General features: G+C 39.1%; 3 protein-coding genes and 1 long non-coding RNA gene across 16 annotated transcripts; 2 read left to right on the forward strand and 2 right to left on the reverse strand.

The window, feature by feature from the left end:
• Positions 1–31,336: 31,336 nt before the first annotated feature.
• LOC145427120 (uncharacterized) lies at positions 31,337–36,096 on the reverse strand. Its single transcript, XR_013907849.1, has 2 exons — positions 35,516–36,096; positions 31,337–33,875 (listed from the first exon to the last, which is right to left on the reverse strand). It is a non-coding gene; the product is annotated as an uncharacterized LOC145427120 (long non-coding RNA).
• Positions 36,097–38,883: 2,787 nt separating this feature from the next.
• celf6 (CUGBP Elav-like family member 6) lies at positions 38,884–186,000 on the forward strand. 12 transcript variants are annotated; one of them, XR_003272806.2, is made up of 14 exons: positions 38,884–39,312; positions 50,532–50,614; positions 137,016–137,064; positions 151,141–151,269; positions 155,080–155,159; positions 164,009–164,182; positions 165,080–165,227; positions 167,660–167,809; positions 168,959–169,021; positions 169,589–169,669; positions 173,471–173,614; positions 179,062–179,211; positions 183,287–183,366; positions 185,670–185,810. XR_003272806.2 is itself a non-coding variant. In XM_026173342.2 (13 exons), the coding sequence occupies exons 1-12, from the start codon at positions 39,063–39,065 to the stop codon at positions 179,187–179,189; spliced, it is 1,479 nt and encodes a 492-aa protein (XP_026029127.1). In that variant the 5' UTR covers positions 38,884–39,062; the 3' UTR covers positions 179,190–179,211; positions 185,670–186,000. The 12 variants fall into 12 exon arrangements, 3 of the variants coding, with proteins under 3 accessions (XP_026029127.1, XP_080156083.1, XP_080156084.1); XR_013907887.1 differs by having other exon boundaries at positions 169,592–169,669; XR_013907875.1 differs by having other exon boundaries at positions 165,083–165,227.
• A 62,304-nt stretch (positions 186,001–248,304) lies between these two features.
• Positions 248,305–255,614, forward strand: dpep2 (dipeptidase 2). 2 transcript variants are annotated; one of them, XM_026173424.2, is made up of 11 exons: positions 248,305–248,433; positions 248,891–249,038; positions 249,133–249,259; positions 249,370–249,499; positions 250,843–250,993; positions 251,461–251,530; positions 252,179–252,355; positions 253,361–253,445; positions 253,522–253,597; positions 254,606–254,741; positions 254,851–255,614. In XM_026173424.2, the coding sequence occupies exons 2-11, from the start codon at positions 248,893–248,895 to the stop codon at positions 255,052–255,054; spliced, it is 1,302 nt and encodes a 433-aa protein (XP_026029209.1). In that variant the 5' UTR covers positions 248,305–248,433; positions 248,891–248,892; the 3' UTR covers positions 255,055–255,614. The 2 variants fall into 2 exon arrangements, with proteins under 2 accessions (XP_026029209.1, XP_026029199.1); XM_026173414.2 differs by having other exon boundaries at positions 248,313–248,433; positions 248,855–249,038.
• Positions 255,615–255,872: 258 nt separating this feature from the next.
• Positions 255,873–274,307, reverse strand: slc12a4 (solute carrier family 12 member 4). The gene is made up of 24 exons (XM_026173401.2): positions 274,057–274,307; positions 266,278–266,375; positions 266,057–266,188; positions 265,537–265,683; positions 265,107–265,161; positions 264,760–264,890; positions 264,358–264,599; positions 263,870–264,084; positions 263,442–263,606; positions 262,986–263,084; positions 262,806–262,863; positions 262,499–262,673; positions 262,054–262,172; positions 261,743–261,841; positions 261,476–261,595; positions 261,183–261,287; positions 260,120–260,288; positions 259,239–259,434; positions 258,797–258,966; positions 258,400–258,531; positions 257,954–258,061; positions 257,642–257,829; positions 257,337–257,470; positions 255,873–257,231 (listed from the first exon to the last, which is right to left on the reverse strand). The coding sequence occupies exons 1-24, from the start codon at positions 274,190–274,192 to the stop codon at positions 257,140–257,142; spliced, it is 3,285 nt and encodes a 1,094-aa protein (XP_026029186.1). The 5' UTR covers positions 274,193–274,307; the 3' UTR covers positions 255,873–257,139.
• Between the last annotated feature and the right edge of the window lie 13,694 nt (positions 274,308–288,001).

Here is a 288,001-nt window from a genome sequence, read left to right on the forward strand (position 1 = left end):
AATGTTGTATAGCTAAACAAGTTTATCAGTTAGTCATGTACTGTATGTATGTATGTGTGGCTTTGTATTTTCTTGACATTATAATAGACATTGCACTTACTCAGCGTTCGCCTAAACTGGACAATTTGACTGTCCTTGGGCCTGCAGTAGACGGGAAGTGGTGAAAAAGATATGATAAAATAAATGTTAATGGAATCAGCAAGACTAAAATATCCAACATCTTAACTGTGTTTGTACTAAGATGGATTTTGTCTTCTGAAACTGACCACTGAATGGACTTGTGGGGCACAAAAACAAAACAGATTGTACATAAGGACACTGGAGAGCTTGTTGAAATGTATTGCCCAGAAAAAGATGGACACATACAGCTGATCCACTGTGGGACTTGGGACTCTTCTAACAGCTGATGCCTGTTTTTGCCAAGACACTGAGTGTCTCTGAGAGTCGTTTCTCTCGCTGACTGTAACTGGTGAGTAATGTTTTTGACGATGATGTTATGACAGTGATGGTGATTATGATCGAGATGAAAGGGGGCGATGCAGACAAAAAAATAAAAAATAAAGCCTGGTTTTGCACAGTCTTATTCTCGGCGTCGTTTTGTTTATTATATGTGTTGAAATGTCTATTGTTGCTGAGCTTTTGTGCGGCATTTTAAGCAGAAGGGGGCACTATTACTCCACCACCGCTTAGACTGTGTTGGTGATCAACATGTTTTCCTGTGTATTCGCGCTCACGTGTATATAAAGGTAAGGCAGTATGCTAAATATAAAAAAACTGACATGTCAAAGAGAAATGAGGTTTCGTATTTGAGAAAACCGAGTCATTAATGTGTCAGTCTTTGATGATTATCGTGTAAAAAGCAAGAATGCTGCAAAAAAGAGAAGCTTGAAGCCATCGAATCAACATATACTAAACTGTACCTAAAGAAACACAAAAGAGATGTTTGTATGACATTTACTTTTGCCGTTTTTATGCAGTTACAGGAAGACCAAACTCGACAACTGCAAATAAATAAAAATATAGGTGATGAATTAGCATACAGTTGCAAACTACATCACACATCGCTATGCTGATATAAAAACAACAGAAGTGAATAGGCACTTGAGTGGCATATATTTTGCAGAATCTCGCGCCATAGGCCTACCGGTGCGATCCCGTTCCTTAAATTTCGTGTTATGTTTCTTTTTCGTTAGAAACAAAGTCTTTGACCTTAAACACCACCATTGAAACTAACTTTGCTTCTTAAAAACAATGGATTTAGTTTTTTTTAAATAGTAGTGCAATATACCAGTATACAGACATGCCGGTGCAAAAGTACTTACAACATCTAAATGTTTACAATTCAGGGCATCATAAATTCATTCAAGTTGCTATTGATTTCTTTTAAATTTAATCTCTCCTCCTCGAAATATTGCAGGGTATGCCTCCCTCTCAGAGAGGATCACTAATATTTGTTGATCAGCCAAATGCTCACTCTGTTCTCCCTCTCTCTGTCTCGCTTGCTCTGTCTGACCACAGAAAGCTCTTTACTTTCAAACCAGTTGAAAACAGCACATTGCTACTTTGCTGCAAAAGTCCAGTCTGATGGCTGTTTTGGCTCTGGATGTGCTGTATGTGTACGACAAGTGCTGGGTGTGTAGAAAGTGGGTATAATCATAGGGAAGCTGAAGCACTCATGGACCCTTGAAAGGCACTTTATGTGTGTATTTGTGGCTAAGGTAATTGGGCCCCTCCCCTTGGTAAGCTGACCCATTTGACAGGGCCTGTGGTTGGGCCCTTGTACTGATATTTGTATATATGTGTGTGACTTGCAGATGATGTGTATGGTTCATGTGTTACTATGATCTCTGAAACCCGGCCCTCATGTTGGACATGGTCCTCTGGTTTGGCTTTCTCCCCCATTACCAAAGCCAGCTGGCTGATGGCACACAACTCCAAATCCCTTCGATCCAACCGAGGGGATTTGGTGTGTAGTTTAAGCTTTGACCACTGAGGGGAGCTCTGGTGCTATTCTGCTCTCCCTTTGTTTCAGCAGGTTTCTTTGCATACTTAATTTACACACGGGTAAATACACATAGGGCATTAGCACACGCGCACACATACACACACACACACGTACACATAGGTAAACACACACTACGCAGTCGTTGTTTGGTCAGATAAAGGAGTAGTGACGGGAGGGCAGCGGGTCACTGAGGGTGTCTGGCCCTCAGTGGAAACGACTGCTCCCAGCCTCCCTTTCTCTTGCCTCAGTAATAAGTGTGACCGTTTGATTCCTGCACAAAAGGAGCAATTAAAGGGAGTTGTTTAATCACCCACACTTTTATTGAGCTCGGGGTCTCTTAGCTTGCAGCTCAGGCTCCCGTCGTCGGCAGCAGCGGGCGACAGGAGTGACAGAGAAGGTCGGTGGTTTAACGGGGCGCGAAGGGGTCTCGTTTGAGTTAAGACTTCGCAGGCTACTTTGCACGCTGTGGAGGCCCCTGGGACAGAGACAAAGAGGTAGACTAGACCAGAAGACAGGATGGCCAGCCAGGCAGAGAGATAGATAGACTTAAGATCGAGGGAGAGAGAGACTAGAGGGCAGAGTTTGGGGGACACATCAGAATCAGAATCGCTTTATTGGCCAAGTAGGATAAATGTGCAGGAATTTCTCTTGGTCGTGTTCTTGCAGAGACATGGCAACATTTTTTTGCAGTGACACAAAGCAAAAGAGGTATTTGAGCACATGACAGTGTGGTTGCACTTGTTGAGCAGGTGTGGAGAGTTCCCAGAACTGCAAGAGAGTCAGTATTTAATGATTTTGAAGAGAATTGCATCAGCCACAGTATGAACAAAGCCTGGATATGATTCTTGTACATTACAAGCAGCACAGCATGCACGGACTTGTGTGGATGCTGTGAATGCAGGGATTGCATACAAACACTTTTTTTTTTAAACACAAAGAGAAAGAAGAAAAACAACAGAATTCGATTTTCCTACTTTACAGTCAGCCCAGAGCCCCAGTAAACCCAAACTCCCATTCAAAAGAGTACCAAGCACTGTCAGTGTCAGTGCTTTTTATCGAATTTTCAGCCTGGGTGTTACTCTATATTTGTGTGCATTGTGGAGTGCCTTCTCTACTTCTTGCCTGGGAATGAATGATGGGGTACAAGTCTGGTCTCACATAGATACAGGGATGGTGGTGTGAGGTGAAGAAGAAGAACAGAGTGACAATGGATGAAAAGCTGATGGCATGGTGACTGTCCCTGTCTTTTTCGCTTTTTTTGGGGGGGGGGGGATTTATATCACAAAATGTAAAACACTAGCACCACTGTGTGGTCACCAATGGGAGAAGGGTGTGCGAGCATGTTGGGTGGGTGGGAGGGTGGCATTAGAAAGAGATAGAGTGTAGATGAGGATGAGTGGGAGAGGGAGAGGGGAGGAAAGGAGCACACCATTGCTGCTCATAAAGCCAACAGCTGTGTGGGTAATGTTTTGTGACACCAAGCCTCTCCGAGCCCTTCTGTTTCCCAGAGAGCTAGGAGACGCCATATTCCGTCGTCACAAATGGCTCTGTCATTCACCCCCTAAGTCTTAATTATCGCTCCCGGTTTTTTGGCCACGTTTTGTTCAGGCGTATGGATCCATCTGCACGCTGTATAATTCCACTCCGCAATTTACAAGTGGCATTTATTACAATGGCCTCTGCAGCATCTCCTCTTTAACACTGGCAGCCCTTTCCAGAAAGATGGGGGGAAACAAAAGAGCAGTGCAATCTGGCAGCAACAGTGCCCACCCTCAGTTCCCTCAAATCTCTCTCGTCTTTTTTTTTTCCATCTGTACCCTTGCTCTCTGCACGACTATCTCTCTCCACCCCCGTACTACTAATTTTTCCGCCTCTATTTGTGTGTGTGTGTGTGTGTGTGTTTTTTCCCTTTGTTATTAATTTAATTTTTATGGGATTCACAGTACTTGCGCAAACCGCCCCCTATCTGCCTCGAAGCAGAGGAAAAGGAAATAGCTGATGTTGATTTTTTTCCCCCTGCCCCCCAACACCCCTTCATAATTCATTTTGGATTAATTCCCCTGTCTTCAGAGACAATCCTAATTCTTTATTATTTCCACTTCACAGGCTTGATGACATCCCCATATCCACATATCATATCCAGGGGAAACTTTACACCCAGCAGACCTTCTTGTTTTCTCTCCTCTTTTCCTGTCTACTTTCTCACTTCCACCATGCTTTAATTTTCTCGCTCTCTACCTTTTGTTCATACGCATCTCGCTCTTCATTTTGATTCTTTCTATCTGCTTCTCCGTGTCCTTCCCTGTATGGTGTTTCTCACTAGAGTGAAGTTACTTGTTAGTTTCTACTCAGCGGCTGGCTCTATAGAGAGAGAGGCAACCAACAGAAGTCACCTGCTTGTCTCGCTCTTTCACACACACACACACACACACACACACACACACACACACACACACACACACACACACACACACACACACACACACACACACACACACACACACACACACACACACGCATACACACACACGCATACACCTTCATGCTGCACATGCTCCTCTTTGATTCGCTCACAACGCTCACTTGTCGATTTTTCTTTTTGAAATGGTCAATGGCAAGAGGGCACTCAGGTTTTTGTTCTTTCTTTCTTTCTTTCTTTCTCTGGCTTGATTTCTTTTTGCATGTCATGTATAATTTCTTCAATCTGCCTTCTACAAATTTTCTTTGACCATTTCCACCACTGCCATGGGTGTTTTCCCTTTATGCCACATCTACTAAGAACACCCTCTCATTCACTCTCTCTCTCTCTCTCTCTCTCTCTCTCTCTCTCACACACACACACACACACACAATGCCCCATCTCCAATTCACTATTAAGTGGGCCCTGAATTTCCCCTGAGCTCTGGTATGGTGGCGGCTGCCTCTGGAGTCCGGCTGTGCTAGATGTGTTGTCTGCTCCGTTACCATTCAATTACCCTCCTGTAATCTGACAGGCTCCTCATGGCCTGCACTGGGACAATCACTAGTGTGTGCGTGTATGACTGTGCATGTCTTTTATATAAGTGCACTTCTCTCTCTTTCTTTCTCTCTCCCTCTATTGTATTTGGTGTGTGTGTGTGTGTGTGTGTGTGTGTGTGTGTGTGTGTGTGTGTGTGTGTGTGTGTGTGTGTGTGTGTGTGTGTGTGTGTCTGCTATTATGTCTGTCTCTTTGAGGGCATTCCTGCATTTTGGATGCATGCAGAAGCAAGGATGGTTTTTGTGTTGTATGCACTGCTTTTCTGTTTCTTTCCCTATTACTTCTCCCATTCAATGCCTCCCTTAAATCTCAGGCCTAAAGTCTCTTGACATCCTGCTGCACCCAGAAAAACACACACTGATAGATCAGAAGAGACTCAGTCTTGCCACAAATGACCAAACCCAACATTTTGTTCTCTTATCCTCTCCATTATTGTCTTTGTCCTCCAATCTCTGTCTCGTCTCTTATCACTTTCTTCCCTCTGTTTTTCTTCTTCATTTTATCATGTTCCCGTAATCAATGTCCTCATGCTTTTTCCTTTTCATCTTCATCTGCTCTTACCCCCTCCCACCCCACCACGTCTGTGTGAGGCAGGCTGGCTCTCGGTGTTGACCTGAGAAGGACTGACATTCAGAGGCCGGTCCCCTGCCTGCAGCACTGACATTTCTGCCAGACTTTGATGGCGCCTTTGAACAGAGATGTGTGGAGGGAAGAGTTGCCTGTCTCTCCGCCTTCCAGCAGCTCTAGCTCTGGCTCTCCACTACTCAGAGTGAGATGTACTGTAGCAGATTGCTCTACCATTGCACATGCCGGGACAGAAGCACAAACATATACAGGAACAGAACTGTGCATACATACATACACACACCTGTACTCTAACATTCATATATATCTGTACTGATGATGTTATTCGCATATGAAATGTACAACCACACATGCTCACACACAATCACATAGCTCCTGCTGGGATGCCTTCAAAGACCTTCATCGCGCCCCTGGGATAAAATTGGCACGGGTAGAGAGACAGAAGAGCAGGTTGTTGGATGGGACCTGGTTATCGCTCCCACCTCTCCTCTTTCTGCTGAGCACCCTGCCCCCTTCAAAGACACCCATGTCACTCTAGTAACGCTGTAGCATCTCCGCTTGTTCTCCTCTTCTTCTGCATCTGTTGTGCTTTCCAGTCTTCTAGCCGCTCCGCCTTGCATCACGTTCCCTTTATTACCAGTTTTTCCACAAGCTTACCAAAAACACAGGAGAAATAAATAAATGACTGAATGAATAAATAAATAAATAGGAGAATACAGACAGAAATCAGTTGATGGGTGTTCCTCTTCTGACAATCAGTGCAGCATGATGTAAAAAATGTAATTCTGTAGTGATACAGTGAATGCCAATGTTTTGCCATGTTTGTTGCTTTGGCAGATACTCCCATCTCTCCACTGTCACTACAGGGAGTGGGATTTTTCTTTTTAATGTGTTGGAGTCAGGGACCAAAGCATGGGGTGCACTTTGAATCTAATTAAAATGACTTGGCTATTTTGTCATGCATTGGGTCTTTCAAAGAGAGGTGGGTGAGAATTGAAAACCCTCAATTTTGTTTCACTTGGTTCCACTTCTCTGTGGAGTTGGACTGAACCAAGTCTTGATGAGAGTGTGGATTTGACAGCTGTGGATGCATGCTGATGCATATTAGAGGATGTGTTTATGTGTGCGTGCACACTGTAAAAATGCCCATTTTAATAAGTCACTTAATTTGTATTCAGTCCTATAGTCATAAATAATTTAACTTGCAGTGCAGGAGCATTAAATGACCAGACCACAAAGTGTGCAGATTGCAGTGCTCTTGTCAGGCAGTTTATCAGCTAAGTTTGACTTAAAGTCATTTTGGTCTTATTGACGTTCCTGGAAAGAAGTACGATTTTTTTAGATCCTGTGATAAGAGATATGCTGCCAAAATGTCCATCTCGTATTATTTCATTCTATTATCTTTGCTTAAAGCAGTCATCTTACACACTAAAACAGCATGTGACACTAATTCACTTGTGTCTAATGCAACAGACTCACTTTCAAGTGCTTTCTTGTATTAACTGATGTTTTCTTTGAAATAGGCAGAGTAATTGCTTTCTTTGAAGACTGTCTCTTGTTTTGAGGAACACATTAAAGACAGATTGTTCTAAGGCTGTGGCTATTCTAGTATCTGTTAGGGCACTGGAATACTAGGACCCCTCCAGTATTAATCACCATTATGTTAAATGATGTGACACCACCAGCAGCAGTCTTATAAAACAATGTAAACGTCCTCCTCAGGTTAAATATCATCTCCTAAACTGAAATCATAGCACTAACGTACGCAAACGTGTAGACGCATGCTTATTTATTCCTGATATTACTTATTGTCAGCAGATTAAACGTGCAACCCTTCTGTATCTGGACAGCTGACAATGAGCCAGCTAATCGACAACAACAGCTGGTTATAAGCTAATATGCCAGCTAATGTCAGGCTTGAGTGTCCTAAAAGTCCCATTTTGCTCTGATAAATGGTTTGATTACATTCTCACTTCGTTTGACAGTTTATTTGCTAAGTGTCCACTTCAAAAAAACTTTCACTAACACTAGCTAACAGCAGCTAACAGAACTAACTCCTATTTGATGACAATACTGAGGTCACTGACTCATCGACTTGTATCACACTGCTTTCACACAGTCTTACAACTTCCTCCAGACTAAATAGTGGTGGACGCTTCTCACACAACATTGGAATGTGAAGTAAAAGTGAACTGACAGCCTACCCAGACTCTGGTCCAGAGTGACTTTGCTCTCTGGGTACTCTCACTACAGATGAATGGTGGCCAGAGTTTTTGAGGAAACTCTGGGGTAGAATACTCCAAAATATTTACATACACATATCTGTTTTTATCCCAGAATTTATTGCTAAGTGTTGATATTATTCTAATATGTAAAAATATATTGTATATAAAAATGTTTCTTTACACAAGCTTGCAGGAAGGATAAAGAAACAATTTAGTTGTCTGCAGTCTCCAATCCTTTGACATCCAGGGTTAAACACAATAAATACTTCACAAAAACACAAACTACTCACTCATCAGAACTTAATCTTCCAGGACTTGAGTTCAGCAATGTTACTGAAAACACTGTTCAAGTAGAAAGTCATGCCCTTTGTCTTTTGAGGACCACTTTTTTGCTTTGGCTCACTAAATGTAATTTACAACGCTGATGACTAATCTGCAAACACTTGCCGAAAAATAAATTGTTACATCTCTGATGCTAACAGGTTCATGTGCATTTCCCACAAATGACAGAGAACAAGGTCAGGAAGTACAAGTAATATTTTTCCCAGCATGCCCTCTGCCCTCTATGCATCTTTATTTTTGAGAAACTCTGCCTCTCTTAGATGCTCTTTTTTTATACCCAGTCATATTACTGACCAGTTGCAGATTAACCTAATTAGTTACGAAACGGTTTCTTTTTAGTACCACTTACTTTTCCGGCCTTCTGTTGCCCCTGTCCTAACTTTTTTGAGACCCGTTGCTGCCATCAAATTCAAAATGAGCTAATATTTGTTGTGAAACAGTGAAATATCTCAGTCTAAATATTTGATACGTTTTCTTTTCTATGTTTTTTTTCCTATTGTGAATAACATCTGTTTATGAGATTTGCAAATCACTGTATTCTGTTTCCATTTGCATTTTACAGAATGTACCAACTTTTTGGGGAATTGGGGTTATACTAGTTACTCACCATCATCTAATTTTTTCCCCTCTTCCCCAATTCCTCTTTATTTTTGTTGACTGGCTCTGTTGTTGTCTGTTGGTTTATTGAAATGAAATCATGCATCCCACTTTCCAGAGGAGTGAGTGAAGTCACGTCAGGCCCTCTTAGTAAGGTCGGGTCTCTCCTTCTGCAAACTTTGCACATTGCCACTGCTGTAGTTTAAAGTTTGCCAGCCCTTATAGACCTGTCACTTTCCTGTGGTCTGTCCCTCTGTTCCCTGTTGTGATTCATTGCAAATAATTTTCAATAAATTGCATGTATGTGTCGGGTAGAAGTGCAATTGTTATACAAATGAATCCATTTAAATCCAATTTAGAATTTAACTGTAGATTCAGAGTATTTTTTTATTCAGATTTCCTTCTTTAGACACATCTAAACACACTTTTAATTTCCTAGTTTGGACTGATACAAAGCTTCCTCTTTCACAGTTGCCAACGATGTGCAAAAAAGTACAATTTGACCACTGAATTTGCAGAGAAATTGTGTCTTGATGCATGTCTGGCTATGTGTATTTGTATGAGAGAGGAAGACAGGAAGTGACAGGCACCTCTCAAAAAGCCCTCCTGCCCAGTAGCATGGCATGATTCCATCTAAGTCTTTCTTGCCAGCTCCCCACCCTTCCAACCCTCCCTCTCTTCTCTGCAAGCTGGGGGCCCCAGGGTGCCTCCAGCCTTCCTGTGCTGGACTATTGATTGGGAATAGGGCTGCAGCTCACCTGCTAATTGAAAGCCGATTGGGGCCCTGGGGCAGAGCTGTAAAACAGGCCCCACGTGGCATTAAAAACTGAAGGCTGACAGGCCACTGTAAATCCAGAGCTGCTAATAGTCATGGCGTATATCCATCTGTGTTAGAGCTGTATGGGTGAGTGTGTGTGTGTGTGTGTGTGTGTGTGTGTGTGTGCCTGTCTTTGTGCTCCTCTAAACTAAGTAGACACATATACATAATGTTAATGGATCTGTGGTATGTGTGTGAACATCTTAACTAGTGCCTATTTGTAAGTGCATGTGCAAGTATATACTACTGTACACATGTTTGTGTTAGCACATACATTAAAATGTGTGTGCATGTTTGAGTGGTAACATTGGCATATTATGCACAGGCATAATATGGTAACAGCCTGGTTTCCCATAGCACCAGGAGGACAGTCTTGCCTGTAATGGACACATCCTTCCTCTTTCTTCAATTCTCCTGACAACAGAAGCAAACAGAAGCATCTCTCCCTCTCTTCCTCTTCCTCGGTCTCTCTTCCTCTCCCATCGTCTAGGTTTCTCTTCTGTCTTTGTCTCTGCACAAGTCACACCTGTGATCCTTCACTGAGACATCAGCTCTTGAGCTGAGCGTCATTTTTTCTAAGCATTTCTGTCTTTCTCATTTTTTTCCATAACTGCCTGTCTTTATTTGTGTGTTTATACCTGTTCGCGCGCGTGTGTGTGTGTGTGTGCGTGTGTGTGTGTGTGTGTGTGTGTGTGTGTGTGTGGCAAGTTCACAGTTGGTGTTCCAGTACATCCCAAATTTGTGTGATGGAGCTGAGACCATTTCCCTGTTTAGGTCAGTCTGACAGCTCTGACACCAAACAGTATAGCTTCACAGATCTTACTTTATATAGCAGGAATCAGGAAACCTGCTTCCCCAAACTATTGTTGCTGAATAGAAAGTGGTTTTCCATCATTTTTGATGTTTCTGCACACCTTTAGGCCGACAGCATATCTATCTGTCTATCTACAAGATCTTTGCCCTTCATGCATATTTTTTCTTCTATTAAATCTCACTTTACTTTTTGGTCAGCCTCTTCTCTGTCTCGCTGCCTATCTCTATCTGAGCTGTGTGATTGAGTAGGGAGAGCGCTGGCCGTCCTGCAGCATGGCGTGTGGAAACAGAGGTTAATTGGATTGTAATTAGAGCAGAGGTGATTAATTGATAGCATCTGTAAATTTGGATGTTTCCATTGTAAATGTGACAAATGAAAATGTGGTAGGCCAGAGGAGAAAAAGCAGAGAGCGTAAGAGAATGAGACAGACAAAAAGAGAGAGAGATAGACACAAAAGCATAAGAAAAAGATGAAGAGTTACATGAGGAAAAAGCAGAATAGAGTTAGGAATAAGAAAGAGAGGTTTATTTTTAGTTATTGCTACAGCTGTTTCCCACTGTGTTATAGGCAGATAAATATGATTGAATGCTTGTTTAATCAAGCAGCATCTGGGTGGCAGCTGACATACTGTGCTTACTTTTAGTGGCTTACAATCTAGAATTGACTCAAATTGTTTTGTTCCACAAGTGTGCACAATAAAACTGCACACTAACCTGTATTTTTGTTGTACGTTTTGTGGCCTGTGACAATTTCAATTAGTTTCTATATGCAGGATCATCCTGTTGTCTATGACAGTGAAAAGTATCAGAAAGCGCAGCTCCTCCACACAATGTAAATAATAATTTTGCCAGTGAAATTTCTACACAGATTATGAAATGTACGTTTAGTTATCATGCATAATTGTCTCTTTTCCACTGCTGTGGTGCGAGTCCGTGCCTAATCTAGCACCAGGTCCATTAATTTTCCCTGAAAACAGATCACAGCCTGTGCCAAAAAGCTGGCATTAGCACAAATTTGCAGTTTGGAACAGGTGACATTACTGTTTGTTTGAAAGCCCACTGCAAGAAATCCATGGATGATCTGAAGATGCAGCACACAGATTCTGTCAGTCATGGTTTTCAACTCATGAAAATGCACTCTTATAATTCAGTTCAATTCAGTTTATTTCAATTAAGTTACATTTTGACTAATATAGCACTAAATCACAACAACATTTGCTGCAAGGCAGTATATATTGTAAGGTAAAGACCCTACAATAATACAAAAAATAAACCCCAACAACCCCTTTTGATCAAGCATTTGGCAACAGGGGGAAAGAAAAACTCCTTTTTAACAGGAAGAAAAACTCTGGCAGAACTTAGCTCAGGGCCAGTCAGCCATCTGCCACAACTGGTTGGGGGTGATGGGACAGAGACAAGACAAAGCTCGATGTGTAAGAGTGTCAGAGATAAATAATAACTAATGATTAATTGCAGAGTGGTGTTTGAGGACAAAGAGACAACAGCAGCAATCACTACAGGATAAACTCAGCTGTAATTTAGAATGTTAATTATGCCCCTGTGACCGAGGATCTGCTATTATGGATGTTGACTCAGGGAAATGGCTGTGACATAAAAATAGGGTCTTTATTTTATGTTAAAGCAAGGCAAGATTGAGAGCATGTCAGTTGAAAAGAGGTAAATGTCAGACAAGTAATTCTTCTCTTTATATCATGCTCGTTATGATGTGTGATATGTGACTTTCTGAATCGCATTTCATTAATGATCTGAACAGTTGGGTGCAAATTTAACCATTAATACAATTTCAGAATTAAATAATTCATTAGTAGAAGATGTTTCAGCTAAATATTGTTAAAATACAGTGAAGCTTTAGTCCATTAGTCTCAAATTTAGAAATAATGTCTGCACTTAACATTTTTCTTGGTTTGTGTATCCATAATATAAACTATTGTGCATTCTTTTCAAGTATTCCACTAAAAAAAGGCACATTGATCATGTTAGCCATCTGGATTGAGCTGTTACCCCAGAAATACATTAGCTGGTGAGATATTGATATCAATTCCCATCAATATCTCACTTGCTCCGCTTTGAGAGTCACCACCATCTCTAAGCAGCACATCAAAGACATTACATACATGCAAATTAAGTACATGTTGTGAGGTCAAATGTTTGTGCATGTTTCACCTCTTTGTTGTAAGCAGTGTTTGGGTCATTACTGAAAAAAAGTAACGTACTAGACATATTACACGGACCACTTTTCTTAAAAGTAATGCAGCACTTCATAGACACAGGTAGTTTGCGTCGTTTCTTTTGCTCTCTCTGGAATATTGACGACTCACTTACAGTTTTGCTGTTGTAGTAGAAAAAAAGAACACCTTTTATAATGGCATGTGACCAAAATGGCAAGGCTGTGATGATCCCCTTGGCAAAGTAAATCCATTGGGTATCTTTGTTAGCTTTCAGACATCAATTCTGTCAATTCTGACAGCTAAAAAACCAAACGGAACAGGGAAAAATAAAATAAAAGGTCATGGAGTTTGGAAAGAAAAGTAACTGGACTTGAAGAAATCCAATTAAAGATTTGGACTTGTCAATCCAAATCATCAGCAACTTCTAAATTTAAATGGGTGGCTTTTCTAATAATTTTAGAAAAAGAGGCTGGTGAAAGTAGAAAGGATAATTAGATAACAAAAACAATTGGCATTGCATACTGACTTATTAACCCTTTAAAACCAGTCAGAGTGGGCACGCTCTGTTTTGCACAACTACTTTTAAATCCCGGTAGCACTGCAACCATGTAAGCTAGCGCAATCATTTTTTTTGCAAATGAAACCGGAGAAGTTGTACTGACATCTTATGCCATCAGCTTGTCCTAGGTCACAGTTTCCTTCCACATTTAGCTTTGCAAAAACTGCATAAAAAGCACTTGCAGCAACAAAAACATAATATTCCAGAAACACGCTTTGCTGATCCGATCAGCTGTTCATAACACTTCCTATGTTGGAATAGACGTCAGCGCGAACTATCGCATGCCCGCCATGACCTGCCCGAAACCAAAAGTGACGTCATTTTTGCGGAAATGTAGTTTTTTACCATCAGGGCCTCATGAGCCTATACTGGTGTTTTTAAAAGTTATGTTTGACTTTCTGTGTCGTTTCTGGGATGCTTAGGACTCATATTGCACTGCTGGAAATCGTTTATTTTGATGCACTTGCTGCTTTTTTGCAAATTTGCACTATAATATTTATTTTCGTTTTACCTGCAGTGTATAAAAATTGGTGTATTTCAAAAATAAAACTATGAAGACACTCAAAATAAATTTCCTGTGATGGGAAACTATTTTGTGCAACTTTTTTGTATTTACAGTTTTGAGGGATAAGCCTCTTAAATTTCTCTAACTAGAAATGTATGTTAAAAAAACAAAAATGATTTTCAATTTTTTTGTAGTTTATTGCACTTTTTTGCAATTTATGTAATTTCTATGCACTTAATGCAGACATATTATTACAATCTAGGCTGTAATGGTTGTATTTATGTATAGCAACTTGAAATTCTCCCAAAAATGGCACTACGCCATAAGCTCTGGTGGACTTGGTTCTATGGTAGGTCTTAAAGGGTTAATAAATGTTATTTGCTGACAGGAATTTTAACAGTATTGGCATTGTCAGTGGGAGACTGCACAGTCCATACAATGTCACCATACAAATACAGTATTTTTTACAAATACTGATACACATACATATGTAGTTACAGCAATCTTATGAATATTTGTCAATATGATTGGTTTTTATTGAGACTATTTGTGGGACTGTCATTGTGTTTTGTTCCCTCAGTCATGTATGAACATTCTTGCTCATATAATGTTATGACTCATACTATTCCTCACATAAAGATGTAATCTGAAATGTAGCTTGAGGAGAGGATATGAAAGATGCCCCATGTAAGGTGAATGTGTATTGAGTTCGTGAGAAGTAATGGCTAAGCTCATGCTGAGAAGGTTTTGCGGCCTCAACCCTCCAACAAACCTTTTTTATGGGAGATATATATAGTAAGATAAAGTACTGTTTACTCTCCCAGGAGGAAATTCAGTTTACATGCACAGCAATGGACACCATGTGATACATACACAAGTAACAACATCCACAGTAGAGCCAAAACCTGCGCAAGTCATCAAATTAAAGCATCATCCAGGCACAGAGAAATTAACAAGGCTGTTTTTTCCATCATCTGAGCACAGAAAAATTAATAGGCCTGTACTTTTTACAATCGCAGGTTCTCCAGTGTAATTTCTTGGGCAGGTGTCACAACTATGAAAACCTTTTCAGAGAATATGTGGACAGCTCACAATTGCTCATGTGGTTCGTTGCTCAACGGAACAAATTGTTCATTAACTGTGGGCTTAATGCTCTAACAAATGTCCCAGGAACATTGCTGCGGTGGACCACACTACGATGGAATTAAGCTAATCAAATAAGCCTCCAGTCATGTCCTATCAGACAGCTCCAGACTGTAGCAAATGAGCCCACGTCGCAAAATTTACATTTCGTCTTCCCCAGGGGACAGGTTGGGTCCCACCTCACCACTACTTTTCGCCCCAATCAGCATCTGGCTCCTGGAGGACGAAGATGGAAATGGGGAAAAAGAGAGATGTGATCGTTCCTGGCTGTACAGTGAAGCCGCTGAACCTCTCCTGCCACTTCCTGGGCACGCTTCTGATGAATAAGGGAGAGAAAATAGAGAAGATGACAGCAGGGGAAATATTTGCTGTTGCAGTTGGAGTGCCACTCAGATCCCAAGAATGAGGGCCAGGCGTATTTGCGCAGCTGTCCATTTCCCAAGCGCCGAGTGCATGAGTGTGGGCCCGCTGGAGACTATTTGTTTGTCAAAGTCACTATGGCTGCGATCTGTAAGTTATTTGTGCCTTTGGTTTTGAGTTACTCTATAAGTGTGTTTGCATCCATGCATCTATGGGCCTACTGTGTGTGTGTGCGTGTGTGTGTTTGATTTACTGTGTATCCAGCGAGAATTGAATCCATCTGTCTTTCTTGGATAAAGATGCCAGAAACAAGGAAGAAGGAGAGACTGTGCTCCAATAGAGAGTTGGGAAGCAAGGAGAGCCAAACAGATGCCCTCATAATTCCTAACTTGTCTCCTTGCTGCCTTCGTCCTTCCAGATGCTCACTAACTTGTCATCTCCCATTCTTTTGTGGAGTATAGGCCTATAGAGAAAATATATGCACCCCATGCAAATGTGTCATTTTCTTAACATATTATAAAACTGCTATTCCCTGCAGCAATAAGTAATTTAAATGAAAGCAATGCACAGATGCAACTGTAAACACAAAACATAACCAGCGCTAACACTAGAGGCAAACATGCAGCGCTAATGGTGTAATAATAAATAAATGTTGTTGTTTTTTATTGTGGTGAACCTCCTGTACTGTAATAAAAGCCAACTCCATCTACATGTTTTGTGTGTTCCCTGCTAAGATCTTTCTTTTTAAATGGATTTTCGTCATGTAAATATTGATTCCTGCAGTCTCCCAATTGTATGGCAGGGTTTCGGGAATAGTGCTACTTGAATTTTCATTCGGGTAAGGTGATAGTTTCAGGTATCTGAAACAGTGCTAAAAGCAAAGAGCATTTGTTTATCATTCATCTACCGATAGGATAAAAATTTGTTTTGTCATAATGTGGTCCATCACCTGCTAGATGAAGACTGGGATGCCATGGACATCCTAAAATTTTCGAATTGTGTTTCACAAATTGTGACTTTAACAATTAATTACAATGTTACTGCAAGTTAAGAAAATGAATAATTGGATACATGAGTATTTCCTATTTGCGAACTAGCTGGTATTGACCATGTTCAATAACAAAAGGAGCCAAAGAATAAATTATAGTGCTTTATGGCCTTTGCTTGGCTTCAAGCAAGCTAATCTTGTTACAAAGCTTGATGGAAAAAAATGCATATCAAATTAGCAATGACAAATGACCCATTATCAAGTTTAAATATGTTAACAGTGCAGTGATATGTCTGAGCTCCCTAAGACAGTGCTTGGTATTCAGTGAACGTATATATTGCTTTATACAAACCTTGTGCGTCTTGACCTAAATCGCTCCATGGTCAGTGACCTGTACTGCCCCAAGAGGTTCACCTTCCCTCTCTCTAAGACTTGCATTTTTCAGTGTATGAGAGAAAAAATCTAATTTACAGCAAAATATTGTTTTCAGTTCAATACATTCTGAGTTTGTGTTTATGCAAACCTTATCCTAATATCAATAATGTTAGCTCTACTCTTGGTGGTAAACACAAGAGAGTTTCTCAAATTTTGCTGACTCACGAAGATGCAATCAGTGCAACTACACTGTGTTTTACCCGAGACAGAAGTAGGTTGTTTTGAGGTAGAGTACCTGTCAGGGCTCAGATTAAAGGACCAAAAAGCCCAGCACAATAAATAAGCAGATAAAGGTAATACAAGTTTACTTGGATCGAATAAGTTGCTTGAAAGGGTGCAAAACCAAGGTAGACAGAGGGAGCTTCCACGATTACAGACAGGCACAAGAGTCAGGCAGAGTACAAGTATGTAAAAAGAATGCTGAAAAGCAGTGCCACAGTCCTCTAGCAGTACTGAAGGGTTGAGTTGGGAAGCAGCTGCAGGTGAATGGAGAAAAGTCAACTCACATGATTAACTAGTCAGATAACTGTCAGGTAGGAGTCGCAGGGTCTGACGTGAGAAGAGAGTGGATGGAACAAAGACAACCGCAGGCAAAAACTGATGTAAATACCTGTATACATTGGAACTGAATTCTATAAATAGATGCAAATCATGTAATACAGATTCACTCAACACGAAGATACAGTGAATCATCTGGATAGGCTATTTCATAAATAGCAGCAGAGATGACGTGGTCTCGATTTCAAACAAAGCACTGCAACCATTTCAGATGCTGATGTAAAACATTCCTATTGCAGCAGCGCTAATGATAATATTTAAACTTCTTGGGTGCTGTTTTGAAGTTTAACTGAAAAAAATACATTTTCCCTACATATTATTTAGCATAAACCATTATGATTTGCCTGTGAATCATCACATATTTGCAGCTTGCATTTGTTATCTTCTCTCAGAACAACAACTACCCCTTTAAGTTTGACCCGAGGCAGTAACTTACCATGAGGAAGCTTTAGTTCCCTGTCATTAATATACACTATGACACATGGAGTTGAATTTCCAAGAAGGCAGAGTGCAGAGTACTTGTGATATCACCGAGACCCCAAAATTGCTTCAAAATGTTTGCATTATCTGATAGACATGAAAAGAGACTTGAAATATTTCCCTGGGTTTGCTCAGACTGAAGAAGGGCTAATATCACTCCTCCAACTCCCTTCATTTCTGCTGCACACCTCCCTTGCCCATTCCCTAATTTGCTGAATCGCTTTGGGCCGATTTCTTTGCATACTCTCACAGAGATTGTGTCACATGTGAGCCTTTCCTCTAGTCCCGTTGATAATATTCCCAGAAATTTATTCAGCGAAGTTATGACTAGTGTGGGCTCAATTTGCTTTTTATTCAAAACATATTTCTTTCATCTAGATGTGTTCCAGATATTTTGGGAGGGCTTGGGCTCAGAGGATGCAAAAATGGTCGAGTCTTGATAATTCTATTAGTGAAAAAGAAATTTAAAAATCAAATGGAACTAAATTATTGTTGCATTATGAAACGTTTCAGTCTCTCATTTTTGTTTATACTCGAGCTGTTCTTTTGTTTTGTTTGACCATTTGTTGATGGTTGCCAGTTCATGGAAGGTCATCAAATTGGTCTTGACCTTAGAGGTGGGTACAATTTACCCGTGCACGGCTCAGCTGTCAAAAAAAAGGCTTACTTCAGTTACTTAGCTTCTGTGACAGTAGGGATGGGTCATTAAAACAATCTGCAGTCAACATAATCACAGTCATAATACCTTCACATCTATTGGACACTCCTAGAATCCTGGATGATTTACTTCTTTCTCCAAGTGAAAGCCACTACCAGGGGACTATTTATTTATAGTTTGCGGCTGACTATGTTAAATGCCAGATTTTTGGTCTATTTTGGTCCATCAAACTAGAAATCATCATCATCACTAACAGTGGTTTCACAATATTGTATCTTGCTGCATCAACACACAGCGAGACCAATGAGGAAATATAGCAAGACTATAGTGGATACATTCTTGAGCATGTTACAAAAGAGTGTTTAATTTATCATGCAGCTTGTGATATTGCTAAATTGGCATTGTTTTCTTCACCAACACTATAAGGCTATTACTCAAAATGATAAGTTCTGATAACAGAAATGATTATATATGAAAAATATTGGCTCTACCTTAGTTATTTCCCTGTTATAAAATAGGAGCATATATACACCCTTTTTGTCCTCAGAGGACACTTAGCTCTCTAAGTTTAAGTAATTTAGCTGTTCCTGAGTCAAGGTTATAATCAATAGATGTCCTGATTTAATTTAGAGTACAATTTCATGGATAATAATTGACATAATTTTAGGAACGCTCAATTTGTAAATATATTATGTCCTAGTTATGGCACTTACAAGCACAGAGTAACTATATGATTGTAAATGGCACCTTATACGTTCTCCTTTTAGTATATCAGTTGAGAAAAACAAGTTTTTAGCATGAAACAGAAACACTGTTGCAGACTTTAGTGAACACTGAAAATATGATATGCAATTTCCGCCCATATATCAAAGCCTTGTCACAAAGACATTTAGTTAAAGCAAGTTAAATGTAACATGAAACATGAAGTTGAAAATGAGAGGCTGGCTTGTATGTGTGTGTTTATGGCCCAGTTATTACTCATGTTTTGCAGACCTAAATATGAGGGTGTGTCCTCCATATGGGAACCTAAAGCCAGTCCCCATAATAATGTCACGTATAAGTGATGGTTAAGGTTAGAGTTAGACTCTAGGAAATAAATGTGTGCCTATATAATGTCATTGTAATGTCCTCTAAAGTCATTGATGCATGACTTTTTCAGCTTGTGTGTGTTTAAGTGGGTGGCAAAAGGTCAAGCTTCCTCTTGAATGATACGTGCAAGTGTTTGTTTATCCTTCAAACTTCTAGACTGACTTTTCATGTGTCAGCTGGAAAGCTTTTCCAAGAAAGCGGGAAAAAAAACATGTCAAAGCAGACAGTTACAGTGGACTGTAGCTTCACTAATTGCATACATGGACACACTTTGTGCTTGTATTGTTAACTGTGTTTGATGGTTTCTCAGTTCATTACTCCTGTGCACAGCATACATTCTAATGATATGCGCATAGCCATTATGCAGCAGTTGTAAATATTTATACCTGAAAAAGACAGATATACCTCATTAAGCTATGCTGAACTTAGAGGGCAAAGGACGAATGAGTTTTCATATCAATAATGTAATGATTGTGGGTTTCTGCATTGATATTCTGCTGTGTTAACACTGCTGACAAAAGGAAAGCTTACAGATGAATGGGATTATGTCTTTTTGTGTACTGGAATAAGCATTATTGGATAGTAATTCAATTCTGACACGGATTACAAATTTCTCATTCCTGCTCTATTAGTTGTTATAATTTCCTCCAAGCAGAGTCTCTAGTCCCTACTAAAAGTGAAAACTAGATGCTCGTAAAGACCCACACCAAAATAAAATACAACCAAATTCTTACATTCTCTGTTTAATACTGTACTTACACAGTCACCGTAAAACATGTCAAATGTACACCACAGTCTCTTACCACATACGCAGTGTGTGAGTGTGCATGCATGTGGTTGGGTTTGGTCCCCTCATCAATCACATCTGATACTTGCTCTCATTTGTACATTTGATATTTGTTTGCTTATTGCCTTTGCTGTTATTGTTGCTGTGGTTTGATACATTTGCTGACAGCTCTTATTTTCATTATAAGTCATCAATTAATAAAGAGAAATCTAATTATTGTGACAAGGTGTCTAACGCAGGCCATGGGGATGAAAAATGAATTGTGACAGGGTGTGCTTCAAGCTGTCACATGCAGTGGTGAATTCTCACCGGCCTTTCCTTAAAGCCCCACCCAGTGCATGGCTTTGTAGTTTGTATTCCAAAACATATGTTCATATAGCAGCTGCTCTGTGTCACCAAGTTCATCTTCAGTGGCGAAAAAGGAAAGTGTGTTATTTTATGTGTAAACATGGTAACAATTTATAGCTTTTTTATATTATTTAATATAAATATTTAGTATTAGTATTGTATTACATCGGTATCCGGTCGTTAAGTGATGACGTGACGAATCCTACTTCCAGGCCTAAAGTAGTCTGTGTTTAATATGGCTTTTGTGTTGTTAGCATGTTTAATGTTATGTATTTTCTTCTATTTGATCTCAAAAAGCTCCTAAAACAGTCAGTGATCACTGTTGACCTCCCTCGGCTTTTATTACCGCTAATCATTTATTTAAGCTCAGTTTTTAAAATCTTAGGATGTAACTACAGCCCAGCCCATGCAGCAGTATATGAATGACTAACCTCGTATTGTGGATGGATTATCTCAGTTGTTCTACTGGCTGAAGTTTGGTCCTTTTACAGCATCCTGCCATGCGATTACATTTGTTCCTGACCACCGAGAACACTCACGTTAACTTTTATCGAGTGGAAAAAAAGTTAGCTTGTTTATATTATGCTAACATAGCTGTGACGCTAGCGGTCACGTAATACATCATTATATACCAGCTAGCCAAACTTCAGTAATCCTACAAACGTCACTGCTGTTTAGTTTTCTGTCTTCATTTTTGTTGGAAGTGATAACAGAGCTGTACGTTTTAATTTGTTTCCAAAACCCTGCAGTCAGGACATGCTATATTGTATTTAGATAGAAGCTAGTGAGCTAACTTCCTGCTAACTTCTAACTCCGTTAAATGTCATAAATTCAGTTTTCATGGATGCCTGGATGTTAAACTCAATTGTTACACCTGGTAGAGCAGAACGCTGATCATTTTATTAAAGATGAAAGACTTTAGACAGTTTTTCAACTCTCAGCAATGCCATAGTGATCTTTTGATATGTGGACCTGCAGCGGAGTTTAGGCCCAGACACGGCTAGTGACGTCAGACTTTACGACCGGATAAGAAAAGTTTAAGTGGCAAAATGGAGGATAGAAAACAAACAGAGACTTTATGCATTTGCTGTTTCAAGACTTTCAAGACTTGTGTTGTTTCAAGGCCCTTATATTTCATATGATAAAAAAAGCCACCAAACTCTTATTGTCATGACTTTTCTTTGCACTCTTATTTCAAAAAGCATTTCTTTCAAGTCTTATTTTCATTGTTCATATAGTGCCAGTGGATATAATGTCAAGAGCTATGCCTTACATCAGATTTTTCTTTTGGTGTAAGTACATTTTTATTTCCAATGCATGTAAAAAAAAAAGTTCTTTACACTAATTACACTAAATAGGGTCCTAAAATACTGATGCTACATTTGTTGACAATGTTTATATAATATCACCTAACAACAACCAATCCTCCAATCATGGGTGGAGTTTGAGCACAAGCTAGTGTACCGCTATACTCTTAATTCAAGACTGGATAAATGTATGGAATGTAGCATCAGGATGGGCATTTGACATGAAATCATTGCAAAACAAATGTGAATGAGGTACTGGGTTAGTCAGGGTTGACAATGATCACCAATGGTGCTGTTGGTGGAAAATGGTGTGAGAGGAGGAAAGGGAGGAGAGTAGGGCTGGGCGATATGGCCTAAAATCCATATCGCGGTATAATTTGAAGCATATGTGGTAACAATATATATCGCAGTATATTCTTTTCTTCTGTATAACGTATTTTCCACACTATAAGACACACTTCAAATCCTTTAATTTTCTCAAAAATCGAGAGTGTGCCTTATGAATTCTGGTTGTGCTTACTGACCTCTAACCGATTTTATGTGGTACATGGCGCTCAAAAATCTGTCACAAAATGTTTTAGTACGAAGACGCACCGCTTGATTGATTGTCGGAGCATTACGACTACCATAGTCAGGAGCCTCACAGAGTAATCCGGGTCCAAACTCTGCTTGAGATCCCAAACTCAAACAAACCAACAAATAAATTTAACAGAGTTAGAAGTTAGCAGGAAGTTAGCTCACTAGTTTCCACCTAAACATGATGTAGCGTGTTCTGACTGAGAGATTTCTGAAACTAATTAAAATGTACAGCTCTGCTACCACTTCCAACATAAATGAAGACAGAAAACTAAACAGCAGTGGCGTTTGCAGGGTTACTGAAGTTGGACTACCTGGTATATAATGTTGTTGCTAGCGACACAGCTATGTTAGCATAACATTAGCACAGTGAAGCTGGAGGATGAACGCCAACTTTTTTTCCACTCGATAAAAGTTAATGTGAGGGATTCTGGTGGTCAGGGACAAATGCAATCACATAGCAGGATGCTATACACGGGCCAAACTTCAGTCAGGAGAACAACTGAGATTATTCGTCCACAATCCAAGGTTAGTTATTTATATACTGCAACAACATGGGAACAGAACAGCTGCGAGAGAATTCAACATTAATGAATCAATGTTACGGAAGTGGAGGACGCGCAGTTTTTGGCTTTCCCCATATTTCAAAAGTGCTTCATCTCTTTGCTATGACTGTCGCCCGGCATAATTTGCAGATGATAATGGTTGTAGCCACTGCGATGCTTTCAACCAAAACAGGCGCAGCTTGATGACATCATCAACATGCGGTATCGCGATAGAGCGGTATAGTCAAAATCTCTATCGTTGGCCAAATTTATATCGTTTCTATCGTATATCGTTTATATCGCCCACCCCTAGAGGAGAGCGGTGGTGAGACGAGCCACTTTAAATGTAAAGACTATGATTGGTAAAAGGAGAGAAAGGAGCTAACAATCACCACCTCCTACTTTGAGGAGGTGGTGATTGTTAAACATAAGAGAGACATTTGCTTTGAGTGTTGATGGAGAAGTATTATGAAGGTCAAAAGGAGTTGCACTGTGTTTTTATGGATCTAGCACAAGCATATGGGGTGCCAAGAGAAGAACTTCGGTACTGTATGACGAAGTCAGGAGTGGCAGAGAAATATCTGAGGCTGGCGGAGGAGATGTATGAGGATAGTGAGACAGTGGCAAGGTGTGACATGACAGATGACAAGGTGGGGATGGATTACATCAGGGATTGGCTCTGAGCCCTTTCTTGCTTGCAATAATGATGGACGGGTAGACAGATGAGGTTAGGCAGAAGTCTCTATGGCCTTCAATATTTGCTGATGACATCGTGATCTGTAGTGAGGGTAGATATTAAGCGGAAGAGAGCCTGACAAGGTGGAGGTATGCTCTGGAGAGAAGAAAAATGAAAATCAGTAGAACCAAGACAAAATACATGTGCAAAATACATACAAGGAGTAGTGATATTGAAGGTAGATGAATTTAAATACCCAGAGGAGTGGGTGGAGATGACTGTCAGGGGTGATTTGTGACAGAATGATAGCAGGAGTAAAAGAGGAGGTTTACAAGATAGCAGTGAGACCTATTTTGATGTATGGTTTGGAGACAGTGGCACTGACAAAAAGGCAGAAATTGGAACTGGAGGTGGCAGAATTAAAGATGTTAAGATTTTCACCAGGAAGGAATGGATTATAAATTAGCACATCATAGGGACAGCTCAGATTAAGCAGTTTGGAGACAAAGTTAGAGAGGCGAGGCTGAGATGATTTGGACATGTGCAGAGAAGGGATGGTGGATAAACTGGACAAAGGATGTTGAAGATCTAGCTGTCAAGTAGGAGGAAAAGAGGAAGAACTCAGAGGAGGTTTATGGATGTAGTCATGGAGGATATTCAGAATTCTGGTGTGACAGAAGAGGATACTAGGAATAGGGTGAAAAGGAGACAGATAATTTGCTGTGGTGACCTCTAAAGAAGTGAAAGAAGAAGATATTTTCTAACACTAGCCCTGGAATATACTCATTAGCTCTGTTTTGCCTTTGTCTGGGAGTCTGTTGTTTCTTAACAATGTTACTGTGCTGTAAGCTCTTTCCTGTTTATCTCCACTTTGGTGCAGGGATCATTGTGGTGTCTGTGGCTGTATCCCATAAGTGTCTTGGCTCCTCTTCACAGCACAGCTTGTGCACACATTTCGTTGCTCATAACACAAGTTTTAGACCCATCCACAAGTCTGTCTATACAGCGCACTAAACAACAAGATGCAGCTCCCGATTAAGGGAATTTATGTAAGGTATTTCTTTTTCAAATATCCTGCAAGATATTCTGAAAACCATCTTGACTGAAAGATGTGACAGAGGCTCCATTATGAATTTATTACTTTGTCTGCGCCCGGTCCTGCTTTTGACCTCTTTGAATGTTTTAGAGACAAATCGAATGAGTACTGAAAGATTATATTTATTATTGTTGTGGAAGAATTTTCTGAAATTGATAAATGAAACTGTATGTGTGTGTGTGTGTAAGAGCGTCTGTGTGTGTGCGTCTGTGCATGTGTGTGAGAGAATGTGTGTGTGGTGAAATAATATTGTGTAAAACATTATCATTATCCTATGAGAGAGCACAGCTCTGTGTTTAGACAGAGCGGTGAAGTGTGTCTAATATGATTACATGACATTCCTCACATTTCGTACTGGGCCCAGAGGCCTTTGTTTGCCCTGATGTTGACCTCCCTTTCCTCACATGCCCTGGCTGTGACTCTTCCATGGCTCAGTTGCCTTGTCCTATGTACTAATTCTCCAACGAAATTCACATTTTCCCCTCCCACTCATGCATCATGTTGCATCTATCTCTTTTTATCCCTATTGCTTAGCTCTGTCCTCTCTTGTTTCATCTTGCCTTATCCTGCCAATCTCATGTCCTTGTTATCCCCCCGCTCTCTCCTGCAAACTCCCTTTCTATTCTGCTTCCTCCTCCACCCTCCCTTTCCTGTCAATCCTCCCTCTCTTCTTCTTCTCTGGAGGTCAGCTATGATGCAGGGCCAGAGAGCTCGGCCGTGTTTAATTACATTAATAAAACACCCTATGTGGTACAATGACCTCGCACCCAACAGCACCCCCTCCCTTGCAATCCTCAGCTCTACCCGTTTCTTTCCCCCTGTTGTTCAGCAGGCTTGGGTCTGTTGAGACTCCCTGCAGGCCCAGTCCAGTTGGTGCCAGGTTGCATTTCATGGCTGATTGAGAGGCATGTGTTTCTCCCTCTATAGCATTGGTTCCACCCCCCAATCTCCAGCGGTCCCCGACATGCTCACTTCACTGGAGGTCATGTCAGAGACTTCTCCCTCCCTCCCTGACCTGCTGTAGGTAGAGCATGCAGAGGAGTGCGTGCTGGCAAAACGAGACCTCTCCTCAAACAGCTGTAATGAGGGACATGCCCTCTGGACAAGCTCCTTAGAGGTGTAAACCATGCAGGTCACTCTCATGCAAATTTCCTATGGAGCCTCCTCTTACTCACAGTTTATAAGTAGGAAAGTCCACATGCTTCCCTCTGCATATAAGAAATTCCCCTGAAATTACCGTTTGAAAAGGAAATTATTGGCATATGCCAGGTTTTAGTTCACATTGCATTGGTAGAGGTTATGTGATCCTTGGATCATAATGCCTCCCATGTGAGAAGACAGTCATCATAGGCCAATGAATTATGGCCAAAGCAGGGTGGCATGGTGGTTACATGCAGCAGTAACTTACTCTTATTGCCTGCAACCAATGATGACAGTTCCCATAGCCAACAGGTCGAGCGATGCAATATGCATAGGATTCATGCAAATGAAGAAATGCCTGAAACACATGTCAGAAATATCGCTGCCAGTGGCTAACAACCTTGTATCTTTAAAAAGCAGCCTTATTTTCATGCTAGCAATCATGCATCCTTATTGTAGCCTGAATAGATAGTGTGAGCCTTGGGGTCTTGGCACCTCCTATAAAGAACAATATAAACCGACAGCTCAGGTAGAAATCTGAAAATTACTAGTTGGTGGGTTGGTGGGCTTCTTGCAACAGCAGGTATCTAATCTCCTACAGCTACCTTCATGATTTTCATGAATAGTCAACAGCCTCACCATAAAAAAGTAGCATCATCTTTTCCAAAAACATTACAGCCTAATGTAGACACATAACTTACATTTCCTCCACAATAGGAATTCCTATCCTTGTGTGGAGCGTTGTGCTCTTTTGGCTATGCCATTTATGTGCCATATTTTTCCTCAGTGCATGTATGATGATACTGTAGTGCCATTGTGGCATGTTGTTGCCAATATATTATGGGCTAATGGCAAAACCACAGGGGCACTCTGGCACCCTAATGGCTTTGATGGTTGATGCTTTCAGTTAGATTGTGAGAGCAAAAAGTAGTTAAAAGCGTTATATGCTGTGGGCATTGCTAGTCTTTTCAGTGTCAGAGAGCTGTTTTTCTTTCTGCAGCCGTTTCTGTTCTCAAGAACAGCATTGATCCAAAAGAAGGGACACAAAATCTGTGAACAAACCATGTTGCTCATTTCTATCTGATAAAGAAAAACCCATCCAAATGATAATGACCTTTGTGTCAGCTTTTAAATCTCTTCCTAAAATATGTTTCAAAACGGCTTTTTATTTGTTTTTACCTGCCTTATTCTTACTATAAATATGTATTTTCCTGATTTCTAATACCTTTTTTCAATCTGCAACTGGCAGATTGTGACTTTGAATTATTATTTGTTCACAGACACGCATTTACTGTTTTTAATAGCTATAGCAATACTTTTTATTATTATTATTATAATTATTTCATATATTCTCTCTTGCATTGCTCTCCTCCCTTTGTTCTACTTCATACACTCTTCAATGTCTGCTTTGTTATTTGTTTGGAGGGTTTTCATTAGATTCCCCGACTAGCAATTAGTGTTCCTCTCCAAAGCGAAGGCAGAACAGTGGCACTCAGTGCCCCATCTCTTTATTGCATGGTTAAGTACCCTTCAGACTCACATGGTTATTAATAACATCATTGTTAAATCATACAAAAAAGCACTGCAGCTAACTAGGTTACCACACTGTTTACTTTGCCTGAAAACATCAGGTTAAACAAATTTACCTTTCGCTCTCGCTGTCCTCGCTCTCCTTGCTTCTCTTTCCCCAGTTCGAATGTGGGCACAAAGAGAAGCAGAGAGAGGAAAGTTAATTAGATAGAAGTCCAAGGAGGGGGGGGACCTGGTAATGGAAAGGGGCTGTATGGAAACAGATGGCCCAGAATTTATTAACTTGCAGGAGCGCTTCGAGGAAGCCACTGCGACCAGACATTAGGCCAGTCACTGTCTGGGTGGGGGCTAGCAGGCGGCTGGATACAGGTAGAGGCTGTCAGAGCCCAAAAATAGAAAGCAGATTTATCTCTGGATTGTTGCAAATGATCCATCAGAGGAGAACAATGGATTCAATCTTGTTCTCTGGCTGACGGAGTTACCTAATACCTTTGAAATCATTATGCAAAAACGTAACTAAATAGCAATAAAAAATAAAAAGGGTTACCTGAAACATTTTCTTTTTCTTAGTTATCTAATACAACTCCATCCCATAGCTTTCATTATTATGATGCTGTAATAGCATTTTTCATAGCATTACAAATCACACTGATACTTCTATCTTCTACATATTGCACAAACCACGAATGATCCACAACCACCGTCCTTACCTGCACCCATTTTGGTTTGGATATTTACTGAACATTATTGCAGTTTCATAGGCTCAGAAATGCAGGCAAAGAAAAGGGAAAACTCCTGTATGAATGGATGACATAAATTAAGGAAAAAATATATCTATTCAAAATGAATTGCAACTGCAAACTACTACAGAGTACAAATCAACTTGTTTACAGATTAATGAATATCAGCTGTTAACTGTATCCATTCAAGAAACATAATTGTAAATAAATGTTATTTGTAATGTAGTTTTAGCCTAAGGTTAACATTAACTGATTCGTTTATGGAGCACTCCATGGAGCAATTTGTCTCTAATATTCCGCTGAAGCAAATTGCTTCAAGATGAGAAGTAAAAAAAACAACAAAAAAACAATAAGTAATTCAGAAACACGGTATAGCAAATAGAGTTATATAATAAACCACTATAGTTCTGCAGGGCAGTCTTCATCTGGGTTGCAGCATATTAAAGAAAACATTTATGAAAATGTTTCATAAAGAGCAACATATATAAAAAGTTTACTAGCTGAAACATCTCGCAGTTGGACCATTATTTGTACTCTTTGCCAGCGCACTTATGAGTTGTTCAATGTACAACCTTGAGTGCTTGGAGACACAAAAAAACATCCTTTAGATGGCAAAACAAACATATCCTGTCCTCCCAGCACAATAAACAGCATTATATTGGATGGAAACATACTACTGGGAACGAAGCATTCTTAGAAAATAAGTAGAAAACAACAATATTATATTGAGCCCCTGAGGTCCTCAGACATCTTAAGAGAGGAGGGCTTCTGTTCTGCCACATACTCAAGCTGCTGTGTGAATCATATAGAGACTCACACATGTATGGACACACACTCAAATGAAAACTGTGCCTTCAATATATGTACCGCATTGAAAGGGATTCAGCACAAGCAAAGGAGCAAGGATAGTTACAGGTGCAGAAAATACTCAAAGAATATTGTGTTCCTTTATGTTATTACTATTAATCATTTTCTAATGTCTCTCTACCTTTTACAGAAAACTCACAGCGCAAAATTTTGTGAATTCTTTTTTAAACTGTAAACTAAAATATGCACATTCCTTATCAAACTGTCTCTTTGGCATATGTGCTTGCTTGTGTATACGCTGTGTTTCCCATTTCTGGGCTAAAATACCAGAAAGGAACCTCCGACGGTTTTAGGAGTTGTGAGGAGATGTAGGAGTTTTGATGTGTTGAGCCAAAGCTCTAAAGGCAGTGCTGCCGAAATCAAACAGCTTGCACAACACAGTGCTAAAAGCTAATGAAAAATCGATTTAGTAGGGAAAGTGTTACTTTATTTCAGTCTCTCCAAAGCAGCGTGATGGAAGGCAACATGTGCGACATAACAGCTTGTGAACTAGTTGTGTAGGCTCTCTGAAGCAACACTGTTTGTGAGTCAGCGGCAAGAGCTTCAAATGCCACACCGTTGATCCTGCCGGGCCTCAACCAAAATAAAAATAGACTGTGATGGCAACTCTGCTGTGACATAAAGACGCCCATTAAAAATGTGTGTTTCTCATGCTGCCAAGGGCGCTCCAGCTCACCTCAAGCTGTTGAAAAAGCCTACAGCAGAAAAAAAAAACAGCTAACCACTTTGATCAAACTCTGGATACTGCATATAACAGGAATTAGGGCTGTGCAATATGACCAAAATCTCATATCCCGATATAAGAATTCTATCGTCCGATAACGATATAAATCACAAAAATGTAACATTTTCTGTAAATTCTGTGAATCTCGGGCAGCTCATCTTGCGGGAAGTGTTTCCAGCTGCGCGTCATGTAGCTGGAGTCGAGTGTTTTAACCGATGTATGAAACTATACATTTTTAGACATAAGTTGTAACGGCCGCCGTTTTCTTTGTGAGTATTTATTACACAGCGTGCTGCGGGGAAAAGCCTGTTCTAACGTTTGAGTCTAAGGTTTATTTTTTAGCACCTGGCGGCTCTTTTTTAATTCTCATCCGTAAATAATCTGCTCTTTCACGTGATTCAGTTTATTTTGAAAAGTCTCAACAGGATCTTGAGCTTTATTGTGAAAGGTTTATGTGGAACATAAACAAGCGGACACGCGATGCTGTTACCGTCGTTGTTGCTAACCACAACGCATAAAAACAGGCGCTAGTCCCTCTGTAGTGTGGTTATATAAAATATAAGAGAAAGAGAGAACTTTAAGAAATGAATATAGCCACTACAGTGACCATCAAAACGATGAAAAAATATTGCACAAACGATAGCGTAAAATGAAACGATAGACGTTTTTATATCGTCATCCGATATATATCATTATATCGAACAGCCCTTACAGGAATACAATTATTTTTGCTAATATAAGCTAAAACAGCTAACACGTTTCCACATCTGCCACATGTGATGGAAAAGGAGTGCAGACTATTGGTGCAAGGTGCAGAAATGAACTTGAGAATGGATGACTGCCGTGTAAACTCCCCTGTGCTCTTTCTGTCGAGTCACACAATGTGAAGGTCCTTGTCTGACTCCAAGGAATGTAGGATTGACTTGAATTTGCATGTCTGCATGGGTAACTCTGTGGGAATTAAAGGGCATGATGCCATGCAGTGAGGGTTGGTTGCAAATGTATTAGAGGTACTGAGACTAGGGTAGAGCCAGAAAGGTGAATGGGGGTGGTAAGAGCAGAGGTGCAGATATACAAGATGAAACCAAAGAGATGCCGGTCAACCATAAAGAAAAAAGACTACAAACTAATTTAAAAAAGACTTTGTTATATAAGATGACAACAAAAAATACACATATAGACAAGTTGTGTTATTGCATAGTCTGTCCACAGATGTGGGTTATGTATTATGTTACTATGTAGTTTCAATTAAAATATGTGGTTGTTTTTTCACTTTTTTATGGAAAACATAAAAATTTAAATATGAATAACTGTTGTATTTCTACCTTATTACATGCTGGTTTATGTGTATAACTGTATGTGCGGCTTTACTTTTATGATGACTTTGTACTGACTTTGTTATGTGCACAACCACTGACTAAGCACAATAGTCCAACTTACCAGCTGCACACTGGTCTCATCATCACTGATAGCGAAACTGCCTAACAGATGTGGGTGACCTCAGAGGAGCAAGTACCTCACCCAACTATAAGGGAGAGTATACCTCTGTCATTTCTGTCCCGTATTTAGCGTAATCTTATTTATTTCTTGGCAAACAAATATTTTGAGAATTTTGCATTCTGTTCTCTAAAACAGACTTTCTTTCTTTCTTTCTTTCTTTCTTTCTTTCTTTCTTTCTTTCTTTCTTTCTTTCTTTCTTTCTTTTGGTTATACATAAAGTATGATGTGTCTCTGTGACTTATAGATGTCTCTGCAACGAACCTCCAATGGAACTTCATACTAAATTGCATATTCTTGGAGTCTACATTTATTAGTAATAATAATGCGAATTGTATATTTTTGCCATTGAAGTGTGAGGACAGGCCCTTTAATGGCATTTTACTAAACTAATCATTCAGTTGTGCTTTCTCACAATTATTATTATTTTTATTGTGTCATGATGATTATGAACAGATGACTACCAGTAATTTCCATCATGTTAATGGCGTCCATGCTCCAAGTGGCCCTTCCCGAGCTAGGTATTAAAGAAAAAGTTGATTCAAAATCCAAGGACACTGCAGCACATCAACACTCTTATTTTATATATACAAAAACATCTGTCAACGCATGCTACTGCAAATTGAAACAGCAATTTCGCTCTGATGTTTTCAGACACTGATGACATTGTGCTGATGTTATTGTTGGTAATGACAAGCACAGAGGGGTGTTTATTTTAAAGGCACTTATGACTACAGCTTTGAAAAGTCTTCTCTTTGCAAGCTGGTGAAATAACAATAACTTTTATAGTCTGTAGTCATTATGTTGTCTTTGCCTTGTCAATAAAAGAGAGACATTTTTAATCTTCAGGTGTCTATTTAGTCAAGTAAAGGTCATTCTTAGCATGATTACCGGGACCACTCAATATATTTGGAATTATTCTAGTCTATGAATTATTAACGAGCACATGTCCACATTCATGAAACACTAGACAAGGAAAGGAACATGTTCAGAGTACATGTTCATTTTTTACTTGCTGAGACTTAATAGAGAAGACCACTTTAATGTTTGTATATGTAGCTGGAGCTGGCGCCCTCTTTTCTTAAGTTTGCACAAAGACTACTAAGGGAGAAAAAAATAGCCTGGCTTTTTCTGAAGGTAAACTCTCTCGGCAAGCCTTATAAAACTTGCTAATTAACATGCACTTACTCGTTTGTTAATAGAAAACATGACAAATCGTAGTTGGGAAAAAATAGCCTGATGCATAACCCCCGTAAAACCGCAACATGTTGTGTTTACACTTTCTGATTTCTGTGCCGATTAAGTATTAAGCGAATGAGATATACTGTTTTAATTAGTGAGCAGATTTTGTTACCTTTGGTGAGAGCCAGGGTAGCTGTCTCGTGCTATTCCACAGGAGCGGTGTTGGTCTCACGACAGAGCTATCTACGACACTGTTCTCTTTTATAACGTTGGTTATAATTTAAAATAAGTTCTTTTTGATTTTCCAAGTTCTAACTATTATTGATTATTGTCTTGTTTAAAAGTCTTCTCTGCTGAGGGACCATGGGGGTAGCTTGAATACCAAAAACTGAAATCTTAGCCATATCCAGAGTCTTGCGTCAAACAGATTCCATCATTACCTAATATCATCTCCTCCACTCTAATTCTGCTAAAGTACAGTCTTTGTCTGGTAAGTGCAATGTAATGGTACTACAACTGTCTCCTGGATACTGAAACATGTATTCCTTTCTATAGTCGCAAGCAATTATTTTTCTTTCTTTCTTTTTTGGTGCACTGTGTTTAATTTTTTTTTAAAGATAAAACAACTGAGTCAACTTACCAAGTCAGGCCATGAAACAGTCCCAGCTCTGCATGGCTTTGAAAATGGCTTTGATACATTTTACATCAAAAAGACAGACTACAATGATATAATAAACATCTAACACATTATCACAATTTCCACTGAAGTTTTCTTTTAGAGATGAATGAAAAAAAAACATTTTTTGTTTAAATGTCATTATAAACACACTAACTCTGAACGTTATATGAACTTCTGTTACAGATAATGTGCTCAAACAGCCTTAGGTACTGTTCTTTAAAATCCATATCAGGAATATCTAGCTTGACAGATAAGTGACATCAGTTTTGGAACAACAGCCTGAGGGAAGGGGAGTGAGAGGAGAGGGTGAGTGTGCATGTAGGCACAGTCTCACAAACCACACTGGCAGCATATTAACACCACTGAGTTGCATAGCTCTCAATTTACTGGTCGATCTACGTCCCTACCCTCACCTATGGCCACGAGCTGTGGGTAGTGACCGAAAGAACGAGATCGCGGATACAAGCGGCAGAAATGAGCTTCCTCCGAAGGGTGGCTGGCCTCTCCCTTAGAGATAGGGTGAGAAGTTCGGCCATCCGGGAGGGGCTCAGAGTAGAGCAGCTGCTCCTCCACATCGAAAGGAGCCAGCTGAGGTGGTTCGGGCATCTGACAAGGATGCCTCCTGGGCGCCTCCTGGGTGAGGTGTTCCGGGCATGTCCCACTGGGAGGAGGCCCCGCGGCAGACCCAGGACATGCTGGAGAGATTATATCTCTCGGCTGGCCTGGGAACTCCTTGGTGTTCCCCCGGATAAGCTGGAGGAGGTTGCAGGGGAGCGGGCGGTCTGGGCTTCTCTGCTTAGGCTGCTGCCCCCGCGACCTGGCCCCGGATAAAGCGGAAGAAGAAGATGGATGGATGAATGGATGGATGGAGTTGCATAGTTGAATCACAGTTTTAGGACAGACTGGCAAATCAGACATAGTTAAAGATTGTAAGATGACCTCAATGGCCTCAAGTCTGTATCTGGCAAAACTTTTCATCTAGTCTGGGAGAACAGGTAAAGGTAAACTCACTTTCCACACATAACATACATAGTGATTCACTGTGAATGCCTAACAAAAAGCAAAATGCTGCATTTACATGCAATAGCAATGGAAGTGAAATCCATGTGACTGTACTCAGGGGAGGCCTGCACACAGCAATGTGGATTCATTAGCTGCCAGAAAGAAGATGACTCACAGTGGTCTCCCTGACCTCTTTCTTGTTTTTCTCTCATTTATTTCCTACCTTGCGTCACTAGTGAACTTAAACATGCAGCAAGATGCCTGCTTATCATTCCACGCTACATCAACAGCAGCACAAATGAAACACCGCCCATAAATGGAAAATAGACATGTAATTCACCTTTTCAAAATAAAAATGGGCAAAACTTAATTTAGCAAAAACATTGTTCAGGCTAGACCAACAATCACTTCGGCATTTTCCCTGCAGCACAGAAGCAAATGAACTGGCAAGAAATTGTGTTTTAAGAGAAAATTATGGCTTCTGAGTGAGTGGTTCTTTATCTTGCAGAGCCTGTGTGGGGAGAACAGTGAATCCCCCCCACCCACCCACCCACCCTCCACCACCCCGACTGCAGTTGAGGTTTGAGGCTGCTCTGGTATTACCATATACACTCACAGATTCGCACACACAAAAAAATACTGCCACACCTCATACTGGCTGTGCCATGAATATCAATGGTTGCTCTCCTTTTGGACTCACTCTACAAAACAGACAGTGAAAAATGTTCATGCATGACTACGTTCCACCTGGGCCACTCCATATATCCAGTTTAATGGGATAATGAACACGCAGTATAAAGGAATATTGCATGACACCAAGCTGTTATATACAATGCATGACTTATGTCACTGATTTGGCTCCTTCAAGGGACTATATTTTTGGTAGCTGTTTCAAGTGGTGTGCCAGTGACATTCCAACAAGTCACCTTGACAGTGGTGTGAATAATTTGGGTAATAAAAAGAAATGGCATTCACTCTGGTCTGGAAAATAGCAGTTGTACTGTGTGAAATACTCTGGGTAAATATTTTTTGCATTAGTCTGGAAATGATTTTGCTGACACGTTTGCAATGTTCACACCCCCCTTGATTCCAATTCTTGCTAGCCTGGTGAGGGGAAAAAAAATCCTCGCTCATTTTTAATGGAAAATGCAGTTTCCATCCAGGAATAATAAGAAAATAATTTGAGTGAAAAGTGTTTCTTGGAGTGCAAGATCCTTGAGGGATTACTTTGTGTCTGCGTCGTTCATCCTCACTTCACAAACACAGCTGGAACTATTCTGACTGCTCTTTTGTCTGAAAGAAGAGCAATCGAGAGAGGTGCCCTGTGCAACCATCCAGGTGCTGAGCTTGGCACAGACAAGAAGAAGAACCCTGTCAACCTTTCTAATATGCTTGCCTGTCGTCAAACAAAGAGGATGCTTACACACAGGCATAATTGAAGAGATCATACAGTACCTGCATTTCCTCCTGCCAGGCAGTTTCCAAGTCTCCACAGCTGTGCAGTCAAACTATCCCGCAGAGAAATGACAAAAACAAGGAAACAAAAATCACAAAGCCAATAAGAAGCACTGAAGCTAAATTAGCTCTGTCTTTCTGGGAAACAATGGTCCTGATGGTACTGACAAGGGAGACCCATTGTGTTTTGATCCCCATTCACAGCAGAAAAAAAGAGAGAAAAACTGTATGATTTTTTAGATTGTCTAAAAAGATGCAATTAAATAGAAAATAAATAGGTATCCATAACAAAGACAATGCAGTACCAGATGTTAGTGTTGCTCTCGGAATACCACTATCCCTAAAGACCACTCACTCTGACAGACATCAGGGCTGAACAAACACACACACACACAAAGCAAACAGCACATAATCCATCAAAGCTGACTTCTCTACCACCTAGTGACCAAAAAAGTTCACTGGCTACGTTGTGGCACTTCCCACTGGGATGACCCCCTGCAAATATATGCTCTTATCACGCTGTAATATGACTTATTTACAGGGGTGACCACCTTGTTTTCTATTTTTGATAGATAACACTGTTCCTCTAGTACCACAAACACTAAGCAACTCACTGAAAAGGCATTTAAATGTCAAATTTGCGTCAGTATCAGAGAGAAAGTAACTGGTCAGTTCGTTTTCTTGTCATGAGAGATTTTTCTTGATTTTCTCTACAATATTGTTTTTCATTTTTATTTATTTATTTATTTATTTATTTTTAGAAAGAGGGGAAATACATATTAATGAACATTTTAACAAATGTAAATATGCCAGATTATAGCCTTGGGCTAAAAATCTATGTAAAGATAGCGATAGATAGATAGATAGATAGATAGATAGATAGATAGATAGATAGATAGATAGATAGATAGATAGATAGATAGATAGATAGATAGATAGATAGATAGATAGATAGATAGATAGATAGATAGATGGATGGATAGATGGATGGATAGATGGATAGATGGATAGATAGATAGAGCAATGAAAATGTTAAATTTTGTGAAGATCCATTATTGTACTAATTAGCAGAAGCAGCAGTACAAAGAAATCTTTATTATTTAACGACATATTTTTTAGTACCCAATTAATTCTGACCTTACAGAGGTTAAGCATGTCTGGTGAATACACTTCAGTAAACATGCAGTTTTCAGGGATTTTATATTGGTCCCAAATGACTGTTTTTTTTTTCTTCCCAGATTAAAACAAGAGGAACAGAGGCCAGGGTCAGGTATAGAACTTCACCTCTTGAACTTATCAGATACAGTCAATGATTGATGCATGGCAGGATCTACATAAATGCCAGTTTGCATAATTAAGCATAATTATCTATATCAATATGGTCTTGACTGGCCTTGCATGAATTTCATATTCACATGTGCATCAATTATAGGTTTCACTGTACAAAATACATGGCAAGTTATGAAACACTGCTCATGCACATGCTTATTTGCATGAAGAGGAAGGCTCTTGTATGGATAGTGGTGCTGAATGCATCATTCTCTGCATCGTGAAAAGGCCTGAAAGGTTCGTAAAGGTTCATAGGACTTAGATAGAATGTATGGAGAATTTGTAGTGCAAACGTACTGTTAAAACTGTAGCTCCAATCTATTTCACGGTCTATGAATGGCAGCACTGGCTCAGCACCATGGACAGTGACAGACAGCGGCTTTAAATCCAGAGGTTTCAGCTAACATTATTTCAAACACTATTTTATTCTCTTCACCTTTTTTCTCGCTACCTCCTTGCCTTTATCTCAGTGAGAAAGAAAAATATGTTTTATTTTATTAAAACTCTTGTACCACGAAGGTTGTGGCAAACTTTTTAGTTATTCACTCAGACATTGCAGATGATTCTAACACCTGGAAAGCTACTAGTTTCTTTCAGAATCACCTTTTTATTAAATCAGCTATAGTTTCAAATCAAAGATAAATATGCCAAGAATCTGAAATTATCTAGTGAGCTTGCAGAGTATCTACTGCTATTTTGAAGAAAACAGTTTTAAAAAACAAACAAACAAGCCAAAATGTCAAAACGCATATGAAGACTTGGAGCATAACTTGCGATGCCAATTTAGTAATCTAAATTTTCAATATTTTATAGGTCCTTTTTTTTAATTAAGAGGGTGAAATCTTGAAAGAATTTGTCTTAGAAAAAAAATACTGAAGTGTCCACAAACACTATACTAAATGTAATTCTTCATCTGGGTAAAATCTCAAAGCCTCCAGGGTCATTCTAAGTTAAATGACCTTGCACTAAGTTTTTCAGATTTCTGCATGATTGTAGACTTATGACTGTATTGCGTATTAAAACGTGCAGTCATTGGTACTTCTATTTAAAGAACTCTACCAATACATATTGAACAGTAGACTAGTAGACCAAAGCATAGATATGAGCTTTTATGTATCCCACCCGTGTTGTTTTTCTGCTTCACCAGTAGAATTCACCGGGTGTCCCAGGCGTAGGCTACAATAGTCCTTGTTAGATGGTTACAATGAAAATCAACAGGGACCTGTCTCCTGAGAACTGCTGGTGTAAAGATCATTTCTACAAGGGTTCATAAGAGTGTTTTTCAATACTGGTGTTAAGACATACAACTCTCCTGCTTTTCTTTCTATACATCTCATAGACTTTTTTTACCCCAGTATACCAGATAAATCACATTATTTACCTCAGGGGATATATAACATGGGCAAATACGTTCACCACACCAAAGAAGGGTTATGAGGACAGCATTTTTAGTAACACCACGTAACTATCGTGAATCTTCTTTTATACAAAACACAAAAATGCAGGGTTGGTTCTCTTAACATTTAAGTCATTAAAAGCAATTTAGATTTTGATTAATTTCTATTATTAATAAATTACGAACTAGAGATGAACTCAAACTAGTTTAAAATCAGGTCAATATTTTTCCGCCAAAAGGAGCATCAAATTTTGCTCTCCGAGACAAACTTAAACCACCGCAGATAAGCTGGGGAAGAAGCACTAATGTTGAATTTGCATCATTTAAATGTCCCAACCTTTACACTCTACCCAAATGTTTGAGTTCTTACTCTGCCCTGTGGGGTCCTTAGTCAACCTGCTCTCCCATTCGCCTTGGTCGAACTCATTATGCAAATCAGATGGTGGGCGTGGTGTATTCATAAGAGTATGAGCTGACGTCACGGGACAGAGTGGCAGCTTGGGGGTGGCGGTGGTGATGGAGTGTGAGTGTGTGTGTGGGGAGGGGGGGGCGGAAAAAATAAAAACTCATAAAGAATAAGAAAAATAAATAAATAAATAAATAAATAACACTGATTCCAAACAAAGCGGCTTAGCCTGTAAAGGAAGGACAGGAGAGGGTAGGGAGGGAGAACCGGAGGAGGAGTGGGGAGACAGGAAGATATAACGGAGGGGGGGAGTGTGCAATGTGCAGTTGACTACACAGAGGCGAGAGAGAGAGAGCGAGAGAGAGAGAGAGAGAGAGAGAGAGAGAGAGAGCAGCCCGCCGGCCCATTGAGGAAAGATGGCTACAGTCACTGCAAACGGAGTGCAGCAAGAGAATGGATTCAGCACCACGAACAGCGCCGGCAGGATGAACGGGCTTACCATCGGCCAGAACACCATTCCAATGAAGGACCACGACGCCATCAAGCTTTTCATCGGGCAGATTCCCAGAAACCTGGAGGAAAAAGACCTGAAACCCCTGTTTGAGGAATTCGGAAAGATATACGAACTCACTGTTCTGAAAGACAGGTTTACGGGAATGCATAAAGGTTGGTTGTTTTGACTACTTTTATGGTGCTTTAGGGATTGAGAAAAGATTTACGCAAAGTAGTGACAAAGAACGTCCCGGCTCAGTTCTGGGGCAGAGGGCATGAAAAGTGTGCTAATTTGCAGATGTTTGGGACAGTGTGGGAGCCCCGTAGTGGCTTCGAACGCACACACGCACACGCAGAGGCACACACACAAATACGTCTGAGGCGTGAGAGGGGGAACACGTGGAAGTGAACGGCTTGGAAGTGCAGGGTTAATTGTTACCGCCACCAGACAATCCACGTGAATACTACAGCTGAAAATGCCTTTGTGTGTTTACATTTACTATCATGTGCTCAGCATCCCCGTTAAGGCCAGTTAAGGGGGCGGGACACGGGACAGGCAGCTGTGCAGGCGCATAAATTCCATTTTAAAAAATCCATCACATTTGCTGTATATTATCAGCGAGAAGTAAATACTTTCCGGGGAGCTGAAAATGTAAGCCATTATCAGACAATCAAAATCGGCGATTAACGTGGTGCTGACAAGCTGCTTTGACCTTTCAGCGGGCTGATATGTTTTCTACTTTTCGGACGTCATTAGCTGTGGAAAATACTACTTACATGGCAGCTGTATTGTAACGGGGCTCCGTGGGCGGGTTGCAGTCAGGAAGTACAAAGCAGGATGATAGTAGAGGCTCGGCTCCAGCACACATTGCATTCTCGCTTGCTCTTTTCACCCCCGAACCCTTATTGTCCAAAAGGAGCGGGATCTGTGTACACTTAGTAATTAGTCAGACACGTAACGGATAATCACGGATCGATCGGTTCTAATTACAGTGATAGTAATGAATGCCAGTGTGCAATTCGGCTTTGTATTTCTAGACAAGCTTAAATTATTTTTTTGTTCTTTTTTAAGTCCACAATTCAAAGTTTAAGTCTTGTTCAACTTATTCCTTCCTGTACTGTTGCTATAAAATTTTGTCATTAACTTGATGTGATTGCAACAATTTCAAAACATTTTATTAAAATTAAAATTTTGATCATTATCATATATTTAAAGTCTTTTATTATACATTATTTTCTCAGTTAGTAATCTATTTAAGAAGCTACAATAAAAATGTATAACTTTTTATCTTTATTGTGAGACTACTTGCACTACTGCTACTACTATTACTATTATTGTTATTATTATTCATATTACGTACTTATTAAGTTTATTTGGTAGGATTATTATTACTTATATAAATATAACCAGAAATCAGTTTAAGTTAAAGAGCACTGTATTGAGAAACAATTTATATACATACATATAGTTTTGGATTATGCTTTAATTATCTCTTTTGCTCTCTTTCTCATACACACACACGCACACACATGCATGTGTGCACACAGACAGACACTTGCACTGAGACAGCACACAGGCAAATAACACACATTCACATATTCACCACTGGTGCTGAATTCACATGCAATTCACTCTCAAAAAATAATTCACCAGGCGGGAAAATTATGTATGATATGTAATTCAGTGGCAGTAGTTCATGATCTTATTGATTAGACTGGTCAGGCGCTCTAGTGGGAGAAATGAGCGAAGGCTCACCATTACTTTCTTGTGTGTGCAGCCCTGAGGATCTCCATGCACCACCTGTTTCTCCAGCCATCAGCTGCTGGTGTTCAACCTGCTTCTTGTCTTTCTGGTTTTCCTCTTTGGAGCCTGATGATCGATTAAAACAATATTTCTGATATCCGTGTTGTTTACGCCTGTCCTTAACCATCCCTGAATGTCAACACTCTGGAGGATAGTTGCCTCGGGAAGGATAATCCTGTTCCAAAGCTGTATGCCTGTTCAAATCATCCTCCACCAAGGCCACTCTGATGTTCGCATTATGCCCACTTCATCCCGCGTGACATTCAAAGTCACTTTGGGAGCACAGGCGTGCACTTTTAATAAGATTTTACCAATGCATTATATGGATGAGTTTTTCTTATTGGCCACTCATCTAAACCATGCTCATGTGCCCTGCTGTGCCAATGTGTGACATCTCTAGACTGAAGCAAGAAAGTACAAGAGTGAGAAAATGGGATTAGTGACATTAACAAAACAAAGTAGATATAGTGTAAAATCAGCTGTGTCACTCAAGGAGAAAAGAGTAAACTACAAACAGACTGATCATTCTGACACTGGAAGCTTTTGTAGGGGAACCGAAGGTAAAATGAATTACTTAACTTTGAAAGAAGGGCTACAGGTTTTCCAAGACAAAGTGTCCTATAAACAACACAGTGAACAAGACATGTTTAACTTAAGTCTGTCATTAATTAAGTTCCATGTTTTAAATGAATTGAATTATAAATTAATTGTTATGTATCAAATAAAAAAATAGGTTAAAAAAAACAAACAAAACAACAACAACAACAAAAAAAGAATTTGAAATTAAAATTATAGAAAGAAAGAAAAACAGTTTTACTGCAATTATTCCATTTTTTACCTGCCAAAATAAAAGGTGACATGCGATTGATCCAAACACCATCACATTGTTATTATATATTTTATATGTACTGTTGTACAGTATGTCTAGTTGATCTTTTCTGTATTTAAAACATTTAAAACAAGTTAGGAGTCATGCAAGGAGTAATACATGCACAAAAAATAATCACCTTATTCTACAGCTCTGTGGATCCCTGTAAAAGATTTTAGGATTGACTCTTTTATTTTTGGGGCGGTTTCAAATTTACTGTTTTGCTTCACTGTTGCTGTTGTCCTCATGTTGATTTTGACTGAAGTGGGCAGTTTGTTTGTTTTTTTAAGGTTTTTTTTTTAAAAGTAGAATCATTTTGAAAATGCAACGCAAATAAGTTCCCATTTATCAGGCTCAGAGAAAAATAAGATCAAATGAAAGCTAACGCTCTTAGTCTGCTGGATAGATCTATGAACAAAACAAAACAAACAAACCAACAAAACTGTTATCAAGTGATACCAAGAGTCTCAAATCAACTTAAAGTCAAATAATATGTCTTATCCTGCAGGTTTGTTTTTCACTGCTGACAGTGTCGGATAAATAAGTAACTAAATAAATAAATGCAGGTTTAATAATGAAGGTCTCTAAACAGTGCAATGCAGTTTGGTGGTCTAGCAGTGCAAATTCTGTAATATAACGTATTTGTCCAAAACACTGACTGGCCAAAATACGTCTAGTATGTAAGTTTTACAAGTATGGACTCATCTGGGATGTCATTTGAGAAATAATTGGTAGATGTTAGACTCACATGAATCCCAGACTCACTGCTGTCCAGTAGAAATCCCTGAGGTAATCTTTATCTACTACAGTCCACAATAGATAGTTTTATTTATGCCTGTTGATTGTCTGCTTATATAAATGGTATTAATCAATATAGATAAGTGTTGTTGCTGTGTAACCATTGTCAACGCTGTAGCTTGAGTCATTTACTTGGCTCTATACAATATAATATTTTGCTGTAATCTTTAGTGCACAGTATATGCACTCAGTTACCACTTTAGAGAACATCGAGCTTAGGCTAATGTGACATAATACAATACTCATGCAACAGTTTTATCTGCATAGTTTCAATATTCAATTTTTTTGTGTTCATTTTGAAGACTGCAGTTGGGGCATTGCATTTAATTTAATAATTCAACAATTCCTTTATTTATTTAATGTGGAGACATGTTGATATTATTTTGACCCTGTTTCAATCTGTGCAGCTAAGCTAAATTAAAACAAAACAAACAAACACCTTTTTTTATTGAATTAAATACAGTTTAACAACAACAAACTTAAAGTGCAAGAAGTATTATAAAGCTGAAGCAACACCTACTTGTGCCTAATAAGGCAGCTGCGTGCATATTACACAGGGGTTTATAAAGCAGCTTACAGGCTTCGTTCACAACAATGCACAACATGCCAATGTATATTGGCAGTCTTTTATGTCAGAGGCCCGGAAGGCTCTCAATATTGTAACATCATCAGAAATTCAATCAACTTTCTTTTTTCCCCACAACATAAACATTTTTCACAGCACGGTATCAGAGAACCAGAGGATGTTATAAAAACTCTGCCTCCATGATACCTGAAAACATTATTATTATTTTTGCAATATGCAATACATTTAATTTGACTTTTAGTTTGAAATTCCTCTTCATGTCTAATTCGTGGGTGAGAAAGATTTGACTTGTTACAGATATATGATGCATATAACTGTTGGCGTCAATCAGTAAAACATGCCTAATGGATGATTTGCAGCACTGCCTTTTTTCACAGCTCGAGGCCTATGACAAAAAAATTGCACCATAATTATGGATTTAAGAACTGATCAAAATATGTCAGATTAGCTCATGACTAATTCATGTGGATTGCACTGCAACAATTTGAACAGATGTTATGTGCTTTCTTACTTTGAGCGTTTAGGGCATCTCCAGGGACTTAAATATCCTGGTAATTTTCTGTTTTGTGATTTCCTGTACAGTTGGGTAGAGGAGTGTAACCGAATGGTTAGTCTGTTCAGAGAACATTTTTTTTCATCTCTTAACAGATAATTATATCCAGCCTTATAGCTGCTAGAGACTGTTGCCTTTAATGCCGATTTGATAGTTTGTGTGTCGTCAGGGAGCTGTATACAGTGCGTGGGATGACTTGACACTATTTGCGGGCATGGTGATCGCCAGTGTGTAGTGCAGCCAGGTCGTGCTGTTTAACATCCATCATTTCGCTGAGCACTACATTATCATAATACTTAGTGTCAGTGCCAGAATGCATGCATTGTTCAGACATGCTGAATGTTAGTGGGGGGCAAATCTTTTGCTTGAGTAGCGTTATTTATCAATCCGTCTCTGATGCTGAGAGGAGAGACTCTGAGGTGCACCACACAGCCAGGAAGAAGAGATACAAAGAGTTGTTAAATATCCTCATCCATTTTCCTCTCCTCGGTAGGTCCATGCAGTGAAATTGGCTATAAATAGCCAGCCAAATTGACATAAAAAAGCTTTTTAGGCGTTGAAATAACTAAAAGTAAACTACAGTGGGGCAGTAATATCTAATTGCACAATACTCCTGGAGTTCAAGAAATCCTTTTCAGCTCAGAGACAGATTGGTGGCTTTGTGTCAATTAAGTCCTTCAGACTTCTAGTAATGGCCACTGAGCTACAGAGCCATACACGTATGGGATTTTATCTACAGTAGGAGTGTTGTAGAGCAAGTGTTGGACAGTGATAGACAGTTTGTGTAAGCTGAGTGACAGGTAAAGCTTAAGTCTACAGATGACCTCTTTGATCATTAGAAAAGGGGCTGTGTGTGAACCAGACAGCTAACGGCTCTGAAGAGCCAGCTCTGAATGTAGATGGATGGAACAACGGAAAGATGGAAAAATGCTCTCCAGGTAACAGTATGTTTAACACAGACGCAGGAAGTGGATGAATCCTCACATCATCTTTGTCTCAGTACTCACCAGAGGGTCAGGCTGTCACATTCGGCAGGATTCAGTTGTTTCACTATATTATTTTATTTTATTTCTTTGCACCGAGATCTTGTTGGGAATTAATTTGCATTCTTTTTCCAGTTTAATGATTATTGCTGGATGAGACATATGTGAGGAGCAAATTGCTGATGATTCATAAATTCACAGCTAATGAATTGAAAATTTATACAAATTTGTTCTGGAGTTATTTCAATTACAGGTGCCTGATGCCTTAAAAAAAAATCACAATTCACTCTTATGCCTCAATGCATGCAGTTGTTCACACATACTAATTTCCATTTTAAAACAAATTGTTAGAAAAAAGCATTACAGGGGGAAAAGTTCTTTAAGTAATTACCCAAAACGTGCCTTGCAAAAGAAAAGACTCATTTCATATTCTCTGCTTTCTCTTTGAACCACTTTTCAGGGTTTACTTTTCCATTTGCCTTAAATACAATTGGTTGAACTTTTGTCCCTAACTGAAAATGTAGTGTGGTAAATTGTGTTTGATTACCCAACTATTATTTTCACCCCACTTAACCTGCTCATCACAGAAAGTCACAAGTTCTTTTGCTGAACCATCGCCAGTGCTTACCCTTAATCTTTGAACATTGTACATGTTCTCATCTTCTTTTTCACATTAAATCCCAGTAAGTTACTGCAGTTTCCTAATTGCTGGTCATTATTTAGTTAAGTCAAACTTCTAATGTGTTAATTTAAATGTTAGTGGATGTACTTGATAAAACAGAAACATCTTAAACATGACAACAAAAAAAAAACCCAACATGATGCACAGAGCAATTGTGCTTTATCTGTTTTTTAATAACATGCAGTATACATTACTGCCAAATCCTTAAACCTTGCTCTGTTTTCTTACATAATTCAAAACAACATGTATTCATTTGGTGTAAATGTGATGTTTTTTTGTAATATTTTGTATATATGTAATAAATTTGCACCTTCTGCTGCATATTCAGTAAAAGTCGTTTGTTTTTCAAGTCATTTTACATCATTGAATATAATACCAACGGGCGGTGATATTTATATGTAATCCCATGCCAATTACCTACTTTAGATTTTTAAGATGACAGGCCTAACCTGCTACCAGCTGTTGGATCATTGTTACCTCCTCTCCGTCATTCATGTTCTCCAAGCAGAATGTTCATCTGTTCCACAACTGGATTTCCCACTCACTGAATCCTTTGGGCTACAGATGTTCCCTGAGCCAACATTGTTGGGTACACAGCAAAATCTCTAGTGTTAAATTAACACTGGAGAGTGTCTATATGGGTCCACACCTCTGAGTGTTAAATACAACACTGTTGAGTGTTAAATTAACACTTTTCACAGTGTTATATGTTTAAAAGTAACCTAGTCAGTTTTGAAGATTAACAATGGCTAACACTGAGCAGTGCTGATTTTCTAACACTGGAATATTTCTAACATTTTGAGTTATTTTCCAGTGTTAGAAAATCAGCACTGCTCAGTGTCAGCCATTGTTAATCTTCAAAACTGACTAGGTTACTTTTAAACATATAACACTGTGAAAAGTGTTAATTTAACACTCAACAGTGTTGTATTTAACACTCAGAGGTGTGGACCCATATAGACACTCTCCAGTGTTAATTTAACACTGGAGATTTTGCTGTGTATAAAGCTTTCCCAAAGTCTTGCAGATATTCAACAGCTGTCAGGAATCTGAGACAGATACATATTTTGAATGGATATTAAAGGCTACACTGCATAAGAAGCCCACTTTAATATGTTATTTAAACTAACAGTATCAAATGCATTTTTTTCTAAGGGTACCTGCATGACAAAGTAGCATTACTACTAGGGTGCAACCGTTCGATACAGTGGTTTCGGTTCGGTACGCATATGTATCGAACAATACAACATTTTTTATTTATTTTATCAACTTTTCTTCTGACAATGCTGTCTGTGTTGAGCGCTCAGTGGATCTGCGTTCGACTATTCCGCCTAGGCTGCACTGTGGAGTGCAGATCCACTGAGCGCAGCGCAAGCTAGCAAGACAGAAGCTAAGCTCGTTGCAACATGGCAAATGCCTCAACGCAACCCAAAATTGAACCTCCCCCACCCTCATTCAGATCTGGTGTTTGGAACTATCTTGGTTTTCATGTGAAGTATGACCCTGAAGGTAAGCGCATCATGGACAAAAGTAAAACAGTGTGTCGGATGTGCAACGCAATGCTCAATTTGTGGGAACTAGTGCATTAGCGCAGTTAGCTTGTGTTGACGCTGTCCAGCCCCAAGCACGGGGCCATCGGAGATTTGCCGCGTTATGGCGTTAATGTCATTTTAACGAGATTTACGCTGACAGCACTAGTGGGAACACAACGAATATGACTGCACATTCACGCTGACATCATCCTAGTGCAAAGACAAGTGGAAGCAGACAAAAACAAAAAGCACGCATGCGACAAACTTTACCTGAGTCATTTAGACATCTGTTAGCACATGATTCTCCTTATGGGGACCTGATATGTTTAATATGCTGCTGAGAGTATACCCCAGAAAAAGCGTATAGTATAGCTTTTATTTTGGAAAGAGCCATTTCTCTGTAATAAACTCTCTTTGAGTGATTTCTCAATCAGATAGATTTATTTTTTTTATTTTGTTGTTTCAGCAACATTAAATTTAAAAACTGTACTTTTGAGTTAAAATATATATTTATAATTTTAATAAATGATAAATTAAAAAGGCATGAACATTTTTTTGTATCAAAAAAATATTGAACCGTGACACCAAAGTATCGAACCGAACCATGAATTTTGTGTATTGTTGCACCCCTAATTACTACAGGTGTACTAGTAAAGTTCCACATTTTAAATTTTATTTCAGTAAAGCAACAACAATATAATATAAGTACACAATTACTTAAACAATAGCATTAATATGATTGTTATTTAGATTTAAATGCATTATTTTTCCATATATATTATGTAATATTTATTAAGTATTAATACTGCGGGAAAGCCTCAAATGATACTCAATAATATATGATCAATATTAATGCACTGATACATTAACGTGTAGACATTTAATATTAATGTAATCAGTGTTAGCATTCTGATATTGCACCTTAATTAATATATGAATTTATTATAATCATTATAAAAGATAATAAAGACATGAAGAGAACAATGCTGTGTTATAGAGATATTTTGCAAAATAAATGTTGTGACGTAAACCAAAAACATTTTCCAGAAACTGTAATGATTTCTATACTATCTTATAACAAAAACCAACCAAAGTACAAAACTGAAGAAGCCACTTGGATGAGTGACAAAAATGTTCCTCCCACTAAAAACGCTACTTCCAGATGAACAGAATCAGCTTTTTGGGAACTTTTTGGGAACCAAAGTATAACAAAGTCATTTCTATTAAATTGCATTTAATAACAGCACGTGTATACATTTACTTAGTTATTAACATATGCTGAAGTGTGGAGTTAAGCTATTTCACACAAAGCTAAACAATAAGTAAATTAAATGTCTGTTAAAATGTTGACATTAAAATACCTTAGTTATAGATTTTTACAGCTGCATCACTGATTCACTGATTTGTGGGGATATAACATCAAGATAAAAATTATGCCATTCTCCTGAAAAAATGTACACTAAAAACTACGTCAAAGATGGCATGGCACCGATAGAAGAATATCAGCACGAGCCTGCAAGTCCCATAAGCCTTTGCCAGGACGTTCCCCCCAGGAGTCCTCAACTCATGTTCCACAGTTTTGTAATGCCATAAAGGATGAAGAGTGTTTCCCCAGGCTCCCAAACTTTTCTGCTTTGCTGTGTGGCATGCTGTTTCATCAGTGTCGTTTAGGTGATTTTTCCTCTTGAGTAACCACCTAGTTGTGGAGGTGGGTGAAGGTTGTCGTGAAAGGGAGCTCTCTTGGCTGGGTGCCAGAGTGTGTTTCTGGCTTTTGGGGATGATGGGTGCTAGGCATGCCGGGTATCATCTGTATGTGTAGGTGTGTGTGTGAGTGTATGTGTGTGTCTTCTCCCATGGGGATCCTTGGCAGTAGGTGTGACATGTAGTAATGAGAAATTATGCTGCACAGTGCAAAACCTCTTCTGAACGGGGGTCACCCATTGTCAGCTCTGCCAAGCGCGTAACAGAGCAACAACTTACCCTTTAATGAAAGCTGTCACATTTTTTAGGAGACTTACTTACTAGTTACTATTTATTTATATTCTGTTTTCCTGAATTTTCTGACTCAAAAGTATCCACAAATATGTGTTACAGTTCCAGCTCATTGTCAGAGTTTTATAATCACTTGTCACCTTAAATGTACGGACTCTGTTGTGGGCTTCAGTAGCTATGAAAGTGGTCATTTACTATTAGAAAGCATTACATATGCTTTCTAATAGTAAATGGGTTTTTTTTACTTTGCACATTACACATGCACATTAACAATGTTGCCGTTTTGTTTTGCTTAGTCCTGTGTACTTTGTCATAATTAAAATGGGGCAATAATGGATGAATTAGATGAAAACACTAAAAAACACAAGCCACGTGGCAGACATTCTATTGACATAAACATTGATGACATAAGTTCACTAAATCTAATCCAAAGGGGTTGTCACATAAAAAAGTAAAGTTTTAATCTTCTCAGCATTTAATGAGTCCAAGGATATAGAACTGCTTAATTTAGAGTGCTACATTTTAACTGTCAGGATATATGAATTCTATTTTAATATAATAACACGGTAAGTCTTATATTAGGTGTCATATTTTTGCCATATATTCAATGAAACTACTCCTGCGAATTTTTAAATTATTTGTAACATTTACACACTGAAACTTAGGCGCTACGCTGGTGTCACCTGTTCACAACGCGACTACAGTTGAGTTATCCAATTAAAAGCTGATCTGTATTTAAGTTACATTTTGTAACAAATCTCAGTTCACTTTTGTATGCAAAGCATTTTTTCTGCTCACCTTGAATGACTTTATACAAGTCAAGTGTTCTCCTTTCAGAGGTGTACTGTACTATGAAACAATTGTCATTCCTATTTGTAAAGTCAACAGTGAAAACTTTGAAAAGTATTCACAAGAACAAAGAAGAGAATCAAGTAAAGGTGACTCTCCAGATTTTGTTTGCATACAGCTGAAGTGCTCGCTCAATTTTGTCCTCTCTTGGCTCTCTGCTGTACTTGTGTGTCTACCTCAACTCCACCCTTAGTGAAACAAACTCATCAAACTCCAGCTTTGGTTCATCCATATCACAGACAAAGAGAGAAAAGAGAGTGACAAAGTCGGTGATATAACCTGGTCACTATGTTATTTTCAGTTGAACCCTCACACTCTGGAAGCTGTTACTGGTTGGGTACTGAACCAGCACATTTGTAAAAGAGCAAAAGAATGAAACTGGGACTCTACAGACAAATGTGTTACCAATCTCTTCTAGGGTGTTTTAAGTGATGAATGAGATGGATTTCTTTTGTAGTTTATGCATTTAATCATATTTGAATATTATTTAATGTAATATATAGCAATATAATCAAATGTTTGACATGCACAAAAAGTTTAAATCACCACAATGACATATGATTTTAGCTTTTAGTTTGTGTTTTGATCTCTCAAGACAGTTAAGTACAATAAAAAACATAACTTGCAATTACATGTGCACTTTAAATCTGAAAACTCTCTGTTACTGTAATTCCCCCCTTCCTTTTATTAAACATTAACAGTGGTGTGTAATAAGCTTTTCTTTCTCCTGTCTCCTGATACTGCAGGATGTGCCTTTCTAACATACTGTGCCAGAGAGTCAGCACTGAAGGCCCAGAGCGCCCTCCATGAACAGAAGACTCTGCCAGGGGTAAGTGCCCCCAATCTGCCCTCTGTCATAGGCTATAGCCCTTGGGGCAGCCAGCCTGGCATGGGAACCTGCATTAACATAGGAATTATATCACACACACACACCACCAGAGTAAGGCACATGGGGACAGGGTATACATTAAGACACAGAGACACACGCAGATATGGAAAACAGATGAAGGGAGTCGCTCATACTTTCTCAGACTCCCTCTTAGGCTCTGTTTCTTGCTCATTCTAACACCCATTCTTTTTCGCTTAATTACACACGCAAACTTGCACAGACATACTAAAAGAGTGTGAGTGGCCTATCTCACCTTGCAGTGTCTTATTACACTAATCACCCCGCCAGAGATATTTGATAAGCGCTTCTTCATACCAGCCCGTGCCGTCCTTCTCTTGTCCTCTCACAATATGGCTGCCACAGACAATAATTGCCTTGAGGAATCCCACTCTCATTATCACATATAATCAAACAGTAAGTATAAACAATCATTTTTATCATGTATATCACCATCTGGTGTTTTTGTTTTAATTCTCCTCACATTTTTTTTTCACTGTTTGCCTTTGGCGGGCAGGTAACTTTTTCAATTAAAATAATGGGCTCTTCAAACGACACAGGTAAACGGTACCCAGTAGTGGGCTCTTAAGCCTACCCAGGAGGAGACCCTCAATCTGGGATGAGTGTGAGCTTGTGGTGTCTTTCTTTATTTGATGTGTGCAAGGGGACTTTGACTCACACATATCAAGGTGTGACTGAATTATGCTTGCGTGTTCCTAAGAAGAAGACTCCCCCCCCCCCCCCCTCATTTACTTTCAACACTAAAATGTCCTCCCAGGTTGGGGCTTTAATCAGAGCCCAAGGATTGTCGTCTCAATCTCTAGGGAGAAAAAGAGGTAAAGAGACACTATAGGAGATGACACAATAAGGAAAGGTGGAAGAAAGTAAGCAAAATGAATGGTTTATCAAGTTGGGGGGAAGCAGTAGTTGTAGCATTTGGGTCAGGCTTGCAATGGTTTAACTCTGTTGGGTTAACAATTTGTTTGCGCTTGACTGCATATCATAAATACCTTACTGAATGTTAGACACACCGGTATACTGTAGAGAAAGTATCCCTGGGAGACCGGGCTCCCTGGCTCCTTACCACCTCCCGCAGCTTCATAATGAGATGATTGTCATGATGGTCCTGGATAGGTGTTCTGTCTTTATTGCCCTCATGGAGGGACATTATTGTTTGTCTTCTATCTAGAAAGAGGTTAATGGCATGTTCTTTGGGGTTTGAGTAAACATTTCCCCTGTGCAGCTCACAGTGAGGGGTCAGTCCTGCAATCTCAGGCTGAGCACAGACTGCATACAGAGGACTAATAAAGACGTTCTGTCTTTTCCTCTCTCTCGCTCTCTTTCTCCCTGTCTTTGCCTCTCTCTCTCTGTGCATGTGTGTGTGTGTGCCCATGTGTGTATGAGACACATAAAGTGAGAGAGATATAGGGAAAGAGACAATGGTGGAAATAATAATGCAAGAGAAACAAAGACAGACAGAGGCTGGGAGAGGTGACACTTCTGGACAAGCCTCATTGTCACTGTCATGGCCTGATGGTTTGAGATGCCCAGTTGTATAATGCTGCCATTTTAGTGGCGTCTCACCACAGTGCTACAGCCATGATTGCTCATTTCAGCAGTGGCTATGTTACTGTCAGGTAACCAAATGTAAATTTGTTCACATGAGACATGTGGCTTAAAAAAGGTAGCTGTGACTCAGGGTCATCTGCTGATCGGAGGCTTGATAGACTACTCAGCATGTCATGTTAAAGTGTCTTTGAGTAAAATACTGAACCCTGAGTTACCCCGAATCCATTAGAATGTGACTGTGGATGTTATATTAATAGTGCTTGGGCGAATGGGTGAATGGCTGTTGTAGTTGTAAAGCACTTTGAGTGCTCTAATAGAGTAGAAAAGCACTATATAAGAACCAGTCAATTTACTCTCTATCTCACAGGGATGGATATGGGACAAATAGTGTAGATATTGAAGCTTATAATTTAGTTAAATGACACTTGCAAGAGGAACCACTGCATTGTTATTTTGAAATGTGACCTGACAGCCATGAACCTAATGAATTATGTTAATCTATTTTTATAGATGTGTATAGTTTGCAGTGTATAGTCTGCATTGCCAAGTCTTTGGTTGGCTTCCTTATTTAGATCTAAAAGTGAATATACTTCTCTGTAAAATTCTGCATGATTAGAAAAACACACAAATGACAAAATCAGCAAGCAAACTAAAAAACAATATTAAAAAATGAAGCCAGAACATTGTGAGCATAATTTGAATCTTTTAGGCATCTGCATCTGTGAACCTGTGAACAGTCCCAAGTGAACAGAGCGCACAGGTCACAAGAGCTTCCCAGTTCTTAATGAGTCCTTGAGTTCTCCTTTTATTGCTTTTATTGGCTACATTATGATTTGCTCAAGGATGATTAGCTGAAAGAAAAAGAAAACAGAAAGACAACATTGACTAGGTAATGTCGCAGGCATAATTCATGAAGAAGACTGAGTAAATATTATCAATAACTGTTTTATTATAGCCGATTGCTGCAGTGGACGCTATAGACTTGGCTGGCTTTCCCAACACGTGTTGTAAACTTAAAAGCCCATTTATTAATTTAAAGGGGTAATGGATATTTACAAAGATAACAAAATGCATACTTGTCCTAAATGCGCTGTTATCTTACCACACAACATATTTCTTTTATTTTACAAGAAAAGTCCAGATATTTTCATGCCACTACATTCTTTGCATTTTTCAGCATGAGAAGATTATAGGTAACAGTGTGAACAGGCAGGAGGAACAGATTATATTGCATAGTATCACCACTATCACATTAAGATTAACGATGACTTTTACATTTTTCAAAAAAAAAGTTTTGTAGTGTTCACTGTACATCAGTTGCCACTGGGGAATCGGGCTCTGTCATCTATGGCTAAAGGGATCTTTGTTTATATTGTTTGATTAATTGCATGTAAAGAGCATAATGAGCTCTTGATGTCCTGTGCAACAGATCCTGCTGTTACAGTTTGTATAGTAAATGTAATCAGAGATTGAGTCTCTTGCCCTTGGTGAGCTCATTGTGCTGTTGTATTTGCACTTACATGCAGCATATTCCTCAGTATAAGGCAGGATAGTACTGAATGTAGACCGGTTAGGCTATTCCTGTGAATGATTATGTTTACATAAGTCCAGTGTTATTATCCCATTAATTCTTTGTTATCAGTTGTTATTATGCCAATGAATTATACGAGATCACCTACACCACCATCAGTCTCAACAGGCTGTTATTACCTTATGGTGGTGATGCCAAATTGTAGTGCTTTGCAGTTTTTATTTCTTTGGTTTGTTTGGTCACCAAAATCGTCTGGTTAGTCTTTGGAAAAGATAGCAGTTTAAGTTTAATTTGTCACACAGAACCTTTCTCTTCACGTCTACTTGAGGCAGTAAGTTAGGACAACAGATTATTAGTGAGTCTTTTAGAGGCTTTGGGTAGGCAATGCCTGTGTAAATTTTACATGCAGTTATACAAAGAAGGCCAGTGGTCATCTTTGTAATTTGGACATCTTTCTCTTAGTCATATCTATTGAAGTTAATGCAACTGAGAACGGCCATTTAATAGGGTAACAACATTTGGGATATTTCCCTTCAGATCTGATTGACTCCTAGAAGATTTCTACACTGTTAAAATATAGTTCAAGACTTTCTTTTTTTTTTAAATCAATGCAATTTTTGTTGACAGGTGAATTGTTGATTACAGAAAAAAATGCTGATGACCAAATACTTTTCTCTGATTGCCCATAAAGCTTATAGCGGCCATGATTCTGTCTTTGTTATGCATCTGGCAATAAAGGCTGCAAGGAAGTATAAATAATACTTGCAGGAGCAGAGTGTTATTTACAACTTTTTGCCAAATAGCCTTCCAACATAGTCCTACTGGAACTATGAATTTTCAAGTGAGCCTTGTGCTCTCCTTTTAGGGCAGTGCTCCTTTCACCTATAAGGCCAATTAGCTCTTAGTGTTCACATGTAACAAGCCTGCTAATTGGGTGCGACTGAAGCCCAAATACCAATTAAAAACTTCTAGGCAAAAAAATATCTCTGTTTCTTGTTCATTTCACCATTCATTTTCCTATCACACTCACTACTGTTTTCCCTTTACTGTATGTTGTTATGGCCCGTCTAGGCGCGGCCAGACCACAACATAAAGGGTCATCCATCCCCGTCCAACCCCAAGCAGCACGTCACACAATGAATACTTTGTGACAGGGAATTATTTACAATGAGTGAATTTAAACAAAGGAAGGGAGCGAATTATAACTTCGGGGTGAACCCAAGGCCAAAACAACAAACAAAAAGTAGCCTATCTCAGGAGTAAATACAACTTACCTAGTCAAAAGAACTAAACCAAACGACAATTACTTTCCTCCCTACCTAACAAAAACAGGAGGAAACTAATCAAACAAAACGGCGGACCACCCCTACATGCTCCTACATTAAACCAACATAGTGAAACACACGGTCTGCTGGTTGGGTTGGGCCGAGGATGAATGACCTGGCAGTCCCTGACTGTGTCTTCTTATGCGCTGCCTCCCGGTCGTTAGTCAGTCAGTACGATCCATCCACCCTGGATGCACCAATCACGGAGGAGCACCTGCACACTCAAATTTACATATTATAATTACAACAACAGTCGTAACAATGTGAACTTGTAGAATATATATGTATTAACTATGGGACGGTGGGGTCGGACCCCTACATAGCACTTGTTATTTGCTTACAATTTTCAGCTGAAGAATCCTCATTTCTTGGTTTCTGAGTGAAAGTACCAGCAGCATCAGCCTCCTGTATTGACAAGGCAACCAAGCACAACAGTGGAGAAGATATGAAAACAGTTACAAACTCATTCAGAAGTGTTTCACTTCAAATATGAAAGGGTATGCTTTGAGGTATCAACTTCCGCCAAAGTGGATAGAAAGATCCTTGATTTTCTTGTATTTCTTTCTCCTTCTATGCATGAAAAGTTATGTGTCACACAAAAATGGGTCAGGAGCAGATTGTGCAATACCAGTATTATGTGTCACTAAGCACACCGCCATGGGGCCATGGATCAGCGCATCCGTGTTTTTGACACACTCTCTCCCCACGTCACACCACAGACGTGCCCACCATACACTAGCCGTATGTCTCTGTCTGAGTCTCAGTGCATGCTGAGAATGAGCAACTGGATTTTTTTTTCATCCTAACAAAATCACACATACCTTACATGGGCAGTGAGTTTGAACATAAGAAAAAAAAGAGATGCGTTTCCTGTAATTTTGTTATTACTACTTTTTTTTTTCTTTTTACTGGAAAGTTAGTAGGAAATTTAGCAAGAGACACAAGTTATGCACATATGTGGATACTCATATTGTCATTTATGAAAACAAAACAAAAAATTATTCAGTAGTAATGGATTTATGAGGAATATTCCAGTAGTGTGTTGCGTGTATATTTGGAGTGTTAAAGTGTCTTATCAGCAGACGCGCTGAGCCCCTTTCCAACAGGTCCACTCCTGGACTGAAATGTTACAGTTTAAACTAATTACTCAGGCCACACAGGGCTTTACCCATTCTTTTAATGGGACAAATTGTGTTCTGTTGCCGATCAATTTGTCCTCTGTGCCAGATTTGTCAACCTCCAGTGCCCCTGAGCAGTTACCATTATAAAGCACAAAATAAAAAAAAAAAGGCCTGGCCACTGGACGTGAGTCTTCTGCATGAGTCTTCTGCTAAGGCTCCCCTTACTCTCCTCATCATCAATTACGTCTATATCATTTTCTTTCTGCTGCCCACTTTAGAAAAGAAATTAAAAAGGGCCATTGTTTTTCTTATCCCCCTGGGATGAAAGCATTTACTACGCTGCTGCACCATACGCAGCCATCCTGCTGATTAGGGAGTGAATAGAATCACAATCGAGGGATGCACTTGGTATTGTCACCTATTATGTGGCCGGTGGCCCTGAATATTGTGCAAAATTAATTTGGTTTCATCTGATGGGATTTTCAACCTTGGAGAGTGCAAAATGTTAATCCTGGCAGGCAAGCGGGTGGACATTGTGGAATGCCTGGCTATTTTACAGGCAAATGTGGACAGGGCACAAACATAGTTGATTGTAAGAGCGCCCTTAACCAGCCCATAAAGATGGTAAGCCAGAGGCACTGGACAGATGAGCAGGAGAGATAGTGATTTTTAAAAGCTGCAGGGCAGGAGAGTTTGGTGTTCAGAGGATGGCGACAACCAGCTCCATTTGTCCTTTTGATCTTGAACACGCAGTATATTGCAGTACAGGTCAGGGCGCAGGTTGTTCAGCTTGGAAAAAAATGCAACTTCTTGTTCTTCTTGCAACAAGAGAGGAGTCTATGTATAAAGTAGCAGAAAGAAAGCAGTTCCCAAGTTTCCTCCAAAATAAAGCAAGATTTGTGAAATATAATTCTAGTCTTCTAAATCAGAGTGGAAACACGATTATCCATGAGATAAATGCATTATTAACAAATGCATATACTAAAACAGTAGATTAAAATTAAACAGGTTATAGAACTCATGTTATACTGTCTATAGACAGACTGAAAATTACAGGTCTAGTAATAGAAATCTATGATTGACATAAATATGATTCCCCTATATAGTTTCTAAAATACTGAATCATAGACCTCAGGTAATGGTTCTGGAGCGATGAGTCTTCCTTAATGGGAAGATTTTGTTTTAATACGTGCTGAAGGCTGAGCAGTTTTTTCACACCCTTCCTCCATTTCGACACATTCACTATCTTTCCCTCTCTGACAGGTGGAGTTGGACTCGGCCGTGCATGCTCTCCTGCACTAATTTATCCGCTTCTTTAGCTGTAATGAGGCAGAACTGGTAAATGTGGGGACAGCATTGTTAACATTGCTGCTTCACTGGGGAAGAGGAGAAGTCTGACAAATAGCGGAGAAGGATGGAAATGAGGCCTGGGTGCTGTCATACCTCAAAAAATGATGCTTTTAGTCTTTTACTTAGACTGGATCGCTGCCTCTTACTTAAGCTGCAAGCTAGAATATGACATCTTCTAAACCAATTAAACATCAAAGTTTGTGTTGCATCAAGATCGGACTGTTTGGCAATAACAGCTAGAAAGAAAGAAATCAAAAACAAACTAAAAATTAATATGTGAGCCTGATTCTTTATTTATGTATTTTACTGAAAAGTCAATAGAAATTCTGTGGATAAAGTTAATTAACTCGTGTTTTTAGTTTGAGAAGTTCATCGAGAGATTTCACTCTAGTTTCAGACAACGTGATGTTTCATCTTGCTGAAAATCTTTTTGGAGTTAGAGTTGGAGCAGACTGCCTTTTACTTTAAATCCTTTCCTTTCTCCTTTGCTTTCCCTGGTTATCCTGCCTTGTCCTTAATTTCTCCTTATGTGCCAAAAACAGGCAGGCAATCTACATGCATTTGTTCAAAGACAAAACATGGGGTAAAGAAAACATGATGTTGCTGAGTTCAGCAAATCACTCTGGCAGAGTAATCAAACACTGCAGTTAATCACACGTGGACAAGTATAAGCCTTGTACTGATTTTAAAAGGCTCTTTACACAGTGACACACGCACACATGCACACACAAACACACACTCAAACATAGGCGATCTGGAAGCAGCCCTTAGGACTTAGGGAACTGAACGACTGACATTTCCAGGAGGGAATTGTTGGAGGAGCAGATGAAAGACAGCCAAGGAACATGGAAAATAAACATATAAAATAAAGCAAAAGACGAAACAGATAAACTGATGAGTCATCACGAGAGAGAACAACCACTAGAAGAGAATCATTCTTGCATAATTAACACCCGACCATCACCAGGACAAACTCCTCCATCAGCGTGTCCAAAGGATTAACTACGCCACGCTCCTCTTATCTCCCCTATTTCGTTTAAGAAAGAAAATGACCTTGTGCTTGTTTACATGCTGATTAAAGACAGGAGAGAGAGAAGGAGACAGTTAGAAAGTCAAACTGTAATCAGTAGAGTTTGTTAAGTGGAGTATTTTTAGTGGTGCACTCTCAGCAGATACGGCGAGCTGCAGCCAGGCTGTGTCACGGCAGCAATGCAAAAACAACCACCCTGATGCAGCTAACGAGCAATGAGTGGGCTGGGACAAAAAAGATTGTGTGTGTGTGTGTGTGTGTGTGTGTGTGCGCGCGCGTGTATGCTTATTTGTGAAAGTGGTGTGTGATAAAAAAGTATGTTTGGTGTGTGGGTGGTTCCATTAGTTAGTCTGCCTGTTTTATTGCACTGGGAATAACTGCTATTTGTGGGCCCCTGTGATTCAGTCCATGTACTATACTTTCTCTGTATCTGTTTGATGTGCATGTGAGGGTTCTTATATTTCCTTTTCGGCAAGAACTCGTCTGAATTTTAGACCTTAGAAGTAAAGGCATTTATGTAGAGATATTTCGGCTTATTTAGGGGGGAAATTTAATGTTCTTCTTTTTTGGTTTGGAATGAAGGGAGTTATATTTGGAAGTATTTCATGTATTCTTGTCAGTGGAACTCTAAACTATCATAAACCACTGGTTCTATTGTGGATAGTTTCTCAACATGAAAGCCACGTTTCTCATAAGTCCTTTCACTTTGTGTTTTTTCCCCCTAAAATTATTATTGCTTTTGCATCACTGCAGGGGAGCGGTTTCTTTTATTTCATCACAAATAGCTCCAACTCTCTGTGTGATAACATTCTAGTGAAGCTATAAAAAGTCCAATCTGAATTCTGACACAATCTGGTGAGCTGGTGAGATTCAGTGTATAATACAGCTTGAAGGCTGTTAAATGTAACATCTGTACCTGAATGTGTATCATATAGTATCAAACTTGTAGACACACCCAGGATAGGACACACCCTTTTAGTTTGAAATTAAAATTTTCCTCCACAGCCAGAAAAAGATAATTTCTACAACTATGCTTAATAACCTGAAAACAGTAGAAATATCCAGATGGATGGTGCATCAAGATTCTGGGTTCAACCTGTGGGTCACAGTTTCTTTGGGGATGTTTGAATGTTGCTCCCCGTGCCTGGGGTGCTTCTGATGCAGAAACTCTGCTCACTTCATAGAGTCCGAAGTATATGTCAGGTGAATTGGTGATTTTTAAATTGGCTGTAGGTATGAGTGTTTGTCTCAGCTGAAGGGAAGACTCCAACCTTTTTGCAAAAATAGTTCTTACAAGACAAGAAACGCTTTCAGTCAGTTTTAAGGGAGTAATATAATTTTTCTCTTCTACCATTTAATGATACCTATGTTCTCTATCTTATATATAAAAAATACACACTACTTGAGCTTTGTGTAATGGAAGGTAGACTGGACAAGTAACGATTTTGTTCTTTTGCTACCTTGATTCAGTAACCACTTTGGTGGAAACGGTGATAATGACTAGGGATAAAATGCTTTTTTAAATTGTAAAGTACATGAATAACAATAAACAAGCAAAATAAAAAGAAATCCTCAGTAAAATGAATGCTAAATTTCAATGGTGGTAAATTATTTTAGAGAATGAACTAGATTTGCTTCAAATGAAAGAGTTAGCAAATCTGCTAACAATTAGAACAACAATTGGAAGTCAGCAAATGAAAATTACTCCTGATAGCATTCCCATACTGTGCAAGTTTCTGGTGTAATTGTAACTGGAAGTACCACTCATATAATATTTTCTCATCAGACTAGACTACATAGCCAGGCAAGATAATGAAAAAAAGGATATAGGTGCAAGGTAAAATGAGGGTTTGCAGGCTCCTGCTTTTTTCCATTCAGTCAGCCCCGCCACTGAAAAACTGGGAAAACTCTGTGAGGTGTCAGAAATAGCACCAACGCTAACACCTCACCTTTTTCTTATTAATACACGACTCCCATAGTCACCTCCCTATGACTCACACAGACACACACACTCTACAGGTGCACAAACAATGCATCACTTATCAAGAAACTACACAAAGCTGGTGAGCATACAGCTCATCAAAATACAAAGACACCTGTGCTGCAACACCCTCTCTCTCTCCTCTCTCTCTCTCTCTCTCTCTCTCTCACACACACACACTACATTTTCAGATCAATATTGCATTACTGCAGTATGTTCTCCTCTGAGAGGTTACTGTGATAGGTGAAGGGTGTGGGTAGAAACCGTCTCTTCTGTCTGTACAGTGGCCAGGCACATGGGGCAGATCTGAGGAGACTTCACAGCTCTGACAGCGAGTTTCACCTACCAGCTTCATCGCTGTCGCTCTCCTGTCTCATCCAAGGCTTCTGGATACAGCCTATGATCATTTATAGAGCATGTGTATGGTATATAGAGTGCGTGTCTGTGTGTTCAAGCATGCTTGCTTGTTACACAGTGAGCAATATTGATTTATGGTCAATTTGTAAATGTCCTACAAAGTTTTGTATTCTTCGTATGGAAACATCTGCCCTTTTGATTATTAGATGTCCACGAATTATAATTTTCTGGTAATACTTGAAGACATGCAACAGCTACTACATGTACACATTAAAGTCTCTTTATTTTAGTGTAAAGTAATGTTTAGGTTATGGTTTTGCTTATTTTACAACTAATAGACTTTAGAATATATTTGGTGAGATATTAGATTACTTATATCAATAAACACATGCTCACACTAAAAAAAAACCCCATTTAAGCTTATGTGTGTGCTCAGGTCATGTGTGTGAGCATATCTTTATGCATGCTATTCAGGTTAGTGTGTGTGTGGACCAGAAGGAGTGGAGTCCTTGATGCTGACTGAAGCTCCAGCTTTTCCATTTAAACTGTATCATTAAAACGGGTAGAGAGGCGAGGGAGACGACCTCTCCATACCTCATAAAGTGTGAGTGCTATGCCAGGCGAAGTGCCACGCACCGCTGCGTTTACGGTGAGCCAAGCACACTTTTTACACACTTTGCCCTCTCCCTCTCTTTCTCTTGAATCGCTTTCATGGCTATCTGTTTATATGGTATTACTCACTTTCTGCTTTCCTATTTTTTCTAGTTTGCCCCTGCTAAGTATTGACCGGTATTTCAACTGCCCCCCCCCAATTCCCGCTCCCCCTTTTTTTTCTGTCAAATTTCTCCAACAAGGAGTTGGAGCGTAACATTGAAAGGGTATAATCAATGGAAAAGCACCACTTAGGGAGCCCATTTGATGCATACTGTAGGGCAGAGTTGATTCAAGGGTGTAGATTGAGTCAAGCCTCATTTCATATCCTCCCCAATTAGTCATCCAGCTTGTGCCCTCTATAACCCTCTATTCTCAAGAAGCACCAGGCCAGACGGGCTCTCGTTTTGCACTATACTATGGATGAGTTAATTTTTTTCTTACCCTCTTAGTCCCAGAGCTTTTTCTACAAGAAGATATGGACCATATTCTTTTTTTCTCTCTTTCACTCACTTTCCTCTCTCTTGTACTATGATAAGCTAAGGCAGACAACCCTCTCCGCTCACCTCTACGTCTCCTTTCTCACCTCCTCCGTCACTCCATTGCACTTGCACCTCTCCAACTTTGCCAGCCGTCCACCTATTTTCACTCCGTCATAAATCTCTACACAAATCCTACTTAAACCTGCATCAGCAGCTGTCCTTAAAACTCCATTATCTACAATTACTTCAGCATTAGGGAGCCACAGCACACCTGCCCCTACATAAAAGTGCCCTCACCTAAAAATATTAAACCTGCCCAAAAGGGATTTGTGCGATTTTATTTTATTTTTTTCTCCTTTTGTTGTACCTGCAGTGCAGTTGCCCTCACAGTGAGGATTGTGAACCAAAATGCCAACAGTCTGGATTAATGCTTCTGATTAGTGAGCGGGTCTGTGAATGTGAGCTGTGTGCACAGTATTTAGATGGCTGAGTTTCCCAGTGGGATCACAGGAGAGGGGTCAGTGGCTCTGTATTATTATGCCAATAGGCTGGAGTGTGTTTGTGTGTGTATGTGTTAATTTGCATATTTATTTGACTGACTGTGTACATATGCAATGACTACACACCTATGACAAAAGTAGTATGTATTCTACTTATTTATTCAACCTGCTTCCTTTTTAAAAAAATGTTTCATGAACAAACAAAATGAATTTAAAAGTTTTCTCATTCTCATCTGGGCCATTGCTATAAAACAAACAAAACAAATATACTTAAAATATAAAATATTCTTCCAATTCATATATCTAAAAGAGACAATAATAATAATGTACACTGCAAATTGCAAAGGTTTCCCTTTAGTGCATTGCTCTCACTGAATTACTGTAGCACTTTTCATTTCTTTCCCAATAGGGAAGTTTCAATCAGTGCTATGAGAATGTTTAAGAACATATCTGATAATTTGCTTGTACAAATGAGTTTAATGGTCAAATTTGCTAATCCCGTTCTGACAAAGGAAGAGATCATTGCTGGTAATTGTGTAAGACAGCTGCCAGAAGCTACACTCAGAGATACTTACACAAAAGACGTTTTTCAAGTTTGCATGTCTACTTGCTTGCGTATGTAATGTGTAAGATACTCAAGGCCAGGGGATGCATGGTGTGAGTGTTGGTAATGGACGTGTAGGGAGACTGGCTGGTGGGGGCAAAGTGAGGAGGGGGGTTGAGCGGATTCAGTTGTAGGTAGCCTGATCTGCTCTGATTGACAGTGATGGTAGATAAGGTGCTTGCGGAGAAGGGAATGTGAGCAGAGCTGCAGGCAAAGATAAGGGCCAAGATTAGCACCCTGCCACGTCACACACAGTGAGACAGAGAGGCAGAGAGGCCGACTCCAGCGGAGGGTGAAAGATTGAGATGTTGACGTGGAAAGGTATTGGCTACAGTGAATACAATGGGCAACCAAGAGTAAAGGCTGAGTTTATTGTATGTATATGTGTCTGAAAGAGGATGTGTGTGTGTGTGTGTGTGTGTGCGCGCGCAATTGTTCACTAGACCATGTCCCAGGTAGCATGCATGCACCCTCCTGAGTTGAGGTAGTCTTGTTGGGGGCTTTAAAGAGGAGAGCAACTAATCAGCTCATAATCCAAACGGCAACCGTTTCCAGGGCAACACAGCTGTACATTCATGCGTGGCAAACATACAGTGTCTCCCTTATGTCTGGCTTTCTCTTCATGCTTCTTTTTACCTCTTTTTGACCTGTTCTTTTCTTCTTTCTCTGAACTGTCAATAAAGTCCTTTTTCACCTCTAATTCTTTACTCACCCTGTCTTTGTTCATGTCTCTCTCTTGCTATTTTCTTTTCTATCATTTTTTCCTCTGCTGTAAACACCTGTCCTGCACCTTTGACTTTCCCTGCAATTTTTAACCTGCACAATTTTTTTTCCTCCTTTGTCCCTAACCCCACATAATGCAAATTTTGTCAAATCTCTCTTCTCTATTTCCCCTGTCTAGCTATTCTTTCTTCAGCCTTTTTGTCTTTCACTCTCTTTTTTACATTTCTGTCTTTTACGTGTTTCCTTCTATCTCCTTAACTGTTTATTCGCCTCCTATTTTCCTTGCGTAAACACAAGACTCCATCTCTCCTTTCTTGTTCTGCTTTCTACTTTTTAATTTCCTTTTCTCCCCCGCCTTTCTCCTGTTTTTTTTATTTTCTCTCTCCCTCCCTTTTTCCTGTAAACTCTCTTTGTCTTCACCCCTCCTTCCTTCGCTCATGCCAGGGGGTCCAGCGTTGGTGTATTTGTGCAGTGATGTTGGAGGCCTTGATGATCACTCTCTAGGAGATGATTATGTGGTCAGCGCCCTGCAGCCTCCTCTCCTGCCCTGCACGGTTGGAGCTCTGCTCTGCTTCTGTATGTCTTAGTGAGTGTGTGCTTGTGTGTGTGCATGGAAGAACACACTATATGGATATAAGATAATTTTGTAGTTTGCTTTGGTTGTGAACATTGTTCTCAACGATCCCTTAATAGGGACTGCTAATAAATATGCATCCAAGGACTGTTGTATTACGGTGCACTGTAAGAATGCATTTTCTTCTGTCAAGAAAGTCTTTCAGGAATCGATACAATTTGATCATTATAATATGTTTAATTTAATAATTTGACCATTTCAATATTGATGAATGTTGCTTACATTGTACCGAGTAACCTTTTGCTAAATCTAGGTTGTCTTTGTGTTGCTGTATGTGGGCACTCTCCCTCTTTCTTTGTCTAAGCCTAAGCCACATGTCTTTCCCCCACCGTCTGTCTGGAAAGGAGCTGAGCAATGCTCTCGAACACCGATGTAAATGACACAAAACTGTAAACAAACAACACACAACCCACACGCTCTCAAGCTTTGTTTGCCCCTGTAATGCCATTACTTTCTCTGTCGCTCTCTCTCCTTCTGTTGACCTCTGTCTGTTTTTCTCCAGCTCTTCTTCAGCACCCCTCCAAACTATCGAGCCCCACCCTAAGCACAAACACAGATGCTTGGCGCCTCTGGCATTTTGACTAGCTGCTATATTTTTACCACACCAAGCTGTCTGATTACTCTGCTGTTAATGTGAAAAAGGTGTTGGTCGTGGTGTTCTAGCCAGCCAAATTACTCCATCGCCTCTATCACTCACTCTTGGAGCAATGGCCTGGCAGTGCTCATCGCTTTCACCTAGGAGCACAAACAGAGGTTGGGCTGCGCCTCCATGCCACAGAGACAATCGATTGCTTTCATAAAATAAAATGGTGGACATGAAAGGAGCTTGATAAATGGCAGGCTATTTGGCCCTAATTGCAACCCTTTAAAATGTCTTGGTGATGATTTGAACAGGCTTCGACTGAAGTTACTGAGATCAAAGTGAAGAGAAAAAGATTAAAACGCACTGGCTGGCTGCGTCTTAACCGCATGTCTCCGACTTGTGACCCCACATGGCCTCTAGCTCAGAGAAACGGCTGATATTCCTCACCTTACAGCCAAATAAATCAAAGTCTCCACAGAAAGCTGTCTTATCATGAGTTATGCCAGTTCCAGATCCTGTTGCAGTTAATCATCATCCTTCAGCCTCAGCCTCATTATGGCTTACTTGCTCTGAATAAACATAGAAAGATGGTAGTTGAAGTAAATGTGAGGGTTGGGATTAGGGTGTTCATAAGTAGCATGCACGGTAAAAACCTACAGCTGTCAGACATATGAGCTACAAACCCATGCAGAGAGAACAAATATTGATAAAGATAGATGACAGTCAAACAAAGGTAGAATCACTGTTAGAGTAACATGGACGGTGAGGGTGTGTGTGTATGTATGTGGGTGGGTGGGAAGGGTGGTGGGGGGTGATAGAGATAAATGGGGTTAGATCAGAAGGAGCCATTAGAACGACGGAGGGTAGCAAAAAAGGGGAGCGAGAAGAGGAGAGACGGCGCTGGTCTGCCTAGCATCCCCTGAGCCGAGTCTGAGACGATGTTTAATCAGGCCAGTGAACCTATGAGACTGAGGTCACCCCGGCACACTCATTAGACTTGATGGGAGCACTGTACCACGACAGATGAGTGCAATCTTTACTCTGTTCATCCATCTCTAAAAACACACACATATAATCACCTCACCCGCCCAGTCCCCTCCACCCCACCCCATCCCACTCGCCCAGCCCTACCTTGCCCCGAACCCTTCATTTCTTCACTTCGCATGTGCACTCAGGGACAACCACATTCTTACTTGTTATCTAACTTCTGGTTTTGGCAGACACACTGTATGTAAGCAATAGTTGGGTGAACACCAGTGATCTTCAGGAAAGATGAGCCTCATAACTTGTAAAGTGGTTGAAAGGAAATGACTGAAATGGATAACTGAGAGCTTGTGAGAATAAGTAAAAGAAAAACAAGGCTTCAAAATACACAATCAGATTAACAGTAGTCAGTTGTCCGAAAGCTGCATTTGCTACAGCAGTCTTTTAAATGTGTTTATAAAAACTAAACACATTTAGTTAACATTTGCTCCCATATGAGAAAGCCAATTAGGCCTCTTGGACCAAACAGGTTGGGGACAAGGGAGGTGATTAGGTGTTAGAGAAAGATATTTGCTGAAGCTGAGCACACAGTATTGAATGGCTTCCCCACCTACAGTAAGGAGCAGAGATTTATTGCCTAGCAAATGACAACCCACAGCATATGCCAAAGAGTTAATTACATGCCAACCTATCACAAGAGTTACATGACAAAATAGATTTGGCACTGGCAGCCAAAGATGGAATCAGTAGGAAGAAGAAGCATTGATAAAAAAATAAATAAAAAATAAAAAAATAGGGGTGTTGGCATCGGTGCTGCAACAACTGAGAATTTTCTAGTAATGATAACAAACATTTAGTTTGCATGGAGAAACTTCCACAAATAAGCATCAAGCATATCAGACAGATTAGCCTGCAGTGCTGTTATTGCATCCAGTATTACAAAGAAAGACAATAAGTATAGTGTCTGTGTTTTATTGCTTTTGTTCCCTTTCTCTGACTTCACCACCCCACCAGTTGGAAATATCCGCTGTTTATATTACAGCACTTCTTTTGCTGGATGTTGGTTATTGAAACTGGCAAGGACGAGAACTGTCAATATAATGAGACAATATTCACACCTCATGCACTGTAGACAATACAGTGAACACAGGGCTGCATAGACATCCCAGAGCAAACAGGAATTTCATTGCCATTGTGCAAAAGGAAGCTTACCTTTGTGAAAGAAAAGAGTGAATAGAGTATACTTTATATTTTCTTACGGGGAGAGGAGAGAGATAGCCTATAAATCCTGATCGTGACAGCCATGTAAATATTTATGTTCACAAGCCAGACTGAGACTAACAGCAGAGGACATTGTGACTTGGGAACTGGGAATGTAGCCCTACCGTGCTCAGCACGTTAACTCAATATTCATCTTCCTCCCTCGCTCTATTTATCCCAGTATCCACGCTGCAGACCACACATGTTTATTCATTATTGACCTCTGACTGCCTCAACTGTGGAAGCCGTGAGCCCTGAAGGCCGGTGTGATGGCACAGTGAAGCTTACAAAAATGAGAGGTAGTGAATATAGACGCAAGCAGCCATTTGTTTGTTTCTTTCTTTGTTTGCCTCATTTTTTACTTGTATTGTAGATCTGCCAGCTCTCTTCAGGATTTCAGAACTGGTATCCTTGAGGGCAAGAGCAGGGATGGTGGTGAATAGAATCTTTTACCATTTGTTGCAGTTTAATGTGGTGCTGATAAAGATTTGCCACTAATAACTTTGGACTTACTAAGAATGAAAAGAAGGTATTGTTCTCTACGTTTGTTTCCTTTTAAGATTAGTAACCCACTTTGGTCCAGACTAGGATATCTCAACTACTGTCAGATATATTGCCAACTTTTGCAAAGGTCATCATTGTTTAATGCATGTATATTTCAGGGTCACATGAGAGCTGGCGCCTATCCCAGCTGACACTGGGTGAGAGTCAAGGTACACCTTCAACAGCTCGTCAGTGTTTAGCATTATTGACATATCAAAATACTTTCTCACCCAACATGCTTGAGTATGATGGCGCACAGGCTAAACATTGTATCTGGTAATCACCAGTGACAATTGTCCCATTGTCACTGGGCTTATGTGAGAAGTATTAGCATTTGTCACAAAACACCCCTTTGCCTTATCTATTCAGTCCTCTTTGAGAAAATAAGTGAAAGTCTTAAAAGAATTTTTAAAAATATTGTCAAGTCACAAAGCAGCTGTGTAATAACTTTGTCTGGATAGAAGACAGTTATAGTTAGAAATATCAAATTAAAGAAAAGGGAAGCTAAGCTTATCATGTTCTAGCAGCAATGCCACTTTTAAGGCAAAAACTAGTTTCATCCCAGTGTTTGTACCTGTTGTTTCAACTTGCATTTGAGCACGAATTCTCTATTGCAACGGCTGCAATTTTGACAACAATCCAGTATGTGTAGTTAATCCTTGGACTATAGTATGTGGATGTTTGTGTTTGTATGCCTGTGTGAGCATGAATCTGTGTGTGTGTGTGTGTGTGTGTGTGTGTGTGTGTGTGTGTGTGTGTGTGTGTGTGTGTGTGTGTGTGTGTGTGTGTGTGTGTGTAAGATGAGGGGACTGCTCTGGCCGCTGGGAGACAGGGGATCTAACGAGGATGTATGGCTGTTTCAGCATCCATCTGCAGACATTTTTCTACCGTCATTCACTCCTGTCTATCAGCAACACACCACATCCACCTCTCCACACACATACACTCCAACAGCAATCCTCCTTATGCCATTATGTCCAGTATTATAGCATTCTCCCAGAGTTGACATATCAGAGGTGTGCTTGGAATCCAAAGCTGCATTTGCCTGAGATTCGTCGTAGCCCTTACAAAAGAAGTAAAAACTGTTGGTCTTTTAAGCAGCTTGTGTCCCAACTCTGCCTTGCCTGTGGGTTATTTAGATATGGATTTAGTTTGGTTTCAAGTATTCAAGCATAAAAAAAGGTTCAATTATCATCCAATTTCTTCATTGAGCTTGTTAATTAGCTGAGTTTAATTTTTATGTAAAAAAATGTGAAGTTTGAGCTGAGTGCTTAGGTATAGCTTTGAGTACTTATACCAGCATCAAGTGTTGGGTTATTATATCTCAGAAGCAGATCTTAAGACACCAGGTTGCACCATGCTGGAAAACTGACATGGAGTTTTAAACAGACCATATGCCTTCTTATTGTAAATAAGAGTGATATGAAATGAAATAACACACACACACACACACACACACTTTTGTGTTGCTTTTTTGTGATTCTGATGCGTGATTAATTCGTTGGAGCAATTCTTTACACAATTTCCAAAATGATTTGATTGGATTCAGATCCTCACGCCTTTTTATAATAGCCATGTTCACAAATAACCTATTTAAAATGGACAGGAACAATTCTTGGTAGTTGATCCTTTTATTTTATCCACAGATTTAAATAAGAAAATTAAAGCAGAGTACAAACTGTTTAAGTCATTCATGTCAGTGTTTGAGTAGGTTCCTGGTGTTTTGAGGCAGGTTTGACAGTAAAGACACCTGTTGATTTGCACTAATTTAGTCATTTCCTTTACAGCATGGACTGATTTAAAAAAAAAAGATTGGGAAAGGGATTGAATTTCATAAGTGTACTTACATGCAATTTATGTTTTGGAGCGTTATAGTTAAGTAAAGCTCATTTCCTGATTTTGTTTTTATTCAGGATAAGCTGTTTTTATGCACCTTCATATTCCCACCCTGAGAACCAATGCAAACACAAACTGACAAAACTATTACCATGTAAACAGAAATTACACAGATGGCAAATTGGATGAAGTGTTCGCTCGACCCAGCTTTAGAGATACCATTTCCATCCACTTACACTTTTAGAGGTTTTAAAAACACACAAACAAAGAGACAAACACTAACAAAAAATAAATTGTGGGTCATGTTTGTGGCAATACTTGTGTTTCATAACTTAAGCAAAACAAGCTTTCTGGACACTTTATTACAGGCATCATGCTAGTACGATATATTAGCATAGCATAGTTGCTGTACATTTGTTGATTGCACATTCATGAAGCTATTCTCCCATTCCACCACATCCCAATAGTGCTCTGTTGGAGTGAGTGAGTCAACTCATTGTCGTTTTCAAGAAACCAGTTCGAGATTATGTGAGATCTGTGACGTGTTATCCTGGGGGAACATGGTGTGCAGGCAGGTATACATGAAAAACGACATTTATAAAGCCCTATTCAAGTACTCCAAAACAGTTCACATGAGTCATTTTTCTACTGCCCCTGGATGCAACAATGAGTTAAAAAAAAAAAAAGAGTTGTTAAAAAAAACACGCATGTACTCTCTGTCTCTTTTGCAGTACCGGTAAGTGGTTTTTCACTTGGCTAGCTGAACTGAAACGGGAAATCCACCTATTATCCTTAATGTTAGTGTTTGTAGAGCACTTTTGAATGAGGACCGTGTGGAGAGCTTGTCTGAGTTAGGTGCACCGGTGGTTCACCAGACCAACAAGCTGAAGTCAGACACTCAGATTTTTTTCTCATCAGGCCAGTACTGCCGTCCCACAATATGCTGGTAAAATGCGATCATCACTATTTCATGCAATAAAATAGTCTCCTTTTTTTTTGTGGCACACATCAATCTGGCACACATCAATCTGTTTCCGGATGGTGCTTTGGTAAAAAATCCTATTTGTGGTGTGATGGACATGTAATAATCTGTTACACTGTAAACTGTTGAGGTGTTCTTGGGGGAAAAAAAGACTATTTTATTACATAAAATACCACTGATCACCTACCAGCCCTATTTTTTTTTTCACTGAGTTACCTATTCTTATTCTAGTTAGCTAACTAAGTAATATAAGTTTGTTTAGCAGCAACCAGTCAACAAACCCAACATGTTTTGTACTGGCACAGGATGCTGCCAGTACACTTATTTCTTAAATCCAGTTTCACAGACAGTGTTAACACTATAACAGTTTGTTAGAGTAGGGCTCCATGGTGTAAATTAACCTTTGTGGATGTTGTGTTTCATGTCCACTTTAACTAATACTCAGCCTGTAATAGTGGGCACATAGTGTACCCATTGAGTATCCCCCACACCATCACTACCAGCCTGAACCACTACCATCCGAATGTTACAGCAGATATTGAGACTCATCAGATCAGGCAACATTTTTCCAGTCATCAGTCCAATTTTGATGAGCTTGAGTGAACTGTAACCTCAGTTACAGTTCTTATCTGATATTAGTGGTGTGGTCTTCACCTAGTAACCGCTGTAGCTCATCCTGTGAGTGAGAGATGCTCTTCTGCATACCTAAATTGTAACAAGTGGTTATTTACTGTTGCCTTCCCTTCAGCTCAAAGCAGTTTGCCCATTCTCCTCTGACGTCAACGAGGCATTTTATTCCAGAGAACTGTTGCCTACAGGGTATTTTCTCTTTTTCAGACCATTCTTTGCAAAGCCCTGATATGGTTAAGTGGGAAAATCCAAGGAGCTCAGTTGTTTCTAAAATACTCAGACACCAACAACCATGCCATGTTCAAAGTAACGTAAACAATCTCTTTTTTCCCCCAATCTGCCGCTCAGTTTGAACTTCAGCATGTTGTCTTCACTGTGTCTACATACGTAAATGCATTGAGTTGCTGTCATATTATTGGCTGATTAGATATTCCCATTAACAAGTGGTTGAAAAGGTACACCTAAAATGTCGCTTTGTGTATGGTTAACTTTAAGTATAATAATAACAATAATAATAGTAAAATTTTGAAATCAATAAAGTACTTTTTTTTTAAAAATGGTGTACAAATAAATAAGGAGCATTTAGAAGGATACATGGAAACACAGTGTGACAAAGTTATCGGGTTATTTAACCAAACAAATGTTAGAATCGTTATAATTACAAGACAGTACAAGTTTTCAGATTACATATGGATATCCTGTAAACAACAACATAAGTGTTGTGCACTAAGATATGTGGCCTGTCACAATATACACAGCACTGCACATATACAATAAATACTTCTTTGAAGGTATCTTTAACAACCCAAATGCAACTTGGTAATAGAGAGGATTATATTAAAGGTCTGTAGTTGTTTACCTGCTCATTTGTTGTACCAGAAAATAACACCAAATTAAATTTCACAGTCTGCGCTTAAACCTCAGCTAATCCGAATATTGAGCTGAGAAGTGCATTTTAATTAAAGTCCTGGGATCACAGCACAGATCTGGTCTGATTCGGGTGAAAGGTAAAAACCACACCGAAAGACAACAACATTCATATCAGATGGTGTCTTTTAAATCAACCAACAGCAGCAAGACAGGCTGATTTGCATCTACTGTACAAACACAATTGGTGTCTTTTTTTTTCTGCTGTCTGTGGGAAGTACTGCTGCTCAGTAAGTTCTGCTTCTCTCATTACTCATAATAATGCAAGTTAGCATATTTTATCAGCCAAAACAAAGCAATCTGATTAAAAACAAATTACGACAGCACTGTTTGTTTGGAGGGCTAAGACATTAGGCCAACATATTCAGCTCAATTACTGTATGACTTGTCTAGCTTAATGAATGAAATTGTCAGAGACCAAAATTGTCTGTGTTTGAGATGAATAACACACATAGCATTCATTTGTCATTCTGAGTTTCTTTAACGTCCTCTTATCTTCTCGCCTATCTAAAACTCAGCAATACACAGCTGTGTTCCACAACAAAAATATGCAGAAGACACTGATGAGACATTGGAAACTGATATGTCTGTGATACGCCTGAGATACTAATAGTGAATTTGTACCAAGCTGCAAACTATTGCTCTGACTTGGGTGACGCCATTGTCAGCAGTAGTGTGACAGGTCATCATATCTCTTCTCTTCTCTTCAAACAAAAAACAAATAAACAAAAACAGAAAACAAACAAAACAGAAACAATAGCAGTGGGCTTTACTGAGGTCTTTTGCAGATGCCAAATTGAATCAAACAATATCAGCATGCAAGTGAAACACCCAGGACAATAATGTAATATTTGTCACACACAGTTTATGCATTCACACTGACATATCCCAGCACAGCACACAGTTTCACAAACATGCACACAGGCTCTCAAGTCCCTAAGCTTCTTGTGCCCCTGATGGGAGACAGTGCCTTGCCGGTAGTGGTGATAAAACATTTCCAGGCTGTTCAGCCCAGCCCTAACCTCCTGCCTGTGTCTCTTCTGGCTCCACAGACCCAAGCCCCTGCTGGTTAAATCTATCGATCCTCACAGCCACACAGCTACACCCAAGACAAAGCTTCTGTCTTCCCTGTTCTCTCTGAGTGAGTCAGAGTAAAAGCTGAATTCTCTGCCAGGTTTATTCCCTCTGGTGTGTCAGCAGTGTGGATCTGAAAGATGTCTGTTCTGTTGTCAACGTGAATATGTGTGTGTCTTGTCTAGACCATTGGCATAGGTCTAACACATTTTTTACTGAATGCGCATGTTTTCTCACTTTGACGAGCATACGAGATATGTTTATGATGGACGGTCAGGGCCATGTCTATGCCCTCCAAGTCTGATTGCAATTAAAAGGCATGGGGAAGGACTGTGTTAAAATGGCACTTAAGGAGCTGGGAGCTCAGCTGGCTAGACCCATTTCTGTTAGAGTGGCCGCTGACGACTCCCAATTCTCTCAACCAATTATCTGAGCACTCATCTATACACAGCGAGACCACTCCCCTCCCTTGACCAATCAGATATTTGACTGCCTTAGGTTAGTTACCATGGCATATTAGTCCAGCATCTCAAAACAAAATCAAAAGCAGTTTGGGGAAAGTGGATGAACATTATTGCAGCTTGAGCTACATCGAGAATTCGACATATACCTTTTGCCACACTGCAATTCCCATTTTTAGCATTGTTAGTTCTATTGCTGGGTGGGTAATCACATTATTTTTTTCTGTAACGTGGTAATGTGATGCATTACTGTACTAAACTCAGTAATCACATTACAGTTACAGTTGTCAGTGATCTGTGGTTCTGCAGTGATCTGTGTGATGGGTTGATGGAAAAACACTTGTGAAAAGTGCTTGTTTTTCCAGCACTTGCTACAGACAGCTTGTATGCATAGGGGGTCTACAACTTTTGAGACGTGTGATATGGACATTCCTTCTTTTTTTTCATTTCTTTTTTTCACAAATGGACAGCAAAGTGATGGTAAAGTGCAAACTGTGCTCAGGGCAGAAACAACTGCTAACAGGACATCAACTCTTTTTAAACATCTGCGAAGACAAGACGCTAACGCAAAGCTAGCAGTGAAATACTCTGCTGCAGGTAACAAATAAGAAAGCAAGCTTTTGGCACTGTAGCCTCAAATTCCTCAAACTTCCACATTTTATAATAGAATGATTGAATGGGGATTGGTGAGGCTGTTTTTTGTGTTTGTTAAATGTTAATTATGTGACAATGTGTTGAAGGCAATGTTAGCAAGTAAAGGAGTAATTGCCAATAATTACAACTTAAAATATAAAGTTAGAAATAACAGAAGGATGAATAAAATATGAACTTGAATAAAGACGAGCTTGAAATACTTTATCTAAAACCCATCAGAGAGCAATAGCTATTAAAAAAAGATAACAAGAATTATAATTACTATGTGAGCTAAAAAAGAAATGGCAACTACAGCAAAACCCATGTATTAGCACATGTAATTAGCACTGTATCACAGGCTACAATCTACAATGCAGTGCTACAACTGGAACTACAATTATAGACAGAAGTAAGACTTTAACAAGAATTATTACAACCAGATAGCAGAAACTGTAAATGAAAGAAGAACTAGAACACAACTCCCCCTCCTCCCCCATCGCTTCACCTGCAGGAAGCGACAAGATGGACACGGCAAATCTCCGTTAACGAGTTACTGCGCATCGCCCCGTGCGTGGGGCTGGACGGCGTCAATGTGTTAGCTAGCTAACCACGCTAACGAGCTAACCACGCTAACGCCATGCAGCCCAGAGGTGCTGCACGGACTAAAATCCTTTCATTTTCTCAAAAGTTGACAGCGCGCCTTATGTATGAATTCTGGTTGTGCTTGGCGCTCAGCAATCTGTCAAAAAATGTTTTAGTACGACTTTGGTAAGCTACGGAGCTGCACCGCTTGATGGATTGTCGGATCATTACGGCTGAGCCTCGCGGAGTGATACGTACTGTGCTTCAACGTAATATTACCCTAGTGTGTATAAGGACCATAAATGGCACCGGTTAAGAGATGTGGTTGCGAAGCGGATTTCAAACTCCAGGCTGTCAGTCACGCAGTACAAGTCGGGAACAGAGCAGCTGTGAAATCTGTCTTTGTTATTGTGCTCAGCGTCTTTTAGTTTACATTTTGACTGCACAATTGTGAGCTTTTTGTTATGCACAAAAACAACATTGTTTTCTTTTATTTATGGAGCATTATTATTTAATAAATGCTCATAATTTATTTTTGAGTAAATTTTATGTACATCTGCTCTATGTTAATAAAAGTGCCTGTGTGACATCTGGGACACAGCTTTGACTAAGAACTCTCTTTTTGTTCTTACTTTATGGCTTTAAAAATATATATCAAGATATATATCTTATATTGCCATCCAGCTAAAAAATATCGAGATATGAATTTTGGGTCATATCGCCCAGCCCTATTTTGTATAGTTTATTGCTATTTTCTTAGCTTTCTCCTGCATCCTTCTGTGTCAAGTTTGTATGTTAATATTTTCTGGTAGTCTTTTGTCTCTCGTTTGTCTTTCGTGATTAGCTTCTGCTGTGTTCTCCACTTGTTTCCTCTTCTGTTGTTCCTATTGTCTCAGTCTCCCCTTTTCCTTTGTTGTGTCATCCCTCTCACGATGTATCCTCTATTTGAGTTCCCTTGTGTTTGAAGTCCTTGTGTCTATAATTCTCAGAATTTCCTGATCTATAGATTTCTTGTTTTCTGTAAAATGCATGGTTCATCTGTGCCATGCAGTTCTGTGTTATGGTGGCTGAATAATTTTACCAACAATTAGGAAAATCCCAACCCCTTCTGGGCATGTCACTGGTGAGGACTAATAACATTTCTGGAGGAAACCTTGCACATGGTTAGCCAAAATAAAAGCAAAGATTTTACGTATTGTTTAAATATTTAGTTCATGAATTTTTTCCTTTGCTGCACGAATTGAGACTGATCAATCTATTATTGATTATTCAGGCCACATTGTTATACAGAGGTGGTGTTGAATATGTAAATTAATGAGAGTTGAAAGACTATTTATGAAGGAAAAAAAGGAAAAAAGAGGTTGAAGTTCCCAACTCACAGCCCACGGCTAGTGTCAGATCAATATGAGGCTTTCAAATCATCTCCTACTCATTTATGTGAGAACATATGCACTTATATGTGGAAGGCATGTGTGTAGTACTCACATGTGGAGTGCACTATCACGCTGATCCTGAAACATTGAGAAGTTATTTCCACATTATATCTAGGGCATCCATTTTATTGGAGGCTTGGAATTAAAACTTCATCCACTGGCAAAGAGGGCTCTGTGAGTGGCAATAATTGAGGGAATATTGCCTGTCTCGAAGAACGAGCCATGCTTCTACGTGAGGGCCCAGAAAGTCATTTCATTTTTCTGCCCATTACTTTTTCCTTCTTCGTCTTTTTTTTTTCTTCTTTTCACCGTTTTTGAATCAAAGCAATGTTGAGCGGGTGCTTTGAGTGTGGGGAAAAGGGAAAAATGGGGGGGAGTAAAAGCAGGGTGAGATGAGTAGGACTGATGTGACTGAGGGAATTACCTGCAAGAAGGAGGAGGGGGACACTGATGGGAATGAGTATCAGAAAAAAATGTGGTGAGGTGCATATATATATATATATATATATATATATATATATATATATATATATATATATATATATATATATGCACCTCACCACATTTCGTGTGCATGTGTGTCTGTGTGTCCTATGTGACAGTCTCATCACACCCAACTTACCCCACACTTCTCTTGCCACTCTTTTCCCTCCCACTTTTCCTCTTTCTTTTTTATTTCTCTCCTTCCCTCCATGCCCCGCTGTTTACGCTGACAGTAATTTGACAGGTGCGGGGTTGACAGCCTTGAAGGCGGCAGGGTAAGCGATTGTCAGGCCTGGTGTTGTTGGGCAGCTGCTGACTGGCTGAAGAGCTGGCAGTGAGATTGGGAAGCTGCTACTGGCCAGGGGATTGATAGGGAGACGAGTGAGAGCTGTCGCTATGGGAATGCGATGGAGTGGGATAGACGGCCTTTGAGAAGCCCAGAGGGAGTTTGGAGGGGGGCCGTGGTTGCATACCTCAACTCAGCCCGAGATGTCCAAGCATTGCCCAACTGGTGTTGTCTGCCCCTGGGTAAAAAAAAAAAAACTGCCTGGGGATGACTATGACACTGTGCCACCTCTTTGATTATTACTCTGCAATCTCATACAGACAGTTCTGAGACAGCTCTCACACTTCAGCTTTCACGCAAATACTCTTCCCAGCAGTCATCAAGTTGCACAGGTGTGGAGACAGTTAAAGATATTTTTTTCCTTTGACAGTGTAGTTTTGACCACATATTTGTGCCAGATAGGATTCTGTAGATACTATCTAGCAAGTCATTAGACAACAGATAATCTCACCATGAAAATACAGAATGAAAAAAGTGAATTGTCTCAGCAGTAGTACTGGCTTGCATCAGCTAAGGCCTGTTAGTCACCCTAGTGAAGATTTTCTGAGGAACAAATAATGCTGGTAAAGTAAAGAAAACATTTTTGTACAGGTGAAAGATAAATGAAGTAAGCTGTTTGATGGATTTGAAAGGCAAAACTTGGAGCATTGTGCCAGCTGGACTGAGAGCTAGGGAGTCCCCTGAAGGGTTCGCACATACTTATATAACCCATTGAGAGATAGCCAAGAGGGCGTGCGTGCACACACACACACACACACACACACACACACACACACACACACACACACACACACACACACACACAAAATCACAGACAGGGGACATAGTGGATAATCTGTAGGGTTCAAGCGTTACTCACCACATTCATGCAAGCTCACAATGCAGCAGATGCCAACCTGGCTTGACTTCACAAGTGGACAAACAATCTAAATAAACATACATATGCATTCACTGACACAGATGCATACACACAGACACACACAAGCAATCTTGGCAACCTCAGCAACCCAGAGGAAATCAGCATTACTTAGGATTAAAACAAAAGGGCCTAAAGCTTTGACGAGACATGCATGTTCTTCCATCCATCCTAATCTCTTTTCCTTTCTCTGGCACTCTAAAATCTTTATGGATTCTTTCTTTTTTAACTGGCAGTCCTGTTGTTGGATGAAGAAGGGGAATGCAAAACTTTCTTGTTGACGTCATTGTATTTGTAAAATTTGTCCCATGGGGTTTATTCCCATTGCAAATGTCAACGGGTCATGAAATTCACACAAAATCTCTCAAAACTATGTAAGCTCACAGGTCAAATAAGATCGAAAAAAAAAAAAAAAAAGAAACCTAGAGCTACGTGGTTTTTATCCACCATGAGCAATAACCTAGTACTGCTGTACCTGTGGACACATCAGAGGGGTTTATGGGATCTTTATTCCTGATTGCACCCTTGTGAGCTGACAACGGCATAAATCTCAGTGGTGCTTTAAGCAGCAGCATATGCAGCTATGAAATGCTCAGGGAGGTTGTTACAGTGAAAAAAGCGAGAGGAAAAATCTTCCTTACATCAGTTCAGCCTACGTGCTTCTCTAGAGAATTTCTTTCAGCTTCCACAATGTGAAAATATCTGTATGAGATGTTATTGAATCGCACTTGATCATTAAAATGTTATTGTTGTGAACCAACTGGATTTCAGAGTGACATAATTTTAAACTGCTAATGCAATCGTTTCAGTTGGTTCAGGATTTTTATTCTGTGAAAAGCTGACAGAATGATTATTATTATTGCAAAAAAGTCCAGCTGCCAGTGAAAAGGCTTTGTAGAGTTATTGTTTTTTTCACAAACAAAATTTCATAGTGAGCTGACATAGGGCATGACCACATGCATCTTTAAACAAGAGTGACAAAATTAGATTTTTTGGGTTGTTAGTTAATACTGGAATGTGTTTACATAGATGCATATATCTAAATGTCAAAAAAAAAATCTCTGTGATAAGCTGGTTTTCATATAAATATTATTTTTATTATTTACCAGTACAGATACATACATATCCAGTCATATGATGCCTTATATTATTAAGACTGTCAGAATCAAAGCACTCAATTGACTGAGAAATGCAGAATGCCCAAAATAAGAAACCTTGCATTGAAACAAGCTGTATACAGGCATGGTAGAGATATATTTTAGCGTATGGACTGATATTATTCAACACTGTCAAGCTGTCTTGTCCCAGTGTGCACCTGCTGCTCACATTGTAAACAGAGCTGAAACCTATTCCCGTCTCTGTCTCTTAATCAGCATTGAAATATCAAGTAAGGCTAACTAATTTTGGCAGAGGTTCCAGGGCTCCATGTTAACCTCCCCAGTGCTCAACTGAGCAGAATTCCTCTTGCTGTCTCTTACCTCATCTCATCCCTTTACTTGGCTAACCAAAAATGTTTTCTTAAATCGGCATTTCAGAAGTGATAGTCAGGAAATAAATTCATACATATGGATAAAATGCAGTTAAATATAAGGTTCAAAAATCAACAGAAGCATATCTAACATATTTTTGGGAAAACCTATACGAGTTTAAATTTAAGCTGGTCCTCCAAACCTCGTTTCTGTATCTTTAATGAGGAAAATGGAGACATGATCGCACTGAAAATGGTGGGGCCATTAATCAATTATTTAATTAAATGTTTTACTCTCCATTCCTGCTCATCTATCGGACAGTCTCTCCTCGCAGTGGTATTTCTTTAACGAGGACTTTTCTATAATGGACCCTTAACGAGGAGTGAGCCTCCCTGCCTGGCCCAGCATCTGTGCTCTGCCTTGCTGGGTAGATTACGGCGTGCTCCCGCCAAAGTACCCATCACCACTCCCTCGCAGCCTGTTACTCCATCCCTAATCCAGCCTGCCGAGACGCTGCACTTTGTCGACTCTCAGGCCATATGCTCACCCAAAGATCAACTGAGATGGGAGGGTGAAGAGGCACAGCTTGAGCCCACTGCTTTCTGACCTGGGGTGCAAGCTTTTCCAAAGCAAGTTAGCCCCTCTTCCCATCTTTGTGAATTTCTCTCAGTGAAGAGAGTGAAGGAAGGCAGCAGCAGTAATTCACGGCAGCAGATGGGGATGTCAATTCTTATTGTTCTCCTGTGCGAAGCCTTAACAGGACTGGTAAACCACTGTCGCTAATCATGGCCAGCACACAGTCCCAGGCTATTCTAGTTATTACAGGGGATATGGAGATGTCTAACATAATGGATAATGCATGCTGGGGCATCAAACTGGGTTTGGTGCTTCAGAAAACCCACTAGGAAGCAAGAGTGCTCTGCGCCACACATAACCTGGTCCTTGAGTAGTGTAGTGGGAAAGGCTAGCTTCCAAGGACCTTTCTTTGTCCTTTGCATTTTCTGGTAAGCTAGTAAGGGCTGTAGTTCTTGGAGGGGGAGCAGAACAGGGGCAACACTGAGAAAGAAAGAAAAAAAGGAATTATAGTGCTAGAACTGACAATAAGATGTGAAACAAAGGAGGGAAAAAAGAACTGTGTAGCCTGGAGGTAGCAAAGAAAAAGCAGTCAACAAAACTACAAGCAAATCTCATGAAAAAACCTACAAAATTATTCTTAGTAATTTTCTGAAAAATTTAAACACTGTGCTTTTGGGCAGATTTTCCCTTGAGGAGCAAACTGGATTTGTTGGTGACTTATTTTTTGCCATGCATGAGTAGACATTCAGGGCTTTAGTTAGTTTCTCTCTCAGTGAAAAATAAATTTGGGATCAGCTCCAAACAAACTGTACGGTCCAAGTTTACTGACATTAATGAAGGTTTCATCCTCACTGGTGTATTTTCAATAATGAAAAAATTTGCAAAATAACTAAATTATTAAATTAAAGTCTGTGCTGGGCATATCATTTAAATATAAATATGTAAGAAAATATACTAATTTCTTCATTTCATTTTAAAGGTCTATTTGTTTGTTTGTTGTTTTGCCTGCATTTTAAAGTATAGAGAAACACAGTGGAAATGAGGTGGTAGTGGTGGTTATATCATGGTTATGGAGCATGTGGCTTCATCATTAAGTCACCGGATACCCTACATTCTTTAAAGGATTCATTCTACGAATGTGGTATATAGTTGGGTAATAAATCAAATGTGTGGTGCCATTCAATTTGTTTTGAGAATCCTTGCCTTACTGTGGGGACTGAGTTTGAGTACCAAGTAGAGCCTATTACCTCATTGTGGTTCAGTATTTGTTTGTCTCTAAATAAACAGGACACTCTGACTGGGAGGTCAGAACTGGAAATGCAGCAGTGTCAGCTTTCATTATAGTTCCACTCTGCTTTACAGCGCAGCCACTCAGTTACCTGCCTGTATTCTTTCTTGAGGAGAAATTCTCACTTCTTTGTCTCCGTCATTATATCTCTCTCCTATCCAGCCAATCCTTTTAGTCTGTCCTTCTTCCTCCATTTTTATCTCACTGTGTTCATCAAGACATGTTGAGATGAAGAAATCCTCAGATGATCGCAGCACTTGCGTTGGAGGAGAGAATTCAAAAGTATGTGTGAAAGGGAAGGGGAGGGATATGCAGAGCGTTTTAAAGATTGAAAGGTCAGGATGGTAAATTGCCTCTCTGTACATGAGTCTCACTAGTCCTTTGACTATAATGTGTAGGATTAATACATTCTCCTGCCCTTTGTGCTCACATTGAGCAAGAGACTGTGTAATATGTTAGGGGCTGATTTTTTAGAACATTCTGTCAATGTTTTCCCCTCCCTCCTAAGTGTTCTTTGAAAGAGTAGGCTTTTGAAATATGAACTAAAGGAAGATACTGCTTTGAAAGTTTTGAAGAAAAAATGTTAAATGTGTTTATTAATGTCTGCGTTTGATTTATTAAGCAAAGAGAAGTGACATGATGATAAGCGATATATGGCTGCATTTATGCATATAATACTTCTTCATATATTCATGTATTCAAATTCATAGCTCCATTTATCTATCTGTATATACCCATGTGCAGGTGCTTCCATGTTTTTTCCCTTCCTCTCACTTTTTCTGTGAACGATATCTGTGGTGGGCTTCATTTTCATATAATTGAATCGAGGCCCTTCCCACTGCGAGGCAGGATTTGGTTAAGCTGAAAGTCCTCCTTGACTGCTGTTACCTCTGTGCAGATTCAGTTACAGCTGTTACCACAGCAGCAGCCTGCCAGGGCCTGTCTCCGTGGATACCTCCCCTAATTACCGTGTTTATTGGAAATTAAAGATATACCAACTAATGAAACGCGGCAAACATTACCGCCGATGCAATGTCATTAATTCTAGCCTGGCTCCCATCTCCCATGTGAGGCTGAGGCGGAAAGAGGTGCCGCATATTAGCATAAATATGAATTTTAGTCAGCTGGAAAGCACTTGAATGAAGAAAAATAATGAAAAATGTGTGTTTTTTTATTTCTCTTTATTTTTCAGTATCAGAATAAATATATAATGGTAGTGGACAGGGCACAGAAACAGCAGGAACATACATAATGTTTTGTGCGGCCCAAAAGAAGTATGGGCGTCGACAGCATGGCAGGAGGAGGACAAGGAGAAGGGGTTGAATATAGGGGCATCTACTGGGCACACAGCGGATTTCTACCTTGTTCTTTACAACTCGCATTTCAAAGGCAGGAGACGACACATATAGATTAGAGTGCCTATATTATAAACACCCTGAAGTCTCTGGAGATAGAAAAACAAGTCTATATTTATGGATGTCACCATCATAGCATGAGTAATTCTTAACAGGTTGTAGTTCTGGCATATTTTGTGCGTGGTAATATTTTTAGTTTAACTTGTGTGTTTTGTTATGGAATCTAAATGCAAGCCATTTTAAGGAAGCTAGGAGAACCTGTGCAATATCTTGGTCATTTGCTGTAACTTTGGACACAAAATATACAAACATTTACGCCCCAATCAGTCCCTCTTTGTCTGAGACCACAGACTGTATTCATACTGATGTTATTCTCTGAATATTTGTGGGAGTGTCACATTTACCAGTGGATGTGAAACTCCCGACTGCAATATTGGCAGCATAGCTAGATGTCAAAAACCACAAGTAGGTGACAAATAGCAGTAGATACAGTCTCTTTCTTGAGAATTTCTTCTACTGCTTAAAACTCATCTTTTTAAATTTGCTTTTGGTTGATTTCTGTTTTTATGTCTTAGCTTTTCTGTGAAGTACTTTGTGATTTTTATCTTGAAAGGTGCTATACAAATAAAAATTTACTTTACTTTACTTACTTGCTTCCTGTTCAATCATTTTTGTGGTCCTGTTTAATCCAAATAAGGATTTGCTGATATTGTTTTGGCTAACTAGCCTGCCTCTTCACTATTTTGGAGTTGTTAAAGATTTTCTGCATTAGCAGAATCCAGTTTTTGTGCTTTGGGTAAATAGTACAACCGTTAACAAGAGGTGTGAGCAAATACGCAGTGATCAAATGAAAAAAAGGACCTAGAGGGCTACGGTTGCATTCTTAACTGAATTATACCATCTCTGCCGTTTACTATTTTATTTCTTAGGCTGAACTTTTCGGGCAGTTAAGGAAAAGAACATAAGAATCAACAGCTTGGAGTCATAGTAATTTCTAGCTAACTAGTCTTCAAGAGTCAACCAAGTCTCGTGTCTATTTACCTTGTTTCCTTTTGTCCACTGTATAAGATTAATTTCCATTTACTGTCTCTAGTTGAATTGTTCTAACAGTTTTTCATTCATAGGTCAGAATGGGTCATTAAGTAGCTTCTTCTAATGCACTTCTTGTATGCAAGACCGAGCACACAATCACAATCTTTGGGGAATATTAGATATTAGGACAAGGTTGTATTGTAGGCAGCACATTATCACAATGTTCCACTTTCCGGGCTTAGCTGTTTTTATAAAAACAGCTCCCTGTTCAGAATCCAGCCGCTCTCTTTCCACCTTAGGGTGCCTAATTTTTCCTTTGCTTTCCCTCACATGTTTTCATTTGCTTGTTGTTAAAAGCAAAAATGTAACTCGAGGTTTGCATCAAAGATGAGAGAAGAGAACAAAGCAGGAGAGTGTTTTTACTTTTCTTATGATTTTTCATCTTGGCTTTTCCTGTGCCTCGTAAAATGGTGTTCCCCTAGAGCGTGGCCATTGGAGTGTCATTCTGAGTGGACACAGGAACTCTGGGGACTGCCACTCTCTTTCTACTTCTTGGGAAAACTCACAAGGAAATATTTTATCAGAGTGGCCCCATAGAGAATCCTTGCTCTTCCAATGTCTTTGTTTTTATTTTGAAAACACGCAGAAGGTGCTGTAAAAAGAAGTGATCAGAGGACATGAGAGGCAACGATGTGGGATCTTTTTGTTCTGTAAAGATGCCATCTCCTCTTGGAGTGTTCAGGTATATGCATCAGAGACAGTTTCATGTTGTGCTCTTTGTTGTCTATTTGACGCTTCACAGCTAATTACGCTCCCCATAGAAAGTTACTGCTTCTCTGCATCTTCAAACAGTAAACACAACTATTCTGTCTGTGCAAGACTGTAAGCCAGCATCTCTACGATGACTTGGGGTGCTGCCTTGCCAGTTTTGTCCTACACACATTTCCTTGTGTGCAAATGTCCTCTGCACACCTTGAAGCTGTGCTGTAATATGATTAACGCAGAAGTCGTCCCAGCAGTGGCCCATGCTCCAGAGCACTGTGCCTGCCCTTTGGACTGTCTACAGCTGCAGTGATGAAACCAAACACATTTATCAGCAGTGCTGATATTAAACTGCACCAGTTTCATCATCCTACTGCCTGGCACAACACCCTGAAAAAATAAAAATAATCACCGTTGAATCCAATTTGATAAAGCAGTAATTGGATTTACAAACATCTGAGAAGAGATGTGATCCCAGATTATTTATTTAATGAAGTCTTGTGATATTGGCCACATGTAAATTGTAAACCATGAGACTTTTTTTTTTTTTTAAATAAATCCCCTAGCATATTTGCCCGGCTGTAGCGAAAGGAACATATATTTTAGGGCCTTCTCTTGGCAAAAGCTTGCTGGTGTGAACTGTCACTGGCACGAGATGTCTGATAAAATTAACTGATTTATGGATATGAAAGAGGCCCTGCTTAATCAAGACTTGCCAAGGGGTAGAAGCCCAGGTGTGAATGAAAGCTCTCAATAAATAAGCAGGTCAGGCTGACTATCATGACAGCTCTCTGAGGTAAAGACGGGCAGAGGCATGTAGAAATGTCCTTTTCTCTCTATTTATCTTTGCCACTTCTTCACTGTTTAATCCCTTCATCCCATTTAAAAAGGAGTTGAGATTGCGCGGCGTCTTCATTCTTATAACTTAACTCCCAATGAAACTTGTCCCCAGTGACTGTTGGCTCCTCACAGGCTTTGATTAAAGCCATTCTGCCTTGGGACAGCAAACGTCTATAAGGTGACGGCTCATTCCAGGCAGACTTATAATGCCATGAGGACTGTGGACTGTATGGAGCCCTCAGTGACGTATGCATTAATCACCTGGATGGCAGAGAACATAGACACTGCCTGCAATTTGTCTTACGTAAGTGGCCTTAAGGGACTTATTCTCACAAGTCCTCAACGGCATGCTGTCTTGGAGCTTGAAGCTCGTCAAAGATCTGTTAAGAAAATTTAATGAGCTACAGTGTGCATAACCCCCCAGTGTGATTTTTCTCCACTTGATTTTAAAAGTGGATGCCTCTGGATGCTGTCACCAAAATTATCGACAGTGCAGAGTTCAAAACAACATCTGACCTCTGTACCAGAGCAGAACAAAATTCTCTTGTTTCTTTATTGTTCCCAAAAACTGTCTTCTAATCTTCTCGCAGGCCAAGAGGGATGGACAGACAGATATATCTGTCCACTCCCTTCTCTCCTTGCTGTGGTAACCTCTCTGCCATCCTCAGGGGGTATATTGGCAGTCTGACCTATTTTTATCAACACTTCCCTATCCCACCTCTAGGCCAGAAACAGCACCCCTTTGAGGGACAGGGAAGAAAGATCTGCAGTTTACCAGTCTGCTGTCCCCTCCATGTCTCTAGTAGAGGTCACTACAGCATGGGTTCTGTCATACACACACACAGACACAAGAATACTAATCATTTTATAGATTCATATAACACACATGGCTTCTCGACATGTATGAGAATTCAACACAAATTGTTTTAGATGCACTTCTGTTTGGTTGACAAGCAGAATTTTATTATTCTTTGTCCCTGCATCCTTTTGTTACATTTAGGATTTTTTTGGAAGTAGCTGTGGAGAGTTTACAGTCAAGGTGTAAGATAGATAGACAGATGGATAGAAAATCAATTTAAAATTGTGCTCTGTTGCTTTTATACAACATAAAATAAATGTTGGAAAATGTATCTATTATATATACATATACGCACATATATACGTAGACATTTAGACATAATACAAATTGAAATAATAATATTGAATAAAAAGCTGTAAAAAAATTAGCTAAAGAATCAAAGTTGTCCTTTCTTTACATGGTCTTGCAACAAGTTTATATAGTCTTGACAGGAAACTGAAATAAATCTTGAAGACACTCCAAATCTGAGCACCAGCAACGGCACACCGCTCAGAACCTGTGGTCCAGTGCCTCGGTGCAGAGACCGGTGCAGGCATGGAGACAGGCAGAGGGATGAGTCTCACTTTGTTAACAGTCCCTGGGTACAGAACAGCCCGTGTCGCCTGCTTTTGGAGGGTGATTTTTCAGCCTCCAGGTGTTTACCTGCAGGATACGCATCCCTCCTGAGAAACACATCAGTGTCACACACTGGCTGTGGGCAGGCACATCGCTCAGTGCTGAGTGAGCTAGACAGTGAGGGTGGGGCTGGGGGTGGCAAACAAACTGAGAATCGAGGGCAGCGCTGCTTTGTGTGCAGCACTGCTGGAGCTCAGACTCATTAGGTATGAAGCCATCTCAGAGCAGGCATCTGTATCCTGTGAGAGATCCCACCAGAGACTGCACTGAGAGAGCCATCAGATCTTCTACAGCAGGCCCCTTTGAACACAAACTACTAGCCCCCCTTCGTTCCCTCATTCCAGCTCCCATTTAAACACAGAAACAGGATGGAAATTTAATGAGAATTCTGTGCTGCTTAAGCCTGCTGCAGCTGCTGCATGAAGCACAGATAGGAATGTTACGTTCACTTATTTTACCCTCCATGTGCTGGCTGTGGGGTGAAAGTTGCAAATGGAAGGGGGAATAATAGATGAGTATCTGCTTGCATCTGATGAAAGGTCTAAGTGATACAAATGTGTCCCATTTCAGTGATCCATCCAGCCCTGTGTCATCGCTGTGATTTGTGGGAAAGGTCGTGCAAGAAATGACTTTGGCTGAGGAGGCGAATCCCCTGTTTATGTTTGTTGTGCTTGGTGCGGCGGCCCGCAGAGCGATGGGCTGGTGAGATGGGCGTCTGGTGCAGGTGGTGTTTTTGGAGGATAGGGCTGATATATCATTTGCCAAGGTCGTACTCAATTAGGCTATTTGTTGAGCATAGCTGCATGAGGTTGGTTTAATCAACCGAGGAATGGAGACAACAACGACAAAAGAGGAAATAAATTAGGCATGGCCAGGCCACACTCTCAGGCATGCAGCAGAATGCTGGAGAAATGCTCCATTTAGCTGGCCACCTCCTTTCCTCAAGAACCTACTGTCCTTATGATGACACAAACCGACGCATACATTTCAGTTCTTCTGTGACTTTCCAGTACAGGTGAAACAGCCTTTCTAAATTATTACAGGATGCAGACTAAAGGTCAATTATGCCAGATGGGTACAATTACTAAACTAATTAAAAAACTGGGGAAGAAAAGTGGGAACAACCATAGCTGCAGTGTGTGGCATACATCAAACAAAGTGGCACAACCATGACAAAGAAACAACATTTGTTTACCCTGATTAAGCCAAGACCTTGAGGGGTACTGAAGCACCTGTATAAGTGGGTACAGCCCTGGAGGAGAGGAGTCAGACTGTGTTAATAGTGGAGCAATCAGTGGCCATTCAGGTTAATGAGCTTTCAGCTAGTCAGCCCTGGCTAATGTGTGATTTGGAGGGTCAGCCCATAGCTCAGCAGCAAGCACCGGTCACATTCACCCTCACCACACGCTGCCAATGCAGGCTCGAGTTTTCCTACCACACCCTCGGGCCCCTCGGCTGCTTATGACAGTAAATATTTGATTCAATAAATGAAGGTTGATTAGCTCTCAGAAGCCTTGCAGTAGACTGCATTGTGCTCAGGTGGTGACTCAGGTTTCAGCTTCCTACTAAGGGACAGTCTCAGAATTAACATCTATGCTGTAAACTAAGTTAAGGGGTTAGCAGGTGGATCGCAGGGTGAAGCCAGATGATTAATTTGATCGTAAATAAACTCCAAGGAAAATATGACGGCCTTGTAAAAAAGATAAGGAGTAATGAATCAATCTTGCTGATGCATTTCCTCATACTTACCTGTACCTTTTTTTTTTCCTGCCTTTCTCTTTGCTTCTCTCTTCCTCACTTGCTTTCTCTGAGACCTCTTAAGCTGTGACATTTCCGTTTCCCTGGAGATAGAGCGTGCCAGGCGGTTGCCATAGCAACTCCCTGCTCTTTAAGGCCCGCACAGCATCAGCCCACCCCTCTACCCCATACCAAGGATGGGGGGTAAGGAAAGGGGGGCTCAAGAGAGAAAGCACACCTGCTGGCTTCCTGCTAATTGGCTATTTCTCTTTCTCGCTACTTCCCTGTTTCTGCTTTAACTTTTTACCCCCTCCATGAATTGCCTTTCTTTGTCTGCCTCTGAATTGCTCCCCATCCACCATGGATATGGTTTCTCACTCACAGACTATCGTTTTCTCTTTTTTTTTTTAACTCCTTCCTCCCTACTTTTTGGGTTTCTTCTTGTAGAGCTTAAAAACATCTCTGGCTTCCAGCATCTGACATTTATCTTCATCTAACCCTGTCAGTTCTCTTTTCCTCTACCTCTTTATTCAATTTTCTAGCACATCTCTTTTATATTGTCATACTGTAGCCATGCCACAATACTTCTGACCCTCAGATGTACTGCACTCATTATCAGTTGCTTGTCATATTAGTGATATAACAAATTAAGCCATTTCTGATATGTGGTCCTGGCTAGGAACATCGGGTAAAAGTAAAAGGTTAAATGTATCCCTTTGTCCTTTCACCTAAGTGTCTTCTTTATGACTAAAGACAGAGATAAATCTGCTTCTTATAAAAGGAGTAGTGCATCTCACCTTCATACAAGCTCAGTCATGGCACGGCTAAGTGTAAATTGCCAGGGGGATGTATGTTAGGGCTATGGGTAGTTGATTAGGCACATCTCCTACTGGTGACTGCTCCACTCATTTTCAAAAGACCTTGAGATTTCTCATCTTTCTCTGTGTTTTGCAGTTTGCAATGTAAAGTTTATATGTGTAATGTTGTGGATGTCCTGCACTGTTTGCTTCAATAAATTAATCTTCCGTTTGTAATATCTTGCCATTGTCTTCTTATGGGAGTTGATGGTGCTTTGTCAGTGCCATATGCATATATAGAAAAACACACATGCTTTTATAAAAAATAACACATTTGATGCTCATTTTTGTGCCTGAGTGTGTTTTTAATGTTGTGCTCATGGTGTTTTCCTCGGTGGTTCTTGTCATAGGGAGGTTTGACAGGTGGCCAGATGATCCTGTCACCCTCTCTGCTGGTGACATTTGAGCGATATGAAAATGACTTTGCGTGCATGATGCTGGGACTCAGCTATTCCTATTCAATTAAGTCCATGAACAAATCATCTGTGTGTTTTCCTGGTGATAAGTCATAGCTATTGACTTGCGAGCAAAGCAAGTGACGATTATGAAATTTGTTCGCTGCCACAGAGTGAATGCAGAGCAGTCTGTTTGTCTATTTGCTCGGAAGAAGACAGGCAAATAGATGGTTATATCAGTGAAATGGGACTGGGGATATAAAACAATAACAGCCAAATCTTAAGGCTAAACCCCTACCAATGCTCTTATAAATAGTTAGAAGATATTGGCTGTCATATACTTTGTAAAGGTATATATTTTCTGCTGTCAGTATTCTGTACATCACATAAAATGCCCGGTGCATGTATGGGATTCTTTAGGACTGAAGTGTTAACTCTCATAATGGTAAACCTTTTTAGGGTGAGAAACACATATATAAAAAAAAGACTAACTTTGGGCATAAAAGGCATCATGACCTTTCTTTTTTTTATTTGCTTCTGTTTGGGCTCAGTCTACCTTGCCCATTTAGCTCCAGCAACTGGAGCTCACGATTACACTATTGATCCATTGACTGGCCGGGCTTCATCTGTCCAAGCCATCCACCTTTGAGCACTTCAATTATCAGAGCCATCATAGCCACACTGCTGCGAGTGGCAGCTTGTCCAACACTGTAATCTGTCAGGGAATGAGATCCAGACCAGAGCATCATAGTGCCAAATGCTGCCCCATAAGTCACCTTGATCATGAAGCACAGTCGGGATTGACAGGGATGCGAAAGGGCCCAACCAGTCTTGGAGATCACTGAACCTAGCTGAGTTGCACAATCTACCTAGCCCATCTCAAACTGTAGAATGTGAGATTCTAGTTTTATACTTAGATGCTGTGTTGATAATCTTAAATGCTTTGGAGAAATGTACTTTAGAAATTGTAAAAAAGTAATTAGGTTGCACCGGTTTAGCTGAGTTGGATGAGCAGGCCACATGGCTGAGAGCAGTCGGCCCAGGTTTGAGTCTGACCTGCAGCCCTTTGCCGCATGTCTTTCCCTCTGCTTTCCTGTTAGTCTTCACTGTATCTGTCTAATAAAGACAGTAAAAGGCCAGAAAATATATTTTTAAAAATTTTTAATTGTTGTTTTGGTATGTAGAATAATCCAACTGTATGATCTCTACTAAAGTTATTTGGTTTTTGAGCTACTGGGTTTAATTTGGATTAACTGCCAATTTATTGACTATATGAATCGTGAAACATCTTGAAAAATGTATTTTCACTAAAGAGTACCTGAAAAGCTTATTTTGCATAATTTGTATCTGTGCCAAATTCATTAAGACGTTCACACAGAAAGAAGGTCCTGGGTTAAAATCCACCTGTGGCCCTAGTTTCCCTGTTCTCCTCATGCTTATGTGTATGTTTTTCCTTCCATAGTCCCAAAAAAATAGTCTCTTTGTGTTAGCCCTGCAACAGACCAGTGATCTGTCCAGAGTGTACCCCACCTTTTGCCTAATTGCAGCTGGGATAGTCTCCAGTACCCTGAACCGCATAAGTGGAAGAAGATGGATGGAAAGGCTTGGTTTTGTGTTGTTACTGTGATGGTTCTAAAGTGGTGAGACATTGGGCATAGTCCATATCTTCTTCTTCCTGTCAATACTTTTTTCTAGTCAAAAGAATCAAAACAATCCAAGCCAATGAATGACCGATATATGGTCTACATATGGAGAACATTATGGCTGGCATTTCAAGGTTAGTGTATAAGGAAAATTTCAAGAACAGTTTATGAGTGGTTTCCTTCTCAAGTAATCATGGTTATCATAGTTACACTGCATTTGCACCTGCATTATATGACAATGAATAAAACCTGGTTCTTCCCCAGCTTTATCTTAGTGGAATAGCATAGCTCTCCCAGTGATGTTATCTCTTTACACAGAACTTAGAGCCAAGACAGATTTGGCTCTTGAAATAAAGATTACAAAAAAACAAAACAAAAAAAACCCCAGCATGACTGTGATGTCATATCTGATCATTTTTTGGTGCGACTAAAAAGATCATGATTTTTGAAACAATATCCAAAATTTCCCAGTAAGGTTTCATGTTCATGTTATAATATAATTTATGGGAAGAAGGGGCAAAAAAGCAAAACATAATTTACCACACATCACAGGGCAGACAGAATAATGGATCACTTCCACATTTACGATAACAGCACCAAGGCAAAGAAAACAAAACCAAGTGCCAGATTGGCAAACATAACAAGCTCAATAAGCCCGCTGCTTTTTGCGTTCTTCATTCAGAACTTTTTTTTGTTACTTGGATGTTTACGTAAGTATGCACAAGAGCACAACATTTTGCTGTTCTGCAAGTGGTTTAATATCACAGCTCCATGCCAACCAAAATTTTTCTGTTTTAAAGAAATATACACAATATTAGGTGTGATTGCTATTTTTAAGGAGTAAGTAAATAAAGAGACTTTTTTCTTTTACTTTTATAAGAGACAGCAGCTGTTAAACCACAAGGACAGGTTTTCGTAAGTGGTCTGCCTGGCCTGAACTAGCTGGCCGGCAGGGGACAGGATATTGATCTGAGATCCAGTCTGAGCTGGGTGAAACAGCACGGCCATACCACTGCCCACGCCAACACACAGATGCTCTATAAAAAGATCAGATTCCTGGGGAAGTGAGGCTGTGTTGTGTAGATGTATGAGATAGAATCAGACAGGCTAAAAGAAAGGGAAAAAGATGTAATCTATGCATGGGTGTGATGATGTGGGAAGGAGACAGAACGTGTTTGCACACAAGTACATGTGGGCTCATTTGTCTGTGTGTTTGACCGCTCCCCTCAAAAATAAAAAAAAAATAAAAAAATCTCCCCACCCCCTCAGCTAGAGTGACTCTTGCTGACAGCCTCAGGTCTGGAGGTTTGTGACTCAGAGCTGCAGTAATGGACTGAGGAAACAAGGCCAAATGGACTGCATTCAAGTCAGAAATTAGTCACCACACTTCTCTCTTTGAACACACCGCAATAGTGCTACTACTTTCACACACAGAAATGAGTAATGCTAGTGATAAATCTATACTACAGTTCCAGAATTTAGGGTTTCACTACCTTTTGAACCAAAATGTTTTTTTTATCATTTTGTTAGATAGAATACTTTGGGACCATAAAATATTTTCCTCTAGGTGAAAGGACATATAGTCTATCAAGCGACACATGTGTTAGTTTCTCAGTTCTTCTACATTTGGGATGTCACTCATTTCCCTTGGAGGATTTTCACAACAGTTTTAGTTGAATTCATTTTTTTATCATAATGTGTCGCATTGATTTGAATTCTGATCAAGCTGTAATCCCTCCTCTAAGATTACTTACTGAAAAATACAACATTTCCCCAAGTGCATTGCTTGCTCAAACTTTGGCCCATTCATTTGTTTCATCTACATAATTTCACTGCGCTGTAATTACCATAACAAAGATTTGGTGTCCTCCGGTGACATTGCTCAGAGAACAAATTCAAACTCAATAGCTCTCAAATAACAGCTAACATAAATGAGAACTGGCTGGGATGTTGACAGCTTTATGATATGCAGTAGATAAGGTGGAAAACATACTGGGTTAGAACTATTTTCACAGCAACGTGCCTCTTAAAGTTCTCGAGAACCAGAGTAGTGACAGTCTCAACGTCATGCTGTAATTCCAGTTAGCATGTCTCATTTTAACAGGTCTTGCAACTTTTAGTTTGGTGAAGTGAAATAGCTTTTTATTTATGAGTAAAAACGTCCATATTGATTCTTTTTTCCTTCCAATCTTCAAAGGTATATTTTTAGCGTTATAGAATTTAACCCCTTGTTAGGTTTTGGATAGTTTCTTTTAAATGCATATCTAAAGCATTGTGCAAAATCCTGGAGCCACCCTTCAATTCTTTATATTCTGTTTCCAAGTAGTCAGACTTTTTAAAAAAAAATTTGTAAATGTATACAGGTTCTCTGAAGGTCTTTCAAAGGTTTTCTTTGGACATTGACTGCTTTTTTTTTCTAGACTGTATTCAGAAAACTGCTTTATTTTTGTCTGTTTGTTAATCCACACTGATCTATAAATCCTTCAAGCACAAAAAGGCACCTAACATGTCTTTACACATGACAAACAAGCAATTTTAAATTGTATCTTTGTTACTAGCAGCCTGTCACATAAAAACATATAATTTGTTCCCATTTCTTTGTTGAATCTGTGAAAAAGGCCAAATATAACACATTTTGACAGGCACAAAATTGTATTTTTGCACCAAAAATATGATTTCCAAAGATCTATTAGAAAAACACGTCATATGTCGCAGCGTGGTGTGTAGTGTGTCCTTAATAAAACTAAGGTAAGTGTAAGACAAAAAGTAATGTGTTGGGTCTATGGCAGTGACCCCATTCTGCGTGACATGGTTCCCAGATCTACATGCGTCACTGCTGCTATACATCCTGTACAATTTCCAATGTATTTGGAACAGGACATTAATCATTTTGAACTACAGAAAGATTTACCTCATCTTCAAAACCTTCTTGCTTTGTACAATTACAAAATTAGTTACGAAAAATCCTGCTTTGTGTCAACATTTCACATGTCAAAATCAATAAGTACAAAGCAGAGACTTCTGATCGTCTTACTACTGCTCTTATCTGGTAATGTGCAACCTAACCCAGGCCCTGAGCTGCAATGTAGCCAGACACCATCTGAATTTAAATCCTCACCTGGGCTGAAGATAGTTCATCTTAATGTGCGCAGTTTGTTACCCAAGATGGATATGATCAAGATCTGGGTTCAATCAACAGATGCAGATATTGTCCTCATTTCTGAAACTTGGTTGTCTAAATATATATCTGATGAACATGTTAGCATGGCTGGCTACAATATCTATCGCACCGATAGGTTTAAGAAAGGTGGTGGTGTTGCTGCTTATGTTAAGTCAAAATTTGATGCTACAATAGTTCTATCAGAATCAATTTGTAAACAATTGGAATTTTTGGCTCTGAATGTGAATGTTGCAAAGGGTCTTTGCATAACAGTTGCTTGTTGCTATCGACCCCCTTCTGCCTCCACAGAAGCTCTGCGTTCTTTAAACCTTTTGCTGTCCAGACTAAATTATGGGGAGCTTGTTCTAGCTGGTGACTTTAACTGGGATTGGCTCAAAACTGTTTCAGATGATTTTAAATCTTTTTGTGATTCTATCAGTCTTACCCAGCTGGTCAATTTACCCACTCGGCCGAATCTCAAAAGCCCCGAAAAGTCTACCTTGATTGACTTGATTTTGACAAATGTTCCTCATAAATTTTCATCTTTGGGTGTCTTTTGTAACGACTTAAGTGACCACTGTGTTGTTGCTGCTATTAGAAATACTAAAGTGGCCAAGTCACAACATCGTATTATTTTTAAAAGAACTCTTAAACATTTTAATGAGCAAGCATTTTATCATGATTTGTCAAATTATGACTGGAAGAAAATAGGATTGATCCCTGATGTAGAATTAGCGTGGGCATTCTTTAAGGATGGGTTTATGCAAATTGTGAATAAACATGCTCCATTAAGAAGATATAGGATAAAAGGTCGTGAAAACCCCTGGTTCTCCCAAGAGCTGGCAGATATCATTCATGAGCGTAACCTGGCTTGGGCCAAAGCGAGGAAAACAGGCTACCCCAGTGATTGGCTTCTTTTCAGACAACTAAGAAACAGATGTACTTCCTCTATTAAGAAAGCTAAAACAGAATATTATCTGTCTGTCACCACTGAGAACCTAAATAATCCACAGAAGTTCTGGAAAATCATTAAGTCTCTTTCAGTGAGTAAAAGCTCCCACGCTCTACCCACCTATGTTTTTAAGGATTCTGTTCCTGTTTATGATAGGAAGGAGATTATGAATTGTTTTAACAAGCACTTTATATCTTCTGGCTCTTTGTTTGACTCTCTGAACCCAGTCTCTGTAAAATCTGGCACAAACCTTCCGGTGTACACTGGTCAGCCATTTAACTTTGTTCCTTTCTCTGTGCAGGAGGTCTGTAAAGCTCTTAAACTGTTAGATCCTAGAAAATCTCCAGGGCCAGACTTACTAGATCCTTACTTCTTGAAACTGGTAGCTGATTTTGTAGCAGAGCCTCTCACAACACTTTTCAACCTCACACTGGACACGAATAAAATTCCCTCAGTATGGAAATCAGCTTTTGTTGTTCCTCTATTAAAAGGGGGCGACCCAGCAGTGTTAACTAATTACAGACCAATATCTAATCTATCTGTGCTGGCCAAAGTTCTTGAAGCTCTTGTGTGTGAGCAGTTAAAGGAGTTTTTGCACATCAATGCCATTTTATCTGAATATCAATCAGGCTTTAGGAAGAATCACAGTACTATCACAGCTGCAATTAGAGTGGTAAATGATATTACTATTGCACTTGATAAAAAACAACACTGTGCATCCCTTTTTATTGATTTGTCAAAAGCATTTGACACTGTTGATCATTGTATTTTAAAACTTAGACTCTTCCAGTCAGGACTCTCTGAGAGAGCAGTGGCATGGTTCTCAAACTACCTCAGTAACAGGACTCAGTGCATTAAATCTGACGGTCTATGTTCTGACTTTGTTACAGTGCACAGCGGAGTGCCACAGGGTTCTGTATTAGGTCCCCTTCTATTTATCATTTACGTAAACAATCTTAGTCTACATGTGCCAGATGCAAACTTGCCCTTCTATGCTGATGATACAGTTATTTACAGCTGTGGTTCAACTCTTGTCCAAGCCATCGACTCCTTGCAGAAAGCCTTTTCTGCTGTCCAGCACTCATTACATCAGCTTAAACTTGTTCTCAACGCAGACAAAACAAAGCTCATGTTGTTTTCTAAATCAAGGAGACGAGCCCAAACAATCCCATCAGTAACCACTCTTGAAGGTAATAAAATAGAGTTGGTTCACACCTATAAATATCTGGGAATCTTAATTGATGACTCGCTTACCTTCAAACCACATGTAGAGAATCTTGTGAAAAACCTGAAGTTAAAACTGAGATTTTATTTTCAAAATAAGTTGTGTTTCTCTTTTAATACAAAGAAGCGGCTTGTTGCTGCAACATTCTTGCCTGTGCTGGATTATGGTGATATTCTATATATGAATGCTTCTGCTCAATGTCTTCGAATGGTTGATTCTGTGTATCATGCTTCTCTGAGGTTCATCACTAACTGTAAATTTCAGACTCACCACTGTGAGTTATACTCTCAGGTAGGATGGCCTGCTTTGGTAAGTCGGAGGAACTCTCATTTATACAGTTTTATATATAAGGCGATACTTGGGTTGCTGCCTTCTTATATATGTTCCCTGCTTGTAATGAAACATGCTGGTCGGTATTCTCTTCGTCCGCATGGTTACTTGTTGCTTTCTGTTCCATTTGCCCGAACTGAACTTGGTAAAAGAGCTTTTGTCCATTTAGCACCCTCAGCCTGGAACAAACTGCAGAAGGAATGGAAAATGACTGAATTCATTTCATTAAGTGATTTTAAATCTAAACTACGAATCCTTGAGGCCAAGTCCATAACATGCAACTGTTTCAATTAGATTGATTGTCATTTTAACTGACTTTTTATTTTATTTGAATTTTATTGAATTTTATTTTTATTTTATTTGTATTCTTTCACTTATTGTTGCATGTGTGTTGTTGCTGCCTGTGTTTGAGTAATTTCTGTAACTGTGAGACATCTGCTGCTGCCTATCTTGGCCAGGTCTCCCTTGAAAAAGAGGTTTTTAATCTCAATGGGATCTTCCTGGTTAAATAAAGGTTAATAAATAAATAAATAACAATACCTGAAAGGTACTCATGGCAAAATAAAGAAATAAGGAGTAGCTTAAGATTTTTGCTCATACTACATGAATTTTATTATTGTTGCTTACTAAACTGCTTTGAAGGTAGGAAGATATTAAATATTGCATTTCTAAGGCCAACCTAAATTTATATCTACTTATAGTTAATCTAATGAAGAAATATGTTCATGTTGATTTTTATGATCATGGCAAACTACATAATTAAAATAGTACACAGTAAAAGTTATTCACAGTAACAGCATTTGGTAAAAGTAGCACATTACTGGTCTTGATGTCACTGTCATATGTTTCAGAAACCCGTGCATGATAATCAAAAACACACTCCCCAGATACCAGAAATGTTCATGAAAACATATTATTCTGAATGTTGCTTAGATTATTATGGTTACAAAAATTCAGTAAAGGTGAATAAAGTATGACGGATGCCAAAAAAAAGAAAAACATAAGCAAGTTAATGTCAAAAGAAGAATGTCAAGGTTTTTCTTTAAATTGAAAAGCTGGAATGACAATGCTAAGAAAAAAATGATCAAGATGAACCTGGCCCTACTTTGCCCCGGCCATTTTGCTGTGAAAATTGCTCTAAGTCACTGTGTTTTCTAACCTGAATCTGACATAAATAACAAAAATAAAAGTATCAACTTTCTCTCCTATTCTCATTTATATAGGATTTTATTTGAAAACCACTGATTTTAATTTCTTTTTTTTTCTGTAAGGGTTCAAAGTCTTTGTTATGGTAAATTCATCTCACTAAAATTACACAGGAGGGCAGCACAGTGGCTCGGTGGTAAGCATGGTCCCCCATGTTATAAGATGACGCCCTCGTCCTTTCTGTGCAGTACTTGTAAAGTTCTAACTGTGTTTGCAATGAAATCTCAGCTTGTCCCGCCTTCACTCTGAGTGATGCCTGACAATTCCTTGCCCTTGCAGTGCTAAGGCCTGCGCCCTAGTTCGTGCTGTACCCTGCTCAGGTGTTGCAACAGATTGTCCGTGCTGTTTCACAGGAGGAAGATTCCACCATGCTCCTCTTTTTTTTTTTTTTTAAGTAACGCAAGGATTAGTATCTCTGCATTTATCCCAGCCTTTATCCAGAGCTAAAACCTTTACCATGACACCAACCACACAAAACAAATGCCGGCTGAGCCGTGTAGCACACACGCTCACAGCACGTTCCACAACATGGGCAATGACTGTGCCTGGGTGTCAACACTACCCAACTCAATTACTTCAGTCTGCAGCGCACCACTAATCCTCCCCCCCACCCTGCCACCATTATTCCTGTACATCAACAGATTTGCATGTACTTTCACGCCACTATTTAGTTTGCCGTTTATTTTTAGAAGCCCACGCCTAATTAGGGGGAGCTGGTGTAGAACACAAGCATAAACGGCAACATTAGTGCTGGCACTAATGAGAGAAGATATTGTGGGGTAAAGCTCAGTAATTTCATCCTGTACTCTATTATTATTCTTTCATTATCATCTCAGCGGATGGCTGACCCCTCTACCTCTCTTGCTCTTGTGAGTTCAAGGCTCCTTTTTTCCTCTAATGTGTGTGTTAAGGAGTATACCTAAAGAAAAGCATGTAAACACAGACGTTTGTTTATGTGAGCATGTTTGTGCACACGCTTGTGCATGATAGGCCAATCTAACAAAGCACAAACAATGAGCCATGGGGAATCATATGAGAAAGCCACTGAGTCGTCCCTTGCTCACCTATTTTTCACATCAGACATTATATACAAGTCCTCATCCCCCACCTCCGCTGTTCACCTCATTGGGAAAAGAGGACACAGTGGAGAGAATCAAAAGTAATCAGTGTGCGTCAGGGATGCTTCATAAACCCTATGCCCGTGTTGCAGCAATGATTTCCCCAATCATCAGCTGATTTACGTCCCTCTGATTTTATTTTTTACCATGATAACACTCATCAGTTACCATAATGCACCTGGGCATGTTCCATGTGAACGCTGATGATTTTTGGTGCAGGTTGGTGCGATTAGATGGAGTAGTAGGGTGAGATGGAATGGAGCGGTATTGCACAAATTATCTGTCACACTGGTGCAGGCCATGGAGGCAAAGCAGAGGATGCATTGCTCTGGGCAGTCAGCTGTGTTGGGCTGAGCTCAATGGGAGCCAGCCTTGTCATAGGCTCATTATCATTATCAATTTTCTCTTCTTATAGAGACAGTTGTGAGTAGACAGTGATTTAGAAGACGAATAACTCACAGGCAAAGTACACCATGTCCTCTATTAGTATGCAAATATGTGCGTTAATAGACGGTCATTTTCTTGATTTTTGCAATTTCGCCTCATGCGGTGATAAGACATCTATTTATCTGTGATTTGCCACAGTGACCAATATGATACAAACCCGAAAGTTGTTTTTCTTATAACTTAATACCATCAATGTTGTTCTTACTGAGTATTAAGTGTATATTTTTTTTTCTTAACAATGGTGGCAGTAACCCGCTACAGGAGAAGAGGTGCAGTTTTTTCCTGATTTTTCCTGATTCACCTATCGGGGAAGATGGTCTATGAGTTGGCACTGGTTACCTGGTCATTGGTGGCAAGAAGCTACAGAGCTGTGTGCCGTTAGGCCTGTCTCTCTATTGGCCCTCTTGGGCTGGAGCCCCTCTGTGCTCCTCTGCCTAATCAGGCTGCTCAGTATGCAGAACAACCTCTCTGACGGCCCCAGTGCTCAGCCCCTAGTTGCTGACCTCCCCTAAAGCTATGGAACCGAGCTGGACTGAGCTGTGACCAGTCAGCCGGTGCCAGATGTCAGATGGGATGGATGGCAGAGATAGTTATGCAGGGGAACATGCTGGTCTGGATCAGGTGGTACTGGCAAAGGATTTTCAAAAATTTGCCAACTGGGAAAGTGAAGTGGTGTTGCTTGTTTGCCACATAAATGAAAAAAACAACAACAAAAAAAGGAAACTGTCAGAATTTTGAAACACCTGCTGATTGGCTAATGAATCACGGCACACTATATTTTCTTACGGGGCTTTAAAAAACACTTTTCAAATATTATGAATAAAAGTTGCACATTTAAAGATGTAAAGATCAACTGCAATATATATAATAAGTATATGAAAGCTTAATCTAGCACTCATGTCTAGAGTCAAAAACTTTCTGCCACTTAAGGCATCAGTCATAAAAAACCTAGAGACTGGTTAGTGACCATCTGGCAACCACTGGTGACTAGGGAAAAATGTGTATTCACCTTCAAAGTAAAACTTGCAGCTTTTAAAATGTGTTGGTCGGAGCAGTAAGGCACAGTTTTTATGTTGAACATAAATCTTCTCAATTTCTGGTTTGCATCCAGCTGTTCACAGTTTCTTTTAATCTTTGATAAGTATTTTGCAAGTGTTTGCAGATATGTCAGCATCTTCCATGGTGACTACTGATAATTATGGCAAGCAGCTAATGACTAAAACAATTGCAAGGAGATTTCTGATGCAGCACTGTATACCTGTTTGCAGTCAATTTCATGCCAGCAAATGCTAGCAACCATTTGCCAACCTGTTGTGGAATGCATACTTTTTCCTTAGACTTCTGTGGTGAACCTGTGCAGAGCCAAGTTTGTAAATTATGTAAGCGGCTGGCATAATTAACAGCATGCATGTTTTTGTGTAATGTTTTATGTGTTAATTACCTTGTGGTTAGGTCTCAGCATTTTACATTCCAGCCATGATAGACACAAAGAAAATGCTGGGAGTTTTTCTGTTCAAGGTTCCCACTTTTTTGTGTCTTTTTTTTAATTTTTAGAGGTATACATATTTGTCCCTCATGTCTTCTTCCAGGAATTTTCTGACCTCTTTGGGTCCTTAGATTGAGGCACTTATTATTATTACTACCTTAATGATAAATTCAAAAACTAAAGCAAAAGCATCGTCTTAAATGGTAAAGAGCAATCTGCAGGCCAATCACACTAGTTGTGAGCTAGATCGACGCGATGTGCAGTTACATCTCCAGATAGGTGCACATTAGTTTGCAGTGCAGGTTATGTCGCTGGGTAAAGTTAGAGTTTGCAATTACAAGATAGAAGAATAAGAATACATCCCCTGTAACAGGCGATCTGTTTCACAGCTACTGAAGCAGCAAGAATGCCTCAGTTGAAATAAACAAGAAAAAGGTTGAGTAGCTTGCATGAGAAGCAATAGTTACAATACCAAATTTGGCATATGAGCTACTATATACAGAAAAACAAATAATATTTAATGAAAATACAAAACATAAACATTACACCCATTGAAAGTTATAATAGAACAGAAAGGATTACAGTGTTAAATCATTTTTGTTGTTTGCTTTTGTGTAGCTGCAGTCAACATTGGCTTTTTCACTACTGCAGGGAGGTCTTCCAGCAAACATACTGATGTTTGGTCAGGACCCCTTGCTGTCACATTTTGACACACTTGGTACCCCTTTAGAGTTATTTTTGCCAACAGGCAGACACCCCACAGGGTAGCATCGGTATATTGTGTTTTGGGAGAGAGGATTAGTATGGTATTAGACATTTATTAAACAGGTAAACGTGTTTGAATTTGCATTAAGTCTCTACAGAAAACTTGAAAAGGCCTCTTTTACAGAAAAATATAAAATTCCTTTCTTTTTAAAACACTGTTTCATTGGTTTATTGAGCATTTGACTCTAGTCGACACACGGGTCACATTATTTGTGCACATATTGAACATGCACATTCCATCCCCTTCGCACTCCCTGATGAAGATAAGGCTGATGTAATCCTAAGCAACACAACATCCAAAACCATATACTGATGTCCAACACTTACTATGTCAGGCAATTTCACCAGAAAATCACATTTAAAAGAAAGAAAGAAAGAAAGAAAGAAAGAAAGAAAGAAAGAAAGAAAGAAAGAAAGAAAGAAAGAAAGAAAGAAAGAAAGAAAGAAAGAAAGAAAGGAAGGAAAAAAAAACTCTCTTCCCTGGAAATTCAGTAGCAGAATTCCTCGTCTGCCTCTCAACATGTCACATTTGTAAAAGAAGTCTGGATATTGATCTCTGGAAAGAGAGTCAGAGTTGCCGTTTGCCTGCCCCCGGCTCCTATTCAGCCAGAGCCCAGAGAGGATGTTAAACCCTCTGAGACGGATTAGAGGCATTTCCCTGGGAGACTGCCGGGTCACTCTTCATGCTTCTTCTTCTTTTTGGAAGTCTGCCATGTTAGAAAACTCTGGGACATGACTCCTGATGAAAATAAATTTTTTTTTTATTTGAATGTATTTTTTCATTTTTCTTATTTTATAGCAGTTTACCTTTCAATTGCTGAAGTTTTCATCCATTTTGTGGTGTGTGTGTGTGTGTGTGTGTGTGTGTGTGTGTGTGTGTGTGTGTGTGTGTGTGTGTGTGTGTGTGTGTGTGCGTGTGTGCGTGCGTGCGTGTGTGTGCATGCTGTGGAAAGTTCTGGATTAATTACTGCTGTTAGTCTCAGCTTTCCAACGTGTGTGTGTGTGTGTGTAATTTTTCACCCTTTGGTCCTCATTGCCACAGCTGTACTCTGATTGATCACATGGTCTGATTCTGTCAAATACTGGTACCAACCTGCTCATGGGTGTGAGGGACAAATGCAGGCAGTCAAAAGGAGAACAATTCCCTATTGATTTTATACCTTTTTGTTTTATTTCACTGTTAACCATAGATCACAGTTATTTTGAAAATTGGACAAATATGCTTTTTTGTTTAGGAGAATTTTTAAAAAAGTTTTGAAATGTTTCAGACAGTTTAATCAAGCCTATGGTATAAAAGCAGAAAACAAAGTGAGAGAGCAAAGTTAATTTGGCATGTTTGAGAGGTAAAAAGAATGAACTATACATGCGAGAAAAAGGATGGGTTCTCAGAACAAATAAACTGCCCACATCTCTTAACTGGCAATTTAATTGTATAGATGCTGTAGATTGAATAAGTTTAATGCAAAGACAATACTAGTTCATTAGTTCAAATAACAAAGTATAGCTTAAATAGATAACATCACCCTGAAATTAGGGCTGATGCCCAAGTGAAATTTCTCTGCACAGCAAGTTAATACAAAGCCATTTCTTAAAATGCAGCAAATAAAGAAAACTAAACTCACCAGAGTCTTTTTTTGTTTGTTTGTTTGTTTGTTTGTTTGCGTTATTATTCTCTGGGATGAAAACCTTTTTGATAAAATTGCATGTGTGTACCTGTTGCTGTATTCTGGGCTTTAAATTGCCTTTTGCAGCTTTAAAACCAGGACAATGAGATAAAGCTTCAAAGAGAGTTTGCAACTAAATGAGTCTTGATGCAGTCTCAATCATAGGCCCTGAAGTTGTAGTGCAGTGCCCGTCTCTTAGCAGGTCAAGGCAGGGACAGGGAGTTTACTGGGGGCAGACTACCCTTTACCTTATTGAGTTAATTGTGATGAGATTACAGAACGACCTGGAACACTGGGCCCATTACCACCCCGTTCTCCATTAGCGACCTCTGTCTGGACTAAATGTATACAGTACCTGCATTTGGCTGACACAAAGACATGAATCCACGCAAAGGCAAGGTTGCATGTAATAAATCACACAGAGATGTACTTAAACACAAAATACATGCAATCAAATATACAAAGGCAACTGATTATCTATAGGATATCAGCAAGATTATTAGTAAGATTATTAGTAAGTAAGTAAATCCACACATGCACTGTATTTATGTTTCCATGTAAGTTTACCTTTATTGCAGAATATCTACAAGTCGGTATTTATTGTGCAGCAGAGTTGGCCCGCCGGGCAAGCATGCTCTCTCCTTCTTCCGCCTTGTCGCGTTTGTCTGTTCCTATCTGCCTCACAGCCTCCGCTGCCTCCCCCACACTCTGCCTGGGGAGTGATTAAATCAGTGTATGCCTGTCCACAATCCAACGAGACTGACATACACACACACACACACACTAATACGCACACACACAAAACAACCATGCAGTCACTTGAACAGACACACACTTACACACAGTAACACAGTACAGGCCCAAATATCCAGACGCTTATATTTACCTACATCTCTGACAAGCATTTGAACACAAATTCTCAAATATTTATTCAGTCTTAAACATGGTCTGCCACAAGATCACGTTCTCTCTGCGTGTCACATTGAAAACTGGTCGAAGCTGCTGTATGCACTGCTGCCTGTGTTTGTGTGTAATTAAACATAAAGTCTTATAAGAGCTATTGATGTATATATTTCTCTAAATTGCTCTGTATTGCTGGATTGGCTCTAAAAGACACACTTGTCTGATAGCGTGTGATACATATACCCTGTATCTGTACATGTATTCACTGTGATCACCCAGGGCCAGTCTTCCTCGTTTGTAAGCTTGGTGTGGATAACCCACCTACATGTGATGAGGTACCTCAGTGTCTGCATAACTGTCATCTTTTATACATGAAGGCTTGTCTATATGTAAGTGTGCACGGATCACTGTGTGCGCATGTGCACGTGCTTATGCATGCATGTGTAGTAGAGCGTCCTTATGATAAGTGACTCCCAGGCTGATTAAAGAGAACTCTTTCTCTCCATAATGAACACAGGAGATCCATCAGCCATTGCCTTTGAGGAACACCAGGCGCATCAGCAGCTAAAGTGCCTGTGATCTCTCGGATTTCAACCAACGTTGATTAACTTGGCAGCACATTAAGTGGAAAGGTATTGAGCTGGATGGAACAGTAAAAAACACATCACTGAGAGTTTGTCTTGTAGACACTGTTATGAAGGCATATTTGCATATCTAAGTAAAGTTAAAGTGCTTATGTCTGGGAATCAGTGCAAATATGATTAGAGTTTTTCAGGTCAGCTGAGTGGGTCAGAGTATTATCAGGCTTACGTCTGTTCAGGTCTAAAGAAGCAGAGGAACATGTACTTAACTAGCACTGAGTTCTTCCATTTGGCCAAGTTTCACGTTTGCCCATGTTTTTCAGTGATCTACAGCATATTTAAGAATCTCCTGCATTTCTCATTCACAATGGATGTACGGTGGTCCTTAAAGGTTTGCAAAGGCCCTGCTAAAGCATCATCAGATTTTCACACAAGTTCTACAAATAGATACAGAAAGACTAATTAAACAATGAGACAAACATTGTATAATTAGCAATTTATTTATCAAGGAGAAATTATTCACAAGAATCACAGAAATACAGGTTTTAGTATCTCATCTCAGTACCTCTGTACAGTCAGATTTTCACCTAAAACAATCTGCTGTCATGAACATGCAAGGCTGCAGCAACGGCTTGGACACACGTGCCAGCTTTTATGCCTCTGAATTCGTTCAGAGGCATAGAAGTAAACAAATGACCAATCATGCTATTGACTTAAAAAAAACTACTCATAGAATATGTATGGCACCACTGTATCACAATCCGATAGATTGACTCTATGCCCTCCAGAATCAACCAACAAAGACTAGGGCACGTGAGAGCATGTGAGGGCATGAGAGGTTACAAAGGAACCCAGAGTAACTTCTAAGCATCTAAATGCCTGTGTCAGATTGGCTTAAGTCAGCTCACATGATTCCATTATAAGAATACCAAAAGGCAATGGTAGGCATGGCTGGGTGCCAATGAGATCATCAACTCCCATAGATGGAAAACTGCTATAATCGCTACAAAAACTAAAATATAATTTTCTAGTTTAAATTAAAAATGATATGATTAGAGAAAGGAAGGCACTACATTCCAGTAAAAGAAACCTATCTCACTTGTGATATGGGGTCTGAGTAACATAATTTTTATGTATATAGGACAGGGAACCAAGCATCATTGATGAGCACTGAATTTTAAATTACAACAGCAAGGCTGTAAGCAAAATGTAAGGAAGTCTGTGAACTGAATGATAAGGGAAACTGTGTCACATATTATGAGAATCAATGTACAATTCATTCTATTAAAAGAATTATAAAAGATGAATAAATGTAATGTTTTTAGATTATTTGAATAATCTTAGAGTCCTGATGTAATCCAATGGAATGATTATAGAAGGAGGTGAAGCTAGCAGCTCACGTCCCCTGCTGAACCTGTTTTGTACAGAGGAATGGAGTTGATGTGAAAAGTTGATCAATCGTTCCCTGAAACATTTAGTTGCAGATATTGCTGCACACTGGGTCTTTACACTACATACTGAAAACAAATATTCTCATACTTTTTCCAGTCACAGAAATTTAATATTTGGTCATTTTCTTCAATAAATGGATGAATAAATATATATTTGTCTTGCTCTGTTCTTTATCAGTCTTTATGACGGTATAAATATTCAGTGTTGTTCTGTGACCTACAGAAAATTCAGAATGCACCGACAAAAGTCATCTGCTATCGTATAATTATAAATGACTTTCTGAAAACACCAAACTACTTGAGACAAAATCAGGGAAATAGTTTGTGCCTCTGCATTGTTTGTTATCATTGCAAATAATTGCAATTACTTTAAATTAATTTTCTATACTTAGCAGTTGTCCACACTGAATGTTTAAAACACACCAATTATTTCGTTCCAATTGCAACCACTATTGGACATGTAGGTGATGTGGAAGAGATTGTGAATACCTTTATAAGAGTATAATTAAACTTTTGCTTATCAGTGCTAAATGAGAATGTTATTAGCAGGTGAAAGCAATGTCACATCAGTTGATCTACTGTGATTAAACTGAGTCTTTTTCTTTTAATCTTAGACCCATTAGTGCTTGTAGGGGTCAAGGCCTAAGGTACCTCAGTGGTTTATACTAAGGAGGCAGGTTTTCTTTCCAGACTTTTTGAAAATGTCTGCCTGGCTCATGTATTGACTTTGACTAAGTTGTTTCAGTCTTCATTTTGCCTTCAAGAACTTACCAGGATGTTATTGTCTGGTAAATAACTTTTACAGACTTATTTGTTTTTAGGCAAAAGATTATTTCAAGGTTCATTATTTATTTATTTTTATCAGCAGCAGCTTCTGGATATTGTAGTTATCCTGCACCAGTTTGATCTTATTTGTCTTCACTGACAAAGGCCAGTCAGACAGAAGTGTTCTAGATGTGTCTGATGGTCCCCTCCAGAGGCAAGATAGTATGATTAAAAAAAAAAGAAAAAGGGGCTGGGGGTGGGGGGGCAGGGATGGTAAATTGGGATTCGGTGAAAATGTACAAAGGTAAACTTCAATAAGGCAGCATGGGGACTAGTCCTGCTCTTTTATCATTTATTGGCCAGTGTTCTCACAGCCTGCTGGGAGTTGTCCCACTTATTCCACCATACACACCCTGCCACGTAGTTGAACCCTCCTAATATGGGATAGGCCCTGCTTCTCCTGCAGTCTGTTGCCTGATCTGATATCAGGCCAGTGGGAAGGTTTGCTTACATTTTCACTCCAACTTCATTTCCCAGAGCATCTTATTCTTGGCTATACTGAACTCAGGGGCACATTGATAGCAAAAGGTCCTCAAATCAGATTCAGAACTAAGTGGAAATACATGAAGAATGAATCAGCCTTTGTGCAAGCTCATATTTCATCTCCAAACACATCAACTGTAGCAAGCTGTCCTATTTTGAAGTTGTGAGAGATTTTTTTTTAAGAAAGAGAGGCATTTAAATGTCTCCAAGTCAATTTCATCCTTCTTTTCCTCTAGTCATTCATGGATTGTCGCTCCCCTACCACCGTGAGTAATTTGTTTCCTCATGTTTACAACATCAGACATGGCTTTTGATTATATATTTTGTGTTTGGAAATGAACTCATCAGTTCAGTTGTAGATAGCACTGACTTGAGCCCTTAGCATGGCAAAATGGACCTAGATGTCAAGTACTTTTTATCATTCTACAAAGTGACTGACTCCATCTGACCTCTGGGAGGATGGGTGAATATTGTCAGTGCACGTTGTGTAGCGGACATCCCAATCTCTTTTCCCTTTTTCTGTGCTGTCTTGATAGGCCTGAGTTTTCTTTTGTTGTGTGGTATTCCACTGACACTCTCACCCTGGATTAAAATCTTAATTAACTTGAGTGTCAGCCTGTCTTCCTATAGTTGAAAAGGGAAAGAAAGGGAGGTGGAGGAGGGTAAAGGGAATGTGGTACATGCGATCATGAGATGTACCCAAATCTACTGTGGTGGGCACCAATATTGTGGGTGGAACTGCTGTTTTTCTTTGCTCATTTTACCCCCTGTGAGCGTAGTTTGTTACTGATTTTCCGTCTTTGTCAGGAGCCTTCAGAAAGTAGATATTGGGGTATAGAAGAAGGGCAGATCTGGGTTAGAGCATGACCTCATGTTATTAGGCCGACATAGCCACAAAATGAAGTTGCTTTTGTGTTTGTTTGTTTTTCTGTCTTTCTAGTGTTACTTGAGAGGGAGGGAGGGAGAATGACTGTTAGCCGTCATTCGTTACCACGGACACAGAGACTGGCTAGTCGAAGCGGAGTGAGTGTCTGGGTCACCTTCCTGACAGAAATGACACGCTTGATCAAAGGCTGGCCATTTGCTGCTGGGATGCGTTGGTCTTTGCGCCAAGCTGTGCTTGCCTACTTGTCTGACCTTGGCCTCGCATCATGAGAGTTTGTGTGGCAAATAAAGGATATTATGGCCCCGGCTAGTGCTCCTTTGGTGTCCCCTTCATCCCTTATTTCATCTTGTCATTCTGTTTTGCCCAACTTTATGAGCTCCCAGCCTTTCAAGGAAGTCTTGATGGGGCTATGTAAGCATGGTTGATTGAATGAAGGATGGACATTTGGCATATACATATATATATTAGGGGTGCAACGATACTCGTATCGATATTGAACCGTTCGATACAGTGCTTTCGGTTCGGTACGCATATGTATCGAACAATACAAAATTTTTAATTTATTTTATCAACTTTCCTTCTGACGATCCTGTCTGTGTTGAGCGCTCAGTGGATCTGCGCTCGACAGTGCAGCCTAGGCGGAGTAGTCGAATGCAGATTCACTGGGCGCAGGGCAAGCTAGCGAGACAGAAGTTAAGCTCTCCTTGCAACATGGCAAATTGAACCTCCCCCACCCTCATTCAGATCTGGCGTTTGGAACTATTTTGGTTTTCATGTGAAGTATGTCCCTGAAGGTAAGCGCGTCATGGACTAAAGTAAAACAGTATGTTGGATGTGCCACGCAATGCTCAATTACATGGGTGGGAGCTAGTGTGTTAGCGCAGTTAGCTCGTTAACGTGTTGGCCGTCCAGCCCCATGCACGCGGCGATCAGGGGTAGCTCGTTAACGGAGATTTGCCGTGTTGTGGCGTTAACGTCATTTCAACGAGATTTACGCTGACAACACTAGTGGGAACACAACGAATATGACTGCACATTTACGCCGACATCATCCTAGTGCAAAGACAAGTGGAAGCAGACAAAAACAACAAGCATGCACGCTACAAACTTTACCCGAGTCATTTAGACAGCCGTTAGCACATGATTCTCCTTATGGGGACCTGATATGTTTAATATGCTGCTGAGAATATAGCCCAGAAGAAGCGTATAGTATAGCTTTTATTTTGGAAAGAGCCATTTCTCTGTAATAAACTCTCTTTTTCCAAAGATGAGTGATTTCTCGATCAGATAGATTTATTTTTTTTTATTATTTTGTTGTTTCAGCAACATTAAATTTAAAAACTGTACTTTTGAGTTAAAATAAATATTTATAATTTTAATAAATGAAAAATTAAAAAGGCATGAACATTTTTTTGTATCGAAAAAATATCGAACCGTGACACCAAAGTATCAAACCGAACCGTGAATTTTGTGTATCGTTGCACCCCTAGTGTGTGTGTGTGTGTGTGTGTGTATATATATATATATATATATATATATATATATATATATATTTATTTATTTATTTCTCGTATATGTTCACATGTAAAATGTGACATTGCAGCCACTATGACAACTCTCCTGCCTTCATCTCCGTGTCTCTTTTTATTTTGTCAAGAGAGCATATCATTTGAACTCAAGGTGGAGCATAAACAACTCATCATTTCGCTCTGAGTACGGCAGATCTTTTATGAACTAATGCTATTCTGTCATCTTCTTATGCAATCCCCACTGTTTTTTTTTTCAAGCCCTAAGCTAGTTACCCAATGGGCCTCCTACAGCAAATGGCAATGTTTCTTCCCTTGTAAAGTACTCATAGCTCTTTATTGGAGATCACTGCACTGTCTGTATCTTTCAGCCGAACATCAGTGTTACCATATAAATCTGAAATTAATTCTGCAGCCAGGGTAAAAAGGTGAACAGTCATAACAGTCATAACAGTAAACACTCTCGATCTTCTCTCTGTCCTGTCCTGTTTTTTTGTTGTTGTTTTGTGTCTTCGTTTCCATCTTTCTGCTGTAAGAGAATATCTTTGTATCTGAAATGCACATTACTGCAACACTAAGGTCAACTCAGCTCATTTAAAAAAACAAAGCATTCAGTGAGCTGTAGGTCCACGAGTCTGCTGGCACACAAGAAAGATTTATTGTCTGCCCTGTGCTGGTGCTGCCGCTCCTCGTTACCAGCCAACTCTGACCCCGTCCTGCCGAAACCACAGAGATGCTTAATCTCCACAGACAACTTCTGTATGAATACATTTTAGTCAGTGTGGATCACCACAGAGCCCAGAGTAATGCCCTGGCATGGGTTGACACCATACACCGCCGGGAGGACTGGGTGAGAGAGCAACAAAGGAAAAGGGAGAGACATCTGCTATGGTCACCCACCCTGCAATGCCCTATTGTACCAGAAGCCATAGCATCCCTGTGGCTTACTCTACTCTTTTTCTGTATGGCTGAGTGTGTATTGAAAACAGTGGAGATGGGAGGTGGGATGGAAAGCAAGCAGGAATAAGGGGATGCTTTGCCATATGGCTGATTCCCTGCTCGAGTTGAGAGAGATGAGCAAAGGGAGTGCTGGCACTGGAGACAAACAGAGAAAGCACTGTGGAAATATTTTTTCATCGTTGATATTTTTTTGCAAGTCATTTAATTTTCCAATGCACTGAGAATTTTATTTAACTAAAAGTCACGAGTTAATAACCAGCTTCTTGTTGTGGTGTTTTTTTGTTGTTTGTTTGTTCATTTTTTTTTAACACTGAACACCAGTCAACTTGAATTGTTAAGGTGATTATTTGTGTTTTGTGGGCACAATAAGCAAGCAGACAGATGGAGCCACATACAGACCTTTTATTTTGCTGTGCTCTCTCTCGCTCTTTTCAAGAATGTGCCTAGAAGATGTAATGTCTACCAAAACTCTGTCTGTCTGTAAGAAAGTGATGGAACTTTGAGAAAGGGAGCAGATTTGATTATTCTTTTTTGTACTGAAATTATTCCGCTTGATTCATAGTAATCCTAAAAGCTCCTAGTCAGCATTGTGAGTTCAAGAGACAATAGCCTATGTTAGTGCAACTTATGGACATCATTCAGTAGCACTTGTGATTTGAAGCATCCACTGGTTCATCAGTGACATTTCAGAAGAGCACAGTAATCACCTCATGACATTAGGCACCTTAGGTTAAAATTGCTTTGGCTTACAATCATAATGTTGAACACAGAAAGCAGAGTAAAGCACCAATTTCAGTTGTTTGTGTTGGACGATGCATTTATTACACTTTTGCTTTTTATTATTTTGTTATATATCATATTATTTAAATATCTTGGTAAAATATAAATACACAGGGTAGGGGCTAAGATATCAAGGGAATTGAGTACTCTGCCTCTTGGTTTGAATATTTCAGCATCCCCAGTCAGACTATGTGGTTTTTAAAGGACTGTTGATGTTGGGAAAGAATTTGCTGTGACAGCAAAGTGCTTGATTCCAACACTTCCAACATGATTCTCACAACTCATAACTTAAATTAGCCACTGCCGTTGCAGCAGGGGTCTAAACAGTTCTGGATCAGTAAAATCAGCAGGGACATTTGGGAAACTTGAGCTCTTTACTTTAGTGTGTAGCTTAGCTTACAAAATGTGCAGGCTGGTCCCTGTCCTGCAGTCCACATTTATTGACTCTGTTTTTTTACCACTTGATTGTGATTTCATTAAAAATATATTGTTCAATAATCACAAACAAGCTCTGTGATTTGTATTACTTTATATACCTTTCCAGTGTAACCACAGTATGTTATACACACTGGTTACATTATAACACATTACAACATTATACTGTGTAGAGAATAAAAAGATTAAAATAATCAGATTCTGATGGAATACTTACTTAATTATTTGTTGTGTAGACCATAAACTAGCTTGTATATTCTATATTATACTTAAATGAAAATGATAAAAAAAAGAGATGTTAATGGAACTCTTTAATAAAATCTGTGGAGAAAGGAAATTCACAAATTGATATTTTAGGCATTCACAAAGGCTGACTTAGAACAAGTACAACAGCATCAGAGCTCCCATTGTAGTGCTAATAAATACATACATACATAAAGTCAAAGGAGCTTGCAAAGAAAAGCGTCTGGACTTCTTTAAGTTGCTTGAAGTTGCTTAAAGAAGTCCAGACGCTTTTCTTTGCAAGCTCCTTTGACTACGATGACCTGGATGACTGAGAACCTTCACAGACATACATACATAAACTGTTCAAGCGTCATATAGCATGAGAATCAACATTTGGTTTAACAGTTTATTGATAATGCCTTGACTGTAAAAATAGCAGAGTGAAGGACAAACACACAAGAGATAAAAGCAGTAAGGTGAGGGAGATGGTTACAAAAAACACACTGACTGACTGAGCAGGTCATCTACTAATCTACTAAGTTGGTGGTTTGATCCATGGCTGCTGTAGTCTGCATTTCAAAAAAAATCCTTGGCCAACATACTGAACCCCACGTTACTCTCCAATGTCTCCATTGGAGTGAAAATGTGTGTGAATGTTAGTTAGAAAGCACTTAAGGACAGAAAAAAGTGCTTATATAAATGTGTGTGAATGGGTGAATGAGGCTTGATGGATAAAGCGCTTTGAATTCTCAAGCTGAGTAGAAAAACAATATATAAGGCTAGTCCATTTACTATTTACTGTCCATTTATCAGTCAATTATTTTTAAGTTAAGTAAAGCATGGCCGTTGCTTTACCAGGGCAAAGATCTTAATCACACCTGACTGTAATCTACCAAACTGGAATGCTTTTCTTTAACAGACCAAAAAGAAGCTGTGTAGTCTGTATAGTCCCTGCAAAGGTGTAACACCACCATGTTATCAACTAGCAACAGGAGACGGATGTATTTTGTGCATTTATGTGCATGTTTGCCTTTTGGTTCTTATTATTATTATTCAAGTTTCCTTAGTAGTTGTTTTCATTTGTGTATCTGTGGACGGAGGGATGAATTACTTGTGAGAATGCAAATATTTTAGTGCAAACCAAAAACCTTAATCATCATGCTATTTCAACAGTGGTCAAAGACTGACATGATCAAAGTTAGGTTTCAAACTTACTTGCAGTTAACTCTATCGGCTGTGTTCTTGAAGGGCAGCTGTATTAGACATTTAAACAAAAGTTGCGAGGGAGTGTTGGTGTGATCTTAGTGGAAGACTTTGTTGACATTTCTTCAGGCAACACTGATGGATGTCACTGCTGCAATATGCACCCATATATATGCCTCTAAAAGCCAAATATTTGTTTTGTTTTAATCTCTTTGCAGTCTGATGGGTTGACATATGACAGTTTAGAGCGTTTGAAAAGTCAACTTATTTCTTTACACTTGACAATTTAGTATCTTTTTTCCTTCTTCTGGCATCTGAATTGTCCTTATGTGGAAAACCCATCCATCTGGTGCTTGGAGCGGACTAAAACTGACACTATATGTTATTTGCAGAGCGAACAGCAATCATAGAGAGATCATTTTTGTTGCCACAGCCAATCCCCTTAAAGTTTCTCTGTCTCTCTGTCTGATACTGTGTGTCCACCATACGTTTGTTTTCTTCTTTCTCTTCTTCTATTATTTTACTTTCAAAATGCCTTTATTTTTTATGTCATTTCTCTCTTTTGCCTCATTTTCTCACTGCTTTTGTCACTTTCTCCTTCTCTGGCTGAGTCTTTCCTTGTTCTTCCGTCTCGTTGTCACTTCCTCTCTCAGCAGCATGTTTTGTCATTTCTCTCGCGGTTCCTGTCTTTTGCACACCGTCATATACACACACACACCCAAATTCACAAGCGCACACAAACACAGACATAAATAAATCTTCCTTGTGAAGTCCCTAAAGTCAGAGAGAATATGATTTTCAAAATCCACAAAAAAACTGACTTGAACAGATTTTCACATTATTTTACTTGAAAAATAACAGTCTAACCTAACCTAGAGCTGAAATCTGGCAAATCAAACTTTCCAAGGATTCATCTGAGGTTTAGGCACAGTATTTAGGGCTTTATAATGTGCTCTGTAAAGGGGGGGCTGTTATATCCTGAGAAGAGAATTTCATCCTAAGGGCTTTGTGTAATCCTTATCTCAGTATACATATTGTATCTTTACCCGGGTGTATATGTTAGCTTGCCTCTCCTGAATGGTAATGGTGACTAATGGCGACAATATATGCTGATTTGGAAGCCACATACACAGCCTCACTTCTTCCACTTCCTTTTTAAGTGCTTATGTTGTCCATGTGTTTATGAACTGTATGGATTGACAAATTGGATAGAATCTCATCAGGCATAAATAATGGCAGCTATCTGTAAATAGCATTGGAGCAGAGGAGCAACAGATGCTGCTCCTGGTGAAGGAGAAAAGCCTGCTCTCCTCCACTGAGCCTGCTCCCCACATGCTGCCACTCACGTATTTGGCTCCCATTAACACTGATCTATATTAATTCCTTGGAAAAAAGGATGAATAAGGAAGTTGATTAAGGAAATGAAAATCTATTCTGCTGAGCCAAAGCTCAATGTGTTCCAGTCTGTTTCACACTGTGAGATTTTTAAACCTTAATGGCTATCCAGTTAGTCACAGATCAACGAAGCAAAACTGGGACACAATATTTATTTATCCATCTACTTATTCTTTTATAACATTACCGCGCTCTCCTTCAAGTTTCTTCTTAGACTGATGAGTGCTTGGCTACTGAAAGAAGAACACTGAAGTCACAACCTGTGTGTTGACAATAAACGTCTATCTTTATGAATACTTATCATCTCTCAAAGCAACTACTCTAGCTCAAATTCTGCATGTGTACAAAACTCAGTCAGCTACAGTAGTTTGATGAAATGTACCTGGCACTGATCAATAGTTGAAATGAAAGCTAACGCCCTGCCATGTCCACTGAGGCTTGTATCCTCCCATTGATTTCCGGCCAGGCATTTGCTCACCCCAGCCAAGGTCCGAATGTAATTTAAGTGTTGTGTGGGGACGTGTTTCTAGCATAGAACCTGACATGGTGTGGTCAACAGCCCCAGGCAGTGAATGAGCTCTCAAGTGGCAAACAGCATCAGCGAGACGTATTTCCTCTTCCAGCTCACCTAACGCCTCCTCGTCAAATTAAACGATAGAGACTGGAGGGCTTTCTGCGAGCCTTCGGCATGCTTTCACCCTTCCATCTGTAAGAGGACAAGGCAGGCTGATGACAAACACCACTGCGCACACATGCAGGGGAAAAACCACTTCAATTATTCCATATAAAATGGCATCAACTCTCGACCCTCTACTTCAGGAAATTAAATTTCAAAATGGACCGTGGTTACGGCAGCAAAACAAAGGCACTTGATGATTAAGGGTGGATTTTAATAATGCCAGATTTTCTACGCAGGTCTGGAGTATATGGGAAATGAATGTAATAATATCCAGGTCTCGAAAGGTTAGAGAATTGAACAAAAAGCCCCAAAAAGTATGGAGCATAAACTTTTTCACTGATGCTATCTGGAGTTATTGAAGCTACCATCATCCAATGTCTTTTGATGCTTTGTTGTTGTGTATGAGAACACACAAGATACTGTTATGGCGATATGACTGTAACATAAGCTTATTAGGCTTTTGGCCACTGATTTTAATATTGCATCTGTGCAACCATGAGCTCATAACAGCATACAGTATGCTGTGCTGAAAGGTAACATAAAGCACAAAGGCATGTTTAAAAATGAGACATTCTTCACAGTTTCTGTGTAGACACACACAAAGGACGTCACCAGCTTCAACATCCAACTCCTCAGCTGGGAGAATAATTGTTCTGAGACATTGATGGACTGTCAGGAGTCACATGAGCTTGTTTCCTCTGTTCTCTTTTCTTCCCCTCTTGCCTCGTGACACATACAGACACTACGGAAGCACCTTGTGTTCGCCATGCATAGAGATAAACTGCATATTGCATTCTGTTTCAAGTGTTACAAATCTCTTGCAATAATATAATAAAAGATGTATTATTCATTGGTTCTACAGTTTCGGAGGGGTGGATGAAATATGCATAGGGCGCGTGTGCTATTTCAAAAAGCCAATGTTGGTCGACGTTTGACGGGTGATGAGTGAACGTCACATCGTGACTCTTGTGTCATCAAAAGCTGGCAGTGGCAGATTAGTTGAGAGAGGAAAGCATGGGCAGTTTGGGGGCCACTTTGCTGCTGGGAAAATGAGTGTAATACTTAGAAAGAGAGGAATGGTGGTGTAAATAAGCATACATTTTCAATCTACTGTATGATGAGAATCCATTTGCAGTCCCCAGGTGTGACAAACAAAAGGTTTGGATGTTTTGTTCCAGATCTGTCTAACTGGTTTTGCTTTATTTCCCATTGAGATGGGGTGCACAGGGAGTGTGGGATTGGGGTGCTGGGGGTGCCAACTGAGTAATTTCACTGTCTGCTCTCTGCAGAGGGTATAATTGCAGACCTTAAAATACCCATTCTGCTCTGGCATGTGTGAAAAGCTTAAGGGGGAGGGTAAAAATTACCAGTCACGGGGGTATGCAAACATGTGGCTTGCATGTGTTTACGTGTGTGAGACAAGCATGGTTGAACAGAATGCGAGAGCTCATAACACAGTAGCATGAATACTACAATACATATATATTAATGTGGAGGAACAGTAATGAAAAACATGTTTCCATTGTTTCATTCCAAGAAACCTCATCACAACAGAGTATATTTATGAGGTATAATAAAATGCACTATATTTTTTGGGCACATATTCTATTTTATGTTGGTGATTTCCAAGTGTTTTTCTATTGGCTTGGGGGCCTGTGTGAATGAGTAATAGACAGAGTAATGGCTTCATCGTCGCCTGGCTAAATGTGTTTTTCTTCCTTGTGTCTTGCAAATACAAAAACAGAAAAAAAAAACTGCCAAAAAAATGATAAATAGCAGCTACCCAATTACTCTGGCATCGCTGTATTCAGGAATTTATGTTTACATTATCAAGATGTACCACTGCTCTGCATGACAACACCTTGCCACAGAAACAAATGGCATTTACATTTCCTCTGGGTGGTAGCTAGGTGCACGTTCCTATTTATTTTGCCAGTTTCCCTCCTGAAGTAATGGGAGGCCCTGACCTAGAGCCTCTCTGTCAGCCCATTAGAGAGTGTGGAGAGCATTGCATCGGCACCTCTGCTGTTCTGCCACTCACAAACACCCCCTAGAATCAACACAAACAATCCTACCCCTCCTGCCCACATACACACACAGACAGGCAAGATGAAGCTGGGGCATTGATTTTATAATGATGCCCTGGCTCCTTCCAGCCATGGAGGAATTGGAGCTGGCTGAGCTGAGCTCTTGGTGTGCAGAGAGTTTTTTGGATGGGAGCCCTGCTGGTCTCTGGGACTAGTCCGGTGGAGAGGCTAGGCTACAGCCGTGTGCAGTCGGTGGATCCAGAGCATGTAGAACATGGAGAGGCAGCCGTGCCCAACTTTACAGAAGCACTCGGAGCCAAGCGTCCCTCCTCAGCACACACAGACCTGCAACTGCCAATCAAAGCAGCCTCGGGCGCTGCCACTGCCTTGTGCGCATAAATTAGCATGTATTTGCATAAGAATCCACTCGTTTAGCAGACCCACTTGGCTCTCCCCCCAAATGGCATTTTCTCGCTCCCCCTCCCTCTATCTCTCACTTTTCCTCTCCTTATCCTTTTACAAGCACCGATAAGAGCTAGAAAATAGTGTGTTAACCCTTTTCATGCCAAACCCCTCTTGAAATAAATTAGATGTGCATGAGCTTGTTTGTTGTTGGTTTGCAAATGAGAAAATTTAACCAACAAAATCATTTGAAAACAAACAAATAGGGGTGCACTAATGTATTTAACTATGGCATCTGTGTTCTGCTGTTCTGCGTCACATTTTCAGAATAATGGTAGAATAATTGTTCTGTTCCAGCAACTTTAAAATGTCTTTACCCCTTAACAGTTGCACCACATTTTATGGGCCATGTGCAGTCATGTTGGATTTTAAATCAAGCAATCATGATGTAATTGACTCTGTCAGTTTTAATTTAAGGGTTTTAAGAAAAGTATTCCTTGAAGAGTTTAGGTATTACAAACATTAGTATACAAACATATAGTTCCCCATTTTTTAAAAGGACAATTTGACAAACTAACATATTGTTTAAAATATGGTTTGCTTTCAAAACTTGGATCAAAATCTGTGTCAGCCAGTGATTGCCTGACATCTAAAACTTGTAGACATCACCAAATGCTGTGTTTCCTCCCTTGAGATACTTCAACAGGCTTTTACTGCAGCCACCTTCAGTTAGCGCTTGTTTTTGAGACTTTCTGCATTCAGTTTTGTCTTAACTGTCAACTTAAAAGGCTGCTCAATTGGACTGAGACAGGGTGACTGACTTGGCCATTGAAGAATATGACACATCTTTGCTTTGAGAAGCTATCCGGTTGTTAAGTCTGACGTCACTTGCCGTGTCTGGGCCTAAACTCCGCTGCAGGTCCATATATCAAACGATCACTATGGCATTGCTGAGAGTTGAAAAACTGTCTAAAGTCTTTCATCCGATCAAATGATCAGCGTTCTGCTCTACCAGGTGTAACAATTGAGTTTAACATCCAGGCATCCATGAAAACGGAATTTATGACATTTAACGGAGTTAGAAGTTAGCAGGAAGTTAGCTCGCTAGCTTCTATCTAAATACAATATAGCATGTCCTGACTGCGGGGTTTTGGAAACAAATTAAAACGTACAGCTCTGTTATCACTTCCAGCATAAATGAAGACAGAAAGCTAAACAGCAGTGACGTTTGTAGGGTTACTGAAGTTTGGCTAGCTGGTATATAATGATGTGCTATGTGACCGCTAGCGACACAGCTATGTTAGCATAATATAAACAAGCTAACCTTTTTTCCACTCGATAAAAGTTAACGTGAGTGTTCTCGGTGGTCAGGAACAAATGTAATCGCATGGCAGGATGCTGTAAAAGGACCAAACTTCAGCCAGGAGAACAACTGAGATAATCCATCCACAATACGAGGTTAGTCATTCATATACTGCTGCATGGGCTGGGCTGTAGTTACATCCTAAGGTTTTAAAAACTGAGCTTAAATAAATGATTAGCGGTAATAAAAGCCGAGACAGGTCAACAGTGATCACTGACTGTTTTAGGAGCTTTTTGAGATCAAATAGAAGACAATACAAAACATTAAACCTGTTAACAACACAAAAGCCATATTAAACGCAGACTACTTTAGGCCCGGAAGTAGGATTCGTCACGTCATCACTTAACTACCGGATAGGTTTTGTTACTATTGCTACTATTGCTTTTGCAGTATCTACATTTGCCTTTGGAACCAATCAGTTTTGCAAACTATACCTCAGTCTGAGCATAGTTCTATACACCTCAGAATTCATTCTGTCGCATTGTCAGTAAACACAAGTGACTCATATCCATTGGCGGCCAAATATGCGAAGTTTGCCTCCACCATGTTTGATGGATATAGTGGCATGCTTTGGATCATTAACTGTTCTTTTCCTTCTCCACACTTTTTTTATTCCAATCGTTCTGTTATAAGATTTACCAGTATGGCTACAGTATTCAAAAAACAACTTTAAATTCTTTTTTCACATGGTTCAGGCTCATTAACACACAGCGGGAAGAAGGGCATGCATGCCTTTATAAAGTACAGTTTAGAAAATTCCAATAATAAAATTCAGTTACTGGTCAGTGATGGTTGAAACTAAGGTGAATGAGACAGAAGAAGAAGATGAGATTACATGAATTTTCACAGCGAACAGTCTGTCAAACCACCATGCAGACAGTCTGGTGGAGATTAATAAGTAAAGAACAGAAAGACCTACCCATTGCCCTCAGCGCAAGTTGGAATGTGGTAATTGGCTAGGATTGTGCCTTTGGAGTCAACTTGAAGCTGTGCACGTGAAGATTTCTCTAACTTTGTTGTATTTTTCTCACCCTTTGTGCTTATTTTCAGTATGGTTCAAGTGTTCTCATCTAGTACATTATTGAATGTGTTCTTTGGTTTGCAAAGCTGGTTGTGATTGCTAAGTGCTTTGCTCTGATGTTTACCCTGCAGACAATCAGTTACCATGGATATATTAAAGCAATGGATGACATATTAAAACATACGTTCTGCATTTACCCATTGAAAGCTCCTCACCAAGTACATGCTCTAAAAAACTGTGATGAATTATGATGAATTGTTTGGCTCCATTAAGCCACACCTCACACACATGGCTTGCATGACACATCTAACTGATTTTATTTCTTTTTACATATTAATTCATTTGAGAAATTTGACTATATGGAGGACAATTAACACCATCTGCTGCACAGTTGTGTACATATGCATGACAAGTAAAAAGTAAATAGTAATATAGTAAAAGGTAGTAATAAGTTTGTTTCTTTTTCTTTTGTAAAACTAGCAGGATTTAATACTCAGTTTGTGCATTTAGAATTATGCGTATGTCTGTATTGTGCTTTTAATATTATGTCCAAATGGCTCAAATCTCAGGAGGCTGCGCTGTCGCTCAGGGGACTGTTTTCTATTTCCATGCTCCCCTGCTGGTCCAGGGGAATGTCTGAGCTCCCTGTCATCATCTCTAACCTGTGTTTCCTTCTCTTCCTCATATCTAATATGAGTTACATACACACTCAAAGAAACACACTTACCCAAGAGGCGTAGGCTGTCCTGTCTCATCCCATTTCCTCAGTGCCTTTGATCCCTAACCCTCCCAAAAATACATTGCACACACACCCCTTGCAGTGGTAACATCCTGCCATGCTATTTAAGCTTCCTTGTCTGCTTGGAGCATCCACAGCTTTAGTGCTAGCTTCTGCTGTCTCCTAATGACAGGGTAGTGTGAGAGAAACAGGCTCGGGGGTGTTGGACAACTGGAGGAGGACAAACGGCCCTGATGTACCCACAAAATAAGGAAGACTCATTACTGTCAAGGAAGGGTTAATGCTCACAAAAGGCTCTGGAATGCCCCTCCCAGTGTGTTGGTGCTTGTTATGAGAGCTAATGATGTCAGCGGAGACCCTGCTTGTTGATTAGTCTAAATGGAGGACTAATAGAAGTGCGTGACTGTAATTAATGACTGAAGGGGAGACTAAGGAAGACGAGGACACATCACTGTGGTCGTGGGTGTTCCCAGGTAAGGTGTGTCCCTGGACATCATGGTAGGGCATCTTATCAGCTGGCGACACTATCCTTGTGCCATCCCATGCCACGCCCTGCCCTGCCCTGCCATAGCATTGTCATGCTATGACACCCACTTCAGCACCCAGACAGGCTTGGCTTTTTGGCCAGGCCTAATTAGCTGTCACAGCAGGTGGAGCAGGGACCAGGAACACTACGGTCTGCTCTCTGACAGCACAGCTCCCCCAGACACTGACCGCACAGGAATAATGTGTGTGTGGGGGACTATGAGTGCACATGACGTATGCGTACTTTTCTCTTTGACTCCATGGGGGTATTTTGTGTGCTCGAGGGTAAAGGAAAAAAGACAAGATGGAATGGTGAAAGCTATGTCAGGATGCAGTGTACACATACTCCTTCACATACAACCAGAAAGAAGACCATTTTATTGCAAACGTAGGTGCAGTGTAGATTTGTGTATGAGTGTGTCTCCGGAAAAGTTTAATTACCTTTCAGTTAACTTTTGCCTGCGAGTGCTCTAGACAGCAATATTTTACTTTATAGTTTCCCCAGAGACTGGACTTCAACAGAATAGAAAACAATGAAAATAAGAAGAAAAATAAGCCAAGAACTAAATAATACAACAAATAAAGATTACAATTACAATGTCATTATACCTGACAGATTTACAGGTTGAAGCAGATGTGTATGTGATTTATAGTCCCTGCGAATTAGACATACTAGATGCTATAGATATCTCTGAAGACACCGCAGACTGAAAAATTAAAGAACTAATTTCAGGTGTAATATGTTTTCTTTGGGCAGATTTGTGGCTGTAAACAATCCTTCAACCTTCCTCTCCCTTAATAGAGGCCCATTTACACGCTTCCTCTTTATCATCAGACCGTGTCACCTATCATCCTAGCACAATACATTACTTAGTGTGTTTCCCTCCAGCCCCTTTTGGTTTGTCCCTCTTCTTTTGCTTTGTGTGTGTCCATGCAGTGGCGATACAGTGCATTCTGATGTTCCCTTCTGTATGCAAAGGCCTGTGTAAGCTGCAGTAATACTTCTTTACCGATAGCTCTGCTCACACACGCACGCAGTCACACACACGCTGCGGCTCTACACACTCCCCTGGTTTAATCTATTACCTTTTTTATGTGGCTCAAATATTCAGGCCGTGTTAACCAATGCATCATTATGAGGCGTATAACTGCAAAAGCCAAAGGATTTATAGGCTTAAATAAATTATGTGATCCGATAGTGCAAGTTTTATGAGTTGCAACTTTGCAAATATTCTTTTAAATAATAACAATAAAAGAAAAAAAACAGGAACTGGGGAGTTAGAAGATGAAAGAAAGTGATTTCTACTTCATCCGACTGTTAAAGGCGGCCTGTAACTGCACATCACTTTCAAGCTATTCACTCTATACCTTGTCTTTATAACCATCTCACACATTTTATATGAATTGATGGGTTCGTTTGGAGCATTTAAGCATCAAGCATCCCCCTACTGCTGGTTGTATCATTTCCTTCCGTGTCGTACATGTGTTCTCCTAATAATTTCTATTGAGCATACTCACATGTGGTGATATCAAATGTAATATGTGAACACATGCAACAGCATACACAGTGATGCATTGTGCATTTTCACTCTAATATGGTTTGCACATGGTCACTATACATCACTTTTGATATTGTGTGAGTAGGTCTATTTGATCCCATTTGGCAGATGGATCCAATTGTCCGGGCTGATATTGGGTTGTGACAGAATGCAATCTAACGGCAGGCTCATTGATGATGATGAGTTCTGTTCCATTGCACTGAGATCCAGTCCAATTTCAAAAGCAAATTCAGCCATTCATCTTCCAAATAATTGTGGCACTTTATCAATTGCTCCCAGTCTTTTATCTATCACTTCGATTGATGTGATCATTTTCACAAACAACCTTCTGTCCTAACGGCATCTTGAAACACACTTACAGGGTTGTGTGCTTATGTGTGTGCGCTAGTCTGTGTCTAAAGGCATCTCTAAAGAAGTCCGCTAGCATAAGCGTGTGTAAATGAATGTGTGCAATGAACAAGGAGATATTGGTGTCTGTGTTTCTATGTAAATGGATATCCACATGCATGCATTTGTTTGTGTAATAACACTCCTCTTTATTATTAAAACAATAGGTCTTCTGTTCCGTTATTAGTATTATTTTTTCTGTGTTTGTTCTGTTCTGTGTGTATGAGACCATTTAAATATGGGTGTCTGCATAATGGGCAACCTCATGCTTTTGTCTTCTATTATTATGCACAGCCTGTGAGTGTGAGTGGATTTTCATGAATACACAGTGCCCTTTTGTGTGTTGACAAGAGAATAGGTTGAATGTAAAGCATGCATCATAAGCAGCTTGTGTGTAAGCATGGCATAGGATTTTATCTTAAAATGCTAAAAGTCCTGCTGCATTCAATAATTTGTCATTTTGTTTTAATTTTTATTGAAAAGAAAATCCTTAAAAGCAAAACAATCAAAGGAAGCTTCCTGTGACTTTTAAGCTCAATGCATCACCGTATCCACATAGTGAAAATAAGAAGACAAATAAATGTGTTCATTGGCGATATTACTCTGCTTTTAAGACTGATGATAGCATTATTGTCCGTTTCTGTTCTGTTCTACTCTGATCTACTTTATTCTTCCATACTCAAAACCTGATATCCTTTTTTAGGTAAACACATGTTTACATATATATTATTAGCCTAAAATAAATACATATTTTGGGTTTTGGGTGTTTGTAGTTTTTATAAATCATAAATCCAAATTATTTCCTTGTATGCGCTATATTGTTGGGGGTTTTTTTTGTTATATTTTTACATGATACATGGTTGCCCCTTTTCTTACGTTTATATCAGCAGAGTCTGTCTGCTCTGTCTGTCACTGTTGATGTGAATCAGTTTTTCTTCATACCTATATCCATATTTGCAGAAAATAGCCTATTTATCATCTGAAGCATTTAGACCTAGCATGTATCCTACAATTTAATTAGCTTGTACTACACAGCAAAGCAGTCAATCATTAATTATATATTTCATTGTGAACTAATATAGGAAATTTAAATCTTATTCATTACTTAATGTGCATTTGCACTGTATAATTAACTCAAAATCCCAAGGCACCCCTGGACTTGCCTCAAGGAACACCATTTGGAAATACCTCTCCTAGAAGATATCGGTAGCTAAGATGTCATGCTTTGTTTATTTAAACATGCTTTATTTATTTAAAACATATATTTACTTTCATATGTACTTGTTTGATTGACACATGTGCTTCATATTAGGTTTATATCGATGATGAAATAACTATCTAAAAACATACTGCACAAAAGAAAAAAAAGGTTTTTAACATGTAAATCACAAAGCAACCATAACTATACAAATATGAGAGTTTTGTTCACAATAACCTTTCTCACACATCTGCGAATCATTTAGAACTCCTCATCATTCATATTGGTGTTTTCTTGTCAACTTTTCACTGCACACTAGTAAAACAAAAGCTAACCTGGAAATTCAGCATGACTGAATGAAGAACAAGAGAAACATCTCCTCTGGCTCAACTTTGGATTCCCTATAAACAAAAATTTTGGAGATACTCCCTGTTTGTTGAAACCTTTGTTTTATTTTGAAAAAATCCACAGACCATTTTGAAATGTTTGTGTCCATGCACACTCTGGGGCTTGATTGTTGGATGTTGTAGCAGAGCAAGAGTCCGGCACTATTCTCCCTGCTGCTCTGTGATTTCTCACTGCCGACTCTTTCAACAGCATTGTGGACTGTGTGGCCTCAAGTGCAGAGCCAACCGGCAGGTATACGAGAGGAGCAGAGTAGGATATACACTCATAAATCTGACAGATGCATTGTGTGTCATTACCTTCCACTTATTATTATTCTCTTGCTCCTCTTTATACCGTGAACTACTTTAGCTGTTTTCCCAGGCTGGCTCACAAACATTTGTGCTGTGGCCTTGCAGAGTGACAGATGCTCCTGGGAAGCTACCAGGTTATTGTTGTGATTCTTGCCTTGGCTCTGTGTGCTTGAATCAGGGCATTTAACCTTCCGTGCTTTGGAGCCTGTACTGGCAGCAGTATGTGTGCTGTTATCAGATTGTACTACTTTGCAATTGTGCATGTGCATAGACAAATGTTGACTGAATTAGGAGTTCCAAATAGATCTTTCTGTTGAAAAAAGAACTCAGCATCTTGTTATCAGTAGTGTCACAGTGTCAGGTAAATTTAGAGTCTCAGGTAAATTAAGAGACGCTAAAAGATCGGCAAAGCATAGAGTGAAACCAAACTTCTCCTTCTTGTTCCTAATTTCTGAGAGAAGACATTTACAAGCTTTATCCAGAAATGTTTATATTTATGTTTATTTTAATCATGCTATTAACTGTGTCAAACCTTATTGGCAGGGCTTTTAAAACTCAAAGTCACAATAAGCTATGAAAAAATATTTATCATTATAATTTCCAGAAAATGAAGGCACTTTACATAATTATGGCTAAAATTATGGTTGTTATTGTTTTCATTTTTGTCAGAGAAAACACTATCTTACTCTTCTGTGCATATTGTTGGTTTCACATTAATACAATGCGTATTGGGAAGTATAAGCAATTAATCAGTGTTTAGAAACACAGTATTAAACAGTGTCTCTAAATAGCCTAATTATGACTTAAGTAATTCATTGGATATTTAGTTACCTGACAAACTTCTCTAATTACACTGAGTTAATTAAAAAAAATAATTGATGAGATTTTTACAATGCAAAGGATACAATAATAACAAGTTGAACAATTTTTCTTACATTTTCGACAAACACAAGTTCCCTCTTTGTTATAAAATAACAGATTAAAAGCCCAACATATTAAAACTCCCTCATGTTGACACCACAGTAGTTTTATGTGCTGGCAAAATTGCAGTTTTGACTTTAAATGATCACATTTCTAAAGCCTAACAATTAGTTATTTATGCAAAAGAACAGAAAGTATTTTTGTATTTTAGAAGTCTGTTATTTCTGACTTTTTCTTTTTCTTTAACTTTGATGTTTCTAGTTTCTCCTCATTCACCATTTTTTTTTCATTACTGTTTTCCTTCTGAAATGCTCCAGTATGTACCACACCCACCCACACACACACACACACACACACACACACACACACACACACACACACACATACATATGGCCCCGGTAATGTCCCTGCAGCCCAGTGAAAGAGAGAGGGAAAGAGAGGGGAGAGAGCAGCAGTCGCCTCACAAGAGCAGACCTCATAAAACTCCCTGTCACTTTGACTAATTTGTTAGTCTTGTCTCACTGTGTTGAATTGTCACCCCCCACTCCCCACCTTCTGATGCACCTCTAGCCAACTCCCCCTGTCCTTCTTTCCACCCCCCTAAATCCACGGGCAGAGGAAAAAAGGTGGAGGAATAAATGTAATATAGCGTACTGGCCATTGGTTGGAGTGATCTACACAGCAATCCATCTACAGTCAGAGGAAGAACAGTGGCTTTATGGAGCAGAGGATGGTGTGATAGCTCGATTTCTCATCCACTTTCTGTCTGTGTCTACCTCTGTCCCTGCTCCAGAGGAGGCCTTTTGATACGGTAAAACATAAAAACAGAATAGGAGAATAGATCTATTATGAATGCTGTCAAGGCTACAGTCCCCAAGACTAGATTGGGTTGGACCAGGCAAAGCAGGGAAGTGTGGTATAGATTGGTTCAGATGTTCAGCCGGGCCTCTCACAGGACCAAAGAGCCAATACCGGATTCATAGAGATAAATTAAAAGCAAAAACCTCGCTCCAGGAGAGAATCAATTGCCAGGTAATTATGGAGAACTAGAGAGAGATTACAGAGACAAAACACAAATACAAAGATGTTTTCCTAAGATACTGCAGCATAACACCAGGGATTACTGTGTCAGCTAGATTGAAGAAACTTTTTTGCCGTTGATGCCCCCTTTTCTTCCCAAACTGACCCTCAGTACCTAGTCTTTAAATAGGAGCTCAGACTCAAAGCTAAAAATAGGCCACATTTCACCGCCAGCAACCCTCTGCTCAGCTGTCAGCACCCTTTCTCCCTCGTCCTCACAGTGAGGCAGACACAGCCCTCCTTCATGTGTTTTCAAGGGAGACAGGCAGGGTGTGATCACTTTAGCTCTAACCCATCTCCCTCCAACCCACAAGGAAGAACCAGCCTCTCTTGGCTCACTGGCCTCACGGGGAGGTCACTGTGAACTCCAATTTAAGAGAGGAATCATTCCCGCTGTGCTGGGCCTGTTTTCCCTCCACACAGACAGAATGTCCTGACGTGTGAGTGATGCATGATGGAAACAGTAATTTGGGCAGGTATAGTGCAGCCAGTGCAAGATCTGGTTTGAAAATGAGGCCTACAGTGACATAATGTTTGTAATTCAAGGTGAAGAAGAGGACTTTGAACGTTAGTATAATGCATACCGAGAATGTAAAAACTATTAAATATGTAGACGTTTAATTTTAGCTTTGTCTTGTGTGTAATATCAGTTTTCATTAGGGCTTCCACAGAGCACATACTGGAAGAAAAAATTATCTATTAAAAATCAGAAAACATACAAACAAACAAAACCACACTGTTGACAGAGATGTCAGTTCCACTCACTGAAACAGATTACTTAACCACAATTCTCTGAACCTCAAAAGGCACTAATATTAATGACAGAAGACAGGGCATATATATCGGCCTAATAATGGTCTGTACATTTCATTTTGTAATCAAGAGCCTCTGTCTCAACCAGTGCCTATGGCTCTTTGTGGGTTCTGTAAGAAAAGTCAGTCTGCATTAAGCATCTTTAATTGAGCTTAAAAGGCTGTAAACGGCATCAACAGCTCCAATGAATTCACTGACGGCGAAACTGCTGAATGATAATGAGAGGCATCAAACAATGGATGGCTTATCAAGATAATGATCCCTGATGACTTGAATGGAGATGAAATAACAGCAAGGACGAATTAATTAACCAGTGTCAATATTATTTTTTCTATTTTGTTATTCATTTGTAACATTTGACTGTGGTGAGGTTTGACATTATGCAGTTGTTGCATGAACAATAGTAAAAACAAAAACAAGAACAAAAAAATCACTATGTTGGGGACATATTTAAGGAAAACCCTGAAACCTTGGTACAGCCTCTGTTATACTATGTGGAGCTTTTAGCTTGCATGGTTTATACTCATTTCCTGCTTAGAAATCAATACAAAGCTGTTCTGAGTGAATCTCTTTGTCCTCTGGAAAAAAAAGACCAAAAAAGCCAACCCCAAAATATTTTTGTCCTAATGGAAGTGGTCCCTTGCAGGTTTGCATAACCTTCTCTAATAGGCAAAGAGACCTCACTGAATGGGTGGATAAAAATGAAAAATCTATGAATTGTGTGCCGTGTCTTTGCCAATCAACAGATCTCTAATTAAACTACTTTTTGGACTGACGTGTCAGACAGCACTCATCAACAAACCAAACGAGGAATTATCTTTTGGAATAAAGGTGCTCCATCTCTCTATTAGACTTTGATATACGTGCAGAATCAATGACAAGACAGTGAATCTTTTTTGGCAGCACATGTTGGCCGAATATCTTACTAAGACACTTAGACACTCAGTCATAAGTGTCATAAGACACTACATTAATTCTCACTGATCCTCTTTAAAGATCTTCCTTTAAATCCACCATGTCACAGTGAGACAATACCTGAATGATACAGTTATTCCAGTTTCAACAGGTCAGTGTGTATTACAGTTTTTTCTTTTTGTTTATGCACTTACAACACATTAAAAACACAATCGAGCTTGATTTGTAGATGTGATGAACAATGTAATGTAGTAGAGCAGAAGTATGGGTGTAATTGTTGTTTTAGTTAACAAAGTAAGTTATTTGTTTTAGACAGGAAAACATTTGCACAATTTTCTAGTAAAAGTCATGCAAACAGGAGTTTGTGGAAAATTGCTCGTTTATGTACGGCTTAAAGGGGGCAATGCTCAATCACACTTTTGGCAGTTGTGGGTTTTTTAGAACATTCAGAAGCAGTCAAAACTAAATGAGTCTAACTTTGTTAATTTTCTAAATCAAACAAAGTGAAAAGAACCAGAATGACAATGCAAGTCATTTTACACTGTATATACAGGTTGGTTATAAAACAGATCAGTGTCTCTTTTACAATACAACTGTGCTTTTATGACAGATTGAAAAAATAATGAACCGTCAGTCGATATCTCTATAAAGGGTAAAAAAAAAAATCAAATAGAGGTTTATCATCTGGGCTTTGCACCCTGAATATGAAGATGAATTGCATTTATTATAAGGTTGCCACTCTGCACCTTCTGGACAAGAAGATTTTTCTTTTTCGGTCTGGACTCTTCCTTTCATTTGGTGAGCCACTTTCATCAGTGCCACCGTGATTGGCACAGCTGTTTAAAAGTTATGAGATGAGTAATGTAACTGACTGAAGAGGTAATGATTCATCACCACACCTTCTCCTATAAATATCCCAATTCACCCAAAGCAACTGTCAAGCGTGGATGCTTACTGAAGAACGAAACGAGCAGGTGTGCCTGGATCTGGTTTCATTTTGCATCATGTGTATATGACGCAATGATTCCACTGGGTGTTGTAAATGTATCATTAAAATTAAGCTCAATATGGAAATATTTCATTGCAGCCTTATGAAACTATAGTTTGGAATTAACTTTCATTTTATGGATTCAGCAAAGTGCCTTTTGTTTAGCAACTTTTTGTTTATTACACCAGCTGCATTATAAGGACGTTTTTTGGGAGTTTAAGCCAACACTAACACTCATTCTTCATTAGAAAGAATTGGAATTGATTAAATTTGTGACTTGAGTAGTTAATTCTGTCTGGTGCGCAAAGTTTTACATCATGTTGATGTTTAAGTTTAGGTTTTCGTAGCTGATTAGAATGTCTTTATCAAATTATCAAAGTTGGACGATTAATCATTTGGATACTTTCCAGCTGTTTAGTAGCCTAAGTTGTAGGTAACAACTGAGATAAAGTATTTCAGCTTACAGATGAGATGTTCATCAGACGTCCTCTTAATATCTGGTAATGTTAGTTATCTAAAAACCAGGAAAGAAGTTAAAGAATCAGTCAAGGGGACTCAAGAATGGCTGAAGTGTTTAAGTGTTCACACTATTCCAAGTGTGAGAACTTATTACAAGTGTGAGCACTTATTCCAAGAGAGCAATATTTGTATGTAGAGCATCTGATAGATAGAATTTATTCTTGGCTGCTTTGTGAGCTGTGGTATTCACATACCATAGTGAAACATGGTCAAATGCCAGTGGTGTCCTTGTCTGTCTTTTCTCCCACTGCACTGTTATCAATCAGACACACCGGCCAAAGACAGATACAGTGGGGCAAAAAAGTATTTAGTCAGCCACCGATTGTGCAAGTTCCCCCACCTAAAATGATGACAGAGGTCAGTAATTTGCACCAGAGGTACACTTCAACTGTGAGAGACAGAATGTAAAAAAAAAATCCATGAATCCACATGGTAGGATTTGTAAAGAATTTATTCGTAAATCAGGGTGGAAAATAAGTATTTGGTCAATAACAAAAATACAACTCAATACTTTGTAACATAGCCTTTGTTGGCAATAACAGAGGTCAAACGTTTACTATAGGTCTTTACCAGGTTTGCACACACAGTAGCTGGTATTTTGGCCCATTCCTCCATGCAGATCTTCTCAAGAGCAGTGATGTTTTGGGGCTGTCGCTGAGCAACACGGACTTTCAACTCCCGCCACAGATTTTCTATGGGGTTAAGGTCTGGAGACTGGCTAGGCCACTCCAGGACTTTCAAATGCTTCTTACAGAGCCACTCCTTTGTTGCCCGGGCAGTGTGTTTTGGATCATTGTCATGTTGGAAGACCCAGCCTCGTTTCATCTTCAAAGTTCTCACTGATGGAAGGAGGTTTTGGCTCAAAATCTCACGATACATGGCCCCATTCATTCTGTCCTTAACACGGATCAGTCGTCCTGTCCCCTTGGCAGAAAAACAGCCCCATAGCATGATGTTTCCACCCCCATGCTTCACAGTAGGTATGGTGTTCTTGGGATGCAACTCAGTATTCTTCTTCCTCCAAACACGACGAGTTGAGTTTATACCAAAAAGTTCTACTTTGGTTTCATCTGACCACATGACATTCTCCCAATCCTCTGCTGTATCATCCATGTGCTCTCTGGCAAACTTCAGACGGGCCTGGACATGCACTGGCTTCAGCAGCGGAACACGTCTGGCACTGCGGGATTTGATTCCCTGCCGTTGTAGTGTGTTACTGATGGTGACCTTTGTTACTTTGGTCCCAGCTCTCTGCAGGTCATTCACCAGGTCCCCCCGTGTGGTTCTGGGATCTTTGCTCACCGTTCTCATGATCATTTTGACCCCACGGGATGAGATCTTGCGTGGAGCCCCAGATCGAGGGAGATTATCAGTGGTCTTGTATGTCTTCCATTTTCTGATGATTGCTCCCACAGTTGATTTTTTCACACCAAGCTGCTTGCCTATTGTAGATTCACTCTTCCCAGTCTGGTGCAGGTCTACAATACTTTTCCTGGTGTCCTTCGAAAGCTCTTTGGTCTTGGCCATGGCGGAGTTTGGAGTCTGACTGTTTGAGGCTGTGGACAGGTGTCTTTTATACAGATGATGAGTTCAAACAGGTGCCATTCATACAGGTAACGAGTGGGGGACAGAAAAGCTTCTTACAGAAGACGTTACAGGTCTGTGAGAGCCAGAGATTTTCCTTGTTTGAGGTGACCAAATACTTATTTTCCACCCTAATTTACGAATAAATTCTTTACAAATCCTACCATGTGAATTCATGGATTTTTTTTTCACATTCTGTCTCTCACAGTTGAAGTGTACCTCTGGTGCAAATTACTGACCTCTGTCATCATTTTAAGTGGGGGAACTTGCACAATCGTTGGCTGACTAAATACTTTTTTGCCCCACTGTATTCTTAAGTGAATGTACACACAAATACACAAGTGTACACTCTGAAATATACTGTCCTTTAGTTAAAAAATGTAAGAAAGTTTCTCTCTTCCATACTTGGTCCAACCCTTTGCGATTCCAGATGACTTTTACTCATCATAACAGTATGACTCACTCCTGGAGATTAGAACTGAAACAATGAATCTCTATGCATAAAGAAAATATGAACAGAAAGAAAATATGGACAAATGGGAAAATATGGACAGAAAAAAGTTAGTAACAGAAAAAGACAAAAAAAGAGAGATGAAGAGAAAGAGAGATGGGTTCTCTAAGTGCAGTAGCACACAGGCACATAGCTGTGAGTTCCCAGGCAAGTCAGCATGAGCTGCCTATTTGTCAGCATTGATCAACCCATTAAGGGGCTGTGGTGGGAAGCATATTGGTTTTGGAGGCCAAAGGGGCAGGGAGAGACAAAGATAAAGCAAGACGGGGGGTGGTTGAACTCCTTTCAGCCTCAGCAGCCACATGTCTGCAGGATGAAAGCTTGTAGTCTTTGTCTCGAAAGTCTACGCAGTTCATTTCACAGGGCCCAATGGGAAGGTAGTAGATATCATTTGTCTTACAGCATCTCTGGAGGCTCCACTGTATGTGTTATCTTAGCTTCCTGCCACTGCAATGCTAATAAGGAACTAGCAAGCTTCTCAGACATACAGAACGTCACTTGTCATCTTTCTCAGTGTGTCTGTGTGCGCGTGTGTGTGTGTGTGCACGCAAAAGGTGGGTGGTGGGGTGGGGGTGGGTCTTGGCCCAAGGGGAAAGCAGGCAGCCTCTTCGCCCAGCCTCTGATGAATTCATATAATTAACTCTGCCTTGATCTGTTGGCTAATCCTGCACTCAGTAATAAGGGATTAAAATGTCACCTAAGCCACCTGCTGTTATTGAGCCCCAAGACTTTTGTGCTCCTGTGTGTGTGTCACAGTATGTGAGAGAAAGAGAGTGAAGATTAAAGTAAAGTTGAATTTTACAATTTCTGTGTAGCAAGCTGGAAACATTCTGTTTTTCCTCAAGAAAATGTATGCAGAGGACACTATAAAGTAGCTCAGAGAAGCAAACATCTTAACTCCAGCCATATGCAAGTGAGCACCACTCACAACCCCAAAGTTTGGCAAAAAAAAAAATGAATTCCATAATTTGGCAGGGAGCTGGAGCAGAAGTTGCAACAGACTCCCTCGAAAACTCATTGTCACAGTCACTAAAAAGGGACATGAAAGTGGGGCATGCTTGAAGGTGGGGGTTGAGAAATCTCTTTTTTCCCCTCCTTTCTTACTGTGACCTCCTTGGATGAAGTAAAAAAAAATAATAAGAAGAAAGAAAAGCGTGCCAATTGGTTGGCTAAATGCCTACAGACCAACAGCCAGTTTGCCTTGCCTGCCTTCTGGCCACCTCCACTTGGTTTCCTAGCAACCCCAAGTGTACTTTGGGCTGCTTAATGACTCTTGTTGCTGCAGTGGCTCAGGGGCTACTAATGAAGCCTCCTGACCAGTCGCTTCCATTTAAAACCTGGAAGCTGACTGATCACTGGGCGTGGATCTTGGGAATTCAGGCTACCCTAAACCTCTTATGTGAGACCATTTCTGCCCTCAAAAAAACCCAAAACCTCACCTCCAACAACTTACAAATGTACACACCACACCTTATCTTAACTCTAAATAACTTTCTGGCAATAGCAGACTCGCATATCAATACTTTACCTCTCCTGAACTTTATGTAAGATTTACATGTGAATGTAATCACGGGGACTCACATGGGCTCCTATCACACAAAATTGCAGGATTCCAAATTTATTCCTTCACTGAAGAGTCTCAGTGAACCAGGCTCCCACAGAACAATGGATGTAGCCTAGAAGAAGAAGAAAATTATATTTTTTGTGTTGAGAACATTTATGCTAAGGGACTGCGTTTGTCAACAGAAGAGAGAGTGAAAATTATCTCAGTGATTTATCAAATTATCTCACACCAACACTTGAAAAAAGTGAGTACAAAGCATAAGGGCAGTGAGTAAAAACTGATCTTTGCATTTCTGGCCATCTGCTGGATGGCTATGCTCCAGGAGGAACGCATACTCCATGAATATATAATATGAAATTTTGTTATTCCAATTAGCAACAACTTAACATATTTATTTGGTTGCTCTGGTCTCTGTCTTCCGCTCACTCTCTGTTTTCTCTGTGTGTGCATCTGTGAACAGCTCCATGGGCAAGCCTTGTGATGGCTCTGTCATTTTACAAAGCTTTGTTCCAGTGTCGCAACATATTGCTTCGAGAGCACATTACGTCCCAGGAGTGTCACCATGTATACAGTTGTCTATACGGGTCCACCAAGTCTATATTCAACCAAGGTCTGAGCTCATGTCAACTGCTGTCAAGTGCTGTGTTGCCTGAGGGCCACAACACCCACTATCCTGCCCTAGCTGACTGATCTGAGTGGGCAGTACTCTGTGCCATTCACTGGCACTCTCATGTTGGACCTGTCTGCATGGCCTAGTTAGAAAGATGGCCAACTGAAGTCTGGAAAAAAAACAAAAAACAAAAAAAACAAACAGAAAACCCAATGCCAAAAATAAAAATACAATACAATGCCAAATATTATGTGCGTAGGTAGCCTCAATAAATAAGGGTCTTCGAGGGCTTAAAACCACTCACCTTTTTTACAGAGGAATAGGGGGATGTTATTTGTATTTTAGAGATCTGTAACACTAGATCAAGTGATTTTCTGTATTAGTATTCAAACTCCAGGGAGAAAAAAACCTGGGGAAGTTTTATTCATGGCAGGCAGCTTTTAATATGTGTGTGTGTGTGTGTGTGTGTGTGTGTGTGTGTGTGTGTGTGTGTGTGTGTGTGTGTGTGTGTATATGTGTATGTATATATATATATATATATATATATATATATATATATATATATATATATATATTATATTCCCATGTTAGCTTGGCAATGTTTTACTTTCACCACACTATGAAATTAATTCCCTACTGTTAACCTTTCAGAAGCTCATAGCTATGCCGTTCGGAGGCTCTAGCACAAGGAGGGTGCTTGGGAAGGGTGGAGTTGGCTGACCAGACCAGTAGCATATTGGTTGTAAGTCACAAAAGGGCTCCTGGGTAGAGATGCGAAAGGGGAGGAGGGGATGCAGGCAGAAAAGAGGGATTGCTGAGGGTCAGGAATGAGCAGGATATAGCTGGTGACTGGGAGTCTGGAGCCAGGAGGGGACAGGAAGAGCAAGGGCCAGCCAGAAAGGACCTCTCCCGGTGGGGCTGGGAGTGGCTGATGTAATAGCATTAATCTCCAAGTGCCATCTGACACCCAGTGTGGCTCCGTCATTGAAAAGTGCTAATTCTGCTGAACTGTGAGGGGAATTCAGGCATCTCTAGAGGCAGTGCCCTGGATTAATTAAACATGCTGGCATGGAGTACTGGACAGATTTATCTCTTTTTATGCCATCTTCACCATTTGATTTTTGTGTTTAGCTAACAGAGGACAAACTCAGGACATTAACACCAGGAACATTGCAACATCTTGCACCTTATATGGTTTCCAGCTAACGTGGGATTTCCCTTTTCTTTCTTCTCACTCTTTCTTTCTCTCCATCTACTTCTTTCCCTTTCTCTCCAGATGAACCGGCCCATCCAGGTGAAACCTGCTGACAGCGAAGGACGAGGAGGTAATTAACCTTCTCTTGGTCTCTGTTGCACCCCCACCCCCCCATTAGAAAACACACACATGTAAAAACACAAATACACTGAAATAGCACTCATGTAATCCCTAATAGTCTGCTCTCACTTGAGAAAATACCAGGAGTTAGTAGACTAGCCTGTAATATAGGTCACTTGCTTCTATTGACTTCCAGTCTGTGCCAGCAGAGGGGCTTTCTCAGGTTTATAGTCACTGGGAGCAGTTCAAAGGCAAGATAGAAAGACATGGAACAAAATAAAATATTGAGAAAATAGAAAAGAATAGGGAGGGAATAATCTTTATTCCTGATTTTAAAGTCAATATTAAGAGGAAAATATCGTCCAAACATACATAGATGAGTCAGAACTTAAAAACATGTCAACTGGCTCAGCACTACGACCGAATACCATTTTGAGGTATCATGATCTAAGACGTTTGGAACATTTGTGGTATAGCCATAATGTGTTTTATCCTAAAATAAGAGCATGACTACAGTAGTTGATAGTAACACCTTCTATCACTCTATGAAAACTCTGCATTACCTCAGATAGACTTATCTACCTACCTATTCACTAACCTGTCTTTTTACTTGTCTATATTCCTATCAATTTATCTGCCTCATTAATAGCATATAATAGCACTGATAAATGGAACCATGTAAAGTTAAATTAAGTAATTTTCAATGATTTCCATTATTTGATGTGAGCATTTCAGTAGAACTCAATGGATATGTCTTTTGCTTAGTACAAAAAGGTATGAATTGTGGTATGAATTAACGAATTGTGATATCAAAACATCACATTCTGCTTTAACATTGTGCAGATTCTTTTGCACAGCTTCCTATCATCGCTAATTTGACTTTCATGGTGATTGACTAGATCATTCTAATGTCACTTTTGACTAACATCACTGAAAATAATGCAGATTAAGTTAAAAAAAAAGATTTATGTGGGCTGAATTTGATCTAACCGAACAGGTCTGTGTCAGCCCCGTGCTTTCATTTCAGAGTGGTGATTTAGACTGCCTAGGTCAGTTTACACTGAGTCACTTTGCTGATTTATGTGGTCAAGTGTTAGTCTGATGGGCCATTTCAATTGCCATACACCCCCCCCCCCCCCCCCCCCCCATGCAGATCTTATTTTTGTCATGGCAGCACTTTAATTAACGGCCATCTAAAAACAGGAAAAGTCTGACCGACAAGGCCTGGGAGAGAGCCAATCGGCATTCTTACCAAGATAAATTGGATCTCTCGGCTTAAGAGGGGAGGATGGATGGGTCCCAATATCAATTACTACCCTTTTCTCTGCAGAAAGAGAAGGGAGATGAACAGGTAGTCTGAATGAAATACAGAAGGCTTTTACGCTGCCCCTGCTAGTCTGTCAGATGAACTTTCTATATAGGAGGACAGGATAGGACACAGCACAGAATGAAATAAGACTGAGCAGACAGGCCCCAACAGAGATATTGAGCGTTAATGGCAACAGGAAGTCAGCAGACAGGCCAGGGAAGTAAACCACAGTCATGGCTGACAATGAAATGAGATTTACTATGAAGGCTTGTGGTTAAAGGAAAATAGACAGCCCTGCTAGGGCTGACTAAAAGTGAGAAAGTAGCGAGGGAGTCATCTGTGGAAGGCTCAGGACCAGTCAGGTACACCAATCCCAGTGGGGCCTTTAGACTGTCAAATCCAGGGCTGAACCAGGACATTTGCACCTCTAGAATGGAGTCACATTTATCACTACCAAGACATCAGCAATTATCTGTCATGGGAACTTGTGGAAGGGTCTCGATTACGTGCCTGTGCAGACATTAGGGCCCATTACTCCATTTGGAGACTCTGGTAGCACTTCTTTTGTGCACAGTGTCCCTGAGAGACGTCCTCTCCCTGGGGATATGGGAGTGTCAGGAGGAGAAATAAAAATCAGTGCTCAAAGAATGGCTGGTAGGGGGCCATAGCACCACACCATAGTGCCAATAGGCTACCGCTGTGGATCATAGAGCACATTCTCTGGCTGTCTATTACAATGGCTCATGCCTACTTTATATTTTCCTTAGATTTTCAAGAAAGAACTTAGCATTGTAGGGGAGCTTAGCTGCCTTTTAATATGTCTCTTATGACAACTATGACAATTTAACATTTACTCAGTGTACTTTGAATGTACTCGGCACCCTGTTTTTTTGTTTGTTTGTTTTTTTGTCAATTGGTCTGTGGTCATTGGAGGAAAAGGCACTTGAAACCTAAGAAAATTGACTTAAAATCCAAAATGAAAAATGCATCTCTACAATAGATCTTTCCATATAACCACTTTACCCTTTCTTTGTCCATCTACCATTTGCAAAACAGAGTAAAGTAGGAGAAGAAGCAAGTGATACAGAAATGGGGATTCAGTACAAGGCCCACAGAGAAATGCAAGAGAGTGAGAGATGGAAGACAAAAAGAGCAAGAGGGGAAGAGACGACAGGATGAGAAAGTTAACGGAGGGTGATGGAGGCAGCTGAGTGAATCTCAGCAGTAAATCATCTCAGAGCCGCCCCATCCCTATCTCCGCCTTGCCTCGCCAGGAATCTTTTTCCCCCTGACCTTGTCTGCTGCTGTGTCTGTGAAGAAAAGATGGGGCCAGATTATCTATGATTGGAGATGGCCATTATCTAAACACAATCTTCGAGCCAGGTCCCACTCCTCTAGCCACTGCTGTGAGACTGGAGACCACACTGATGAGAAGAAAGATGATGGGTCATCCAGCGACACCCTCTCCTTTTATTAACTCTGATAAGATGGTTTCAACACTCTCTTGAAATGCCCAGCAACCTCCATCAACATCCATCAACATCGACTTTTTCACAAAGTGCCACTCAGTACATTTGTCTACACATCTTAGCTCTCCATACTTTTCTCATATTGGAAACTTATACAGTGTCAGAATAATTTCCACCCCTGCACTTAATACTCAGCAACCCTATGTGAACCTTTTTAATATCTTGTCCATGCCTTTTGTCTGTCTGGCTGAGGGGAGTCTTTGTGAATGGCTCGTGTTTGTCTTTGCCAACCTGCTGCTCTTCAGAAGGCTGTCCTCAGTTGGCCAGTGGAGAGATTGACAGGACCTTAAGATATTTTGTGCTGCGCTGTTGTGCCCCAGCCCAGCAGGTTGGGAAGAGTGAGGGCTGCTCACTGAGTCAGTCGGGCAGGCTACAAGGGAGGGGGAGTCTGGAGGCACCTCAAACCCACAGACGGAACATGCACCACTTTACATGCAAATGAACCCAAAAGATCCCCCTGTGCCTCTGGAAAGAATTGTGCCAAAAAAAAGATTCCTGTTAGCAGTTAATGTGTGGGATTTCCATCAAAGTCAGTTATTCTGTTTTAATTTTAGGTTTCAAGGCACCAACTGAATGGCCTAGCTTTTAGGATACTGCATACAGTTAATTTCTCTCAGGTTTTCTTGATCGTTCTGTGTTATTTTTTGAACATGCATAATGGCATTTAAAGCTACCCTCCCTACCCCCATCAGTTAAATAGATGTGACAGCTCCAGTGGCATAAGTAATGTGTTCACAAATACAAAGCCTGTATCATGTACCATCATGCCTGATATGCTGACAATTTAGATGTTTGTTCTCCCCTGATTATTCCATTTAGTACCTCACTATACTGGATAATCCACTTGTACACATCAAATAGGGACCAACAGCAGAGAGGTTTAGTGTGTGGTTCCACATTATTTTGCTCTGGAATGGGGTCTAACTATGTCTGGTAACCGGGTAGGAATGAAACGTGTCAGAAATAGAATGAGGCCTTTGAAGTAAACGCATGCATATTCCCTATCTCAACAGACACCGATGCTTGGTTAGAAATGTTTGTTGTGATATTTGTGACATACTGGGTATCCATTTAGCATCGTTTTCCAATGTGGAGAGTACCATTTCAGAATATTATGTTGTTAAATTAAGAAATATGCCCAAAGAGGAGAAATTCAAGCCTCATGTGGGATTGCTATTTTTGGCTGTTCAATTTATTTTTGAGTTTTTCCCATTAAGTGCCAGATATCCATGGATGTTTTTATGGTTTCTGAAAATTGGGCTGTGCTTAGGCTGTTAGATTTGGTCCAAGTTAATCTTAAGATAGGCATATCAAATAGGCAAACCAAAACAAAAAACAACTAAATACATTTAACCCTAATGCTGACATAGAAATATGATCAAATCCCATCAAACAAAAACCTCAGAAAGACATTTTTTCCATACACATCATCAACATTGAAATGTGAAAGGTGAAATGAATCATTTTCAGGTTGTTGACATTCTATATATTAATACTTTATGTATATCCCTTTATGCAAAATCCCCAAACCCCAAATTTTTCTGCTGATTAGAAGTCTGACAAAAATCTTAATGTACAATCAGAATATGATTCATATATTGATATTCACACATTAAATATTTAAATTTCTTGCAATATAATAATACAGGAAATTACATCTAGTCTAACATAACCTTACCTTAAAGATTATTATGTCCTAAAGTTAGTTAAGAGAAATGTATGGGCTTCAGGTGTGTCCATATATCACTGATCCTGCCTGGTGAGGTGCATCAGTGAGTTGATGACTGTCTCACTTCTGGTGTAAAGCATGGGTCATGTACCGGATTTGGGTTATGGTTACTCCACTCCTGAATCTATATCTGTATTCATACTTAATGATAACTTGTGCAATTGCTCTAGAGTTAGCCTCCAGTGTTGTCTTCCACAGTCCCATTAAGGTCCTGGTGAATGTTATCAGTGCATTAGCCTTGTACAGTCCCAAGCCTCTAAAGTATCCATGTATGGGGATTGTGTCGTAGGCTTTCCTGTAGTCAATCCAGGCAGGAGCTCCTCCAGAATTCCTTTCATATGGGTGGCCTTATAGGGGTCCCCAAAAACACTGGGGTGGCACACCAAAAACAGAATTTCCAGTTTTATTATGCTGTTGTCAAATATAGGTTACTTGAAGAATATGGCAAAGAGACAGAAAGAAGATAAATATGTACATAGTTAATTATGTACGTAGTTAATTTCCTTGACTGGAAGTCCCAACCATCGCTGTAATGATTCTCAGCAGAGCTGAGCAGAAGTAGCTTAAGATTCACTTTCCTAGAATGGAGTTAACTTTAACAGCAAACTTAATGAAGAAAGACAAGTAACAATTATATATTGTAAGATTGTGAACTGTTGCCTGTCTCTATGTTGCCCATGAGATGCACCAGTGATCTGTCCAGGGATTGGCACCAGCCCAATTCTGCAACATGATATGGATCAAATACGTGTAAATAATATGGTAAACAAATATTACCAAGTAATTAGGTCAGTAGTCCTTTCACTGGAAATAAGATTTTTGAAATTTCAAATACCACACAGATACCTTCCTTTTTTTCAAAACCAACTATTTGCAGGTACAAAACAAAAATAATCATTCGCCATCACATTTATGCAAAACAGTTTTATCCGTGGACGTGGGGGGCAGCAAACTTTGGTGGGTGGCCAATTGACTCAAGTGCCAACTCAGCCTGGTCAATGCGGAGCTTCCATATTGTACAGAGACAATTAAATGGCCAGTTTGATGGTATCATGCCCTTGTTGGGATCCTTTGGATCAGGATTCTTTGTTATGTGGACTGGCTCTTGTTCTGGCAGGTTGTTGTGGTGTGCTCTTAAGTCTGCTCTTAGATCCACCAGCCACTTGGTGTTAGTGTTGTGTGCCATCTCTTTCGCACAGATTTTCTTTCTGTATTGCTTATACAGTTTCAACAGTACTGGTGGGTGGGTCTACACTTGTTATGTTATTCCCTTATAGCTGAGAATACACCCTGGATGGCTCTTTGGAGAACAGGTCATTTATTCTCTTGGCCTCTTCTTTTCTGGTGAATCTCTTCCGTCTAGTGGACTTTGAGCCTTTGTTTGGTAGTTTCTAGAGCCTCCATTGTAGAATCGTGTGCTACCTCTTTTTTCATTAGGGATCTGTCACTCATGGTGGCTTTCTTCACCTCAGTTAACCCTCTAACATTCTTCCAGCCTTTCCTGATTTTGGCATGCAGCCTTTTTTTTCCCTCTATGGTTGCTTTCTCCTACATACATCCTTAATAAGTGTAAGTGCTCCAAGTGCTCCTAGGATTACCGTGGGAGACGAATATATGAGCTCCATTGGTTTCACTGATACTGGTAGTGGAGATGGTGCATAGGGGAGTATTCACATCTGCAAGTTTTTCCTCTGATGGGACTTTGTTAGTGAGACAGGGGTGTTGTACTCTTAGTTGGGTGGATATTTTGAGCTTGAGTTGATAGCTTTGAATTCTGCAATGATCTTCATCCTCAGCTCAGTAGATGCATCTGTCATTGCAAGGGGCTGGGCATCATCTAGTTCACTTCCACTGCTCTCTTCTACTAAGCTGTCTGTTGTTCCCACTGCACTGTAGCCCCTGGATCTCCAGCTCTGATATTAACATTCATTGAATGATAATATTACACTGAGCTTCCAAGTGTTTCTTGGTATTTTAAGTGTCAGTGTTAATTCTCTGCTCATTCGTTGTTCCCACATGTGTTCCTTATAACCTGTCTCACTGGATCAGCTGGCATGCTAGCATTCTATCAAGTCCATATTGACAGTCCTTGTACATGTTTGCGTTCTTCCAGTAGTCTACTTTTTATCAGTATATCTTGATTCCTTAATGGCCCAAACATCCACGTCAACATGGGCTTCAGTTATGTATCTCTCACTCACATTAAGAGGAAGGCTTAGGTAGCAACATTACTGGATCTATGTCACAGGCAAGGTAATACACACACACACATACACACACACACACACACACACACACTCACCCTCATTCAGAACTGGCGTTTGGAACTATCTTGGTTTTCATGTGAAGCATGACCCTGATAGTAAGCGAGTCATGGACAAAAGTAAAACAGTATGTCGGATGTGCCACGCAATGCTCAATTGATGGGAACTAGTGCGTTAGCGCAGTTAGCTTGTTAACGTGTTGACATCGTCCAGCCTCACGCACGGGGCGATCCGCGGTAACTTGTTAACGGAGATTTGCCGCGTTATGGCGTTAACGTAATTTCAACGAGATTAACGCTGACAGCACTAGTGGGAACACAACAAATATGACTGCACATTTACACCGACATCATCCTAGTGCAAAGACAAATGGAAGCAGACAAAAACAACAAGCATGCATGCTACAAACTTTACCCGAGTCATTTAGACAGCTGTTAGCACATGATTCTCCTTATGGGGACCTGATATGTTTAATATGCTGCTGAGAATATAGCCCAGAAGAAGCGTATATATGTGTGTGTGTGTGTGTGTGTGTGTGTGTGTGTGTGTGTGTGTGTGTGTGTGTGTGTGTGTGTGTGTGTGTGTGTGTGTGTGTGTGTTCAACACATTTTATGTAACTTTTGTATCTTCTCCTACAGTAGCAGCTACTGAGGGAGAAGCTACATGAAATGTCAAGCAACCTTCCCCACATCTTGTGGATTACTGACTACCTGACAGACAGGCCCCAGTATGTGAGACTGGCCAGTGTTTTGTCTGATTTAGTGATGTGTAGTACAGCAGCTCTACAAGGGACTGTGCTGTTCCTGTTATACACCTCAGACTTTCAGTGTAACTCTGGGTTATGCCACCTACATAAATAATCTGATTCTTCTGCAATGACTGGACATATAAGTGACATTTGGAGGAATACAAAGCACTACTAGGTGATTTTGTGGAACAGTCTGGAAAACCCCAGGTATTGACATCAACAAAAGCAACATTATTAGAGAAAATCAATTACTAGCCTAAAGTTTTCCTATCTACAGAGATAAATCAGGCACCTGCAGGAGTTAAAAGTCAACTTTAACACATATTAGATTTTATGATATACAGCATGTAGTTTTTTGTTTTGTCATAACTACATATTAAGTACCTGTGTACGGAGAAGTTGTGCTTGTAAGCAAAATAACCAAGTTTTTAGTGTTTGTTTATGCAACCTTGCCAACCTAATTTGACTCTTAACAACAGAGAAATAACATTTTAGAAGTATCTAATACCTTCAACCACATTAAACAGGAGAAAATACTCAATACTTTGCTTGTTTTTTGGGTACTCATTAATCATTTTAATTTAAAATAAGTTATTTAGCAGCTAAAATCTAAAATTTCCAGACCTCCACGTTTTATGGTATTACAAAACACTTTTTTTCTTCTTTTTTTTCTAAATTAATTTTAATTTTGTATATAATTTTTTTTAACTAATTGAATTTGTTCCTCTAAATGCAAAGTATCTTATGTAATTCCTTAATGATATTATGTGGCACAATAGGAATGAGAACTGATCAGAATTTAGCAATTCTGATTCTATCATTGATTTCACCTATTGATTTGATTACTTAGTGATTCTCACTAGGTTTTCACTGGGTCCACATTGAGAGTCACCACCATCGCTAAGTGACCTATGTGAAAAAGTAATTGCCCCCCCCCCCCCCCCCCCCCCTTGTTAAATCATGAATTAACTGCAATTAACCACATTTTAATCATGGCTGAGTTCATTTTCCCCAGCTACTCTTAGGCCCATTTATTGCCAGATCTCTTGAATCAAAAAGGCACTTAAATAAAACCCGTCTGACAAATTGAAGTAGGTTAAAAGATCTAAAAAAAAAGACCCCAAAAAACACATCAAGCCACAATCTAAAACAAAAAGCTGAGAAAGAAAGTCATTGACATCTGGGGTCACAAAGCCATTTCTAAGGCTTTGGGGCTCCAGTGAACCACGGTGAGAGCCATTATGAACAAATAGAGAAAACTCAGAACAGTGGTGAACCTTCCCAGGAATTACTCCAAGACTGCACTGACGGCCCATCTAGGAGGTCACAAAAGAATCCATAACAACATCTAAAGAATTGACAAAAAACACAAACATTTGTCACAATTGCCAAAACACATCATGATCTTCATGAGCTCGAAGAGTTTTGGAAAAATCTTCTGATGACTAATGAAACAAAAGCTGAACTTTTTGTAAGGTTTGTGTCTGGTTACAGTAGGTCTAGCATAAAACTAACCCAGGGTTTCATAAAAAGAACACCAAACCAACTCAAACATTGTGGCGGTAATAAGATGGTCTGGGGCTTCTTTGCTGCTTCGGGACCTGGATGAACGGCCATAACAAGAAATCCAGAAGAGGGCAAGGCAAAGTTATTAAAATGCAAGTATATCCATAACACTGAAAAACATTTGGAATGTCAGCAAGACTAGTAATTGTAATCTTGGGTGGGGGAAGTTACATTGCCTTATATCGCCTGGCAGCATGTTATAGGAAGATCTAGCTGTAGCTCTAAGATGTGTAGCAATTTCGCCTGTATTTTTTAAAAATTCATGCCTATTTACTTACGTTGATTTATCTCTATAAGATTGCAAGTTATACATTTTTCTTTAATAACAGGTCTACTAAGTAACTAGAAAAGTTGTAGAAGGTGAATTTGTATTAGTCCCTTATGTAACTTCAAGGGAAATTCAGTCTTTTAAGGGTATAAAAGTATTATTAGAGAGTTAAAACACCGCTACATAAGAAAATGGTACCTTTAACAACAGTGAATGTATCTAACAAGTCACTATTTAGGATTTTTTTCCCTCCATGTTCTATAAATATTTAATGTTAATAATCTAAAATGCTTATTCTGAAAGCAAATGGCCAATTTTGATTTCAGGCATGCCCCAGTAGCATTTACACAACAGGGAAATACACAGATGATTACAAACCAAGTCTAACTCTATACTAAGCAGCAGTTCCCAACATTTTGTGCACCCAGTCTGCACGCCTACATATGCGAGCGTGTCTGGTGGCAGGCCTCCCAGGCAGCAGCGTACCAGCATCAGGCTTTTCTAATGAGTCCATAAGAAGCACAACTTCTTTGTTGTGCTGCCTGGAACATTACTCTGCATTTGAAATGCACCCAGCGGACTAGCATGCATCTTTTATCGTTGGATGCAGCTGTCCGTGCTTTCTGAACACTTACAACTAGCAAGCTTCCCTGACTATACTGCCAACGGGCAATAAGTGATAGAACTGTGGAAAAAAAAGAAATATTTACCACTACACAGGAGCAAGAGAGTAATTCTTTAAAGAGAATATTCACGTTATTGGCAAACAAAAGCAGAAACTTTTGAAAAGTAGACTTCAGAGCAACTGATTCTTTGCCTGGGGAGACAGGCAAGGGTGAGGGATGACAATAAAGGGTAAAGAGAAATATATACGGAGAGCAACAGAGACAAAGGGGGAAAAGACAAAATCTATATGCATATACTGCAGCCTACAACACAAGTAGCACTTTATTCCTGAGAGAGAAGCATCAGTCCTGACAGCATATGGCATCTGTGCAAAATCCATTAATTTTTAATATACCGGGTGCTGAAATGAAAAGGCTTCCTGAGACAAGCAATTGTCAGATGTCAGTAGTGTTTTGATAACTTTTTTTCATCTCCCTTTTTATTTGCATTCATGAAATGGAGCTGTCCACATGCCACCTTACTGTGGACATGGCTGGAGACTGACATGGAGCCATTTTCCACACAATTGCTCCCACTTCCAGTCAAGTGTTGGGGTGAAAAAGGAAAACAGAAATGTATGGAATGACAGTGTGTGTTAGAGGACACAAGTAAGCACTCATAGTGGACTCATTTAAACATCAATTTACCTCTGATCACATGACAACAAGTATACACATACGCCAAAAGGGCAAGAATGCTAACAAGCATGTGGAAAAGTGCTAAATATGTATCTGTGAATCTAGTTTTCCATTTAAGACGTGTTTTAATATTATTTAAATGTGATTTAAATTATGTAAATACATGTCTTAATAACAATGCATGGATTTGTACAAGATATTAAAGTAGTTGTTTAAAGAACAGATTACAAAGGTCTCTTCATAGAAGAGCAGAGAAGTGTTGTAGAGCACAAATGTTCTCCAGCTGTGTGGCTCATCTCCGTTAGAAGGATAAGATGAGCCACTCTCAATGAGAGATAATACAAAGAGGTCAGTCAGTGTAATGATTTTTTCCCCCCACTTTTGTCATCTCAGTCAATTCCATAGGAAAGTCCTTGACCCTCTTAATGCAAATACATGACTACTACACAGGAGTATTTTTTTTTCCTCCGCTTGCCCCTTTTAACAGATAACTCATTGGACTCATTTAGAGTCATGGAATCATCTCCTTGTGCAGAGGGTGCATTACGAGATATTTATTCATATTCATAAAATGCCAATTTAAGGCTTGCGAGTGGCCATAGGAGATGAGTGGGAACTTGCAAAATCCAATAAGAGCTGCTTTGGAGACAGGTGCAAAGTGGACTAATTAATAGCAATCTATACACTGGCCAGGGCATGCAGTGGGCCGACTGAGACACACTTAGGTCAGGCAATGAAAAGATAGCAGCTCCAAATTCATTTTCTCACTGTGGCTCTCCCAAAGGAAGGCTCAGAAGTACACTCACACTTCCTTTAATGCCTTCACTGGGGTGTAATTTATTTTTGCGTTTGCCAGCACATTTGGAAAGTTCATTACCTCGCTCATGGCTTGTTAATTAGCCTTGTAAAGCCGCCATTAGATCTCCTCGGGCCAGGGCCGAGATGAGACTTTTGTCCCAAAACATTAACACACTGCAGGAGGCCTGTAAAACTGCACTCTGCCCATTTAAGTTGTAACAGTGACACCTCAGTAAAAACCTGAAAGATGGAGGGGACACACATGGCAAAGTCTCTTGGACGTGTACCACTTTCACCTTTGGTGCCATTGACAGGGGTTGACCCCATTTCACTCTCTACCACCTGTTCAGCAATGACTGACTGATTCCCAGAACCATAGACGTCTTTACGCCTTTTGGTCATTGCTAAATTTCAGTTGATGTAAGTCGTTGTGGTGATCTCCTCAGGGCTGTCTCTCATTTCCGACCCTAGAGGTCCAACAGGGGAGACACATTAATGAACAGTAAAAAAAATCAGACTCAGCTGGTGGGTTTAAGAAATCCTACTGTGCAAGGCGTGACTATAGGAACATGAACTGGCACCATTGCTACAACACCAGCAGTGGAGACCAGCTACCGTAGCCTTATTGATTATGCAGGTGCTCATTTGTGTGGCCAAGCGGCTAGCAGGCATGTGTCTCATTTGAACTTTACAGGAATGGAACAGGATCCGATTTCCCCGCTGCAAAAAGGAAGCCCTGGTGCTTTATTTTTAGAACAGCTGCGTCTAATGGGGCCTGGCAGGTACAGGAGGCGTCACATCTGTTGAGGCCCAGGTGATGCTCTCACCCTCCACTCCTCCTCGCGCCTCACCCGCCCCCTACCAGTCAAATGACTCACGTTGAAGATCAACAGTGTCATTTCCAATAAACTCGTTTTCCTCTTCCTGCCACTTTCCATCAGTTCTGGCGATAGGTTCTTGCTAGTAGCCATTTCATTCCACAACACGGTGGAATAGGAGATGCATAATGTAAAAGATGTAAAGAAGATGAATGCTCTGTCTAATGCCAGGGCACCAGGAAGATTAATTAGAAAAATCCAGCTTTCTGACTGGCTAAAGTTTAGTGGTATAGAGCCTATACATGTGAATGTGAGTGCCTCCTTCTGGATATCAGCTAGGGCACAGTGAGACTGCTAGGTGAAGTTGCCCTTCAAATGTAATAAGGAGAATCCAATAAATTTGCTGAGGAAATGTTTGATGATAAAGATGTTAAATCGTGCTTGATTTAAGGTTTTGACTGTACAGTCAGGATTGTTTCACATTATTATTATTATTATCATTCACACAGGACTTTTTTCTGACTTTGTACAAACAGTTTGATAGATCTGATGCCCTGATCTTTCCAGGATTCACGTCTAGTGCTGATATGATAGCTTCATTTTTTCTGCAGTTGGCATAGGTCTTTTTGAATTTCCTAATTTTCCATTCATCCATCCATTTTCTCAACCATTTATCCAGTTCAGGATCGTGGGGGGCTGGAGTCTATCCCAGCTGACGCTGGGCAGTAATATGAAGGAGACTATTTAATTGCACCACAACAGCATCAACAGAAATATTTTTCAGTACTTTCTGCTGTGTTTAGTACTGTGTTCATTCATTTTAAGGAGACCAATTCTGTCTATATATTGTGCTATATTAATTTATCTTGTACTAGTTCTTATTTGTGGGAAATTAAATGAAATTAAAAAATGGCAAATATAGGAACCTGTGATTCAAATTATTCACAATAAAATCCTACTAAATCACACCTGCCATTGTTTTAATGGGCACTATCACTGAATGTGATCTTATTTATTCATTTAATTCTTTTTAATTCTTAATGTCTCATAGCTTTAGCTTAATGTAGCTTCCCAAACTTAAGAATCGTTCATGGTGATAAAATATCATGAGCTGAATTGTCATTTTTTTTCTTTTAAGTATAGTACAAATAAACAGGAACTGGTAGAGAAAACAATGAATAGTGCACAATGAAAAACACTCTTTTTTTTAATACACTGGATTTCAAGAAAGACCTTTAAAATATAAAAAAAATTTCATATTATTCATTGGCGACCCTTGACATAGTTTACTCATGTGTAATATAATTCTTATGGCTTTGGTGATGAGAAAATGTAATAACATGTTCTTGCTCCGTGTTCCCTTTCAAGTTTGCAACCAGGCGATCTGACAGTTTCTCTAGCTGAGCAAAACATTCCTGCTCTCTTTCTACCTCTACCTGAAACCCACACCGCTCCAAGCGTCATCTGTATCAAGCATCACTGTGGCAGACTTGAATAGCTCACTGGAAACAAGAATATATCTCCCTCATACCAGGGTGGGGTAGCACACCACAGAACAATAAGATCAACAGCAATAACAACAGCAGCAGCAGCCACAACAACACAGCAGACTGCTGATAAAAGGGGGGTTTGAGTTTCACAAGTTCCTTTCAGCTCTGCAGAACGGTGCCATCAGCTGTACCATATCTCTCTTCTCTCCTCTATTCCACCCTCCCTCGACCCTCTTCCTTCCCTTTTCTCTCTTCCTATCTAGAAGACAGGAAGCTGTTTGTTGGGATGCTCGGCAAGCAGCAAAGTGAGGATGATGTCCGGCGGCTGTTCGAGACCTTCGGCCAGATTGAGGAGTGCACCGTCCTCCGAGGGCCTGATGGGGCCAGTAAGGGTCAGAGCCCACACACCTCCAACTCTTTTTTACCCCCTTCTTCCGTTTTTCTTAGTCCTTCTGTCTTTGTGTTCTATTTCACTTTCTACTCTTTACATTTTTAGCACCATGCTTCACCCATGGTGCACTCATTGACATTGTCTATAATCCTCCCTTTTTGGTTTTTTTCCCCACTCTCTTATATGTCGCGCAAGCGTACCTTTCATGCATCATTGTCACTGTGCCTCAACACATTCTTCCTCCCACGTTCTTTTTCTCACTACTTTTTGTATTTTGTTTTCTTTTGTCCTCATGTCACCTTTCGCTTCTTTTTTCTTTCCTCCCCGAACTTCTTCTCATGTTGTCTCTTCATCACGGCAGCTTCCCTCCACCCTGTGCTTGTACTCAACAAATACATCACACAACACCTCGTCTTTCTGCTCACCCCTCTCCTCCTCCCGTTCGTCCTGTTATCTGAAAAGCAGAGGGGTGTAATCATGTTTGTTTCCCACATTCCCATCATCCCTCCCCAGAGACACCATTGGACAATAATGCCCTACTGTAAATAAAGCAGCCAGGCTCTGGGTTTTGCTGCCGTCACTCACTGTGCGGCAAATTTGCCTGTATTCGGGAACAGCTTATGCATTTTTGTCCGTGGCTTATATGATATTTGGTTAACAGAGCATGTTCAAATTAAAGATGGCTGTAAAATATGTGATGAAGGTGTGATTGTTCACAGAGTGCAAAAGGCTCCTAATCAAATTTTGATGGGTCTCTCTCGCTCTCACAGCCAAATTTGGAGCAATAAAGCCCACGATATTGCGCTGAACCTCTACCATCTTTTCTTTTTGTTGACTGTGATTTATTCTTCTACATGAAGCTTCTGAATGTGTGTGAGAGATGTGTGGGAAGGCAAAAGAGAGAGGATGATAATCTTGCAACGCCTTCTGAGTATATCAAAGAGAAAGCCTGGCTATACTGAACCACACACCTATCTGTGTCTACATCTGTTCCCCTCACTGTTAATCCCGGGTCTATTGCTCTGCATTGCCCCAGCAGCCCAGTACCTTTCCTTCTCCCTGCCTTGTTTCCTCTTTTGCTGTCTCTTTCTTCTTATCTGACTCCCTCTCTTTCTGTCTGCTCAGATGCCTCAAGCTGATTGACAGCACATAAAATGAAATAAGGCCGGTGCTGCTGTGTCAGACAGGAGCTAGTTTTCTCCCTCATTCGTGCTTTCACTTCTTTTCACCCTCCTGCACCCCACACCTCAACTCTTTCTTTGTCTCTCTTCACATGCCATACTTTCCCGCTTTGTTATTTGTCTCTATTATCACAGACTTGATCATTCATTTCTCTTCAAGTTTCACTGCTATGAAATGGAAACTGTAAAGTAATGTTAACTATGAATGCCACCACCAGACAAAGGTCTCATATATAGGTATCTGGGCCTATCAGTCACCGTGCAACAGTCCTATGCAATCATTACGGGATGTTACGGCAAATTATTTTGCCAGGCGCCTCGCTCGGGATGAGGTTCCCGTAATTTGAATGAGACAGACCTTGAAATTGACAGTGCTATCTGTTCCATGGTAGAGGCTTTGTCCCCTGTTGATGTAAATTTATGCTACTCAGAGGCTTTTCAGCACCCCTCTTCACCCAATAAAAAGGCCGAGAAGTTTAACATCCATCTCTCTATGGCGCTGCTCCTCAAAGTACTTTCAAAGTGCAACACTTGCTGCCAGAGTTGAATAGAGCCCCGAATTGTCAGGAATAATAGAGAGATGGCTTTTAGGTCTATAATTAAGTTGTGTTATAAATGTCACCCATCCAGAGGGATGGAATTCATGCATACATATTATTACCCCGGGAATTCAAAAGGCAGTGCAGATCCTCTCGCTTGAAAGCAATACAATCTCTCTTTTTCCCTTTTCTCCAACTCATTCTGAGCCATCAAATTCAAAAACCCAACAGTGCACTATAATTTATGAGGCTGTAGCACTTCCCAGTTCTTTCGAGTTGTTGTGCTCCGTGTCCCTTTACTTTTTTTTAGGTCAGCAAAAGCAAAGCTACAGACTATTTTTTGATGGGAAATTTTGACAACATTGTATGTTCAGCATGACTTTGGTGATGGTGTATGCAAGCCCCGCAGTTAAGAGTCTGGTCTGTCTGGGCTACGTTGCCGGGATCACTGTGACCCTGGCACAATATATGCTGGCCTTGTTAGGGAACAAGCAGCGAGTTATCTTGCCTTAGAAAACTAGAAGGCTTTTTCGAGAAAAAACGGATCCCTTTTTATTTAAGCTACAAAGGTTAAATGTGTTTATTCTTCCAAAAGACAGAGCTACAGTCAAATGGTACACAGTAAGTTGATGTATTTCAGCTGGACAAATGAAGACCTTTCCTGCCACTTCCCGGAGGGGGGTTCAAGTGAAATAAAAGGGTGCTAGAATGCTATGACAGAATCAAGGGCTTGTTTGACTTATCACTTTGCCTCTGTAGATCTATACAGCTTTGAGGACACTGACAGTACAGAACACATGGCCTTTACTACTCACCACATTTTCACACATAACAGTTTCACGTGCTAACAATTTATTGTATGGCTTGAAAGTGTGTGCAAAGCCTGAGGTAAACGTGGAAATTGTCCTGCCACAGTTCTATCTATTTGATTTTGTCAGTAAATTATTAATTTGTTTGTTGGGAAAGCAAAGCTGACTCCTGAGAGGTAGAAGTGAATGGATTGCTGCCAGACACAAAAAAGCTCCTGAGCCTACCTATTAGTGTTTGTAGTTTAAAAGAATCATCACTCCTTTGGTCATGTAGAATGAATATATGAATGTGTGTAACTATTTTAAAACCGATATCTGCAGTTCACAAGAAACCAGGGATTGAACCCAGGAAAAGCCTGACTGGTTCTTTGACACTGCTGCTACTCAATTAATAAAAAATGGGGAGAATTAATCCATGAGTTTGTTAATTAGGTATCTCTTGACTTAACACATGAGCTACCTGAAGGCAAGGATAAGAATAGGACATAACAGAATACCCTGTGCAGTCTATGACAACCATAAAGCTTAGAGAAATAGCTCTTGTTTCATTTAATGGCTTTCTGCAAAATTACCACATTTCAGTTCCACTGCATTTCAGCTCACCAGCTTTCCCTTTATGATATTAATATAATGCGTGTCCTTACTGAGACCATACTAACAGATACGCTTTAGTCGTGCAGCGTTCCAAAACTCACGTTGTAATACTATGCAATATTATCTACTTCAATTATTTTTAATATTATTTGACTTTTTAATGCAATGTGGCTCCAGAGTAATGCTACCAAAGCCTGCTTCCTTGTCTTCTGGCCAGCTTTTTTGTTGACTTTTCTTTTGTGTATTAACTATAAAACAGATTTAAGATGATTTGAATGTCCCTTGAGCAAAGCACCCCCTCATCTGAAATTATATTCGAGGAAAGATTCGGTTAGATAGGCAGATTATAATGCTATGCCTTTGTCATCATAATCTCTTTTATGAGTGACTGCACACAAATCACAATGTGTAAATATTAAACAGATTAATAATCACAAACAAGTCATGATAGTAAATGCCTTGGCTCCATGCTCTAAAGTGGTGGGGGTCAAATTAGAAATGGGCAAGAGACAGGGTGTTCCAAGCAGCTAATGCCTTTAGTACAATTAGCTTGATTTATTCAGTTATGCACTCAACACACAAGTGGCAGAATATATTTACAAACCAGATAACATGAAAACAATGGTATTCAAGGCCATCCTGCTGATCTCCCCGCCTCTCCTCTCTTTCTCTCTTTCTATCTGTGCAGGCTGTGCCTTTGTCAAGTTCTCCAGCCATGCAGAAGCACAGGCCGCCATCAACAGCTTGCATGGTGGTCAGACTATGCCTGTGAGTAACAAGCTCATAACAAGTACTGTCATAATTGCTGCCATGAGTTGTCATGTTCATTTACTACAGTTGCATGCAATTGTGTTTTACACTTGATGTGAGCAGTTTTCTGTGAAAGTTTTCCAAAGGTTGTTCATATTTACTCTTTTCTGTTTTGCCTATGGTCTGAGTTCTATAAAATCACTGAGGCAGACTAGTCTAAAACAACAACACTGGTAAACTTGTTGACACTTTCTACCCTGCCAAGAGGCAGCCACTGACTAAGTGTTTTTTCTTTTCCACATGACTACTCCCACTGCATAATGTGCACCTCTTTTGAAACTCAATTCCGAGCATATTTCCATTTTCTTTTTTTATATAGTAGTAAACTCTATCATGCATTCAAAAAACACGGACCATTATTAAGGTGCTAGTGAACATTTTGTAGTCAAAGGGGAAAAAAACTACACAAGTTAACCCTCTCAGGTTCAAATTAAGTTTTTGTTGCTAATGCACAAAAGAATACCTGCAGTGGTACTTCTGAGTAAAAAAAACCTCATAAAATATGTATGTGGGGTAATCAGGTTGTTAGCTTTTAACTGTTGCAAATCTGCAATGCCTGCCTTGAGAGGGTTAAACTGCCCACAAAAATGTAACGCATGCACCGATTACGGAATCATTTGTAATATGAACAGGACAGATTAAAGTCCGTTTCTTTAAACGGTGTTGGAGAAATGTCTTGAAAACATCTCATCAAACTCAAATTATTAACAGTGATAGCTTGGTCCCTGTCATGGGACTACTTTTTGTTAAAGAATATTAAATATTTAAAACACTTGAAAACACTTATCATGGAAAGCCTCATTACAGAGACTAGAAGGGAGGTTAACAAGTAAGTCAATAATATTGAAAAGCACCCTAGAGTTAGGATGGATCTTCAAAATGAGGTCAGATTAATAAGCTGCTTTTGCTTCCTTAACTGCTTCCTGACATTTCAGCATTAAGTCCTTTATAATATTGTGAGACACTTACAGTTTATCACCCCTCCATTAACTTTTGGCTTTACATTTCCTCATCAAACCCCGGGTATTATCTATCAAAGTACAGGGTTGCGGACACGTTACATTGTCAATAATAATACACCTTCCAAGCTTATTTATAGATCAAATTGCCTAAAGATGTAAAAAGCAGAAATATATTTGGTTACTTTTGTAAAATAATACTTAAATTTGGTCCCTCCTCTCTCAACCAGCATGAGACAAAGAGGAGCAGCAGTGGCTGTGAGATCTAGAGAGTAACGGAAGCAGCATTACATTTTAAGGTACAATTATGTAGCCATGCTTATCTGCAGAAGCTAAAATAAATAAAACATATTGTTAATAAATATATAAAGTTATTATTATTATTATTATTTAGAAAACCTGTTCCTTAAAGGACACAACACATATGTTAAAGAGGAAATGACATTCCACTAGTTTATATTGCCTGCAAAAATAGACTGCTACTTCCATAAAGGCAGGAAATTTTACTATTTGTCATTCCAAGAAACCAGGAGCCATTCTGCTTTTCTGTACTGTGTCTTTTCAGTGTCTTTTCATGTTGAGCCTTGTGTTCCTTTAGTTCTTAGTATTAATAGTTTCAGTCAGATTCCTAAACCACCTTAAATGGCACCGTTCGATTTGGATGAGCCCTCTGAAATGGCCAAGCCCTTCACCCAATCTCTCTAAATCACCACCTTATAATTCTGGAGGGGTTTAGGTTTCCAGATGATCCCAGTAGTGATTGAGACGGAGCCCTGGCAGTCCAATCCTCAGCTGACAATTGCTGGCTATTAATTAGTACTTTGATTTTACATATGATCAATTTATCTTTATTAACAGGATATGCATCACAGTTGCTGTAATTGAATTAATTTTTTTTTTAAAACTTACTTGATCCTGCTGAATTAGCTAATTATGGGCTGATTTCCAGTCTTTCTTTCATTTTGAAAGCTCTCAAAAGATTTGTTTTAAATTAACTAAGTGATCATTTGCAGGGTAACAGTTTATCTGAAGAGCTTCAGTAAGGATTTAGAGTTTGTCTCAGTGCTTGTCCTGCTAGATCTCAGTGCAGTATTCAGTACTGGTGTTCGCATTATTTTTCTACATTGACTACAATACACTGTTGGCATTAAAAGCAATGTGCTACGAGGAGTTTTTTTCTCACACATAAAATGACATGGAGTTCAACAGGGTTTTGTGCTGGGACTGAAGCATTTTTATGTTATATATGCTTCTCTAGGGTAATAGTACTAGAAAACTTTGCATACATTTCCGTAGCTATACAGACGATATCCATTTATACTGATATATAAAGTCACATGACGCAAATCACCAAATAAACCAAGAAACTAAGTTTCACTGCAAGTCATCTTAGAGTAACTTTTGATCATCATGTATCCTTTAACATGCACATTAAACAAATATGTGGCACTGCTTTCTTTCATCTAGACATTATCATTAGAATTCTAAACACTATGTGTCAGAGTGATTCCAAAAAACTAACCCATGCATTTGTTAATTATACATCAAACTTTTGTAGTTCCTTATCCCTGAAAAGGCTTGAGTTGATCCAAAATATTGAAGCTAGAGTACTAACAGGGAGCAGAAAGAGGCATCATATTTCTCTCATATTCACTGTCTCCCTGTTAAATCCAGAAGTTAATCCTCACATTCAAAGTCTTGTATAATCAGGCCCCATCATATCTTAAGGACTTCACAGCATCATATTATACTAATAGAGCATTTTGCTCTCAGGTGCAGTCTTGTGGTTCTTGGAACTTTTTTTAAAGGGATTCCTTTTTCCTTTTAAAAGGGAGTTTTTCCTTCCCACTGTTGCCCAGTGCTTGTAGAGGAACACTTCATTGCTGGGATTTTCTGTCTAATATTGTAGGGTCTTTACCTTGAACGTATGAAATGCCTTGAAGCAACTGTTGTTGTGAGGTACTGCTGTAAAAACAAAACTGAATTACATTGGCTTAACATGACATGTAATAAGAGACAGCATTATAACTGGTCTCTATGCTTTTATAGAGTCCCGCAATCACACTTTATGCACTGCTGGCTAACTACAGTTTCAGACTAAACTGCCTAAACGTCTTGTGGGTCATAAATGAGGATAGAGAGAGATTATTTTTTGTGTAGGTTTATAAAAGCTCATTTATATCAAATCATCAAAAAAAAACTTGATGTTGAAAATTATACAGAAATAGGAAAACTACATAAGTATAACACTCAATACACCCATTGACTCATTACAAAGAACAACAGTTGCTGACATCAAATGCAAGACCTTGCATCCTTCGGATAGAAAGTAATCTGAAATATAGATTACCACGTATGTGACTATGCGAGGAATTGTAAATACTGGATAAAATGTGGGAGACTGGTTTGATGAATGTCTGAAATAGCATTAGTTGGTGTTTATTTCTTTAGCTGAAGAATGAGACCACTAAACCTGTAACTCTTGTCAAACAGCAGTTCATTATGAATTGGATACGCTTCTGTTAGGTTTGAACAACGTTACCAAAAAACGCTTAAGTAAAAGAAATGACGAATTACAAAGCACCTCCCTGCCAGTGCTGTGTGTGTTGGGTACTACACAGCTGGACACACACATGAGCATGCACACACTTTCTGGCAGACATCCGCACTTTCACACACTTCACTGATGTTCCGCCATAAATATTTACGGATGCTTCCTGGCAGCCAGATAGTGTCTTGGAAGCCAGATTTAATTTACACATCTTTTTGATGCATCCTCATTTTGCATTACATTGAAGTAGTGAAAAAGGGAAATAAGTGGAGGAGATGTTTTAACTTTGCGTGAGAATATAGTTTGCAACCAACATTGTGGCATATATATATCGAGTGTCAAAATTCACTGGGTTGCGGGTCGAGAGCCAAAAAAAGTCATGTTGCGTATTGATCAATTGCACTTATATTGGGACTGTTTTTGAAATTTGATTCTAATCAAAATATTTGTCTTTACTTAAAATATCTTGTAGAGAAACTAGAAAGTTTACATAATTGACTGTAGCAATAGGATGTTTTTTTTTTCTTTCTTTTTCAACAAGTTTAACTCGTGCTGGCTACCTTTGCACAGTTTGTATATGATGTCTACTTTGTTTCACAAATGCAGCCGCATTAGACCATGTCAATAACAAACCTGAGCTCTGTTGCAGATAAACTGTCCAAGGCAACATATGGAGCCCCAAATAAACCTGGGGCAGATCAAGAGATCCAATTGTTCATTAATAATCTATATTATCCATATCTTTCTCCCTCTATCCCTGCACCTGTTGTCCGCCTCTGCCCAAATCCAGCTTCCTCTCAGATTAATAGGCAAGGTGGCCATTAGTATCCAACTAAGGCTTTGGTACCAATGGGGGATGCAGTTAATTTGGATAATATTACTGCCACATGTCGTCAACAACTAACTAACAGGAGGTAGGATTCAGAGAGTGGGTTGCTATGCTCACTGCCTCCTGCCAGCTGTGAGGTCTGGATGAACCTTGAACAAAGATTTTTCTCTCACTCTGTCTCCCTTTTCCTCTTAATGTTCTCACTACAGCATCTGTGTTACCTGGCACACACACACGTGCTATAAATAATACCAAAAAACACTGGCCCAAAACAAATGGTTTTAATGAAGCTTAAGGGCAAGGGATGTCACCTAAGGGCATCTGCCGATAGATTGGATCATAGCTTTAATTGATGTTCATTGCAGATTGCAGGTGCTCTCAAAATTAAGTTAAAATATGACTGAGCACAGAACTGGCATTCTCGTCAGTTCAGCTGTTGAATTACTAGAAGGCTGCAGAGACACAGGTGGCAAAACTTCAAATGGCAAAGCCAGGGGCAGGCAAACAACACCCAGCAAATTGCAGACATTGTCATGTTTGGTATCACAGTGTGGCTGACAGAACCTGTGGAGCTCGGTACTGTTGGCAGAAACAAGAGTGTGCATGTGTATGATATTATAATGTAGTTCTGGATTAATGAGAGATAAGACCAAGCCAGAAAACACTGTCCCTGCGACACAGAAAGCTTGAAACAAAAATCCACGGTAAAAACCCTTGTAACTGACATACTGTACCACATTTGGTGCAGTTTTGTTTTGTGCTCCTTACAAATGAAAGGTAAAAATTGTTATTTATGGACAAAATGTGCATACCGATCCAGCCACATACAGTAAAGCCCACAGAGGTCCATCCAATTACCAAACAAGCTTCTTTTAGCGTTTTTACTTATTTTTATTCTCATTTTTTTTTTTACATACACAATTCATAATTTTGAGTCAGTTACAAGTGTAGAAAGCTGAGACAACTGTGAAAGTCTTACTTATTATTCAAAATTAGTGAATAATGTGAAGAAAAAATGGTTCTTAGTGAGTTAGTGGCCAATCATTACAGTGCTTTTTGAAATTCCAGTTTTCCCTTTATTGAAACTGTTTTTATACTGCATTGTTATTATTGTTGTTTTCAAGTGTCTGTAAAGGATTGACGATATGTGTCTTTTTCCATTTTTGTAGACACTTAACACTGGCGTCTTTGTATCACAATAATGCAGAGATAAAAGCATAATGCGATTTCACCGGTGTAGTTGCATTCTAATCCCTCAATTACCATTGTGTATTTTTCCATCTACACATTTTGTGACCTATACAAAATCCAATATAGGAGATTTTCACAAGTCAAGTGCATTGTTCAAGAAATTAGATTCGTTTTTGAACCTGTGACAAATTCCTTAGTTGTACCTGTCAAAAGTGAAGGCTCCCTGTTGGCCCTTATCAAATTCGGAAAATTCATTTTCTCTCCAGGTAAAGGAGTCATGCTGGTCGAGGTTATTATTCTGTTTGTTTGTCAGCTTGTGATTTTCTGCAACCAGTGAGGAGTAGCTGCTTTGCATCCAGTGCTTGTTGCTTGCCACCACCTGTTCCTTCATTACCTGGCCAGATACTATTCTTTCTTCATGTAGACAGACACTCTTAATCTGTAAGGGATCACACTGAAATCTGCCTTTTTGATTAGATCTTGGATCTAGTTGCCTTGAGATGTGAGGATATGTAATTCTCCTGTTCAGAGGTGAGGGTAAGATTTTTTTTTTTTCCTTGGCTTTTATACTATGAAAGTCGGAAATGCTTGGCTCTGACATGAGCGGCAGAAATGAAAACACCTGCAGAGGCTGTTGTACTGCTTTAACGCCAGTGCCAAGGCTACGCGCAGACTATGCAGACGTTGCAGAGTGGTTCTCCTCCCGTGCTGTCGTCTATAACAAAACACTGTGCTGGGTGAAACGAGACCAGGCCAAACTCGCCTCATCTTGAGTCACGGCGCAGTGAGTACAGGGAGCCTCGGGCTTTCACAGTCCCGATGATCACAATGCATTCTTCATGAGGTATTAAATGAATATAAGAATACACAGATACACAAAGCAGAAAATGAATGTAATCTAAATGCCAAGCCCCTGTGCTGTAGGCAAACTTCAGCAACAACGCTCGAGGAAGATGTTTGCTTAGTGCCAGCCTCATTAAATCCAACAGCCCAGTCCCTTCAATTGGCCCACAAAGTTGAGAAAGAACAGAAAGAGGTCAGAAGGTGGAATGAAATGCAATTAGAAAGGGAAAAACTGTGCCGTTAACGGCGCCATGTCGGCGTATTGATTTAACTAATTGAAATGGCATCGAGGGAGAAACACCAGATGGGTCTCCTCTGGCCTGAGGTAGGGTGCTGGCTGGCTCTGATAGGATCCCATCTGAGATGTACTGTCCCTGGGGTCCATGCTGATTCCTTCCACCATTCCAGCCTCTTTCTCACAGTTAGCTGGAGCCAACATTTTCTCCTGGATGTGTTTGTACAATGTTTATAGGAAAATGTTAACATCCTCAAATAGTTTGCAAAGAAAACAAACAAAAAAAAGAACTTATTTCATTTTGCATTTCCTAAATAGATATTTACAGTACATATTAGTTATATTTTATACAGAAAATTATAGACTTACAAAGGCAAGAAATAGTGCCGAGGGGAGGATAGCGTTTAAGAAAACGGTGACTGACTTTAGGGAATTGCACAAAATCAATAATAAATGTTGCGTGTAGGCTGGATAAATATATGAACTTCGCATTATGCAAGATTTATTTCAGCAGTCATAACTGACCAAAGAAAGCATGTGAAAACCCTGGCAAACTGCCCTCTCAATGGCACTATCGCTTATCTGTTACTGTTTAAAATTTCATGAGGCACTTACAAAAATAGGACACACTTTTTGCATGAATTGCTTTGAAATAGCATAGAGTAAAGCTCAACTACAGCAAGATAAACATTTTTGTACTATACAGTTGCAAAATTCACCTACACGAGATGGAATTTTGTTTATTTCTATGATTATCTGTTGGTGTAGCTCTGCTTTGGAAACATTCCTTTTGTAAATGGTACCTTAAGCTTAAATTTGAATCTTTAGAACAGTTTGGTCTACCTTTGTCAACTTCAGTATATGATACAAAAAGTCCCATGAAATCATTTACAAGAAACGGGTGTACGCAGCATCACTCACCCTGATCAACCTTATCTTTGTGTGTCCTATGCAGCTCACATTTTTGATTTCTATAACTCAAGAAAATATGGAAATTTAAATCAAAGCCCGAATTTGTACTGACCCTGTCAGGATGAGACATTTTGTGAAAGATGAATCCAAGTTGTGATTATGGAGTCCTTTTCTCACCGCGACTTTGCTTTTATGATCTTACTAATCATATCCTGACTGCCCCCTGGCTGTCTCTGTCCTTCTGTCCTGGTGGTACTCCGTGCTCTTTCCCAGCATGCACTGCCTGTAATTAAATAGGAGACTAGTTCTCTTGACAGTGTATGTGGCTGTTTTCTTTGCCTGACATACCCCCCCTCCCCAGTCTCTCTCTCTCTTCTTGCCTGAGTGTCGCATGAGGAACTGACTCTGGTCTCTGTTTCTCAAATGATTTAATTGGATGCAAACTCAGGAGCGCGGACATCAATACAGAACTATATCTGCCATAAGGCAGAGCCATTAGTCAATACTTCGCCCTCCACATGCCGAAGGCTTTTGTCAGACCTAATTACCCGGTGCTGTATTCAGTGGAGCTTCACCAGTGGGGGACTTGGACTCCTGTGGGATCTGGTTAGGATCACAGTTCACTTTCAGTGTATACAGCAGAGTTAGAAAGTTCACAAAAGCAAATATCACTCACTATTCTTTTCCATTTAATGCTGACAGCTAAATGACTGCAGTCATATGAGGGGAATTTTTAATTCCAGTGGCCTCCTTGGTTTAGAGATATGAGTTCTTAAAGGCTTGAGTATGATGTGCACTGGACATTAAATGACAGAAATGAGTTGCACCAGTTCTCTTGTTTCACACAGGGAATCCACACTCGTGTTTTAATTGAAAAAAGGTTTGGACATTTATTAAAATGTACTTTTTATTTTTAGGTATTTCCCCATGGGAAACAAATACTGTTAAAAAAGTATCATGAACTATGACAATGCAATATATGGGATTGAAAACTTTGTTTTTAAGGGTTGCCAGATGTTCCCAGATCATATTTAAACTGTTCCAGGTAAAAACTGTTCCAGGTTAAAAACAACTGCAGTTCAACGACTTCTTGAACTGCTGTAGTTATATAAAAAATTGCAGTTCTTTTTGTGTTTTCAAGTTTATCATGAATTTATAACATTTATACAGCGAGTTTTGGCTAACAATAGGGTGCATACCAAAATAAAATGTAAAAAAAATCAAAGCATAGCTACAAAAGTATTTTTAATTTCAAAGTTTAATCAACCTTGTAAATCTCCCCTCTAGGGTGCCTCGTCGAGCCTGGTGGTCAAATTTGCCGACACTGATAAGGAGAGAACCCTGCGCAGAATGCACCAGATGGCAGGCCAGCTCGGCATCTTCAGTCCTATGACCATCCAGTTTGGGGCCTATGGCGCCTACTCTCATGCTGTAAGTCTCAGCCCGGCGGGGGAGGAGACGGTGAGCTTTAAAAAAAGAAAACAAAAACTGTTGTGATTTGAGGTTTGAACTCACACTCTCTCCCACTAGGCATGTGGCACTCCCAGTGAATGGTTCCTTAAGTGATTTACACTATCAAATAGCTGTTAAGAATCCCAAATTAAAGTGGCTTAAGAAAAAATCCAGCGCTGCTTTTTATATTGTCTTTTTATCCCCTTGTTTGTCCAGGGAAGCTGTTAATCACATATGCCCAGCACTACACTGTTTTACTTGCATACATATTCATTTTTCATTCCTGCATTTTCTGACTGAGCCTGTGAATCTAGACCGCAAATGCGAGCTTGCCTTTTTAACATTTTCGTCTTCTTACACATTTCTTTTTACCCAGACAGAGGTGCACGTTATTACTAACATCCCACATCGATTCCCCCCACCCCACCCCTTTCTCTGTCAGCCCTTCCCACCCCCATTTCATATTCACACATGAAAGTCACAGCCTGAGTTAGGAGTCTGTGAGATTTTACACTCACACAGTAGCTAACAGCTCACCCTGACAGGTGAGAATCGCCCACTCACTATCTTTCCTCTAACTCTGCCACTGTTGTCCCTCTTTTCCTCTCACACACTTATACATATACAGTACATATACAAATACATATTCTCAAACTCATTTCACCACATACCCTTTTGTTTCTGTATAATAAGCACAAGGCCAATGCAGTTTTACAGGAGCTGGGAAGCAAAGCTGCAGGGCAACACAAACCACTCTGTTCAAGAACAAGGCATTGGCCAAGCAAACAGAGATGTGAGAGTAAACATGCTCTGATCCTGCGGCTATTTCACCCTACTTTCCTTTTCTGTCCTTCCTTCCATCCCTCCCACCATTCGCCCTCTCCCCACTGCTCTTTAATCCTACAGCAGATGATGCAACAGCAAGCAGCCCTGATGGCAGCAACACAAGGGTCCTACCTGAACCCTATGGCAGCCATCGCTGCCGCACAAATGCAGCAAATGGCAGCTTTCAATGTCAACGGCCTGGTGGCTACTCCCATGACACCTTCCTCAGGTATACATTAACACACACACTACTAGCTGGTAAGGGTGCAAGAGCAGAGGCATGTGCAAAAGCACACATATACAGCCATTCAGGACTTTTCTTTTCATTTTTCACTCCTGCCCTGGAACATTTTCATCATTAGCAAGAATTATAGAAGCAGTAGTAATATATTCATTCAAGGCCTTTCTAGTTTTGCCCTTGTTACATTTTTTAAGATATAGGTCCCATTTTCTGGGTTAAGGCAGACACTGTCATTGTTGAATTAAAGGAAGAAGAGCCTTGTACTGAGTGAGGCATGATGGGAGAAGATGTACAGCATTCCTTTACACTCATTGGCAGCCACATTATAGAGTCTCTTTCTCCTCTTCTCTCACATTATCTTTCATTTTCTTTCTGTCTGTCACTCCTTCCTTCTGTGTCTCTATGACAGTGTTTTCTGGGAACTCAGCCAATCCGATGACTTTGGATGCAGAGTCCTTGGCTTATACAATATAAGAGCAAAGATTTGTGTGAGATAATCCTGGACCCCAGTCTGAACTATCATTTTGGCCCTTGTCATGAGGAGCTTTGATGGCTCGACACTAAGTAGGCAGGCTGCCTGAAGACAGGGTCATTGCAAATGTATTAAATAAAGTGGCTTGACACTGTACCTGGCATTTGTAATCCACAAGGCCTACATATTCCAGGTAATGCCTATAAAACATAATCCTACATGACTTAAATGCCCTTCACCTAGATAAGAAAAATAATAAAAATCCATCAGCATAAAAATGCACCGACAAGGTGACAAACTTGGAATATCATCGCAAGGAGGAAAGTTGGTATGAAAAAAAAGACACAGGTCTCTACATCCAGTAGACTTGCAGGTTTATATGTATCTGGACAAAAACAGTTTTTGTCATTTTGCATCTGTACACAAATTAAAAAAAAAACAAGATGTGAGTGAAATACAGAATTTCAGCTTTGATACAAATTTGAATTTGTATTAAAATATTGTTAAATGACTGTTTATGAATTACAGCCATTCTGTATACAAAGCCCCCCATTTCCAAAGGCTCAAATGTAAGTGGATAATTGACTAACAAGCAGTTTCGTGGCCAGGTGAGAATATTTCCTTGTTTTTCTATGAAAAATTACGCAGACGAAAGATCTGTGATTGAGTCCAAGTTTTAAAGTTGCTTTTGGCAACTGTTTACTAGAAATCCAAAAATAAGGTCCAAAGGGACATTGCAATCAAAGGAATACTCACTAATCTGAAAAACTCCCAAAACAAACTGATACAGCAAAACTTTAGGAGTGGCCAAATCAACAGTCATTCCCAGAAGGATATGACTCTGTGCTGAACATTGTTTTTTCAGTGGCAAATGTTGCATTTTCTCCCACTGAAACACAAAGTCCACATAAACAGAAACAACTTTCTGGGATTTCCTTACCTGGATGATTGAGCGTGCATCTAGACTAAGTGCTTTTTTTTAATTGAAAACTGAATGTTCAGTCAAACCGAGCCAAACCTTCCTTGATAAAGGAAAACACTGACATCATCTTGTACAGTCAGGAACGCTCTTAAAGAAGGAGCCATATAATTAAGTCTACAATAAAGAGACACCTTTATCAAACACTGTTGACACTCATGAACAAAAAGACCAGATTTGACTTTGTCAGAAAACATTTAGAAGAGCCTACACAGCTCTGCAAAAAATCTTAGATTAACTAAGATTACCAGAATGATGGAAAGAGAAAAGTGCCAGGAAGTCATACTACATCATCTGTTGAGCATGGCGGAGTCAATGTTATGGTACTGACTGACACAAGCCTCATTGCTGCTGTTCAATAGGCTACTGAACAAATGTAAACTTTTTAAAATTATGCAAAATTGCAAAAGGCTTAGCCGTGTCTCTAATAAAACCTCTGTAACTTTGCTTTGCTTCACTTCAGCAGCATTAGGTAATGTTAATATGTTGATTACGTTTTGTTTTGTTTTTGATCTACTGGAGAATATTTTTAAGGTTATCTGCTATAAAATCCCAGGCCAGGAAAGTCGCCTTCATGCTTTTCTGTGTTTTCTCCTCAGCTACTTTGACACAAAGGTATCTGCTGTGATGCTTACACCTTTGATAAAGTCTCGCAAGTGTCAGCTTTCTTTTCATAGAAATAAAAATATGGAAATGTACTGATACGTGATTAGAATTATAATATTTCTGACTGTCTGAGGCAAAATTTACCCAATTCAAATCGAATCGGATTGAATCGATTCTAGAAATCAGTGACGATACCCAGCCCTAGTCAAAATGTACACATCTGTACCCATTCGATGCATGTTATATTGTAGTACAGGTGAGAACATGTATTTTTCACTACAAGAATATACTTTTCTTGGACCAAATTTTAAGCTTGTTGCCTACACCCTGCAGTTTTCATAATGACTCTGTATCTATTTGCAGGCACCAGCACACCCCCAGGCATCTCTGCCACAGCCGTGCCCAGCATAGCCACTCCTATTGGGGTCAATGGATTCAGTGCCCTCCCACCTCAAAGCAATGGGCAGCCCACATCCGAGCCCATTTACACCAATGGTATTCACCCTTACCCAGGTGAGAATATCTAGGTTTAGCTGAGTCTTGAGTCTGTTCTGGGCCTGGACACTGTTAGCTGTTAGCACTGACAGTGTGTTATTTTTTATTATGCTTCTGTTGTACATTCACCCAGCAACAGCTGAAAACAAATTTGCCTAAACATCTAAACAATGTTAACAATTACTGGTTGAAGATTGGTTGAAAAGTAAAAGGACACACCTCAGATAAAATTCAAACCAAGCACCTTCTGTGTGTGTATATGCATTTTTGAAATAAACAGAAATACCTCTTAAACAGATATCTATTAATAGATATATCCGCTTATATATACTCTTTTTAACCAGATGTTGTCTTCTTTAGCCTTGCCAATGTCCTGAAATTCTCTACCTTTCACTCATCAACCAAATTTTGTTATAAGTTTTGAGCATTCAATTTTGCTCAAAGTTGTGATCAGCCACGATTTTGGAATTTTCTTAAAGTCCTTGGCCAGCTCACCAGATTTACCACAGAAAAAAATATTCATGTTGGTGCATACTAGAGCTACAATGCAAGTTGTCAACTGTAACAACTTATATTAGTTCATGTAAAACTAAAACTTCAAAAGGCTCTTTTAAACTTCACTTTCTGATCATATTTTTTTCAACTGAATTGAAGCATTTAAGGCTTGAGGGTCAATCAACAGTATCTTTGACAGATTTCTGAGAAGCCATCCCAGTATCATGATGAATCCATCAGTTCATCCATCAGTCAATTATGGCTAATTTGATATGTCTCAGTCTGTTCTCAGCTTCTTAATGTTGCCTTGGACTGATTCCTGAAAAATTGACAGACATTCACTCTCCACTTTTGCATTATGCAAAGGCAGCTGCAATTGTAATGAACTACAAAGTGGTTTGTTTGGCATGTAGTTAATATTTGATGCAAACATCTGGGACGAACAGGCATTTTGAAGAACTGAAAGACATGACAACCCAAATTTCTCTCACTCCCTGTGTGATCTTACCCCCCGATGTTTCTCTGCAACTAACCACAATTTCTGTCGTGCTGTTTAACATTCTCTCTATTTCTCTTTGTCTGTGTCCGTCTTGACCGCCATCTATCCTCTCTTTGTCTCATTTACTTTAATTTTGCTCTTTGTTGTCTGTCTTTCTTTTCGTCTCTGTGCAGCACAGAGTCCAACAGTGACCGACCCTCTCCAACAGGCTTATGCTGGTGTCCAGCACTACGCAGGTGAGCTGTCTCTCCTACCTTCACTACTCCCTCACTTCCTCCATCTGTCCCTTTGCCTCTTCCCTCTCCCATTCGGTTTGTCACATCAGCAGGCACATGACAGGTAGCGATTGCCAGATGACTTGCCAGTTTCCTCTTGGATCAGGCTACATTACATTAGAACTGCAAAGAAGATTTTTAATTGACTTGATATACACCCACACAAAAACCCTAATTCTAAAAGTACACCAAGAGCTGAGATTTTTAACCTACCCTAAGGCTCCTGGATGAGAGATGACACAGACCTGTCGTGAGCACTGCTTTGTGCATGACATCAGCTCTCATTAACATGGTGTTAGTCTTACTCCCTTTCTTTATGCGTCTGCTTACTTGAACTTCCCCTTTTACCATTCTCTTTGTGAAGTGATCTGCCAGCCAAATGAGCCCAGGCTCCCAGTCATCATGCAATTTATTTATGCAATGTCTAGAGGACACAAATGAACAATGGAATAATGATTTGAGTTTTGTTGTGTCAAATATGAAAATGGAGATGTGAAAAACTCCACTCTGGTTCTCCCTTTGCAACAGCAGCCTACCCTGCCGCCTATGCGCCAATCAGCCAAGCGTTCCCCCAGCAACCAACCATCATTCCCCAGCAACAGAGGGAAGGTAAGAGCGAGCAAGCGCGCCCACCCAAGATAAAAGGTGATAATTGCCATGTTCCATTCTAATGTAGCTGCGCTGCTTTGAATTAGCGAGGGAGGGAAAAAGCTGGCTGGGGAAAATATGAGAAAAAGGCTCCCCATTTAAAGAGAAGAACATTAGCAGTGAGATGGAAAGTTACTCTGTCATTATTCAAAAACTGCACTAATTCAAACTCGCAGTGCTGGACTGCTTAATCAGTCCATTACAATGTGTTTAAGTGGTTATAAATATTCATCAGATTAATTAGCTGCATGCATAATCATTTATTACCATTCCTAGTGTAGTGTTCGTTCTTATGGCACAGCATCAGATATAATAAAGTATAGGATATACTGTGACGGTAAATCACTCTTTTTGGCACCATTTGTCAGTCTCAATTATTCATCTATATGATTATATGAGACAGCGTAGAGTGGTATGAATAATCAATATATGGACTTGAAACTGAGTGTTTCCAGCATTGCCTGGAGGAAAAGTTAGTTTATGTTCATATTTTGTCACTAGTGTGTGCGCATGACAGGGTCACTGTGGAGAACTGTACAAATGAAAATGAATGCAGGCATACTTATCCACACAAGTTGCATGCTGGCATAATTCCACAGTATAGAAGAAACATAGAATCGTTAAGGCAATTACTTAACATCTCCCAGTGATGCATTTGAACATTTTAATAATTAGCAAGAATCATAGAAGTCACATTAATGCAAATACAGACAGCCAGACTCATAGGCACACTATCACACAGCTCTTCTCGGTTTAGCCAGTGGCCTGTCTGAGTTCTGGTCTCCTGTGGGTTTTGGCTGGTGTCCCAGCCTGTCTCGGGCCACTGCCACAGTCTGCAGCCCTTCCATTTAACAAGATACATTTAAACCTGAATACACAGGCAGAGTCAAACTTCAGCTTCATCCTTCCTCTGAAGGCTAGCAATTTGGATTCAGTCTAGCTGTGTGTGTGTGATATGTCAACAGTAATAGTCCTTCAAAATTCAAAATTATAATTTTATCCAGCAATATCAACACTAGCCTGTTAGGCACCACAGTATTGTATTTTATTTAATTCAGTATTGCAAAACACACTGACAGTAATATATGTTATGTCAATACACTGTTACACTGCTGTTAAATCAACCACAAGGATAAATAAAAATGCCTCAAATTTTAACCACAGTATACAACTAATTCTCTATTATGTCAAAACAAGAGATTTGTTGTTGTTGTTGTTTTGTTTTATATTCCAGAGTTTGGTGCATCAATCTGACAAAATTAGAACGTTAAAGTGGTTTATTTTGTGGTATATGTTTCTCTAGAAATATCATTGATTTTCAGTATTACCAACATGATATCGATTAGTTCCACATACTTATCCAAACACCTGGTACCTACATAACACTTAATGCATCTTTAACTACCAATTGTGTGCAAAACATCAGTGTGAAATGACAACTAACTCCTATTGTTCAGCCTAAACAATAATGCTTTAAGTGACGTCAATTGAAGCCGTTCCTTATTTTACAACACTACTCCCCTGAACCTGAAGAGGGACAAGCAGAGTGACACCAGGGAGGTCTGGAGAGGAATGAGGAAAGTGACTGGTTACATGCCTAGCCATCAAACAGTAGATGGGAACATCAACATGTCCATGGCTCCATGTCCCAGTTGTTTTACCAATAGTTTCAAAATGGAAACACTGATGGCCAGTAACCCAGAAGCAACCACACCTCAAATTTATGGCCCTTGGAAGTCAGTGGCTACAGGTTATAGCATTTTATTTATATAGCATCATGAAGGCACTAGTTAGGTCTTTACTGGACACCCCCAACTTCTCCATCATATACCTAATCCACCATTCAAACACCTAGGTGATTGCCACACATTCTAATGTTACTCTGGTGTCTTGGATCGTGGAGTACTTTATTAGGCATCCTTGGAATGTGAACCTTTAGAAACTGTGTATGAGACAGTACTAAGGAGTATTAGATCACCACAGGAGACTGGCATGTTCCTTTTTATCATCATCTTATACTTTGGACACGAAGAACAACATAGACACCAAGGCACAGACACACCGCCACCTTTATCTGCTGTCACAGATACTTGCTCTCTATTTTAAAACACTCATTTTTCTTAAGCTAATAATCTGGCATGTTTTGTTACCCACTGATCTAGCCGAAATATTACCAACTGAAGTCCCATAGCTCTCTCTATGAAGTGAATGTGAAGTTTGCGCTTCCTATATCCCTCTCTATATACCTACTTTGCCACCTTCAGACAACTTGGCTGTTTTTCTGTTGCCAGGTAGAGGTACTTCAATTGTTCTGGGTAAAATAAATGTGCTATCACCTTCCTGTTTTGTGCACAGTTAACCTTTACTTTCAGAGGAGATTTTGTACCTAGTGCTAGAAAGAATGGCAGAGTAAGAGCCAGGCTCGTATGAAACAAGTGTAAATCCTGATGGTGCCATTATTCTCTAGTCGGTGCATTGTGCAATTAATCTTCACTTCGTAGTGCTAAAGCATAAAAAAAGGCCTTAATGTTTAAGTGTATTCTTTATAACATAAAGATTCATTAGTTACATGCTCATGCAGTAGCATACTGAAGTTGATTATAACAAAAACAACGGGGGATTATATTTGTAAGGCAAATGTGAAAAAAGTCCTCATGCACTAGTATTTTATTCTTTCAAACAAAAAGCTTTTCAAGCAATCAAGAATTTAATGTGAACATTATGTGAAGCACCTAAATCTGTACAGAGAGAACTGAGATACAGTGTATAACTGCTTAAAAAAATTCTCACTCTGTCAACCAATATGTGTGTGTGTGTTCTCTATCTCAACGAGGCATAGTAGCACTGCAGCCAGCCACCACTGCAGCCCTCTTATCAGCCTTCTCACCAGACCAAGTCTCATCTCGTCATGCTATCACCCTGAGCAATGAGACAGGGAAGAAACCTAGCCAGGCAGCCAGCTGCAAGCTTACTGTCCCTGAGTCCATCACATTTCTCTTTCTTTCTATGTGTCCATGGCTCCCTCTCTCACTCTCTTTCCAGTTCATTCCTTCCTTTATCCAGATTGGCCTGTACAATATGTGGCAGCTGGTTGGATGAGTGTGAAGGATGGAGAGAGATTGGAACACAGTCCTACTGTCACACAGTAATTGGGGCAAAAACTTGGCTTATGTCTTAATGTGTGCTCTGTCTCTTCTCTGTTTTTCTGTGTCTCAGTGCTTCACTTTTCCCAGTATAGCTGTCTAAGTCTTTTACTTTAATTCAACTTCTTTTGGGGTTATGTTGTTAAATCTGGCTATTTTCTTTTCTTTTCATTCTCCGATTTTTGCTTCTACCTGTCTGTGTGTTGCTATTTTCAGCACATGTACTCACACAAAAGTCAAATTTAACCGTTATAATCTGATTCAGTGAAGTGTCCCCTCTTTATGCAGTTATTGTATGAAATGGGGCTCTTAGAAAGATTCAAATGGAAACCACAAAAACAACCTGAACATACAGTTTGACCTTATAACACTAGAAAAAATGGGATTAGGCTTTGTGTACGCCGCAAATGCCACAATAACCAGGTTTAACAAAGCCAATATTTGTGCCACCGATAAAATAAACAGAGTGAAGTGCTTCCAAGGTTCCTGCATTACTGGATTATTGTCAAGACTGCCTTATAGTTATTTTTTTCCACCCATGTTATTATGGTCAGTCTTTCTCTCACCGGGCACATTACACTCCCACATAACCCTTCTGTTGTCTTTCTCTCATCACCAGGGCCAGAAGGTTGCAACCTGTTTATTTATCACCTGCCCCAGGAGTTTGGAGACGCTGAGCTCATGCAAATGTTCCTACCTTTTGGCAACGTCATCTCCGCCAAAGTGTTTGTGGACCGAGCGACTAATCAGAGCAAATGTTTCGGTGAGTCAAAAATCACTTATGAAGAGAAGGGAAAAAGAATTCCAATGATCCAATGAAATGAATGTTGCAAGGTGGCTGTGTTTGGTAATATTCTCATTTCTCTTGTTGCTTCCCTGCAATTAGTGTATGCTTTTGCTTTTATTCCCACTGTCTGAACTAATCAAGCTGCAATTAACATTTTAAAAGTGTCGTTACATGCCACTGCACAGGGGAGCAGAGAGGGAGATCAAGGAACAGTGCTCCCTGAGTCTACCACACAGACATAAAAAGATAGTGGTCTTAGTAATAGAAAAGCCAAAAGCTCACTAGAATTGGTGAGCTAGCCACTGACCCAAGTGTCTCTCCACAGCTGGCATTTCATTCACACATGTATCCATCACACTGTTGATCACAACATTACGTGTCATCAGTGATGGGAATAACAGCGTTACAAGCTCCCGCGGACGGCAATCACTTTCTGGCAAACGATGACTTTTTGGCACAACACCTGGAGCTAAGGGGGGAAAACAATGGCATGAGTGCTGCTGTTTGGCTGAGGAAGAATATAGTAGTCGTGGTAAGCCAATCACATGACCACTTCAAGATGACAAAGCAATAAAGTGATATATACCAGTTTTTAAATTGTGCTAAGAGGGCAACTAAAACCAGAGTCATGATAAACAATATATAAGCGGTGTTTTTTTCTGAATACTTTCGTCACGTTTACTGTCTAAGGATAGAGCTAGCAAGCACTCTCTGCTTATGACCAAAAAACTAAAATAAAAAACAGCCCGTTCGTGTTGGTGGAAAAATGCACCATTTCAACCAATCAAAAAATGATACGGCAACAGGACATTTGGTTGTTTAGGAAGAGGGGGAAGTTTTAGGAGTGATGGCGAGAGAGAGAGAGAGAGAGAGAGAGAAAGAAAGACAACAGAGAGAGAGAGAGCGAGTTTTAAGATGGGAGAGATTTGTGACGTTTAGCGTGTTTGGAATGTGTAGTTAATGTGTTGTCTTGTGTAGTTAGTGTGTAGTGTTGTGGATAGTTTTGTGTTGTGTGTCAGAACAATGAGGCGACCACTGTCTCCAGGTAGAAACAGGAGTGATACACCTGCTGCTGTCAGACCTGCAGGCTGTGCAGGTCAGGCTATGATGTTCTCCTTTATAGTGGACAGATATTTTTGGAGTGGCACAAATAATTTGTGTGGCATCTTATTTAATGCAGAACATGTGATTGTTGCGTAAATAGTTTGAAATGGTTATTTAAAAAGGGGTAAAAGGTAAATGGCTGCAAATAACTGTATTGTTTGCAAAACTTGTGCATATCATTTTAAAATTGTCAATTTATATTTGCATTTCAAGTTATGAAATATGATTCATTAAACATGTTTGTGGTTGTTACAGTAAAATTTTAACTTTTTCTACACTGATTTTATGTTTTAGATCAATTGTGTTAATACAGTATGTAAAAATGAAAACATAGCTGTAAATTCAGACACATGAGGTTGTGCTGATGATACCAAACAAGCCAAAGTAAATCGTTTTTAAAGGTGAAATGTAGAGGAAACATCAAAAGTAGTTAAAAAATGGCCAATTATACCCTGGACCCCAGAGGGTTAAACTGTTTTTTTTGTTTTTAAGTAACGCAATGGTTACTTTTCAAGTAACTAATTACTTTTAGAATCTTGTAACTCAGTTACTAACTCAGTTACTTTTTTGAAGAAATAACTAGTAACTATAATTAATTACTTTTTCAAAGTAACTTGCCCAACATTGCTCATCACCCTCTCTATCACACCATTACTGAGACAATTAGTATCTATTTCCCCTTCCTACAATTACAAGCCTCCTTTACCCAAGAGAAAAGCATTTTCCCAGACTCCCGCAATCCTCCAGCTGGGCAACCCAGCAGCATCATGCCACCCCTCGCTTGCCTCTCTCGCCTCCCACACAGCAAACCAGTTCATCAGGGTGGAGGCGGTGCAGGTGGAATCCATGGGCTTAAAGAGATAATAATAGACTGGTGTGGGCCTTGCTGTTGATTCAGTTGGACAGCAGCACTCAGGAGACAGGGAAAGAGAGAGAGAGAAAGAGAGCAAGAGAGACAGAGAGAGAGAGAGAGATTTCCAGCATTGGCTTTCTTTCAGTTTCACTTCACCATGGCATGTCTGTGAGGCTTCCTCCTCTTTCCTCTCTTCTCTCATCTCTCCCTCTTTGTTAGACTAGCTCCCTGTGTGTCTTCTCCTATAAACATATGCCTCTCACTATCACTATCTGTCAGTCAACAAGGGAGAAGGACAAAGGGGCGGCAACTTCATCAGCCTCCCCAGCTTCTTTTTCATAGCAAGTAATTAAGATTTTAGCTGAAAAATATCAATTCAACCCATGATTCTTTTGTGGCTTTTTTAAAAAAAGTAATTTCTCCCTCCTTTTTATAGCAGGAGCCCCAAGGCTCTTTTGTAGGACATTAACAAATTAGGCAGAAGATGCTGTGCATTAGGGGAGATACGTTATTATGCATCTAAGAACTTGGAACACTTAATCTTAAAAATGTGTGAGTTTAGTCTTGATAGTGTGGTTAATGATTGGAAATGTGTAAATACATTATATGTGCATCTACACACTGTACACAGCTGTATCACAGTGAATAGATTGATTGTCTGATAAAGTCTATTGAATGAAGAAGAAAATATACTTAGCTATCTAATTATGCAAAGCACAATTACAGTGGCTACCAAATAAGAAGCGCTCATCTAAACTAGGTGACCTTACTGTTAATTAAACAGAAAATGTTCAAAGCACTGTGGTGTGTATTCAAATTTTGGCAGGCTAATTATTTATATATGTAACATTTAAATAAAGCAGTCTGTAAGATGACATTTAGTTAGCCAAGATTTTTTCCTGGTTTTTTTTTTCTCTCCAAGTGCTCGTCAGGGCAGAAGGCTACTTGTAAGCAAATGAACAGAAATACCATATGTATGCATGTGTTACCTTATTTTTTTGTTTTGGCATATTGTGAGAAGATAATCACAGATCGTCCTCTTACCCAAGTGTTTACAGAGAAGCTTGAGAATTTGAATGTGATAAAAAAGGAGGTCACTGGAGGCACACTCAAAGAATATGCTTACTTCTAAAGGATGTAACCTGGAACAGTATACTCGTAAGGGATTTATAACTGTAAATTTAGTCTATTTAGTTTAGTGCATTTATTTGCAGTATGAAAAAATGGATATCAATGTGCGATGTGGTGTGATATTAAACACTTGTGCAGGTGAGATGGAATATTTCACCTCAAAACAATTAAAACAATAAGATGACAAGAAATCGCAACAGATGCATGCTACAGTTGCATGTGCAGTCTTTTGTAATATACTTTGGTATAATTGTTAACTATAAAATACATAATTTTACCAAGCTTTTTTTAAATCATTAATGAATTATTGAGTCTCAGAAATTAATAAAACATATATTAAGGGTACTCTGTAAACTCCATATATATCCACTGATGAAGAGCTATATTATTATTATGGTTATTATTATGTTTGGTTTTAACCCTGGGCTCTGATACAAAATTAGTCTTAATCCTCTGCATTCAGTCACTCGCTGTTGACTTTTAAAAAGTGATCAAAGCTTACCTTGTTAAGTGGAATTAGGCGGAATTAGCTTAAAAATACATTTCAAAAGGTCTTCTCAGAATGGCGTAACACATACGCACAGGAAGCACGTTAAATACGGTGCAAAAATGAAAACAAGGAGATGCAGCTAACCTAGAGAACACCGGAAACATCTTACCCTTTCTACATGTTTGTTTTTTGCCATTTTATTTTGCCTTTTAATACCTCTTTTCTATTTTTAAATCAAGACGAGTTGCCTCTGCATGTTTGTTGTTTGCTTCGAAAGTGCACATATAGTACATTTACATCCATAAACAGCTATGTTATATGTTCAATAAAAGGACATATAGATAGTTTGTCAGTACCTAAGAACATAAACTAATCATCACAGCAAATAAGCAAATAAACTAATTTACCAAAAAATCATTACTGCATACTGCACGCCACAACTGTGTGTGAGTCTACTGGTCATCTCAGTATTTTGGGTGGGTGGGGGGTAGGGGGGGAATGTAAGACTTCACTCCTGCAGTAATCTAATCTGTTCAACCTGGCACCTCGACTTAGATTTTCCCTGTTGCTCCTCAATGTGTGTTTTTATTAGAAATGTATAACATTACAAAGCTTGCAGCATTCTGCTGATATGGATGGTTGTGGGAAGAACTGTACTTCAAGCGGTAGAAGTGTTTGGGGTTTGAGTTGTACTGCAACACACACTCCATGCCACATCACAGGAATGAAACATCAACCTCAAGAAAACAGTTTAAATCAGGAGCACACTCAAATATTGTTTATCCTTGTTTATTTTATGTGCCTGAATTCAAGAGTTTGCAGGGTAGTCTTTGTCCTTTTATACTTTACTTTGACCCCTAGAATCCTATCACCTATTTGGCATGTGGATGTAAATGTGAGGTATGGAGATTCATTAAAGCCAGGGATAGTGTAGGCATGGATGTGTTTGTAGGATTGGGAGGGGGATCACTACCAACTGACAGGCCCTTCCCTGCTCAGTTTGTTTAAAGGGTTTGTAAAAGCAGCAGCCTTATCTCACCCGTACTGACAAAAGCCTGCCCTCTCCCCCCAAATTAAATTGGACCCATAGCGGTGTGATCAAATCAGTTGGCAGGCGGAAAATTCCGGCCGTCAATCACATAGGTGTCTGATAAGACCAGGCAAGGAGTCCCAGTGTGGAAAGCTGTGGGCTCATTCCGCCTCGACACCCAGGTGATAACTCAGAGCAGCAGGCACCTCCGTCCTATACACCTTGCTCCTAGCATCTCGTCACGTCCCCGATGCCCTTTGCTCCTTACTTAGATGCAGTCACATACATGAAAATATGTATACACATGCACACAGACACACACACACCACTGGTGTAGTTGTATGGCTCAACACACAGTTTACTTTTACAGGCGCAACATTTGCGTTACACATAATACAAGACTCCTTTTCTCTCTTTCATATCTCTGAACACCTTTTTTTTCTTTTTTGTTCTCTGTTCAAGTTGAACACCCAGTTTCTAATGGTACTCCTTTGCTTTTTTTATATCTGTGTTATTACGTTATTAGCCTTTCTGGTATTTTGTTTAATCTTCTTTTTTAATTCGGAGATTTTCAATTAATCGCCTGAAAAGCGAAAACAAAGACCTATTGTTTTGCCATTGTTGGGAGTTAAAAAGGGTATTTTTTCCTTCTCTTGCTTCTTTCATCTCACCTGTCTTCCTCTTTGTTCCTTAACCGATCCCTTTCTCTTTTTCATGTCTCTCTCATATTCCCTATTCTTCTTTCTTCCTTCCTTCTTTTTTCATTTTCCCATTTTCTGCCCCCATCTCTCTCCTGTTCTGTGTACTTGTCCCAGGCTTTGTGAGTTTTGATAACCCATCCAGTGCTCAAGCCGCTATCCAGGCCATGAATGGCTTTCAGATAGGCATGAAGAGGCTGAAGGTGCAGCTAAAGCGGCCAAAAGATGCCAACCGACCTTACTGACTCGTCTGCTATTCATACCCAGGTACAGTAACACCCATGCTATAATGTCCCATGCCATTCAAAAGCGTTTTACTTCACTTGAAAAAGGTATGGATGCGCCTTGAGGTAACTCCTGTTGTGATTTGGCGCTATACAAAATTGAATTGAATTTACAATATTATCAGTGCAGTACATAGGACACAATACAGAAGACTAGAATGTTTGTGAACTTACTCCTGCAAATCTCATTGTAACTTCTAATGAAAATGTTGATTGCTCCTAAAATTCAAACTTATTATCTGAGCAACTATAAAGTAATACTGTATACTTTCAATGCAGAAATTCAGAAATGAATTAAAAAATTGTATAAATAAAGAACTGCATTTGAGTATTAACTGAGAATGTAATGAAATGAGCTACACAATAACATTTCCCAAGCTCGTTTTTGTGAATTTCTCTGCTCATTTCAAATATTAAAAAATGTGAAAGTGTGGGCTGCTTTTTACAGGGGGGTTATTGTACTGAGATGCGCAAAAAGAAAATAAACTCTCAACCTTCCGTTATTCCACCAAATAAAAATCCCATCATTGAATAAAATACTGAAATTTACAGAGTCATCTATATGCCAGACAAATTAGTCCACAAAATGTGTCAACTACTTACAGTCAGAAAAACATAGTTCTATAATCAAGATAATCAAGAAGTGTCAATGTTTCTAGATTTTACAGGACCTTTTCACAAAAACCTCTGGTGATTTCTGCCAGGTTTCCCTGCTGCACAGATTTGTTTTATGTCTACTTCTGGGAGTCTAGTCTAGCCTAGCCTAACTTGGACCTGCAGGATGCTTTAGGGCAAATAAATGACATCATCAATACCTAGCTGTGCATAATTACCTGTCTACTGGATACTCCACTGGAAATCGATACAAGTTGTTTAGCAACAAATTTCCAAAAGCAATAATTTATCTCCTCAAATAGCGTTAGACTTATGTCAGCTATTTGGCAATATACAAGCTGATCCTTTATCGAAGAAAAAAAAATTATACAGTCAATTCAGACATCTAATGAGTATTAAGAGTAAGTGCAGCATGTTTAAATGTTTGTGCTCTATATTTATCAGTATTTGTCAGTCCCATTGTGGCATTCTGCATTTGGTGCACTAGAATGCAACACTGTGTTCAGTGTTAAAGGATACAGAAAACTGGCCTTTCTATATATCCATAGATATCAGTGATTCATGCCATCAGCATGTATGGGACAACCATAATGTAAAAGCCTTTGTTCACTCAAAGACTTGTACTTATAAACAATTATTAATCTAAGATATCGTTTTTGTTTTTTAGCTTAATCCTGCTCTATTGTAACTATTTAGTTGTAACCAAGGGTTATAGAGATGTTTTATGAAGTGAAAATAGTGTTGTATATTTTATTATGAAATTAACATACATGGAAATGTCATTTTTAATGCTTCCACAACAACACGGATGCATAGTTGCATGCATAGTAACACTGTTATGACATTCTTTTACATAGTCCCCCAATTTCAAAGGCTCAAAAGACAGCTGATTGACAAACACTTGGCCAGATGAGGCCTATTCTCCTGCTATTGCATAAAAAATTAAGTATTTGTGTAGTTGATTATAAGTGCCGAACTTCCACTTGGTAACTTGAACTCCCAATAAAAGGTCTAGAGCGTCATTGTCACTGGAAGTGAAAGAGGCCATTGAAATTATTAAAGGCCTGGCAGAGCATCTCAAGGAAGGAAACACAGAATTTGATAATGTCCAAGTTTTATCCAAGTCATCCAAGTATTACAAACAATACTTTTATTAAAGTATATGTTAGTTTGTTTTGAAAACACACCTCATTTTTTGATTTTAGGTCCACTGTGTTTGTGTATAGAGGCAAAATGTAAAAAAAAAAAATTGTGCCACTGTCTTCACACTTAGTGTATCTGCCGCAAGAAATCTTCTGTCAACAGCTCCCTATTAGGTACCTTAAAATGTGAGAGCTTCAATAAAAATCAATAAAAATACAGATTGCTTAAGGTAGCAACATGCCTCAATAGAATAATTCTCCATTGTAACATATAGGGATGCATCGATCTGATATTTAAATTGGGTACTGGGCCAATCCTGACTGAAAGTCTGGATCAGGTATTGGTATTAGTCACAACAAGCAGATCTGTGAGGCTCATCTATTCAGTTCAGTCCTCTATTAGCCTGTGTTCATTATTCCCCTTTTCAGCAGAATGGCAATAGTTACAAACATAGGAGGTTATATAACATTGAGGAACCTAACAACCAAAGGTTTGAAGTTTGAAGGTTGGCTTTTACTTCAATGTAAACTGTAGTCAAATGTGTTTACATGACTGCCAATCCTTAATAAGAATGCTTTAAGCTTTTCAGTCTCTCTCTGTCTTGTTATATTTGATTTTACACTTATTGGAAAGCTTTTATTGCATTTACAGAGGTGTAATGTACTGTCCTGAGATTAGGAGAAACTAGCGTGCAACAGTCTAATAACTCTTGCTGAAACTAGACTAGTGCAAATTAATCCATGGTCATAAAGTCAGTAAAATGACATACATTTATTTGTTACATTTTAATTAAAAGAAAATTAGGTGGAATAAAGTTCTTTATTTTAGATAGGACTGCTGTATTGGGTGATACCTATTGTACCTGGAAAAAGTTAGATTAGTGCATCTAGTCTCAAATAATTATCTAATACAAACTACAGTTGTCAGTGAAAAGACAATATAAATACATCGTAAACCAATTGCCTGGAAACTTTCGTATTACAATTACACAGGCACGTATTCTATTCTGGTATTCTATTCTATTCTACTAAAAAGCATTCATAGAAGGTGGTATCCTATACTGATACAGCTCCCTTTATCAGTTCTCTGATATAATTTGAATAGAGCTATCCTCGCTAATTAAGAAGATACCATAAGAAGAGAAAAGGAGTGAGTGAATTTGATTTAGGAGCAAATGGAAAATACAACAGCACTGAATGACATGACAGTCATTGAAATATTTTCAGAATGGCTCCAAGCAAACACGTTTCCCATAATGACATTATGTCACTTAATCAGTATGTGTGCGTACTTGTTTTTTCAATGTATCCCTCTGTCATTGTGCCATCTTTGTGTTTTGCTTATGTAATTACACCACTTTGGTTGTTTTAAACTAATACACAGACCAATAATAAGCATTGAAATATTAAGGAAATAAATGCATTAACTTTTTGAAGTCAATTTGAGCAATTAGGTTAATAGATTCCTAAAAATCATGGCCGATAAAAACAAAGTGTATATTTTCTAGGTATGTTCTTTTAAATTATTGCACAAGCATTTATTTATAGCAGGAGAGAGTACATTGGCTTGTTGGGCTTAAAGTAAATAAAGTTCAACTGTTTAATTTTCTAAATTCCAACCCTAATGCGTTATTATGATGAAAAACTTTGATGAAACTTGAATGATGATTTTCTGTGTGTGCGTGTGTGTGTTCCTTATAGGTAAAAACTTCAATATGTAGATAACTTCAGAAGGCCTTTTTTCTGTAACACTGAAAATTTTTGCTTTGAAGTTGAATTAAAAACACGATCAGACAGCATTCTCCTTTTCTGGTCTCAGGAGCCCTGCTACTCTGAAATTGCGTTCTGTGTCTTAAAGATAAACTTAATGCAAAAAACCTGAAGCACTCACTGTACCCTCATAGCAAACAATGCAAGGCAAATCCAATTACTGTAGACAGGACAAGTTTCTGAAATATGCATTTTTGCCGTAAGGGTTATCTTTGCGAATATAAAAACATCAATTCAAACCTTTAACCTGCAGATGTTGTCAACCCAATAATATTTCACCACCACACTAAAGTACAAAGAGGCTTTTTTCTGTGCTGCACTGAAGATTATTTGCTCTGTTATTTCTGTTTTACTTGTCTTTTTTTTTTCAGTTTTATGGTAATAACTATAATGACCTCATTTGATTTGTCAGGCAGAATAAGTGAGTATGGAACAAATAGATGGGGTGCTTTGAATTCTGACTTGAGGAAAAGAAAATCCCATTGTTTCTTTCCTTCTTTTGCACCCTTACCAACCTGGCAACCTGACAAGGCCAATCACAGTGTGAGGTGGCCTTTCTCCGCTATAGCCACACACCCCCACACCTGTCATGGGGCCAAGTTCCCTCAGCTGTAAGTTGAACCCATGGTGTCATTTTCTTTTGGATGACGTCATGTGGTGGGCCTGTGACTGCGTTGCATGACGTGGCGTTGATTGATATCTCTAAACTCTCTCTTTATATTCTGCCCTACTTTTATATATATTTATATATACTGTATATTGTATATTGGCAGTTTGTGGAGTGCAGTAATCGATGCCTTTCATGGCTGGTACCTGTAACTGACGTGCTGACTTGTTGGTTGATTATAATTGGAAGTGGCCTTTAACCCTTTGTGCTATTGTAATGTGTGCCCTTGTGATGTTTTACTTTCTCTTGTGGGGTTCATGTGTATGGATGTACTGTATTTTCGATTTCTCTATCTCTTCACATTCACATCACGAAGCGTTTTTTCTTCCAGAAAACTTTTATTCTTTAAGTCTACTTATTTTCAAAAAGGACCTATTTCTCTCTCTGTTCGACAGCTGTTTAGTTGAGAGATGGCCAAGATGACCCTATGTTTGTGAAGCCAATTAAATCTCTAACGTTCACACAGAGAGCACAGGCAAATGTTGACAGTCTACTTCCATCTGCACAGGGAGTACTTCAGCAAGATTGTTTTGTTTGCCTAACACGAGAATCACTTCCCATTTATTTATTTATGAGGGTGCAAACCAATTACACAGTGATAGAAAAGCTGCTGGCGGCACTACAGACCCGCGTACCCAAAATCCGTCCACCATACACCATACTGTACAGAGAGGTGTAAGTAGGGTACAAAAGATAGAATGAAATACAAATACCTGGATTGATTATTTGTGGCTGCCTGTTGCTTGTTATATTTTTAGTGTGATTCTAGCTCCGCATAATTTAGGTATTCGGTTTTGCTGCTTGTATGTAGTACAATTTTTGCTCTGTGTACAAAAAAGCAGCATACAAATTAATAGTGAAAAAGGTCCTTTCTTTGCAAGTGAGTTTGTTTCCAACCCTCAAGGCCAAGACTGATAAGCGTTAGTAGTTTTCATTGAGCACATTCTACCCTATTATTTCAGAAGCCCTGCAGGCGACTCTCCCAACCTTAGTCTATCCAGTGAACTCAGGGGGTGTCTAGCCAGGCACGCCAGGGGGCATAAGGTTTTTCTGGCATCAGCTATGCCTCCTAACTGCCAGGTGTCATTTATGGAGCCATCCAAGTAGGTGGTGGTGTGCGGAGGCATAATATTAGGACTAAAAGCTTGTGAAGGGAAAAGAAAGAAAGGAATTCTTTGTTACTGGACAAAGTTACTGCATGAAACAGTTGTGATGTTTTCAAAGAAGCTGTTTACTTGGGGAAAAAATGATCAATTTGAAAGCCACTGTGTGTTTCTACTCAGCTACATGTATAGGGAGAATTGCGAATGGCTTATAAAATAGGGCATCTGTAATTGGGACTGTTAGTGCTTTATGTTGCTAATGGCCGGGCTCGCTTTGGCACACATAAGAAATAAGTTTGAATCGCTGCTCCCCCATCTAAAAAGCAGATCTATTATGAAATGGTAACAAGCTCATTTACAGGAATGGAAAGGTAGAACAAAGAGCGTCTGGGCGCATGTTCTCGTCACAAAGTCAGACCCTTTCATGTTCACTCTCAGAGAGTGATTTGCTGTGATTTCATAGCCTTTCTTCACCCACATCATAGCTCACAACATATTAGGGATGATAGGCTGTAAACTAGATCTTTTATCAACCCAAAGCTCGACAGCACAGACACATTTAGTAACAGTGCAGCATATCAATCCAGCACAAAGGCAAGGGAGTTGTTTTTCATGCTATCCTAATTAGAGGTTAGTTCTTGAAATATGTATCTTTTTCATAATGGACAACTGTCAGTTATTACGTGATTCTAATTATTGCAATATTAGAACTTGCACACACACTTGTCTCGTTTTCTTTATGTTTCCTTCTTGTTCCTTTGTAGCCTGTTTGTAATGAATTAACAAAAAGATGAATGGCAGCAACATCTCGGGCAACTTTTTTTTTTCAATCAGGGAGATGCAGTCAGTTTAAATTAGGCCTTTGCTGGATTAGTGCTGTCACAGTGTAGATGTCTGTTCCATATGGTTAAAACACAAATTTCCCACCCCACCTCTAGCCCACTTATTTCTGGTTGTGATTGACACACTCCTCTTTTTTTTTCCTCTTCCCCGTCTGTTTCTCATGCTGTTGGCTGTGCCTGTCAGTCTGTGTGATAACCAGGAGCCAGCAACCCTGAGCATGTTTGCCACAGCCCCACTGAATCCACTCTCCTTATTCTCTCCTGTCTTTTTCTCTTCCTTTCTCTCTTTCTCTGTGTCACAGGATGAAGGGCCACAACACCTTATTTCCACAAGTGCAGTAAAAGTACAAAGACTTCTTGCTCTGCTACATATCATGAAGGAAGGGTGGTCCCTTGATCCTCCTGGAAAGCCGCTGAAAGATTGGGTGACTGAGAGAAGGATCCCAGAGTTGTCGGGTTTTTTTGTTTGTTTATTTATTTTCGTTTTTCTTCGCAAATGCCTCTTTTTTTCCTCTTTTGCTTTGGCGTCTGTGGAAGAAGATTTTTTGCAGAGACCAACTTTTTGCTGCTGTTTTTTAGACATGATGGAAAAAAAAAAACCTTTATAGACTCATTATGCTCAAAGCATGCATACTGACACAGGATATAGATAAACACAGAAAACAAATCAAACATACACATTTCAAAAATGCTACACTTAAAGAAAAAAAAAGGAAAAAAAAAACTTTGTACATGTATAAATAAGTGCAAATGCCAACACAAGAACTGAAGCAAACTCATGCGTGTGCGCACACACACAAAACATACAAACACACACACCAGCCTGCTGCCATTTTGGTTTTTGTGCCTACACAGGTGTTGTGCTCTGTGACAGGGCAAGCTCTGGATCGAAGAAGAAAACAAGAAGAAAAGGAGAAAAGTGGAGAATCCAGGATAATTTACATGCATCATTCCTTAGGAAATAGGGACCAAAGGACTAAACGCTTTTTAAAAGAATATAAATATATAAATATATAAATATATATTTAAAAACTCATACCTTGTAGCTGCAAGTATTACAATTTACTCGTAGTAAAAAAACAAAAAAACAAAAACATTAAATCAATATCCAGTGGCCTACTGTAAGTATGAATAAAAGAACATGGAAATAATGTATAAAAAAAGACATGGAAACGTAGTATAGGGGCTGATCTTTTGCTCTGGATGCTGATTTAGCACCAGGTTGTAGAGTAGTAGAGTAGACTAGAAAAAAAAAAGTGTAGATTTGCTAACTTTTGCTGTTGTTTAAAAAAATACTTGAAGTTGTAATGAAAATGGGGCAAAAGAGGGGTGGGATGGTGTGGGGGGAAGCATTCATCTGCCCCTAAACGCAACAACTCTCTTTCTCTTGGATGTTAACGTATCAGCCACTGGATATCGCGCTCATCATTATGTACAAGTCACCGCACTCTCTGACAGATATGGAGATGATCTTCTGGAAGAAAACAAAAGAATAAGAAGAAAAAAAAGACTGACTTTACTGATGTCTGTGCTGGACGGGGTGCAGATGTTTAAGGCTTCACTGGCCTTTGTGTTCAAGCGACAATCCACTGTAAAGACCAAGTAAAATGGACATGGGGTGTCTTTTTTTTTTGTTGTTGGCCTTTTTGTATTGCTACATGAAGTGTGAAATATGAAGCCACAAACTTCTAAAAGGAGATGATTAAAAGTGAGATGGACAAATGGATGGTCATGACCGAAAGAGTAAAGAGGGAAGGAGAAAAAAGTGATAGCTATTGTAACTGCCAGCAGAATGTATTTGGTTTAGTAATGAATTGGCTCTTGTGGTATCAGCATTCTCTCAAAAAAACAAAGTATGCCCATCATAAGCAGCCACAAATTTGAATGACATGTCAAGGATATGTGTGTGTCCACTGAAGCTGCTGCAAAACTCTAGACTGAGAAAAATTCATTCTTGTCTGTTGGCAAATTTCTCTAAAGATGAATTCAATTTACTTCTGTATTGCAGGAAAGGAGTGCCGGCTTTTAGAGCACATTTACCTGTGTAATGTTAATTCCACTGTTAACATGCTCCCTGACCTGCGTAATGTACACATTATTCATAAAGTCCATGGTAAAAAAAAAAGTAGAGCTTAATGGCCTCGATCTAAGATAATTCTAACAGTCACTCTTAAAATCATTCAACTCATCTTTAGCTACACTGACACTGATGCCAGGCACTCCAGTAGTGTCGTGTCTTGATTTAGAGTCCTGTAGCCTCTGTTTTTTAACAATTTACAGCTCTGGAAGCAGGCTCCTCTCTAAAACCAGATCAATATGTTTCGAGTGAGTCTAGGGGGAGGAGCGATGCTGTTTCAGTCACCACGAGCACTTCCCAATTTTCTCCGCCGAACACCAGCTCAAATCCATATACCAGCCCTCTAAGCACTGACAGCTGGCAAGGCTAGACAGAAGCAAGGAGAGAGTGGGGAGAAGAGGGGAAGTCAAGAACTCATCACACCGAGATCCTTTAAGCTGATGCTGGTAGGTGATGCCACATGATTTGACCAAAAAAAAATAGAAACCCTAATCAAGCTCTGGTGGCAAACAGTATACATAATCTAATCATAATCTGTGTTATATGCTTTCAAAAGCAGATTAAACAGTCAAGTAGGACCTCAAGTTAATACTTTAGGCACCAGTCCAACGAGCTCATGTTAAGTAATGAGAGTCTTCTTCTCCCTCTTTTTTGTTGAACTAGAAAATCAGACCAGAATTGGTCCAAATCACTAAAGAAGGGACTGATTAAATGTGCCAGCAGATTTCATAGTTTTTAATATACTGCCTTTGCCACTTAAAAAAAAGCTGAAGGTACTAATTTCAGCCCTTGATATTAACATTCCACGTAGCACTTCCTTTTCTCCCGTCCTTAGAGCAGCCATGCCTTTCTAAATCACGGCACAATTGTTTAGCGGCTCTCCCGTTGGAGCAGCATTTTCGAACCTACCTAATGCCTGTGCTCACTACCCTTCAATTATCTCTTGCACCACATTAGACATGCTATTTCACCTTTCTCCCTAATCACACTGTAATCATCAGCCTCTATACATTAGCAGCAACCAAGTGAAAAATCACTGGGATAATCACTTGGACCAAATGACGGGAGAGATGGTCCCCTGCATGCACATGGATGACAGAAGGAAGATTAGGGAGAATTATGTTTGCGCCTACTCCCTGGCAAGGCTGGTGACAGCTGACCTGGCACCAATAATGTAGCCGAATTTACCGAAGAGGCAATGCAGGATGAGGGATAAAACCTTCCATATCATAGCAAGGTTTTAATGTTCCAGAGTAATTTGACCAAAAACTAAAAGAGAAGGGCAGGTAGCAAAATTGATTTAGTTTTTGTTTTCCATCACAAACATTGCAGCAATAGTTGCTTAAAACTGGGTCAAATCCAACATTTTTTACTAGAAATCCTCAATTCTGTTACTGTTCAGCTGCAGTGAGGCCTGTTGTTGTGAATTTTCTTTCAGCAGCAACACTGCATCTCAGAAGATGATGCCTGCAAGTTATAGCCTCATTCATATATATATATATATATATATATATATATATATATATATATATATATATATATATATATATATATATATATATATATATATATATATATATATACATATATATATATATATATATATATATAGATAGATATATATAGATATATATAGATATATATATATAATCTATATAGATGGTTGAATGAGGTATGGTTGAATATATACCAGCTCTTAAGGACTTCTTAAGGATTGCCTTTAAATACTGTAAGATAAAACCCAGCCCTCCCTCTGTCATTTCATTTGACATGTGTTACTGATAGAAGGAGCTTTGTGAATTAATGTGAAGTAAGTAAAAACAAAGCCATGTTCTACAAACCATTTATGCTCATTATTTAAGTGAAGCTGAACTAATCAATGGGAAATCTAATGTTCCATGAGCAATGCAATATCCTCTGCTTGTCTTGGCCATCTCTAGAATACATTTCCAACACGAACCTTGCATGGTTGATCCTGTAATCTTTTCTGTCTTATACCAGATGCTGTACTAGTTCCCACTACTAATGGCAGGTTGAGTCCCCAGTGAGCCAAAACTCAGCCTAGCCTAGTATCCTGCTGTCTGCTTGGCTAACAGTGCAGCGATCATGTAGCATATCTGCTATGCCAGGGCTAAATTAGGCAATGTGAAATCAGTACTTCAACATTTTTAAAACGGGTGCTCCTATTACATTTACACTCCAGGGAGAATGTTGCTGAAGTGTTGTGCATTAAAAGCAGAAATAGCTGTGAAACACTAGAATTGCACTGAAACTACCAAAATGAGGAAAAAATAGAAAGAAAATAGATCTTCTCATTACCATTTATTAAAGAGGCTCTTGCCTGATTTGCCCTTAGCCTGGACTGGAGACAAGAGCAGACTGAGGCTATGTTTCACCTCTAAAATCACAGACAAATGTCAACCCAGCAGGCACACTACCAAGCTGTTGCCAAACTGTGATTTGATATTTGCCGTCCAGCTTACAAAAAGAAAATGCAACTAAGCGTTTTTGCCAAAAGAAATACATAAGATTTGAATAAGTTCTTAGAATATAATATTTAGCATGCTAGGCAAAAGAAAAAATATATATGTGAACATGAAAAAGTATAAATATCTCCAAAGAGGTAAAGCTTATCTTCTCTATCTTCTCATACTGCACTGCCTTTATTTGCCATTTTTCAATCAGTGATGAGCAAAAGTAATACTTAGGTATAGTCAGTTCTTTGTGAGCATTTAAACCATTTGCCTCTGGCTTATGCACCTAAAAATTTGGAGGTTATATAGTATGAAGTAAGCCCCTTTCCTCAGTTGCCACTACACCACTTTTCACAAGATCTGTCTGCTTAAGGAGCATGTATCCTTAGAGGTTCCCAGCCAATGGCAGGGCAGAGCACAAGTCTGTTTGAGAATGAATCTCCCACCCCTGGGTGCATAACACTCACCCTAAAATAGCAGTGATTGTCAAGGAAAGGAAGTGAAATGTAATTGACTGAAAGTGGAGCGATAATTAAAGGAACCTGTTGGACAGGAGGGAAGAAATTAATGCTTCTCATTTAATAGCTGCTTTGGGAGAAAGCTTTTTCAGCATCTTGGTTTAACGCAGTGAGGGTTTGCTGTGGAAATGAGATTTTGTATTGAAAAAGGTAGCAATGGAAATAGTGGAAGCAGGCACTGGGTGGTGGGGGTGCTGTGTGCTTAACTGAAACTCCACAAAATCACTCCCAATACTCAGGGCATCAGGGACTATGATGTCATGATTAGTGGAGAGGTTCAGAGCCTTGCCTTACCCCTTATCCTGAAGGCATTTGAGTAGATAAATATGAGGACAGCAGAAGCTGTACGATCACATGTCACTGTGGGGTGTCCTGAGCCAGCAGAAGGGCTGATGAACCACCTAATATTGTGCTTTGGATTTATAGTATTACCATCCCATTCAAAGAGAAACAAAGAAACACAAAAGATGCCATTATCAACCCAACACTGCACAGTGGTTTGCTGAAGGTATGAAATTATGTTCAGAAACATGTCTGAAAGAAATGAAGACAAAGACTTTTTTTAATTTCTTAATGTAAATAGACTATAAAATACAAAAAAACAGAGGAAGGGTGTACAGCAACTTGTGTTGAGAAGTCCAACTCTGTGGGACAATGATGTCAATATAAAATGTATCCACAGCAGTGCAGGGATTTAGGAGAGTTTTAGTCCTTATAAGCCCCTTCGGTTTGGGCTGTGAACATGCATCCTACAACTCTAAGTGTCTGGCCAAGGCTTAGAGAGTATTTGACTTAGTGTCAAACCTAAGCCATGGCCCTGAAGTGATCCGGTAATTAAGATTCTGTGTACACCGACATGTCATGATTTTTCTGACAGAAGAAAGATTGCCTGTGCCGTAATTGGATTAGTCCAGTTGGGGCTGATGAACAGATATGACACTGACAGTAGAGTTCATCCATCTGCATGCTTTCCGCTTGACAGTGTGAAAAAAACCATCAGCCAGCACCACTCTTTTTTAAATTCTTTGGAAGTAAAAGTTGAGGCTTTACAGCATTTAAGACGCTAGTTTTAGAAAATAAAACTCCAGGTTACAGTGTGTTCAACATGTACATAAACCATTTTGGAATCAAACATTTAATACACATGGTTTAAAATATACGAACACAGTTAGGTTGAGTTTAGAGGAAGGGGACAAACAAGAGAACTATGTTGATCCCAGCAGAACCCCCTGCTTGCTTGACCCAGTCTGACACTGCTCTCCTGACCACACAGCTGCATTACACCTGTACATACAATATAGCTTATTTTTCAATTCTGTTAAACATTCTTTATAGGCCGTACAATAGATCATGTTCAAACAGAAAAAAAGAAAGAATAGTTAATATATTTCAGTGAAACTAAGAAAAGGAACCTATGAAATAATTTATCAAAAACAGAAGATAAAATGATTTTATTTCTTGTAGAGTGAAGCACGGATGTTCAGAAATGGGATTTTATACTCATGTTTGAAAATACGTCTTTATTTTCTCTCTTTTGTTTTGTTATTATCGGTTGAAGCTGGGATAGACCCATTGTCATGAGGTTTATTCAGATGTGCTTTGATCATTGTTCTTTTTTTTCCATTTAATTTTTTTGGCTGCACAATCCCTGTGTAAAATCCCTTGTGGATTGGAAAGTTCAAAGAGATTTTGTTCAATGAAAGCTCTTACATCAATACAAGAATTAGCAAACTGCACTGTAAAAGGATGATTGATGGTACTGGTTTTGTGGATTCAGAAAAAAGGGTTCTTTGCACAACTGAGGTTAAAAGGATCAGAATTGTATGTTCAAACGCAATTTTATTTTTTGGACCTTTTGTTGTTTTAAGAAAAAAAAATCAAACTTTGCCATCAGATTGTTTTGGGGACTTATGCTGCCATATGTCATTATGTTTAAGCCATTGTTGCTTTCCTGTAATGAAGTTCTCTCTGTCCTTTTCTTGCCTTGTATTTTGAAGGGTTAATTGCATTTATTGACCTGATTTTCATATCTTTTTTTGTTCATGGGACAGTTCTTCCACAGGTTGTTATCTGATGTGACACCATCCACTGAAGACATTGTGCCAAAAGTAGATCACGCTGCTTTTCTCCAGTTTTTTGGTTTGTTATGCGAGGAGGAAATTCTGCCTTAAACCCAGCCTGTTCTCTCTGACAGTACTACCTGTGAACAGTGGTCAGACACGCTGTATTCTGGGGATGCCAAATGTTCTTCGAAACAAACACTCTGCCAGAATCAGTTTTGCCTCAAGCTCATTCTGACACAAATAAGGATGCGGTCATCCATTACCATTTCCATTGGTTACAAGGACCAAAATGTAAACAAACTCAGATAACTGAGAAGTTTGCTCCAATCAAGCATTCAAATGAGAGCCTTTAAAGTGTTCGTATTTAGTCATAGGCAATTTTGCACCATGAAGATTTTTACCATGAATCATTGCATTCCCAGCTTCACAGTCTAATTTCACTGTTGTTATTCATTGCCATAAAAACTCACAATCTATTTAGGTATTTAAATTTACAGTGAATGAAAAAAAAACCTCATTTATTTTGTTGGTTTTTTTTGTCTTGAACAATCTGAGTTACTGTTTTCTTTCTTTTCGTTTGAAACAGAGATGTAATTTGAATTAGCATTGGCTCTGGTCCGTTTCCCTGATTCAGGATGATATTTCCCATAGTGCTCCTGAACTCTGTAGTTCTCTAGTTCATTATATTCTGCTTAGACTAAAATAAAGCACAGTCCTGTAGAAGACTGAGGCTCCTTTGTCTTTTTTATCCATATACATAGCCCGATTAAATAACTCCTAAATGTTTGGATCTAGCATGATGTGAATGCATGACCCCGTTTGCAAAGATGTGAAGTGTTCGGTGTCGTCTTGTCACTTGGATTGTGGAGAGAATGCATTTAGGACATGTCATTGTATTAATTGAGCTAACAGCACTAACCATATCCGAATACCAAATTAGATGAGACGGTTAGTAGAAAATCGTTTTAAAAAGGGCGAATAATGCATAATAAATGAAAGGGAGATTGGAATAGGGAGAGGAATAAATTGTGAATTGATTAAAAGGAAATGGATATTCAGTCCTTGTCTTATGGAGGTGTTACAGTAGAAACAAAATCAGGTGCAATTTGTGGTACCAGTTATCATCTGTGAATAAGAAGCAGGTGGTCATTCCATTAATCAGAGGCTTTTCTCATGCTACTTTTTTTATTGACAAAGAATATGGCCAGGGTCCATTCTATGGCTCAGAGGCCCCTCCTCTGTCAGAGTTACCCAGCAGTCACCAGGTGCCTCAGAACCTATAACAATGGAATGAAAATACCACACAATATTGCAACTAACTTGAACCCCCCAGTGGACTATAGATCTTTGCAGATCAACATGGTTCAGCAATTTCCAGCAGCCACAACTGTCCATCACAGCAGAAGGAAAACGTCAAAACTTTGTGACAGTAATTGTTCCTAGAAAAGAGTACGACACCCAAGGGGCCATCAATGACCAAACCATCCCATGACACCGAACATCATTTCTTGTTTATAGGTCTCTTTGCTGTGTCTGTGCAGTAGCATTCATGTGGAAACAGATTTATGGTTGCTAAATTTGCAGGTGATAAAAAGGCAAAGAGTGGCCAGTTGGGGCACTAACTCTTGGCTTTTCACATGCTGACTCCCGTGCTGATTCTCCAGGGACTTGCACTCATTGTGCAGCAGACACTCCATGATTCCACATGACAAACTGGATTGTTCCTTGAGTGAGTCCTGCTGAATTATTTTGGTCCTTTCGATTGCATCTCCTACCCCTGAGATTTTCCTCCACTGTTGCCTTTGAGCCATAAGCCTCGACAGCCACCGTTGTCGATACTCAATCTGTTCTGTAACCCCTAAAGCTGATGAAATGTGCTAACAGGGGTTTGTTTGTTTGTCTCCAGGAGGGGGGCCAAGGGAAAGAAAATGGAACAACAAGACCCTTTTGACAGTTCCATTTTTTTCCCCCAATGTTTTGGAGTGAGGGATAATCATGAAGTATGGATTGGATAGGGGAAAGTTATTACGTTTTGTTGTCTTTATCCTTGTTTGAGTTGTAAAAAAAAGGTCAGATTGTTCCAAACATGGCTCTTTGCAGTTCTTTGGTTTATCCTCAATTCTGACTGCCCTTCTCTCTCAGTACGGAAAGAGAAAAATCGTTTTTTGCACTTCTCTCAGCCTTGTATCCTTCTAAGTCTTCAGTGTAAATTTGACAAACACACAACCTCCTCCTGTCTGGCTGGAGTGTTTCTTCTGTGTATTTACTTTATTGGTGATTCTGATTGAGATGGGGTGGTCTTATGAAGCTCAAATATCGTTGCTGACAGCAAAAGCACAGATAAGAAAAAAAACGGGTGCTAAAAAGATTAGCCTCGATCTTTCTAGTGTCCTCAAGCAAGTGTCTTCAGGATTTGAGTATCACATCATTCACATCAATAAATGCACTATAAGTGAGAAGTGCAGTTTGTACAACTGAATTGGCTATTTCAGACAGCACATGCAGTTCGGGATTTTTTTTTCTTGCAGTTTACCGAAGAATGACAACAACGCTTCAGATATTACAGTCAAAATTCTATTGCATATATAAAGCTTATTTTTTGTTTGTGTTGTTCTTTTTATTTATTTTTTTCAAAATGCACCTTAAACTACAGTTAAAGCTTAAGATAAAAAAGACTGCCCTTTTTCCTCATGTGGGACATGTCATTAAAACAAAATTAATGGATTTATGATAAATTGAAACAATTCCGTCATGTGTGTTTTGCAGCTGACACTAATATGTAATTTACAGAAAAGCACTCCAGACCATTACTTTCAAAAGCTTTTAAATCTATGTCATGTGTCACATTATACCAAGGAAAGGCTTATATGCAGGTAATTGTGAATAACAGCCTTTCAACGTCTTAACTATGCCCTACACAAATATTTACCATATTGACTTATCTCTTGTCACTTACCATGCATTTAGCATCTGACTTTTATCGTCCATTAATCTATCAATGCATCCATTAGGGACACTCAACCATCCGGGAGCCTCTGCACACTCCAATGGGCCTATTAGCATGTCCCTTAATGGGAGACATGCTGCAAACACTAGGCACAAGTTATGCCACCCAGAAAGCTGAATCTGTTGTCAACACTTTTTAAATTGTAGTTTTACATTTGTTCTCCCTCTTTTTCTTCGTGCATCTACAAGCCTCTGAATGAGGCTCTCATTGGCTGTGACTAAGTGTGGCAAGTTTCAGCTGCATCCCTCTTAACATGCAGATTCTTAAATAACAAAAGATTAAAACTAACTGAAAGTGTGAAGAAGACCTGGGCAAGCAAAGCTGCACAATCCCTTTGATCCTATTATGTATTACAAAGGCGTAATCAATATCTAATCAAGGGGAATACAGCATGCCATGTCTTACAGAGCTCTTTGTTGTTAGAGGTGAGGTTGCCATGGCGACTGGACAGGTGTGAAGAGCTTAGGCTGCAGCGTTATTGATGGAAATTAAGAAGCATTGATGAGACTTGAAGATGCTGGGATTGAAAAGGGAGATAATTAAAGAGAGAGCTGCAGTGGGAGACATGGCAAAGGTGGAGACAAAAGAGATTTAAGTTGGAGATATAAGGTGGAAACTTGGGTATGTTGCCTTCTGTCTACAATGCTTTCCACGAAAACATCATTAAAATAATTTACTCACATGTCCATGTGATCTCTCCTGAATCAAAGGAAGCTTTTAAACCAAGAGTAATGTATTCGTATCTATACTTTTGCAGTTTTCTTTTACATTAATAGGTTGGTAGTAACATTGATTACATTGATTATTTTAACAGTTTTCTCAGTTTGTTTTCCGAGAGCAGCCTGAGAAGGCCAACAACAACAGCTAAGTCTGTTTGTTAAATGTCCAGATAAAGTCCTGGAAAATACGAGTTAACATACAAAGTTCAAAATTTATGTTTGGGAGAAAAATGTAAGCAATGTGAGGAAGTAAGGGAGACAAATGAACAAACCTCGCTTGCTCAACAGAGCACCTAAAGGTTCATCAATGCTTTTTTCACAAGATTCCTCATTATTAATTAAAATCTAATTGTATTTCTTAATAAAGCCACTGTAGAGAAACACATCTCCCAAAACCTGCTGGCCACCCCTATGAAAAAATTCTGAAAGCCTGGATTATGCACATTTGGAAAGTAGCTTCAAACTAAGCTAAATCAGTAACTCAGTAAAAACCTAAATCATGTTCAAACATCAGGCTTTTCCATCATTTCAGGTTAACAATTCTTGAATTCATGGAACTTGGAACACCACCATTACAGTCTCAGGCCTTGACTTTTATATACCGTGTCCCTTTCTCTCTCATTTCATCGTGGTTCATAGGGTGGTAAAACTGTAACTATAACTCTAAGGGAAGAAAAAGTACGGCTAAAGAAGGCATCAAAACATCTGAGTCATGGCTGACCCGGGCAAAGTGAAGATGATGTCACTGCACTGCACAGCTTGTGCTCCAGAGGAAAGCTTGTCAAGCGCTGTGCCTGCACCGTGTCTACTGCTCGACCCTTAACTTGTCTGAGCAGCAGCAGTCCAGCAAGTTCCGTCCATTCTCGTCCTCAGCTATGCCCAGTCCCACAGAGAGCTGTCCGTCAACATCTGATTAACACTTGAGATAATAGGTCATTAAAGTTCCCCTTCAATCAATGAGTCCAATCGAGTAATCAAGGCCTAGATTGAATGAACCAAAACCAGCATGGAGCCCAGTGGGAGAGATCAGCCTTTAATCAGTATTGGAGTGAGTGTTGCTTTCATCTGTAGATGTACACAGAATAAAACTGCTGTGGCTGAAACCACACAATGGAAAACTTGATGATGCTTTTCTCACTTTGAAATGAAAATTTATTCATGAGCCTTGTGAGGTCAAAATCTGTGAAAAAATCTAGTGTAAAATCTTAATAAACCAAGAGGTTCTTGTGATGGGTACTTTTTTTTCTACCTATTAACAGTAAGTGAATTTCCTTTGTTAAAGTTTTATGATCCCCAGGTCTCTTATGCTATCCAAAAAACCTGTGGGTGTGCAACATACAGCCTCTTTGTTTCTGCATAGCATTAACTTTGGAACTTGTTTAAATCTTACTTGGTTTTTCACAGTTCAGTTTTTGACAACCTGCCACCTTTCAGTATATGAAATTTCATAATTTCTCATAAATAACATATATTATTACTTTCTGATAATTATTTTAATCACACAGATACACAATCATCACTTAGTCTTTTGAATAATTATGCAAAGCCTGCACACAAGCCTGCAACTTTGTATAGTGTGTGTGTGCGTGTGTGTGTGCGTGTGTGTGTGTACTAGGGTACATGTGTGCTAAACCACTTGAGTGAGTAGCTATTGCTGAATGATAGCTGAGCTAAAGTGAAAGAATGAAGCCTGGTGACAGAGAGATCAGAAGGATCAAGCATTATTATCAAAAATGACTCCAGTACTCCCTACTGTGGCCTCACAGCTTCCTCCAGTCAAGTTGTTGTTTGTTTATTGTGTTTGTGTGGATAGTCCATCTTCTTCAATCAATGCTATTTCAGCTTCCATTAAAAGGAGACGAGATGAGCCAAGGATGGAAAAGTTAAGATAATAATAGGAGGTGAGGACACTGCCTATTTGTCATTTTTTAAAATCACTATTCAGATGGCCAAAATATCCAAAACATTAATTAAATCCAAAGAAGTCAGAAAATGTCATGTCATGTTATGTCATCTTCTCTGGAAATAAAGGCATCCAGACATGTATTTCTCCCATTAATTCAACACTGGTTTGTTCCTGTAAGAACTGTTACACATGATGCCAATGTGGTTCATAAAAAGACATATCACTGCAGGGAAGTGTGCCTAATTCTGTTCTGAGAGTAGCTCTCGTAAAGAGACACTGTGGCTAGCCTACTAATAGAGCTGTGAGGGGAGAATGATGCAACTCGGAGGCAATGCTTTAATTTGCCCTTGGTTTCGCACACGCGTCTAGGAACAGCCACTCTCTTCCAAAGCTGATTGGCCCGTTTACCTTTAGACATGGGCCAACCACTCGCCTCCAAGGTATGAGGTAGCTGGATTTAGCAAGTGTTCAATTTTGTTTTGCTGTGTTCCTTTTTTTTGGCATGGGTAGGTCAAATCAAGTAGATGCAATCACTGGGGTTGTAGGTGAAATCGTGGAGTCTTACACCTTTTCTTGCAACCCTGAGCGCACATATGACTATTTACCTTACATATTACGTTTAAATGTTTAAAGTTCTTTCTTATCAAAGATGTTTGTAGTTCAGCCCACTGAGTCCAGAATGCTATTTGTATCTTAGCAACCTGTGCAGCAACAGAGGACGATCCAGAAGCTACTTATTAACCTGTTGCTATGACTACAGCAGTAGGCAATAACTCAGAAGATGCCTTAACCCTTTCACTCTACACTGCTACGCCAAATCAACAGGCAGATAATATTCAGAACATTTGGTGAATTTAAGAATCAGAGGATTCATATTGCTTTTCTAAGTATACAGTTTTGCATGCGCATGTGTGTGGAGAAGAGATCTTGTGTTTTTCTTTGCTATATCCCTAGCAGAATATTTTTGCTCTATCCAAAAGAAGTCAAATAATCAATGCACCACCTCCATGAAAACAATAGCAAAGTTATTTTTCTTTTGTTTTCCTTCTTGAAGTGTGGAGAATACTTAATTGCATATGCATAGATGTATTCCACAGGATATGTCTCGCAAGCCCAATCAAACTGACATACATTTGTGAAGGGATACAGATGTTTCCATTTTTTCCTGTATACCTGCTAAGAGGAGCACTGAGTGATGACAAATGTTTTCCACACACAGGTTGAAGCATGTGTGAACTGATTTGAATTGATGTTATTCCAGGAGAAATCAATGCAGTTTTTTTCTTGGTGTTTTTTTTTTTTTTTACAGCTGCAATTACGCCCCTCACGTCAATTCATCAAGAGATTTGCATGAGGTAATTGTTGGCACCACGTCTACTGATGCATTTTTATTACATTTCAATTAGGAATTGAATCCAATTAGGAAAGTCATTCCAATCAACAAACAGGAGTCCCTCCTCAACGCAAAGCCTGAAGAGGCTGCTAAACTGAAGGACAGACACTGTGCCAGAGGCCCATCTATTGTTTAATCCAATCCAAACCAATATGATGCATTGTAACACAGGAATATAAAGTAAAACCAGTTTATTGACGCAGCCTTCTGACACCTTTGTATTTTTGTATACATTTTCTTCATCATTTCGGTACAAATAAAAACTAATAGGCACTTAATTAATTTCTCTTTTTTATTTTTCTTTTGTTTGGATTTTGTTTGGGTACATCAAGACATCAAAGTAATCGCACAAGGCAGCCAACTACTGAGATTTCAAATTTATTAATTTTCATTAATTATAAATTGCCGAGCATTTTAAGGACTACTTACAAGTCTTTTATTATGATTTCCAAGAACTTAAGCCATGGAAAAAATTAGGTAAAACACAGACGTGAGGGTGCAGATGGGAAATTCACAAACTATAATAAAAGATGTTTTGTTAGGTCGTCGTGAAGTAAAAATATAATAGTTTGGGTGGGGGGTTGTTTCTTGCAAAGCACTATAAGTCAATAACTGAAGACTGTTGATGTTTCAACTAGTGATATAGTAGTATACACACACACACACATACATATATACATATATATATATATATATATATATATATATATATATATATATATATAAAGTTTATGTAATATTCACGAAATATACCAAAGACCTAACAACCAGCTAACCCTGATATTTGCTCCCTCAGGAGATGAGACAATATTAATAAAACACACCAAGTAACCCGACCTGAAACCAAAAGTCAGGAGTGTTAAGCAATGTGTTTTTTCGCTAGGCAAACACTCAATACCTATTCAAAAGAAGCCTAGAATTCGAGGTTGCTTTCTAATACCATTACATCATGTTAAAATCCTTAAAAATAAATAAATAAATTAATTTAAATATGTATATCAAAACTTGTTCCGAGACAATAGAAAGCAGACGGGATGGTGGTGGCTGCCTCTGGCTTGCAGAAGCGCTGTGCCTTTGATCTCGGGGAAAGAGCAGAGTTAAGTCTACCAAGTGTTTGTGTGCACGGTGCTACTGCCCCCTGGGGGAGAAGCTAGGGATAATCGGAGCTGGGAGCGGCAGATGGCTCATGCAGCTTCAGCACCAAAGAGCACTCTTTCTATCCACCAACAAGGAAACTCGTGAGGAGGAAGTACTCCCCTGGGTTTCTATCATCACCACACTAATCGAATCAGCCTTAGGAAAAAATGACAGCTTGGCTAACTTAGGTTGTTATATGGCCGTGAGCGCTAATAAACAGAACTGTTTCCATATCCATATGCAACATCTGTGGGAAAATGAGAGGATGTGTAACACGTCTATCTGGTTTTATATTTAAGTTTCGGGGTTTTTTCTGTCTTCCTTTTTTCTTTTTTGTTCCATATATGTATATAAATACATTCCTCAAATTCCCTTTTTTCCCGGATCACTCTGAAGCAGATGCAAACACACACATGGAGACAAAAATGCAGCTGCGGCAAATGGAGGTGTGCAGATTGCCCACTTAGACTGTTATATTATCTTTTTTGTGTTTACTTTCTATTCTCTGCTCCCATTTTCAGTCTTTCTTCTGTGCTCTCTTTGTGGCTCTGTCAGGTGTGTACGTCTATTTCCTATCCTCATTGTCCTGTCTCTTGTCATCCTTTCACCCGTCCCTCATCTATCCGCCATCATCAAGGACCCGGTGGCCTCCTACGTAGTGCCAGTGGAGAGAAGGGTCTGTATCTCAGCAACGCACCTAGCAACAGCTCCTCGTAACTATGGATTATAACCTGTTGCCAAGGGAGACAGAGATGGAGGATTGATTTTGTTTTCCTTTTTTCTTTTTTTAAGGGATAAAATTCAAAGTGAATTAGATACATGAATAAAAAATGCATCAGACAAGGCACACTAACATTTATGAATGGTGACATTATTCATTTACAGTTTAATCCTTGAGCTTTACCTTGATATAGATCAATAAAGATTAGCAACAGATGAGCAACAAATACATTTTTATCATGTAAAATTATTTTTGGTAGATCTCTTGCACTAATTGTTTATGGACGATGCTGTCAGTACTATCTATTAACATCATTCATTTATTCATTTTATAACAATATAGATAAATTATGGAGCTTTGTTGACCATAAAATTATTTAATCATCAAATGACAATTTAATGTACTGTGTATATATTAAAGGTGGCAATACATGTATTTAAGATAATTTGACTAGAATTAAATACAGGCATAAATTATACTATTAGTCAATCGTTTTTATAATGAATACATGCGATTTAGGTTTAGATGAATCTGCAAACTAATAAAACATTAGAGTAAAAACCATAGAATTTGCCGTAGAAATTTAGCAGGTCAGTAAAGCAAAATGCATTTACATGACTGAACAAGATGAAAGGTTCTTTCAATTATGCTACAATTCAAGTTTTAGTTTTTTCTACTTTTAAAGTTCATGAAAAAAGGTTACGGTGTATTAACACAAAGACAGGCTGTTTTTAATGTCTATTTGTTTCAAGATTCAAGAATTAAGATTTTTTATTTGTCACATACGAGTACAACACACAGAGAAATGTGTCCTGAACTGCTCCTTTGACTGTGCAAGACATAGACAATAAGTAAATGAAATAAATGTACATTGTGCAATGTTAAAATTTTTTGTGCCATATTAGCACAGCAATGTATTGACAGTTTAGGACATAATTTGGTTCTTATCACCTAAAATGTCAAAATATACCATTTTCCCAGGTTTGCCCCAATGTTTGCATGCAAATGTAAGTTGACACATTATTAGTAAAGAAAAAAGAAACCAATAAGAAATGAGCACACAAACACAGTGACTCTATGAAAAATTCCGCTTTCCCCTCTTCATTTTGGTGCTTCTCAACCATTCTCTCCATCACCCACTCTCTGATGAGTGCTTTTACATGGCCACACAAACTTGTCATTAAACTAACCCACTATTTTCCATCACCTCTGAGCTAAATTACCACACTCTCCTTGGCATCCCGTGGACCAGCTTGTGGATATGAAAGCCCACAATTCCCCTGCTATCACCTCTCTGGGCACTCGCAAGTGCACTAATGATAGCCTGCCACCGGAGAGCCTGTGGAATGGAGCAGTAATGTCCTTGGAAAGTGCAAGCTGGTGAGCACGCTGTGTGAGAGAGGCCTGATCTATGTCAGGCTCACTCTCTCTTTTGGTGTGGTTAGTCAGCATCCTCAGGCCTCTGTGTTAATGGGCGGATAGGTTGAACCCTGATGGCTGGATGCTTGTGATGGGGTCCTGAATCTGACAGAGGTCTGTACCATTAGCTCACCAGTGTTCTCGATAGAGAGAGTACTGATGAACACATGTATGAGCATGTATACACACACACACACACACACACACACACACACACACACACACTAATTTTTGCCATACTGCTGCCTTGAGTGCATACCAAGCAGGTAAAGTTTTAAGCCCTTACTGATCTCCCAAAGCTATATGAGGGAGTGTTATGTAAATTGTTTACGCACACAGAGATCTACACACATCAGACACATAGTAAATTCTAACCCGTATACAAATCATACTATTCGTTGTACTTATTTTGTACACCATCTATTATTAGTGATGAACTGTATATATGTTAACAATACAGAGTGAAAATAAACCTTTCACTATATGACTTTCTATAACTATATAACTTTCCATCACATTGTATAGTAAAAAGAAAAATGCATACTATTTTAACACTGTTATTAATCTTTTATTTATTTTTTTATTTATAATACACTTTCCTTTAATTAGTTTTAAGTTATTTGAGTGGTCTGTTTTACTGGTTGTTCACTTTACTCTTTTGATTTCGAAGTTTATAAAAAAGTAAATTTTATAGCTCTTCATTATTTTTTATTTGCCAGTGCAATTCAAGAGATTCATATTTCCTCAATTTTAAAGGATAAACTGTTCTTAGCATAGCACAAAGTGAAAAGAAGTGTTTTTCGTTTAAGCTGTTAGTGTTAGTGCAGAATGCCTAACACTGAAGCCTAAATATATAGTCTTATTGTTTTTTGTTGTTCATTGGATATAAATACAAAAAAAGGTATTTACCATTTTGTTTATTTTGCTTTTAAAATAATTCTTTAAATGTTTCTTTCTTACTTGCTTGCTTTTTGTTTTACCAGAAAATATAACAGCAACTCATCTTTTCTCCCCTGTCTGTTAAGCTGATGGAGAAGACAGAGCCCAAATGACAAGTTAAAATTAGGATGAAGCACTAAAAATAAAATAGTGCATGTGGACTGAAAATTTTAATGTTGCTTTAAAAAAATCTATTTCAATAAAAAAAATACATGTTTCAGAATTCTTATTTTGTAAAGAAGAAATAGGCACATTGGTGTCAGTGATTTATCACCACCTTGTGGTTACTGGAGGTAGAACTTAAGATATATTTTACTGTCATAAAAACACCTAAAGATGCATATACCTATTGAACAAATATGCTGTTTCAAAGTGATAATATGCTAACTAAATGTTTCCATGCATGTTTCATAGAAATGGAGGGCATTCCATAGGACAAGAAAAAAATCTTGCAATTCAATTATTTGTATTATACATAGCATACATGCATGATTATTATCCTAATAATAATAATAATAAGTCTGTCTTTTATGCTGTTTTAAGTAGTCTGCAATAAAAATGATTTGCATAGTTGACATAAATGTGAATCAGCCGCAACGAATAGTGTACTTTCTATACCAAGATGTAATTTGCTTTTCCGCCACTGGAGGACAGTACAAGTCTATAACAGACCCAAATTGGGTGATGTTAGGTTGAAGCCCTCCTGGGAACAAAGGATTAGTTGGTGGTCCAGCACAATCAAAAGACTGCCGTATGTAAATCGTGCAAATCCACTATGGAAGAGAAGGGTTATGCCAGTTTGATTTCATGCCCAGTCAACCCACTGGAAATGGTTCTCAGGCCAGCAGACCCCATGTCTGAACTGTTATGGGGGGCAAATCCTTTGTAAAAAGTCAACCACCAACACAAAGTCACTGTTCCTGCAAAATGTTTTGTCACACAGGTTTCATTTTAGTATCTCATTGGACTCTTGCTCTATGTCTGCTGATGGTTATTACTGACTTTTCATTTTACTGCAGTATTGTGTTAAACATTTCAACTGTACAACACACTGCCATTTACAGATAAAAATTGTGTGCTGTGTACTTAGCACAAAACCTATTGTTGTAGTGTAGGTTAAACTTGTATCTAGTTAACTTCTTGCCTTGTTTATCATTTTCCAGTGAGAGGGTAAAATTATGATGAAGGAAGCATATTGCCATTCCAGTCAGACTACCAGTCACCAGGGGACAATGGGAGTTTTGCAGTGTGGGTGAGTGAGTAGGTAAATAATTTGGGAGAGGAGATAGGGACACAATTAAACTGGCACATGTAAATGTTGGCTAAATGGGACGTGTGGAGGAGTAGAAGCCTTCTCAAGCAGCTAATTGATCAATTAAGTAAACACAGTCCACTCCTGGAGGGGTGGTGTGGTGGGGTTAGAGAATAGGTGCATGATAAGGTGCTAATGACTCATCTGTGCCTAAAATATCAGCTTGAAGATGATAATGCAACAGAAACGGCAGTGGTAAGACAGAAACACCTGGTGACTGGTATAATATGTGAATATATGAAACAAAGCTAAAAGTCATGATATGTTGCATATGTGAGTATAAATGCTGCATTGGTCCATTAGGTGCAGATATGAGATGCTTTATGATTTTTATTCCATAGATTTGTTTTTACATCTTATGTTTTCACAAAGACATATTGTTTCAACTTGTATTACTGCCAGTTTACTTCCTGCAGAAATGTAATTTGGCTCATTCATACTAACAAAGAGAAACTTTTTTTTTTTATACAAATGCTTTATCCTTTACAAAAGACTGAACTGCAGTGGAAACTCCTATATAAATTTCTGTTTATTTGTTTGTTTGTTTGTTAATTAATTCTGACCTGTATTTAGCCAGGAATATACGAAATGTCAGTCCAAAGGATGGCATCCTCCATCATCAGTCAACAACTAGAATACAATATTTACACACTGGTGTCATAATTTTGATGGCTCGGTCCAATAAGTCTTCAAATCTTTCCCACTATATTCTAACAACAAAATTAACATTGCAATAGCAAGATGATAGAGTAGCTTATTATAACATGCCTTCAAAAGTATCACTAAAAATGTGTATGTTGCTTTCAAGCCTATTCATATTTTTTCCACTATGTTTCCCTTAAAAAAAACAAAACAAAAAAAGGAGAACATAGTTAGTAATGTTGTGTAATGCTGTAATGTAATGCTGTGTAATGTAAGTGTAATGCTCCCACAGACACTTAACATAAGCTTTAAAGTCATGTTAGATAAAATTAAGTATGTGGCAAAAAATAGCTGCAACTTTAATAATCACTCATGACACAGAGTGAAACAGCCAGGAGCACCTCATGCAGCTGAACTGACAGACACAATCTAAACCTCACAGTTAAAGCATTTGTTACACTGTGTCTATCTTCATATTGACTTACTTCATGTGAATGAATATTTCCTTCCATCTTCTCAAGATCAGTATCTATCTATCTATCTATCTATCTATCTATCTATCTATCTATATATATATATATATATATATATATATATATATATATATATATATATATATATATATATATATATATATATATACATATATATATATATAGATCGATCGATCGATCGATAGATAGATACACACACATATATACATATATAGGATTGATATAGGATTGATATAGGATGTCTGCAGGTTCAGACAGGCCTGAAGAAAGTGAAGTAGCATACCTTGTGAGACCACCACAGCAGCCATGGCAAGAGGGAAAAAATTCAATAGCTGACTTTGTATATTAAAGTCAAAGTCACTGATTTCAAGGTCATTATATTACAAGATAAACAACATAAATATTATTTTTAAGAAGTTTAGCTTGATTTCAGGCAATTATGACCTTTTCATATGGTACACTTTTGAATGGAACTACAGTGGGTCACATTGCCTTTTTTTTGCCGAAATTTGCTCACAATTGCTGACATTTCTGTACTAATGTAATAGATGTAATATGATTTAAATACAAATGTCTAACATGGGCATTTCTGTTTTAGTCGAAAGATTAAATGTTGTTTAATTTTGGCTTTACTTCTATCACATCTTCACTCTTAATGGGACCTTGTAAAAGTGTATTATATCCAAGCTAGGGAAGAGGGTAATATACTGACAAGAGACGTTCTGATGTTCTAAATGTGTGGAGTAAGTGGCGCTGAACGAGACGGGCTCCAATGCTGACAACCAGGTGGACAGGTCCCCACCCTCATTCCCTCCGTCTTTCATTTGAATAATGCATGCTAATTACCTACTTGCCGAGAGCAGAACTGTCACCCCACAGGCCCCAGCAGACATTTCCATGCACATGCGAGCACACATACAGAAACATGCACACCGTCAGGCACACATTTACACACGGTGGCTGTCACTGCAGCAGTTCTACTTACCTCAGAAAAACTGGCACATTCACAATAGAAACTTCAGAGAACCTAGTTGATACACTTAAGGGGATTCCTTTAACAAAAGCAACTGTCAAGACAGTATGTAGGCTAATGATAGACCACATCCACTACTCTGTTGAAAGAGCTGAGCATGGCACTTCATATGCAGTGCTATTGTACATTTGTTTCTAGTCAATCAGATTGACAGCAAGGATAATAAAATATTTTACTGAGGTAAACTCATTGTCTCTTTGAGTAATCTTATATATGGTAATTAGGTATAATGTAAAAATCCTTTTTAAATAAAGTACCTAATTTTCTCATATATCTAATTTAAAACACTCTCTGTTGAGGTACAACTGGTTTGAGTGCTAGTCTTCTTTTGCACTGAAAACTGAAAAAAGGAATAAATGTATAAATTTGACATTTTTGGAAAAGACGTCTATGGAGCTTTTGTCGACAGGCATACACACATGCTAACCTTGTATTTTCAAATAAGCTTGTATTTGCATACATTTAGAATCCCATTCACACATGTTTAAACACCCCCACAAAAGAGCATTCCCCGGTGTATATGCGCATTCTCTCTCCCACACATGCATTCGAATAAACACACTGCTTCCTAACATAGCCCTAGCAATGGACTAATACTTTTACCTCTACAGTTTCACTTACAGTATATTGTGAGAGCTCAGAGGGATTTCTTACCATTCATTTGAGGCTTGGTTACACAGAAAAACCTTCACTTGGCTAAACCTGCAATTCCACTGATGAGCTTCCTGGCTACATACCGAAAATGGGGGAAAACCTGGCAAAATGCATCTGGGTGAATTTTTATGAATATATTTTCTGTATGTGCATCTATGTATGTGTGTGTGCACATGAGCTCAAGAACAAATCGCCAAAAAGAGCTGCCAGTACTTTTCTCCAACCTTCCTTCCTTCAACAAAAATTGTGACAATCTGGGGCTAATTTGACCCTCCTGCCTGTCTGCCTGTGAAAGGCCTGCCATTGGTATGCAAGGCATGGTGCGTCCTCAACAATAATTCGAGGATAAAATCAATGATGCTGCCATTGAACGGCCTGTGGTTTTTACTGGCTCCATCAGCGACTTTGGAAAGTGTGCTTGTGTGTGTGTGTGGTTCTCTGACACGGAGGTTTGACAGATCTTCAACAGCTGTGTTGGTGGAGGGCCATGTGTGAGTGGGGATGAGGATGTTGACAAGACTGTCCATTAAAGCTGCAAGTGACACATGAGCAGCGGTAAAGCTGGTCTGTTCCATCCCTGTCATTGCTGTCACAAGTTTGCCAGAGTGGAGGGTTTGGCCCCACATTAATGAATTCCTACTTGACGGATTCTACTTGATCACATCTCAGTTGAATCTCCATTAAGATGTCAACGCAGTGTTTAATGTTTTTGAGATTTTCCCCTCGTCCTGCTAAACCGTTATTTATGACACTTATTAGGAAGCGTAACCCGGCCATCAATTAATGTCCTGCAGGCATGCTAAGCAATTGGGCCCATTGGCGTCAGACCAAATGTACTGGAACGTCCATTAATACTGCAATCCACACACACAAGCTCACGTTCAAATGGGCCCATTCAAAGACACGCGTATGCATTTCTCTAGGCGAAGCTTTCTGTACATATATTTTCCAATTTTCTGAAGTTGCTCTTTGAGAAAAGGTCTAAAATATGATGAAAGGGAGACTAATTTTCTTTTAGCACATACAGCATAATAAGAGTGTGACACAATTTGAATTTGTTCTACATAGAAATGTCCTTATAGTAAACAATTCTAATGCAGTGTGTAATAACAGGAATTTGCTTGTACACTGCACCTATCATACTATGAATAATTTACAGTTTACTGAGGACTTTAATTTTTCCCCAGAACCACAATGATTGATCAGTGAAAATCAATTACACTTGTAAAACAATAAATCAAGAAAGACTGACTGATGAATCTGTAAAGATAGATAGATAGATAGATAGATAGATAGATAGATAGATAGATAGATAGATAGATAGATAGATAGATAGATAGATAGATAGATAGATAGATAGATAGATAGATAGATAGATAGATAGATAGATAGATAGATAGATAGATAGATAGATAGGGTTGTGTTGGAATAGTTCATAACCCACAGTGAATGTAGACTCCTACGCTCCCTCAAGTGTCATCAAGAGTGTAAAGGCCAAGGTCAGCTGTCTGAGAACTAGGATCAAAACTAGAATGAAAACCACATTTTTCCTCCTGAATCCAACTAAGAAGCCATCTCTCGTCTCCAAACCACTGGCAAAAAGGAGGTTGAGGAGTATGATATCTCTGAAGTAGGGGGATATAACCTCAGCTTTCTCTTCTTAAAAATGGTGACCATCACCCAGATGTCCAATCCAGACAAATTGAGCCAAAACTCCAAGCCTTGGGTAGCCCAGGGCCACTGGGGAGGATAGGCCTTAGTGATCGAAGACATAGTATTGAGATTTAGAAGATTTTTCTAACTCTTCTCACACCTGTCCTTTGCTTCAGCCACTGCTACAACTACACTTTGCTGGACCTTTCAATATATATCAGCTGCCTCCAGAATCCCACAAGCTAATCAGCTTAATGCATCTCCCCCTACATTTAGATAGCTCCCTTTACCTGTAATGGCCACAGTTGGATGTTTCACCAACAACCTTATGGCAACAGCTGTAGACTTGCAGAATAGAGTCACTTCTGCAATAGTGATATGGGACAAGGACTGATGGAACTCGATTTTCCTAGCTTCCCTCAAGTTCTGTCAGATAGCTGAAGATGTGTTGTACCTCCTCAAGATTCTCCATGAGTTTGGGGTGCACCAGAGCTAACCAGCATCCTCTTCTGCGAGCTGATGAAGTTGTGGATAGGTAAGATCATCTTTTCACCCAGGTGACATACACACTCAAACAGAAGTCCAATAAGCAATCACCACTTGAATTCAAATTAGGTAAGCCATTCCTCCTCCAGGTTTGCTAATGTCTGTGCAGCTTCTCAGTCATGCAGTCATGTCTCAGTCATGGCTGTCTTTAGCACTTGAGTTGAAAGCAGCTGAACTTCTTCTTTAGGTTCATGAATGCATTCCACCTCTTCAGATATCAGATATTCCTGTATGTTTTGCTATAGTCCCCCACTAGGGGTGATAGTACAAATAGAAAAAAAGACTGAACAAATATGCCTTGTTTAGGGCTTGTTTTGCAGCCATGAAAGCTTGACACCTTGCACCTTGGACTGAATTGACCATGATATCCTCTGTTTACAAAGATATTCTAGAGTTAAATGTGATGCCATCTGCACACCAGCAAATTTGTAACAGAATAAGTGAAAAAAAGAAGGGAATCAAGATGCTGAAATGGCACAATCAAAGTCTTTCAATCGAGTCCTCAACTGTAACACTGTAAATAAGAATGGGCCAAAATTACTCCACACTGACATAGCGTAATAGGTCATCTGTTAATTTAAGGTTATATTTGCCAAGTTTAAGACCTAGCAAGGATTTAATTATGTCTATGTAAAACCTGAGAATTGAAAACATGGTGCACTTTTTATTTTATTTTACCATGACTACAATTTAGTTTTTGCAATTACTCAAAATATGCACATTGTCATATATTTATATTAATATTAGATAATAATATCTTTAACGAAAAATATGTTTTCAAGTAAAACTTCTTGCCTTTTTCTGGATGGCCTTTGATGGTGCAAGGCCCAGCGATATTGTTTTTTGACAGTTTTTCTCTATAAGACAATCTTCCAGTCTTCAGAGTAATAACAACTTGTCTTTTCTCTGTTGTGAAATGACATTTGCCTCCTGTGATGACTGCTGAGTGTCTGCAGCCACTTTCTCACAAAAAACCTCTGTGCCTAGTTGTTTGGTGCAGCACAATAAAGACATTACATCTGCTGTCATGGTTATTCCCTGGTCACTGCCATTTTCACGTATATTGAAAACCAAACTTTTGTGTATTGCTACAATGCTAAGACTCTTCTTTTTTGTTTTACTGCTAATTGCTTAGTTTAGTGCATTCATGTATTCTGCCTTTATATCCGAGTCTTTACATCCTAGCTAAAAGAGTAATTTAAAAATTTAGAAACTACCCTTTCTCCTTTCCTTGCTAAGAGGAGATGAGAAAACGAATTATTAAATCAGAATCTATTCTCAGTTGAATAAACCAAAGGCCACAAAGTTTCCTAGTGACTCTAACCAAAAAGTAAAATTGCGAAAGCATTAAGTCAAAATCATGTTACAGTCCATTGTCTATATGGAAATGACACTGCTGTGTTATTATTAATGTTGTAGCAGAGAACAGTCTCTCTTCTTTAATGTTACCAATGAAAGCCACTGTAATGAAGTAGATTGTGGACGTACAAATGGAATGCACTAGCGGTTTTGCAAAGTGCCCTTTTTTGTCAGCCAGTTATTGCTGTTAGTGCTGTTAATGTTAATTTTTTGCATGTTTTTTGTTTGCGTAACATAACAACAAAATTGACAATATATATATATATATATATATATATATATATATATATATATATATATATATATATATATATATATATATATATATATATATTAGGGGTGCAACGATATTCGTGTCGATATTGAACCGTTCGATACAGTGCTTTCGGTTCGGTACGCATATGTATCGAACAATACAACATTTGTAATTTATTTTATCAACTTTTCTTCTGACGATGCTGTCTGTGTTGAGCGCTCAGTGAATCTGCGTTCGACTACTCCGCCTAGGCTGCACTGTCGAGCGCAGATCCACTGAGCGCTCAACACAGACAGCATAGTCAGAAGGAAGAGCGCAGGGCAAGCTAGCAAGACAGAAGTTAAACTCTCCTTGCAACATTCAGATCTGGCGTTTGGAATTATTTTGGTTTTCATGTGACGTATGACCCTGAAGGTAAGCGAGTCATGAACTAAAGTAAAACAGTATGTTGGATGTGCCACGCAATGCTCAATTACATGGGTGGGAACTAGTGTGTTAGCGCAGTTAGCTCGTTAACGTGTTGGCCGTCTAGCCCCATGCACGGGGCGATCGGCGGTAGCTCGTTAACGGAGATTTGCCGTGTTGTGGCGTTAAGGTCATTTCAACGAGATCAACCTGAAAGCACTAGTGGGAACACAACGAATATGACTGCACATTTACGCCGACATCATCCTAGTGCAAAGACAAAAACAACAAGCATGCTACTAACTTTAGCCGAGTCATTTAGACAGCTGTTAGCACATGATTCTCCTTATGCTGCTGAGAATATAGCCCAGAAGAAGCGGATAGTATAGCTTTTATTTTGGAAAGAGACATTTCTCTGTAATAAACTCTCTTTTCCAAAGATGAGTGATTCCTCAATCAGATACAGGGCTTGCAATATCGTTAGCCCGACGTCCTGGGGCTAGCGATTTTTTTCAGTCGGGCTACCAAAATCTATCTCTGCCCTGCCCGTCGGGGTATTGTAGGAAGGAAAAATATATGTCAATGCTTTTGCATTCTTTCAGAAATATAGCTGGGTAATTATGTCATTGGCATCGGTGAGCCACTGTCAATATGTGACATATTGAAATCACGTTTGAATTTGCGCTTGTTTTTTTGCTTTCACTTTGCAATCGTGCTAACTGTGTATAGAGAGCGACAGCACTGATCTGTGAGTGATGATAATTTGTGCACCAATTCCTCTGACATCGTCTTATTAATCGTTAGCTTACTATGCAAACATGACAAGTGAAATCTCCTGCAGCAAGCTTAAACATGTGAGAGGTTGATCGCGCAGAGAATCGCTGAGCTTATGTGAGTGTGTGTGTAAAAGCAGCACAATATATATTTTAGTTCTGCTGAGCCAAATAAGACAGGTCAGGGTGAAGAAGTGACAGCCAAAGAAAAGCTTACCACAAAACGGAGAAGTTATGACAAATCAGACTATAAGGCAAAACGAAAGTGCAGCTTTATGGTTTCATGGACAAAAGAATTTCTGTGGCTGCAATATGACGAGCTAAATAACCAGGGCTGCACATAAGTGGTCCGCAGGTGCGCATTCGTTGTCAAATAAAAAACACGCACAAGGGTTAGGGTTAAATTTAAAAACTGTACTTTTGAGTTAAAATATATATTTATAATTTTAATAAATGACAAATTAAAAAGGCATGAACATTTTTTTTGTATCGAAAAAATATCGAACCGTGACACCAAAGTATCGAACCGAACCGAACCGTGAATTTTGTGTATCGTTGCACCCCTAATATATATATATATATATATATATATATATATATATATATATATATTATTCACATTATTTAATCCATTCAGAATTGTATGAGAAATAGCAATCCATGTTTCTCACATCACAACTTCACTAAAGATTAAGGTTAACAGAACACAACTATTATCAAAACACACAATAACAAACACAGAACAGCCCCTTTTAATAGACCATATTTGACATCCATAAGCTTAATACTAAAAAATGACCCCCCCCCCCCCAAGGTGATACAGTTATGAATGGGCAGCTGTAGACAAACTGGAAAATTGTTTGGGAAATTGTGGATGTCACTAAAAGTAAAATTCCAAATGAGGAAAGTGAGTCACACTAATCAAATGAACAGAACCATACCTCTAAATACTATACTGCACCCACTATCCGGTTGTTCAGTGATGACGCGACGAATCCTACTTCCGGGTCTAAAGTAGTCTGCGTTTACTATGGCTTTTGTGTTGTTAACATGTTTAATGTTATGTATTTTCTTCTATTTGATCTCAAAAAGCTCCTAAAACAGTCAGTGATCCCTGTTGACCTCCCTCGGCTTTTATTACCGCTAATCATTTATTTAAGCTCAGTTTTTAAAACCTTAGGATGTAACTACAGCCCAGCCCATGCAGCAGCATGAATGACTAACCTCGTATTGTGGATGGATTATCTCAGTTGTTCTCCTGGCTGAAGTTTGGTCCTTTTACAGCATCCTGCCATGCGATTACATTTGTTTCTGACCACCGAGAACACTCACGTTAACTTTTATCGAGTGGAAAAAAAAGTTAGCTTGTTTATATTATGCTAACATAGCTATGTCGCTAGCGGTCACGTAGCACATCATTATATACCAGCTAGCCCAACTTCAGTAACCCTACAAACGTCACTGCTGTTTAGTTTTCTGTCTTCATTTATGCTGGAAGTGATAAGAAAGCTGTACGTTTTAATTTGTTTCCAAAACCCCACAGTCAGGACATGCTATATTGTATTTAGATAGAAGCTAGCGAGCTAACTCCCTGCTAACTTCTAACTCCGTTAAATGTCATAAATTCCGTTTTCATGGATGCCTGGATGTTAAACTCAATTGTTACACCTGGTAGAGCAGAACGCTGATCATTTTATTAAAGATGAAAGACTTTAGACAGTTTTTCAACTCTCAGTAATGCCACAGTGATCGTTTGATATATGGACCTGCAGCGGAGTTTAGACCCAGACACGGCTAGTGACGTCAGACTGAACAACCGGATAGCTTAGTGTAATTATGTGCCTAACCACTTCAGCAAAATGTCAATAAGCACAAACTTTTCAGCACCTCTATTTGATAGTTACAAAAGTTTGTCATACCGTACATTCACCGAGGTGACAGCACTACTGCACTGTACCAAAGGAGCAGAACACAGTAAGCATGTTTATAAGCAAGTCGAAGCCTGTGGGCAGTTTTAGGACTTCATGGTACCACTGGTGTCTCTTCATTCTACCTCTTTTGTCTGTGATTGTATGTAGGTGTAAAGGTGTGTGTATGCTTGTGTGTATGTGTGGACCCGTGGCCTGTGGGGCAGAGGGTTCTGTCAGGACTGCGACTGAGTGATGAATGTGTGTGCAGTGAGGAGAACCAGGGCTGACTGCACTGACTCTCTCACTCCACTGTCTTTGTGCATGTATGTGTGTTTGTGAAAGGGAGACACAGAAACTGATAAACAGGGCTGACATTATGTGCATATGGGTACATTATAAGTGCAGAAGTAGATGTAACTGCCTGTGTACGTATCACTTATTACATATAAATGTGTACTTGTGTAAATGTGTGTGTGGGATTTTAAAAGCACGGCGAGATAGTAGTTCTCTCTTTCTCATCTCCCTCATCCTCGCTCATCCTGACACCCCCCATGCCCTCTCCGTCACACTGCTGCCTCTCATCACAAACCTAATCGTCTCACCCCCTCGGCAAGTACGTGCTGTGCGAATTAAAGCACCCCTGCCCTCTTTTTCGCTTTCTTATTCCTCTTTGTCTTCTTCCACCTCCTCCTCCTCATCCCTTTCCTCCCGATAATTTTTTTTCCTTTTGTATGGAATGGGTGTCCGACTTTAAGTGGCCACAGTGTTTAAATAATGTGTTTACTTATCTCCATTTAGCTATTGAGCTTCTGACATTTTCAATTTATGTTTACAAATTGCAAACATTAACATGTAAATGTGGAGAATGGCTCACCAGGCTTCCGTATTTATTGAAAAGGGGTCATGAAATAGGACAACAAACCAGTAATGGCACAGCTTGTTTCGAAGCATCTGTGTGCATCAACAGCTGTTGTGTAGCACTATTCTGTTGCTAATGGGCATAGATAGTAATACAGAAAATTGCACTTTTGGTAGGCACAGAGGTCTTAGTTTACGTTCTAACTTGTTGACTAGGAAAATCCGAGTTTTTCTCTCTCACAAAGATAATTACAAAAAGTCACCTATTACCATTCACTCAGAATAATGTACTTCTCAGAAGTTTCCCAGGAAGTGTCTATATGTTTGCATTCATTTTTAACATAAGAGATAAATTTACTGTAACAGTCAGCCTCACAATATTGAAACACAACTCTTTAAATGTGTAAAACAAAGGTTTTCATGCTCATAAATGATATCTACCAAATTCTCTGTATCTTAACTGACATGACAAACAAAATGTTCACATCAGTTTTACTTCTATAACTAAAAGTCTTACAATCAAGTGTTAACACACTGAGTGTGAAACTCAACAAGCACTACTCCATCCAGCTGAGCAGGAATGCAATATAAAGCAAACAGAAAGAGTGTATCATATCCCAGCTACTCAACTCCTCTTAGAAGGCTTTTCAATCAAACAAGAATCCCTAATTCATTTTCTTCTCCATGCCACAGTTGGTTTTAGTTCAAACTACAATTACATGGACAGAGAGAGTGACTTAATTCTCATGAAAGGGAAATGAAAAAGGCAAAGTCTATATTCAGGAGTTCAAACTACGCTTGGTGCAAGCATGGCTCTGTAGACTGTAACAGAGACTGCCTGTGGCTGGGGAGAGGAGTAAGGCAGGAGTAATCTATAACTGAGAGGCTAGTAATGAGAAAGATGTGCCAGCCGTCTGCTCTCTGTGATAAGATGAGGAAGTTCCCTTAGGGCTTAAAGCATCTCTGACCCAAACAACAACAAAGACAACAAACGGGTTACTGCCCAAACCGTTGCTATTTTTTTTTTCTTGTTTTCATCCGCCAGTCCTATTTCTCCTTCTTTAGTCATCCTTCTCTCCGCATCTCACTAAACTCCTTTGTCTAGAATTTTCTTTACCCTTGTGTTTCTGTCCTTTAATATATTTTTCCTGCTCTATTCTTCCTCTCACTCTCCATTCGTGACTAAATCCAACACCACACAAAGCCCTGCTGCCATGTAATCAGTTTCATCAGCGTTTTTTATTAGCTAAAGAAGAATACATGGTAATTAAGGGGAGTGCGGCCAAGCGTGACGAGGAGAAGCTTCACCCAGGCGCTGATGTGGAACAAGAAGGAAAGAAAGAAAAAGAGGAAATGGAGGGGAGAGACTGGGGTGTGCAGGGGCAAGGACAGAAAAAAAGGAAACAGCAAAGAAAGGGCAAAAATGAAAGCGAGAGAACAGAAAGAGAGAGAGAGAGAGAGATAAGGATGGTTTGAATGGCGACAGGAAATGAAAGGCTGGAGCGTGAGGGTCACAATGATTTTGGTCGCACTCTCCACTGTTGTGTGGAAGCACACGCCATCAGAATGGAAATGAGACTAATGTTGTGCTAATGTGGTCCGAGTCACACTGCACCAGTATGAGGACCTTGGCTGCCATCATCTGCCTAATCCCCTGTGTCCACTTAAATGGCCCATTCAGGACAAGTGCACCATGCGGGTGCTATCGGTACAATGACTCCAGCGTTGTTTCATGCTAGGTCAATTTTTATGTTCTTCACACCAGCGGAATGATACATGTGCTAATGAAGTAGACAAGAGATTCTCCTCATTGTTGAGCATGTTGATAGCATTGAGAAGCACTAGGACCGATCAAACTGTGCTCACGCTCTCGCAGCATTTTTTTCTGAAGTGTGCTTGACTTCTTGAAATTTATGGCAACATTTTGGCATCATAATATCAAGGGCGAAAGTGAGTCTCATGAAAGAAGCATTTCTAGATGTTTAACTGTCATTACAAGAAATATAGTATCCAACCCCCATAGTGTTACCATTAGCACAAATTTTTAGTTTGCAATAATCTTGTGCGTGTCTATGTGTGCGAGTGTGTGTGTCGGTGTGTGCAAAGCCAACACCCACTTTCCTAGCACAGGATGTTCATTTTATACACTTGCACTGAGACTTGCAGCAGAAACCAGTGGACCAGAGAGACCCAACTCAGAGTATATTTCCTGAAACATGCCGACGGTTCTGCCGCCGAGCTGTGCTAACATTAATTTTCTGCTGAAACAGCCACTGGCCTGCGAGAGCAAGTTTGCCCAGAGCTGAAATATCAATTATACTGTTCTCCCTGGCAGAGAGTGCGAAGCTTTAATCTTCACACAACCAATCAAAATGTCGTCTGGACTGGACTGAAAGAGAAATTTGTTGGCCACACATAAAAAGGGCAGCAGTTTCAACCCATTCAGTTAATATTGACATAAAGGAGATCTGATGGTCGACTGTTGTGTTCCCATGCTCTGCTTTTCTGTGTTTCTTTCCTGCTTGCTCACTTTCAAACACCACATATTGAATAGCGCGAACACAAACCAACAATTAAAACATTCACCTGTGCTTTTCCCGAGTTTACCCTGGACAGGGTTGTGTCATTTGGAGCTCGTCCCAGAACATGAATAAGCAATCCTGGACCTGTCTTTGAGAAATGCTCACATTCACACCATCAGCCAATTTTCAGTTTTCAGTTCATCTAACATGCACATCTCTGTATTGCTGGAAGAAAGTAGAGCATATAAAATCAATTTATAAATATGGAAGAGACATAATAATGTGCTGGAAAATGCATATGCTCATATGCACTTGCTAAATTTTGAATCCATATTTTAATTCAAACCAGAAAGAAAAGACATGATTCTAAACCAGTCCCCTCGAGATGAGATGCTAAAAGTTCTTCAAGCGCAGACAAAAGTATAGGAACACACAATCACACACACAGACACACACAAACCAACCCTCTGCCTCCACACAGGCATTATAGACTAAAACGTCCTCCCAATTCCTCTGTCTTCTTCACACAGCACTGGCCCCCACCGAGCAGTAGCAGCAGCCTTCCTGGCTGGCATGTGAAGACTGTAATTTTCCGCCACACTTCCCCTGCTGTTTGCTGGCTTTTTCCTTGGTACCGTGGAGATAGCAAGAGAGCGAGCGGTGAACAAGGTGCGGGCCTCGCCAGCTCTCCTGGCTCCCCGTGATTATTAATGCAGCAGCAGCCAGCGTGGCCGCCAGGTTAAAGCAGCAATCAGTACACACTAAATAAGATCATTCACAGCCTCTTTAAAGGCAGACAGACAGAGCTGCAACGAGATACACACACACACACACACACACACACACACACACACACACACACAAGCACATAAATACACACCGGCTTGCTTGTGGATGAAAGAAGGTGTAGGTGAACCTAAGAAGGTAAAGTGTGCAGAGATATAAAATTTGCCTGTGACAGACACACAAACACACACAGAGTTCAACGTCAAGTTTATTGTGAATTAATTATAATTGGTGGGATGGTTTTATCAAAAAAAAAAAAAAAGATTGACTACTGTGTATAATTTAACATATAAAAATTAGCAGATGACTGTATCTTCATGTTTTTATAAAATACATACATACATATGTGTGTGTGTGTGTATATGTGTATGTGTATATATATATATATATATATATATATAGTTGGTATTTTGCTGCTTTCAAAACTAATGCTTTGTTTGTTTCTTACTAAAACATTTTTTGCGCACCTCACTGGTTTAAAAACAAATACAAATACACAAATCATTATTTTCAGTTATAAAGAGGATATATTTTTCATATGTTACAAATATACATTGCTCAGTGCTAAGAAGGATCAAAGTATTAATTTGAAAAACAGCATTTTTTTGTGACATCATTATATGATAGTAATGCATGCACACACGCACACCTGCTAACCCTTCCTTGCCAGGATAGGATAAATAAAGGATACTTATTTTATCTTGCTACTTTTATTATTAGCATTCCGTTACTACTGCAACTACTGATACTCATGCAAAAAACATGAAATCGTGGATATATGTAGACCCTAAAACAGATGTAAAGGTATATGTATATGCATGCACAGTAAATTTCAGATTTACATTTAAACTATATACTAACAATAAAACAAACAACCATCAATAAATGCAGTACACATTAACATGAAGTATAATATATAATAGTATAACAAGTTTTGTTTTATTGTTCCTTTTGTAGTGTCTGTGCTGCTTTTTAAACTAACTAAAGTCCCTGAAGGTGGTACTTGTCAGGTGGTTCGTGCCGTGAATGAAAATCGAAAGAATGGGGTTGAAGTGTAAACAAATTATTAGCGCTGTGTTCTGTGGCCATTTCACTGTATTACATACCTCTATGATTCCCAATAGATGACCTGAAGCACAATAGATTTTCTGGGGAAAGTTCTGCAGAAATCCATTAGTAATTTCAACCTGATCAATTATCCACTGAAGCTTATCACACTCTCAGTTTAGTTTGTTTTGGTGTGCCTCTGTGTGCAATAATGACAAACTAGTTACTGTGGCTTGGTAGATTTTTACAAGTAGTTCTGCACGTTTACACTTTCAAACCCGCAACTTACCTGCATTTGCATTTAAGCGTTTGCAGTGTTAAAAGTGCTACATGTTTGCAGAAACAACCCAAAGGATACCTATTGTGAACATTTTTAACTAAACTGGTCTTTTAATATAATTGACTACATTCTCATAGCTGTTGTTTCAATACAAAGCTACAGTGACTAGCAGGTTAGCTTAGCAGGGACACTGGAAACAGAGGAAAACAGCTATTTTAGATTTAATTGTTTCATACAAAAACAAATATACAAAGAAATCTGATTCCATACTAAAAGGTACATAGCTTATCGCACTATCAATACAAATCAGCTGCTATCGCCTACTCCTATAGCTGCTACTTCATATTAAACAAATATATATGGTGGGATCAAATCTCACTTTTAGGCCAACAACACATCTCTGGGGTCACATTTGGAATAATGTGTCAAACTGCACACTTTTCAAAGTCATTCTGCTTTGTGAATTCGTATGAATTGGTGATTGGCTAATGAGTAAATATCATTGAAACTGTTTGGAGAAAAATCTGAAGCTAACAAATACACTACATTTCTATATGACCTAAACTAGCAGATGTCTGCAGTAGCAGCACCACAATACTAACCAACAAAGATGAATATTTTCTCTGGCCAGCAATGACTTTGTCCTCGTTTTCCCATAACATGAGCACACCTATCTGTTCTGTATGCTGGTCTCTCTTTTTCTAAAGTGACCTTTTGATGACGGCCATAAAATCATTCTTCAGACTCTGAAGTTTCTTGAGTATTTCAGTGTTCAGAAAGTACAAAGAAAGAGCACCCATCTTTTCATGTGTGATCCAGAGATTAGAGAATAATTTGTTTGTGTTTGTCCAAACATCTATGGCGTGTTGGGGGAAAAAAACCTGTCACTTCCTTTTTTTTCCTCCCACCAGGTTGTTTGTTTCTTATCTTGCCAAAATAGGTCTTTGACTAGGCAAAGTATGCCTCTAAACATAATCATTATGCCAATAACTGCAATTTAATCATAAATACAAGTTTTAAAAATAATATTTCTCACTTGTTTCTGCCAACATGCATTTTTTTTCTCACTTGAATTTATGACGAAGAAAACGCTGACTTCACAGTGTAGTGGCTATAGAATAATGACACCATCAACACCATTCAATCAAGTCTTCATTTTCCTGGGGTTATGAAACCTCCCAGGAAAATGAAGACTTGATTGTGGAAACAGTCACAACCTTATAAACCTTACACGTACCCACACGTCAGCACAAATATCCAAGATATTTGAACCGTTACATTCGCATCCCCTGCAAGATGTATAACTTTAACCCTCAAAAACTGCAGATTGCTCTGCTGTTTCATTCCAGCACAAAGGCTGTAATATTATAAAAGAATTTCACAGCAATGAAGAATCACAGGATTAAAATCCTATTTAAGTGTGGGATTGGTGCATCATAGTGATTATGGACTCCACCAGGCTGCTTCTTGGTTAAAATTGTTTGATATTTGGTATTTAGTCTTAATAGTACTAAAAAAATAGTACTACAAATTCAATAATTTATGACTGAACTGTTGAATGCTGATTGGCACTGAAAATCTCTTTAGCTTCTTAAATTCTGTGTATACAGAGGTCTTTATTCATTTATTTATATATGCATGTTGATATTTTTCTGTTAGTAGTATTTACTCACAATATATAATAATGCAAGCACTGCTATAGCGTAGAAACATGAAGTGACAATGAGGTGTCTGAATTAAAAGATGCCTAAGACATGCAGTGTTGATATGATTATAAGGTTCATTTGATCTAACAGTAAAACACTTAATTGAAGAGCGAATATCAAAAGTGAGCCCCTTTAGAATTTTCTTTTTTCTAATAATCTGATGTGCGTTCCCAAGCATTACACTTCTGTTCTTTTGTGGATAAGCTAAGCATATTTTCTACACATTAGAAACTAGGATTTCATTCTTTACTGACTTTGCCCTACAAAGCTGGTGTTGATATTGAGGTTTTCTGAATTTATCAAAAACATTAGCACATGGCAGTGGTGACTTAAATGATCATTAACAGCTAAACGAATTCAATAAATATAGAACTAATACAGAAAAGGCACCGTGCTGAAGGAAGTTGGTTTGCAATTGCTGTCTTGTTTGTTGGCAAGTAGGTCCAGATAGGAAAAGACTGACAGAAAACAACAACTTCTTAGGCAAAGCAATTAGTCAAACGTGTTACGATGAACCTCCCAGGCCAGTTCCTTCAGTGGGCTGGTTTCAGTCTTTATGCAAATGTTCTGTTTATAAGATTGGGGAAACCTGCAGTCAGCTGAGACTGAAGAAGTCACTTGGATGAGTGACGAAATGTTTCTCCCACTGAAAATGCTGCGTCCAGATGAATAGAATCAACTTTTGGAGATTTACTTACCTGGATGATTGAGCATACATCAAGAAGTGTTACGATGAAGAACGCTGCTGGTCAGACAATTTAGTTTTTGACAGATGCAGCATCCCAAAACCGTAATCTGTTTTCCAGATAAAATTCTAGAGTTTTATATTGTGTGTAAAATCCCTAAACCCTTTCTAAGAAATCCTCCAAGTAACCAGACACGGTGCGGTATTTACACCCTAACCCTGATGTTAAGTGAACAGATAGAAATAGAATGTGCAGACGAAGTGAAGTGTGGCAATTTTTCAGTACTCTGCACTTCTACAAATATGATGGGGCTGAGCAATGGAAAAAGAAAAAAAAAGCATTTAGACAAAGAGCGATGTTGAGTGAAGAGATAGCGTGAGCAGGGTAGGTGGGGGAAGAAAAGGTTGGTTATTGTGCTGCACTATCCGTGGTGAGAGAGCGAGTGTTTTTCCTGCTCTAAGAGGGTGGAAGAGTAGTCGCTGAGCAGAGAGATGGGAGGAAAACGTGCTGCTGTGGCACTGATAAAGTGACTGAGGACCACTACTGCCACACTTGGACAATTCCAAACACAATCTTCTCCTCTCTTTTCTTCTCTTTTCTCTGCTGCCAGCCCCTGTTGTTGCAGGCATAATAATGGCTCCTTCTATCCCCTGCCTCTCTCAGTTTCGTCTTCATGCACGTACACACAAAACACACACACACACACACACAACCTTCCAATGTCCGTCAAAGGTATGAAGAAAAGCAGGAGGGGAGCCACTTTGGGATACAGTATAGCCCTGACAACCTTTCATTAACAAGGCCAAATTAGAGGTTTGTAAAACCTCTCCCAACCCAGCTACCCGAACTCATCCACCTCTTTTTTATCCTTTGTGTCCCAGGCTTTCAGATTCTAGATCACTGCTCTGTCACATCTTTTAAAACTTGCGAGCAAGAAATAGTTTCTAATTTGCACTTGCACATTGTCACTGGGATTTAAAGATGCCTTCAATGTGTACACCACGAGCTCAGCTAAAGCAGGGCAAAAAAAGACATTAGCACAAAAGTTCACAGTTGACGGCATGCACATTTGCTGACGCCTGTAATGAAATAAGGCCCAGCCGGGTGTGCAAGAGTTGACATCGCGTATAGGTGTACAGTCAGGCATCTGCAAAAGAGCCTGTGCTTCTGCGCACAGCCATCACGGCCTCGACAGATTAGAAATTGTGTGTGTGTAGGGATTCACTGCAAATAATGAGAAATGAGTTTTAAATTGTAGCTCAGACACAGTGAAAAAAATGGGCCTTGTCAATATGTGGTGAGTGCGAGGCAGGGAAAGAAGAAGGGAGAGAGTATGTTAGCGGATTTAGGTGTGAGGGAGATAGACAGACAGGGAGCGACAGGGAGAGAGAATTAGGGATCAGGGGATGACTTTGTTTTGGTTTACTGCTTATTACCATCATAATCCTTTGTCCTGTTTTCCACTCTGCAGTCCGGGCACACCTCTCGCCTCGTCTCTGCGTTAGACACTGTGATTGCCTTGTATTTAAGAAGCCTTCTGTGAGCCTCTGTTCCGACAAATGCTTTTCCAATACCAATCACAGCTGAGTGCACCTCATTTGAATCTGTGAAAGGGGTTTTGATTCCATCAGCAGAATGCTCCTCCAAGCGAGGCACAGACCATTCAATACTGAAGCAACGTGTGAAAGCCTCGGAATATTCTCACCTAGTATATGCATACACTGTAAAGGGTTTGGGTGAGGGGTGCCTAGTCTCTTCACACCAAACTGCGTTGTTCATTAATCCCCCTTTTATTCTCTACATGGGGACTCATTAGCTGCTCTCCTTTCCAGCATTTGGATATTGTAAGCTGTGCCTCATGTGAGTTTCAGATATGTGATGAAAAAGCAGCATTTCACTCATCGTAAACTTTGATGAGAACTGAAGAAGGCTAATTGTATACTCTTTAGTGGTGTTTAACCACCTGGTCACCCTCTAATGTGTGCATATACGTTAAGTGTGTATTGCATTTTACAGCAACTGACTGCGAGTTGTACAGACCAGCTGCTGATATCTCCACCGCAGCAGCTTGTTGACCTTCAAACTTATCAATGCATATCTTTTGTCAAAGCAATTGCCTGCCTTTTGGTCTGTAAGGAGTTTGGATAATGCATCCAAATTAAAATCTTTTGTAAATCCCATTGCTTGATTGCTTGAGAGCCACTGAGAGTTGTTCAACATTAATGGTGAAGGACTTCCTGATTCCCAAAGTAATTTTCTCTTCATTATTCAGGCGTGTATTAGTACCTCTTGTTTTCCACGCAGCGATAACACCCTGCTACTAAACTGCCTCATACAACACAGTTATCGCAGAAGACACCCAACGACACAAATATAATGTTGGGTTCAAATTTAGGCTGAATTTTTATGTCAAAATTTAATGGAAGGTTCTTGTTGTTATCACATATTTTTTATATAACAAATGATGATGTTTAATTATTCACTTTGTCAGTATTTGACATTATTTTATTTTATTTCCGAAAATCATTTTCTGGCCTAGAGAAAGGATAGATTTAAAAAAAAAAAGTTTCAATAAGACTGTACATCTTAGTACACAGATGCTATTGCTAGACAGGAGAAGCTAGCCAAATATATCCAGTCACAGGGAAACAGTTTGCTTTGAAAGCCCTAATTTTGCATCTCTGGCACATTTTATTGCTGCTATTGCATTATGAACACTGATTCTAATTATTACATGTTTCAGTGTGTTGCCTACTCAATTACAAACATAGTGGTTACTGTAAATAAGATAAGATAACCTTTATTAGTCCCACACGTGGGAAATTTGTTTTGTCACAGCAGGAAGTGGACAATGAGCCAAAGGCTCCTTGTGTGTTTTACCCCATCCGGTTTATAGAGAGCTGTAATGATTTTTAAAAGAAATCATGAGACACTATTTTTATTTATTTATTTATTTATACCTCCACTGACTCCAAGACACATCAAGTGGTATTTAAAGGACTATTTTACTAGAGTCCCTTTAGATTTGGCTCACGTCTTTCTGATCCTCTCCACCTTGCTTTGCTGCTTGCTTCTTTGTGACACCAAATATATATTCAACACCAACAAGGGTCCAATTAGGCAAATATAATTTAAGAATGATTTTGAGGATGATTTTAATTTGTTACTTCCATAGTAGAAAAAATAAAACTCATGATGTGGAAAAATAAGCCTTGATGTAACGAAATTGACTCATTAAATGTGCAAAGTAAATAAAATAAACAATAATTCAACTGACTTGCTCTTTAGTTGGAAAGATCACTTGAAGTGAGTGTGAAAACACAAACATAATGCTCTCTACCACCATCATTACGACAACAAACAAGGAATAACTTTTGGAACGAAGTTCTTTCAGTACCAGACATGTAGAAGTAGTACAAGGGTGTTCCAAAGCTGCATTTGTATATAATATATAATATATATTATAAAATATAATATATATTTGTATATGTATATATTATATATAATTGCTGGCAAAGAGATCAGTACCTCCATTCTTCCTTCATCTGTGCAGGTGTACTGTCCTTTCCATGACACTAATAAACCCCTCTTTTATTTAGTACAACATACTTGGGGCTTTGGGCCAATGTCTTAATCAAACTCTAGTGCATGCCACACAGAAAAGAAAGTAATTGCATTAGAGTAAGTTCATTTTTTTTACTGCTTTGGTTTTACAATATCAAGTAAAGTTTTCAAAATGACTTTTGAAAATTCATGGGGGGTGGGGGGGACTAATAACATTTAGTTATTAGTCCCCCCCACCTTTATTTTGAAATGTGTTCTATTGTACTATATTATAGTGAGTTGTTCAAATACATTTCAAAGAAACAAAATCATAGTTCTTATGCAAATCTTAAAAAATAATCTGAGTTTTGATTTTAGAGGAGCTATTATTCACGTCTTATATTCCCTTGCTATTGCCCGTTTGCTAAAACTATCAGGTGCAGAACTTCAAGTGAAAAAATCAAGTGAAACAAAACGAAATGTCATTTTGGTACAAATGTCAACTGTGTTAATTTTTCTGTTACATAAAACACAATTTTATGGTTGACATGGTGGAAGAGGATTAACATCCAATTTATATACCTTTAAAGGAAACAGACTGCTAATGCTGTAACTTCTAATCCCCCCCAGCACTCCAGGCGTGGATGTGTTCAGTCTGCTAGACTGACTGCCTGGCCTGGATAGCTGATGACTAAAGTAGTGACTGAGGAAGTGCAAAGGCTACGGGGAAATCAAGAGTTGTTGTACCCAGCAGCTAAGAGAGGGACTTGACAGTGTCAAAGGATTATGTACTGTGGGGCTAACAATACTAATGGCACTTCTTTTGCATTATGATAATTGCCAAGACAAAATTGCCACCTAATTTCTCCCTGTTTCTAATTATTGGGCTCTTCAATGTAAGCAGGCAGTGGGAGCAGAACATTGGCAGGCAATTAAACTCCTGCAATTATGGCTCTATTGTAAAGCACAGCTTTACCAAGGATTTGTAGGGCAGAGAGTGATTGCTCTGCGACGCAATTAAATACAGAATAAAGCTGGTGTAGACCTGTGAACAGATTTTTTAAAGTTCACTGCTCTGTTTCCTAACAGCCAGCCACCAGCCACGAAATCTAAACCAAGTCTGTTAAGGAGGTCACTTGTCCAAAAAGCTATACCTCTTGATCACCAACCCCATATGTGTAACAATACCCTTAAGGAATGCACATGGTTGCAACAAGCCAAAAATAAAAATAACAAAAAACAACCATGTGCCATGAAGGCATTTCCAGGGAGGCATGCTGGTAGGAATAGTGCTTTTCTTCCTCTAGTGTGTCAGAGTGAGCAGTGACCCGATGCAAATGTCTGCACTAGGAAGTTTAGCGCTATGAACTGTGAGATACAAAGAAGCGTGGCCATCTGGAAACTCAGTGACAGGAAGGTGTTTATGAGAGACTAGGGGGAACAAGGATCCACAGTCTACTTTGTCTCATTTTGTTGTACAGATGCCACTGAGCCACTGGAGGGTTGTTTAAAGGCTGGCTTGGGACTCTAAAGAAGACGATATAAAACTCTTCAATAAAATGGTTAGTGTCATTTAAGAAATAGGCAAAGCTGTAAATACTAGGATGTCAGCGCAGGAAAAAACAAAAGCAACCCTCCATACAACACATCAACACCACTGAAGACTAATACGGTTTTCCTCTAGAACACAGACCATTACAACCTTCACGGAGCTACATTTATATACAAGTGTTTGATAATTATCAAACACTCACAAGGCCTCTGGATTCTTGTGAAACAGTATTTTCATGATTGTGATCATGAAAAAATCCACCTTGCCAGGTTTCAAGCTGTGTCACTTTCAGTTTGGGCCAGTCAGTAATAAAGTCAAAGCTGGTTTGTCCACAAAAATCTGTCAAAAAAGATTCTCACCTCGTTTCAAATAATTTTTTTTTTAAACCTTCATACTATTAAAATGTTCCCAGTTAGAAGCAATAGGACTAGTTAGGGTTGGATAGGAATATGATCCCAGAATACTGTCAAGGTCTGCGGAGGCAGACCGTGCGGAAAGGTGTGTGGTGGACCCAGGTGCGAACACAAACGAGGATGCAGGAGTGGATTCCAACCAAAACGAGCCTTTTATTATGGCTGAAAACTCATGGAAAAGAACAACAAAGTAACTGAGGGAAAACCTGAACATAGACTGGGAAACTATGACTCTAATGAGAATTAGACTGCAAAATACAAACTATGGCTGGGATACTATGACAAGGGGTAGGGGAGATAACACAGACGACGCGAGACAGACTGTATGAAACACAGAGACTAAATACACATGAGGGATGATCAGGGGAAGTGGCCACACATGGGAACACAGCTGACACACATGAACTTAACGACAGGACAGAAGGAGTGAAACTGAATACACTGACCGTGAATACAGACTTTCAAAGTAAAACAGGAAACATGGAGATTAGACAAGACACATGAACCGGGGAGACGTAGTACAGGGGAGATGACATAACCACACGAAGGGCAAGGGAGACTTAATACACGGGTAGTATGTACAAATGGCTGGACTGCCTTAGTGACCCTAAACAAAGAATAAACATCAAAATAGGCTAAAACACAAAACACTGGGTCGCACGACCCAGGACCATGACAAATTCAAATCCCTCCCATAGTTTTAATTCCTGATTTTTAATGCAATGACCAAGAGAGTGTACAGGTAAGTTAAAATCAATACCAAATACTATGATTGATTTATCCAGTTGCTGCCAAGTATTGTTTGAAAGTGAGTACAGGCAACTTTTAAGCACTTTAATAATCATCTATTGAAATTCCATGTACCTAGCTAGCTACATTGGTTATGCACTTTCAGAGCTTGTTTTCCCTCTTCGGCACTTAAAATTTTGCTGTACTATGATATGAGTACTTAAAGTTGAGCTGCAACAGACAGATGATTTGTTTGATTTGATAAGCTGACTTTTTGTTTTCCTGCAATTTTCTAAACGGTTTCCAAGCAGCACTTCTCAGATTATTTGTAAACAGAAAATTTATTTAAACATAAAAACCTGTGGCACATTAAGTTATTTTGTACATCTGATTAAATCAAAAAGTTTTGAAAAAGAAAAGAAGAAAATGCATGTATAATAGAAGCCTGATTACAGTTTCTGTAATCTGAAATGTCTTTTGGTGATGGCAGTTAAAAACAACTCTAGAAAATTAACAGAAGATCTGCATCACCAAGAAAATGTTTTAGTTAAAATTGAATGTGTGTGAAATGACAAAAGTCTGCAATGTGCAAAAACACTGTTTAAGTAATAATAATATGATCTTAATGACGAAACAAATCTGAAGTTTAAATATTAACCACATATCTGAATCCAGGATTTTTTCTATGTGCTGGCATGAAACAACTGAGTGAAGTTTAAGAAGAACGATGAACACAGACATCACTCGCTATCAGTTATCTCATCCTACACTCCACTACCTCTGCTGCTGATGTGGATTTACAGCTCGGTTTTGCTGCCAGAGAGAGTGGGTGGTTTCAATCTCAGCTAGATTACAAGTGGTGCTAAGTTTAGAGAGTCATGCAAGTCTGAAGACAGAACGCATGTTAAGCTAGCATGACAGCTTTCATTTCAGCCCATTCTTAATTTATATGCTTAAGAACTGTGGCAGTAGCCTGTTTGTGGTTCTATAAGTCATACCAGTGGTGGTTAGGAGTAGCTGAAGAAATACCTTGTTGATCATTTGTTATAGGACTTTTATGAGATTTTTGCTTCCAAAGGGTTTGGCTGCACTTAAAGTAATAAGCATAGTTTTCAACTTCCATAAGAAGTCATTAAAATTATCTGTAGAGTTTTATCTTTATCTTTAAACTTTATCAAAGTTTATCATCATTAATTTTTCTCATGAGATTTGAAAATCATCTTAAGGACTGTACTCAAGTCCCATAATAGTGGGGAAACCATTCCATTTAATCTGATGCATACCCCTTTTGATACATCAAATTTTAACATGCTCATTAAAACCCAAAAATTTTGTCTTATTTCTCCCATTTCACTCAGTCTTCTGCAAAAATTGAAAATCCATATGATTCCAAAGGAGCTGAAAAAGTGATGCCCTTCCAGAACTTCATCACAAAAATCATTATCTACAGACTACAAATGATAAGAGTCTTGATTTTTCTTTTAAATTAATTTTTGTCATTATGACCAAATATGAGAAGCAGGAATAAGGAAAGAACACCTACTCAACCAGGGTGGAGCGTGTCTCACACCAGCCTCAACACTAAAGAGACTTCAGACTGCAACCAAAATCAAACACTACCTTCATTTTGATGTCTACTGAGTGCATTTTGTTATTATGCTAGTTCACTAGTACAGTGTCACCATAGACAAGTAGACATATGCAAACCTGCCAAGGTACTTAAATCTGCCTTTGTGGTAGTTCCAACCACATTAGATGTGTCCAGAAATATATGAAACCATGATTACTGTTGCTACCGGCAATAACACATCATGAAATACTTCAAGAATTACAAATAATAAGTTCAATGTTTCCCTAAATTGAACAGCTTTAAAAATCTCCGGGAGATCGCAAATGTGATCTACATGCAAGACAGCACAAAATTTTATTCAATTCAATTCAGTCTTATTTATGTGGTGCCAAATCACAATAACAGTTGCCTCAAAGCGCTTTATGTTGTCACGTAAAGACCCTACTATAATACAAAGAAAACAGAGAAAACCCTAACAATCATATGACCCCCTATGAGCAAGCACTTCGCCAACAGTGGGAAGAAAAACTTCCCTTTTAACAGGAAGAAATCTCCGGGAGGGAGGCGCGGCATCTGCCGTGACCGGTTGGGGGTGAGTGGATGAAGACAGGACAAAGACATAATGAAGAGTGGCCTGAAAACTGGAGGCTCGCCCTCCCATTCTACTTTTAAATACTCTAGGAACAACAAGTAAGCCTGCAGTGTGAGAGCAAAGAGCCCTAATTGGGTGATATGGTACTATAAGGTCTTTAAGATTAGCCTGATTATTCAAGAAATTGTATGTGAGGAACAGGATTTAACAGGGAACCAATGAAGACCAGCCAGTATAGGAGAAATATGCTCTCTCTTTCTAGGCTCGGTCAGTACTCGTGCTGCACCATTTTGGATCAACTGAAGGCCTTTCAGGGAGTTTTTACAACAAATAAAACTGATTTCCAAAGACAACTGGGTGAATATTCAGAAATAATGAATAAAATGTACATGTTTACATTCTTCTTTCCAATATGTTTAAAACTTATTGGAAAACTTGGACCCAGTGGTTCCTAAAGTCAAATTTCTGAAGGCAGTTGTGCTTTTCTGCCATTGCCATCTTGGTTGCAAAACCTTAATGTGATGAGGAAGGGCGGGTTTGAATGTGCAACTGCACACTTATTAGCCAGTGACTCCATGGCCAGTTACTGATAACGTATTAGCCAATGAGTGCACAGTTTTATACCTCAATTTTCAAACTTGGTATGACCAACATTTGAAAACTGAACTTCAGTTTTCATTCAATATGACCAGAACTGAATGACGGAGCCCATAAACTCAGCAGGAAAATGTTTACACAGGCCAAGACAGTAAGCGTTTCTCCTATAGACTTCTATAACACCATAAATACAAGTATTTTTTGCAACCATAGCCATTGCCATCTGGTGGCCTTCAGGCAGAATGTAGGTTTTCAGGCACTTGGCACTGGCTTGACTCTTCTGACAGAGAAGCTAGGTGTGCTTATTTAAAACCCAACTGAGCCAACTGAGGGGCAGCCAGTCAGAAGGAAGCAAGTTTTTAGAGAGGGGGCCTAAAGGACCAGTTTAAGAAAAACATGCTTTGTTGTTTGCCTGTTTATTTTTTATTTTTTCGGTGAATCTCATGACGCTATTCTAGTACAGAGCTAGAAATGAGAATATGAAGTCCTTTTTAAAAGTAATTTTAATTTGGCTACCTTGGTCATCAATGGTAATAACACAACACATTCATCCCATGGAGATCTTTTATACCATTCAGTAACACTGTTTAATCAAGGTTATGTCCGAACTTTGCAGTTCTTTGATTGTCAATGACACTGTTGTACAGACCACTGTGCTGTTATGTATTGGTTAGAATTATAATTTCTTTTTTTTGAAGTTGTATTTAACTAAAAGAAGCCAGAGACACTAAGAGAAATTCAAAATGGATAATAAATGAAACTAGCCAGCAGATTTAAATCTCAGCAGCTATTGTGTCCTTCAACAACAGTTTGAAATATGATGCTTTTGATAGCCAACACTGGAATTTGGTCTTTTCAAAACTACTACTACTACAAGACACACAGACACTTTCTACTGCAGTTATAATTTCAAAAACTCACGCCTGTCCTCTTCAACTTTAATATATCCTCAACACTAAACCACTAAAAAAAACATGAAACACACAAAAAAATTGTATAATAAAAATAAGTAAATTAATAAAATTAATTAAATTTACAGATCCTAGTGCAGTTTCAATAAATATACTACATACGACTGATTAAATAAAATTTGGCGAGTCTTGATTTTAATGGATAAGCAGCATTTGGTCTTATAGCAGGCCATTAATTATCATCAGTCGGCTTAAATCCTTTGGGCTGCTCTTTCACTGAATCCATCAGGATTAGAAAATGTTCACTTTACTTTTCAAAGACAAACTTTAACATACGTGCACAGGAGTTATACAAGCATGGACAGGCATCTTTCACTTACCTTGAGTTACAGCTGTACTGTTGTACATTCTGTAGATACTAATATGGGGTTATATGAATCTGAAAACATTACAATTTGTACACATGTTGAAACATTTCGGTTCATATTTTTAGACAAAAAAGAAACACCACCACACATCATCAACCCAAGCAATCTTTGGTACTGATGTTGACGACTCAGGTGCCATTCTTCATACATCGCCCATTCCAAATGTTTTGTATACATATATACAGTAAGCAGCACAAGAATCCTAAATTAAAATCTACTTCCTCTGAGGCATCTGTTTGGGTTTTGCATTTGTTTCAACATGGCCAATTAATTCTTGATGTAATTGATCTTTTTTTTTCCATGAAATCCATTAATTTTTACCCGGAGGCCACACAAAACAGAAGTACCAAACACAAATGCTATTTTCAACTGCTGTTGCCAATTTAAATTGGAGACAATGCTGTTAATCAAACTGTGGGCAACAGTACACCTAAAAGCATAGAGCAATAGGGTTCAGCTCCACCCAGTTCCATTAAATGTTGGGGGGAAAAGGCAGCTGTTTATATCATGGTGGTATTTCAAAAGCATCTAAATTGCATTTATTTGGTGACATGATAGCTTTGCAATGCTGTTTAGTTGATGAAGCTGAAGACACCCCTTTTTTGTAGACAGGCCTCATAAATCAAATGTTGCCATGCCTGCTTTTTCCCTAACAACAGTACACATAAAAGCATAGAGCAATAGGGTTCAGCTCCACCCAGTTCCATTAAAATGTTCATATTTTAATGCTTTGCTTCTAAACTTGACAATAAGTATATATATATGTAAACTTCTGTTCCTTCCACCGCTGTTTCTATCTTTTTCATGGTCTTCCTTCCAGTCTCTCATGTTCCTCTTTCATAACTGTCTTCAGTGGAAGTTTTCTGCCACTGTGTGAGACACATCTGCATTGCAGTACCAAGGGGAAAGCGATGGCTGGAGTAGAAGAAATGTACATATGAATAGCTTTAGACCAAGGTGTAAAGAGGAAAAAAGAGAGAATAAGGAAGCGTGATCTGTCATTTACAAAAATAATGGATGCATGAGTGAAAGGAAAATATCACTTCAAACATCATTTAGTATCCCAGTTTACTTTTTTCTCTTCTTTTTTTTTCTTTGACACAAAAACATGCCCATTTAAACAGCCAAAATCTAATACAAACACAACCATTTGCATCTCAAAGTGCTGTCATAGGGAAATCACAGACGGGGTCATCCACCCCCACCTCCCTGTGAGCCTCTGTGCCTCCCTATTATTAATGGCATCATCATTTTTCCTCTACTCACTCTATTTCCCTTCTGATAGTGGGGCCTGCTTCATCGTGTTCTGCCATGTTTCTGTAATTGCTCCAGCAGCCTGCCTTATGCTGAGCATATAGTTTTTGTGTGTGTGTATGTGTGTGCGTGTGTGTGTGTCTATCCAGTGGGTGTGTGTCTGTCTTTAAGTGTGTACATATGCATGAGTGTGTGTTGCTCTGTCCCCCCACCAGGGCTGGCTGTGAGTTTGTGGGGCAGAACCAAGCCGCGGGCGAGCTCCACACAGAGTGAAATGACAGCCTCCAGGCCACCATTGGTTGATGACCGTGAAAACACTTGCGGTTAACGTAAAGTGAGCGACCGGCTGTCACAGCGAGACACTGCGCTTATGTGCAGCCCTGACAACAGCACAACAAGCTTCTCTACAACTAGACTCTGCAGTGCTGTAACAAACAACAAAGAGACAGCCCTACAATTTGTAACAGCAACCGACTTCGACACCTGAAGTACATAGAAAGTGGGAGAATCACTACCATTTGTCACAGTCTTTGTTTATCTTTACTTAAATTCTGTTGGTCAGGAGAAAAAGCTGAGGGTGGTTGTTCAAACGAAGACAGGGAGGATAGAGTGCAGGGGAGAATTCCTGGACTGTCACAGATGCCAGCCAAGGTCACATAAAGTGAGGAGTAAGTGCTTGGAGAGCTACAGGGGCAGAGGCCAGCTCTGTGGAGGAGGTGTGAAGGAGTGAGTGACCAAGCATGAACATCGCCTCTACCCATCATTAAATGAAGCCACTTAAAGGAAAAATGCTCTGCTCAAAAAGGTCAATACACAACACTTTTGCAAAGCTCTGATGGTTTTATTTAGGCATCCAGAGAAGAGGGTTTTTTTTTTCTTCGATGGAGACGAAAATGTTTTTAATATGTGTCTGAAGACACTACTCAGAACCCTGCCTTTTTACTCAGAAGCTGAGTTGCTTAATCTATCACATTCCCACCAGAAAATGGGTTCCTATAGCTAAACTGAGAAGCAATAAATGATATGCCAACAACGTGTAGTAAGGAGGGATGATTATAGAGCTGCTTTTATCATCAATTTTAACCTCTCTGTGGTTAAATCAGACTTCTTTTACCCCATGCCCTCTTGCATTTCTTTCGTGCCTCGTCTCATTTTCACTGAACATGGACATGTGCGCACACACACAAACACAGTTTATTATGCAGTAACATTACCAGATCCCCTTAGGCAGCTGTGCATCTCTGTATGACTGATGAGGGTAATTTCTCCCAAACAACAGAATGATCACTTTGGTGGTGAGCGCTACAGACCCTCCCTCCTCCCTCTGTCTTCCCTTTCTCCCATCTTTTTTTTTTTTTTAGGTTACAAAAAAGGCAAGAAAGATATTTGCTACCGTGCCTCCTGCATTGTCTGGAATGGTTACAAAGATAAACAGCTCTACCACCTTGTGGGATTTTTTAAAGTCAATAATCTAATTCCATGGATACAATCAAACTATTGATACTTCAGTGACGATTCATATCCATGTAATAGAAGATACTTTGAAGTTGGATTGGGGGGTGTGGTGGTGGTAGTGGAGGTGGTGGTGAGGGGGTGGGGGTTGGTTGTTCCTTATTTTTTCCTTGATTACCATAGGGATCTAATATAATACACATGCCATTGTGAATTAGCCTCACCATAAAGCCTGTGTGAGTCGCAGTGAGTTTATACTGCCTGTGTACTACTGTGCACCATGGAATACACTGAGCTGAAAGTAGTTAGGACTTGTCTGGCTCTCTCTCTGCCTCATAGGTTCAGCCTCAGTGGGCTGTCTTCACCTATTTTTTCATCTGTCAGTCACACACGAAAACAAATCCACCTGTCGACCGGTAGACTGGGCTGAACAGGGCTATACTACAGATGTCTGGGCTTGACTTAGTGGAAGCGAGCAGGCCAGCGCCCTCCACTGGTGATAAAAAGCCCATTAAGATGCTTATTTCCTCACCTGTCGGGTCCATCACCTCACCTCGACATATAGTAGAGAGTAATGAAGACAGTTATCATTAATACAGCACTCTGAAGATAAAAGTCATGCTTCTATGCATTTTGCGATCTTTGTGTCCTTGATCGCAAGGATTATCCAGGGTTGCGACAATATAACAATCCATGCATTAAGAGACAGGCATTCTTACCGCACGACCTGATTGCCTCGGCAATGAAGCCATTAATGGTGCATTATGTAAATAGTAATGGTCACAAACATCTAATAGGATAAAGGCTAAGTACAGTGCAATTTAATGCTGCTGGCTTTCAGTAGCTCTTTGAAGGATGTTTTCAATTATAACAGAGCTAATTTAATTCATTGTTTCGAAGCTGAAAATGCATTTTTAAAGGTTGACTGAGTCTCTATTTCAGAACTCAGGTTTAATCAGTCATGTACATTGAACACTGGAACGTCCTCTAAAGAGATTGACAAAGTTGCCGGGGATCTGCATTCTAGGTTTTAAAGGGACACAGTAGCCGTCTCCCTTCTCTTTTTCCTCAGATGGCAGGCTTCAGTTGTGGAGGGGAGGGTGTTCGTCTAAAAGATGAAAAGACCTGTGCCTTTAAGAGGGCTGTCTCCCCTTTCCCTCATGCTCCCCCTCAGCCACACAGACACTCCTCCTGTGAGCATTTGTGAGGCAGCTTCTGTCCCTTATGTCTCTTTGTGGGGAACAGAACACACTTCCCAGAGCATCACTGAAGACAAGACAGAACTCTAGGGACGACACCCCAGTTGCAGACATCTGTGTAACCCTGGCCTCATCTACAGTGGATGTCAAAATGAGAACACGGAGAGGAGACACAGACCTACTCAAGCTGGAGTAAAACATCCAGAGGTCCAAAACAGGACGTGGAACTTAAGAGATGGACATCCCCAGATGTCAATTTTGAGTTGAACGTGACACGACCAGCACATCAAAATTAACAGCGCTGGATTGGATCGCTAAAGAAAAGGTGGAGTCCTAATTTGAGCTTTCAGGTTCTCTTTAGAAAAGTTTTGCTGAAGAATCAACAGAGAACTCTATTTTATTTTTTACTGCTATTCAAGAAGAAAATAACCCACCGTATAAAATACTTACAAATTAAAGAAAGTGTATAACTTAGCTTTATATATTGATTTTTTATTCATCTTCAGAGCACTTTCCAAACAGTCTGTGGTATGAAATTTAGATGCTCTTTAAAGAACATCTTTAAAGGTCCCAGCACTGCTCTTAATTTACCAGCAACACATTTATCTTGTTTCTGCAGCTCTGTCTTGGAGAGCATTAAATAATTTTTTGATAGCGCTCTTGAGGAGGAGGTAATATGAAGTCTTGAAACTTTACAGCTGTTCACTGGAGAGAGAAAGAGAAGTGCCACGTGCATAAGAAAATTATGTTAAGCTGTGGGAAAAGTGTGTGCCTGGACTAACATTACGGTGGATCACTGAGGACTGCACAAATGTTTACGGCGTGTGGAGTGGTCAGTGGCCAGAACCAGTACCTGAGCAGAGATGGCATGAAGCCCCACCCAGGACTGGAGTTGAACAGACCAATCCAAATGGAGAATGGGGTAACTTCAAGCATGTGCCCTGTTTATCAAAGCCAAGCCTATAACAATGCTGGACAGCCAGGTGGGGTTAATAATGTTTCTAGGCCAGTGAAACCAGCACCACTCCCAGTCCCTCCTCCTGCACTCAAATTAGGGCAAGAAGGATTCAAAAAAGTGTGCCGAACTGAGGAGGACAGTCCCTGTCCCTTCCCAGGGCTATCTTCTGGGGTGTTGGAGATGCGCGTTAAGGAAGGAAGCAAGATTCGCAATTTAATGGGATTTGCCATGGCACGGATGCAAGGAGAGAAGGGAGTAAGTGGGGTAAATTCAAGTGGTGGTGGGCTCAGACAAGTGGTTTTTACCGGGTCAGGTCGTGCCGTCACAAAGACCATCACCTGTGCCGAGATCATGAAACGAAAAGTGGGCTGTTTGCACCAGCTGACCAAACTCCGGTATAAGGTTGTAAAAGAAGTGTGGGAGAGTACTGAAGGAGGGACATCCGAGATGACAGTGCACAGGACTGTGCCCTCCATCAGCATCCTTCTTTCCAAAGATCCTCTGGATCCCCAGGAACCAGGCTACCAGCCTCCAGAGACTCTCAGTGCATTGTGGGAAGAAAGAGAAGGTACCGAACCTGCGACAGCATCCAAGAGATCCCTTGGACCTTTGCAATACACCAGTTTCCCTGACTGTAAGAGAGTGTGTTTAGGGGAAGGAGCCTCAGTCCTTCCTCCTCACTGACTGGCCCAACTGGTGTCACAGTGGAGAGGATTGAATCAGAGGCGTTCATTTGGCACTGCACTCCACTCAAGCACAATGCTGAGACAATCAGAACATCCACTCAGACAGAACAGTGCTTTCTCAGAAGAACTGACTACCAATTCCATCCTCCAGAGGTCAGTTTGACTGGGACCTAACAGGCTGCCTCTGGACATACAGCATTTACAGGACGTCTTTTGTGGTACGTCCAACATGGTCTCTCACATCCAGAAAACTTTGATGATGTGTGCTACCATGCTAATATATGACATCTAGAAAAAAATATTACATCCTATTTCACACTAACAAAAGCCATGAATTTCATAGGTTCTAGGTTACTGCTTTCAGTAAACTATTAACAACCTGTGGATAAAATCATTTGTTTGCCTTATGCTACAGTCATCTCGGCAACCATTTTCCCCATGCTTTTAAATTTAACCTTTCGGAATATAAAACGTAGATCCGAGTAGACACACACACGTACGCAAACGCACATGTGCACACACACACACACACACACACACACACACACACACACAACCAAAGCCACTGGTGACATGACAAATGCACAGCATACACATTTTATTTGTCTGAGTATTAAATCTCATGAAAACAAAATTAAATAAATGCTTTTTTTCAGTGGGATTTTTCATTTGTATTTCATCTTTCTTACTCAAACATCATTGAATTTGCAAAGCTGCGATTGAACAGAAAATCACAGTGCGCTGTTCTTTTGATAAGAATAACAGCAGTGAAATTTGTCTGTAGAAAAAGCTGATTTAATGACAAAGCTGTTGATAAGGCGCAGTCCTAAACCAACCCAGCCTGACAGAAATGCCTAGGGCAGAAATACAGGCACAGATTATCATTAAGATAGCAATATAACATCACACAACACAGTGGAGAAAAGGATTAAAACTAGGTTTGACAGAGCTTCACACTACACTGTTCCTGCAAAATATTAAATCAAACCAACTAGCTGCTCTCCTTCCTGTTTCAGCCTATAGGCCTAGCCACCCACTATATCAATTGTAGTCTAGCTCTTCGGGTATATTCTTACATTTCATAAGCAAAATAATATGCTATAAAATATGGTATAAAAGGAGCTAAGTTTTCAAAGTAACGCTATGCACTTGGAGTTGACAGACAGCAAATAAAATGGCTGTATACTTTTTCCATTTTTTAAATGCATTGCCTCCCTGCATTTTCACGCCATTTAGATACCATTTTAGTTGCAAAAGCAGTACGTCTAAGTAATTGCGAAAGCTTAACTGGATGCTGCAGACGCTTTTGGTGCTTGGATCAAAATTCTACCCTCTGCAGACTCCACAGCAGTAGGAAAAAACAACAACTGAGGGCATATGTAATGAATTTTATGGATTAAAAATTTCTTTAAAAGTTGTTCTGAGCAACACAAACAAAATAAACCTTCCGGTGAATTAATCAATCCAAATACTTAAGACCTTTTCCATTTAATCACCCATATGTTCCACGCATAATAACTTAGATAAGGGGAACCTTGTCTTAATGCCGATCTTAATGAAAATCTGCAAATGCAAATGTCGACCCCCTAAAGTAGATTAATCAAAGTGACTCCTAATTGGAGGGGGGCATTGTTAGCAGATTTTAGGAGGAGAAAAAAAGGTATAGTCAGGTCTACGGCATTTGCTTTCGAACTCACTGGACAAAGAAAGAAAAATGCTAGTATTTCATATAGCACTTTAACAGTCTATGACGGACATAGTGATTAACCTCCCTCTCGATCCCATTAAATGAATCAGAGCACAGCAGAGCACCCAAGGTTGAATACAAAATGCTGTGACTGCAATACAGGACATATGTAGCAAACTGTGTGTCCTCAAGACTGCAGGAAGGTTATCATTCCAGGTCATTGTTATCACAGAGTTAACAGCTTTCATCCAAGAGCCTATGGGACAGTCAGTCTACGATCCAGGTTGAACAGATAATGCCACTATAAGTACATTTCAAATCGACCCGCATCTGTTATTAAGCACTAAGAATTCTGGGCCAAGTGTGAAATGCAGTGGGGGTAATTAGGGATAATGGCAAAGCGTACCTGACTGAGAGAACAGATAAAACATCCTGACAAAAGCATCATCCCAGCGCTAAATCCAATGAGGCTGGCATGAAATAGTATGGTGAAGGAGTCAACAAAGTGCATTACAGGAATGTGGACAAGGTTATTCACAAGCTGAGAGTCTGTTTTGCCAGTAATGTTTAGCTGGTGGTTTTCAAGCATGCAGTCAAGGTGAATTTGGAGGAAATACAGGCCTAGGCTTAAATTCTGTTCGTTTAGTTAATGCGCCACACACACACACATCATACACGGATGCACACGCACCGCATACATATATATTACGTATTACGTATATATGTTACGTATATATATTGCATTCTCGTTTTTTCTGAAGGTCAGAATGTTCTTCTGTGAACAATTCATTAAATACTCACTACATACTTCAATCAAAGGAAAGCATTACTTTAAGGCTGATTACAGTTTTCTGTTATGGTGGACACAACAGTAACCTCCTTCTTGCCAAAGCCAATGACTACATGCACTGAATGTGAATAAATTCATTTTGAAGTTAACATAATGAAAGTGTTGGCACTCCATTTTTTTCCCCTTCTCTGCCGCTGCAGCAGATGAGAGTGAGGTCTCTGGGATGGCGTGGGAGTTCGCTATCTCCCAGCCTCCAGATGGCTCCGTCTTCTCTTATCTAGAAGAATGGGTGCTGCCTCAATTTTTCAACTCGCCTTATCTGGGAATCCTTTAAATTGAATATTTACTGGGCCTATGTTTTCTGCTTGTGTTAGCCCTCTGAAGTCGACATTCCTCTTGCTTGTTGAGACAGGCCAAAAGGTTTTTCTCACTCATACACTCTCTTTGTCTGCCTTGTCAAGTAATGGGCCAGTGATTGATTATGTGATTGCTAGGAAAGAATGGAAGGTTAAGCAGTTAAGCAGAGAGCGCTGGAGACATATTAATGAATGGCCAAAGAGGGAATATGTTGAACAATAGAGAAACATACATTACCCAAAAATGACATCAGGCACCTCAACTATATGTCAGGGCTAAAGCAGATTAAATTAATCATTTTCCAGACAGTCTATTGTTTTCTGCACAGTGTACACTAGAGGTTAAGAGAACACTTAAGCAGTCATTGAAAACATCTTATTGCCAATTGACTGGCTGTGGTCTATCTGCATAAACAAGCTGTGCCACAGCTACTCCCTGGTAAGTGTCTGGAAATGTCTTTTCAAAACCATTTTGTGAAATGCCTCCATGTTGGATTAATCAGTGCAGCTGAGGATGTAATTGCTGTGCTGAAGTCAAAGCTGTAAGAGCAGATAATGAACACTGACTACAGGGCTGCCAGAATCCAGGGCAAAAGAAATGAGAAGTTTGAAGACCAAGACGTCTTCAACATTTTTTCAAAAGCTGCGACTGAAGATGAAGGCTTGGTGTATTTAAATGTATTTAAACTGATTTTTTTTTTAAATACCCGACAACTAAAACAATCACTCAGAGTTTGCTTTTAGACTTTGTTAGAGGAAAATTTGACAAAGTCAAAGATTTTAAGTTTGAAAATCTGGGAAAATTGAGGATTTTCTGGAGCTCTTTTTGCTGTATTCCATAACTAACATGCAGCTGTAAGTGATATACATTACACTGGTATTCAAATAATTTTCCTATATGAGAGATAGGTTTAGAAATATGAAAAAAAAAATCAACTAATGGCTGCTGCCCTCTAGTGGAGAAGTAAGTTTCAAGTCAACCGCAGAAAAACAACTTGCTCAAGAGCACTATTATTGATGTATCTGACAGACATAACTGGCCCAGTGCACTAGATGATTTCCACAACAAAGCTAAATGGCCACAGAATACAACACCATTATCTGACGAGCTTATTATCTATAATACAGTTTTAAGAATATAACAAAGCATTTACAACAAGCAAATGGGAGCTCTGGGCTATGCTATTTTTTGGATCATTTAATGGCAATCTCAAGGCTGGTATGTTAAAGTCTTGCCTTTTCTCAGAGACAACAACATTTCACCCTTTTATCCTCATTTCTTCCTCTATGCGATAATGAGAGGACTCAATTAGATTAAAGAATTTGAATAAATGAGGTTTCATGGTAACACATTATGCCCCGTATCTTTTCTGAAAGGCCTTGATGAGGAACAAAGAGGCTAGGCTCAGGGACCGATATCTGTGAATTACAGGGGGAAAAAACAAACAACATTAGCTTTGTACTTTTCCAGTAATGCTCAGAAGAAGATAGAAGAAGGAAATAAACCCTAATGGTAAGCTGGAAACAGTAAGACCCTTTAAATTTTTCCAGGCTTCACCTTTTGATCTCAACTGTGCACATGTGCAATCTGTTGAAGATGCAGGACTGCAGTTAATATTGCGAATGAACTGCTCAAAAATACTGCCTATGTGTAGAGATGAAAACATACAATTCATAATTCTTAGCACTGTCTGGCTGCATTTAACTGTGAAACTAAATCATGATTTCCTGTGTGAGAAAAGAAGAAGTTTTCTTAAAAGACCAAAAAGGAAAAAGAAAAGACCAGGATAATGCGGGCACAAAATAAAGTGAAAATGTAGTATAATTAGACTGCTACGGTGTCTTTTTCAACATCTTTTTTTTTTAAAATTCACAGAGGAATAATGAAATTCAACACAAATCCTTAGATGGCTTTTTTCCTCTGTGTTGGGCTGAAAATATTTTGGTTGTTGGAATCTCTGTTTGACACCAATTTAACTTGCACTGCCATTGATTTCTAATATCACAACATGACATGATATTACAGTGACTGCACAGCTTACTGAGTACATACTACGTTGCATTTCACACAATTTTAGTTAGTATTCTTTGTTTTGTATGTTTCTGTTTTATTTCGTTTATTTTTTCTTTGGAATTGATGGAAACTGCTCTTATCACCCCTCAACTCATCATGGCAGATGGCTGTTATTCCAAGAGAATGGTTCAGGGAGGGGCAGCCTAAGGATTCTTCTTTCCTACCTTTGTAAAGTCTTTCTCATAGGAAATAATTTGATTATTGACGTTAATAAATTTTCTCCACATTACAGTAGGGCCTTTACCTTACTGTATAAAACACTATGAAGCAACTGTTGTTGTAATTTGGATCTATATAAATAAACATAAATTGAATTAAAGTGAACCACAACCCAGAAAAACATTTAACATGTCTGCTATAAAACTCAAGTCTAACCAGTCAAATGAATAATGCAGGAATAAAACAAATGCCTCAATAATGATTTTCAATACATTGCTACATAAATTAAAAGAGTGATCACCTTGTTACATGACTTTCAGAAGCTTTTTTTTTAAAAGATTGCATTTGACACACAGAATTGCCTTTCAGAAATGTGAGAAATCAATAGCAAAAGAGGGTTCACAACATATATTTGTGGTGATCAGAGATATATAAATATAAAAATGACACATAACTGTCATTTTGTCACTATACATTTTTTCCCTCAAGATCAAAATGTTTTTCCGTGACTCCATCTCCACAGAAGATGAGTATAATTATTCAGAAAATCTATTTTCTGACATGACTAACCTAAATGTAGCCCAACCCTTGCACTCATGCTTTCAATGTCATAAAATAAAACACATGCAGGAATCCGCATGCTAATTAAAAGGATTTGGCTTAAGCTCCGTCATCAAACTGTGAACACACACTATAAGGTTTTAACAGGATTTCATCAGTTATTTTGCCAATCACATTCCACAGCAAGGTTGACAATATGACTAAATGATTTGGTTATTTGAATTCAAACAGTGTCAGCTGGGGGTCCACTCTGCGCAGTGGGAGGATTGGTAGAGTAATATCAACACGGTTGTGATTACTCCATTGCAACAGTGGGGTGCTCCAATCAGAGCCGAATCACTCTACTCATTACAGACTACAAGGCCAAATATCAGTGGGTGGACCACAAAATCAGGCTTTGCATGTTCCCACTGAAATTAATTGAAATTCATTTGTGGTGCCCTGATGCTCCCCATCAACACCAGACTAATTCACATTTGCACAATTCAACTCAGGTTCATTAAGTGCAAGCACATTCCAAGTAAAAAAGCATTACAAAGCAGGGCTTGTAATCTGAACTTCACCTTTTATGGTGAGGTTCAGATTGTATGGTAACTGTACATTATGCAGTGTTTTTTAGCATAAATAGATAAACTTACAAAATATAATAATAATAATAATTATTATTATTATTGTTAATTTTTATTATTATTTTTAAATCATAATTTGTATATAAATTGGTAAACAGCCCATAGTTTTAAAAAGTGATGTCTTGCACACATGCCTAAAGCATCAAGACAAAGACTCCTAAGCACAAATTGAGCTTTCATGTTTACAGATGAAAACATACCATGTAGACAGACCTGGGCACAAATGTTTGATGGTCCCCAGCCAGCTGGTTTTGATGATCAGGCTGTTTTTACTTTTTCTTTCTTCAGTAATCAGACATTTAATACAGAAAAGTGTAAGTACATGTATGTAGAACAGTTTCAAAAGGAGACATTGTACCTTACAGAAAATGAAATGTAGCCAAAACAGCTTCATTATAATTTTCACTAAATGTAGAAAAAGCAGCCAGTGTTTTTTCATGTTTCAGTGATATTATAATGGAAGTTTTCACACACACACACACACGCACGCACGCACGCACGCACGCACGCAAGCACACACACACACACACACACACACACACACACACACACACACACACACACACACACACACACACACACACACATTGTGTTATCGCCTTCCTTTTCCTTATTCTGGTGCCTGTTAACAATAATGAAGCAGAGCTCAGAGAGCTTTTCAATTAGATATATGTTTGGATATGTTAAATTAGAGAAGGAATAAAAAAATAACAATAATAATAGTAATAATAATAATGAAAGCAAAACAGAAATTTCCCCTGGATATCTTCTTATTCAAATCTGAAGAAGAGTAGGCCATCCACTGAGTTTAGGTCGTAAGTTCACTGCAACTGCACAAATTTGAGCAACTTTAGTGTTTTCATTTATGGTTGAACTAATTCAGAAATTACAATTTTAATAAAACAACTGCATAGAAACAGATTAAATGTCAAGCATTATCTATTTATCTGTGTGTGACACATACTTGCGCCACATAACTCACAATCTACATAGCTCTGTATCAGTAGCACACAAAGTATGCACACCACTGGTACAAAACAGGAAGAGGTGTCATATCTCCAGAGTAAACCAAGTTAACGCAAAAAAAGTAAACTGAAAATGTATCACAATTTCTCCACTAGACTACTCTAAAATGAGTTTTCCTCTCAAAAGTAAAGAGCCAAATTTCTACAATCGGTTCAGGCCCTGAATATCATTCCAGGACCCTCATTATTGTATTAATAGTAAACATATGATTACTGTTTTATATAAATGGGTTCTTACTTTGAGTTTTTGTGGTGGTGCTTTAATGCAAAACTGCAAATTTGTGTTGCAAATAGTCACTGTCTCTCTGTGAGCGTGAAAAATCATCCAGCTTCCTGAAAGCACAATTTGGTATCAGTTGTCGTAACACTGCAAAGCCTGAAACTTCTTACAAATTTACAAATCACAAGCCACAGTAGAAAATGTGAGCATCTGTAGTCCCAAATAATAAAATGAATTATTTTATTATTTTTATTTAAAACACCAAGACTCATTTCAGTCTTGGTGTTTTAAGTTTTAGTTTTCAGTCTTGATGATGCCTCACTCACCACAGGTAATGTGATTAAAGATGCTGTCATTTTCCTTCTACAATTGTGAGGATGTCTGTTATGAAATAGGCCTGTTACTAATATCCTCTTGTCACCAAATGAAGTACTTTTAGTTTTATTTACCACCAACCCCCCCCCCCCCCTTTTTTTAAACAAATCTTTTAAATTCACTTACTAAAATATTTTGTCAGCTGATCAGAAACGATGTAACTTTTAACCACTACTGCCGTAACTTAGCTAAACTCGATGGTGACCATGGGGTCAGGTTTTTGTTCTTTTCCCCTCTCCTAGCAACAGGCTTGTCTCAACAACAGATCTTCTTCTGGCTGCTTCCATTAGGGTTTAGCACATTTGTCTCCATCTCATCCCATCTCTAGCATCCTCCTCTGTCTGCATGTCCTCTTTCACTATATCCACGAATCTTCTCTGCGATCTTCCTCATTTCCTCTTGCCTGACATCTACATATTCCAGTCCAGTATATCTGCTATCCCTCCTCTGCACGTGTTCAAACCATCTTAAACAGCCTGAGTTGTCCATCTGATAAACTAATTTCTAATTCTGTCCGTCCTGGTCACCCCCGGCAAAAACCTAAACTTCAACTTTTCCAAACCTCCAACTCTTTTCTTCAGTTCCACCATCTCCAATCCATACATAACAGCAGGCCTCACTATGTGCTATTCCTTTCACCCCTGATACTCACCTGCTCCAACCTGTGTGCACTCTCTTCTTCATCACTCATGTGTACTGTCCATCGCTTTGGCTATTTAAACTTGTCCACATTCACTATCTCTACACTTTGCATCTTCACTGTTACACCTGTTCCCCTTTCATTTGCACACGTGGTATGTTGCTTTACTTGTACTGACTGTTTTCTTCTTTTCTAAAGAGTATACCTCCACCTCTCCAGGTTCTCTTTCATCTGCTACCTAATGTCACTACAGATCACAATGTTGTGATCAAACATCATAGTCCACAGAGACTCCTGCCTGACAGCATCATCATCTGTCATCCTACTTATCATCATTGCAAAGAACAACGGATTCAGAGCCGATCCCCGTTGTAATCCATCAGTCTCCTATCGCACACCTCACCACTGTCTCGCTGTCCTCATGCATGTCTTGCACCACCCTCACGTTAGTTTCTTGGCACTCTATGATCTGTTTCGTCACATCCTCAAAATACACACTGCAGCTCCTTCTGACCTTCTCAATACTTCTCCATCAACACCCTCAAAGCAATCATCGCAACTGGCAGTCTCTCGGCATGAAACTAAACTGTTCGCTAATTGTCACCTCTCTTCTTAATGCAGCTTAATTCAACTTTATCCCTCTGTGGTTACTACAGCTCTGCACATACACGGTACACTTCTTTTGCCTTCCTTAAGTTTCTTACTGACCTGGATAGTGTTAAACAATCTGGTCAAAAAGTCGACTACCCTCTCCAACCAACGTAAATTCTTTGCCAAATCAAACACATGGGTCATTAACAATGTGATTTACTATGTGGCCAGCAGATGGCAACTTCAAATGTTCAGGTTTTATCATGCTTTCAATTCGCAGTCGTCAATTTGTATTTCCAAATAAGGCGACGCAGTTTAGCAAATAAATGTATACTTAAAACGCCACATACTAGTTATGGAACCTACAGATACAACAGTATAGAATACGTAAAAAATGTGAAATACAGTTTTTGTAGTTTTTCCCTCACATCTTCATTTATTTGTTTGTTTTGCTTACCCGTTGATAGCAGGCTTTACCACTACCAAATTTGGAAGCTGCTATAAGTCAAAAGAGAAGCGACAGAACGAAGAAAAGCATGATTAAGGTCCTTGTAGAACCCGGTCCTGCAAAATGCAGTTCTTCTACAACATCAAGCGATAAATAATTTATATGAATTAGCAATTTTCCGATAGCACATGAATGCACCACACAGGCAGCTCTCCAGTTTTGTAAAGGTTTGCTCTACGTTTGTGTGGGGCGGAGAGCTGGAAAGTTGGTACAGTGTGTGCACAGTTGCTAAACAAAGTGGCCATACGGCTCATTTTTCAGCGACCTGGCTGGTAAGTATATTGTTTAAATTTTGCTGTTCCGCGCTGTCTATAGTTACAAATGGTTCATTATGAGCATGCACTAATTATCCCGAGCAATTACCTTTTTCATTATTCCACTTTCAAGCACGCTTAAATGGTACGTTGTTTTTATATGCTATTTTAATGTGGACTTAAGTTTCAATTTAAAAAAAAAACAGACGATCCCAAAATACTTATTATATTTATCGGAGTTGCAGTTTAATGTATTCCAGAACTCATACATTCGATAAAAAGCAAGAAGTTTATTGCGACGATATTTAAAAGTGCCGCTATAATATTTCTGTAACAATCCAAGCTGCGCTGTGATCCTGTCAAAATAAATTACAGATCCAAAATATTCTTTGTGTGCACGTGTTGATCATTCACATGTTATTCTTCTTTGCCTTATCAGATAACTGTAACGCGTTGATGCGTGTTCTGTGTTCAGATATGCCTTCTTGGAAAAGTGAAAAACATGCTTCACACAGCTTCTGGATGCAGTTTATCGAAGCTCTGGTGGTTTTCTCTCTGTGTGCCAAAATATGTGGATGCTCTGACGTAGATGAATTGATGTCCACATATCCATTGATTGATGGGTAAAGTGTGCTTCATACATACAAGATACATAAATTATCATAAATTAAAATGTCCCTCAATTTTGTATCACCCACTATCCCATCTCTCTGTCAGTCACAATGACCTCGCTCTCCAGTTGAGGATTCGTCACAACAACTACCTAAGCCAAGTTGACCTTCGTAACCTCTCCAAAGTATCCACAGACATATCCCGTTTCAAAGCAGGGCATGTGCAGACACAGGTATTGCAATTTCACAAGTGTTCACAGCGCAATCTGGAAAAAAATCCATCTACATCTGAGATTTATTGGTTAGTAAAATGTGTCTAATGTTCTGTGATATGTTGTATCAGATGTTTGCTGTCTACGTACTGTGTGGTGCTCAGCAGAAGGATGCTGTGAGGCTTACTCTGGAACAAATAGATGTGGTGAGACGTATGTGCACTGAGTACCAGGAGTTTGAACTGGTCACATCTGTCCAGGGTATTGTATACTTTCTTAATAATAATAATTAACTATATTTCTATGGCACATTTCTAAACCAAAGTTATAAGGTGTTTCGCAGTATTTACACAAAACATTGGTTTAAAAACTATTCAAAATGCATGAAAACCCCTTGGTTTTAAGCTTGGACTGTAGAACATGTAGAAGTAATCGATTCTCTGATCTATTAGACGTTAGGACTTCTAAAATAGAAAGTGCAGCTTCACTGTGAAGTGATTTAAAAGTAATCAGTGGAAATCTTAAATTGAACTCTGTAGTGAAGCTAGTGTAAATCTGCAAGGACTGGAATGGCATGTTCATCTCACCAAGTGTTGGTGAGTAGTACTGCTGCTGTGTTTTATAGATGGTTCACTCCTCCAAACTTTTAGGCATGTAAACAGTGAGTTGCAGTAATCTAATCAGGGGGAAATGAGGGTGCAGATATAAGGTATGCCGTTATATTATTCATAAGTACTGGTCTGAGTTATGCAACAAATATTTCACAACACAAGACTAGTCTGTACTTTTGATATGCTGTTTGAAATTAAGTTGTTGATCAGAAATACTCCCCTAAACCTCCAGCAGATGATTTTAGGTCAGTGAGTCATTGTTCAAGGTCAGCAGGGCGACTATAAGAATAATCATCAGGACCAATAAGAAGAACAAGAACTTTAATTTTATCCCATCCTTAATGCCAGTAAAATAGGAATGAATGAAGTCTAGATTTTTGTGTTCTCCAGGATTAAATGACTCATTCTAACTGGCAGCCATTGACATAACAATGGTCAGATGCTTGTGTATAATTACAAATTACATAGCCAAGTGGTAACAAATGTAAACTAAACAAAATAGGCCCTTGGACTGAGTCGTGGGAGAAACTCGATGAGCTAAAATTAACCACAGTGATTCTAAATACTCTGTTTGATTGGATTAGAACTATTTGGGTGCAGTTCCACCTAACCCAAGCTCATTTCTGAGTCTGTTGAAGAGAAGGATGAGGTAATATGAACTGTAAAATTTCCAGGGTCCACACTCATTAAAATGTCATAAAGTGATTTCTGTAATGTGATGTTTTTCTAAAGCCAGATTGGAATAAATCAGATAAGAATTTCCTACTAACTACTTTCTCAAGAAATTTTGAAACTAGAGGTCATTTCCTTAATGTTTTTAGGTTACTAGATTACTGTTTTGAAATGTATCTTGTTTGTTTGTTTGTTTTTCTAAAATATGATGGTTACGTTAGCTTGCATTTCTGTAACCAGATGAAAAGTAGAACTGATAACTGAAGGTAATGATGTCCAATTATGTGTTTATGTGCTTTGTATGTGGGCCTGTCATTGCAGAGCTAAAAGATTCTAAGGACAAGGGTAAGATAGCCTGTTTAATAAGTATCGAAGGAGGCCACTCTATTGACAGCAGCCTTCCTGCCCTGCGGATGTTTTACCAGCTTGGAGTCCGCTCCATGGGTCTCACGCATTCTTGTAATACACCCTGGTAATAGGAAAAGACTTTATACAGCATATATTTTACAGTATATCTAGTACTTTGTATTTAAAAAGTCATATCTCGATCTTTTCTTAAATGATCATTTAAGCAATAAATTGGGTTTTGAATAGAATTTCTATTTTATCAAATACGTAGCATTGGCTCTGTAATGGTCTATTGCTACATAGCAACTTTAAAGCAGGAACTACTGAGCTACATTTAATCTAAGAAGTATTTGTTTATAGAATAGGAAAGATAGAAAGGTGAAACATATTTACATTTTCACCTCGACATCCTTTTCTTTTATGCAAATTAACCTATATATGTCCTCTCTCAGATATCTCACATTGACTATAGCTGTGGGTATCTGAAGCAGTTCCCTTCAGATACCCAAAGTAATTTTAAGTAATTACAAACAGGAGAAGAATAATTTGCAGCACTTGTGACATTAAAATACATATATTGTTTCTATGCAGGGCTGAATCATCCTCAACTTTTTACCCTGTATATAAGAGGGAGAATAACAGCCTGACATCCTTTGGGAAGGTAATTCTGAGTTTCAGTAACATTAGCCACAGCTGTATTTCATTATCTCACATTCCACAGAGTAGTATGTCAGCGTGCATGCCAGTTTTGCCTGACCCTTTTTCAGAAAGCATAAAACATATCAGTCCTTCCATACTGTATTGAAGAAATAAGAGAAATTCAGTTGTTGACATAAAACTGTATTAACTAAGTAACTATTATAACTATTATAAAACTACTATGCATTATTGTTGTTGTTATGTTTGCATTAATAGAGATTGTATAGTTATTGCAACTTGAGAACCTTCTGAATAAAATGAACCTCATTACTATTAGAATTTGGGAATACTGTGCATACTAAATCTTCTCCTGATAGGAAGCTGTGGAAAGAGAATCTCTGTTAACCCAAACTGGACTTTTCTCATTTAATAACTCCTTGTGTATTACTGGAATATGGTAATATATTATAGGCAGCTTATTTAAACATAGAAAACATCTTTATTACTCCTTTCCCATTCAGATCTCCGTCTCAACAGCAAAGTGCAGGGACACTCTTGATTGTTATCTGCATGAGTGTTTTCTAATAGTTTACATGTAACAACATCCTCTCCTCTGAATAAATGACTTCCTTCCTGATGCCACCAAAATGTTCTTAATTGTGTTTTTGAGGTCGTAGTCGAGGAGATGAACAGACTCGGAATGATAGTGGACCTCTCCCACACCTCGTGGAACACATCCTTTGCTGTTCTGAGTCACTCTAAGGCTCCGGTTATTTTTAGCCATTCCTCTTCCTACTCCATATGTAACCACAGCCGCAATGTTCCTGACAATCTGCTACTTGAACTGGTGAGAAATACAACCTTAAAAGTAGTTGCTTGCCTTCTTAACCGCTTGATTAAACAACTGTCTGATCAGTCACATTGATGACTGGCTCATTTTAATTGTGTCTCTTTATGTGTATATCTAAAGAAGAAAAACTGTCAGACAATTTTTGTAATGGTTAGGCTTTTTGTGTATCAACAGCATAAAACATTTATGAACAGATTTCCACCATTAGAAATTATTCAGTTTTCACCCACTAAGAGTTATTGATTTCAATCCTAAGGCTTTATTTGCACAATTAACTTAATGCATTTCTTCTGTCTTTATGTCGTTCTGTGTTCTCCATGATTTCCTCAGCCATCTTTAGCTCTTGCCATTTCCCCTTTACTTGCATACACAGACAGGCACCAGAACGTGATCTCACAGGATGAAATAAAAGTACTATAGTGAGGACCTATTAATGAGAATATCAGATTGTTTACCCTAACAATGATAGTCATTTTCCTCCCTCTACTTTAAAAAAAAAAAAATGCTTATAGTGGTTAATGACAGGCTGATGATCAAGAATTCAAGCTGTGTGTAAGCCTACTGTCAACAGTGTCGGGGTAATTTCAGGCTCTTTATTTTTAAACTGAGAATATTCTTTTCTTCTATTTATTAATCAAGTTGAAAAATAAATAGTATCAATACTTACATTTTATCATAGCCACGAATTTGATATTTCCACGTGTTTTTTTTTTCCTGTGTGATTACTCATACACATAAGCTCAGTAAATCATCATTTGAACAGGAAGAACTAGATAAAACAGTTCTAAAACCCTCTTGACTTCTAGTCTTATTGTTTTTCTTTTTGGGATCTGAGTGGCATCTCGATATGCCAGACATAATAATTTACACTATATGCAAATGAAATGATTAAACAATAACTTTTCTGTAGAGTGTACACATGCATAGATTATTTTAGTCTGTTTGGTGGCATTTAACCCTTTTCTCCACGCCTGGTAATGGCCCTGTGTGTTTTTGTTTCAGAAAAAGAACCAAGGGTTGATCATGGTGAATCTCCACAACACATTTGTTTCCTGCATAGATGAGGCTAACATCTCTCATGTGGCTGGTGAGCTGTCCATCTGGAATGGATGTGTTTGTATTTCTTATATCTCAGTTTATACATTATTCCACTATTTTTACAGACCATTTTGATTACATTAAGAAATTGATTGGAGCTGAATCAATAGGAATTGGAGGGGATTATGAAGGTGCTACAAGGTAAGAAATCAATTTGCAATAACCAGATAACACAAATTATTAGCTAAAGAGGTAACTGTTTGTTTGTAATTGTTGTGGTAAATGTTGCAAACAGAAAATCCATGCAAGTTACCTTAAATCTTCTATATACTCTATAGTCATGATGAATGAAAAGCTTTTGAGACAAAACAAAGCTAATACTAATAGGCAACACGCTTGTCTGAGGCACTCTCCAGACAGATTATTTCAAAGGCCGTTGTTGAGCCAAATCAATTGTGTGGTTTTTGTTTGCTTGTCATATCAGCAATTTAGCTGTCCAGTTGTCAACAGACTGAAGTGGGTTAAAAATCAATAACTTTATACCTCTAATAGGCATAAATGGAGGCTGCTATGCTGCGGTAGATTTTCTGCAAGATGGTGGATATTAGGTTATTGCTATGCATACAGAGGGGTGACAAATTTAAGGAAAATCAGAATCAGAACTTTTAACCCCTACAGTGAGAGGATGCAGTGACTCTGTTGTGCTGCTGGGTGCAAAGTGCGCAAAGTCCTCTTAAACGGAATTGTCTTAAACAATCAGTATCAGGTAGTTTTGTGATGAAACAAAAGAAAAAAGAAAACAAAGCTCATTATTGAATACTGCAATTAATATAAAAATGCCATGAATCATACCCCATGTCTTTAACAGTGACCAAATTTCTTCATTGCCTTTTGGAGCTTTTGTTCCAGCCTGTTACAGCAAACTTTAAATAAAGGAATTTAATAAAGGTTAAAATTCTTCCTGACCCATTGACTTGGAGAGTCGATGCCAAGGCTCTTCTTGCAGAATTCTTCAGCCCAAAATCTTATTAGAACTGAGAATAAAACAAATCATGTTTCTGTGTTTACTTTTGTAATTCCACGTGTCAAAGGTATGAAACTAAATGTATTTAGCAACACCATAATTTTCAGAATGAGGGATCTGTTTCTACAATGGTTCGCCTAAAAACAATAATTTGAGAGTAATTTTGTTTTCATTTTGGTTAAAAGCTTCCCTCATGGGTTAGAGGATGTCTCAAAATACCCAGCCCTAATCCAGGAACTGCTGAGAAGAAACTGGACTGAGAATGAGCTGGCTGGTGTCCTTCGACGTAACTTCTTGCGTGTGTTTGAACAGGTTGAGAGGGTGAGCGAGAGAATACATTTATATAACGAGAATAGATGGTGAAAGATTCATGAGTTTAAGTATTTTATATGTTGGCATACTCTTATTTCCTTCCTTTATTTTCACCAAGGTCCGTGATCAGTTGAGTTCAAATCTACCAAGTGAGGTCCAGATTCCATTTGAAGAGGCACACAACCCATGCAGGCTAGTCCTTAGACGTCCAGACCCAAGAAGCCTGCCCTCAGATCAGTCCTCTGGAGCAGAAGGTGGATTACCTGGTCTGTTAATCCTTGCCACAGTTCTGGTGCTTTCCAGAATATTTTTGATTGAATGAATATTAACAATCTCAGTTCAGCCGTATCATTCTTTTGAAGTTGTATAGAAAGGAGTGTCACAGTGCTGCACATCAGTGGAGATTAGGAGGAATTTAATGACTTTAATGTCTAACCTCATTTTTGCTATAATTAAAATGCAAACTCCTGTACATACGTTAATCGATTAATTAAAAATTCAGAAGATGTCTGAAAGAGACCTCTTGGTTTTATCTTTTTTTTTTTTTTTTAATTCACTATTTATTTTGTTATTTAGTTGGCAGAACATTTTTTTCATGATGTCCATAGAAGATTACAAAATATAATAGAATGATAAACTTGATAAATATAACTTTAGAGATTATACTTTGTATCTAGGATTGACTAGGAAACAGCTTAGAAGCTGAGGTTGTCTACTTAAGTTTATAATGCTTCAAGCACTTTAACAAAGTTGTACAGAATATCAGTTTCAAAGCAAATATTTGTTCTATTTACTCTCATAGCATAAGACAATATTATGGTTTTACGTCATTCATGTAGCCTTGTTGCTCACAACCCAATGTCAATAAATTTGATAAATATCTGCTTTGGTGTGCTCACTTGAGGTGGTGATGTTGATCTTCGTGTAATCATAGGATTTGACTTGGTAGTTTTATTGCTTCTTCAAAACCTACAGTTATGAATGAAATAAAATACGACTCTATTAAAGTTCCTATTGAAGTAGTGGACTGTGCCAGAAATACAGTAACCAAAAAAAAGAGAAATAAAAACAAAAAAATACATATTTAGTTTGCTGCAATTAACAATGGGTTAAATAGCGTAAATAAATTTGAACCAGGAATGCTGTTCTGACATTGAGTGTTTAATAGTTGCACACTTGTCATACTTTCCATAAGACACACCCTTGCCTTTAAAAAAAAACTATTTAGTCAACACAAAAAAATATAGTCGTTCCAGACACTACACCCTGATCTAAAATACTGATTATCTTCAGTTTCTCAGGTAAAACATACACAAAACAAAGTCTAAAAACATATTCAGATTCTAGATTAGATTAATTTAAAGATGTAATCCTTGTAGAGTTTCAGTCTTAGTTGAATTAGTGATGCCTGTGGTAATATAAACTACTAGAAGCTACAAAATAGTGTGTGTGTGTGTGTGTGTGTGTGTGTGTGTGTGTGTGTGTGTGTGTGTGGTCTGAAAATTACAATTCAGTGCAAAAAAAGAAGACTTCCACACTAATAGGTATAGATTTGATACAGATAGCCATTGTTTTATAGAATGGATTTAGAGTGGCAGTTAAAGAAAAGGTCAACTGTAAATAATGAGTAGATTTAAAAAATAAAATAAAATTAAACCATAAGGATTCCAACTTTAAATTAAAGCATCTTTTTTTATAAACATGTAAGCTTATCAGTATACATGCAACAGTTTAAAGGTCATGTTCATGAACACTTTGACTCATATCTTAAAAAAATACAAATTCTTACTCTTTCCTCTTGCATTATAATGTCCATCATCCAGATTTACAATCTAGATTGTAAGCCACCTGTACAACACACAAAATATCCATCGCTTTGTTCGATACCCACAGTAACATTTTCTTTATTCTCATCGGGGAAATGTTTAGAAAATAAATAAATAAATATTTGTGTTTCCCTAAAATAATCAGAGAATTGTTTCAGAATAATAATCTGGCATCCTATTAATACTGTTCTAACAAAATGTGTAATACTCGGTACAATCCTGCCTATCAAATTGCCAAATATAGCTTTAATATCATGTACAAGAGGTACAGAATCAGTACCTTAAAAAAATAAGAACAAATTCCCAAAAGTTTGTTTCTGACAAGTTTTGAAATAAAAGAGCATAAATGACAGCTTTCATTTATAAAAGAATGAACAAACAGGATGATATGTATTCAAAAGTGTCCCAATATTCTACAAGAATAGAATGAACCTCTTTTTATAATCAAAAGTCCATAAAAAAAATATCAAATTTATGCATCTACGCATAATTGTCTGCAGGCAAATTGGTTGCCACCTTTTGAACAGAGGTGGAATTTATTCTGATGAGGTCAGTGCCCTCGTATAGCAGCTCTTATTTAGTCATGAGTAGATAGTAATAACTTCCCGCCCTCCACCTCTCACCAGAAGCACCCTTTCCAAACCTTCAGTCAGCACCTCCAGAAACTCCATGTCTGAGGTACCGTTAAAGAAACTATACCAATTAGACAAAAACCTATACATTCTGTATACACACTACAACCCAAAACAGCATTTTTAATTTCAGTGGCAAAGGATACAGTTCTCATCTCCGTCTGTGTTTCGGGGTGGTCCTGGCATGTTGAGCAGTACTAATCGAGCATCATGGGATCTGTTTACTATTACTTCGTTCAGCTTCACAGCTGTATGCATTCTCCGCACATTGGACTGATCCCTGGAATGTAGCAATGGAGATAGTTTGATTTGTGCCTCTAAAAGGTTTTCACTCAGACACACAGAGAAGTAATAGATAAATTTTCAACGTGTGTGCTTTTAGTGGTTAAAAGTAAAATGGTTTAATCATTCCAGAAGAAGCTGAAGCTTAATCTGACTTAGTCGGACTCACGGTTTGAGGCTTATGAGCTCTCTAAAGTTCTCAGGTGCATTGTTTTTGTTCCTCCTCTCAGCCTCACACTTCTCTCGAGTCCATGTCATCTGAAGCTTCTCTGGAGGAGCTTCCACAATCTCCTCTTCTTCATCTGAGTACAGACTCCCCATACGCACCAAGGAGTGTCTGTCTTTAACAAGCTGAGCCTTGGGATTCCATAGGAGTCAAATGAGGTTTTATTTTGTCACTCTATTAAGCTTAAACTCGAAAAATGCATATATTTCACAAATATAACTTTCCGGAGTTTAACAAGGTTCAAAACAACCCTACCTCTCGCTGTCTTTCTGCACTGGAAAGCCTCATTTGCCTCAGCATTTGGGACCTCTGCTCCATCATTAATGTTCGTTCATAGGTGTATGCTGAAATGTCACTATCATGCTGGAATGACATTTGGGGAGCGGGGGAGTAATGTTAATGGTTATAGTAAATGAAACATAGGGATTTTGGAGGTGCAAACGAATTCATTCATGGTGTTCTGTTATCTGAAATATTAAGTTAAGCACTAGTTTGTTCCAGCTTTTCATTTTTCTTCACGTACAGGTTGGTGGAGCCTTATAGTAAGCAACGAACTAGATGTTTTCAGTTTAACCTGACGTCATACACGACTGGTTTGAGATTTTTTGTTAAATGACCAAGTCACTAACATTTTTTTTTAATCCAAAGCATAAGAATTCCTTTTCTTTTTTTTCAAAATTAGTTGTATAAGTGGGACTCACCATCTCCACCACTTCCACCTCAGCTTCTATTCTCAGCTGATAAAGAAAAGTGGCCAGATCTTTCTTCATCTGGATGCTATTGTCATCCATCTGGGCTACAGTAAAGATGCGCATCTTGCACTTCCTCCAGACCTAAATTACAAATAAAGTCTTGAGATATCACAACGATAATATACTGTGCAATAAATAAATGATTAAAAAAGAAACCTCAGTTTTAAAGACAATTCCTAGAACAGCATATAAAGTCAAACTTAACAAAGGCGGGTTAAAGAAAAGGAGTTATTTAAGCAGATTATTATTAAATCGTGTTTTTGATGAAAAGTGAAACATTTAGGCTCAGAATTAACATGAATTTAAAAAAAAAAACCCTCACATATATGTAATACTTTCATCTCACCTTATGCTGTTTAAGCAAGAAAGGCAGCAGCATTAACATCCCCCCATCATGGACAATCCACCACACATCAATGTTGCCATCTGTGAAACGTTCATGGTTGCTTGGATAGAAGGACACATTTTTGGGCACCATCAGGGCCAGCTGTGCAGCTGTCGTGCAGCGAACCGTGTCTGGGTTTGGATGAAAATGTGCAGGCTAAGATATTTACACAAATCACATAGTGTAAAAAGTATACTGGATACAGATAATGCAAACAAATGAGTGGCTGACTAGATATATCAATCCAACTGAAACCCATGGTTAAGCATCCACAAGGTATATTTACAAGTTAGACTAGCTTTATTATAGAGGTTTGTAGATTGTCTAAAACATAATCTGGGTAAGCAGCCATCACTGGGGACCCCGCTGAATTTGTGAGTTTTCATTTTCTTAAGATTCTTACTTATAAAAGTCTTCCAGGCTCGAGGGTCCTCACTCTGTCTCCAGCCATATGGCCATCCCATTACGACAGTGTTGTGCTTCATACCACCCAGACCACATGACTGGATCAAATGGACAATGCCCTCCCGTACCTTAGATGCAACCACAACCTGGCAGAAGCCTTTGACCCGCTCAATTTCCATCATATTCTTGATAGCCTGGGAGGGGAAGAAATATGTGGAAAGACTGAATAGTAGTTCTTTATAAAAAAAATTTAAAAAAAGTTTTACATTGGTAAACTACACATAGTAGACCTACATAATAATCACTGAAGAAAATAGATAATTAGTTATAGAAATGGAATCACAGATGACAGAGGATGATAATGAAGCTATTCATCAGATAAATTAAATGCATGTGTTTGCCTCCCTGCTCAGTATCCACAGTATCCATCCTAATGAAAAATATATGAATAACCTCAGCATTTAGTGAACAGAAGATGAGCGGTTTCAGTATTTTCTTGCAACATAGCCAACAGAAAACCTGGTTCTGTTGTTATATTCTCTGGGGGAGTCATACCAGTCATATCACATTAGGAAAAATCTTACAGCACTGCCCCTTATTTTGTCTGAAATGGCTCATTGGTCGTTAGACCGCTAACAACAAGCACTTTGCTGCCATACCCTTTGAATAACATCACAAAGGCATTAAAAAATAATGATAAAGCAATCACCGCTGAAGAAATGTGACATAAATTTCACAATTCACGCTGAAGCATTTCTATGCTTCATTGTGTTTTTCAAATTACAAAGGGTGTTCATTTGTAACAATCAGCCGCTTTCTCAGCAGCACAGTATAATAGAAAACAATAGAGTGCTCCATGCATCCCTTTCACGCGTCTACCTGCTCAGCTGCCTGCATTTCTCCATAACTGTCCAGGAAGTTACCGTGGATAACAGAGCCCACAATGGTCAAGCCTTTTCCTGCTTTCAGCTGCGAGGCAAAGGTGAGCAGTCGGGGATATTTTACATGGAGGTCCTCATCTAGTTTCAACAGCACCAACAGTTGAGGTCTGCAATGCGGAAAGTCATAGATTATATGAGAATGCATCCTCTCCATTTGCAATGTACAAAGTAGTAAATAGCAAATGGAGAAATTCTAATTCAGTGCTGCAACTCTGACCAAAATAAGGACATCACGAATATGCTCATGACAATGAACTATGACTCACCATAAACAAGGAATGATGAAAGAGTGGGCTGTGACTTTGTGCTTATTAATTACAAACTGTAGGATTGTTGTTTAACTACTGAAACACCAGTGTTCCAGTTATTTAGACCCATATCATATTTGTTTCAGTATGAATTAGGTCCTATTGAAATACTGAAGTCTTAGGACTGATTTCCACATTGACCAGAATTATTCAAAGTATTACGTGAATACCAAAAGTTTGCCCAGTTACCTAGATGTTTTTGATTTTGCTTATTAGGCTATCATCTTTACATTTAATCTAACTATTGCCTTGATTGAATTGTTTTCTGCAGATAGTGACTTTTTTTTTTCTCTTTCATTGTGACAGGAAGTTCAGACTTAGTGTGGCAATATCAGTGTGGCAAGCTAACTTACTGAAACTCCCAAGCAGTCACGCTATCAACTAAAAACAAGGGGGGAAAAAAAAAAAAATCTGACCAAAACTTCTATAACATTGGTTGTGCTACTTTAAACATAATACTCAATGAATATGTTGTGCTGTTACAAGGAACCAGTACCAATGTCAGCTATTTGCTTGTGGTCAGTAGATTGCAGGATGTTGGATGCTGCTTTGTTTATTGTGTGTACATTCTTATCATAAACACACATGTGGAAACTTTTATGTCCCAGCATGCAGCATGTTCCTCGAAAATGGGATCCAAATGTTAGTATCTAAAGAGAAACAGTCAACGCTGGTGTTGAAGTGTAGCTATACCTCCAGTTCTTTGTGTGTGGTGGTCCAGCCTCTAGTCTTAGTAGGGCATAGCGTGCAGCGCTAAGAGAGAGTCCTCTTATGCCATCTCCCCACTCCTTCTCTGCTCTGTTTTTGTTTAAGAGAGGAAAAAAGTCATAGTAATGCAAGACAGATGAAATAATTAGTTGTCAAATGATATTTACTACTTGTATGCAAAGGTCACATGGAAAAACAACCACCACAACAAACCACATGAAAATTTATAGTTGCAGGATAGGAACATCAAAACAGTGTAAAGTGAATTCCAGACGTACCCCTGGTACTCAATGTACTTATAGATCATCCCAGCAATGCCCATGGCCACAATGGCATAGTACCAGGAGGAGATGAACATCAGAGCAAGGCACATACTCATGCCCAGGAATGACAGAGCCCTGTTAGTACGATACATAAAAGCTGAAATTATTTTTTGCATGATAACGTAGGTGCCACTGGTTCTCATGTGTCACCAATAAAACTATAAAGGGTGCAAAACTAGTAAAATTCATCATAAAACATAAATATACAACACATTTACTTACCAGTGGTAATATTTGAACCTTGGCCTCCAGTTTGGTGTGCGTAAAAGAGTTTGCACTGCACAGGCTAAGTTCACAAAGAGATAGCACATCAAGAAGAACCTGTTAAAAGGGCACAAAATAAAACATGTAAAGTAGATAATATAGTAGAGCACCACAGAGAGGAAATTTGATGCCTGAGATAAGTAAAGTGATAAAAGATTTTAACAAAAAGACAAAAGATATATTTGATGGCTCTGATGAAAGAGAAAGGCCTGTTTGTGGAATATATGCTCAATATTTTACAATACATAATATCATATATGTGAGCTTACATGGAAAGGATAGGAGCCACCATGTCCAGAGAGGCAATAAGGATCCCCAGCTCAGCGATAAGCCCAGTCAGCAGCAGTGCCCACGTAGGCTCCCCATTTGTCTTACCATGACCAAACACCTAAAAAAAAAAAATAATAATTCAAATAGTTCGCATAAAGCAATGCAAATGTCTTCGTGCTTCATACTGTTTTATATTCAAACAATCCTGTAAATAAGATATTACCTGATGCAAATAAGTATTGGGAAGTTACCGCAATTATTCAAATATTTCAGGGGGAAAACAAAACAAAAACCCCAAAAGAAGGAAAAAAATGAAAATTGGATTAACCTATTTTCTTATTATACTGTATATGTACAGAGGCTATTTCTGTTTTGCAGAGTTGCTTTAATGTTTTTCCCCTACAGAAATAGCTGTTGAACCACATCAAAGCTGTGCTGTCCTACCCTCAGGAAGGGAATGATGTTGTCCTTTGCAATGGCTTGTAGAAGTCGTGGAGCTCCTGTGAGAGACTGCAGGCCTGCTCCAACAGTAGAGAAGAAGGAGCCAATAACAATGACCCATGGAGATGGCCAGGCAAGAGTTCCCACCACCAAATTTTTTTTAACTGCATCCCCAAACCTGCAAGTACAAGCTGATTGAATAAATATCTAACTACTATATGTATATTTATTTATTTCCAATTGTGAAACCTTACCATTTACAGTAAGTGTTGTAATAGTAAAGTCATTATAATTGCAAAAATAAACTTACTTGTCCCTAAGGACTACTCCTTCAATGCATGAGCCAAACAGGACCACAGAACTAAAATCTGATTACCATAAGTTAAGGATCTCGAAGTAAAACCAATGTGCATTGCATACCTGCTTTTCAGTCAACTTTAAATTGCAAAAATAAACATTGTGAGTTTGTATTCGCCAGAAGTGAGGATACAAACAAGTGAAGTGGTGGTAATGGCTAAGATAGTTCCCACAGGGATAGACTTCTGAGCATCTTTGAGATCACCAGATCTGTTGGAGCCTGCCATGATACCTGCAATAGGAATGGACCACAGATAAAAACAACACAAATTTTAAAACTGTTAAACAATGCCCCCTACTGTCTGTAGGGAGCATTGTGCCATCTCCACACAATTTGACTGTTCATGTGTTACTTTAGAAATGAGAACATGAAAGGTAGCATAAAATTACTAAATGCATATTAATGCTTTAAACTCTAAAGAACATTCATATAATCGCACACTCAAGCTATTGTCACAACCATGTCATGTTTGACGAATGTAATGTTTAAAAATGGGTTTCTACCTTTCCAGTAGGCTGACGTTAGTGTCATAAAAGCTGTATATCTTATTCTTAAAGTTAGATTGTCAGCTTTATCATACTGTCCTACCTGTGGCAGATGGAAAGAAGATCCCCACCAGAAGTGTGAATGATGTAGCAATATCTGCTGAGACATACATGCCAAAGTTCTCCAGAGCCCCATGGGCATTCACAGACTGTAGCCCCGCCTTCTCCAAGAGCTCTCCTTTCTCTAGGTAGTTTCCCCACATGTTGTCTATAGGATGAAAAAAAAGATAGATTTGATGTTTAGACAGAACTTAAAATTGGACTTTCATGAACTTCAACGCCTCACTGCCATTGAAAAGAAAACTTCCTGATATCACATTTATCTCTTTGTAACGTAAGACTACATGAGATTACATTAAGAAAACACTAGGGCAGCTTGTTTTCTACTAACTTGTATGCTTCATGCCACCTCAAGGGCAGCCTACTCTTAAAATGCAGAATACCAAATACTAATACCTTGTCAGTTTTTACCTCTAATAATTCCACTGCCAAGTCCAGGGATGCCCTGTATCTCTGTCACATTGTTCTGGATAAAGTAGTCATCACAATGAGCACTGCTCATGTTCCCTGGTAGGCAAAACTTATCCCACAGCTGACTGGGCGCTGTGATGTTGCCCTTTATTATAGTTTTAGCACAGACGTCGAAGCGATCTCTGACCAAAGTCCTGTTGCCCAACATGCAGATCCTACAACAAGAACATGGACAAAAGATGAAAATATCAACGTTACACATCAGTATAACATAAAACATATCAGCTGCATTAGTATAACCATCTATTAAACTCATACTAATTTGGTCACCATTTCTTTTTTTTTAGGAATGATTACCTCAAATTGACTTCAATAAGCCTGTTTAGGCATTTAACTAGTTTTTCTATTTTAGAAAAAAAAAACATAAAAAAAAAAAACATATTTCTCACCATGTTTTGTTAAGACATGTTTATTTTACTATGACTTACGGGAATTCGGGTGGATGAGTCACAGATTTGATTGCCCCAGCATAAATCGCGACAATTGAGATAATCACACAGGCCAGAAAAAGAGAGGCCAACTTGTTGACATATTTGACTCCTACAAAAACGACCACAGCCATCAGGCTGAGGCATAAAGAGCCATAAACTCTCATGTTGTTCAGCATGGCACTGTCACTCCTATGGGGCTCCGTGTCATGAAAGATGGCTGCCTGGGGAACCAGATATTTCTAGAAAGGAAAACAAATACATTAAAAATCATAGCAGGATATAAACCCTATACAGTATAAAACCCATAGTATGCAACTAATAAACCATATCTAGAACTATATTTTACTATACAAATGTGAGCTTGAATGCAACAGGAGAATATCATTTTGGCAAACTGACCAAGAAGATTTCGATGGCCCCCAGTATGTACATGGCAGAAGCAAAGGTAGTGCCCAAGTAGAAACACAGCCCCACAGCTCCTCCAAATTCAGGACCAAGTGAGCGTGAGATCATGAAGTAAGCTCCCCCAGCTATACACAAAAGACATCAACACAAAACTTCACTGGAAATTTCTCTCATTTTCTTTTTCGAGCACCCAGCAGATTATATAGCAAATGCCAATGTGCAATTTTAATTAACTGGCAAAATAATCTACACATATTTAAAACGGATAAAAAATAATATAGAATAAAATTAAAGAAACCTTTACACTGAACTGAAGAGAATAAAGACGTTCTAAGTGTTACCTGGAACAACTCCATTAGTAGCAATGGCACTCATAGATATGGCTGTCAGCATAGTCTAAAAAACAAAAGAGAAAAGAAAATAAACATATGCAGACACCACGGCAACTTCTCTTTCTTGTGTATAATGTTAACATCTGCAGATCTAACTGATAGCTAAGGAAAAGTCTTGGTATTCATCTAGTCCTACAAGGATCAGAATATGTAACTTAGAACATGCACAGTATTTGTTGAGACAAGACAGTGGGGGCATGGTGAGCAGAAAAAAACTGTTTAGTTTTGAATAATTGCTGCAGTTTTACGTAATCCAACATTTGAATTTGATTGACTGGTTTAGCAACAAAACATTGGCTAATGTCCCACACTGGTCGGAGAACTAAGCAGGTTTTATTTTGTGTGTATATCTGGGTATAGTGTGCTTGTGCATACTAACACATGAACAGCACATAAGGACAATCAAGAGGGACTGTACGATGCCAGCCATCCCGACAATCCATGTCAGTCGGAGAAAGAGAATAACACCAAAGATGTTCTGGAGACACGGTAAGTAGACTCCCATCAGAGTGCCCATGTTGGGAGACTGAGAGGTGGGGGGGGGGGGGGGGGGAGAGAGAGAGAGAGAGAGAGAGAGAGAGAGAGAGAGAGAGAGAGTATTGAGCATGACATTTCAGGAAACAAGTGTATTGATCATTAGTATTGATTGATGTACTTTTTAAAGGTCATTCAATCATGTTATCAGCTCGTTGCATGTATCCAGGTCTTACACAGCCACAGTCTAAATGCAGAGTGTAGAAAGGCATTAGCAATCAATCAGCAAGCCTTAATAACATGGACAAAGTGGCAGGGAGAGAACCACCAGAGGAGTATAATGTTTCCAAACCTCAAAAGACAGAGTGTACGGATTTTTAAAACAGTGAAGCACAGTGTTCCCTTGCTCTGCCCCGACAACTGACCTTGGGGGTCTTCCTACGTGACGCCTCAGCACTCTCCTCCTCTTCATGCTCTTTGGCGCCCTGGGTGATGTTGGTGTAGTTGACCAAGCGACTGAGCAGAGAGGAAACCTTCGGCCGGATGTCCAGCTCTTCCTGAAAGAAGACAGGACATGAAGTTAATCTCAGCAGATTGATTTTAATCTATAATCTGATAGAAATTCTGCACAGTAAAAATAATAAACCTCAAACAATGCCAGGTTCCTGTCATAGAAGTCATTCTTCTTGCTAGCAGCATCAGAACTGTTAAGGAACGGACTGTCTTCTTTATGGTTGCCATGTCCTGTTAGAGAAAAGGGATAGAAAAGTAAATAAAAAAACATAATGAAAACAAAGATGTGGAAAACCAGCAGTTTAGTTTAGGCCTACCAAATGTTTTTCTGGACAGTAAATATGGCAAACATTATTCTCATTTACATAAGCAAAGCTAATGACTGATTCACTAATATGAGGTATGGTTCCCAAAATGTTTGTAAAGGCTGAAACAATATTGTAGCATCATTACAGCATCTTGTGATGGTAAAGTCGAGCACTTCTTTAACAAAAAATAAATGAAAGCTATATGTAAAATGGACAAAAGACAATGGCTCAGTGAGTCTCAAATCCCATAAAAAGTCATCGATGGATTTACACCAAAACAGACATCAACACTTCAAAGAAAGAACACCTGATGGATTTTTTTTAATTAATAATTATCTGAACTATATAAAATATGTGACATTATTACAGAGGAAAAACATTATCAACACTATTGTTTGTACAGGAGCAAAAAATGAAAACAAAAAGAAACAAATAGTAATTCAATTTTTTTATTCCATAGCAATTCTTCTTCGCATTTAACTGTCACTGCTAATTTTAATTGAAACATCTTAACAGCGTTCACGAAGCAGTAATCTTTAGAAAGACAATTCATTCAGCAAAATTGCAATGAAAGGCCAAAAGCAGCACAAGACCAGGTGATAAATAGGATTATAATTAGTTTCACTCTCATTAATGTTTGCGTTTGAGGAAGAGAATCAAACAGAGACAAGCACAGCGCCTGGGGCAATTACTGCACGCAAAGCAGCTCTGCTAACTTTATCACACACACACATTCACACTCATAGGCATAAACACATCTCATTACCTAGAAATTACCTAACCTTGGATTATTGGAGCATGTAAACTTTAACAGCGGCATCTTAAAACCCAAATGAATCCTGCAGCAAAAACCCAGCCAATGTACCAAGTGGACATGAAATAGAAAAGTATTCTCAACTGTGCAGAAAATACCAGCAAGTGAGTTGGCTGAACTTCCATGCTGGTCCTTACTCACCTGTGTTCTGCGTCCCACTGCTGCTAACAGCGCTATCAGCGAGCATACTTATGCACTTATGCACTGTTTGTGCAGTGTGCAGCAGCGTATGCTATGTTCTGCTATCCAGGACACTCGGTCACCCAGGGTGAATACTCATTCAGGGGCCTAATCTAACACATGGCGTACAGTGAGGAGGGGTAAGAGGTGGGGAGTGGAGAAAACAGGGATAATTTACTGACTCATACACACCACTTACACACATATGTAAGACACAAGCCTTCTCACAGGAATATAAAGGCTGGGTTGGATTCACGGTATCACCTTAAAGAGCAGTCTTATATTTTCTGCATTTCTAAAATGTGCTCATGATCATTCTGGATATATCTGTATGCAAAATCACATTTCGGTGCTCCCAGGCTGCAGCAAAAAGCAACACAATATAAAAGATAAGCATACATGCAAAAACCTGTTATTGAAAACCATCCATTGCAAATTCTCAGTAACAAGATATAATATGAAACTTGACATTTCTCTTTACAAAAGAAACCTTGATCTTTGAAAGTTTAAGGCCAAATTCACGTGAAACCCCTATCTATAGCTGGAATGCAAGGATGACTAGGGGGCAATAAGAGGAAAAAAAAAAAACTATCTCAATACTGCCATCTAGTGTTGTCTTGATGTTTGGTTTGCCATGAGATGTTCAGTTGCTTCCTGGCAAGAACTGTGACTCGGCCATGCTGAATGCTCTGCATAATAACCAAAGAGCTAAAACATCAAATAGTTAAGCGTGCAACTCTTTCCTTTTTGGGCAGGCAACATAAATCTGACTTTAACAATGAGCCAAGGAGACAGAAGGGGTTTCTTGTTAATAACCTCACATTAAATGTCTAATCTAAAAGATTAAAGATTAACTGGCCTGTTATGAAGGCAAACTGTAGTCCTGCTGTGAGCACAGAGCAGCAGAGGCTTTACTGCATGTGCTAACTTGTCATCTGTGCTCCCTGCAAAACAGCTCACAGCTACAGCTAGAAGATTTCAAACTTCACTGTGGGAATAACACAGTTTATAGAAGTAAAAATATATAAAAGTCAACTATCTATTTATCTATCTATCTACGAAAAAATGTGTAAATAGATAAAAAACAACAACAAATCTATTTACCAGCAGTGATAGCAAAGCTGATACAGTTTTGACGTTCTGAGTTCCACTATAGAAAAGCCATCACGGGGCAGTCGGTACAACACTGTTACAACCACTCCAAAAATTTTAGACATCTGTAGTTCAGACAACAATGAAGGCTGAGTTCCAAGATAGATGTAGTGCATCTCATTGGTACGGTATAATATTAGTATACTACTAGCTAGAAGCTTCACAGCTAATATGATCCCATTGCAAAATTGTTTTAAACAATCTTAAGTACTTTAACTCATTATTTCAGCGATGACAGTTTGTATGAAAATTGTGGCGACTGAAAGTGATGGTGGCTCTAATGTTTGAAAAAGTCAGCATAAGGTGCGTTTTGCATGTTAAGAACATCCAGTTAGAAGCATTTGACTAACGTATAATTGTATTCATTTGAAAATCATACTATGTTATATGACTGACAATGGTGATATCCATGTAGAGATTTCCAAAACAACAGAAACTATCTGGCTACTTCCACTTTAACAATTTAGCTCATGTCAAACACAACATGCAATAAAATCTGTCTGTTGTGTATTAGCATTTCAAAGTTCTAAACAAAACCAAAGTTCAAGTTTATTTATGATGTTATACACTCATCAAATCTCACAAAACATGTTTGAGATATCTCACAAAATATTAAAATCCATCAGTGTTATTATGATATTTTTATTATTATTATTTTTACTAACACTATTACTATGATATAGTGATAGTAATATATAAAATGAACTTATTCCATTAAATAAAAACAAAATAAATAATAATAAACATGAGTATGGCATTACTAATATTCCTCAGGGTTAGTTTTACATTGACAAGTTAAAATACAGGGCGAAAGGCTAAGAGTGAGTGAGTGAGTGAGTGAGTGTGTGTGTGTCTAGCAACGTTTATCTACTTTGTAAAGCTGATTAGACATGGAAAACAATATTGTGGTCTATTAGCTTCTTAGGATTTGAAAAAGCCTCTTTGCTAAACTTCCTCTTTAATAAATATTTAAGACTTAACACTGGGCGAGAGACTTAAGTCCTAGCTTAGTCCATGAAGTAAGTTGGCAATGATATTGTACTAATGACAACTGAATACACCATCTGCAAACAGCTCACTCTTTCCCCCTCTGTGTGTATGTGCGTGTGTGAGTGTGTTTGCTTTTATATAACAAATTTATACAAAGCAAATATTGATGTGTCTATTCTACAGGGTTGTGCAAAGAGGATACAAATGCTGCGTGGCAGCAATACAAATAGTTAAAAGGTAAACTTGTTCTATGTTGTGCACTCAGTATGCTCTCTCACTACACATGATGGCACGTATGGCATGTGTACTGCACAAGTCTTCCACACTGGTGCAAGAAGTCACTTTCGGCTGCTCACTTGCCACAAGAGGTCCCCATAGCGGTTAGATTCACATGTTTGAATTGGCAGAGTTTTACAGATTCCCTGACAACCCCAAAGGGCATTTGTATCTCCAGCTGGAATCAAACTAGCAACCTTTTACTTGTGAATGTGTTAATCATTACTTCATTAGAGGCAATACAAGAGCAAAACAACAGGTCTACATGGTCTACATAAATGCTTAAACTCAAAGTAATATCAACCATAAACTCAAGGACACAAGACTTTTCAGCAGAACATTTTTAGTCAGCTTTCTTCTTGTTATAGTGTCTTGCTACCATCATTTTCCAAAATAAGCAATGCAAGCTCCCCTGAGAGTTTGAAAGCTATGGTAACTCAGCCAACCAGTTCTGGTCCAAATGTGCCCATTGTAGGTAGTTATTAACTAGATCTAGACCATTTTTATCTATGCAACAGTAGTTCTTCTATGCAATCAAATGACACAGGCCAGCCTTTTGCACATCACTGAGCCTCTGGTATCAAGGACCCTACTGCACGGTGTCGGAAATTCCACTTTCCTCATTGTCTTAGCCTTTGGCAAGAAATCATGTAAGCAAAGCAATGCTATTACAGCAAGGTTTGTTGTAATGACAGTATTTCATGGCGAGTACAATCTGACCAGAGCAGAGGAATGTTAACCTGCTGAGACTTACAGCCAAACATATTAACTCTGATGTGTGCTAATGATGAGAAAAGGGTGGTTGCTCAGTCTGATTACCTCAGGGGGTCGTAAAAGGTTTATCATACAATGGATTTCCAAAAACACACCAATAAAATAAATGGGCATGCCAGTGTGTCTGAAGTATTTGATAAACAAATTAACTGTAAAATGTAGTGAGCAAAGGGAAAACATCTGCTGTGTCTTTACGAAGTGGTTTAAAGTTGTGTTTTCTGTAAGTAGAGTGAATACTTGTGAATGCTTGTTTAGTGTGAAAGGTCGCACAATCTCCCTAGAATGCTAAAAAGTATGCTGCAATGGGGTAAAAGATCAAAATACTAAATATATATTTCTTAGTACCTTCAGTACTTGGACAACAAGTACAGAAGGTTTTGTTTTTGTTTTTAATCTGAACAGTACTGAAGTACAGCTGTACTGAAGTATGAGATCCTCAGCATAAGCTAGGAAGGTGGAACATTCGGAGGTGGGGGTTCAAGCTAGCACTGTTGTCACTTTCATGCAAACCAGCAGATAGAACAAAGATGGCTGACGATGGCAAGATAGCTGCATTGCATGTAATTATCCATTAATCAGGGTATGACCGTCTATGTCACCAGTGACAAAATGTATTACAAGTACTTGAACTCAGACATGTTGCTTGGAAAGGTGTGTGTGTGTGTGTGTGTGTGTGTGTGTGTGTGTGTGTGTGTGTGTGTGTGTGTGTGTGTGTGTGTGTGTGTGTGTGTGTCATTGTGTTTTAACTCTGTCACTAGCTCTATATTTCCACTCCATCCAAGTATGTTTATCTTTTATATCAGAGTGCCACCTATAGTCACCTGAAAAAGAAAACCTTTCAGAGAATTCTTTGCAATTTCTCTATGAAAAATTAACACCCTTCATGATTCCATAGACAGGACAGACATAAATAGAGAGTAAGTAGCAGCCAGGTGCTCTTAATTAAATGATCATTAGCAAGCATGAGCACCTCTTTAAAAGGCAACATTTTGACAGTATGCTGACCTGTAGCATTCAGGTGTGGCTTAACAATGCCACAATCTTCCCAGGAGTGGACATCCTATTAAACTCACTCAAAGTTCAAACCATGGACTGCTCAATTCCCCAACAATCCAGGGACTACATCTCAGAGGCTACAGGCTAAATGCCAATGTTCAAGGCAGTGCAATCAAAAAAAGACTGAACTGAAAGACTTGTTTGGAATAGTTTCCAAAAACAAAAAAAGTACATGTTAGCAGTTTTGGTGCTCTTCTTCAACTGAATAAAACGACTTTCCTTTGGACAGTCTACCTTTCCAGTGACTAATGCTTGGTAAATGGCCTGTATTTGTCTAGCGCTTTGGTCCATATTAGATCATGCAGCAGGACAATTATCTCAAGCACATCAGCATATTGACAACAGAATTGTTGGAAAAAACAAAAGCATTTAGGTGTTGCAATGCCCCAGTCAAAGTCCAGACTTTAGCTTGATTACAATACTGTGACTGGGCCTTAAGAGAGGTGTACGTAAACAAACTTACACAAACTACAATGACCTAAAGCAATATTTTAAAGCTCAGTGGGCAAAGAATCATAGAATGTAAACCCACAGCAGAAGAATTCTGTTATTTCAGGGTCTCAACTACAGCAACATAATGACTGCACAGTTTGTCCTGTAAGCTGAACAGAGCTGAATTCAGAGCCTTAAACAGACTTCGCACTGTGTCACTTCCTCCGTGCTGCATTCGTCATACTGTAGCAGACATATACAGCATGTAACACTGCCAGGCACACCACTCCCAGGATGAAATCATCCAGATCATGCACCCATTTCTTAAACTGTTTACCACAGACTACTTTCCAGTTTTTTCTTCTGTCTAAATATGGATTAATGGAAAGATAATATGGAGAAGAAATTAATATGTATGTAGCTAGAATTACTTCATATTATACATATTCCAATCTTAATTACTAAAACACATTTCTTTTGATTATCATTTTCATAAATACTTAAGTATGGTATGATGCTTTAAAAACATACATGTTAAAGAAAAGCAATGCTATAAAACCTCAGTCAACTTGAGTAGCTAAAGAGAGTTTAATTTCTACATCTGATTAACTGAAAAACAATAGGACATTTTGCTGTTCTAATCATTTAGTAGTTTCACATCCTTCTCCTCCTTCTCATCATGTTTGGCATAGTCATCCATGCTGCCTTCTGAAATTTTTAATGGTTGTTGCTTTTTTTTCGCACTTCAGGAAGCTTCTTTTGTGGGTTAGAGAGAATTATGACAGCAGGAAGACAAGGTTAAACAGCAAAAGCCTTGTGGGAAATACAAAAAAACTTCAGAGTTATTTCAAGACAACTTGTGCCATTTTTTCAACTCTAATGGGTGGCTTCCATATATTCCAGAAGTATACGAGCCAGGAGCTGCATCAACATGTGCTGAGATTTCTTATTGTTTTGCTTCAAATATCAGTCAACTGGAGACTTTGGCTCACTGAAGCATGTGTAATCTCATCTGCATCATGGAAAATGTTTTACTCACACATGCACTCCCACATTTTTGGACAAACACAGCCGAACATATTTTTAAAAAAAACTAAACAGTGGCTGCACTAGAATAAATAAACTAACACAGTCACATAGTAAGAAATGTACAGTGCTGCTTGTGGTTTGTGCAGCCTTCTGGGCTTTTAGTAAAGGCAGGGTGCCCCTTTGAAGGCCACACCCCATGTGTCTCTTTTATTTAAAACAAATAAGTTCCTGCTCGTAACTGGCAATGCAAACTGGCAATGCTCTCACATAATCCTACCCAAAGGCTACAAACTCAGAGCTTCTCCCTGTCTTTTCTTTCAGAGTATGGTTCCACTCTTTCTATCATGATCCAGTGCAGAAAACGGCTTGGACTGAAAAGTGGGGAGGGAGGAATCTGCTTGTGTTTTGTTTAGCAGCTGATCTATGAAAGAAAATACTCCTCTGGTACAAAAAGAGCTCCATCTTTTGTGCGAGGAAGCACTTGAGGCCTTTCTTGTTGCCGGAGTACAGGCCCCACTCACACACCACCATCCCCTTTGTTTCTTCCCACCACAGTCCTCACCCCTTTCATTGTTTCCCTTTGTTACTCATCTGTCCCTGAGTTTATGTTAAAAGACTTGCTGATGGAGGGAAAAAGCAGCTCCAATGTGATAAATGTTTCTCTAATTTGACCCTAATATCAAAAACAGACTGCAGGAATACTGCTTTCTGGCAATGGAGAATTGCCATGGTAACCATTCAACCAGCTGTTCAGAAGGCTCTCTCGGGAGGAAACAAATCTCAACAAATATCGTGTCCAGCTAATGAATTATCACTTTAGGGACACACTTCTTTGAACTATAGAACTTAAAAAGTCCCTTTGTTCAAAAGTTGAGAATTGCGTAAAAGTTATTAGACTTACCATCAGAGCTGACAGTATCTTGATGATCAGGGTAGTCCTGTCCAGTATCCCTGTAATCAACCCAGTTAATCCCCTCTAAGCTGTCGTAGCTAGCCTGAACTTGATCTTTCACTGGTACGACCGTGAAGTGAGGCATGTTTTCATCACTCTTTTCGGTGTCTCTTGCTCAAACACAACTTAGAGGGCTAGCAGTTGGGCAGCTTCAGCTCAACTCCCACTAATGGCAGCTACATTCCACTACACTGCGCTCACTTCCTCTGAAGGGTATTATCATACTCTCCGCCCACAGGCCAGCCTTCGCTGATTTTTCTTCTTCTTCTTTGGTTTTGGTGTGAACTGTAAGGTTCAGCTGTAAGGGGTGTGACACTCACCCATATGCCCAAACTCCAAATAAAAGTAATAATCTGTTGGGCACAGCTATTGTTAAAGAGTTACCGAGTCATACATAGCGTGAGAGAGTGCAGGTTCCCCCCCTTCTGGTCTCCGTGTATCATAATGACATCTAACAGAGTGGTCCTTGTCTGTTCAAGGTTCAGACAGGCAGTCCTCTGTGTAAGCAAGCTTTTCCTAAAACACACAGAGAGCAACGTGGCAGTTTGGAAAATAATCAATGTTGGTGAAGTGGAACCACAGGCCTAAAAAGACGGAGTGGGAAAAAAAGCATTTATCAGTGTAAGATGGAAGAAAAAAAAAAAACTTACTCTAGGGCCCCATGGTAAACAGGGGGACAGTTAGATGTTATTTTAGGATTTGAAGCTAGAGCTTTTTTAAGATTTAAGGGAGATGTTTTTAAAACTAACATTTGTAAAATAACCAATTAACTGAGTGAAATAATTATTAACTGAGTGAAATTAATTGTATGTTAATGGAATATGATGGTCAGCAGCTGTTGAAGCTGCGTGGGTAGCCTCTGCAATGAACTGCAGTAGCATCAGAACGAGAAGTAAAGTTTACCCTCCTCTTTCCAGGAATAGAAGCTAGTCTGCAACTATAAAACCATAAAAACCGAGAGATCAAAGACACTCTAGAAAGGTTGTTATTAGAGTTCCTTTTTAAGATGACTTTTTTTCCACATCTTGCTGCTACTGCAGCACAGGCTTTGATTGCTGAAGCTTTGTTATTTCTTTTCTCTCATACTTTTTCTTTGTTATAAAAACTATTAAAGATTATAAAACTATTTTATGCAAATGAGCTAACGTTTTGATGAATGACAATCACATACCTCATACAAAAGGGGAAAATATTTATTGCATCTATGGATTTGTGTACTGTACAGTTAGACACAAGTTTTTGTTCAATGGCATTGTTTATATGACGTAAAAGGCATCTGACCCAGTGCAAAAGATGTACATTACTTAACCCTTGTCAAGACTATAGTGTCTATTTTTTGAAACTAAAAATAGAGTATACAGTAAATATAATGCTTTATGATATACTGCAAAAAAATCTTTTTTTTTAAAAAGGTTTATAGTTTAATTAGGAGCAGTCAGTTCCCACATGCCATACATTGTATCTCAATTAATGTAACTCCAAATCAATTAATATAAAGGTTTAGAATATGAAAGTGTATTAAAAAAAAAATCTAATCTGAATCTATACCTCTTAGCTCATATGACGTAACTGTCATGATTATAAGAATACTGAAGATGGCCTCCTTTAAAGATGTTTTCAATATATCTGATTTACATTAAAATCAACCTGGGAACACATAGTGCTTCACCTTGCAAGCAATACGCAATTTCCTTGTTCTTGACAATGACAATAAATAAATACTAATACTTTGCAATCAATATCATACTCCTATAAGAAGGTTTGTTAGTCATCTTATGCACATCATCAACCCCAAAATTATATATGAGATCAAATTTCTCCTCAGCCCATAGTAGTAATTGTTTATAGCTTCTTCTTCTTCTTCTTCTTCTTGTTCTTCTTCGTCTTCCTGACCAGTTTTCTGGCTTGAAAAAGTAATACACACAAGACTTTGTCCATATAAGGTTATTTCCTAACTCATGCAGTGCTGTGTACAAGTAAAGGTCAGTGAGCAATGGGCACTGACACAAGAATGATTACTCATTCTTGTGGAAAGATGTCTTAGCAGGATTGCTAGGTTCCATGAAACGTGAGAGCCAGCTTGTTTACAGCATAGAAGATAACTTGGGAATTGGTACTGTGAGTTACTGCAACTGAAAGTACACTGATAAAACTTTCTAAAATATAATTTATTATATTTTTCACTGCCCTAAGGCATACCAGTAGACTCAGTGTACTGAGTCTGTCCAGTACAGTATCTCATCCTTGAAGGAACAATGCTTTGCTGAGGTCAGAATTAGGAGAGGTATGTAGATAACTTTGCTTAAATATCCTTAATATCAAGTGTACTTCGACAATCAGTTTGCAAAGTAGAATTAACTTCTGTTTCCTAACACCCTTTCTCCTATAATGCAACAGCTTTGTACATGAGCATGTGTGATACCATATGATGTTAAGTTATATATTACCAGAATGATATGATCATAACTCACACTCCATCTTTTGACCTTTCTTCCTGTTGCAGTACATGTACATGTACATTAACCAAGTTGTGATTATAGTTATCATCCGCTAGATGGCAGCGTTTGAACACTTATTCATTCTGGTCTTTTCAGGCTATAGCACAGATCTAAATGTAAATGGTTAACCTATAGCTGTCATACATTTAATACACATCAATTTATATTTATTTCAAGATTTTCTCTCAGCATTTATCTTTCCAAGAGATGGGATAAAAAAGCAAAACCGACACAATAAGAAACACAGTCTCAACTCAATTCAATAATCCATACAACAGAAAAATGACAGCAAGTACTGATTATTTTGAAATATAGTGTTGGAGTTACCTTTTTGTTTACATTGTGAGAGTAATAAGTTCTAGAAACCTAAGAGTAGTCCAAACATGCAAATTATGTCAGGGATTTTAAATTACAGAACAATTGGTGTAACAGTCTCTACTGGAATATTAGTATTAAATCCTTTTTCTCAGCAATGCAGGAATCAGTCATGCAAAAGGTTCAGGAATGATGTCAAATATTGGAAACCTTTAGGTTTACTTGTCAGGTTTTATCACAGCCAGTTGTTCCCATGATTCTACCTTCCAACATTTCTTGAGAAAAAGAGAGCATTTTAAAGCCAAATGTCTGAACAAAGTGATTTCTCTGCATTTTTAACAAATGACTCTTTACTGGCTAACTGTAATTGATTTTGAAAGCAAAGCACCCCTTGTCTTTCTACCAATGACACTGATTACAATTTTCTAATACTGGGCCTGTTGGGACTTAAGTCAATCCAATTACCTTTGGCTGCCATGATTAGCTTGACGTGGCTGCAGGGTCCTTCCACTTTGTCTCCAGCACTGAAAATCTGGATCTGCGGACAATGAATGTCATGAGGCCTGGCTGGGATTGTGACTAAATACTGGCATAATCTTCAAAGCACATATGCCTGTCTTCTAATTGACAGCAATTTGTGATGATTTCAGTCAGTTTGGCTCTGCAGAAGATCCTGCTCTTATGTGGAAATAAAATTGTAACAAAAAAACAACAACAACAAAATAACAAAAGTATTTGGTTCAAAACTCACTGGGTTTAGAGGAGGAGAAGCCACCCATCGAATCACAGCTTGTTTTCTTTTCATATGAAAGGGGAAATGCCTACAACAACAACAACAATAATAATAGTGATAATAATAATATAAGTACAAGTAACTTGGTCAGGAACACCATGCATTTAGCTGCCTGCTAAAAATAGACTCAAAACCTTTTGTACTCAAGTCTACACTAGGTGTTTATTATTGTTTTATTTTGTTGTTTTGTAATATTTTGATATAATATGATGCCATTACTTTAATATTATAATTGTTTAAATTGCCATTGCCTTAAGGCATTTTAGTCAAAGGAGCTTGCAAAGAAAAGCGTCTGGACTTCTTTAAGTTGCTTGAAGACGTTTCACCTCTCATCCAAGAAGCTTCTTCAGTTCTAAGGTCAAATGGTGGAGAGTCCCAGATATAAACCTAGTGGGAGTGACCCCCCACAGAGGGACAAAAGGACCCCCTGATGATCCTCTAATCGCCTGAGCCAAGGTGTGAAACTGGGTGTGGGTCCCAATCAGTCAGAGTTTCGGGTGTGTTCATTGTGAAACCTGGCCCCACCTTATCATGCGAATTCCTGAGGTCAGATGGCCCAGGATGTGAGTGGGCGTTAAGGCGTCTGGGAAGGGATCTCAAAACTGGATTATAGATGGCAGAGAGTTGGTGTCGTAAACCCCCGCCTCTGTTCAACGATGGTCGCTCACAGTGGACATAGATGGCTTCTTTCACTCCTCTTTCAAACCTGAGAACCTTCACAGACTTAAGGCATTTTGTACAAACATGTGTTGTTATATTTCTATGTTTTGTGTTAAGCACATTGAGTTTTTATGTAATGAAATATGCACAAAAATTGCCATTGTAATTGTCATATTAGGCTTGCAACATGTATTATTCTTTTAAATTGTCAATATTCATTCTTGTTTAATACAACATTCTATTTTTTATGAATGACGGGGTCATATGGAGTCAAAAAGAGCATAACAATTGGTATGTTTTACAATGTGACTGCTTTTGATTGGTTACTACTGTATGAGCATGATGTGGGCTATTTTTGTTGTTGTTGCTTTTTTGTCTGTTCAATAAAGTGAAGAATTCCCAACAGCACAATTCTGGGGGATTATTACTAAAAGAGCAAGTTTATCTGTTACAAAAACAAACATGTAAAAAACAATCAACTATTTTTTTTGTTTGTTTTGGCTACAGCCACAATCATATACATATACATATCTGTACAGCACTTTTATTCTGTTTTCCAGCTATCACAAGTTCAGCATTATGCTTAATGACACTTTGACATACAGAGTGGAGGAGCAGGGGCCTGATTCCCAAACCTTGGTAGACAACCCGCTCTGCCTCCTGGTATCAAACACTCATTTCCATTAGTATGACACTGACACTTCTTTGTCTGGTTCAGTTATCATATACAGTTTCTGGTAAATTATGTAGGAATTAAATGTTCATATTAAACAACTCAAATGTTTATTAGATGACAGAGCAAAACTACCTAATGTTACTTCTGTAACACATAATATGGCATTAAATGCAAGTCCACATTAAATGTTTAGAAAGTACAGCCATTTTTAAACACCCTCTGTATTCAAGCTCAAACATAGCTAGACTACTGATAAGCAGTTTCATGCCCTGTCTAAGGACAAGTCAAGCAGAAAATCTCTTAGTTGACTTTGAGCATTAAAATAACATATGGAAGCTCTTCATTGGTGCTCTCAATAAGGGGAGCAAAGAATCCCTGTTGGTGAATGATCATGTAAAGTGTTAAGTGTTGAGGAAAAACAAAAAAAACAAAAAACCCAAAACAAAAACAAAAACAAAACAAAAAAAAACCAGCTATGCACTTCATGAACACTCTCAGTCAGGTAGCATTGTTAACATCTACAATCTAGAGGCACCCGTATAAATTTAAATACACAGATTATATAACAAGCTGCAAAATACTGGTTACAAAAATGATCTGGCAGTGCTCCCCAGTGCCGGTGTATAATGATTCAAAGCATATTGCAAAAGCAAACCAGGAGTTTCTCAAGACAAATAAACTGAATGTTCTTCATTTTCACCTGATCTCAACAAAACAGAACATGCTTTCAGTTGTTAAATGCAAAACAGCTTGCAGAAAAACCCTCAAACAAGCATGGGAATCAATGACTGAAAATAATTTTCAAATGGAGTTTCAAAAATTATAATCCTTTTATTTAAATTTGTTCGTTTGTACCTTTTGAGCCTCTGAAATGAGGCAATATAAATGTCTTTCATTCCAGAACAGTTATTGCAATGCTTTTTTTTTTTTTTTTTTTTTTTTTTTAAATACCACTTGAAGTAAAGTCTACACTTTTTTACAATTTCACTATGGGGTGATACGACACAAAATTAGAATAACTGTCTCAGTGACATGACACTAGTTCTATTTGAATATTGGTTTCAAGATTGCTGGAGTACCTGGAAAAGAGCTCCAGCCACATTCCTGATAGAGTGATGAAGAGGTCAGAGGACACAAAGAAAATAGGGGAAAGAACCAGTGTTCCCTTCCCCCGAGTCATATACACATTTTAAACACCTTTATATGTTCCAGGATATTTGTATTTCCCTTTATGTGCCACCTTGTTTCTTTGTAATTTCTGTGGATTGCATCTTCCACATGCCCTGGATGAGACTACAAATGTGTCTGATGAGAAAACATCTCAGATAATTTAGTCAAATGTCTCATCTCACACATGCACATGCTTAGTCTTATCGCAAGGAAAGGGTGGCAAAGCAGGATACCACACACATATTATAGACAGTGCCCAATCAAATTTGTAAAGGAGATTTTAGTGCCAGATATAAGTTATTGCAAAAGTTTCATATACAGTGGCTCGCAAAAGTATTTGTGAACTTTTCCACATTTTGTCACATTACAGCCACAAATATGAATCAATTTTATTGGAATTCCACGTGTAAGACCAACACAAAGTGGTGCACACGTGAGAAGTGGAACAAAAATCATACATGATTCCAAACATTTATTTTATTTTATTTTTTTTTTTACAAAGAAATAACTGAAAAGTGGGGTGTGCATAATTATTCAGCCCCCTGAGTCAATACTTGGTAGAACCACCTTTTGCTGCAATTACAGCTGCCAGTCTTTTAGGGTCTGTCTCTACCAGCTTTGCACATCTAGCGACTGAAATTCTTGCCCATTCTTGTTTGCAAAACAGCTCCAGCTCAGTCAGATTAGATGGACAGCGTTTGTAAACAGCAGTTTTCAGATCTTGCCACAGATTCTCGATTGGATTTAGATCTGGACTTTGACTGGGCCATTCTAACACATGGATGTGTTTTGTTTTAAACCATTCCATTGTTGCCCTGGCTTTATGTTTAGGGTCGTTGTCCTGCTGGAAGGTGAACCTCCAACCCAGTCTCAAGTCTTTAGCAGACTCCAAGAGGTTTTCTTCCAAGACTGCCCTGTATTTGGCTCCATCCATCTTCCCCTCAACTCTGACCAGCTTCCCTGTCCCCGCTGAAGAGAAGCACCCCCAGAGCATGATGCTGCCACCACCATATTTGACAGTGGGGATGGTGTGTTCAGAGTGATGTGCAGTGTTAGTTTTCCGCCACACATAGCGTTTTGCATTTTGGCCAAAAAGTTCCATTTTGGTCTCATCTGACCAGAGCACCTTCTTCCACATGTTTGCTGTGTCCCCCACATGGCTTGTGGCAAACTGCAAATGGGACTTCTTATGGTTTTCTGTTAACAATGGCTTTCTTCTTGCCACTCTTCCATAAAGGCCAACTTACTCGTGCACCATAGAGAGCATCCTGGCGGGAAACATCTTAACCTGGTTCGGGAACAGCACCATGCAGGACAGACGAGCTCTACAGAGGGTTGTGCGGTCAGCTGAGCGCACCATCCGCTCCGAGCTCCCTGACCTGCACTCAATCTACAGCAGGCGGTGCTGGACCAAGGCCAGGAAGATCGTGAAGGACCTCAGCCATCCCAACAACAGACTGTTCTCTCTGTTGAGGTCAGGAAAGCGATTCCGCTCCCTGAAGACCAACACAGAGAGACTGAGGAGGAGCTTCTTCCCGCAGGCGATACGGTCTCTCAATCACACCACCACACAGTACTGACCCACACATATGGTTCTTACACACACACACTGGACTTTCTGGACTTTGGTTTTGCACAACACTGGTCACTATATTCTTCATTCCCGGTTAATACTTGTACAGCTGCTGTTATTGTGTATATATTTATTTATATTTAGATTTCTTCATACATTCTTATATAGTTCTATATTGTGTATTGTGTATTTTGTTGTACAGTTATTTTATTTTCAACTTTAATTTATATATTTTATCTTATTCTTCCCAGTTAAATTTACCCTTCATTCTAATTTGTGTTGTACAGTTATTTCATTTTTAACCTTAATTTATATTTTATTCCTTCCTAGTTAAATTTACCCTTTTTAATTTTTCATATTTATTTCCTTTCTTATTCATAGCCTTTTCCTTTTTTGTTTTCTTTAGGTCACGAGCAGTTGTCCAAGCATTTCACTACATATCGTACTGTGTATGACTGTGTACGTGACAAATAAAATTTGAATTTGAATTTGAACTTTGTGCAGTGCACAGCTAATAGTTGTCCTATGGACAGATTCCCCCACCTGAGCTGTAGATCTATTCAGCTTGTCCAGAGTCACCATGGCCTCTTGGCTGCATTTCTGATCAGCGCTCTCCTTGTTCGGCCTGTGAGTTTAGGTGGACGGCCTTGTCTTGGTAGGTTTACAGTTGTGCCATACTCCTTCCATTTCTGAATGATCGCTTGAACAGTGCTCCTCAGGATGTTCAGGGCTTGGGAAATCTTTTTGTAGCCTAAGCCTGCTTTAAATTTCTCAATAACTTTATCCCTGACCTGTCTGGTGTGTTCTTTGGACTTCATGGTGTTGTTGCTCCCAATAAGCTCCTAGACAACCTCTGAGGCCGTCACAGAGCAGCTGTATTTGTACTGACATTAGATTACACACAGGTGCACTTTATTTAGTCATTGGCACAGATGAGGCAATGTCTATGGGCAACTGACTGCACTCAGACCAAAGGGGGCTGGTAGCTGGTAGAGCTGGTAGAGACATACCCTTAAAAGACTGGCAGCTGTAATTGCAGAAAAAGGTGGTTCTACAAAGTATTGACTCAGGGGGCTGAATAATTACGCACACCCCACTTTTCAGTTATTTATTTGTAAAAAAAAAATGTTTGGAATCATGTATGATTTTCGTTCCACTTCTCACGTGTACACCACTTTGTATCGGTCTTTCACGTGGAATTCCAATAAAATTGATTCATATTTGTGGCTGTAATGTGACAAAATGTGGAAAAGTTCAAGGGGGCCGAATACTTTTGCAAGCCACTGTAAGTAGAAATAAATGTACTTTTCACCTTTTAAAAAAGTTAACAGTTGTATCCATGCATACGGGGTGTTTTAACAGCTTGTTATTCTTGTTTTACATGATAATTCTGTTTAGTTTATATAGTTTACGTATCTTACGAAAGATTGGGGCTTAACGCTTAAATTTTTGTCCAGGACAGATACACACCCACACATACACCATAACAGACACCATCCTCCCAGGAAATGTATTGCTGATGGGTATGATAACATGAGGACCATATTCCTTCTTTGACAGATTGCAGACTAGGAATCAACTCAAACAGGATTTCAAATGAGAGAATAAAGGAGACACAGTGAGGAGGAGAGATAAAATGGAGAACATAAAGAAGCAGAAAATAGAATGTAGAAGAGAGAAAGAAAGAAAACTGAAAAAGAGCCATGGACTGGAGATCTGGAGTGATAGAGACATTAAGCCAGGGTTAGGTGAAAACAAACATTCTGTTCTCAATCACAACAGGACGTTTTTGTTTGTCCTCTTCTTTTCTGCTTTGTCATAGTACATATCCTTTGCACGTCATCCAGTTTCTGAACTGCTTAACACTGTGTAATGATAAAGAACATTGAGCAGCAAAGGCTGCCAGAGCTTCTCAAGCTGCTTGTAGGTTTGGAATTCTTCTCCTTCTTCTTCTTCTTTCATGCACTTATTTTTACCAAATTACCCTTCCATCTATTTACACAGCATTCCTTTCCACGAATACACATTGTTACACTTTGTTCTGCTTTGAAGAGTTTAACTCTTGGCAAATTACATAACAATTTACCACTCCATTAGATGCAGCCTTCCCTAGGTAACTTACTATGTCTTTGCAACATTTAATTTTCCAGTAAGTATTAAGCCAGATATCAGTTTTTTGATAGCAATTGAGCTATTTTTGACTACTTAAGTACAGTAAGACTTTTGGATAACCAAATCTACACCAGCTGGCTTAACAAGGTCCATGTCAAGTGTAGGGAACCAGGATATACTAATGAGAAATAATCTAATGGAGCAAGCTATACATAGACAAGGACTAACAATTGATGGAATAGTACTGTCCTGACCAACCCAACCCAAGGAGAGAATTATGGAACACATGTGGGAATTATGAATGAGCAGAAAGCCAACATCTACCCTGACCAAGAAGCACCTGGTAGCATATTACAATAACTTTAATAGAAGACAGCTACTATCGAAGCTGGAGATCCAGAGGCTACAGCATCGTGGGAACAATACTGAAAAGTATGGACATAATGACCCAACCCTGGTAGAAAAGAGCAATGTAACTGAACTAGATCATGCTCAGCCACCTCCAATCACAGATGCATCTACTGAGCTGATGATGGAGATTCTAACCAAACTCCCTCAGCTCACTGACAAAGTCCCATCAGCGAAGATGCTTGCAAATGTGAACACTGCTCTGTGCACAATCCCCACAACCCATATCGCTGAATTCAGTGAGTGCATATACAACACTACCACAGTAATACTAGAATCACTTGGGTATAATTTCAAGGATGCATGCAGAAGAAGGCCACCACAGAGAAGAAGCCTAAACAACAAGATCAGGGAATCCTGGAAGGATGTTAGCTGGTTAACTAAGATACAGAAGAGCATCATGGCATTCATGTGTTACAAAGAACACCAGTCCATCAGTTACTTAGGTATTACTTAAGTTACTTAAATACTTTCTTAAGTACTTTCTCTCTATCTTACAGAGTGTTTTGTGGATTTACTAAGGTTCTGAAATATTAAGTATTGCAGAAATTTGCTGAAAACGTTAAGTTTTCAGTGTAGTGGTCCTAGACCAATTCACATGCAGTTACTTACACAACATACATAATGCTGCAAAGATAAGTAAATGTAACTTTACCCGAAATATGTCTGTTTAAGTTTATAACTTGCTTTCAGTGTTAATTCGGTTCCTTTAAAAAAAACCATCTGGGGCTAGTCGAGTTTAGATTGGCATAAAATGCCAGTCACTGGTGTAAAAGTCCTTAGCAAATGTAAACTATATTGTACAAACATACTTACACACTCACATGCCTGAATGAATCCATTTGTGTACACTCCTGCCACATTTACATCCAACGTAAATATTCACACAAACAAACAGAGCTGCACTGTTACCCCTTGAGGAGAACCTCATACTATATTATAAGTCACATGCAAAGGGTATATTGGAATCACTCCTTTTATTATTATTTACACCAGTTAATCTTTTCAAAGGCAAAATCATGAAAAACTCAAGTGGGAGAAACATTTTATGGGTCTTGCCCCACTTCTATGTTTCTGGCTCATATGTGAAATTAGATACACCCAGTTAAATTTCAAGACAAGACAAAAGAGCATCTTGAAGCCATGTCCTAAACCCAGTCCAACCTGAGTCGAAGAATTTCATCTTGAGACATCATTTGATTCAGTTTTGGATTTAAATCAATGTCATGTGTGAGGAGTCTTTGCCAAAAATCTTGTTGATGTTAAATTGCAAAGCTTAGGTTTCCTATGTTTCCATGTTTTCTTTATTTAGCCATGATATTTTAGGCTTGAATGTTTTGATATACGTTCATATCTGAACACATCTCAATCCCAATATTATTACCTGATGAGCATGTGCAGGCTGATTGACCATAGCCATCTAAAATGTGTTAAGGACGGTCTTAATTGATTTTGATGCTGCTTTGAAAATCATGAACATCATGAATTTACATCAACTCAGGCTTACAAATCACTGAATTCAGTGAAGCTGAAATATAAGATTTTTGCAACCACATTCCACATATCAGGACACATGAGGTGATGTAACTTGTTTGTGCCAAATAGATGTGCCAGATGTCAAATAAGGTCCAGGCCTTAAAACCACCACATGGTTGCAGGAAATGCCTTGGCCTAATCTTTGCTGTTTGGATCATTAATACATTTTGAGTTACTTCATCAGTCTTGTAAAAGGCCTCCTCTCTGGTCTTTTGTTCCTGGTTTGATTCACTTACATTTCTTTGTAAAGCGAATGCAGATACTTTGTGAAATACTCATAGCATCAGTGTGAATGTAGTAAGAATATAAACTGACATTTGAGCTCAGTATTACTGAGCTCAGACTTCAAACTCACTTTGCTCACTATGTTTTCTGTAAGTCTATAACATTAATGTGAATTTAGGAACAGTGATAGGAGTGCACACACCTTTGGTGAAAATTTAAGAACAAACAAAGAACAAATGTTGGCTAAATTGCATGTAAATGTCATAAAATACAGACATAGAAATATACCGAATGGAAAGAATTGTTGTCCTGTCCCATAGGTGCAGACCAGTGTACCTCAGTTTAAGTGATTTTCCAGCTTATGTTCAAAAGTTACTTCATGTGTAGACCAACACTGTGCCTATTTTTAAACATGAACTCCCAGAAGGATTTATATCAGATTTTTATGGTCTGCATGTCTGGAAGTATGTGCACATGCTTGTCTGCTTGTGTACAGTATGTGTATGTTTCTTTGCTCTTGAGATTTTTTTAAAATTAAAACAAGACATATACTTAAGAAAGTAAAGAAATTAAGAAAACTAATTTCTTGTTCTCAAGGTATACAGAAAGTACGGATGACTTTAAGAGCTACTTAACCCAAGGCAAAACAACCCAAAAACCTAATTTTAAGCTGAAAGCTATTTGTCTTCTATTTGATAACTGGTTTATCACACAGCCGGAAGGCCACAGATCAGTTATGAATTAACATTCTATTAGATAGAATATATATTCTATTGAACATTTACTCTTTTGTTGGTTTTAAACCTGGACTATCAGAAATGTTTACTGTACCAGGAATTTTGAAAAGTAACTATATGTAACCATATCTTAAGTGGGAATCAGATTTTGACGTCTATTAGATTTATGTCTCCTTTTTCTTGGAAGACAGGAAACAGGCACTACTCATTTTAATGGAAAATTTTGCTTCTAAGAATAATAAAAATGGATGGGTTTAAACTACAAAAGTGGAGGAGAGGGTCACATAAATTTTAGAGTTATCTCATTCTTTGGAAAGCAATTTCGATATAGTCCAGGGTTTTGGGGGGGTTTTTGGTACAAAGCTGATGGGGGGCCCCAAGAAATAAACAGGAAATACATCATCCAGAGAAGTGTGCCCTTGGGAGGAGAGGAGTTTCCTGAGGTATGCTGTCCATTGTGCTATGCCCATGCTTGCTCTGTGATTTCTGAATCTCCAATTCAGCTGTGTGATTAAAGACTTCCAAGCACTTAAGTGACTATTACTGTCTGTCATTTTTGTTACAGACACAATATTACAAGTGTTGGACAGAACTAAAAAAATAAAAAAGGTTTAAATTAATGTAATAATCAAATTTGGCACCCAATAATGGAAAATACCTAATGGGGCATTCTTTTCATTAAAAAAAATGCCACATGCTAAAGAACCGGGAAATGTTGTTAAAGCTCAAACAGTAAAAGATTATTTTTCTCACAGCTGGAGGTCATGATGGAAAAGTTCATTGCTTGGTGAGTTTCCTTTATATTTCCAAGAAAAACAAGGCATTTTTGCTGCACTAAGGGGAGGAACTGATGTCTGGCATTCTGTTTAACCTTCAACGTCCACAGTAACTGTTAACCTAAGACTTTATCCATCAACACAAATAAGGTTTTCTTCAAACTGTATGCATCAAACATGTGTGAACAAATAAGAACTCTTAACTTTAAATAGGTTTCTGCATGATTGCCAAGCTAATGTGACACAAAAAAGGGTTGACATTATTAACACTATCTGAAGTCAGACATATTACTGTTTCTGTATTATTATTAATTTAATATTAGCACTTCTTAGCTGTAGAAAACAAAGGTTTTCTAATCTGAACCGATGATCTTATAGTGTTTTTGTAGCAGCACAGTCAATGCTCTACTTGTGT

Source organism: Astatotilapia calliptera, chromosome 1 (assembly GCF_964374335.1).
Source record: "Astatotilapia calliptera chromosome 1, fAstCal68.1, whole genome shotgun sequence".
Classification (NCBI taxonomy): domain Eukaryota; kingdom Metazoa; phylum Chordata; class Actinopteri; order Cichliformes; family Cichlidae; genus Astatotilapia; species Astatotilapia calliptera.

Coding starts and splice junctions, on each gene's coding strand:
- celf6 (XM_026173342.2), top strand. CDS start 39,063: ATGGCTACAGTCACTGCAAACGGAGTGCAGCAAGAGAATGGATTCAGC. Junction 164,183..165,079: donor GCCCGGCGGGGGAGGAGACG/GTGAGCTTTAAA, acceptor TTAATCCTACAG/CAGATGATGCAACAGCAAGC. Junction 169,022..169,588: donor TGGTGTCCAGCACTACGCAG/GTGAGCTGTCTC, acceptor CCTTTGCAACAG/CAGCCTACCCTGCCGCCTAT.
- dpep2 (XM_026173414.2), top strand. CDS start 248,872: ATGCGTGTTCTGTGTTCAGATATGCCTTCTTGGAAAAGTGAAAAACAT. Junction 249,500..250,842: donor ACTGGTCACATCTGTCCAGG/GTATTGTATACT, acceptor CTGTCATTGCAG/AGCTAAAAGATTCTAAGGAC. Junction 253,598..254,605: donor GATTATGAAGGTGCTACAAG/GTAAGAAATCAA, acceptor TTTGGTTAAAAG/CTTCCCTCATGGGTTAGAGG.
- slc12a4 (XM_026173401.2), bottom strand. CDS start 274,192: ATGCCTCACTTCACGGTCGTACCAGTGAAAGATCAAGTTCAGGCTAGC. Junction 265,684..266,056: donor CACGTAGGAAGACCCCCAAG/GTCAGTTGTCGG, acceptor CCCACCTCTCAG/TCTCCCAACATGGGCACTCT. Junction 264,891..265,106: donor TACTAATGGAGTTGTTCCAG/GTAACACTTAGA, acceptor TTTTGTGTATAG/CTGGGGGAGCTTACTTCATG.